Here is a 204,449-nt window from a genome sequence, read left to right on the forward strand (position 1 = left end):
TCCCCGAAGGAAGAAAAGCACGATGATGCATTTCACATGCTGCTTTTGTGAAAAGCTTCTATTACCTTTTTAGCTAGCTTGCCCCAATTTCATTCAGCTATCACAACACTGAATTTAGATGATGAGACTGAATTACTCTACTTGATGTGTTTAACACATAATAGAAACCTGTTTTAAGAAAATGCGGTGTTGGGATTTGAAGAGCTGAAATGTTAGGTGTTTCAGATAAAAGAGGCCTTTATTATCGATGATTTCCCCCTCAAAGGCTTCCTCCCACGCAGACGAGTCAGAGTATTCCTTTCTCCTTGCAGCGCAGCACAGTAATGCACAGTAGTTCTGGCACGCTTGTCTGCTGTGAAGTTGAGCAACTTAAGTCCTATTTTTAGACATGCTGCTGGATATTCTTTTTAGGATATACAGAGAAAGTGAAGATAGAAAGATGGTGGTCACAGGACAAATCCTCACCATTTTCTCGAGTTTAAATGTCTCCACTGCCTGCAACTGAGCCAAACCAGTTCATACCAGCTTAAGATCTGGCCCGCACCTTTAAGAAAATTTTTAGCATAGGTCCACTTCTTCAACCATCTTTTTCCTGCTCAGCTGCCCTTTTGGTGAGCCTCATGCACAAAGTACAGTAGAGGCCACTTTGGCCAGGCGAAACACCCACTTCTCTCTGTCTGCTTGTTTTTTTGCGTCTTTGGTACCACCCGTGATCAGAGAACCCAGGAGTTTAACAGGAGTCTTCTGACGGTTCCAATGGCAGAGTCAAAAGCCAGGGATGGAACACCAAATCCACAGGTTTGACAGTGGCATATTCCAGTGAGACATGGGTAGATACAGGAAACTGAACAGTGTGCTGAGAATAAAGGAGGAAGAGATGTGAAAATTAAACATTACCGTTGTTCTTAAAAATCATTTTCTCTTGCTCCAGAAATGGAGGACACAAGAAACTAGCTGTGTAGCTACACTCAAAGTTTTCTGTGGACAGGTCAACGGAAAGAACTTTGAACTGGGACCGAAAGGAGGATCACTGGAGTGACGTGTTCGTCTTACAAGTCCTCACCTCCTGGAGTCATGTGAGTAAGCAAGAATTGCAGCTGTTACAGCAACCAAAAACTTTCTACTGTTAAGAAATCTTGAATATACAAATTTTAATAGTCTATAAACCAAACAAAACTCTTAACATTTCTTTTTAGAAATATCTCATGGGTTTTGCAGGCTTGCTTTAACATTAACTGTGTCGCAATAATGCTGCCTTTTCTCTGCTATTTATCACCTGTCTCTTCTGTTGAGACTGTAAACTGTTTGGGGCAGGAGGTGTCGTTACTCTCTGCTTGCATGGCCACATCTGAATCTCAGCGAGAAGCCTCCAAGCTCTGCTGTGATGTAAGTGCTAAATAACGATAGATAGTCGCAGAGGAGTTAGCCCCCACCCCCCTGGAGGCCTGCCAGTCTGCGGGGTTTGCTCTAGCAGCAGACATGCCAACAGTGAAAAGTGACAAATTTTGTTGGCGAGAGATATTCATGGGTCTAACGAGGATAAGAAACACCCGCCTCTAGAAACAGAGGCTTCTGTCTCTCCGAGGATAAACACACCCAAGATTGATTCATGCTGGCATAATCCCCTTGTGCAATTTGTGTATTGGCGCTGATGTGTGTGAGGGAAAAAGGCAAATATTTGGTTAACAAAACAACACAGGGGTAATAAGAAATAATTAGGCAGCTTTACCTCTCAAAACACTGCAGCAGGTGAGCTGCTGCTCTCCCCCTCAGACAGGCGCAGCCATCCCTGCGAGCAGGGCTTCCTCCTGTTTGTTTCACCTGCAGCGCAATAACCAGTGTGTTTGGTTAAATGTTACAAGAGTAAAAATAACAAATAAATAAATAAAGTCCCATGACCCACAGTCTGGCTTGGGAGGGGGTGTATGCTGTGATGGAAAAAGCAGGCTCATATTCCACAAGAGAGCTTTGTCAAGTGTGTTGCGTAAGGAGATTACAGCCCTGAGTCTGAAACGGGGCTGAGGGTTTTAGCTGCTTTTGCTGCTACCTCTGTCATTAGCGTGCTGCTGAACTGCATCCCAGCAGCCTCTCTTTCATCTTTGGGGAAAAAGGCTCAAGGTCCATCATTACATTTTTCAGAGCTGTTACCGACATGGCTGTTAGCTTCGTTCCCCCAAGCTCTTTCTTGTTATTGTTTTAAATAAAGGGAAAGGAGCTGGATGGGTTAATCATCTGTTGACGTTATCCCCTGTGCTCCTGGGCTCGTTTGATGTGACAGGCCTGGAGGAAGGACACGGGTGCAGGTTCTGCTGTGCACGCCCTGTGCTCAGGGTTTTGGCAATGTGGTTGTGTCGATTAGCAAAATGAGAAAATCTCCTCACACCCCTGTGTGCTGTATTCCTGTCAGCAAAACTCTGACTCAGTGCCAGTTTTTCTGGAAAAAGGAAAAAAAATCCCAAATTTTTCCTGATACAGCCTCTTCTGTGTGGAGAGAGATTTTACTGCCAGTTCTCCTGCTGTTCTGTGGGAGGCCTCACTTGCCGTCCTGCAACCCTTCTTCCACATCTGCATGTGCAGTGCCGCAGAAGTGAGGTGGCCACATACATTCCTCGGGCAATTCATGACGTCTCTCATCACATACCTGGCAGGAAGGCTGCCCCGGGTTCAGCAGGGCCTGCTGGATGATCCACATGCCTTTCCGTGGGAGGAGCAGGACCACAGAGACCACTAGATCCAACATCCACGTTCTGCCCAAGATTCACCTGCACATCTGATGAAGCTGTGTCCCTCCATTCCGTGTGGTGGGACCTGGAAGGAGCTATTGCCATCTTCCACTTGTGAAACACCTGTGAAGTTTCTTTCCCTTGAGCATTCTTGCACATGTCTTGTAGCTCTCAGTGATGCAGTCATCTCTGGAGAGAGCCTGGATGGACTCACATCTCTCCTAGAAGAGCTGCAAGAAGCCCACGGTAGATAAAAATGGAAGGAGCTGGCTCTCACAGCTTTCTAAAGGTTGAGACACTGTAAAACAGCCTGGGCCAAATTATATTCGAGGAGGATCAGCCCAAATGCATCTGATTGGCATTGCCTGTTGAGTTCCCTCGTAGGAGATGGAATTCTGCAAGCAACTGTGCATTGGGAGCTTCCTCCTGGCCTCACACCTTGCTCCTGTTGTACTGAGTCAGGCTCTCGGAGACCAGGTCTGTGAAAAACCTGCAAATAGTCTAGAGGAAACTTGCAATGTTATTATGAATATTTAAAAATTCAGACCTGTCCCCTGCAAAAAGCTGGCTCAGCTGTAGGCTGTTACAGTGATGATAATAGAAAGGACATTTTATTCATCTCTCAGTCGTTCTAGCTCTTGATGAGTTGAGAATTAATCTGTAGAAGGAAAAGCAAACACAGATCTTTTGTTCCTTCCGATTCAAAGTCCTTTGAAATCAGTGTCTTCCCAGTCAGTGAGTTTTGGATGAGGTCCTCATTCCACCTTCCTTTCCCCTGTCCCTGCAGTACCATGAACATTCAGGCTGTTCCTCTTCACTTCCTTCCTCTTCGTAAAATGCCTCCTGATCAGCCATCTGGTGTGCGAGATGCCGCGAGTGCTGGGCATTTCCTGTGGCCAGGGGAGGCTCGGGAGAAGCAAGATAAACGTGTCCATGACCCGTCCCTGCTGCGTGCCGAGTAGGGCTGGCATTTGTTCTTTGTTCACCACGACTGCTGTAGCGCTAAGTCGTTTGGGAGAGAAACGTATTTCAAGGAAGAAGCTTAGGTTCTGGTCTAGCAGATTTCGTGACATCACTTAACTATTCTTAATTAAAATTATATTAACAGTATTGTACCTGTAATATGTGTTAAAGACAGAGTGGGATTTTGAAGGGAAGAGGCAAAGGGAGGTCTATACTGTATGTCCTGAAGAACTGCACTCTGGATTCATTCTGATTTTAATTCTGGCTCTCAGTGGCACTCTATTTTTCAGAACTAGCTAAAAAACTTAACCCCTTCCTTTCATTCTGTAGGGCAGACTAGTAGCCAGAGACCCAAAGTCGCAGCATAGGCTGTGTGCAGGGCTCCGTGACGTTCCCTGGGGAACACGGGTTCTGCATACCACGCTGTGTAAAACTGGGTCAGGTGCCAAGGCAGCCAGTGCACTGAGGTTCAAGGTTAGGAGGTAAATATTGAAGGGCATGGAGAAACTGTGACAGAGCGTCCACTGGACCACTGCATGTTTTAAAAACAAAGCCAGGACGGAGAAGGCAAGTCAGACTAAAACGAGAGCAAAAGCAGCAGGAAGAATCTGCTGTCTTAGCTGTTAACTCGAAGGCAAAGAAAAGAACTACCCCTTTTATACTGTGATGACTTGTAGGCCAAATTCTTGATGTAAAGGAGGTTTGAGTCGTGATTTGTGAGCCCTTGGGAGTTGCAAATTTTTTGTTGCCCTGACTGTGATAGTGTGAAGAGATACCAATGAGGTACCGTTCACATTCACAGAATGATATTCCCCACAATGTGATGTGCACAGTCACTACACATTCGTGCCAGGAGTCTTCACTTGATGGTGTGTTTCTAAATAGTGAACAACTTTGGTCGAACAGGAGCTTGTCAGGTGAAAGAGAAGTAAGAAGAGACATCCTTAAAATACCTTTAGGCTGTTTCTCTACACCTTAGTTCTCAGCAAACAAATATTTATTACTTTTTTCTTTTTTTTCTTCTGAAAGTCACCTTTAAGGGCATGCACTGTCCAAATCCCTGCTTGAGCTCTGCATACGGTTCAGACTGTGGATTATGGTAGTCATACCATATTTAAGCTATTTAGTGCATCCACAAATTAACTAGCTAATAGCATAGCTATTAGCAATAGCTTCTTGCAAGAGTGCAAGAAGTAATCAAATAGCCCAAACTTTCGGTGCCAGGCTGTGCAAAACTTGCTCTAAATGGGAGCATTTGTTTCAGTCGGTGTAAAAAGCGCGGGCTCCATGCATATACGTAACTTCTCACACAGCAGATAGTCGCTGCCCAAACTACTCTCCAAGCACAAATGTACATACACATAAATCTTTGTCTGCTGATGCTGCAGAAACTAGTGGACCACGTATTCTACTCAAACACAGTAAAAGTCTTTATAAAATCCAATGGGCATAATTTTTACATTAACATTTGACTTGAGTTTCTAATTTTGAAACCATACCGTGGTAGGAATGCTCTCCATTTTGCTTCTACGGTTATAATGTATGATATTCCTAAACATGTAATCATGATAGTTGGAATAAAGTCTCGTAGAATAGACCATTTCAGACAAACAGAGGCAATTTAAAACCGTACACCAAGAAGGCTGATTTTTTTTATCCCTTTCATGTCAAAAAGCCTTTGAGCTGTTTGTGCTGACACTTTCACTAACCTTTTCCTGCAACGGGCACTAGCAGACACTGTTAGTCAGTTATATTTATGGTTAATCATTTTCAGCGCTTCATGATCTTGCTTCAAGTGCTATGGAACATGCTGGGGAGGCAGGATGGATAAGGTCTAGACAATCTGAAATCCTGGGCTGTAAAACTGAAATGCACAGTGTTACGTTATAGCTCCTGGTACAGGCCTTGACTCAACACAAGTTATTGGCTTGGAGATACACTTCTGTGTCTTGCTGAGTCAGGGCACATACGTTACAAGGTGATTTAGAAATCCAGGTCTGAACGGATTCTCATTCTACAGTGGTCAAGCTTTTATTCCTGAGCTGCATCCTACAGCTTTGGTCTGGTGTGGACACGCTGCAGTCCCACTGCGATCTCACCACTGCAGTCCTGCTCTTCTGCCTAGCAGAGGAGCACAGCCTGCTGCTGAGGCTTATACAGATACTTGGGGTAGGTGGCATTGCTCTGATTTTAGAAAAATCTCCTTAGACAGAAAGCACTAGAAAGCATAGCCTGTCTCACTACCCTCTTTCTGTCAGTAGCTGCTGGTGTGGCAGGGCTCAGCTGCCCCAGTTCTGCACAAATACACATTCTAATCTTGCTGATTGTCATCGACTTCCTCAATAACACCATCTCTGGAAATGGTTTACACCGGAAGCAAAATAAGCAGAACATGAATGGTAGCAGGAGCTGAGCCAAAGTTTTGAAAATTCTGGCTCCCACCCCACAGCACCACGTAGGAAGCTCTTTGCATTCATGGCAGACGAATGTACAGGAAAGGACAATGTAAACCCTTACCACTTTCCCTCATATTTGAGCTTAGTCTTTCCTGATCTAGCAGCTAAAATGTTTCTTTAGCTCTGCTCTCACTGCAAAATGGAAAAATTCAGCCAGCTGAGAAATAATCAGCCTGCTTCTGCAGTTCACAAGGTAGAAGTTCCCCTTGTTTTTTGCTGGGGAATATTGTCTGACAAGACCTGAGCACTTGATCACAGTGAGGACAGAGATCTCAGAGCCAGAAAGTGTTTTTATTCAGGACTTTGCATAAGCATAGAGTTAATTTTAAGTCCATACTTGAGTGCTACAGCAGTCAATATGACTGAAACATTTGCCTTGAAGTAAAGTTAGTATCTGATTTTGATTGCTACTGCACCCCAAACTGTAAGTTATTTTCATGAGAAGAAAGGAGTGAGCTGAAAAAGCTGACACAGAGGGCTTCATATTTCTACAGGGCACCGATCTTTTCAGCGTGTCTGTAAGTGGCCGTGTAGGTGCAGTTCAAACCAGGGCAGAGACTCCCCGTGGCTTCAGTTAATGGTCAGGTTCTGCGCAGAAGCTGCAGGGCTGAGGGATCTTTGTCGCCAAATAGCAGATGATTCACAGCTTCTGACTGGGAAGTCAGGAATTCTGACTGTGGCTCCTGATATTGGTGCCACTCTATTTTCTGAGCATAGGGAGAGGCAGATCTCTCTGAAGGCAAAAACTTGTAAAAAAACGTAAAAAATAATTATCTTAAGAAAATAAAGCTTTTGCATGTCTCCTATGCGGTATGTCCTGCGGGAGCTTGGACACTCATCTGAAGGAAGAGAGAGAACTTTTAGTCTTAGCTTGATTGCCGTGAAGAGGCAGTTGGAAAGCTGGATCTGTCTGTACTTGGGGATGACAAGAAGTTTACACAGACCTTTTCCTCTCTGGAATGCTCTCTCTCATCATATGCACCAATAACAAACCCCCAGTGTCAGGAAGCAATGCTAGCACATCCTCTTTGCAAAGCTATCTAAAAAAACAGGGAGGAATTTGGTTCTGACTGGAGTAGAGTGACACTGGTCCTACAACAGCCATCTGCATGCCTCTCCTGCTTCCTTCCTTGTTTTTCTTCTCAAGTCTTCTTGTAGCCAATATATTTATAAACACTTCATATGAGGTTCTGAGTTGCAGCTTTTGCAGTTTCTGGTCACCAGCATTAAACGATGCAGCATTTTTGCAGCAGCCCTCCTGACATGTAATTCACCAGTACAACTGGAGTAACCCAAGGCGTAATACTGAGCCGTTAGAGGAAAGTGGCAGAGTCCAAGGAATCAAATACCTGGAGTAAAGAACCAGTGGATTGGCATGGTGTCTCTCACATCTCATTTGATGCAGTTTTCTGTTTGTTTGTTGTTCAGATCAACCCCCCTCTTCTCTACGAATGAAATCGTAATTATAGGGAAAGGAGATGTTGGCACAAAGCAGCATGTTGTGTTTCTTTCCCATGGGAAAGTCCTGTTCAATAAACATTGAAAATGTCTTTCAAAACCAACAGATTCATCCTGGTAAATCTGTCTCCCCTTCAAGCCAGAATACATTTTTATGGCCTGAAGAACGAAGGGAAATACTCTGAAACTTTATTTAGGCGGTGCAAGGACAGAGCCCATAACTTGCTTGCAGTGTGTTGGAAGTACGTGTTTCCACTGCTTTGGCTTCCAGTCAGTATAATCACGATTTCGGAAACCATTTCAAGGAAGGGAATGATGACCCTGTGGTTGAGACATTGAGACAGGACCAGTCTGGTTCAGTTCCTGGCTCTTTCAGAAAGGATAGCCATGGGCAAATCATCTAATCCGTCTGCCTCCCCATGAAGTGGGGATGATAATGTTTCCTCTGTCTGATGTGTCTGTTTAAACCATATAGGGCACTTAGGATTTAAAATTACAAGGATGAAAAGAGTAGATGTGATCTATATCTGTGCTTCCCAGAATCCTTTTCAAAAGGTCAGATTTTCCCATTACAATGGGCATAATAAAAAATAATTCCATTGGTTTAGTGGAGTTACTCCACATACTCATTGGGCTAAATGAAGTCAGAACTTAAAATACTACATCTAAGTGCTTCATGTTGTTCTTTTTTTTTTGGTAGGATTGTGGTCATAGCTGTTTGAAACCGTGTCTCCAGCTCCCGTCCATCCATGAACCCCTCTCCAGTTTCAGCTGGTTAGCTGTGTAGTTCTGCGCTGTCGCTGAAATGTGCAAACTCTGAATTCAAGTTCATGGTTCAGTAGGATTGCCTGTCTTTTACCAAAACATGAAACAAAGCTCCCCTCAAACCATAACGCTGTCATTTACTCTAAACGATTCACGTTTAAAATAGGAAATCTGAAATAAAAAACCACAAGCATTCAAGTGTTTCCTTGAAGGATAATCAGGATGTTGGACTTGCTGATAATTTCATGTAGGTGTTCAAGCTATGAAAGAACCCATATGGTCCTTTTCAGTTCTGTATTTCTGTTAAAAAGTGGTATGTTGGTAGAATTTCAGGAGCTGTTGGATGTCCTAGATGTCTTCACAATAGCATGTGCTGTTCACCTGCTCTGTGAGGCCAGGAGTTTCAGCCCAGCCCATGCTCCCTGTGCTTTTTCTACATCCTGACCCCTCCGTACCCTTCCAACTGGGAAAGTTTCACAGTCAGAAAGGTTGTTACAGAAACTTGCCCAGCTCTGCTTATCAGCCTTGACCCATCTGGAAAACAGCAGGACTGGAGCTGCAGATGTCTTTCTGCTCACATCTTTGTCTCTCTCACGTGCCCCAGAGCTACACAATGGGAGAGCTGTTCAGAGTATCACAGTGGAGTTTTGCCTGCAGCTCTGTGCTGAGCAGATACAGCCGTCTGCAGAGAATTCACATTTCAAGATGTGCTGGTTCCAGTGTATCTGAAAATCACGACTGGTCAGCAGGAATGGACGCAGTCTGCATTGCTAAACGCTTGAGTGCGCTCATATAATTGCATAATTCAGTGTTGGGAACTCTCTTCTCAGACAATGTGTTTTAGATATTGACTGCACGGAAGGTCAGCTTGTGCTAGAAAAGCAAACTGGCTGCTTGGCTGGGAGCAGCCGTGTCGGGAAGGCTGGGAGCAGCCTACGACAGGAGACATTTAGCCTTGTTAATTATCGTTACTGTGATGCGGTCAGAGCATTTCAGCGTAGCTTTTAGCAGTCCAGACTTAATGCACTTTTTTTTCATGCAGCGGTGTGTAGTGGGACTAATCCAGATTTGATTACATTAGTCATTACGTAGGCAGTTCTCCGTCCAAACCACCGGCCAAGTGCAGAGACGTACGGTAGGAGGTGGACTGTGCACCAGAACATGGTGCAGAGGGACTTAACTTCTGTTCCACGCGGTGTGCTGCTTGTCCTTAGGAAACATGGGGTAGAACAGGGCAGCTTGTGTGACTCCCTAATAATGTATTTATTGATTTCAAGCAAATTTCATAGAAGGGTGGAGATACTGGAGATAATGAAATCCCTACCTGCTTGGGGAACATAATCGTATGGTGAAAGTGCCAGGCTGGAGCATGAACTCATTACTGATTAGACACCAAGGGAAATTTCTCATCAATGTCCAACCCGTAAGGAATGCTTTGTTTGGAGCATGCAGTTAACCACAAAATCCCAATTGCTTTTTGCTGGCAGAATTACTGGACACATGTGAAAGGTTGTGCCCAGGCAGCCCAGCTAATGGTATTAGGCCATGTGATCATAGAGGTAAACTGGAAATGAGTGGCTGCCCCTCTTCTGCTTGTCCTTTTCATCACGTTATCCAGGCCCTTGCAGCCGGCTCGAGCTGCCATCCCCAGACAGAGCAGCTTTGCTCCCAGAGAAGCAGTTGGGAATTACAGAGGGAAAGAAAAGTAAAAAGTTATGCATTGGCAGCTGAGCTAAGAAAAGAACGCAGGGTTTTGTCTGCACCTTGAGCAAGTGAAAAATAGCCATGTGCATGCAACGTATCGGGTGGCTGCCCAGATTTAGGGACTTGCCTGCCTTACAGAATATTTCCTTACAGAATATTTCTGAGGTTCTAAGTTGGCATCGTTTTTTCTAAATGGATGCAGTTAGAATGACACAGCCTTTCCTCATTAGGGACATAAGAAAAGCAGAAAAAAAGTGCTTAATTAAGGCATAATTTATTTTTCTCTTCTGCAGGGCCTGTCGCTAGCCTGTGAGGCAGGTAAAGCAGCGTATTAGAAAGGTGCATGAACGGTGCTGCCAGGGACACCTGACTTTTGTTCTTGTTTTGGTGCTGCCTCTAATCCCACATATGGCATTCCTGCTGAGTGCAGACTGGTAGAAGCTTGTGAATAATGGAGAGGCATAACACTTAGCACAGTCATGGCAATGAACATCTGCTGCACAGTCAGAGTATTTTTATTTAACCCTTTCTTTTTAATAGGTGCTTCAAAGATATATACATTGAGGCGATTACATGCAGAGAAATCAAAAAGATACCACAACAGCAAGTAATAAGAATACCAAGAGATGCAGAAATAGTAAATACCTGCTAGGTTGTTTTTTTTTTTCCCTAGGGTATCTTATTTTCCAGGATGCAGCCACAGTTATAAACATGCTAAAGCAGCTTTTTTTTCTTCGGAGAGATGAGAAATGCTGTTTAAGTGGTGTGATAGAGGGAGAAGCTGCCTGAGCAGTCCATCGCCTCAGCCTCCTGTAACACCTCCCTTCTAGGAGAATGTTTTCTTTACACGCTGAAGAATTAAGTTAAAATATTGCAGGCAACAGAAGGTACACAAATATATACGGTCTCTCCTTGCTGGCAGGTGTGGTGGTGGGATGAAGAGTGGAAAGCAGTATGGAAAAACAGACTGAAAAATAACAGAGCATGGAGCCCAGTGCACATGCATCCATGGGGGAAAGAAAAAATGCTCGGCAAATTATGAGAATGATCAATTCAGATGCTTACAAACCAGCTGTAACTGGTTATCTTCAATGTTCAGTTAAAGTGCCTGAGTCAGGGGGGCTGCTGGAAGAGTCTGCAGTTGGAGGTCGGTCTGGTTTATCACGGTGCTCACTGTGAGCCCTGCCAAGGAGCACGGCAGGGTTAGTGTGGCAGTTACCTGGGGACAAGCATGGACCCCTCATGGTCAAGTGCAGTTCAACTACTAGGGCTGCCTCTTCCAGCATGTTTTAAAGAAACAAAATCTATGATATATAGAAAGGTGGAGAAAAGAGAGAACTCTCTCGAGAGAATGAGGCCCTGATGACAAAGGCTGGTTTTGGAGGCGGTGCACTCTCTGGAGATCACGGCATGGCCTTCGGAGAGGAATGCAGTCCTGGCTTGCCTTCTGGTGGCATGTGATATGTAGCTTTGGGCACATCTCACAAGTAATCTTGTGATCTCCTTGTAAACCGGGGCTGATAAAACTTACCTAACTATCTCTTTCATGAGGTTTTTGAAAAGGTTGATTGTTTAATTAGGAGTAATTTATCATTATGGCTCCTATTTATAGGAGCTTTTCAGAGGTCCTAATAAGCTAGGCTCTAAAATGACTGTAGAGACAAGTGCTGTTCAAAGCCTTGCAGGACCCAGGGAAGAGAGGAAGGAAAGTTGTCTGTCTCAAGCTTCGGGTTACTGGCAGAGCTGAAAGTGGACTGTAGGTGTTTCGTCTCATAGCCGGGAAATGCTCGTGTGAAGTGTGAAATGATGGAAGGAATTGCTGACCCTGAAAATCAGGAAATAGACTGGCCAGGCTCATCCCCCACGTGACCGTGGGCACTCCCTCCTGATTATTACCTGGGACCATGATAGCAAAGAACAGGAATGTAGTCAGGGTATCGTGGGAGAAGTCTCTGACCTGGGCTGTCCAGGAGATGTGTGCTGGATGGTCAGAACAGCTCCCTTCGGTTCCTAAGGGCTGCAGAAGCCAAGGTGAAAAGCAGTGTAGTGTGCTGCAACGCTGACACAAGCTTTGTATGCACATAGAAACAATTGCTTGTAGGTCAGCTCTTCATACCAGTTTTGTGATTTAAAATTATTTGGCAAAGGAGGGAAAAACAAGTGATGGGACACACCTCAAATCCACCTGACCTGGGCTGTGGGATATGTGATTGAAAAGTTGAAAAGTTCTAAGCCCTAGAAAGAATAGAAATAATGGCCATTGCCACTCGGCTGCTGTTCACCGAGTCAGCTGATCCCGTTTCAGGGCAGGTAAATAAATACCAGCCCGCGTTGCAGAGAGCAGGGAGGTGAGGAGGTGCAGTGACTGCTGCACAGCTGCCCACAGGAATCAGAACCTGCTGGGTGAATCCCGTGTTTCTGGCTAAAATGTGCTCTCCAGCTTGCAGCACTGTTCCATTCTTGTAACTGAAATGGAATCTCTTTTATCTTTGCCAAGTCCTAGGCTCCCTTTTTATTTACTTCAGCACATAGAAGGTGAAGGACTCTCTTCCCTTGTACCTTGCTGTAAGCTCACAGAATTAGTGTTTTTCAGGGATGATACAGAGTTGGATCCATTTTCATCATGGAAGGATCCTGGTTCCCAGATTCCGTGTCGCAGGCGTCTTTAACGGAGAAGCATTAGCCATCTGAGACCCTGCCGAGCCTTCAGCTCGCCCTGCGAGAGTGCTGGGCAAGGCCGGAGCTGCTGCCGCAGGGGGCTGTGCCAGCTCTCTGTGGAAATGAGGCTGGCACATTCCCGCTGGGAGTCCCAAGGGCAGTACAGATTCCACAACCGCTTGTGGAGGCAGTTGTGATCACTGTACTTTCCCACAGACACAGAGCAACCTCAGCGAACTTTCATATAAAGAGGGGGAGAAACAAAATGCCACTACCAAAAAGAGACAACAAAAGCCTCCAGGAGACAGTCATCTTATCCGCAGTTTGCACTCAACCCAAAATGGCTGCTTATCTGTAGATAACAATGAAGCTCTTACTGATTTAAAAGGGAAAAAAAACCCCAAACAATCCTCAAGAGCTTATCAAGTTACTTAGATAGAATCATAGAATCATAGAATGGTTAGGGCTGGAAGGGACCTTCAAAGGTCATCTAGTCCAACCCCCCTGCAAGGAACAGGGATATCTCCAACTAGATCAGGTTGCTCAGGGCCTTGTCCAACCTGGCCTTGAACGTCTCCAGGGATGGAGCATCCACCACCTCTCTGGGCAACCTGTTCCAGTGTTCTACCACTCTCATGGTAAAAAATTTTTTCCTAATATCCAACCTGAACCTACCTCCCTCTATTTTAAAACCGTTACCCCTTGTCCTATCATAACTGGCCCTCCTGAACAGCCTCTCCCCATCTTTCCTGTAGGCCCCCTTGAGGTACTGGAAGACCGCTATAAGGTCACCCCGGAGCCTCCTCTTCTCCAGGCTGAACAGCCCCAACTCTTTCAGCCTGTCCTCATAGGAAAGGTGCTCCAGCCCTCTTATCATCTTCGTGGCCCTCCTCTGGACCCTCTCCAACTGGTCCATGTCCTTCTTATGTTGGGGACTCCAGAACTGGACGCAGTACTCCAAGTGAGGTCTCACGAGGGCAGAGTAGAGGGGGAGAATCACCTCCCTCGACCTGCTGGCCACGCTCCTCTTGATGCAGCCCAGGACGCGGTTGGCCTTCTGGGCCGCAAGAGCACATTGCCGGCTCATATTGAGCTTCACATCCACCAGTACTCCCAAGTCCTTCTCCTCAGGGCTGCTGTCGATCCATTCACCACCCAGTCTGTATTTATGCCTGGGATTGCCACGACCCAGATGTAGGACCTTGCATTTGGCCTGGTTAAACTTCATGAGGTTGGTACGGGCCCACCTCTCCAGCCTGTCGAGGTCCCTCTGGATGGCATCCCTCCCTTCCAGCGTGTCGACGGCACCACACAGCTTGGTGTCATCGGCGAACTTGCTGAGGGTGCACTCCATGCCACTGTCCACGTCACCGACAAAGATGTTGAAGAGGGCCGGGCCCAACACGGACCCCTGAGGGACGCCACTCGTGACCGGTCTCCACTTGGACATTGAGCCGTTGACCACTACTCTCTGAGTGCGGCCATTGAGCCAATTCCTTATCCACCGAGTGGTCCATCCATCAAACCCATGACTCTCTAGTTTAGAGAGAAGAATGTCGTGCGGGACAGTGTCAAAAGCTTTGCACAAGTCCAAGTAGATGACATCCGTTGGTCGACCCTTGTCCACCGATGTTGTCACCCCATCATAAAAGGCCACCAAGTTGGTCAGGCACGATCTGCCTTTGGTGAAGCCATGTTGGCTGTCACCCACCACCTCCTTGCTCTCCATGTGCCTTAGCATGGTTCCCAGGAGAATCTGCTCCATGACCTTGCCAGGCACAGAGGTGAGGCTGACCGGTCTGTAGTTGCCCGGGTCCTCCTTGTTCCCCTTTTTAAAAATGGGGGTTATGTTCCCTCTCTTCCAGTCATCGGGGACCTCGCCAGACCGCCACGACTTCTCGAATACAATAGCCAGTGGCTTGGCAACTTCATCCGCCAGTTCCTTCAGGACCCGCGGATGGATCTCATCAGGTCCCATGGACTTGTGCACCTTCAAGTTCCTCAGATGTTCTCGAACCTGGTCTTCAAGTACAGTGGGCAGTGGTTCATCCTCACAGTCCCTGCTAGTTCTTTCCACAGCTTGGGTGGTAAGACAAGAGGCTTTACCAGTGAAGACTGAGGCAAAAAATTCATTGAGTACCTCAGCCTTCTCTATGTCCCGGGTAACCAGAGCACCAGTATCCTTCCGGAGGGGGCCTATGTTCTCCTTGGACTTCCTTTTGTCCCCTACATACCTATAGAAGCATTTCTTGTTGCTTTTTACATCCCTTGCCAAATTCAATTCCTTTAGGGCTTTAGCCTTCCTCACTTGATCCCTGGTCACTCTTACAGCTTCTCTGTATTCCTCCCAGGCTATCTGTCTCCGCTTCCACCCTCTGTAGGCTAACCTCTTCATTTTCAGTTGGTCCAGGAGCTCCTTGCTCATCCACGCCGGCCTCCTGGTCTTTTTGCCCGACTTGTTCTTCGTCGGGATGCACCTCTGCTGAGCTTGGAGAAGGTGCTCCTTGAATGTGGACCAACTTTCCTGGGCCCCTTGTCCCTCCAGGGCCGCCTCCCACGGCACTTTGCCCATCAGGTGCTTCAAGAGGCCGAAGTCCGCCTTCTTGAAGTCTAGAGTACAGAGCTTGCTGAATGGTTTCCTTGCTGCCCCATGGATCTTGAACTCCACTGTGTCGTGGTCACTGCAGCCAAGGCTATCCATAAGTTTCACATCGCCCACCAGTCCCTCCCTGTTGGTGAGCACAAGGTCAAGCATGGCACCCCTCCTTGTCGGCTCCTCTATCACCTGCAGGAGGAAGTTGTCATCCACGCATTCCAGGAACCTCCTGGACTGCCTGTGCCCTGCCGTATTGTCTCTCCAACAGATGTCAGGGTGGTTGAAGTCCCCCATGAGGACCAGGGCTTGTGACCGCGAGGCTGCTCCTATCTGGCTATAAAGCGCCTCATCTGCTCTGTCCTCCTGGCCAGGTGGCCTGTAACAGACTCCTACCGTAACATCCCCTATCCGTCCCCGTCCTCTAATCTTGACCCATAAGCTCTCTGTCAGCTCGTCCTCCGACCCCAGGCGAAGCTCCACGCACTCCAGCCGGTTGCTGACGTAGAGAGCGACACCCCCTCCTCGTCTCCCCTTCCTGTCCTTTCTAAAAAGCTTATACCCCTCCATGTTGACACTCCAGTCATAGGAGTCGTCCCACCACGTCTCCGTGATGCCAATAAGGTCGTAGCCCTGCTCATGTACACGCATCTCTAGCTCATCCTGTTTATTTCCCATGCTGCGTGCGTTGGTGTACATACACTTGAGATGGGCCTCCGACAAAGCCGACTCGCTGGCTGGAGAAAATATTATATAATATAGATAAATATTCTGCAGTGATGTCACAAAGGGAATAAGTGATGAGGTCATAGAGAAAATGCAATCCTTTTCTGTCACTTGGAATGAAGGATCTTGTCTGCTAACTCAGATGAAAATGTGAAATAGCGACATGTTTGGGATGTTCAGGGCTGGCAACTTAACTGTCTCCCACTTGGAGTTTGCAGTGAAAGGTTCAATTATTTTCACACAAAATAGGGCTATTTAAAGAAGCTGGGAGGAAAATGCATGAACACTTCTGTTCTGAAAGAAGCGTTGCAGAACAGATGCTGCTATCCATGGAGGCTGCTAAACCTGAAGCATCGATGTTGCAGATAAGAGTAGTGCTGATTTCCTGTTCCCTATGCACTGGATCCAGTGTCTCTTGACGTTGAAAAGGCTCCTCATTGACTTGTCTCTAAACTGTTGCTCCTTCTGCCAAAACCAAACGTGGTTCTTTAACCTGTTCCCCCTGTATTGCATGAAGAACATCCTCCAGGAAGCCAGGGAGAGAAACACACACTGAATTTATTAGAAGCTAAAGAACATGATCACACTTCAAACTCCCAGCTGTTTTACAGGGCTGGTTTCCCTCACACCAACCACTTAGTTCCCTGCTGGAGTGAGCACTTGTCAGCCAGGATGGAAACAAGCTGGCTGTGTGATCAACAGTCAGAAAAGTGCCTGTGATGTGTCCTGACAAATTCTTGCGTGGGTTATTTCGCTTCCTAATGCGTTCAGATGCACGGGTAAGGACAGTGGTCAGGGTAATGTCCTGCTTTGAGTGGAGCTATGGAATGTGTTTTGGGAAGCAGTGAGTGTGAGCCCCTAACCCCCTTTTGAGCCTCTGCAGATTTTATGGGAGCTTTTGTTCATTGCTGGGCAACCCCAGGGGCAGAAGCTGGGTGGGTTGTGTGTGCGTGGTGTTGGCGTCACTGCCCACTCACCTTGGCACCCCGGCATCCTGCCTTCCTGGGCACGGGGGCCAGAGCTCGCCCACAGCTGCTGGGGCTTCATCAGCTCCCTCGAGGTAAGCAGCACGCGTGGCTTTTGGTGACATCCCCTGTGCCTCGCGGGGACACGGCAGCGAGAAAGCAGCTACCCAGTAACATTGCGCAGTTGTGCGTTTTCTCCCAGTCCGGGAAATGACTTCAGTCAGAAGTGGAGCTGGTTGGACCAGTGTGTTCCTTGCTGCTGGTTTTGGCGTGCAGCCGCTACCCAGATGAGCCGAGTCCCTCGGGGCTGTAAATCCCCTTCTCCTTCTCCCTGCCCGGTGCCACAGCAGCAGCGCCAGATGGTCGCTGCCGCAGAGGCGTTTCGTAACGGGATTCGGGTGTCCCCGCGGCGCGGCGCGGATGCAGCTCCAGCGGTGGAGCAGGGGCCATGCTGGGGCCGCGGGGAGCCGTGCAGCCACGGCGAGCTGCAGTGCGGGGGTGTGTGCACAGGCTGGAGGGTGAGGGTGGAGGTGCTGCTTTCCCCGCCTTATATGCCGTGTTTTCCCTTCCCCCGTCTGGGAATTGTGTAAAACACAACCTAGAGACCCCCCCTCTGCTGTAGCGGAGCCATGTGCGGGACAGAGAAAGGACCCGCTTTCTTTAAACGCACGTGAATCAAGAGCAGCCCTCTTGCAGCCTCCAGAATGACAGCAGCATACATAAGCTGAGAGTCAGACCTCTTCTGCTCCCTGCCCTCCTGCTCCGTGTGTCCAAGTGCTGTTTCATGCACAAGGAATACTTACAGCGTGGGTAAATGCAAGCTGCTATCCCCCATCCATCCCTCCACTTACAGAAGCCTCTTGCATCTCCTGTGGACCTATTATTTATGAACCTAAATATTCTTTTCTTCATCGTGCCATGCATTTATTTATATTTTTCCCTAGGAGCCTTGGTCAGGGACTGCCTCCCCACTGTTTGAGTCACTAGGGAATATAGTTAGGGATGGATCTAGAAGAAGAAAATGATTCCTGCCCCAAAACATTTACACTCTGTGTGTGTATACGTGTTTGTTTATAAAATAGCAGATATATGTATAGTTTTGTATATATATATAAAACAACCTCAGGAGCAAGAGACTGTGTAGTGCTTAAGAAGATGGGGTGAATCAGCAATGGTCTTAACAGACTCGCTGCATAAATCATTGTCAAATCTTTCTTCTCAGCACTGCTTGTGAGAGCATACAGTTGCTCTTGTGTGGGCATGATGAACTAAGACACATTCCAGGTGATTTGCATCAGTTGGGCTGAAGGGAATAGTACCTGCCCCTCCACCTACCCATTCCACCCCTACCAACAGCTGAAATGAGGAGGTAAATGTGAGGGGTGACCTCAAACCATCTCACTTACGCAGTAACGATCTCGCTTTTGTGCCTTGATGAAATACTTGTTCAGGTGGCCGTTCTAGTGGTTTGAGTCTTATCACTGAGTCCCATGCTGTAACGTATTCTCTGGTGGAGAACTTGGGTTTCAGATCTTTCCCTTCTTTGTTTCCTGTTGTTGAAGTTGTTATTTTTTTTAAATGCAGCTATTCTAAAATCATTGCTAATGTCCTGCATAAGTAATATCCCTCTTTCCTCTAAGGTACAGTTGCCAATAGAAGTTGACTTTGATGTTCTTGGCACAGCTTTGCCTTCAGCCCCTGATGTGTAGGTCTTAGCATCTCTGGTCAGGAAAAGGAGCTCCTGGCGGTGGCTGTTGCTTAGCACAGGTGTGCGAGCTCAGAGGAAGAGGATGTTGGACCCCTTGGGCCCAGCTCGGAGCTTTGAAGTCATTTCAGGCTGGTGGCCAGCTGTAAGCTCGCTCGCGACTCAGTGGCTTCATGAGAAGTGTATTTTTAGCGGCAGACGTGTCATTCAGCAGCCACAATGGACACTTGTCTCGCGGATAGAGCCCCCAGTCACTTTTGACACCCCTTCCTTCTTGGGGGCTAAGGGATCTGTGGCACCCCATGGGATCCTGCCGTGTAACACCCGCTGTGTCCATGGGGGGAATCCTGATGTAAAGACTCTTCCCAAAGTGAGCTCTGAACACTTTCCTTGACTTGGTGCCTCTGCTGAGCCTCAGTCTTAGCAAAACATTCCTGCTTCTGTCAGAACGGAGACAAAATAGCTCCTGCTGCTAGTGGTGATTTCATAGGAGGTAAAAATAAATAGGGAAAAACAAGCGACACAGGAAAGGCACTTTATGGTGACAGAATGTCCTAACACGGAGACCCTAAAATCAGGGGTGGTTCTGTGTTGTTGAGGCAATTTCAGAAAGAGATTTGACTCCCCGTGGAAGTCACTGGCTCAGCATAACTCAGGATTTGGCCTTGTGTACACATTGAGAATTCCCTCACAATTTCTTTGAACACAGATAAGATCTAATCTTTTGCCACAACACCAAAAGTTGGCCACTGTGACCAGAAACACTGCTGAATCCAAACAGCAGTGAGAAAAGCAATGATGCCAGCTTTATAGGGCTGGATTTTCCTGCGTGCTCAGCTGATCTGTTGGCACCGGAGCGAAAGACAGATTTTCTGTTGGGCTCAGCACCTGGGGGTGCATCTGTACTCCTGAGCTCAGTGGCTAAGCAGGCACTGACCTGTGGCTGCTGCAATCCTGGGGGCACGTGGAGCACATCTTTGCAGCGGGACCAAGGTCACTAGTCAGCTAAGAGCAGCACACCGGTGTGGCAGGCTCATTGCTGGGAGGGGAACCCAGCACCATCAAGGGGCCAGGTATTCCATTGCAAACTACAACTTCAGGGCAGTTCTGCCATTCAAGAACACTGACCCTGCTTATCCGTGAGGAGATTTTATGCTCTGTAATCCCACATTGATCTGGATTACTTTTTTATATAAAGAAACTGACCTCCAGCAGCCAGAGAGCAGTCTCTCTGGCCCAGCGAGTCCTGAGCATAAGTAAAGAAGCAAGAAGTTCTGACTCAAAATGTGGCGGTGACCAATATTGGGCCTCAACTAAAAGGCCAAAGAAAACAAGAGAGCACTATCTTACATAGATCTTAACATTTTACTAGTAGATTATCTAGTTTAACAAGTATCATCAATTCTGTTTCTCAATTAACACATTAAGGGTTACCAAATAATCAGCACATTTGCTAAGAAATAAGGCATTGTTAAAATTCTGGGTTCTCATTGCTAGCAGCCAGCCCCGCTTCTTTTGTTTTTAAAGGAAGAATACACACCTGTGTAATGCAAGTATTAACCAAAGACACCCATGTTTCCATCTCTGCTGTGGCACAGACTTCGTGTGTATCTTTGGGTAAGTTCCCCAGCTTCTCTGTGTCTCAAACATGCTCCAGAACTTCTCTGTCTCCCAAAGGTACCCTGATGTAGAAGCAGATTCAGGCTTCTTCCCTAAAAATAGTCCTTGGATTGCATGTGAGCTAGAGACATGATTTCATACCTGCTATTCCTGGAGCTTCTTTCCTGACCATGAGCGCTGCCTGGTTCTAACCCCTCCCTAAATGCACTTCCTTAAGGAGACTTCTGAAAGATAAATGATGGGTGTGATGCTGCGAGCCTGAGGTTGCTTTGTCAACAAGGAAGGGGCTCTTTGTCCCTGTGCGTGAGTGTTGTAACCATTGAGCAAAACGCAGCATTATTGATACAGGTATTCCAAGAAAGCCTGCGTTCCTACCACGCCTGTTTCACGTTTGTCTCCTCACACCGCCAGTGTTTCCTATTGCTCCTTTCGTACCAGAGCTGGAACGTGGCAGCCCCATGCCTGTAAGTTTGGGAAACAGCTGTTTACATCCATGCTGCCATATTAGAGAAAAATATATTTGAAAACATAGTCCTCGTGATGAGTGAGAACAATTCTTCCATTTTGTGCCTCTGGGAGTTACAAGCCCACTGAAGCAGAGGTAGCTAGGCTGCTTGGGCTGTGCTGGAGGGCAGTACCTCTGCGGAGCACAAGGGCTGTGGGGATGTGATAGTTCTCAACAAAAAGATGGTACTCTGCTCTCTTCCTTGGCCTTCTGCCAGACCTGCTGGGGGATGTGTGCCCAATCTTGATCTCCTCTATGTTTGGCATAGACACTTCAGCATTGGATCCGGTCAGAATAGTGCCACAGTGCCTGGTTTACTGGTAAGGTGTGAAAGAAGTGGCGACATTGCTGTTTGATACCAAAATCTAAGTGATGGTAGCCCTTAAAGAGCAGCAAACCCAGTATTCCTGTAGCAGCTGCTGGAAAGTTACCCTGATGGTGCAGGGAGGGATGGTGTGTGAATATGAGATACAGTCCTGACCTACAGACCTTGTCTTTGTCACCCGAGTAACTCATCTGCCTGGTCTCCTGATCTTACAGTTAGTGTGACAGTAGTTTCACTTAAAAGCCCCGTTTCCTGGAGCCACGGGGTTTCATGTGAACCTGAGCTTTCACTTTAGTAACAAAAAATAAGCAAATTCTTCATGACTTCAGAAAAAAAGAATAAAAGAAGCTTGTGGGTATGACTGCATGGGTCCCAGAAGGCCATAAAGCACATTGTTTTATTTAGTTATTTTTAAGCTAGCGTCCTGTCACTTTTCAGATATTTGAATGCATATATTTAACTGGTCACATATGAGGTAACGAGACAGTACTGGGAACTGAAGCACCAGGATGTTAAGGCTACATAAAGCAGGAAGATGGTTGCAGAGATGGAAGTTGAATTCAGTTACCTGCATCTTAAATTCAGCTTTCCCACAGCTGCCTTTCTGGAAAAGGAACTGTTAGCTTTGTAGCAGTGAAAGACATTATTTGCAAAAGTCGGGTTGGGGATGGTGAGCAAACCAGAATATTGTGATGTTAAAGTTGCAACAAAACCTCAATTCTTTAACAAAATGTCATCTATGTATGACAGAGGAACAAAGTCGTTAGGAAGCTGGAAGCCTATGAAGTGATGACTGATGGCTTCATTGTGCTGGGGACAGTTTCAGAAAGCAATTCCTCAATACTTGCTGGAAGAACAGTTTCTCCACTCTTCCTTAGGCCTGGAGCCAGACTGGTCTTTCCCAGAAGTGATGAAAATAAGCAGCTTTAGCTGGAACTCTGCTGACACTTTCCAGCAAGAGGACTCTTCCAATGCAGCCCCGCCAAACAAAAGCTTGATTGTTCTCAGGCCCATAAAAACCACTGCTTGCAGATGTCAAGTGAGCAGCTTCAAAAGAGGAAACCAAGTTTTGATAGATGCCAGTCTCTCGTCGCCATCGGGCTGCCATCACGCTCTGATGATTCATGTAGTAAGTGTATCAAGAAAGGCCTGGAAAGCCCTGCCTAATGTGTGATTTCCTTCCTCTTCCTCTCTGAGGGCAGCAGTTCACATGTGGCCCAGCTGACCTTTGGTCTCAGAAGGGCCGAGAGGCTAAAGAGCTGGCAGAGGTGTGTGTTCAGGAAAAGAAAGCACTGAAGTCTTACATTTATTTGGTTTTCTGGGGCTGCTTGTGTTTCACACATTGGTTCTTTCCAAATTAAAGCAGAGGAAACAGCAGAAGTCAGAGGTTTGTCTCCCGGCCTTGGCAGAGCTCTTTCATACTCGATGCTGTTGCTTGAAATGTACACCAGCTGCTCGCAACTTAAACGAGGCCAGGACAGTAATGGGACAGAAAGTCCCAAACAGCTCCTTTTCTCTCTCTGAAGCTGGCAGATCCTGTCTGCAGCTGGTGCAAGTGCCTGTTCGGTGCTGGTCCCTCCAAAGCCAAACTGCAAATCCCCGTGCAAACACTCCCTTCTGGTTTTATTACCTGCTGAAGAGCTACTTTCTCCACTGCAAAGCGTCATGCCTTTGTGCATAAACGTGGCGAGATCACCAGAGAGCATCAGGGCCTTCTCCCAGGAGCCCGCGGGGATGCGCAAGCACAGTTGCTCGGGGAACCAGTTCCGTAGCTGACTTCCCAGTCCTCACCCAGAGCTGCGCTGCCTCAAATCACAGTCAAAGGCAGCACCAGTACGAAGGAGCCACAGGGTCCTGCCACAGCGTTAATGTTAACAGCTCTGGAGTTACTGAAAAGCCACTGGGACAGGAGTTGGTGGCACCCTCTGATGCTGCCCCATCAGCCTCCCTTCCCCACATGTCCTCAAACTGCCCGAGAACTGGAGTTTTGCCCCTTCAGCTGGGCTGTACGAGAATCCCTTTGCTGTCAGTACAACTTGACAAGACCTTTTGAGGAAAGCCAGTATTATAAGCATTGCAACTACTGAAAAATTAAGTTTTACTCCAGTGAGTAAAGCCAGTAGGAGTGAGGAACACACACCAGGCTCTGTTGCCCTGGCAGCTGACAGCAGACACACCAGATGGCAAATCAGGTTTTTGCTAACACCAGGGTGCCGTGGTTTTGGCCACATTTCTCTTGCTTGCAAGCGATTTCTGCAGTTACAGAGCAGGTGGCACCTCGACGCTTGACACCACAGAGCTCACCATTTTTTCGGAACTATAAGCCAGGGGAACGAGTCTGGAAGGCAGCAGCTCCCTCCGTTTCCGTGGAAGAGGCTCTCTGCGTTTCACACCAGGTGAGCAGTAGCGTGTGTCACCAGCAGAGCGCACTGCACACCCAGAAAGGGCTCAGCTCTGGGGAGAGGGCGAATTCTCACAAATCCATGGCAACTATTTTTAACTGGATTTTTTTTTTCTTTTTTAAGAGAATTTCTTCTCCTGACTTCCTCGTGCCTTTTTTTTTTTCCTGGAAAATGAACACAGCAACAAGTCAAACCAATCCCAGCTTTTCAGGAGAAGTTGAACAGACCACAGGTCACATGTGAAAGTAAAAACTCATCAGGAAACACGGAGGGTCAGAGCTGGGGGTAGGGCTGCCAGCCCCACTCGTCTGAATGTGAGAGTCAATAGAAAATGCTGAACCTGTCTTTGAAGAGCATGTGGCCTTAAAACTGACATCATCTGGGTACCTTGGTACTTCTTGATTTTGGTACAGAAATAGTTAAGAGATCATGTTCTCAAACAATTCTCTAGAAGTTGAACAAAATTTTGCTCCTTTTGCTTTGAGATGAGATTAGCTCGGATCATTTTGCTCTGGAAATTGAGCTTTTAAGAGCATCGATACTTGGTGTGAAATCTCAAGACTAGTGTTCTGAAAGAGCAGAGACAGTCAAGCCAGGAGCAAAGCTATGTCTGTGATGAATGAAGTAAAATCTCTGGGGTGGCCCCAGTAGACTGACGTTAAAGAGCTGTATTTACATTTGATATTTGTTCTGAGGTGCAAGATAGGCATGTGCCAAAGATACTGTCTTACCACATCAGGGAGGAAAATCAAATTCGGAGGTTGGCCACGGTTTTCCTTGGACTCCCTTCCTATGCATCAATTATTTATCTGTCAGTGAGGGATCACGTTTTCTGTTCACACCTTTGTCTCTTGTCTGCTGAATTTAGGAGTTCTTTGGACTTGAGAGACTTGTTTATTAAAGGCTTGGATGCTACTGTATTGCACAAATGAAGATAATTCAAATATTTACAGATTTCCATAAACATTCTGAACGCTAATATCCTTACATTTCTCCATATATGCTACTGACTTACATTTTGATTAAAGTATGATTTGAGATAATTGGTTACTCAAAATACTGGCTTATTTCTGAATAATAAGCAGTTAATAGCACACTGTTGAAGCCAAGAACTATTTTAGATTCAAGAAAAAAACTAGACTAAAAAACTTCTCCCTCAACACCTCATTTCTTATGAATTACTAGGCAGAACTGATACTAAAAAGAGGAAACGTTCTCTCCACATCACATTGCACAGAACATCGTCCCAGCTGAATATCAGGATCTCTGTTGAGGGGAATCTGGGGTCTGGTGCTGGCTTAGCTTCCTTGGGCAAAGAACTCCGTAGGAAAAGGGTAATTTAAGAAGTTCTGTGACCACGCAGATGGACATCTTGAATTCATTACTTTTGGAGTCTGTTGCCAAAGGAGCTCATGATCTGGCCTGCATACCATTCTGTGGACAGTAGCAGCTTTGTTTAAACCAAGCCCTCCAGGTCACAGCGTGCAGATCAGCTGCCAAGGGGCCCTTCCTGCCGAGGCAGGACTGTCCGCGGTGCGCGTTCCACTGCCACAGCGAGGGTAGCCAGGGCAGGTCGTCTCAGATGTGCAGTGCCTCGAGCCTTTATCACAAGAGGGTCACACTTGTCTTGGCTGAATGCCGTCCTGGCAGCTCCTCACAAACACAAACCTGAAAGCAGGTCAGCCGCTTCCAGCTTCTCTGGTGTCCCATGAGCCAGTGGGCACAGTAAACAAAGCGTGTGAAGCCAAGTGGTCTTTGTCCCTTCCCCGGGGACACCGCGGGAAACGCCCACGCAGTTCAGCCTCTGTGGCACAGCAGAAGTGCTGAGCTTGTCCCAGGCTCAGGAAGTAAACCTAGGTGGTCAGCTGGGCACCACCGTGGCTGAGGTTCACACAGACAGCGTGGGTGGCGGCACTCCTCCCCACGTCAGGCCCTGTTAGAGCACGAACAATAGCGCGAACTTCCCTTTGTTGCAGGTCTGGCTTCACTGTGGATATGACTCGTTAGGATCTGGTCCTTCGTTGGTCGGACTAGTGTTGTGATGTGCTCTGTTCCGGTCGATTTTCATTCCTGAAGTTGTGTTGGATTGTAGTCGGGAGAGGGTTCTCTAGGCAGTAGATCAAACCCATCTCTGACAGCACGGAAATCGGAGAAACGGCGTTAGCAAATTGCAGGCCAGGTTTGGTGCTGATTTATAGCAACAACAGAAATGTGCCACCCGCCTCACTCTTGTTTGTTCTCCTGAGTGTGCCAATTGTAGCTGCTTCACTTGATTAACGGGACTGAAGGAACAGTGCCTTTGAAACTGGTGTCAAGAAAATAACTTAGCACATTAGAAACCTGCCTTTGATGCCCCGTGGCCTGTGGCCCTCCTGGGATGTCTTGTTGTTCTGCCCAGTGTTGCTGAGGCCTGTAGCCACGGGTTAGTTTCTCTGCTGCCCTCGTTCCTGGAGAGATCCTTGTTTTAGAAATGCCAATGACTAACAAAAACCAGAACAGCTCTCTGGGCTGGGACAGCAGCGAACAGATATCTCAGTCTTGTGACATGCCACATCAGGATCAAAGTTCTTCCCAAACTAAGTCTTCTCACTACTGTTATCTGCAGTGGACCTTGGAGTTTTTTCTTCTTTCCCCGATGCAATTAAGGTGAAGCAATATTTCTTTCTTCAGTCTTTCCTCTGGACGTGTTTCTTCTGCTGTGACCACAAGGAGCTAGTCAATAATTAATGGTACCATCAAAACATACCCTAATGGCTCCAGTGCAGGTGCACAGGAAGACATAAATTTATGCTGACAACAGTGTACACCGATATATTTTTTCATATAATTTCAGTTTCATTTTTCCAGCCTGTTATTTATTCTGGTACAAGATGCTTTTTTGCAACTGATGTTACATCATTTGAAAGCAAATTAAGATAGTCTTTCCAACGAGGTGCTTGTCTTTTGGAGCAGGAGGTAACAGAGAAGCAAGTAGCATCAGTAAAATCGTAGTGGTTTAGTTATTCTGGTATAATTGAAAAGGAAACATGTTTCCACAGGTCATCGACCTGGTGAGCTTTTTGTTTGCCAGGTGTACATAGCACAATGGGGTATCTGTGACCTAATGTAATTGAAGTAATAACAAAAAAAAACATAAAAAGAAGCAGAAAAACATCACTTATTCTAATAGAGCAGTAAATGACACCATATGCATACAATTTTCTTTTATAATTCACTCTTAAAGGATATGTTTCTAGTCTATTTGCTGAATTAGTATTTACCCATCTGCCTCTTAAACTCTGACATTTATTGACAAAATAAAAAGGAACTCCACGCTGCTGTTGGATTGCATGGCTGTTTCTCCAATTAACCTTATCTATAGTGAATATCTGATCTAAGTAATAAAAATGCAGGCTTGGGGAGTGATACTTTTAAATTGAGTCATATCCATCAGAGCAGCTATTTCTGCCCTCGTGCCTTCAGGAGATTAAGGGTGAATTCAAGGTAGAGACCAGTTGACATGCCAAAAGCACTATGCTCTTCTGCAGAGTGTACAAGATTTGGGAAGATTATAGATGGAAGAAAGCACAGATAAATGGCAATTCAGATTTTAAAGGGGTGGAAAGTGAGGAAACCTGTCTTTGGTTATCATTTCTCACGTCTCCTGGAAGATGCTGGTTTGTACCTTTCTGTGGGAGCACAGTTCTGCACAGCGTAGCATGGTTTATCGCAGTGTAACACACGCTTCTTCGTGGTGGTGAGCGGGATCCGCGGGGCACGCTTGCCTGGCTAATTCTGTTCGTTTCGCTGGGACTCGGGCCAGTGCAGCCCTCAGTCAGAGTCTGTTTCCAGAGGAACCGTCAGTCACTCTCCCCCTCTGCTTTGCAATTTCAGAGATTTCGGAGCACCCGCAATGCACCACTGCTTTTTGCCTCAGCTTTCCTGCACTCCAACTTCTTCATCATTGTACAGCTCCTCTGTAGCACCTAAACTGGTAGCATCGGTGCCTAAGTGTCATCCAAGCCTTCATGACCCTTCTGTTTCTTTTAAAAAAAAAATATTTATGCATTTTACCAAGTCCCTGCAACTTTTGCCAGAATGAAAATCATGCTTACAGCTTTGCCAGTTCAGAGGACAGACTGAAAAATGCATTTATTTTATGTGCTTTCTTAGAAAGTGGATTTGAAACCAAACAGCCCTCTAGTCATTCATTTTGAGTAGTCCCAGCCTTGAATGTAAATGGACCCGTTCTTTCCTAATTCATTTAGATTTTGAAACCGCCACAGCTTTGAAATATTACTTACTGCAGGTTTCAAATAATCCGTAATGCAAAAAAATGCATTCCTTTACTGGAATCTCACTTCATGTGTTATGGCAACAAATTTTGTTTTGTTTTTTAAGAGTTCAGTTTCCATAACTTCTTGACAGTAGGAATGTTACTCAGTTAGCCAGAGAGCAGTTCTCTTTTTCTCTCCTAGAGATCAAATGTGAAACAGGTGTCTCAGTGTTGCAACCTGTTCTGTATCTGCATTTACAGGTGGACAAAGCATCTCTTGAGATGTTCCTCACTATTCACTTATGCCTTTGGTGGGCTGACTCTGGCAGCTCTTGCTGGAATACGCTGACTTCAGGGGCAGCTTGGAAAAGATGTTAGTCCAACTCCTAAACTACTTCTGGACTTGTGCTTAGTGCAGTTTTACACTCGGAATGAGTTTTACCCCTAGATCCGTGCCTGCTCGGTGTCTTCCAGATATGATTCGCCTTCCCCTCCAAGACACTCAGCAGCAGCTTGGGGAGACTTCACAGGCATTTCAGGAGATTTCAGACTTCACTGAATTAAATACTCCGTATCTATCTCATGAAACCCTATGTTGCTGGGTGGCAGAGGAAAGAGGAAGTGTGCTTAGAAATAATTGTTGCCTTCAATTCTGTGCGTTAGACAGCAAAAATATCCCAACAGTCTCATCACTACACACCTGTGCTTCTGTCTTCCTTGGCTATCGTTGGAAAGTGGCCGCCCTTCTGTGTTGAGTTCAGAGACAGCGGGGAGAGCAGGTGTGCACACACAAAGGGCTGCAACGAGATGCCTTCACCTGCAAGTTTTTCTACTGTTACCTTCTTTCCACGTGCACAGAGAGCCGTGCAGGCAGGAGCTGGAGTTGGTTTTCATGCATCCTTAACTGCACAGACACAAGCTAAAGTTGTGTTGTCACTTAGACATCCGCAGAAGTGTGAAGTGCTCTCCAATGAAATGAGAAAAAGTTCCTCCTCTAGCGTGCAAGGGGCAAGTTGAGCTATCAGTTATGTTTGTGTAGGCGAAGAAGTGAGGTCAGAGTGAGATGAGATCGTGATTCCTGTCATGGAACCCTGATCTCACAACGCCAAGATAAAAGCTCATAAATAAATATTTTTCTCCTTGGCGCGACAAAGAACTCGGCCATCTGAAATAAAAGTGAGCATTCATGATCTTCTAATCTCATGTTAAAAATAAATAATATCTGCCCCAGAACTTCTGTCTGGAATTCAACTAGTTACACAAGGCGTAACCTTGCTGATAACTAATATTGTTATAATGAGATAAACAGAGTTACTGATTACTTATCTGAAGTTTACACTGGCTTTCTTTTCATTCCAGTACATCAATAATTAAAGCTGTTCTGAAATAGCTCTTTGCAGCTGGATTTGTTTGCTCTGTGTTTATAAAACAAAATTATCCTTCTGCAGAAGCCAGCATCACACATAAAACCCCTTTGCCTTACTCAGGTGGTTCTAATCGGAAATAATTACTTGGATAAACAGTTTCTGCCTGACAGCTTTTCCAGATTTCCCTTGGGATCTGGCATAACCTCTATCCTTTATGAAAATATGGTAATATGTAAGGAAAAGAAGTCATGGGATTCATCCACCCTATTTCTAAACTGTTCCAATGGAAGACTTTGTTCAGTATTAAAAAAAAAATCACACGAAATCTTAGCAGTGCTATTCAGTCTGTCCCTAAGTGAGTCAACTAAAATGCCGTGTGTGAATGTGGGAAGTAGATGTTGTTTTCAGAGCACTTCCAGAAGAAAAACTTCCTCCTGACTGAAGCTACAGTTTTCTCCAGGACTTGCTTCTCTCTGGTGCAGTTCCAGGCAGCCACTGCGGGCCAGCGTTTTTGGCCCCTGGGCTCCCGAGGCAGGCGGTCACTGGGGACCAGTTTGCAAACTGTCTCTGCATCTTTAGGCGTTCCTTCTCCCTGCCCCCTGTCCGAAGGCCAGACAGGATGGCCTCGTGGGGATGGAGCTGGCAGGAAGCTGTGCAGAGCTGGATTTTCGGATGAAAATCTGCGTAGCTCCATGGTATTCACACCATGAGAATTCAGCCTCATAGTTTTAGCACCCGTGTGCAAGAGACTTCGGCAGTTCAAGCACAGACTTTTCGAGGGCAGCAGAATACGGGATTTACTTTGGAATCGAGAGGAGCACGTTGCCTGAAATGCTCCTTCCTGCCTGCCCTCTGTGGTTGCCCTCGGTCGGGCTCGTTAAGAGCTGGGCTGTGATGGCATCAGGCTGCCGCAGCCCTCGCTGCGCCGCCCAGTCTCACCTCCAAAGCAGAGAGCACCCAGCCTTTGCCTTTCTTTCCCCCTTCTTCTCCTTGTAATGGGTTGACAGCTGTTAAGAACAGCTGGGAGGGAATTGGGATCAGCCTGGGATAGGTTTAGTTGCAGTCCAGCCCGTGACCTGGTGAGTCATTAAAGCAGCATGGTGACACATTCTATTTCCTTGCAAGCTGGGTTTTAATTCCTGAGGAAGTTCCCTCCTGTTGGCTTTGTTCTGTAGGTCTCCTTGGAAAATGGAAAGTTGATTTATGGTGTTTGGAAACAGTGTTTGGGGGAATCTTCCTGGAAAGTAGGCTTGGGTGTCTGGGCTGAGCTTTCGAGAAGGGCAGGTGGCTGGCTTGCTGTTGGCAGTCATCTCCTCTTTTGTATATGTGCAACTGAAGTAAGTGACTTTGAAAACACTGAAATACCACATTACTTTTCTTTCTTTGAATCCTACACGCAAGTGTTGCCGCTTGGCAGCGGTGCAGCGATACAGACACAGAGCCCAGGGCTATTCCTAGGCTTTTCAGGCTGAGGCTCGCTGGGCTGTGCTCAGTAGGAGTTCTCTTTGCCTTGTCATAGGCTTTTTGTCCTTCACCCCAGAAGACAAGGACATGGCCAGAAAATAATCTGCCAGTGGGACCAGATTGTTGAAGTAAAAAAGTGCCTTTGCAGTTTCAAGGCATTCTAGGCTCTTAAAATACTAATGGCGTGCCTGAGAACGAAATAATTGATTTAATTATATTCATTTTGTATAGTAGTCAAGTTGGTGGAAGCCAGGAAGGGGTTTAGCACTGTCCACACAAAAAGTAAAAAGGTGCATTAGTTGATGGAACGGGGTTGGGTGGAATCTCCCTGCCATTTTTCACGCTCAGCAGGAGTTGCACATCTTCCTTCCCTAACTTCAGGCTGTGGTTTGCCATGTGGCAAGGTCGTGTAAATAAAAGGGCCATGAGTCACCCAAGGTTGCAAAGCCCCACGTCATGATCACTGGACAATTTTAACTGCACTGGATATTTATGGATCAGGCTGTGATGATTCAGCATCTGGCCGTGTCCAGATCAGCCGTGTGCTGGCTGCTGGCCTGGGGCCTGGCACAGTTACAGGGATACGGTATCTTCCCATCCCTTGGCAACAGCCTCTGTGGTCTGAGAGGCTCTGCAGCCCTTCTCCTGCCTGTCCCCCACCCAGGAACCCGGGTAGCTGGCTGTTCTGTAGCTCAGTGAATTTGGAACAAGCCACTGGCTCTGTGAGAAGAATTTGGGGCTCCTGCTGGCAAGTTGTGAAATCCCTGCCTGCTACATCCTACGAATTATGTAATCCTTGGCATGACAAAGGAGGTGCACACCAAAACAGTGCTCTGCGGGAGCAAGGGAGTGAAGAGCAGCGTTCCACGTGTGCCAGTTCGCAGCCTGTGGCCACCATGGGTGGGTGTTGCGGTCAGAACACGGTGCAGGACCCGGGGAACACTTACATCATGTATGCTTTTGGCCCTGGCCCCTGTAAAAGGCTTCACGAAGTTGCTGTAGCTCTGCACAGCAAGTTTCACCGAGATGAGTGTACTGTGGTCCTGAAAAGGCAAACTGCACGCAGTCCTGCAGCAGCAGTGTCCCACTGGGACTGCTGCATGCAGATGGTGTTGATGAATCAGTCACCAGATGCGGGATCAGGAAACTTTTATACAAGATTTTAATAAAAAAGTTCAACAAAAAAATATATATCATCAGGCATTTTATGCAATGCATACATTCTTTATATCTGCAGGTACAGATAAATAACAGAAGGCAAAACCAAGTATTTTGCTTATCTTTGGCCAGTAACCAATAATCAGCCCTGGAGAGACACTGTAGGGTTAAAGAGGAATAAACCGAGTCTGTAAATTTCTCTCATTACAAAGTATCAGGCAATAATACAGTAGTTGGATTTTTCAAAGCACGGAAATGTTTCTTTAGCACTGCCCAATACTGGAATTTATCCTGGTTTGCTGCTATGGAACTTACGGCCTTCGTTAGCTGCACACGGGCAAGTCCTGGGTGCACGTTTGCCCTACGCCGGCCCGTAGCCCCCCTCCCTTCACCATGCATTGCTCTCAAAAGCCAAGCTGCCCCTCTCCGTCACAAACCTGGCACGAATCCCATCGATTTCCCAAACCCCAACCACCGTACGTGCACGCAGAGCAGTTACACCTCCTTAAGTCAGTATTTTTTCTAACCCCGTGTCCCAGAGTAACAGCCCTCCTTCCCCTTGACAGCACAGGTGCAGCCAACGGCTCGACCCCAGCAATATGTACATGACACACGTTAAAAACCAGAAAAGCAGTTTTTAAAGGTACACTGATAACATGTAGCAGCTTATGTCTACATATGTACATGTTTTCACAGTTACATTTTAAAAAACTGAGAACACCAGGAATACTTCTACCATGTTTTCTATAAATATCAAAAAATACCTGTCAGGCATTTTGACAAAATAGTATTTAGGTTATCACTTTAAATAGCTCTTGAAAACCTGTACAGTTTTAAGCTTAAAGGCTGTGAAGTTTGAGGATTCTTTAAAGTTTTTCACCAGTTTCAGCAGCTGGGCCATCTGCCAGTTTGATTTTTGGGGTTTTTTTGTATTCAAATCTGGTAACAAAGGAACTCCACCACTTTTGATGGGATAGGCAAGTTCTTGACTTGGTTGGTGGGCATCACTCTTCGAATTGCCATGCGACATAGATGCTGGAGACTGGACACTTGTCTTGGCGTTGCCCAGAAGTACACGCTGCCGTCCTGCGTCCTACAAAAACAAACCCCACACGAATGATTCCAGCTCAGTACACGTTCCCACATACGTTGCTAGTTAGGGAGAACGTGCTCTGGAGTGCCTGTTGCTCAGCTGTAGCTGCTCCAGGCTCATTCATGCTAGATGCCAGTTCTTCTCTTAAGCTATAGCAGCACAGTAAGCAACTTGCTGATTATTTGTGCAACAGGCCCGTGCAGATCTTCCAACAGCTGTGGAGCATACCGCCTGAAACACAACAACTGCCCTCAGCTAGCTAATGGCTTTTTCCAATCTGTCTTTTATTTATTCTCAAAGATAAGAAATGAGTTTATCAGCTTCTTGATTTTACTGCTATTGTGTAACATGTTTAAACAAAGAGTACCAAAATCAAGTCAGAATCAAGTTGCAAGTCATCGTTTGAAGATTTTTAGAATGCTTGGCCAGTTTTCAACCTTTTGTGTTACATTAATATTTTCGGGAGAGGGGAAGAAAAGCAGTATACTTGCCCTGCAGCTAGAACACTGCCATCAGTAGAAAAAGTACAGCAGAGCCCGTTGTTCAGAGGTGCAACTTGTACAGGGTATTCTTCATCAATTCTCCAGAATCTCACCATTCTGAAAAGGGAAGAACAAAGTAGGAGGTTATCAGGGTAGACATCTAGTTCTGCCTATTTCCTCTGACACTGCACAAAAACACTAATCTGAAGCAGAGCTCAGGGAATTTTAATAATCCTTTTATATGCATACAATGTGTTTTAATGCATTATTAACTCCATTTATGTTTTTCACTGTTTACAACCCCTCTTCTTCTGTTTTCAGCTGTTACACACTTAAGTTATTCAGATCATCTACTCTGTACACAACAAGTCGTTTCTCAGTTTAAAAAAAAAGCTGACCTAGTATTTAGAAGTTTCTGTCATATGGAAAGAATTAGAGGAGTGTAACAAATCTTTCCTCATACTTACTTATCGTCAGCAAGGCTTGCAACGTGTAGTCCATCGTGACTAAAAGATACCGATCTGACCCATCGGTCGTTTGCACCTCCAGCAAATATTGGAGTAGGAGGGGGAAACAGATGCCTGGAGATAGAGAGACACGTAGGGAACAGCATCCCGTTTAAGAACTATGGAAGTGTTTCCTTCAGCCTTGACTAGCAAAGCTGAGGTAAAAAAAAATGGATTGAACATTTAACTGTGAAATCAGGAGTGGCCATTGAACTGCTGTGTCTTTTGTAGTGCCGAACACTTCAGCTTTTTTTAAATTAAAATTTGAAGCACTGGTATTTTAATGGGTACTTTCTCAGCTAGAAGAATAATCTCCACTGCTCTGCCACTTCGGGATTACCATCAGCCACTGCTAAGATTTTCCCCAAGTCTAATTATCAATTAAATACATAAACCCATTAATTTTCAGTACTCATCTTCGCCCTAGGAGAAAGTTTCCAGATTTGACTACTTTACTTACCCAAATTCCATAAGAATAACTCCAATATGTGGATCCCAGACATAGACTCGAGTATCATAAGATGCAGTAGCCAGTAAGGCTCCATCAGGAGAAAACTCACAAGCTACAACATCATTGTGATGTCCTTCAAGTTTCCGTATCATGGAGTATTTATCCATATCCCAGAGAAAAACCTGCAATTAAATAAGCTAATGTTATAGCTCTGCTCAGAGGTGCAATGAAGCATTCACTTATTTTATTTTTTTTAAGTATAGCTGCTAGTCTTATTTAGGATTATATTAAAATCAGGCATTATGAATTACTACAATTAAGAAATATGCTCAGTGTCATACTCAGATTAAAATCAAGTTTTTAAAAAAATAATTAAAGCAGACATGCAAGTTCTAACTCAAGTTTGTTAAATGTTATTAACAAAATAAGCCAAAATATAAGATAAAGGCAACGCAGTTTAACCATGTAGCTTACTGAAATTCATGTATTACAAAGCTATTTTATTAAAATATGCAGAAATAAATAGGGTTAAACTCTACAGTCCCCTCTTTTCAGTAACTACCAAAATTTTAAGAAATATACAGACAGAAAATGTAAGGTTAACATATTGTTACTCCAGTGGCATCCCTTTGAGTTTAAGATCACTTGTTTACAATTGGCTTGGATCACCAACGTCAGCCTAGGAAGAGAAACAGATACTGCAAGCAAAAAGAATTTTCACAGCCAAAAGTTAAGTCTTTGGCAAAACAACAGGGAAGTCTAACCACATTATTAGAAAGGATTTATGCATTTTAAATCAAGTCAACAGTAAAAAAGACATTAACATTACAATTTATCCAGCTAATTGCATATTATATTATAAAAATTGATAAAAGGTGATAGTATTCTGGGATTTTACATGCAGTTGTACTTTATATAATCAAAACAAAGACTGTGCAGAATTACTTAATAGGAACGATCTATGTACTACAGCATCATTTTATAGCAAATGGAAGTCTTTAGCATAAGATGTTATGTGCCTCAAAGAGCTCCTTAGAGCCCCTGATTTTTCCCGACTCGGTTTTACTGCACAGATTAAATACTGACAGTGGATAAATTTACATGTTTGACCAAAGCAAACATAGCCTTAGTGTCTCACATACTTCCTAAAACTGAACCAGTTTACAATCAGTTATAAACGTGTTGACCAATTTCTCTAAAGAGACCCCAACATTCCATAAAACTGGAAACTAAGTTTCAGGTATCAGTGTGTTTCACTGCGGTGAAAATTATTAAAAAAATAAAGAAAAAAAAAAAGAAAGAAAGAAAGCAGAAAGTGGACATCAACCAGCACCTGCGTACGTACAGTACACCCTGCAGTCGAATGCAAGGTTACTTCGTCCTATGGAAAAGTTCGCCCCCAGCCTGGTAGCCAGAGATGCCACTCTTTCTGCCCAGCTAACACCATTGTGCTCCTGTGTGAGTGGTGCCAGCTTAACCTCAATCACACCAATATTGCTGCCACCACCTGTGACAGGGAAAGCAAGAAGCTTATGGAAAACACACAGCCTAAAGATATCAATGTACACATCCACATCTGCTCTATTTAAAGAAAAAACAAAGCCCAGACCTCAACGCTTCTCTATCAAATCTGCACGGATAATTTAAAGTATAAAAGCATTTGAACAGTCATCCATATAACGGGGTATCCAAGGATTGAACTGTGCTTTTTACTCAGCATCGCAAGGCTTCGTTAAACTCCCCACAAAGCCCCTCCAGCTACACTGAATTCCCCGCTCTGTTTTATCCTAGTTACTCAGTGCCAAGAAAAGCAGCTTATGGCATATGTGCTTTACCTGCACTGCTTTCAGTTCTCTAGCAGCACTAGAATACAGATGAAAACAAAACCAGTATGCTGTTCTTCGTTCTAGACCTTTTAGACACGAGTGCCATTTGTATTGGAAAACGGGTAGAAACATTTTTGTTCAGCGGGAGATGCCATGACTGGCTCAGACTTTGAAAAGTCCTTTTCATTGAGCAGGAAATAGAAAAGATAACATCAATCACAAAATAGTTTTATGCATTAATCTCAGTAACTTTTAACTGTAACTGGAAGCTTGGGTCTTCTTTGGTTTTACACTATGAACATGTGCATATGTGTAGAACTACTTCTCAAAGAATGCTCACAGTTTCTTCTACTAAAAGCAGTGCAAGTTCAGTTCATAAATCAGAGTCTCAAGGCACCATTTGCTACTTGAATTTCATGCACTTTTACATCATCATAAAACATTAGAAGTACGTGACACCGAGCACAAGCTTAATGTTACTTAGATTTAAAGTGATTATGCACAAATTCAGTAGATTCAGTGAACAAGAAACTCTGACACATACTGCTTTACTAGCTCCAACAGAACAGAGAACAGAGGAGTCTGGAGAGAATGCACAACCATATACCCAGTTCTGATGTCCTCTCAACACTTTCATCATATTCCCTAAAAAGAAAGACATTCTTGTAAGAATTGGTTAACTATTACAAATTCAAATTGAAAAGCTTTTCCAAAACAGTTCTTCCTTTATAAGATTTTTATACAATTTTTCCAAACAATATCTTGCAGAGTCATTCTACACAGAAATGAAAATTCTGTCAGGCAGCACTCCTAACTTAACCTAATACCAGCTTACACTTTTAGGGTACACAAAGAATTTCACGCGAGCGTACAGAGCGAGGGACTAATGGAACAAAATGATCTTTAAATGCTGACACAACTGAGCCTATAGCAGCCAAAGAGGAGAGCACGTGAATATTTCTCCTATGTATTACAGCAGATAAGCTTCAAACGCATACCGTCATCTTTCAGGTCCCACACTCGCAGTGTTTTGTCTCTGGACGCAGACACTAAAATCAGGCTGCCATCTGGGGCAAAGGTTAAGTCTCGGACAACTTCGGTATGGTCCATCAGGTTAAGGAGGAGTTTTCCTGTTACGTGAAAACAACACAATTTCAAAATGAAGGACAATTTTGTAGAAATGCTCCCTACAGTAGAAGCATGTGTATCCTTTCAGTCTCTTCTGCATTAAGAGGCAATTTCCTGAATCTATACACTGGAACTATATGGCTCATAAATATGGCAAGTGTTGTCTTTCAGTAGACATCTCTGTTCTAAGCTTAAGCTTTCAAGATAGTCACAGTTACTTAATAGTCATTAGTTTGATTTTTTTTAAAGCAGAGTTCTCTCTCAACCTAGCAGCTATGCTACCAGCTAAACTGAGATTCCCTAATTTCAGAGTCAGTTTCTTATCATTTGAACAATTGTTCACTTTAAAAAAATAAAAGGTGTTCATCAACATAATCCTTCCCCATACTCAAGAAGAGAGAGCAACTTTATGTTTGGAAAGTTTCCTTTGTTTTAAAGCATATCAGAACTACAATCCAGCAGAAGGTTTTGGAGTAAACAACCAATATACACAAAGTCAATCACATACGTAACCATTTTGCAGCAACAAGGCTTCATCTTCCACCACGTAAATCTCAAAGCATGACCTGAGTCTGTCTGTTCCTCTAGCAGTACTTGAACACTGCTAGTTTCAGGAGTTGCTGCGTTTTTTTAAGATTACCTAATTTGTATTCGAGGCTCAGTTCTCAGTTACAGTTCCATAAGCAGTTCACTCTGTCTATTAATGATGTTATTGCTACAAAAAGTGACCGTGGAGTGCCACCTTCCCCTCACACACGCTACCTGTGTACACATCCCATATCTTGATGCGCCCGTTGTTCAGGCCTGTTGCCAGCAGAAGCTGGTCTTGCCCAAATTTGAAACGGTGCCATTCGATGTTGACGCAGCGGCTCTGCTTCTCGGGCACCGAGGACCCAAACGCCAGGCTCCAGACGATATCGCCACAGTCTATGATATGTTCACAAGGCTTGTTCTTCTGACCACTGTCACTGCTCTGCCTCGGGAGTCTGGTACTGGCAGAGTTTGCAACATTCTTTGTGCCACGCAACAAGCTGCAAAACAAGCAAAAAATTATAAAAAAAAAAAATAGCATAAAGTATCTTGATAAATAAATAGAACAAAAAAAGTCTTTAAGATATAATGAAATCTATGAGTCGCCATAACGTACGTTTTGGAGGCCTATACTGATGCATTTTTACATTCAAATTATAAAATCAGCTTTTTCTTGTAATCATGAAAAATCATTAACACCTGGAAACCTTCTTACACAATGCAACACTAATACTTTTGCACACATTTCTACCTCTGTGGAGAGCCATATATTAATTTAACCCACTGTGAAAAACATTTTTAAAGCCTTTACAGAAAAATTAGTTACAAAAATGTTTAAGACTTTCTGCTAAACAAGCAAAAAGTACCCTGCAATTCACTTGCAGGTGTTACATACTGGGAAAAGATGCCCAGGCCAGCATCTGAAAGCCAATTAACCACCACCAGAAAGAGGAAAAAAAAAAAAGTAAGGTGGAATTTGCTGGGAGGGGAAGTGTAACCAGCTACACAAATGCAACTGCTGGTTACTGGTGCAACCTGCAAGTGAAAATAAAATGTATCTTTTGGATCTCAACTTGTATCCTAGTAAGAATAAGGGAAGACGTTCGCCTTTAAGTGAACTCCTAAAAGGTAAAACTAAATAGCTTTCTAGTAGGAAATCTGTAAGTCTACATCTGCCCAAGTCTTTGAATTTTCCTTTCATTCTAACCTTCTCTTATTTCAGAGCACCTGAATCAATTAGTAAATCCCTCTTCCTTAACCTTTGTGAGGTTGCAGTGCAGTTGTTTCTCTTGCTGGCCACAGAAGAAGAGAGAAAACAACAGCTGTTACTATAAAGAATTAGTTTTTCCCAAAGATGTCAAAGCCTAAAAAACCAATACATGCGTTTTAATCTATGAAAAGTCATCTCCTACTTGAAATACTTAAAGTTTTCAGGTGAATTAAAAGCCATACAGTTTTGTCTTACAAGTTATTAAGGCACTGAGCCCAGGGAACCAGCTTCACTATGCGATGCCCTTGTGACCAAGCAAAGTAAGATCCATCGGGAGCAAACGCAACAGTCCAGTTTTCACGTCCACACTTCTTGTCAAAAGGAGAAGTTGGGGCTAAGAGTTCTCCTACAGTGCGTGATCGTGCTGAAAAGAAAACAAAGAGGAAATTCCATTAAAAAAAAAAAAGGCAGCATATTTTACAATGTTACAAGCAAACCAGGCGATATGTTAATTATTTTGCTGTTCTTTCGTGACATTTAGATGGACTGGGGAAAGGGTTTTATTGTCACTGTGTAACCTATTAGAGGACTAAGCCTCAACGGCAAAAGAGAAAAGCTTAGAGTTAAAATGTCCCAGCTCTCACGTAACTAATAGCACACCTTGGTATCAGAAACAGAACTCAAATGAACTAAAAATTTACTGAAACCAGCTATTACTTCAATTATTCTAACTGTACCTGTAGAGACAGCAGTAGAACCATGCTCCAACTTGACCTAATACTTCAGATTAGCAAAGAAGATGCTCAGTAATTATTTTTTTTTTTTTACCTTTAGACAAAACCGTGAGTAGCCGTGCGGTCGGATTAGCCGATTTTCCCCCGTTTTACAGTGTAACTGGACGTACCGCACTTTCCGCACCCCCGGGTGCGGGCCCCGCGCGTCGGACACCCCCCACCGGTGCCGACCACCGCGCCCGGCGGCGGAGGCGGATCCAAGCGGCTGCCGCGGGCGGCCCCTCCCTGCGGGCCGGGGCCGGAGCCGCGGGGCCCCGCAGCGGGCCCTGCCGCCGCCCCGGCGCCCTCGGCCGGGCAGCGCCCACCTTCTGCCCCCGGGAAGAAGCCGCCCGTGGCTGTGGAAGGAACGAGTCAGTCCGGAACCGAGAGCCGTCCCGCCCGGCCCGTGCTGCTGCGCGGTGCAGCCGTGCGCCCGCGCCGCGGCCCGGCCCGCACAGCCGGGGGCTCCCGCACCGGGGCCCGGCGGCACCTCCGCCGCCCCGAACGGGCGAGTGCGGAGCCAGCCCCGGCCACGGAGCCGCTGAGCCCGGTCACGGGCGGCGCTAACCCCACCCGCGCCCTGCCGGCCCGAGCCCCGAGCCGAGCCAGCCGCGCTGCCCCGGGCGCGCCCGCCCCTCACCGATGAGCTTCTCGTTGACGCTCAGGGGAAAGCTGGCCATCGACGGGGCCGCCCTTCGCACCGGCTCGGCACCTGCAACGCAGCGGGAGCGACCGCGGTTCGCCGGGGACGCGGGGACTGGCACAAAATGGCGGCCGCGGCGCGGGGTGTAGCGCGGGGCGGGGAGGCGGCGGCCCGGCCCCGCCGCGCTGCCGGAGGACGCGCCCCCCTCGCTCCGCCCGCGGGGAGCCGGGGGGCTCAGCCTGCCGTTGCTCCGCGCCTGCCCCCTCGCCGTTAACGTGACCTTCGTTCCGCCCGCGGCGCTGGTCTCATCCCGCCCCTGCACCGAACGGCGGCCGGGCGGCTCTCGGCACCGGGCAGCGCGGCCCCGGTGCCCCGTCGTGCCCGCCCGCGCTGGCCGAGCACCCGCTGGCTTCCCGCATGGCTTCGGCTCTCCCTGCCCGTCGGAGCGTGGCTCCATCCGCTGCCGTATCCCGCCCTGGTTCCCAGAGACGGTCCAAACCTGCGGGCTGGTAGAACCCCCCGCCCCGTTCCTGCTGTGTCTGCGGGAAAACGGGACACGGCAACGCCGGAGGAAGAGTTGGGCAGCAAGGGCTGCAGGTACAGCCCGGTTTAGCAACGTCTTTCAATGCCATTGATGCCAAAAGATGAGTCGCGTTTTAATTACACTGGGGGGTTAAATCTGTAGTGACCTGGCTCCCTCAAAACATGGGGGTTTGCAGAGAAGAACTGTAGAGACTCCCCCGACATGACAATTAAAAGCTTTTTATAGCCGCTGTTGTGGGGATGTACTAATGAGGTTGTGTTGATAAACTGCGGAGTCCTCTAAAGGGATAAGAAATGTTCTTACGTTGCTGAAGGGCCCGACCAGCAGCAGCTGACGTTGCTGCCGCAGTGAGGGAGATAGAGACCGTCTCCATTATCTTCTAAGCCGGGTTGTGACATCCTTGATGTCTGTTTGACCGTGGAACTGCAAGGCAGCACGTAAACCAAAAAATATGCGAAAGCTTATGACTGCGTTGTGGAATGTGGGTAGGACAGCGATGTGTGCGCTTGATTTCATCTTCCCTAGTAAGGGGCTGGAAAATTCTTGGGTTTTTCCTACTCTCTGATGTTTCTGTCTAAACGTGTATAGCTCGGCATCTAAATCCAGCACAAGATCTGGTTTATGATAAAAGTTTTGAATTTACTGTTAAAGTTAACGGAGTTATCCATAAACAACTTGGAGAAAGAGACCCTGAGGCCACCTCATGCTCTGCATGATTTTTTATGAATATCTGTGTATTCCCCTGTGTCCTTCACTTCCTTTTCCTATTTCTCCTTTCGTGTATTCTTCCCCTCTTCTATACTAGGTGACTCATCTTTGCTCTCTCTTTGGACTTCAGAAAAGCACACAGCAGGATAATTAAATGCAGATAATAACTATTATTTCATTCCAAAGTAGTGGCCTCGCTGAAATATGCTGAAATAGCTGTATGGATTAGCGATTCTGCTGTAGCAACATCCAGAAATTACCCTCGTGTAAGCAAGGCCAGCGAAGTGTTTTTTGAAATCACGTAGTGAGACAACATCAAAGAAAGGAGCAGAAGGACGTTTTGAATGTTTGGTGGTTCAAACATTAGCATGGATTGGTGCTGGTTTGTAGAAACTCTCTTAGCACATCATAGCAATAATTTGACACAGTGCTTTTTAGCAGCATAATCCTCTTCCTGCTCTATCAATCCTCTGCTGCCCGCAGATGGAAAAGCCCTAAGCAGCTATCTTCACTTAATCCCTCAACAACGTCTTATAACACGTCAGATTTGTAGCCAGGGAGTATTGTGAAATGCTGCTTTGGGTTTACTCATAAGTTGCGAGTGTTTGACCAGCCTCTCCCAGCTGAGAGGACTCACTTTGTGGGATTTCTCCTGAGGGTCTGAGCTCCCACGCAGCCAGAACAAGGCTGGGTTCTGTTTGCTTACCTTGGGGGGCCGTTACAGCCAGGGAAGGAGAGCAGCTGAGTTAGGCAGCCTGTAGAAGTGTTACCACATTGCTGGCTTTCTTGATAGTTTTCTTTTTTTAAAGCAGCAAAGTGTTTGGCAATTTTTTAATTCTTGAAGTCTCTGTATTTCTGTAAGTACTGCTCTAGTAGTGGGTGTTTCTTTCTCAGTGTGCTTTCTGTTCATTAATGTAATAGATTGGAGGGCCAGGAGAGATGATTAGCTCATTTAGTCTGGGTTTTGTGTAACAGAGGAATATAATTTAGTCTGATTTAACACACCTTCAAACAGGGAAGATTTCCAGCAGTTACACTGTTGTTCAGCCTTTACAATAATGGAGTCCAAATGCCAATCTTTGAACTTTCCAGTCTGTGTTTTGTGTGTTATGGACACTAAAGCAAATTGTTAGATATAAATTCCCACGTTTTTGCAAGTTTATAATAAATTGTTTGGTGTCACAGGCTGTCCTGGAGACATTACTAGCACTTTCACTTTTCATGCCTGGCTGGAAGGGCTGTTGCCTCATGTCTGAAGCCAGAGGAGAAGAGGTGGAAAGCTGGTTTCTGTCTGCAAGTTACCAACTCGACCGTTCTGGTCGGTAAAACGCATGTTTCTGAAAATCAGTCAAAACTTGAGAAGAAAAGGAATGCACATTTCCTTTCTCAGCGCCCTTGTCGTGGTTATTTGCGTTGTACAGGAAGCACACTGGATGATTTTTCGGATCGTTTTTGCTGTGCTTTGCTGGTGAGGCATAGCTGTGGAATCAAGGGTGGCACCAGGCTGCATACCCCACACCGTCACGTGCTGCGAGGGCCCGCGAGGCTGCACGAGTGACTCAAGGCTGATTTATGTGTTTTCCATTATTTTCCTTTATGGATGCAGCTGCCAAGCCTGCACAGTGCTGTTCAGCTGGGAAGCTCATAAACTCAATGCCATCTTTCTCCATCAAGACTTTACGCACTGCAATAAGCTTTCACAAATGAAAGGGCTCTTGTCTGCCTGTCTTGGAAATACGTTCCGAGATGCAGGTTATGGAGCTTTTCCCCAGGCTGCGGAAGCGACAGGATCTGCTTATTTCACATTCTTGTGTTCTCATGTGGTGAATCTAGTTATACTCATTTCATCTGGTTTTTGTCTTCTGATTTTTAAACTGATTTGTGATTGTATGTTTCTCAATCAGCTTTGTTGAAGTCTTTTTGACTCAGTCAGTCATTAGACTGGGCTAGGAAGGCCATCTGGAATCAGTGTGTATCCCAAATAAGGGACTGTGCAGCTTTTACAGAAATTGGTTTTGGAGCTGTTTTCTCTTTGTATCCCTTTGTAACATGATCTGGGGTTTGGAAAATGAGCCTAGGTGTTTGCCTCATGCATTTCCTGTCTCCCGGCTACTTGCAAGACTCTCAGCAGTGTGCTGGCTGTGCCGCATTCCCATTGCTTGTGGCCTCATGCTGGGAGGCTCCCACCACTGAAAGGCTGTTCGTTCTGGTTTATGAATTCTAGTGCAGATCAGCAGTGAACTTGGATCATGGTTCCTGTCCAAGTTCTGCTGATTGCACAAGCCATCCTGACAAGGTGGTTCTGTTCAGGGACCACTGAGGCTGTCGGTTTCTGTTAGTTGTGGGTGGTTGTGTTGCACAGACGGACTTCTGGAAGTTAGGTCAGCACAGTGAGCATAAAATACATAGCAAAGCACCAGAAAAGCCCATGGTGCTTTTTGGGCCCACAAGTTATGTCCTCCCTCCTCATAGCTGTCGTTCCATAAAGCATTCCTGACAGATGATAGGTAAGGGAACAACTAGGGCCAGTCACACCAAGACCAAAGTAGCAATAAATAGCGCACACATCTTGGTGGTTTGGCTGTCATTAACAATTACGCTATTTATAGTCTACGCTGTTAATAATTCACAAGGTGCCGTTTGTTTTGAGTCGACTCCTTGGGATGGAGAAAGTTCAGCATGAGTTTGTGGAGACACAAGAGAAGATAAAAGGAAAAACTGAATGAAGAAGATCTAACTCAAACAAAAAGATATTTTTAAATGCACTGAGAGTCGTGTGCTAAGTGCTTATTGAGTTACTGTGGGAATTGAGTGAAAAAATTCCTTTTCTCTTTGAAAAGCTTTAGGCCAAAATACTTGGACTTGCCAAGCAATGATCAAATAGTGTGGAAGTTCAGTAGAAAGTGAAGGTGGTCCAAGTGACAGCTCCACCAGTTGAAGGATTAAAAAAACTTGACATACAAATAAAGCAACACCCCAGTCCTGCAAGAAGCTGTTTAGACTGTGTGAGACCTTGTGTACTAGGCTTTGCAATTTCGTATACTGGGAACATTTTTTTAAAACTCTAAGCAGTCTTTGCCCCTCTCAGTCTCTCCCCGCCACCCGTGCCGGTGTATTCCGTGCTGTGAAATGCTGCTGTGACGGGTACGGTTTCAGCTGGTACTTCATTTCATGGACATGTTGTTATTTGCCTGGTGACTACAGGTAACATTGGCACAGTTTAGCTGCTTAGTTTGGGGCTTCTGGCCCCGATAAGGTCGCAGTCTAAATAGACAAGACAAACAGTGGCTGGGAGGGGAAGCGGGGAGATGAGGCCACTTTCTCAGGGTCATTGTGACGCTGCCGGGAGCATCATCGTATGATTTTCCCACAGGCACTTCACGCACTAGATGAGACCAGCTCCCCTGTCGTAATTCTGAGCTGTCGTTTCTCTGTCCCCTTCTCCCTCATTGCTCTGGAGCTTATTCGTCACTGCTTATCCTGAGAATTAGAATTAGTGTTCTGTAGGTGGTCATAAATTGATGAACATCTGGTACCTAAGGGGTTAATCTGTAGAGGTGTCCTGGAAGAGCATGCTGTGGAGATGTTGCACAGATGGAATATCAGAGAGAGACTACATGATTTTTCTCTGCATTCTTTTGGTCTCTTTGGGATTTTATAACTTCTGGACCACATCTTTGGGTGTAAGAAATGGGGCCGATGGCTCAGTGTGGGTGGTGAATTCAGCGCTGGTGTGACGAGCAGCTGCACTGGAATAAGGGAGAGAGTTTCGAGTTGATTCCCTGTAGGTTCAAACCCGTTGCTTCTTTGCAAGCTGGCCGTGGTATTGCAGCTTGTAAGGGAGCTGCTTTCAGAAACACCCGTGCTAAATTTACCCTCTGAAGTTACGGCGCTGTTATCTCAGATGGCTGAAGGTCACGCTGAGTTTTGAACTTGAACTGTCCTAAACAAGGAGAGTAGAAAGGGGTCCCTGTATGACAGCGAAAGCCCGTCAGCCTCGCTCGAGTTCACCGGATCCACCCCTAAATATAAGTCAGCGTAATCTCAAATATCCCTGCCCTCACCACGCAGCTATTTCACTTCTTTCAGAGATCCTTACTAAACCAAACTGGTTTTATGTGTTCCTCTTCGGCCCGTGTTGCCTCTGAACCCAGCTGCCCATAACTTCAACGTGTTCGAAGGCGTCGCGGCTCCGCGCGGGAGCAGCGTGGTGCCTGGCAGGCGCGGGCACTCGGGCTGCGGTGTTTCCCTCTGATTTGAAATGACATTCTTTCCCACTGCGCCGGAAAAATGTTACTGAGCTGTTTTGTGTTCCTTTGGCTTCAGTTCCCTCACTCTCCTCTGCCATTATGTCTGATCATTTACAGTGGTGCGAAACACCACGTCTCTCATTATAACCAGGGTTAAAAACAGTGTTCTAACTGGTTTGTTAAAGTCAGAGAGGATGCAGGGCCTCGTGGCCAAAGCACGGGGTGTGGGATCAGAAGAGCTAGCTGCTTTTCCTAACTTTGCTACCTACTTCCCAGAGAATTTGGGCAAGTCATTAAGCCCAGACTTATACCAAACTTAATTATAACCAGCTCGGTTCAGGAAGGGTAACGCGGTGCTCTGAGACAGAGATGCTAAGTCTTATGAGAACTGCAAAATACGGTAACTGAATACTAATTGTTTTGTGGAGCAGTTTCTCTTCTACCCTGTAGATTTAGAAGCCTCCTACATCCAAGCAAAATGTACCGTGAGGCAATGATATAAACTAAGGCAGAGGTGTTAAACAATAGAAAGTCAGGCCTGGTGGCATACTGGAGTTCGTGCAGGGTGAGTGGTACAGGGGCAGTGCCCTTCGGCAATCCCTGTGTGCCATTTGCCTGAACACGGAGACGCTCCTCGACAGATTCCTGCTAATGCTTGATGGGGTTTGAGCAAAGGTCTAGTCCGGGCCAGCTTCCTGTCGAACGCACGGAAAAGAAATTCGAAGCTTCAGCACAGGCCTCTTCTCTCCTGCCCTCTCTTCCCGCCACAAGCAGCATGGGCAGGCAGCCCGGGAGCTGCTGGAGAGACGGTGCCCCTCTTGGCCCCCTTGGCTTTGCCAGCGCAGCTGCAGGCTCCAGGCAGATGTGGCTTAGCTCTTGTTCGGCTGCTGAGCTGTACTTCAGTCCCCTCTGGTTTTTTTTTCACTTTGCAAACTTGCTTCCCTTCCTTCCCCAAGGTGCCAGATTCCTAATTTGACTTCCGTTTTCAGGGCACCCAGGACTGGCGGGCAGCGCCGATCAGCACGGAGGGAGCTCTCAGCACAGCAGTGCTGTCCGATGGGACAGACTCATCTCACTTCCATACGGAGGCGAAGGATCTGTCCGGCTGATGTCCTGGTCTGCCACAAGCCCTGTCTGCCAGATTTAAAATAGCCTTTCTTGGACTGCTTATTCTTCTGTCCTGCTTTTCATTCCCTGCTCCCGGTAAGTACGGCACGGTTGAGTATTCCGGGCAGAGCAGGGCAGAGGCCCTGGGCGGGCAGGCGAGCGGAGCGGTGAGGAAGCAGAGTGTCCCTGCAGCCCTTGGGGTGGGCTCTGAGGAGGAGATGTGTGCTCTCTTCTGCCTGGTGGGATCGTGCAGGAGCTGGAAGGGGCTGGGACTGGGAAGAAGACGTGAGGCCAGAGGAGTGTCAAAGCAGTCACATAACGAGTCAGAGTACGGGCCATGTCCCGGCCAACTCTAACAGGTAACAAGATAGCAGAGAATATTCTGAATCCTTCCAGTCCCGTACACTTTTGTGTAAATATGAAATAGCCTCTTCTTCTTTTCTTTTTAGATATCTGAGCCAAGGCAGAAACGTACAGAGATCTATGCCAACCTCAGATGCAGTCAGTAATAAACTGCTGAACAAGTTTACAATAGGAAGAACATTTTTTGCTTTTTATGAAATCAGAGTTTTGACTTTGGACTGGCAGGATTATGCGAACAGAGGGAAAATCAGTTGCATGAAGGGTGTCATTGTAAATTTCAATAAATTTTCTATAAATTCAATTTATAGAAAAGCAAGTTGGGTAGGAAAAATTAAAGAGGTAGACTACCAACATTCTGTAAAGCAGATGAATAAAATAATAAGAATAGAAAAAGTCAGCATGTTGGGGAATTACAGGATTGTGTCTGACAGCTTCTGCCTGGAGACAGACGAGGCTGCATTCCTGCTGCAGCTGACTTGGGAAAGAGCAGGTTCCTTACAGATAATGAGTGTTTGCTTACAGATCAGAGATGGGCCTGAGCTGATGTGGAACTGAACTTGAAAATATTTGGGAGGTTTGTATTCAGGCCTGTTGCTACAGGGAACATATGCAGAGGGCTGCCAAAAAGGTGAAGAATTTGAAAGAATTGGAGGTTCTTTGAAGCTGGAGGTTGGGCAAGATAATTTCTTAAGATCTTTTCGAGCCCCCATTTTGATGAGTTGTAAAAATGTTGGAAATAGGTGTAAGAGTGGGGGGAGAAAATGGGAACTTGCTTATTTGCAGTGCAGCTTTTTATGTTACACCGTGAATGGGTCCCTGTTTGCCCAGTGTGTACAGAGTAAGAGTGGTGTAAAGGAGTCTTAAAGTAAATATTAGAATATGAACTTGAATAAATAGTAGTGTAAAGACAGGTATTAAGGCAAACAAAAGTCATGGCCTGAGACCAAAAGTTTCTTTATTAGGAAACATGTAAATTTCCCATTGCTTTTAGGAAAATTCCCACAAACACATCTGAAGCTCAGAGGGCAGAACTTCTCCAGGTAGACATGTTCAGAATAAAATACAGGTGGAGTTAGTAAAGGTACTAGTGACATTTGTGTAAAAGTGAGTATTCTCAGTTATATCACAGTCTCAGCACTCACATTACTGATAGACATTTCTAATCTTGAATCAAAGCATGACAGGAGGAGGAGAAGGAAAAACAGGTGAGGGGAAGAGGAATTGGGCAAGATTTTGTATAAAATCTGGCAACGATTTGGGAGAGTTTATTACCAAACATGACCCTGGTATCTCATTGTAACTTTTTGCAAGAGATGGCTGCTCATTTTTACAGCAGCGGGAATGTCCAGCAGTGCAGTCTCTCGGTGTCTTTGCAGTCGGAAGAGAAAGCTATGGCTTTCTTCTTTAGAGCTCTCTTCTTTATCTATGGACTCTCTTTATCCCTCCCGAGGCTGATGGTGGGAGCTTGGCACACAGAGCGCTGAATTACGGGGGCTCTGGGTGCTCTCAGTAGATGTCCTCATCTGCTGCTTCAGGTCAGGCCAGGATCCGCGTGCGGGGCACGCTGCTGTAGGAGAACACACTGCAGAAGAGCATCCCGTGGAAGAGGAGGGGACTGTCACACGCTGCTGCTTCACTGCAAACAGACAGCAGGGCTCGGGGCGAGCCGTCGGTCCCGCGGCTGGAGCGGTCCGACCGATGCCGGATGTAATGCCGTGGCATCATGTGGCGGTGCCTCGTCGGGCACCGATGCAACGTCACGCAATACGAACATCCGGTGCCACCAAACACGGTTTACGGTGCAATTAGAAGGCTGATAGCAGTGTTTGTAGCAATACACGAGGCAATGTAGATCTTAGTGATGTAATACCTACCGTTGCTATAGTAGTAAATAAAAAATGGGTAAACTCACTTTTTATTGCTACAGTGTCCGAATTAGAAGCTACGAATTAGTGTTCATCCTCACTTATGCCGCTAAGCTCCAAGCCTATATTCTTCTGGACATAATTCAACTGTTCTCTGAAGATCTGGTGAAGAGACAGTTTTCTAGCAGGAAAGGCAGGAGCCAGGAGCCTGACGTTGTGCTCATGGCTGCGTTACCAACCGGCTGCGTGACCACTGAGTCAGCCGTACCAGCTTGCCGAGCTTCTGTTTGCCCTCTTGGCTTTGCCTCGATCATCTTTTAGGGTTACAAGGAAGGATTTCTTTTTAATCTGTGTTTGTACAGCACCTGATACACAGGGCTCTAGGAGTCAGCGTGAGTCCTTACACGCTGCTGGAATGCAAGCAGCACGTTGTGTGGTGAAGAGCTGTGTTACACAACTGCGCTGTAAGGGCCAGAAAGCCGCCGCGCGGAGGCTGGGCACACTTACTCACGCTCGATTTATGTCTGTGCAGCTTCTAATCTTTAACCTGCAATTAGAGTCTTCCCTGGTAGTGTGACAAAGCCTTCCGTCTCAAGACAGCTCAATCAATGCCTTTCGGACTATATTTGAAGGTTGTACTACCATTACTATGTCAAGATAGAGTGTAATTTTTTTTTAAAAAACTTAGATCAATGTGCCAGTGAAAGCTCTGATAAAGATATAGCTACACAGCTGTAAAAGTGCACAGGACTGCGCAATATTTTTGCTTTTCAGACTAGAAATAGCCTTTTATAGCAGTGTGGCTGTTTCTGTATGGAAGGAAAAGACGAATTGACCACTTCAATCCTGCCGGTCTAATACAGCAACGTATTTTATGTGCAATTCCATGACAGGATTAAGCTGGGGGAAGCTCGTGTGCTTCACAGGTGTAATCTTGTCTTTTCCTTTTCCTTACTGAGCTAGGAAGTATTTTTCCCTCTTGCCTTCTCTCCTTTCTTTTGGAGCCGCCTTTTCCTGTCATACTACATACTCTCCAAAGAGCTTGGCATTTTTCCCTGCCCTTTGCAGCTTTGGAACACTTTCTTCCTGTTTCTCAATCCCTGCCATGACTGCAAGTAAGGCAGAGGTGGTGCCTTAGTTTTGCTGCTGCTTCTAAGATACTTAGGAAATCTGTGGACCTGTAGTACTGCAAGATTACACCCGTAATGAAAAAAAGATTACAAAAATGCAACGTGGGTTAATGAGTGCCCTGCAAAATGACTTAATGAGTGCCCAGATCCTTAAAGGGTCAGGTTCAAGTTTAGGGCAACAATAGCCACTGGTGGCCAGCAGTTTGATTCTCCAACATTTTCATTGCCCATGTGGCCAGATAATTAAAAAAAAGATACAAAAAGAAAGACTGGACCTAGGTTTGGCCACCAACCAAGAGCTTACCAGGAAAGTGCAAATGAAAACATGTGTTCCCAAGCGGGCCATGGTTCTGGGGTCCTTCGCAGTGCCAGGGATGCTGTTGCTTTAAGGATTAAAAATAATTAGATGCCCACTGTTCTCAGAAACAAGAAACACCCCTCAACATGTCCAGCAGATCCTTCCTACTATCCTTTTTCTTTGTGGCTTTATCTGTACGAAAGAAAAGATGGTGGGAAGTGATACCATAGACCTCTGCATTGCTTCCCAGAGTTCACATAAGACTTTACTATGAGGTAGCAGGCCGGCAGTTAATTATTATTTCAGACTGAGGTCTTGACATTAGTGCCAGTCAGCTCACGATTTGCCATTGATAAAAGCACTGCGCAGTGCCAAGTGCAGCAGTGCTTCAGAGACAGCAGCAAAAATAGAAGCCCTGGTTGCTTAGCAAGTGACTGTAAATTTAGCAAATGCCCATTTATCTCTCTCTTTCTCCCATCACCAGGTAAAGGATGACCCTCAAGTCTAATTAATTTCGATGGGATTAAAATTTACCTTCTTATGTTTCTCCTCAGAGATTTTCCAGTAGTGGTAGTGTTGCTTTCTGTCCTAGGTGAGCTTCCTTCTCAGTTGTTAGCTCCGTTTTACAGCAGCTCTAAACCACTGCAGCTGGGGACTCGGCGCTGTTGAGGATTATTTGGAAGCTCAGCAAACCAGCATGTACTGGATCCACAGGGCAGTGGATCCGTTCAAACTCTTTGATATCTATTTCAAATAAGCTTTTTAAAAATGTTATTTTAGAAAAGCTCGTGAGGGCTTAAGCAGCGGTTGAAATTAAATCGGGCAGCGTAAGCTAATGGCATGACTCATGGGAAGGAAATAGAGCAGCATTTGGTAAAAACTGTGCAGTAACAAAGAGTCTTTATATTCATAAATTCATACAAGCTAACCTGAGTTACAAAAAGGTTGTTAAAGAGGCAGAAAACTAAATTCTGGTCTTGAGATTCTCTCAGTTCTTAAAGACTTATCTTTCCATCAGACACTTTCCTTTCCCTCCTCAGTCTCTCTCCTACACCTGGTTACTTGAGAGGAGAGAGGAGGATAAAAAGGTGATCTTTGGTGAACGGCCTGTGGCATTTCTGCACGCTGCACCAGTACCTGTGTTTAGAGTGAGTTAAAATAACAATACAGATCCACCAGCTGTGATTTTATGCAGATCTTTGCTAAACCATTGGCTCATAACTGTGGAAGTAAATCACATGTTTTTGACAGCAGCCATTTGGTCATTGCTGGATTGAGCAGGAGTGTGGTACGAACACTGTTGTGTCAGCAGAGCTTAGAGCTTGGACACGCCAACGAAAGACACGCTTCCGAGGGCTGGAGCACCTCTGCTATGGAGACAGGCTGGGAGAGTTGGGGCTGTTCAGCCTGGAGAAGAGAAGGCTCCGGAGAGACCTTCCAGCAGCCTTCCAGTGCCTAAAGGGGCTACAGGAAAGCTGGAGAGGGGCTTTGGACAAGGGTGTGTAGTGACAGGACACGGGGCAATGGCTTTAAACTGAAAGAGGGGAGATTTAGATTAGATATAAGGAAAAAATTTTTTACAATGAAGGTGGTGAGGCACTGGCACAGGTTGCCCTGAGAAGCTGTGGCTGCCCCATCCCTGGAAGTGTTCCAGGCCAGGTTGGATGAGGCTTTGGGCAACCTGGTGTAGTGGAGGGTGTCCCTGCCCATGGCAGGGGGGTTGGAACTGGATGATCTTTGAGGTCCCTTCCAACCCAAACCATTCTAGGATTCTATGATGTGCTGATGTTACTGAATCGAAATCCTGGCTCTGAGACTGTGTGATGATAATCTAAAATCAGCTGATCGAATTAAGAAATAATGGAAGTTATACAGGGCTTTATATAGTGTCAAGGGAAAATAAAGTATCAGGCCCAGTCTTTTATTGTGTCCCTGAGCAAGTTGAAACTGGTTTAATTTCACAGTTCATGTGAGTGATGAGCATTCATCTGTGACTTGTTGGGTAGGTTTGTTTGGGTGTGAGCAGCCTTTGACACAGCTGATCACGAGGCACTAGAAAGCTTTAGGAAGACAAGCGCTCCAGCAAATATAGGATGATTTTACCGAGAATCCTGCCCAGTGAAGTAAGGATGTCGTGGCTTAGCCCGGCCGGCAACTAAAGGCCACACAGCTGCCTGCTCACCCTCACCAGCCCCAGGGGATGGGGAAGAGAATTAAAGGGGAAAAGGGAAAGAGACCCGTGGGCTGAGATAAGAACAATTTACTACTACTAATAATATATGAATATATATATATGTATAATGATAATAATATATACAAACTAGTGATGCACAGTGTAATTGCTCAGCACTTGGTGACCCACCCTGTCTCGGACTAACGATCCTGAAACGGCTATCTCCTGACATCACAATCCTGCAAGAGTGAGAGGCCCAAAAAGAGAGAGAGAGAGAAAGAGTACTCCAAGAGTCCCAGAGTGGGAGCCCTGGAAGAGCAAAAGCCCTTTTTCTCCAGTCAACCCTCATTTTTATACTGGGCATGACACTGCATGATATCTAAATTCAAATCATACAAGGAGTTGTGGACCCTCTGTCCCGGCCATGCCCCCCAGCCTGTTGTGCTCCTGCACATGGGCAAAACCAGGGGAAGCTGCGAAGTCCCTGAGGCCTCAATGCCAACTGTAAACGTCAGTGCGTTATCAACGTCCTTCTCACAACGAGCCCCAGACTAAAACCAAACCACGGGGCTCTTCTGGCTGCTAAAAAGAAGAGCTGACTCTGTCCCAGCTGAAAGCAGGACAAAGGATAAGGCCTTACTCAGAAGGAGTGTTGCTGAGAGTGGAAACACTGTGCAGGTTACGCACTGCAGAATGCAGAGTAGGTGGATGCTGAAAACAAGCTGAGAGGAGAGTGAATGTGTATGGTCCAGCAAAAACCAGACACGAAGAGCGTACGTGTTCCCAGGTGGGCCGTGCTCCAGGGGGATGTACCCGGAGCAGGTTCGCTGGCTTTGCTGCCAGGTGAGAGAAGAGGTGTGCAAATGTTAATGGGTTTTGCTTAAAAGGCATCAGACAATAGTGCTGACAGGTTTAAGAGGGATGTTTTTAGATGGATACACATGTAAGATTGAGAGTAGGAACATGCCTTGGATGAGTCAGTGGGCGAATTTACTAAACATGTAGGAATATCCAGTTTCTGGGAAGGGTTGGAATGATGCTGGATGCTCTGGCAAAGGCAGTGATTAGCAAAATCCTTTATGTGAGGTCTGCCATATCTTACAATCTGCGTTCAGGTAATGAGACCTAGTGCATTAGTGCATTGCTGCAGAATTCAGAGAATTCAGCGCTGAGTGGGAACGGAGCGTAGGATGTCCTTAGGAATACTCCCAAACAACAAGAGAGCCGTGAACAGCAAAGACAAAAGATTGCTGGAAAAGAACAAAACAGGTATGAAGGAACAGGTACCATTTAGTGTTTCCTAATGAAACAGTCAGGGCCCCAAATAGAAATTCAGAGGCTGGAAAACCAAGACTGCTTTCCCTGGGGAGCAGTTTGTGGAAGCAGTTAGAAGGTCCCAAGCCTTTTACAGACACGGTTACAACAAAGCTAATGAGTGTCGTTGGTCCTTAGCAGAAGATGGCTTATGGCTGTAGCCACCCAGAGCTCTGGCCGGAGGCAGCTGTCCCACACCGCAGCAGCACACAGCCATCTGAGGCACAAAGATTAAAAACATAAAAAACAATCACAGCACAGCCAAGAGAAGGAGGTAAAAGTTTGTGTTGTTTGTAGTAGAATCCGCTGTAGGGAGTTAATGGGGAGTTAATCTGCACTTCCCAGTAACAGAGCTGCGATCCCTGCAATATTCGGGAATTGTTACGAAGGAGAAGAACGATGCTGAAGTGTTTCAGTGCCATTAGAAAGTAAAGCACAATCGTTTCACCTGGAATACCAAATCCAGTGAAAACACCTTACAGTGAAGGAGCACAGGAAGTTCATGACTGGTCTGCAGCTGTTAGGACATTTTGGTCTCTCCTGATCTCTCCCAGGGAGAGCCCAGACCCCCACCTCGCTTTCCGGGACTAAAGCTCCTGCCCTTTCTGTGAGATCACACAGAAAAGAAGCCAGAAAATCTCAGTCAGTACTGGAATCACCAGGTCTGCCTGGTCTGCCTCTCCTGTGAAATCTCTTTTTGACTTCTGCTGTATGATAAATGAGTAAGGAAACAGAATTTCAGGGAGAGGAAGTGATAACTTCTAATTATCCTTCGGGGCAGCACGATAATCTAGGCTGAGCTGATTAGTCATCCAGAACAATTAAAATATTGCTTTATAATATTTGAGTAACTTGACCTCTGCCAATGACTGCAATATCTGGGAAAGGCATTGCTTGCTAGGGGAAGAAAAAAGTAGATGCACTAAATGATCTCACTCCTCTGAGGTTTTTAGGAGAGACTGTGATCAAACAAACTTCAGCTGGGATTTGACAAAGAACTTTGTTATACCCCTACGGCGAAGTGGCAGACACTGACCTAGTGTGTCTTGATCCATGTCCGGCGCGTCGCATGAGCCTTGGTTTCAGAAAATATTCTGTGCCATAAGTTCCTTTAGAATATCTGAGCTGTTGTGACGTCTTGATAAGGGGCTGTTTCCGTGTATGAGATCAAGTATCAGGGATTAAACTCCTGGCGTTTTGCATCCAAATGAGATTTCTACTGGAACAGAAATATTTGCATTTAGAAATCGATTGTGTGAAACAATGTGCTACAATTTTAATTATCCTTTGCTAATTAGACTTTCTAGGATTAAAGTTCCAATGTGAATTTCGTATAGAATCTCTCACTTCTCTAAAGTATAATCCATTGTCCTGTGATTACTATTAATCTAGTCAGATCATTTGCTTGCTTTGCTCGTATTTAACAGATCTTACCGCAGTCAGGGAGGAATTGGGAAGCAAAGAACACACACAAAAAAAAAAACGTGGCTTAATCTTTCAGAAGAAGTTTCTTCACATTTTGAAATTTAGCCAGCACATGTCAGATAAGTCAATTAAGTACCCGCCGTGGAAAGAATACAAACCCACCACTCATTTATCAAACGAAAAGAAATACGGATGATCTTCCTCTCGTCCAGGTCAAACTTCAGGGATTGTGGTGGCCTCTAATGCCCTCTAATGGACGGATCTGTTGGAGCGATGTCCTCTTGGAGTGCAAATAGCGGGGAAAGAATCCCGTATCTCAAAGGAGAAAGGGCTCTGGCACTGCCAGTGAGGCTGCCCAGCTTTCACTGGGAGGCGGCCAGCTCTTAGATTAAACCCCTTGTTTAAGGGGTGTGTAGCTTAGGGAGATTAAGTCACCTCTCACCAAAAACTTGGCAAATCTCTTCCTTCCTCCCTTCCTTCCTCATTTGCTTAAGTTTGTTTGTTTAGCTTCACTCCAGAACAGTAGGAAAATATTTTTGATGCTGCTTTTTGAGACATGTTCTTCATGAGCGTATCCGTAAGCTGGAGCCCTTTCCTACCCCATCCATGAATTATTATTGGTTAGATTTTGGCAGAATGCAGAGATCTCTCTGAATATTGTGGCTGTATTGCCTTAAGTGGGTATTATTCCTGCCTGATTGCTATGGGATACTTAGAGAGCAAATATATAAACAGTTGAAAAGGAGATTTGACAAATTCGTGGAGGAAGGGCCCAGAGGAGCGGTTCTGCCTCCAGGAATCCCAGAACTGCTGTCTGCTGGGAATTTGAAGGGTATGTCAGCCCAGGGAGTGCTCTGCCTGCGCGGCTGTGCTGCCCGGGCACGGTCTGTAAGCGGAGCAATGGACTTGCTGGGAAAAATAACAGACAGCAGTTCTGGGAGTGGTGGTGCGATCCCTCCCGGAGGCAGGTGCCAGCCAGGGACGAGCGATCCCATCTCCCGCCAGGACAGCGCTGGCAGAGCGCGGATGTCCGCAGCCCGAGTGAGGCCTCACTCCACACAGTTTCAGACTGGTTTTAAGGCTGGTGTTTCCAACAGGGGGACCCTTCCCAGATGGAGCTGAGCTGGTTGCAGGTGCTACAATTTTCAGCTGTTTGTTCCTGCCTGTCTGCCAAACGCTGCTGCTCCTGCTTCTCTGCCAGCCCAAGGGACCGCTGGAGGAGTTCCTGGGTGTGAGGAGGATAAGCCCTGGCCCTCAGAGGTCTTTTTAATCATAAGTTAATAACCAATTCTAGGTAAGATCTTTGCTCCTCTGAATGCATTGGATGTTTTGTGTTCGTTTCTGCTTTTATGATTTTTTGTGACAAAGCTTTTTCTGTCGGTCCAAACAGCTTCTGGGTGAGCAGTGGAGTGAACCAGACTCTGTGATCTCGGGGAGCTCGGTGCTGGCCCTGCTCCCGGGTACCCTGTGCACCTGCATGGGGAAGAAAGCCTGTGGGAGCTGGAAGTCTTGGAGAACAGACCCCTAGCCTCATCCTATGTTCCAGAGTCTGAAATAACCATTTACCTCTTCAAGGGGAATGTTGGGGAGAGGAACAAGTGCTCATAAAATGGTGCGGGGATGCAAAGTGCTCTTTTGCTGATGTGGTTATCGACTGAGCCTTTCTTTGTGCTCAGATGCACAAATACAGTTGGGGACCAGCTTCATTCCACTCTGTTAAGGTTTTGATAATTAAGCAAATACAGACACATATCATGAAGGTTTGGTTTGGTTATGGAAATATATAACCAATATATTAGAAGACTTTTCTAGAACATAAGACAACATTTGGTTCTTAAAATCTTCTTGAAACACATCAATGCTGCCCGTTCTAATGCACTCTAATGCAGAGGAATCGATGGCCTTTACACCACAGCTAGTTTATGGTACACAGCAGATGAATAATACAAAATTCAGTGCACTTAACAGCCCAATATTAGACTCTGCAGTTTGTATAAATCAGAATGATTTTGCATTTCCTGAAAGATGGTACCACACGTTGTACAGACAGAAAACTGCTATTTATTCTTCAACCGATTGCTTTTTTCTTTAATAAAATATTTGCAACTGATTTTCATGTTTTTATAAAACATCTGCTTCTTCAAATATTTGCTGTGAACCAAGTTCCTGAGTTTGTTGCTAGAACGCAATGGAATTGTTCACACTGTAAATCCGAATTACAGGGATTTCATTGTTCGTTAATTACAGGGAAAGAACATACATGTCAGAATATATTTCGTATTGCTATTTCTAGTAATAATTAATATGTACTATGATAATAGCAAGAGTCTCTGAGTCAAATCAAGGCCCCTGCTGGGTGGAGTAACAAATAAAGTCCATTTAATTCTCCAGTTTTTCAGTACCCATTTGTTAATTTTCAATCCTGTGTTCAAGAGGTCTTACCTCAAGTTGCATCTTTGTTTATATTGTCAGAATTTTAACTTGTCTTGTGCTTCTGTCTGCCCAGAGCGAGAACAAATTAACATTCCCAAGAAGGAAACTGGAAGTGGCTGTTTATTTTTGTTATCCGTGTATCCTACTTTTCTGAGTCACGAAGAGTAAACAATTGGCTGGGTGCTCTATAACCAGGCTGGGGAGGAATTTTTTGTGTGCTACATTCCATGTTTTTAGTTATTGCTGGAGTTCTGCAGGGAAGCCTGGAGATGTGACAGAAGCCGTTACATGGAAATAAACTAAGTTATTAAAGAATAAGCATTTTTATTTAAAAGGTAAAATACAGATATACATTCCAGTCTGTGTATAACATCAAAACTGTGGATAAATCTCTGTCCGTGGCTTTGAAATGGCCATAGCAATTTGAATAAAGTCCGCACCTGCCAGCTGTCTTGTCTCTGCCCAGAGGCGGCGTGAAGCATCCTGTAAAATCCCTCCGGAACCTCCGAGCCGTGCCCGCCCGGAGCCTGGGGGGGGGAGCGCTCCCGAGCACCCGCGGCCGAAGCGTGGGGACGGGGTTTACAGCAGCTGATGGAACAAATCGTCCCGAGGGACTAAACCCTCCTGTTTCCAAGAGTAGTTCGTACCATTTCGGTAGTTTTTAACGGGTTAAACCGCGGCACTCGGGGGGGTTTCGCCTCTCTCGCTCCCCGCTCAGCGGCGGTGGGTGCTTCCGCCTCCGGTGGCGCCGGGGGCAGCTGCCCGGTGCCAGCGCTCCTGGGCGCGATTCCGCGGGGGCAGCCGAATCCCCCGCGCGGCCCTTCCACGCCCCGCCGGGGCACAACGAACCGCCCGTCGGGCAGCGCCCGCGGGGAAACCGGAGGATCAGCCGTAGAGTACGGCCCGCAGCCCGTTCTGGGCACCGACAGCACGAGCGGCGCTCGGCCTCGCCGCTGCCGGGGAGCGGGGCTGCTCGGGGAGAACCGCGGGGCCCGGCCGCGCTCCCGCCGCCCTGCCCGGTACCCGCCGCGCCCCGTGCCCGCCGGGGCAGCCCCGGGCCCGGCGGCACCGGCTACCGGTCGCGCCCGGGGCGGCGGATCCGCCGGCGCTGGCAAAGCCCCGCCCCGGCGCACGGCGCATGCGCACAGCCCCTCCCGCGCCCCGCCCGGCCCCTCTGCGGCGCAGGCGCGGGGGCGGGGCGGGGCGGGGGGAGCGCAGGCGCGGCGCGGCCCCGCCCCACCGGCGCGCATGCGCAGCGCGTCCCCGCGACCGCGCAGGCGCCGCGCGCCGCCGCCCGCGTCTCGGCGCTCCCCCTGGCGCGGCGGCCGCGGCGCTGCTGCTCGGGCGGGCGGGGGCGGCTCGCGCGCCCGCTTCCGGTGTGGTGTCATGGCGGGCCCGGGGCGCTGAGGGCCGCGGAGCGCGCCTGGGACACGGAGAGACCCCCCCCGCCCCCTCGCCGGCGCCTCTCCTGCCGCCCTCCGCGGGGATCCTCCCCGGCCCTGGCCGGGCAGGCGGGGGGACATGGCGGCCCACAAGCCGGTGGAGTGGGTGCAGGCCGTGGTGACCCGCTTCGATGAGCAGGTAGCGGGGGCGGCCGGGAGGAGGGGCGGCGGCGCGGCCGGGCCCGCCGCGCTGGGCCGGGGCCGGCGGTGAGGGGCCTCTGCGGGCCGGGGCTGGCGGGGGCCGGGGTCGCGGGCCGCTGCGGGCGGGGAGGGGGCGAACGGCGGGGGGGGCTGTCCCCCTCCCCGGGGCGGGGGTGGCGGGCGGGAGCGCTGCCTCCTGCCGTCTCTCCCGCCGCCGGTTTGCAGCCCGTGTGGGGAGCCGGGCCCCGCTCAGCCCCGGCCGGGGGCGGCGGCGCCCATTGTGCCGGGCAGGGCGCTGGGTGGGGCCGGTGCCGCCCGCCCGCCCTCCCGTTATCCTTCCTGGCCAACCTGGTGCTTCCCACCTCTGTCGGGAGGGGAGATCCCGCTCCGGCGGCCGAGCGGCCGCCCCTGTGCCCGTCTGCTCGAGGTGCGGCGGCGTTTGAGGCGGTTCTGGGCGGGGGGGGTGGCGGGGTGCCCGGTTCCTCTTAACTTCTGCACCCCCACCCCTACCGCAGGTGTGTTTGCTTCTCATGGACGTTCCTGAGAAATTCACTTCTTCGCTTTGCACCGTCTTCTTCCTCAGGAGGAAGGCGAAGCCCCAGCAGCGAGTTCAGGGGGACTGCGGGAACGCGCTCCGGCGTTTGTGCCTGCTCCCCGCAGCGCAGCGGTGGATGTCAGTGGGAAATTCCATCCGCATCACTGGGAGCACAGTGGTGTGGGGTGGAGAGGGTTCTCTGTCCAATGTTGTTGTAGCGATAGGTATTTATTTCTCTTTACAAAAATCGGTGCCAGTGGCTTGGCGAAGGATTTTCTGAATGGAAGGGAGAGAGATGTGTTGGCCTTAGACTTGGCATTTCTTTGGTCCACATGCAGAAACTGCTCACTGGGATTAGGTGGCGTGACTTTCTCGGTGGGGCTAAGCTCGGTGTTTAGACTCTGCGTTTTTACTCCTGAGATACGTGCCCGACATGCAAGCGTGCGAGCTCGGTTCAGGCTGAGGGATCAGTTTGTGCACAGTGAGTACAGCCCCTGTGTCGAACGGGGCGGCTCTGCCGGACCCGGTTCCGTGTAACGTCCGTCGAAACACTGAGCTGTCCCTACAGACGGAGTTTTGTTCACCTGCTTTGTAATCACACGTCCCTCTCAGCGATGCCGGGCTCTCAACAACCCGCAGGAAGATCGTGGCCCGATTGAATAAAAATAAACTGCTCCTTTTTGCATTTGGAGTTAAGCTGCTGTGAGTGAAGTTTAATTTAAAAAGGAAAATATCAAACTTTGTCTTTTGACATTAAAATAATGCAGATTTTTCCAATATATTTCAGGCATATTTGCATAGTTAACTTACCCGCTCCCCTCCCCCGTTATCTTGAGTCACAGATCGTTTTTCCGTGAGCTGAAAAAGCATGGTACTGATTATGCTGCAAAGAGTGCAAGAAAATGTTTCTTTGTGTCCTGGTGTTAAAAGGCCGTAGGCTTTGTCGCTTGCTTTGTTATGTATGTTGTGGAACTGGGCTCGCCAACATCTGTTAGAAGTTAAGAACTTCAGCTTTTTAAACAGAATTTTTTTCTATGTATTTTATGGGATAGTTGCAGATAGGCCTATGAGAGGAATCCTCTCCTGGCGGGGAAAAAAGCTGTCCTGATTTTTGAGGTGCTGAGATATTGGAGTTGCAGGGATAACGTACCTCCAACACGTTATGGACTGTTGCAGTGTGATAGGTGCTATCTACAAAATTTGATTAGTTTATTGCATTCTTTTGTTTAACCAGTGCAATTATTTTTTAAAAAATATTGTGTCATCAAGTGAATGAAGCAAGGATGAGACCTTAATCTCCACTTTTTTTGTGAGAAATCTTCTCTCATTTATTCATTTCAACTCAGGGTTCTCAGTTTTGTTCGTTTGCCTTTACTGCCTCGTTTCCTCGACGTTGCTTAGGCTGACATCAGGGTGGAAAGGTGACTTCTTGACTGAGTACCAGGTTATCGCGACACCATCACCACTGCGAAATGCGTTGTTGATCGGTGGTGATATTTGTGTGCTTCTTGTGACTCCTCACTTTTGTGTCATCGTTGAGGAGTTACGTGGTTATTAAATTACCTACTTGTTACGTTTTAAACTGCTCACTTGAGCAGCAAGTTCATACTCCATAAGAATATACGGAATATATGCGTGTTATTTTGGTGCTGATAATGCATTTTTGAGTTTTTGCATGCTCTGCCTGCCCTTCCAAATTCAGGACCTCTTGATTCAGCGCTGAAGGAGCCGCTGCTTACTATGTCATCGGTGAGCCTGAGTAAGGAAGGGCAGTTGGTGTTTGTTGTGAGTTGTGTACTTTTGTTGTTGTTTTTTTCTGTGGGTGAGAAGACAACATTTTTCAAGGTTTCTTCCTTCCTTTACAAAGGAGGAAAATGTAACCATCTTCCACCAAAACTTATAGATCTAGACAGGCTTTTCATTCATTTGCTGACTGCTCGAATCCACTTTAAGACAGATGAAACAACAAACTGGGAGAATGTTAATCTGTACTGAAAACAGGAAAAATCAGCGCAGACCAGTCTGTTCTTGTCTGCTCTTGTTTATTGTTACAAACGCTGCTTTAACCAAAATCTGCTTTTGTGAGTACAGTCCTGTGGGCCCAAGTGACTGGCAGGCAGTTTTATGAATTAACCAACGCTGGGCTGGCTGAGGAAATTTTTGGAGTGTAGTGCCAGTCTGGCCCAGCTGCGCTGGCCTCCGAGGCTGCCGCTGCTGCCATGCACCCTTCTTCCAGCCACCCTCGAGGGATGCCTGAAGGTCCAGCTGGTGCACGAGGGAGCTGCTGATGGTGTGTGTGAGGCCAGGTCACGCCTCTTGTGCAGCACGTATGAAGTCTTTCGATTGATTTTGTACGTAGGACTGTTTGTTGTATTTTTCAAAACTTAAAAAGATCAGGAGAGAATTAGGCTGCAGTAGCACAAAGAGGCTAAGCTGTGTTTTAGTGAAATTCTCTGTGGTTTTGGACATAATCAGGTCTTTGTAAAATAAAATTATCTATGGAAATGTTCACTCACAGTTTTAGGTACTTTAGTAATGTGCTACAAGCTGAATTCATGGGAAGTGATACAGTAGTGAAATAGTGTAGTCAGAGAAGCCTTACTGCCTAAACCATTTAAATCTAGACTGTTTCAAAACTATCAGATATAATAAGAGGTATTAATCCTATATAAACTTGTGGCAACTTAAGTGATTATGATATGCTTCAAAGAAAGAAGCCCTTTATTATGTGGATTATGGTTCAGGCTCCTTATTTGTGGTTTGAGACACTGCTTTCAGTTAAGAACATTTTCCTAAAAACTGAAAGCCAGTAGGAATGTTCCCTTCTTACTTTCATTAAAGGCATTGAATTAAAGCAAATATTCCCTCCTCCTGTTGATTCCCTCTGCAGCATTTGAGATCTGTGCAGAACTGGAGACCTGAAAGCACTGGCTGCAAGTCCCAGCTCTGTGCTCCCCATTGCTGTTGCTCATCTCGACTGGTTAAAAGTCCCTACAAGACATGTTTTCAAGTGTCTCACGTGAGTTCTGCTGACGGAGCTCCTGAGCGAGCGGTACCTTTGGCTGAAACGTCAGGCTGCTCTGTGCAGATGGAACTTTTCATGGATTTCCACAGGAGCTAAGAACCAAGGCAGACTGTAACACTGCTCTTAAGCACAAAGGGTGCTGTTTCATCTTTCTGTAACATAGACCTGAAGCAGCTTTGATCCCGTTTTTCTAACGCAGCGTGTGTAAGGTATTTCAAAATGAAGTGCTCTACTGCGTGCAGGTGATACCCTAAAGAATAGATGAAGGAGTGGCCCACGTGCCACAGATGTTACCTGAGTCCATTAATGAGCTGCCAAAAAGCATCAAGATGACTTGGTGATCCTTCCTTACATAACACAGCAGTTTGTGTTAACAGTTCGGGTAAATACACGTCTGTTCACAGTATCAAGTCTTAGTTAAACTTTCGAAAATATTATTTTTTCTTTTAGAGCAACCTACATAAAATATTTTCAGAGTTCTGCCTTCTTCTGAAGACTTAGTTGTGAACTTCTTTTGCTAAATGCTGCCTTTTTAGAAGGTGCTGCAGTGCATGTTTGTAGTTGGGAGGAAGATGCCTGTTGACTTTTGAAGATCTGTGTCTGGTTCTGGCAGTACTGATGCTGAGGAAGGAGTGGTGCTGTGTATACTTTGTCTCTCACCACTACCTCTGTGCTTTGCAGCCTGCTGAAGAAGTTTCAATAAATTATTTGAAAGGGGAAAGCTAGGTAGATTTCTCTGCTGCTAAGGATGGCACTGGGGATTTTTTTTTTTTGAGGTGTTATGTTTTTTACTTTCTCCAGAATCTGAATCAGAAGCCTCAGATGCATTCATACATCTCAAGCTGCGTACTGAAAATGATAAGCCCATTCTAGACAAGTGGAGAATTTCCTAATTTTCTTCCCAGGGATGGTCTCCCACCTTCCCCTCTCCAAAGGTGCTTTACACCTCGGTGCTTTTCAGGAGGTGGAGGTGGTGGAGGCAGCGAGAGGCTCAGCAGCTGCCACCGCTGGGATGTTGGACCTCGGAGGTGCAGAGTTGCAGAGTGCCTGTGTTTGCTTGGTGGCTGCTGCCTGTGTTGAGGGGTTTGTCAGGATGATGATTTCAGCAGCTGCCGTTCCAAATCCTGTGGCAGACTCGGTCTGTCTGTCATTTTGAATTCCTCATGTTCTGCAAAGTTGAATCTTGCACAGAAAAAGTTGAAATAGTGACTTTGTTTGAAGCGATAAAGCGCTTACACTTGCTCCATAACCTCTGGAAACAGAGCATTAAATACAATTTTTTATTAAATAGAGATGATTAAACTTTGTGTTCATTAATTACAGATGATAAAGAAAGGATCCATGGCTTAATGTTAGCCTTTCTCAACAGAGCAAGTAGAGGATCTTGCAAATGTTCAAGCCTGTTAAGTGTCGTTTGAGATCAACATCCACGTCTGTTCAGCAAAAGATTGTTCCTGATTGTATCAGACTAGAGGATACCTGAAAGAGGTGCTAATCTCTTCTGCAGACATAGAAAACAACGTTTTTCTTAATAATTAACATCTATGATCAAAGAAAGGGTCCTTAACTGAACGCTTTTTGGTAAAAGTCCATCAGTCTCTCGACTGAGGCCACTTCCAAAGATATGACAGCCTTGCATGCTGTCAGATACCACAACTTTTTAAACAGCTTTGCACTGTCTTTAAAGTTGCAAAGCCAGTTTTTATAATTTCACCATAAAGATCTTAAGAACGCATGTTAAATCTTTTTTTTTTCCTCTGGAATAGCCAAGTACTTTTTTTTTTAAATTGGCACAGTTATTGTCTCACAAGTCTGACGAGACTGAAACACCTTTATCTCCAGAAGGAGCTAGGTAAGAGTGATTAGGCATAGGGAAACCTTGGGTTTTCTCTTTCCAGCAGTACTGGAGACCTGCTGGGTATCGCTGTAGACAGAAAATTGGCTGGACAGTCTGTGGCTGCTGCCACCACTGTGGGACGGTTGGCAGCGTGTGCTGTATGGATGCATGGGGGCAGTACGTTTTCAGGTGCCACAGTTCTTGTGTGTTGAAAAAGCTTCTGCAGCGGTGTTGTAGGATTGTTTTCCAAGGGCCATGTGCTGATTCTCTGCAAGTTGGTCTAGTCGCACATTTTTCTGTTATTTTCGAATAATATTATTTGTGATTAGTGATTTAAGTTACATTTTTCATGAAGATGGAAGAATTTCATTTTACTTTGGCAAGTTGAGAGGGGAATTTGGATCTTTTGGGAGATAAATATTGATTAAAAAAAAAAATCTTTTAATAGCCGCTAATTCAGCTGGATTAGTTTTAACTATCATAGAATCATAGAATCACAGAATGGTTTGGGTTGGAAGGGACCTCAAAGATCATCTAGTTCCAAGCCCCCTGCCGTGGGCAGGGACACCCTCCACTACACCAGGTTGCTCAAAGCCTCATCCAGCCTGGCCTGGAACACTTCCAGGGAGTGAATCTGGTGAGGGTGTGTGGTTCAGATCTCTGTTTCCAAGGTTTATCTGTTATTGTGTGCCTTTGGAAAGGTAAATAAAATAATAATGTTGTATTACTTTCTCTCCTACTAGTAGTGCTTTGTTATTTCTTTGCATTTAGTAGAACGTGTGAGAGTGGTTCCGCTTTGGTGCCGTGTCAGAGGCAGATCTGGAGAAGCCGTGGTAGGACAGCAGGATTGCTTACACTGAGGTGGGAGACGCGTTCCTGGGAACTCAGCTGGGCTTCCACTGCCTGTGGCCACAGCGTGTGTTTGAACAGCTCAGGAGCTTGCGTGGCTGGTGGGAGCTGGGGGATCCTTTGATGCTTCATCGACAGATTTGCTTTTCCTACCTGATATCCGAGATGAATTGTATCCTGAGTTCAGGACACCGTGGGTCTTATGCTGTGTTATTGCAGCTGTCAGGCTCAGCTCCTTACTGGCTTTTCCTTGACTTTTGCAGCAATGTTCTTCTTTTTAATTGCTCTTAAAAGATTTAAAATTTGCTAGTCGAAATGATTCCGGATTTCATCTACCTGTTTTGTCTTTGTCCACTGCACAAAGTAAGGCAAGTTCTGGACCAAAATGCCGTTGTTCCCAGTGCTGTGTGGGTGATCCGACAGCTCAGCGGGACGTGGTCAGCCTGGGTTAGGGGAGGGGGGTGACCGTGCCCGCTGTGCGTGGTACCTGCACCGGTGCCGCTCCAAGGCTGCCACCTATTGCCTCCTATTTCACTGGTGAAAACAGCTGAATTGCAGGAGTGGATTATCTCTTTGTGGAACTGGGATGAGTTCAAAATGGTGCATGTGTTCAGAGTTTGAATCTCCAGTTATAGTTAAGCTTTGCGCTTCGATTTCTGTTTCTAATTCAAATAAGAGCGATACAGGAAGCCATTTGTGTCAGTCTTTCTTTTTTCTCAAATAAAACTAAAGACAATGAAAGTAACACTTCAACTTTTTTTCTTTTATTTTCTTTCTTTTCTTGTAATGTTTAGATTGATGGGTATTTGCGTAGAAGTTCAGTAGTTTCTTTTCGGCCACCCCACGCTGGCACTGCGTTCCGTTAGGGGGCACATATTGCTCCAGCATGTCAGAGTGCACAAAGGAAACAGCTGAGAAATAATAATAAAAAAAACCCCAAATATTTCCTTTTTATGTCGTTTCCTATTTTAAATGGTAGTATAAAAAGCCGTTTTACTTGTAGGTGACCTTGTTCCGTGCCTGTTGTGGCAGGAGGCTCCAGAAGTGTGTAATTCCATGTTTCTATGGCGTGGAGGCATCCAGAACTAGCTCCATGACACAATTGCTTTGGGAGGCACCTCGGAAGGGTCGTGTCACTCAGTGGCATTGAGCTTTTCTGCTGTTGTCAGCGTGGGGACTTGAAAGTTCAAATAAAAAGTACTAGTAATGGTGTCATTTTTAATTAAATGTATCTCTCTGCCACTAATGACTTCCGAAAATGTAAAAATAACCTCTGACAGTGAAAACAAACCTTGAGTCCCGAATGCTGTTTGTTCTGCTTTTTCCGGTTTTGAGACGAGCACATGGAAATGCATCACCCCGTTTTAGAGCGTTATGATCCGCACACTGGCGAGGGAGTCCCCCGACGCCGTGGGAATTGCCTTGGCTGCCCTGTGGAACGTGGTGCTGTAGCAGGAAAACGTTGGAGCCTCTCGGGAGGGGCGATCCCGTGGCGCGTTCCCGGGATGCACGGCCCGGTGCCGGAGGTGCCATCTGAGCCGAGGGCAGGAGTTCCTCGGAGACCGCTGCGGAGCCGCTGGGTCTCTGGTGTGACCGAGCGTGGCAGTTCCATCAGGTCTTTGAGTCGACCATTCTTTTAGGGAAAACCAGCCAGTTTCCACTGTGATCCCAGTCTGTGGAACCAAAAGAACTTCCGGAGAGGAAGTTACACTTGGGCATAAATCTGGGTCGTGTATTAAAGAGGATCATTTCCCTGCAACTGGAAGATGTCAGTGTTGAGGAGACTGCATTTAATGATGCAGTGAAAACATTCCAAGTTTGGGGTTCTGTAGTACAATTCATCTGAGCCTTTAAACTTTTTTCAACCAAGATGGTGCTGCTAAGGGGATGGCAGGGATGTTCCCGACTGCTGCCGGCAGTTTCACTGGGTGACTGTGGAAAGTGCCCTCACCAGGTCTGCAGCAACCTGGAAGGTCGCTCTTTAAGCATTTTGCAGCTGTAAAACTGATTTTAATTCCTTGGAATTTGTCTTTTAACCTCTCTTAAATTCTCTCTCTCCTTTTTTTTAAAGATATGTTTTAAAGATACCCTTTCTAATGCAAAAATATTACATCATGGCATTTACTTTGAGCTATCGGTGTCTTTCAGAATACATATTTATTGCAAATTTGAGTAAAAATTGGTTGAATCTTGTAATTAAAGTTTCTATAGACAGTGAATTCCTAGGTCATGCTTTAAAATCCCAATGGCAGACATGGATTATAAAAGAGGTGATAATACTGGTTTCTTTTTTGTCCTCACAAAAAATCCTCGGCAAAATGAATTTTTCCAGAGAATTGCTTCTCATGTTTTGGCGTGGTGGTTGGTAACGGGCTGCAGTGAGCAGCGTGGAGGGGACGTGACTCGTTCGTGACCCTCGAAGAATTTGGGTACAGCGTGAAACAAAGTGCCCAGTGTTCCCACAGTGGGAGCAGCATCCCGGCGCGGTGCACTCGCGCTGAATCTTGCATTTTCTGGAAAAACTGCGTTTCAAGCCTAGCTGTTCCTGCTGATGTTGGGCAAGGGTGGGGAACGTGGGGCTCACAAGCTGTGTTTGGCTCACAAGTGCTCGAAGCGTGTTTGGGGCTGAGCGTTCCTGGCCCGGGCAGCGGTGGGCTGTGCCTGCGTGGGCACCTCGGAGTAACCCCGGTCCCGGGCACCTGCGGAGGCTGTCGGGGTGGCTCCACCTGGCACTCAGTTGTACCTCGTGGAAGGAGTAGAGGACACGGGTGGAACCACTGTCACCACCTTCCAACTCACCTGCCTTGTGAGCTACTGTGGTTTTACCTCTCAGGTTTCGAGATACTAGCCTTCTGAAGTTTTTTGGTATTTAACAAGCCAATTTTTGAAATAAACTTTTCTTCTCAGAATTCTACTTTACATTTTTCTGCTCCTTTTGACTGCTTTGATGTTCAATTTGTAGAAAACTTATCACAAAATAGAGGTTTAGTTCCAATTCAGAAAAAGGAATTGATGAGCTTCAGTGTTTTGTTTTATAGATAACTAACAGAAAGATGGATGTAGAGAAAATGAAATGATCTATGTGTTTGTAGTTCTCTCTTGTAGAATGTTTTTCAAGGTTGTTTCCGGTGTCTCAAATTTTTAACCCATCTTTAAAGATATACATTTCAATGTAAAAAAGCTGATAATACTTATCTCTCTTTGTAGCTTCCAATAAAGGCTGGCCAGCAGAATACCCACACCAAAGTCAGCACGGAGCACAACAAGGAGTGTCTCATAAACATCTCCAAGTACAAGTTTTCCCTGGTCATCAGTGGTCTCACTAATATCTTAAAAAATGTTAATAACATGGTAAGTTTTCTTATTTTGGCTTGCTGGGTGATCTTTCAAAATGTTTGTTATTTATTCATATTGCACAGTCTGCAGAGAGTCACTTGAAATTTAGTCGAATTGTTGCTTGCCCTTTAGACTTTATTTTTTTTATTTTCATCCTCACGTGCTGAAGTTCACCAGCAGTACTCAGCTGGGTGGCAGAGAAATCCGAAGGAAGGTGGTGATTAAGGGGAATCTCCTGTTAGTGGTGGGAACGGTCTGCGGCTGGGACGGTGTGTGCCTAGCGAGGGAGCGGGTACCACATCGGTCTCAGCCACGTTTGGTACCAGCTGGGCAGTCTGTAGGACACGCTGCTTGTTGGGAGGTGAGGGAGGATGTTTTCCATCACGTGGAAAGGTGCTTCAGCTGGCGCGGGCAGCAGCGCTGGCGAAGGCTCGGGGGACCAGTGCAGCAGGGCAGAGGGGCTGCTGAGGTTGGGTTTTTTCCCCTTATCTGGCCTGCCGGAGTATGACCTGCTAGGAATCATTTTGGGAAAGGAAGAAAGAAAAAAGAAGGGAAAAGGATTTAAAACTTAGGCTATCTGAATTTTCCGGACTGTTTGGATGTTTTAGCATTTGTGTGTGTAGATAAAATATATCTATATTTTAACAAACAGATGAATTTCAGTCAGAACCTTATAAGAAAAATCTTAGAAAACGATCTCTTGTCTAGTACTGCTGCTGTAGACTCGTACCTCCAAAGGGGAACCTTGCTGGTCGGAATGAAAAATGGATGAAAGGTGTGTGTGTGTGTGTGATACACATCTCTTCCATTTACTGATGGATACGGATCGCAGCCTCTCATGAAACCACCTGGTGTTGATGCTGGAGGGCGATGCGCTGGTGGGAAAGGATGAAGTTCAAGATGATTTTTCTATGAGTTCCCAAAGAGGACTCCTCAGAGCTGGGTGTCTTAGTAGATGATTTACTTCTGCATACTGTTTTTTTCTTCTGCCTCCAAGGGAACCATAAAATGATTCCTGAAATCCATCAAAATATTTGACTCATCAGCATCACTAAAACTGTCGTTTAAAATAGATCTCAGTGGAACCAAAGAGAAGAAAAACCTAGAAAAGAAAAACAGTGAATGTGGATGTCCAGAGTGTCAACTAGAGAAATAGCTATTGACATCAAGTTGGGTAAATGGAAAGTTTAGAAATCCTTTGTGAGGAGAAAGAGACAATTTTTTTTCATGGAAGGTCCAGTTTTGGATTTGTCATGAGAAGAGTTGAGTTGGTTGAGTTTTGAAGCCGAGTGATTAGTGATCATGCGGAATCTTCATGAACAGGTGACAGAACTGGCCAAACTCTAACAGTACTTTTTATAATTGTTTTTGGGAAGATAGCTTGCGCTGAGCTCTTTTGGATGGCAGTTGTGTAGAGGTGTGCATCTGCTGAGGCACTATGGAGGAGTGACAAAATCAGAAAATAGGTTGCCTACTGCAAGGGACTTGAGGCTGCTTAAAGCTACCTGCAGTCCCTTTGGAGAAATAATTTCTCTTAATTAAACCCCGTAGGCATGAAGGAATGTGTTGATGTGTAAAATGATTGTCTGATAAATCAGAAAACTATACAGTTAAAACAAGTTTCTGTATGTTATATGTAGATTTTGAGAGGAAAGACCTAGCTAAAAATACCTGTTAAAAAAGTCAATATTTGCTTTGCACTGAGGAGCAACACTTGACGTTTTTTGTTTGATGAACTGAGCTCCTGTATGAGTCAGCAGTATTTTTTAATGATTTCTATAGCTGAAACAAAACAGACCAGTAAACTGACATAATGGTCTTACGTTTAGAAAAAAGTCCTGAGGGTTTGCACTCTGCTGAAGCTCAGCCTTAGCTGAGCCAGCCTCTCGTGGTTTAAAACAGCTTCCTTTGGGTGACTTCTGCACGTGTGCCACCTGAAGGCATAGCACCCGTACGTTTTTGGCTAAATCTTTGCCACTTTATTTTACTGTCTTAATATTGCTGCAGCTAGACACTCCTGTTGGAGTAAAATTGGGTGCTGACCTCAGCACCTGATGGAATTCTGCCTTCGTCCTGTATCTGAAGGGCATCTTCTTGGAGGGTCTCGTGTGTTTCTTCCTGTGGTCTGGGCTAAATTCTGCAACAGTCTGATAAGCTCGTTGGTATGGGTTTGTTGTGACATCGGTTCTGTTAGGATGTTGGCAATGAAATACGTAATTGGAAAAGAGTCAGCAGTAACTGATACCAAAATAGTTCCCAAATAGGTATAACCTTTGTTTCTGAACAAATTACAGGCCTGATGAAGGTAAGGGGCTGCAGTGTACCTCCAGTCTTCCTTTGTGGTATCTGCTTGTTCCTTGTTAGATTCGGCCTTGCAGACTGGACAAAGATATTTCTTCAGCGATAAGATGTTAATTCCTATTTTAATCTAATTTTTGCTGGCTTTATTTCTAGGCTCAAAAGAGCGCTAAAGGAGCCGTAACTTATTGTGCCACTTCGCTGCATTACTTTCATGTGTTGCAAGTAAAATTTCTGTCTCTCAGATGAATCCGTATCCTTTCTACTTCTAGAGAATATTTGGAGAAACTGCTGAAAAGAATTTGTATCTATCTCAGCTGATTATCTTGGATACACTGGAAAAATGTCTGGCAGGGGTGAGTAGGCTTGCGTAAGCACTTGCGGAGTTGGAACCAGATGAGTTAGAGAGCACAAGTCAAATGCTCGTGTATCTGTTATTACTAGTACTAAAGTTAAAACTTGTCTGGTTTGGAGCAAAGTAGGATTAATGCTGTTTAAAAAATACTAAACTTCCTATAAATGCAGGTATTTGATATGGTTGATAAATTAAGGATTTGTGGGGTGCATTTTTCTTGCCTAAAATTACTGATTTTTTTCAGCTAAATAGATTCAAGTAAACTTCTGCATTTACCCTTCCCACTACTCAACTAATTCGTGGGGTGATAATGATTTTCTTTTAATAATTTGAGAAAAAGAGTTGCAGACAACTGTGCTCAGAGACGTGTGAACTGGAGCAAGGGAAGACACAAACTCAAATGAAGATGAGATGGTTGTGAAGCTTCGCTAGATTATTATCAGCTTTGAATGTTTGTGGCATATTCTGCTCAGTATTTTTTGAATAGATGCATCAACACATTTTCATTCCACAATTTAAACAGAAAAAGTAATGGGATAGTAAATAGTGTTAAAAGTAGCAGATAATTCAGTACAAGTATTTCAGTTTTCTGCGTACAGTGTTGATTTTGCTTTAAATTTCTTAACTTCCATTTGTTCATGTAATTTTTTATGTACTTGTATGTGCAGCAGAAACTTTGCTATCGCTGTTCGAAAGATTACTTTCGCAGGTGTTTCCTAGATTACATTAGTTAACCATGTCCAGACTTCCACTGGGAGTCCAGTCCTGAGGTTTCCAGTCCGAGCTGTGCTGCGAGGCAGTTTGCTGTTACCTTTGGGATGCAGAAAGTCGTACAACTTACTGTGTAATTGCAAAGCCAAACCTCACTGTGAGCAGAGCTTGCAGTGGTTTATTCCTTTAACAAGAAAGGAATTTTTTTTTTTAAAGCTGTATTAGCCGTATTCCTGGATGAATGTCATGCCATCACCTAAGCTCTTTGCTGTTTCCCTGCAACAGTTTTTGAAGGTTCTTTCTTTAGAAGGTAATGACCTTATTATGGTTAGATTTGTCAAGCAGCATATCTTATATTGCAGTACTAAAACAGTCTGAATAATTGTGGATCCTTCTAAATTCACAAAAGATCCAGGTAAATACATTTTGCAGCTTTTACAGCTGAAGTAAACATGTCTTTTTGGTGCTTTTTGTGCCTGCGATGCAGTGAGTCAAAAAAAAAATGCTTTAACTTGAGAAATTAATGTCTTCAAAATATTTCTTGCACGCGTATTGTTTGAAACGTTCGTGTTTTTTTCCTGATGCGTGATGATATTTGAACAGCCTAAAATTGCACTGAATACTTCTTGCTTTGTCAATTGAAAGGAAGGCAAGTCGAGCCAGTGTATGTTTGATGAGACCGAGCCAAAGTTCTATACAAAGAGCGTTGTGTTCCGTGGTATCTTCAGACATATTTCTTGCTCGCTGTTCTTGCTCAATGTTTCATCAAGTTCTCATGGCAACAGGACTCAGGTCAACGAAGTGGGAGTCTCTGAAACTTCCCAATTCCCTACGGTAAATTCATTGGTAGAATTTTAGAAAGCTTTAATGCTGACCCTTCTGTTAAAACTTGCTCTTAGTAGAGCAAAGTTTCGCTTTGAATTCTTTTGTAAATAGTTTCCTTATGTCTCATACTGTGCAAACTGGTAAAAATTAGATTTTTCTTTTGCAGGAAAGTTGAGCCATTTTTGACTTGTATAGAGCAAGAACAACGGAGAAGCACCTCTTTTTCAGTTCACTTTTAAAAATAACTTATTTGATGTCAAAATACAGTGGCTAGAATACTACCCAAAGAGAAGTGAGGATGTGTCTTTGCCCTTTGAGCTGCCATTCAAAGCCGACGTAGTTAATGCTCTGCTGCTAATGCTTTACACAGATCAACAGGGTGCATTCATCAAAACAGAAACATGTTTTACTTCAAAAACTAGTTTGGTATTTTGCTTGGTACTTGATGGAGTTGATCAACTTGGTGTCCTACATACTTTGGAGACTTAACTGGAAACGGAAGATGGTTTGAATGGTGCAGGTTATTGCCCAAATGGAAAGAAGCAGTTTCTGTGTAGTCTGCTTACGCTGTGGCCAGTGGTAGCCTGCAGGCAGAACTAGAAGTTTCGATTAATGTCTTGTGCCTGCTAGTGGGAGATGCTCCATTTTTTTGCCTCCAAACCTACAAAATGGAATTTTGTGAAATACTGAATGTTTATTTTTAGCAACCAAAGGACACCATGCGACTAGATGAGACTATGCTGGTGAAACAGTTGCTGCCAGAAATCTGCCACTTCATCCACACGTACCGCGAAGGGAACCAGCACGCAGCCGAGCTACGCAATTCTGCCTCTGGGGTTCTTTTTTCTCTCAGCTGCAATAACTTTAATGCTGTCTTCAGCCGCATTTCCACCAGGTGGGTGTTTTTCAGAAGCCTGACTCAGTGTACTGGAAGATCTACTAAAAACTGGTGTCTAGAACATGCCGTGAATTGTAGTCTTTCTAATTTCAGAGAAGTTAACTTGAGTGAAGCTCCCTCTACCTTTTAAAATTTTACTTGAATTTCAGATTCCCAAATGAACGTGTTTCATATCCATTCTAGGTTACTGCCAGCATATTTTCTGTGAGCTACGTTTTTTCTTTCTTTTAATCTGCTGTCATAAGTACAAGTTAAATGCTGTTGTAGAGTGAAAATAATGGTAAGTCAGCTCAAAAAGTTGAATAAGTTCTTGTGGGCACAAGATGTTTTGGAAACAAAAGGATGCTGGACATAATGGGTTGTATCCATTTACTTATGAATTTAGAATGCAAACTTTCTGATTATCTACAGCCCTGTTGGAGCCTCAAGGCTGTTTTCCTTCCTAATTTTCCCTGCTTGAAGGCTTTTGTGTTAAATCTATCTTATGCCTGAAGGGGACAAAACAGCTGGACTGTTTGTTTGTTGTTGGAAAAGACCCATTTGTCTTCTGACTGGCTGGAGTTTCACAGCACGTTTTCTTTAAAAATAACTGTTTTCTGCGAATCTAAGTGAGAAGAGAGACAGCCCCAAAGTTTCCATATATTCTTTGCTCTTCTTACCCTGTTCCAGGCCTTTCTGATGCTTCAGCACTTGTCCATCCACTAGAGTTGTGTATTAAGTTTTTTATCACCGAAATACTTTGAAGTTTTTTGGAAGTTGCTTGAAGTAGCTTTGGTCTTACCACGCATTGTTCCAGCTACCATCATCCGTTGTTTGTCAGAGGTGGAGCTTGGGCAACTTTATAAGGTCATGTAGCAATGAGTGTGCCAATTTAATTGAAGCAAAGATTTATATATTCCTTATAATGTAAAAAATGTTCAATTCCAACATTTGGGAAAATATTTGCATTTTAGAAATCACTCTAAAAATATCTAATGATTTGAAATTTTAAGTCTTTTAAAAACTTTTACAGACCCTTCAGTAACTTCTGTTTCAAGAACACAGACTTGGCAGCTACCATGGAGGATGTGGTTTTACTCAATAGGTTGATTATGTTTTGTTGCTTATGGAAATGGAAACAATTTCTTTTGCTCCTTTTATAGGAAGTATTTTTCAGTTGAAATTTTTTGACAGTCTTTGAATCTAGTCCATGGATCTATATTTATTCATGTGTCTGTAGCATGGTTTAATTCTCAAGCTCCAAAGCCTTTTACCATCTATTTGAGCTGGAACGCCGCACTTTTTCCCTAACCTGTTTTTCACTTCAAGATGGCCCGTCCGTAAATAGTTAAATATTTGCCCAATTGTTGCTGATCTCCACAGGGGTCAGCTTGCCGACAGTCAGCACTGCTGATCTTTTGACCTGTGCTTCCTGTTTAGGCATATTTGTAGGCCTTGTGCAGCAGCTGGGGGATTTTTGGCACGGAAAGCACAGCAGTGGGGACCTTCCCATTCCCAGCGAGGGCTGTTAAGTTTCCCTGGCGTTGTAGAAATGAAGAACTGCTTTTGTGTGTAGTACTAGAAATCACATTCCACGTCTAAAACACATCTGTAGCTTTGGAACAAGACATGGCAAACTTCAGTTTGTGAGAACATATGATTTAGTTATTAGTGGCTTAGTATCTGATGAAATGTTTAGTAAATCATCTAATGAAAAAGTGTGAAAAGTTGTCCTTGTGTTTAAACTGGTGTGATTAAACTTCATCCTGTTTCTTTAGGCCAGAAAAACATGGACTGTCTTTAGCTCACAGAGTGGTTGTAGCTCGTTTTGGGGTACTGAGCAACATCAGTCGGGGCTTTACTCTTGAGAAAGTAGCTGGGGCAAGACTTGCTGTCGAGGAGCAGTAGTCCAAAGGTGTCATGATTCCACGAATTCAGTATTTAGTTGAAAAGATGACAAGATTACTGCTACAGTGAGGTAGATAGTGGAAGGATTCAGGCAAATCTGGGGCATAAACAGACCATCACCAGATGGTTTTGGTATCTTTTAAGACTCATCACTGGTATTTCTCGATCCATTTTCAGTATGAGGATGGAGTAAGACTATAATTGTAGGTGTGTGTTCATACCTGACATAATCTGGTTGAGAAGTTGGCTTACTTTGCATATTTTTAGATTACAGGAACTGACTGTTTGTTCGGAAGATAATGCTGATGTTCATGATATTGAACTTTTACAGTACATCAGTGTGGATTGCTCAAAACTAAAACGACTCTTGCAAGGTATGATTTGAGCTTGGGGTTTGAAATATTTTTATCTGAGTATGGCTAGTTAGAGGTGACACAATGGTATTGATATGTGTATCTTTATTGCTGTGTTTTACTCCAAATAGTCATATATTTACCAAAATGTTATAAAATATTTAAGTAGGGTAAAGACATTGGTTTAAAACTTACTTTGCACTTTAAATATCTTTTATAATCTTTGTTGCTTTTTAGAACCAAGTTTCTTTTCTAAAGGCAGAAATGTTTTACCTTTACAGAGACTGTATTCAAGTTTAAAGCCCTTAAGAAAGTAGCTCAGTTAGCTGTTATCAACAGTCTTGAAAAGGTAATTTTAATGTTTATCTTCTGTTTTGTTGCTTATTTGCAGACTTTCTCTAATTTAGGAATAGTTGCCATTCAGTAATTTGCTATAAACTGTAAGTCAGTGCATCCCTTCGATGCGTATGTGTTTTGCCAGAAATGTCAAGGATTAGAAGTAAGAGTAAAATCTCTCTTCATTTAAATACGTAATTCAGAAAAAAATATTTTTAAGCTCTGGAATGTAAAGCTGTTTTGTGTTATCTGCAGGCGTTTTGGAACTGGGTGGAGAACTATCCTGACGAGTTCACAAAGCTGTACCAAACGCCGCAGACTGATATGGCTGGTAAGGCGTAACAAATGGCACAGTGTTCAGAAGGTGGTTTCTCAGACATACCCACGTTCACGTTCATTTTGTGCCCGCTTTGCTTCTCGTGCAGCCTGCAAATAAGAAACAAATCTCTGCCAGCCTTTGTCGGGGCAGGCAGGGATGTGTTGCTGTTTCTTTTCTCTCCTGACTCACCTTTTAGAGACATTCATTTTGTGGTTCGCAGCACAAAGAAATAAAACCCAAAAGATGAAAACTCTTTAAATATTTTTTTTTTTAATCTTGACACAGAAAAAAACCTTAGAGAACATCACCTGTATTTGTCTTTAGTCAAAAAGAGAGGAAAAGTTATATTTTCAGGTAAACCATCTGTTTAACTGGATTGAGACCATTTTATCCCCAGTAGCATGCCAGTAATGTGCAAAACAGAACTTTTTTTCTGTGTACATAGAACTATCCCTCTGCTCTTATACCTGTTCTTTACCTTTTGATAGTTAAAATTGCTGTTGAACTTGGGGTTATATTTTATGCAGATTGTGCAGAGAAGTTGTTTGACTTAGTGGATGGCTTTGCTGAAAGCACAAAACGTAAAGCAGCAGTTTGGCCCCTGCAAATCATACTCCTGGTCCTGTGTCCAGAGATAATCCAAGATATAGCAAAGGATGTGGTAGAGGAAACTAAAATGAACAAGGTAAGCGAAGGAAAGTGTCTGAGTTCTGGTTCTGATTTCTAGAAGATGCTTGGTTTTGCTTATTCTGTATTTCAGGTATATTTTATTTTGTCTTTGCTGCCTAAAAAGCACATTACAATTCCATTTGTAAATTTATGCACCCTTTCTTGGTTTTCACCTAACACATGTTCTTCCACTGTCGTTAATTTGTACAGGTACTATGTCTCAGGCACTGTGATTTCAGAGCCCCAGTGTTGTGGTTTCCCCCTGCCTCCACCAGTAGTAAACTTCCCATTGCTTCTCCCTGGCCTGCGCCGTACTGCTCTCGGTTCCTGCCGTGTGCGTTCTGTCTGTTCCATAATTGCAGTACCTGTAACAGACCTTGAATTTGTTGTGGCTGCAAACATTATGGTTAAGAGTAAACAACCATCTGTGCCACTCTGATTGCCCTAGATCGTTCGAAACGACTGTGTCTAATAAACACAACGTTCCTCCAGAATTCTGCATCAGGTTGTCTTTTGCAGTCCCAATATCCTTGATTTCTGATCAGAAAATGATGTTCTTTGTTACTAATGTTTAAGGATCTAAAAACTCTGACCACAGATTACCAGAGCTCTGCTTATAAGTATTCCTCGTTTGAATCCTGCAGAAACTGTTCCTGGACAATCTCAGGAAGGCTCTTGCAGGCCACAGTGGGAGCAGACAGCTGACTGAGAGTGCTGCTATTGCTTGTGTTAAACTGTGCAAAGCATCTACCTACATCAACTGGGAAGATAATTCCGTCATTTTCCTACTAGTGCAGTCCATGGTAGTAGATCTTAAGGTAAAAATGTCTTTTTCCTAATTGTAATGAAGAAATTTGAATTCTAAAATGCTGAAATAAACTTTGAATTTCTCCTTAATTGAATACCGTAGTATCTTCTCAATGGAAAGTTTTGTCTTGAAAGTAGACAAGAATAATCTTGGTGTCTGATTTATATATTCATATTTTTTTGAAATATATAGAATTTGCTGTTTAATCCAAGCAAACCCTTTTCAAGAGGCAATCAAAACGCAGATGTAGACCTTATGATTGACTGCTTAGTTTCCTGCTTCCGCATAAACCCTCACAATAACCAACACTTTAAGGTGAGAACGCTGGTTACGGGTAAGTCATTTTCCACACGCTGTTGATGACTGTCAGATATAAAAGATACGCTAACAGCAGCTGGAAGCTCATAAATAAGCTCAACTGTATAAATATCCCTTAGTAATAAATGCCTGTGTGTTTTTTATAATCTTTTCTTGGCTGAATAGACTTTCTCGTGTTTAGATTTGACAGCTTTGTTGATTTAATAAAAATACTTCACTATGTTGTTCATTGTGATAAGAAAGATGGCAAAGAAAAAGATGTTCCTAAGTGACTTTTATGTATTTTTGTTGTAGATCTGCTTGGCACAGAATTCCCCATCAACATTTCATTATGTTCTGGTAAATTCGCTCCACCGAATAATCACAAATGTAAGTTCTGGAATTATTTAATCAGCCCAGGAATCTGTGACTTCTATTCAGATCAAGATCTGCTTATTAAATACAGTTTGAATAGTCCACCCCATCTTGTTGCTCGTATCCATGCAGCAAGAGTTGCTTGCTAATAAAGACAGATGTACAAATCTTTGGTCACGCTGTCCACCAGTTGGATTCCCAGTTGGAAAGCTTGTATTCCAGTATAAAATTTCAAGACAAATATGTTTTAATATCCTCTAGTGTAGGATGACAAATGAATCTTATGTCCTCTGGTTTTGTAGTAGCTCCTGCTTTATTGATAGGTGGAAAAACGCTGTCAGGACATGCATAGTTACACCACCTTCTGCTGCGTCTGCTCGTGTGTTGACACGGGAGCTTAGGGGAAGAGCTGGCCTCAGGGCTTTGCTCAGAGATCCCACTGGTATGAATTTAAGTAGTGTAAAATTGTACTAAAGTGCCAAGTGCCAAAAATGTTTTGAAAGTTTGTGTAGTTGTTCATCTTCCATGCGTTATTGTACTTTAAGTGACTAAAATACAACTTTAATTTTTGTACTGCTCAGAAATACTTTCCTGATCAGTGTGAAAATAAAATCAGTCAGTGTAGAGCAACCAGCCTTACATAGTTTACATAACATTTTCTATTTCGTTTATCCCAACATCATAACGAAAACACTATGTTTAAAAAAAAAAGTATTAGGCACTTTGACAAACAAGAGAAAAGGCAACTGTAGATGTGGTGTATCTATGGTGGAGTAATACAGCCTGTCAGATGTTATTGAGTACTTAAAACACCAATTTTCCATTTTTTTAGTGTATCACAATGAATTGAGTGCACATTGTTTGTTCTGAAGTATTGCTTACTAACATTCAGTATCCTGAAATCTACCATGTTTTCCTGCATTCATGGTGTCAGAGTTTGTGCTTGTTCAGAAAGAAGAGTCATAGTAAGCACTTAGGTTGGAAGCACTGCTTCTGTAACAGCTCATGTAAATATTGTGAGTTTTATGGTGAGAATGCAAAATTAACACGTGGGTAATACTGTGTAAAACACTCATGTGGAAAGGTTAGTTACGCTACGGCGTTTTTAACTTTTGGAGGTATAAAATGAATTATAATCTAACTGATATACTACCAGTGGAGTGTTGGAGCATGGCTGTGTTTTCGTTCCAGTCTGCCTTGGACTGGTGGCCCAGGATCGACGCCGTGTACTGCCATTCCGCGGAGCTTCGCAGCATGTTCAGCGAGACGCTGCACAAAGCTGTGCAGGGCTGCGGGGCGCACCCAGCCATTCGCATGACTCCGGTGAGACTTGTAGGGAGGCTCTTAAAGCACAACCTCTTGTTTCTCCTGTCTCTCCACTCCATCCCAGCTTTTTTATTCATTAACTTTAGACTGGAAACTAGAGGGGTGAAGAACATGGCAATCCAAAAAAGCAACAGAGAGCCGTACATGCTCTGTAAACCTTGCAGGTTTTGGTGTGTTGACTGTTTCTAGCCAGTTAGAGATGTATGTTTCTCACTTTTCATGCTGCTTCTAAACTGACAGCATAAAAGTATTTCTTCTGTAACTGTCCTCTGTGGCTAATGTTCATTTTAAGCTTTCTTGCTGTGTGAATAGCTAGTAGTATGTCCATTGTTGTTTAACCTGAAAAACAAAAGCATTCTCTACATGAAGATGGTTTCTGAACACTGCAATGCTTTTACCATGATTGGCATGAGTGTCTCTCCTCCTCATCTGGCTTGCTTGCTTTCTGTCGAGCAAGTTGACTGTTTGGTCTTGGTGACAGCAACAAAGTAAAAGATCTTTGAAGCATTGTGAAATAAAGTCAGTATTCTTGGTTGTCTTGGAAAAAATCTCGAGGAAATTCAAATTTGTAGTTCATCCAAATTTTTTTAATAAGTTCACTCACTTTCCTCTGAAATTTCCATTTAGGACTTTTGATGTGTCAGGTGAACTTGGTTTGTTGTTTTAGAAGGCCTAAAATGATACAAGAAAATATTCCTATTGGGCTTCTCAAATGAAAGCGAATGATCGAAATACCTTTAGTTGAACGCTACAACATGTTTGACTTGCTTTTATACGTGTTTATATTCATCTGTTGAAAAAATAGCAAGGGTATTGTAATGGCAACTCTGACATTGATTGGTGGTGCTTTGTCTTCTGCTTCTTATTTTCCGTTCTTATTGCTGCTGTCGCTCACATGGTCAGATGCCAACCAGTCACTGTTTTGCATGGCAGTGGGCCTCTGTTGCTGTAAGTATGACCCATCGTAACTACCGCAGAAAAGCCCTTCCTTGCTCTGACTTTTCTGTGCATAGTTACCGCTGCAGTCCCCCCGCCTCGGCTGGGGCGCAGGAGGGAGCGTGTTCGACGTGAGAACGTGGGGCTGGAGACCTCTGCCAAGAGCAGCCCTTGCGAGGCCATCCCTTCCACAACCAGTCGGGCTCCTTCCTAGAAGGAAAGGCTTTTTGTTGGTTCTGTTCTTTTCTTTCTGCCCCCACTTTTCCATCACGATGCTCTTCCAGAATCTCCCCACGCTGGTGGCCAGAACTGTTTTCTGATTTCCAGCCTAAACTTACTTATCCCCGTTTGTTCTTGTTCCAGTGTTGTCTGTCAGCTTCAAACTGGTGTTTATCCCCTCGATGTGCTCGCAGAGCAGTCGTGTCCCCGTCTTTGCTTATTGATAGTCTTTAGTTTTGATTGTGTGAAGTAAATTAATCGCTTCACCGAAACGAATCGGCTTCTTTTGCCACGTGCCTCTTCTCAGAATTCCCTTAACTGCAGCAAACTGAGGTTTTCCACAGAATTAGTCGCCTCTGCCAGTGAGGTATCGATTTCTTGATCAGATGCTTTTTACGTGGCAGATTTTATTCGGTGTATTTTCACGCTAACTAACAAAATAGCATGAGGTTCTAATTTCTTGTAGAATTTAATTACACAATGTCCTAGCTTTTCTTCAGTTACCTTGAGGATGAGTTCACGCTAGGTTTTTTTCCTTTTTGTTCAAAACTTGTGCCTTTAGTGAAAATGAAAAACAAGTACATGTAATCGAGATCTTTGCAAATAATCAACTAGACAAAATAGTTTAAAAAGCTGAGTTTCTAAAGAGTGTTGTATTCTGCCTTGTGTTGAATATCCACAACAGCATTTTTTTTGTCCAAGTTACTGTGTCATAACTATTTTGATAGCACTAAGCAAAAATACTAATTTAAGCCCTGCTGATATAAGATTAAAGTTAGTGAAAATATAAATTCTGTAAACTTATTGGGAAGAGATGAAAATCTTTTGTCTTTCAACATACTGGGGGCCAGTCGCTTTTGTATAGTATTTTTCACAGGCTTTAGTGTACATCCCATTTATTTTTGTAGAAATGAAGAAACTGCAGTTGATTCTGTACAACGGGCTGGTTCACTTTGGAGGGTTGTGCACACTGTAGGATTGAAGCATGAACTCAGTTTTTGAAATCCTTGCAGCCAGTACATCCATATACACTTATTTCACAGCTGAGGCTCTGTATGACTTTTTGATAAACGTGCTGGTCATATTGCTAACTGGATTGGTTGTGTGAACAGCAATGGTAGAATGATACAGCTCCCACTGGAGTCAAACCAGAATACCCTGTGCGAGCTCTCAATACATATCTTAAAATGTTCTCTGTTTCACACGAGGAAGTTGAATGCTACAGAAGTAGTTTACTGATTTTTCAGATGAAGCTAGATTTTTTTTTTTTTTTTTTTTATTTAAGCAATGCACTGATACCTTGTGAAAACTGAAAGGTGCATTTTTTGGAGGCTGTACAGATGAAAATGCTGACATCCAGACTGTGATTGTGGCAGAAAATAAAGAGAATGTTTTGCCTTTGGAAAAAAGTTCCCTACCCTCTCATGTATTCAAGTTTACTTGGAAACATTTACTTTTCTTTCTCAGACCAGAGAAAATCCCTCTGAACTCTTATTCGTTCTTTTATCCATTTTGCTTTTGCCACGGTTTGTCTTATGCAAAAACTTTTATGTCCACATGCAGCTCACTAAAACAATTCTGAAATAAACTTTAAAGGTCCGATGAAGTGATGGCATTTGCGTGTGTCAAAGGGGGTTTTTAAGTAGAGGGTTATGCCACTATACTTGAATGAATTTGATGTACTTTTAAACTTTTTCATGAAATATAGATTATAAAAGCAATACACATCATAAGATGCTTGTAACTGCTATGTAGACTACCTTACTGACAATGACTGTAATTTTTTTCCTTCCACCAGAGTCTTACATTTAAGGAGAAAATGACAAGTCTTAAATTTAAAGAAAAACCTACTGATTTGGAAACCAGAAGCTACAAGTTCTTGCTGTTGTCTTTGGTAAAACTGATTCATGCTGACCCAAAGCTTTTGCTGTGTGTAAGTATATCGTACTGTTCATTTGTAGTGAAGTTCACTTTTGGAGCTGCTAAATGAATAAAATTAAAAGCATAAACCTGGTATCTAGGATACTTCTCTACTCATTCTTTTCTCTGGTTATGATGCTTCTGTGCTCTTTTTGTTTTTGTCTTTTTCCTTTGAAGTTAAGAAATCTTACAGAACTGGGGCAACACAATGAAAGGGATCATAAAGCTCTAACTCCGAAGGCAGTTGGGGTGGGGAAAAGGTGGGGAACAGAACAAGAAGAAAATTAAAATAAGGGAGGGGAAATTAGTCATTTCAAGGCATCTCATGTCTCAAGTCTAGAGACAGATGCGCTCTTAGATCTTCCATTTTTTCAGGTCTGTTTATTGTTTAATTTAAAAAATATTTCAGTTCTGTCAAAGAGATGGTGTGCAAAGGGTGTTGTAGCTTAGAAGTAAGTGAGATATTGTCTTAAAGATTCAGAAGTCCACCTAGTTTAATTACAGGAATGCCGCTGTAGCGGTCAGTAACATGGTCAGTTGTTAAAAAGTTTTACAACTTCAACTTGTTTTCCTTTTTGCTGTTTAGAATCCAAGGAAGCAAGGGCCCGAGACGCAGGGTAGCACGGCTGAATTAATTACGGGCCTCGTCCAGCTTGTTCCGCAGTCCAGCATGCCAGACATCGCGCAGGAGGCCATGGAGGTGAGCTGCAAACGAGCCTGTGCCAAAGGGTTAGCACACATGCTGCTCACCTCGGGTGTTGCCAGGGATGGGGCATCTACCACCTCTCTGGGCAACCTGTTCCGTGTCTCTCCGCCCTCATCATAGAAAATTTCTCCCTTATATCTAGTCTAAATCTACCCTTTTTCAGTTTAAAGTTTAGATATGTCATAAAGACTAAAATGAAATACTTTCGACACGGACTAACAATGAACTCTCGTTCTTCTGTATAAAATACTTTTACATCTTTTATTGTTTTTAAAACAATGTAATTAATATGTGATTGCACCTATTTCTCTGCCTATGCTGATGTACTTTGCAAATTTCTGCCTTTAAGTGAAGCTCTACTTTGTTTGGAATTAGGCCTTGCTAGTTCTTCACCAGTTAGACAGCATTGACCTGTGGAATCCTGATGCACCTATAGAAACATTCTGGGAAATTAGGTATGTAAGTTAACTTTTGTGCATTAGAGAAATAGCTGTTGTGATTTGCCTTCTCTTTTGAAATAGCTGTGAATGTTTTGGGAAAGCTGTGCAACTTTGGCATCAATCTGCAGTCAAAATTACTCTGCGTGTTCATGAAAAGTTCTGTCTTCCTTATGCTACGAATTTAGCAAAAGCATCGTTAAGCGTTTGCTGGAAAAGTTAGAGACTTTCATCCTCATCCCAATGTTTACTACTTGTTTAAATTCTGTTTTCTCCTTTTGGGGCTGAGGGGAGGTAATTCCAAGCAATTCTAGAAGCGTGGATTTGCTAATCTTGCCTCTGAGGCCCTCACCTAAAGGAGGCAGCAGTTTGCCCTGACCTGTGATCTCCATTTGTCTTTCCTGTGTATTTAAAAAAAATTAATAAAGTCATCCTGCTTTTTATAACTTCACAGCAGCTGTTGCAGTTGATTTCTTGGAGAATATTAAGGGAAGTGAAGTTCCAAAAAAAATAGAATTACACAAAATGCTAAACCAGAAAATAGGAATCGTTAAACTCAGAATTCTAAGAATTGCATGAACTAAATAATAAAATTTGATGATAGAATCAGAATTGGCACAGATGTTTTTAGAAGAAAGGGAACAACAGTCTACAAGCAACACTCTTACCAGCGTCAGCAGATCGGCCTGCACGACTGCTCGATGTGGCTCGAGGGGCTTGTGATGGGATAGGCTTGGGGCTGAGCCCTGCCAGGTGGGCAGTAGCTGAAACTCATTGCTGTAATTTCTATTAGTGGAAATGAGGTTGTGGTCTGTTCGGGCTGGGGGAAAAACCCATTAAAATTGACACTAATTTGGACCCTTTGGCAGTTTTAACAGAGAGTGTGAGGCCTGAATGGATATGAAGAAGGAACATCCCTAGATGTGTTCCTTCCAGAACAGAGTTGAGACACGTTATCAGAGCAGTGTAGGTAAACTTGTACTGCCACTGTCTGTGCTGTATCTGTTCTGTGGATAAATGGAGGACTTCTGAAGCGACAGCCCTGGAGTCTGGACCTCTAACAAGTACCCAAATTGCTTGACTTCCTCTAGGGAGCTCAAAAGGCCAGCTGGGCGGTGGGAAGGGCCAGGGGGTTGCTTCTCACTTAAAGTTCACACCTATATTGTGTCTGTTATACATTTTAAAAGATGATGGTAGTATATCTATAGGATGGATATTCATGCTAATTTGCTATTTCTATGTGAAATGTAGTAATATCTTCCAAAAAATTCTTACTAGATTATAAAGCTAATGCTGAATTCAATTTTGCTGCAGTTCGCAAATGCTTTTTTATATCTGCAAGAAACTGACGAGTCATCAGATGCTCAGCAGTACAGAAATCCTCAAGTGGCTGCGAGAGATTCTCATCTGTAGGAATAAATTTCTTCTGAAAAACAAAGTAAGTAAACGTTAACATCTATCTGTTAGGATCATTAAAATGAATGTCTCTCTGTTTTGTCACTCTATTTACCAGGTTATTTTTATGACTGGAAGTCATTTAATAGCTACACCTAGACTTTTTTTTTCTGATTTCCTCTTTGCTGAGAGACAGCGCTTTGTGAGGTGCCCTTGATCAGAATTGTTAATTGAAGTTAGGTTTAGCTTTTTTTTTTTTTACTTTAACTACATAAGTTGTTCTGCTTGCCTGGAAAACATGTTTTGCAGAAACCTGGTGCCTGATACCTGTTTGCCTAGTACAAAGGGAAATAGTCCACAAGGTGAGAAAAAGGGAAAGATAGTTACAATAAAATATACTTCATGGATGGAATAAAAATTTCCTTTTGGATCTCAGGTTCGTGGGAGTCCTAGAATTCTGACTTGCTTTTTTCCGGTAGTCTCAAGAGACTTTTTCCAAGCCAAACACACATTGTAATGCTATACCTGTTAGAATTAAAACCAGACTCGCTGTATTACTTTTTTTATTTTTTGAAAAAAAAAAAAAGAATTTCTGTTTTTTTTCTCTCTTACCTAAAAGTCGCTGTGTTAATAGGAGAAGGATACTGTCTGACGTATAGTATGTAGCACGCTTAAAAAGTCCTCTCTCAGCAAGAGAGTGACTTTTTTCTTTCCTTCGCTTTTCACCTTCGCTTGCTCTGTTACTAATGAACACTACTTTTTGTCTGTGCTGATGCTGAGCAGTAGGCTTTTTCCTTCAGTGTATCCAGTGTAATGTATATTTGTTAAATACAGTCTCACGTATCGCAGCTGAAAAATTTAGGCGTTCTGGCTTTCTATGAATTCAGGAAGACTTTCACATTTGGCTTCTAAGTGGAGATAACTGTCCTTCAAATAGAGATTATGCTTAATAATAATCAGTCTCCTTCCAGTTAAGAAGTAACAAGTTTGTTTTAAAAATATCTTTCCTCTTAATGCTTAAAAGATGGTCATTAATATCAGGATCAGAAAGAGATAATAGTTGTTATCAGAGCTCTGCTTCACAATCTCAGTTCCTGCTTTTCTGATCAAATGTAGAATGTATAGAATAAAATGTACAGTACTCCTGAGCTTCGCTTCTTTAAACTTAATTACATCTAAACTATAATTGTATTTATGTTAGTATATATTCTGTGGAGTAAAACCAAGAAGCGTATAGGACTTCTAGAGGGCTCCAAGGAAGGGAGGAAAAGGCATCATTTTTGTGCTTGCCTCAGAGTGATGTTTTTTGAAGATGACTCTCCAGATAATTTGTAAGAGGAAACAGCAGTCTAAGATACCCATATGAATGGTAACTTTATAAAGCCCTGAAAACACCGGTGTGGAAAGTACTGTGTAAATGCTGAAGAGCTTTCTGCCTTCTTGAAATCTATCTTTTTACCCTTTTTAAAAAATAAGTTGATTTATTGTTTTTCTTCCCTCTCTCTATAGCAATCAGACAGGAGTTCCTGTCACTTTCTCTTCCTTTATGATGTCTCTGGAGGTGGGACTAGTCAAATTTCTCTTGACCATGAAGAGATGATACGCTGTACTCCAGGAGCTACCCTCAGGAAAGGGAAAGGGAATTCTTCCATGGTAAGAAATACATGATAATAATTCTTTTTAACACTTAGGGAGACAAATCTGTGTGCAAGTAGAAATTAAGTTACTTTGAGAGTAATTTTAAAAAATAAAATTAATTGTTTCTGAGAAGGAAATACGTTTGTATCTTACATAATGTATGTATCTCATATGCTGGTTAATTATCATGTTTCAGACTTCAAAAGGTCACACCTTTTTCAAGTTAAAATGTTAGTGAATATTTTTTTTCCTTAGGATTGCACATAGCATTCCTACACATTAGTCCATTGTTAGTAAATCTTAAATCCCACTTTAAAGTAGTGCATGCATTTTGAATGTTCCGTGAAGGATCATAAAACCAGGCATTTTAGTTAGGTATGCCCTTTGACAGCCATGTTTCTCAAGCCCAGTTTTACTGCTAGTTCCAGCTGTAGAAAAAAAATACCAGAGGGAGAATATTTAGAGTGTTTTTTGTGAGCCAAAACTTTCATTTTGTTTTTTATTGTACACTTTTCCAATATCAAGATTTTCGTAAGCAGACCATTATCTTTATGAAAGGAGCAGATTTGCAGAGCTCTGATCTTGTTCAGGATTGCTTATTCTTGCTGCAGTAAAAGCAGTTTTAAAGAGCGTTTTGGATAAGGCTGAGTTTTAATAAAATTGCCATACTCATAAGCAATATTACCAAATTCGGAATTCTCTGTTTCCCAAGGAAAGTTCAGCAGGATGCAGCGGAACGCCGATTTGTCGCCAAGCCCAAACAAAATTGGAAGTTGCCTTATACATGTTCTTGTGGAGCCCCGATATTGAGGCAGTCCTCGTTGCCATGTCCTGCTTCCGCCACCTCTGTGAGGAAGCGGATATCAGGTGTGGAGTAGATGAAGTCTCGGTGCATAATTTTTTGCCAAATTACAATACTTTCATGGAGTTTGCCTCTGTTAGCAATATGATGTCAACAGGTAAGAATCATGAATCTGTAAAATACTTTTCTACCTGTGTAATCAGGCTATTATTTGTGTTTGAGTTCTTTAAACAGGTTGAGATTCTTGATTTGATTGCTACTCCTGCTTTCACTGAAATATCTCAATCATCGGAATTGCTAGAAGGAGTAGGGAATTTGAGTGGCTGAGTTCATGAGGGTTTTAAAGTGTAGCAAGAAGAATCCTTTTCTTAACATTTAAAGGGGTTATGTTCCTCTGTTAATGTAATAATTTCTTTCAAAGATCTCATATTGATGTAGGTGGGTTTTCAAAAAACTTGGTGAAATGTTCTGTGCTCCTTTGTAGGGAGAGCAGCTCTTCAGAAAAGAGTGATGGCGTTATTAAGACGCATTGAACATCCAACTGCAGGCAACACAGAGGTAAGTTTTCTTCTGAATTTATATACTCTTTGCATGCTTATTTTTTTGCAAACAGAGAATACTGTTGCTACAAGTAGTTTTGAAATTAAATCTTGGTATATCTTGTTTTAGGCATGGGAGGATACACATGCAAAGTGGGAACAAGCTACAAAACTAATCCTTAACTATCCAAAGAACAAAATGGAAGATGGACAGGTGACTGAATTTTTTCCATAGGTTCAACTCTTAGAAATTCAAAATAACTATTTAGGCTTATTTGCTTTAAGGAATTGAATTTTAATCTAGAAAATGAGTGTTGTAGACAGACTTAAGCTCCATGAAAGTATTCGAGAAAAATAGTAGCAATCAGTTGTCCACTGTGCTTACAAAGAGACCAAGAAGTAATTTGACTTAAATTGCTGTGAGGGAGATGGAGACTGAGCTTAAAATGAAATTGAAAAAAAGAACAGTGAAAACTCTGGAATACTACTAGAGAAATTATTAAATCCCTTTCACTGGAAGTCTTTAAACAAGCCTCTGGCTGTCATGATTTGAATATGCATCATCCTGGTGTGGAGCATGGAGGTAACCAGGCACCCCCCTTCTGTCCTGTCTAGCCTTGCTTTTGCAGCTTCTCCAAAACCAGTGCCTCTGTGTAGATTTCTGCTCGTGCCATCACAATGAACGGTGAAACGTGAATCTTAGAAAGTTCTTGAGACTGGAATTGTAAATGGCAGGATGTGTTACAGAATACTTTAAAGTTCTGATCTCCGTTAGTTATGTTTAATTGAAGAGATTTCATCTTCAGCCCTTCCTTTTCAGGTTACTGAAAGTCTTCATAAGACAATTGTCAAGAGACGAATGTCACATGTTAGTGGGGGAGGCTCCATAGACTTGTCTGACACGGATTCTCTCCAGGAGTGGATCAACATGACGGGGTTCCTGTGTGCCCTTGGAGGAGTGTGCCTACAGCATCGTAGCAACGCAGGGTTAGCGACCTACAGCCCCCCCATGGGCCCTGTCAACGAGCGGAAGGGCTCCATGATATCCATGGTGTCCACTGAGGGGAACGCGGAGACTCCCGTGAGCAAGTTCATCGATCGCTTACTGACTCTGATGGTCTGTAACCACGAGAAGGTGGGACTTCAGATACGGACCAATATTAAAGATCTGGTGGGTTTGGAGTTGAGTCCAGCACTTTATCCAATGCTGTTTAACAAATTGAAGAATACCATCAGCAAGTTTTTTGATTCTCAAGGACAGGTAAAGTGTTGATATTGTCCTTCACTTTTGTGTCTTCATAAAATGTGTCAGTCTTGTCTTTCACATGGGTAATTGAAAATGGTATCTGATCATGTTTTGTACAAAAAGCCCTGCAAGCATTGTAATTATATTTGACAGCATGCATGAGTAATTATTGGTTTTGTGATTCCAGGCTATATCAAGTAATTTAAAAGATTCTTGAATTCTTAGTGAACTCTGTTACAGAATCTGTGAGAATGTTCTTAGAATTGTGGCTGGCAGTATTGACATATTTAATCTTGACATGGAAATTATTTTGGCTAGGTGATAACTAGAAAAATACGTGTCTGATTTTTGAAATGCTGCATTATATTTGCTAAATACTGGTTTTTGGTTTTATGTGTAAAGAATTAAGACCAGCAATTTTCTTCTTGTAGGTTTTGTTAACTGAGACCAACACACAATTTGTAGAGCAAACCATTGCTATAATGAAGAATTTACTTGACAATCATACAGAAGGGAGCTCAGAACATCTGGGACAAGCTAGTATTGAGACAATGATGCTAAATCTGGTGAGGTAAGAAATCCTGTTCAAAGTAATGTGTTTAAGAAGTGAGTTAGACTCTTCAAGTTTATACTTTTTCTGCTTGCATCCATTGAGAAGCAGCAGCAGGTTTTCAACTTCGGTAATCGTGGAGATCGTTTACGCTGTAGCATAAAGTGTGCCGGTGGAGGGTGACTTCCTTTCTAAAAGCCTAACCATTCCATAGCTTGGCCCTACTCTTGTAAGCATTCCTGTTTTCTTTTTTTGCTTTTTTCTTCAGGTATGTGCGTGTGCTTGGAAATTTGGTACATGCAATTCAAATAAAAACTAAACTTTGTCAGTTAGTAGAAGTAATGATGGAGAGAAGAGACGACCTTTCATTTTGCCAAGAGATGAAATTTAGGTAAATATTGCATTATATAACTTCTAAGGCAGTGTAGTGTGGACAAATGTAATGTTGTTTGGTTGCATTTTGAAAAAATAAACCACAAACTGTCTCACCCCAGCATTCCTGGTACAGGGATTGCACTCCTGTCTTTGTCTCGAGAATAATTGAGAGCCTGGTGCTGCATTAGAATTTTGTTTTGAGTGTGGGGATACTAAACATGTTAAAATTTTGTGTGTGATACAGATGGGGATATTAGTTGGTATAATAAAATCAGTTCATCTTCAGTGTGTGGTGATTCAAACAGTTCTTACACCAAATTTGTAATAAAGAATGATGCCAACAATATTCATTGTGTTTGGGGAAGGGTTGTTTAAAAAAAACGACCACAAAATCAAAGCTAAAGCAATATATCTGTAACAGGAACAAAATGGTGGAATATTTGACAGACTGGGTTATGGGAACATCTAATCAAGCAACAGATGAAGATGTGAAATGCTTGACAAGGTAAGAGGGAAAACTATCAAACTATTTCTGAAGTTGCTAACGGTGTTCCAGGTGGCATTTGGTATCCACACTTATGTGGACTCCCTTTAGCATTAGCTATTTTAAGGAAAAGACAAAAATCAAAACTTAAGTTTTGGCGAAGAGCAACAGAATTGTATTTAGTGTATAGTGTTAACTAACATGGCTTAGAGGTGGTGGGTTTGGTTTTTTTAAACCTACTGTGTTTGCTTAATTTTTTTTAATATCTTTTCTGATTTAGCATCAGGATTGAACATTGTATTTGCCAGAGTTATATCTTCACATGGTGCGTTCTGAAGAATAAAATCATCAGACATTATAGTGTTGAATTTATACTTACCTATTTTTTTTAGGGACAAATTTGATGTGCAGTTCTTGTCCTTAATAGATATATCACTTGAACCTGTACCACAGAATAGCTTTTTTCCTGATGGATATAACTTAACTAGAATAACTTCTTTTTTTTCACCTGCATTTAGATGCATAAGGAAAAGGGACTTGATACTGGATGGGAAAATTATCAAGGGGAAGGAGAGACTAATTCTATTGAACTAATTCACAGCTTCTTAAAACTTTATTTTTCAGGGATTTGGACCAAGCTAGTATGGAAGCAGTGGTGTCTCTTCTTGCTGGGCTTCCACTACAGCCTGAAGAAGGAGATGGTGTTGAGCTGATGGAAGCGAAATCTCAGTTATTTCTTAAGTAAATAGTGACTTCACTATTTTTCTATGCAATGACTCCAAGTAGATGCACATATGACTTTTATAATAAACTATGGTTTTTTTTTTTTTTAGCAGAAATAATTTTATTATCCAAACAGGAATTACCTCTTATCCCATTTCACAAATCTTCTGCCTCCTAGGTTTATGGAAACATTTTCGTTTAGAAAATAATGATAAAATTTGGTTCTGTTTCTGCTTAATGCAGATATATGCTTAATTCATGGGAGTAATAAGCTTGCTTTGATGCTCCGTTTTTATCCATGTAAAAATGTCTTTCAAGACCTCTGTTTGTAAAGGCACACCTGTGAAATTCACTTGCTTGGTTTGAGAAAATTTGCATACAAATTTTAGGACGGTGCCTTCTGGTTGTTACAAGATGTTTGAAAGTTTGGACTATGCTACAAGAAAGATTTCTTGGGGCAGTTAGGAGTTTTTTTGGAAGGCTTATTGTCTGTTTGCTACTGTATGCAGATCTTTTCAGATGGTTGCCTTCGCAGACTGTGTTTTACTTACCAAGTCTTTTTCTTTTTCTTTAGGTATTTCACCCTGTTTATGAACCTGCTAAACGACTGTAGCGAAGTGGAAGATGAAAGTGCCCAAACGGGTGGCAGGAAACGTGGAATGTCTCGGAGATTGGCCTCGCTACGGCACTGCACCGTCCTCGCTATGTCAAATTTACTCAATGCAAATGTGGACAGTGGTCTTATGCACTCAATAGGTAAAGTAGTTAGAGATAACTGAGCTTAAATGAGTACATAATGAAGACATTGGTGTTTAATTTATTTTGACATCTTCCTTAGTAGTTCTGGGTTTTTTTAATCAGGCTTGGGCTATCATAAAGACCTCCAAACAAGAGCTACGTTTATGGAAGTCCTCACCAAAATTCTGCAACAGGGGACAGAATTTGATACCTTAGCAGAAACAGTGCTAGCAGATCGGTTTGAGAGGCTGGTGGAGTTGGTTACGATGATGGGTGATCAGGGGGAGCTCCCGATTGCTATGGCTTTAGCCAATGTCGTGCCTTGTTCTCAGTGGGTAAGTTGATTCATGCATTTTATTTCCTACATTTTTGAAAATACTAAGACTTGAAATAAAGATTAGTACAAACATTAAGGATGTAACAGCAGCCTGCGAAAGAGAAATTAGACCTACTGTCCATGATAGGTAGCCTTTCAAAGTATATTCTTGAAAAGTATACTGAATCTAATTGTCAGAGATACTGATGATAAACTGCATCCTTGTAGTAAATTTTTAGTTAATGTTTAGGAATAATTTCATATATAGTTGTAATAAATGCACCTCTTTGGGCTGGTTATTTATTACGGATTGTGTGTGCTGTAATGCAGACGAACAGAACTATTTGCTCCTCTAGCAAGATGAATTGAGCTTTGTTAGCAGAATAACTGCTTATCTATCTGGGCTAACCATTATGGATTTGTGTGACTGGATATCATGAGGCAGACTTTTAGACAAGCAATAGTGTAGGAAAGATTTAGAGAGATTGTGTATGCCTAATTTGTAATTTACGTGCGAGACTCCATAGCAAATTTAAAACATGAGTGCAAACTGCTTGGTGGTTTTTTTCATAATTCTTTTTTTATACTTATTTTGGCTCACTGCTAATCAGATTAATGTTTCATTGCTTCTTTTAAGGATGAGCTAGCTCGTGTCCTGGTCACACTCTTTGATTCCCGACACTTGCTCTACCAACTACTCTGGAATATGTTTTCGAAGGAAGTTGAACTAGCGGATTCCATGCAGACGCTCTTCCGAGGGAACAGCTTAGCCAGTAAAATAATGACTTTCTGTTTTAAGGTATTTTATCTAATCTTTTTCTGCTACAGATCACTTCAATAACAGGAAAAGTTTAGTTTAGTAATATAAAAATACAAAACTGCGTTAAGTGCTAAGCACTTGAGCAACGGGATTAGGTGAAAATAGTAGAGTTTCCTTTGGGTCTCAGTTTAAGTTAGTCTCAGCTTGCACATCTGTTAAGCTTAGGGGAGGTTTTGCTTTTAATGTTTTAACATTGGATGAACTATATCTTGTAGATCTCTTATGCTCAGGCCTGACAGAAAAATACAAATCCTCCTGGAACTAACTTTTTGCCAAGACTTGATGATTCAACCCAGTTAGGCTTAAGTTTGCAGTTAGTCCTCTTCAAAATTTCCAAGGCAAAAAAATGTTTCATCTTGCCTAGTCTGTATGTTCTGCCTTGTAAGGACGACAACCGGTCACCGTAACAAAAATGTTTGCAAGATTTGTAGATTTCATAAAGATTTCTAGTTGTTTAGAAAACATAACTGATTTGATACAAACAGCTAAATATTTGTAAAAGTTTTAGATACCTTAAGGTCCTTTCCTAAATAATCTTCAGTCGTAGTAGGGCTCCTTCAACTTCTGACTACTTTAGTTGTAGGAGGGATTCTGGGGCTAGTACCAGCTTGAAGACTGTTCCTGGTGATGTTTTTGTAATGGACAATTTAAGGATGGGGGAGACAAACTCTGAGGTCTTGTTTATGCTTCTGTTTCGGATTAAAAAGTTGTGTAGTACTATATGAACAGAGATGGGATGTTGAGTCACTGTGCTCTAAGAAAGAATTCCATCTGGTTATTCTGGTTATTTAAGTGACTTTTAATTTTGAAATCAATTAAAATTCTTGTAGAAGTTGATCACAGATATGCTTCAGAGGTGAGACTATATTATAGAAACACCAATTTTACAGAGATCTGGCTTAGGCCAAAACAAGCCAAATGTTTTCAGGCTCTTTTAACACTTAGAGAATTGTGAAGTGTTCCTGTGACTTGCCACGTTAATCTGGCCACCTATCCTGATTTTCTTTCTACACAGGTATATGGTGCTACGTATTTGCAGAAGCTTTTGGAACCTTTATTGAGGACTGTGATCACATCCTCTGAATGGCAGCATGTTAGCTTTGAGGTGGATCCAACCAGGTTTGAGATTCAAGGGGGGGAGAAAACATACTTATTTGTAAACACGATCCCCGGTCGTTGTAAATATAATAGGATTCCTTTCTCCTTGTTGCAAATATTTTTCTCATACTTTCGTACTTTTCCACTCCTCACCTTACCAGACACATTAATTGTATCTGCAATCCTTATACGCAGGGAGAATTGTACAGAGCTGTCCAACACAGCGAGATGAGTTTTGCTGCATGTCCTCTAAGCCCTGAGAGAGTGAGGAAGGTAGAGAGCTCTTGCAGGACCTCTTCTACTCGCTGCTTCATGCTGTTATGTAGGCCACTAATGTGGGGATTTCCAGTAGTACCAGAAAGCGTCTGCTTTAGGTCATTGAATTAATTACAGAAGTGAGATGGAATGTGTGCATGTCGTGTGGAATTTTTGTACTTTAGTTTCTCTTACATCACTCCGAGACTTGGGTTTAGTAGCTGTTGTTCTATGGCTTTGAATTATCGCTAACTCTTAGAAAAATTTAAGTGTTCTTCTTTCAAGTAGCTTACCAAAAGATATATTAATAGTTTAACTCTCAAATATCTGTGTCTGCCTCAAAAATCCGCTTCAGAGAAACCATCATCAAACTGATAATGCAGTTATCAGTTGAGTTATGTATGCATGTCTTTGTATGGAATGGTGTGAGAGGATCCCACTTATAGCTGTCTGTATATTACTGAGCTTTAAATGACCTTATATTTGTGATTTACGTGGTTTAAAATATTGATGGAAACTTTTGTGTGAAAGATGATAAATACTTCTGTAAGATTTCTATTTACCCTGGGAAATAAGGTTACTGCCAGACATGTAAGTAGAGCTGGTATCATTTGTTTGATTGCTGGTCATACGTTTATGGGTCTGTTTCAGGCTGGAGCCTACAGAAAGCCTTGAAGAGAACCAGCGGAGTCTCTTGCAAATGACAGAAAAATTTTTTCATGCAATCATTAATTCTTCTTCGGAGTTCCCACCACAGCTTCGCAGTGTGTGCCATTGTTTATACCAGGTATGCCTGCAGTGGTTGCCTGCCCTAGGCTTTGGGGTTTGTTTTTATAATTCGAGCAGTTTGGAGCTTGGTCCAGTAGTGGGTGCACAGCAGGCATTTTTTAAAGACTGTTTTCAGATGTTGGTTAAATAAGAGGAGTCTAAACTGAAGGGATTGAATGGTGGTTTAAGACTTGGATTCGCAATCAGGAGGTGGCCATGTATTTTTTTTTAGGGAGTTGAATCACAGTTAGGAACTCAGATCTGATAAGGCAGCAGTAATCTCTGCTTTAGCATGTCTATGGGAGACTAAAGATTAACGGGGGAGGTAATGGTCATACTTGCTTTTATCAGTTTATCATATGGGCCCTCTATAGAGAAGGCAGCACAAGTGGCAGGTTTTGAATGTAGGAACAGTGTACTTGTTTGCTTTTCGTACAGGATCAATTAAATCAGAAGTAAAGTTTGTTAATTCTCTAAAAGTCTTATGGATCACACCATTGATAAACATTAACTTTGGGGATAAAATAGCTTCTTGTGCAGTTACTGACTCTAGGCGGTTATTCTCTGCATAAAAATAGAGGCAATTTCTTCAAGAGCATATCTCTCTGAAGTAAATTTTTCCAAAAATTGTCTGTGAAATTTATTATTCGGGTCAGTGCTCCAGGAATATTATTTAGCTGTGCAGTACAGGTGGGCACAATCTTAGACTTTCTCTGTCTTTGATAGAAAAGCAGGTTAAAGAGTGTAAGATGCTCGTAAGAACAAACCTGTGTGCTGCTGAGTGGGACTGCAGTAGTTAGAAGTCTCAAATTTTAGGAAGTGTGGATTGAAGCTGAGTGTAAGGAAGGACATCCTAAAGACATAGAAAATGCTGTTGGCTGTATTTGGTAGAGGATTGTTTGTGGTTGTGTGTGCTTCCCTGAAGAAGGTCGTTTGTGGGTGAGATAAGACTGTATCATTCAGGCTTTATTCTGATCACGCTCCGTGTCGTGTCTCGTAACCACGTTCTGGCAGCAGGAGTCTCTGGGCTGCTGTGGACAGCTGTAAGGAAAGCCATTGGCTTGTACTGGGAAGGAGGTCCACTGGCAGACAGTTTCCTAAGCAGCATTAGCCTTGTGACTAGGATGCTGCAGGTGCTCTGTGCTTCTGAGGCAGGTGGGTTCTTCTATCGAGTGGTAGAATGACAACAGGAATGGGTGTTCGTCTACGGAGTAAAGCGTCGCGCAGCGGCTGTGAGCAGCGCGTGCTGATGAAGATGCCGTTGCCTGTCAGAGGCTCGGAGTGTGTTCCCATAAGGAAGGGGCTGCTGTGTTGGATTAGGCAGCTGACCACTTTGCAAACAGTATTGAGAAATTCAGCAGGTAAATGGGAGGAAGAGAACCTGGAAGAGACAGGTGAAAGTATTTATAGAATTCCTTTCATGAGACAAATTACAAAGACTATCTTCTGTTTGTGGCTAGAACTTTAGTGCTTGGGAAGTTACCAAGCTGGGACCACCCTCCTCTTGCATGTTCCTGGTACCATTTGTAAATGATACTTAAAGAGAAGCAGCCTTCCGAAATGGTGCACTGCCCTCTGTAGGGTAAGTTCTACTCTAGTGGTACTCTCCTGGCCACCTCTCCTTCAAGCACCTGCATTCCCAGTCTCCATCCCTGACTCCTCTGCCCTGTCCTCATTCTGCTGCTCTCTGCAGCAGCTCAGCAGCAGGTTGCTGAGCCCCAATATGCTTCTAGGTCTCTCTTGCTCTTTGTGTGTTTCTGATGGATTTAGCTGCGGCTAAAAATTCCAGTGGGGGATACTCCTTCTGCCCTCAGGGCTCATACACTTTCCAGTCCTGTTGGAGGATGTCACAGAGGAGCTGTGCATGGCAGAATGTTTGGGCTGTGGTCCGAACGAGCTATTTTTGGCCTTCCAACCATGGATCCCATATCCCTGAAAAGCAAGGACAGTAGATTTGCTGAGCTGCGCGAACTAATGATGAGTAACACAAAATTCTACGCGGAGTAGTCTAGTTGTGTTTTGACAGTGAATGCTGAATTAATAAATGCAGCTGCAAATTCCCCGAACTTGGAAGTGAGAAGCAGTGAATTGTGTGTCCTGTTGGTGGTGGATGGTGGGTTGTTATTGTGAGCTGTTGGAATGAATGAGGCGTGCAAATTAGGTGCCTTTGTTTCTGCTATGGCTTCTGAAGTCGTGGGTTTCTCCTTCCTTCAGCGGTTGTATTCAGGTTGGCGGGGGTGGTTTTGAAGGTTTTTGGGGTTTGGTTTTTTTCAGTTGAGAAATGAGGGAAACAAGTTGGTTTCCTTCAAGTCCCAACAACTGGTCTTACAGACTTGGACTGGGAGTATATTTGAGTGTTGCTGAAAATGTTGCGCGGAACCCGGATTGTTGCTTCCCTTATTTGATGTCACGTTGTCCCACACCTTTTCCTAGAATTGCTTTTGTGCGCTGTCACTGGGATGTATCAGAGTTATTTCCATTTCAGTGATAGGTTGCTAAAAATTATTTCTATGCAAACTGTTTTTAATTTCTACATGAAATTAATTACTAAAACACACTCACCAGAGGGCATTCCCAGATATTCTTCTATGGAACCATATCAAATCTATTGCCTTTATTCTTGCTTTTAATTTTTTTTCTGGTAACAAGGGTAATTTGTTTCCTGAAAGAGACGATTTACTGGCAAAAACACGAGTGGTATTAACTGGTACTCGGCTTCAACGTTTACTACTTCAACTGTTGCTGGTAACAAACGTTTGTTTACACAAATAGTGTAATATTTCATTCTGTACTTTCAAATTCCAGAGAGTTTTGAAGAGTCTGGCCTTTATCTGAAAGAAAGTACAAGTAAAATAGGAATTTTGGGGCGTATTAATCCATTTTTATCATAAGAACCAAATAGATTACTTTTATAGGGTAACTTCATTTTTTATATTATGAGTGTGTTCAATCCCAACAACAGTATACGAGTAAACGAGACCGAATTTTGCAGTGTCTTTTTATGCTTAAAGTTTTAAAGCGTAGAAAAAACACTCAGCAGGTATGTTCTGTAAATCATTTGGAGCGAATTTCCATCGATGTAGCAACATTTTGGAAACAGAGCATTTAGTTGAATATGGGGGTCTCTGCTGGCTGGTTTCTGTTACCAGAACAGAGCCCTGGTGAGTGTTTTCGACTGGAAACATGGTATAACCAGTACTGTGACAGGCTCACCCTTCCTCCTGTTCAGGTAATGTATGTTCAGAAGTGTTACGTGGTCATTCACAGGAAGAATTTGTGCTGGCTGTTTCATAAAAACCACACAAACATACAGGATTTTTCTTATAAAGAGAGATGGAAAGTTTATTTACTTTAAATGCAATAGCCTGATAAGTAGAATATGTATATGACTGCTTCAGAAACTGACTGCAGGAATTGCACGAGTCAGAAATTTGGTAGAGGCACCACTGGCTAAATATTAACAGGTCCTGCACAAATCTGAGCTATTTAAATTTAGCTTAGTTAGCAGAACGACTTTTACTGACTGTTTTGGGGTTGTTTTGGTTGGTTTTTTTTTACTTTTTTACTCTCTCACATTCTCAAGTTGTAGAATTTCTCTTCCAGTTCCAGTTTGTGTGATACTCTAAAGATTATTTGAACTGCTGGTGCATGCTTGCTCTCCAACTCCAGGTATTGGCAGCTTTCTGTTGCTGCAGCTCCAGGTGTTGCGTGCTGGGGGACGTCTCAGTGATGCTCATGTACTGTCACATCCTACAAGGATGTAGGATTGAGCTCCAGGAGGGAAAAGCAGGAGCCCTGTGCGCGAGGGAGCGGGGCTGCTGTACCATAGCTTGGCTCACATCCTGATGGGAAATGTGAGAGAACGTGGTGCTTCTTGGTGGGTCTCTTTGCATTTGAATGAAATGCAGAAAGAAGCACAGTCAAGTCAGATGTCTTGATTTGGAAATTTATAATAAATTAATGTAGACCTGCTGGCTTTTTTTCTTCCCTTTTCCACAGAGTGTTTTATGGCAGTGTTTAGCTGTCACAGTAGTAAGAATCGTGATGATTCACAGATCTCACCAAATTGAAGGACACACAGAGAAACATTGGGAAGATTTAAAACTCTAAATTTATTTTAAAAGTAATATGTATTTCAAAGGTATAAGACTTTACTATTTCTACTATTAAAATTATTTGGGATGGTGAAATACATCTGAAAGCTGAAGATACCTTTTAATGCCCAATATTGCGTATCACGAGCACATGACCGTGGTTTGACTGTCGATCTAGCCAGAAATAGTAGAAATGATTGAAACGCAACATTTGCTTGTTTTGTATTTAGTGCTTTGTAAATAAGATGTAATAAAACTGTGGAATAAAATCTCCATCATCAGTCTTTAGTTTATATATTTCATTTTCTGTTGGTTATGTTTGTTACATTTTACTGTGTAATTTATGTACAAGTCAACATTGGTTTTTTGTTGCTGTATGTAGTTGGTGCTGTGACTTGTTTGTGCTCATCTCTGTTCTGTAGGCAACTTGCCACTCTCTACTGAATAAAGCTACCGTAAAAGAAAAAAAGGAAAACAAAAAATCAGTAAGTTTGGAGACCTTTTTATTAGCCATTTCTTTCAAAGCACAACAGAAATCTTTTGCTGTTTATTCAAAACATCTTCACTTCAGTCTATTTGACCTCACTGTAAAATCATTCTACTAATTCTGGCACAAAATAGCTTTCATTTCAATTAACACTGGAATTAAGTTATATTTAAAATATTCTCTGTGTGCCTACTTGAGTAAACAAAAGACATTTTTAACATTACTGCTTAGTATTTAATATTCTGATTCTTCTGCCCTTGCCACCATCTTCAAATTAAAATAAATGTGGAAGAAAAATGTTTTCTTTGGTTTTGGGGAAAATCTGAGTCTGTTTAGTTGTTTTAACACTCTGGTAGATAACTGGACTTGAGCTTGCATCCTGGGAGAAGATCAATTAATATATCTGGGTTACTGAAAAGAGGCTTATATGACGTGTTGCTGGTATATTTTGTTTTGTTTGCCTTGTGACTAAGCAATAAAATTTAGCACTTGTGTTGATTTACTGGGAAAAGCAGATTTCCCATTTTAAGTAACTGCTGTGTTAAACAGTTTGGATGTGTAGATTAGGATAGAGCGGTGTCATTAAAAGTTAAGATTTATCTTTTTCTTTGACAGTGATCTCAAAATGAAAAGTATGAATAAATCAAAGGCAGAATAAATTATTTTATTTAGCTCCCTTATTTTTTGCTGTAACTGAACAGAATAGTAATCACTTTTAAATGCAAAATCTGTGTGCAAACTAGTATTGTACAAGAAAATATTATGTGTGATTGCATCACAAGGTAAACTGAATGAAGTTTCTACTGAACCCAAGTGATTCTTGATATATTGTGTATGTACTAATGGCTTTATCCATTTTAAGAAGCATGATTAGTTATGTTTTGAAGTATTTTAGTAAATTGAAGTGCTTTTTTTTTTATTTCAAGCAGTGTAACTTAAAATATGAAGCTTGCTAGGTTTATTCTGTCAAAAGGTAGAATCTGATGTTTCGATTTACCGTTGTTACTCATAAGAAAATAATACATATAGATTCTGAGTCTTTATAGAAACACGTGGCGTATTTAAGAACTTTATTTTTGTCAGGGAGCTTTATCTTTAACTTTTCAAAGTCAAAGATGCCTAGAGAATAGACTGTCCTCTTAGTAATGTGTAGTTGATTTCCTAAAATGGAAGAAGATTTCTTTTTTCTTACAAGTTTTCAGAAAAATCTTTGTTCTAGATAGCGAAGAACAGTATTTAAAATCTGTAGTTCTTCTAGCAAATTCCTTCTAAGTGGTTTTGGACAGTGTATGTATAGACAGAAAAGTACACTGACCACTCAGCTCTGGCTCATTGTGCCCTTCCTCCTTTGGCAAATCTGTTGAGATGTGATGGTTCTCAAGAGTATTTCTACAAAGATCTCCCTCCCACAAATTTAAAATTACTCCTGAGACTTTACAGCATAATTCTTACTGCTGGAGAGGCTCTTGTGATCAGTAGTGAAATTATAAATACACAAGTAAGACCCACTAATTTCAAAAGAATGGTCTGTGTTTGACGGGAAGACTGTGCCCGCCTGAGTACGACCGTACGGCACTTGTCGGCATTGCTGCGGGTGGCAGGTCCGAAGTGGTCAGTGACTCTGAAATATGCCTTCTGATCTTTGTCCAGTAGTTTTTGGAGCAATTTCACCCTGGTGAGAAGGTTTGTACAAAAGCTCAAGGAAAGCTTGCTCGTGTCTGATCGTCCACTCGCCCCTGATTGTCCTATGATGCAAGGCTTGTCCAAGCAAGACAATCCCCAAACGTATTGAGCTCGATTGGTATGGAAAGAATGCTTGAAGTTGCATTACCACACAGGGCTTTTCTCAGCTTGCTTTCCCTTTTCTTCAGTGCAAAAATATTCTTCGTAATTCTCCACTTCGTAGGTGGTTAGCCAGCGGTTTCCTCAGAACAGCATTGGAGCAGTGGGAAGCGCCATGTTCCTGCGGTTCATCAATCCTGCCATCGTCTCCCCGTACGAGGCGGGGATTTTGGATAAAAAGCCTCCGCCAAGAATTGAAAGGGGATTGAAACTGATGTCAAAGGTGAATCAGTAAATGTTTCTATTTGGCCATATTGTACGTTCTACCTGATTTAGTTCTGTTCTTTGACCAGAGGGAGAAGATTTACTTGAACTCGTATTTTTTTGTCGCAACCATATTTAAAGTGCCGTTCACGTACTATGTTTAAATAAATCAGTTTGTAAGTAAGGGAAGTTGTTTTCTAGTATTTACAAGCATGTGAAGAAAAATATTTTGAAAGCAAACATGTTTGGCATTAGTTGGCTCGTTGGCCTTTTTTTGTCTTGAGGTTTCACCAGTTAAAATGAGTGTTTCTGAGAGTGAAGTTACAACTGCCTGCCAGAACAGTTACTACATCAAACCTTTATGTGTCTCTACCATCTCTTTGTTGTTTAGATACTTCAGAGTATTGCTAATCATGTCCTGTTTACAAAAGAAGAGCATATGCGGCCTTTTAATGATTTTGTAAAAAGCAATTTTGACGCAGCACGAAGGTAGGCACAGTCTGTGTCGTGTAAAGAGTAAGCGGAGAGCGTTCCTGCAGCCTTTTCCTTTACACTGAGTCCACTGGGCAGATTTCCTTTACCTGCTTATGGTTATTACTGGTTTTGAACTCCAGGTTTTTCCTTGATATCGCGTCCGATTGCCCAGCCAGCGACACCGTCAACCACAGCCTGTCCTTCATCAGCGACGGCAACGTGCTGGCTTTGCACCGCTTGCTGTGGAACAACCAGGAGAAAATCGGCCAGTACCTTTCCAGCAACAGGTAGGACTTCAGAGCTATTACGAAGAAGGGACTGGGGATGGGAAGTGACTTTTTGGAAGTGCTTTCAGATGCTTTTGTTATAATTGCTGAGAACATCGTGGCTGAAAATTCTTACGTTTGGAAACTTTTGTCTTATTGGGAACGTGCCTAACTCCTTTGCTGCCGGCTTCACTGCCAGCCTTTTGTGCAAGTGTGTAGTTGTCTTATCTGTTGTAAAAACTGTTCTACGTGTAACAAAACATTTTTTTTTATTTCTCCATTGAACGCTTTTCTTTTAACTTTAAAAAAGAAAATCCAGCCCATTCAAGGTAAGGAAGGGTAGTGGGCAAAAACTAAGAATTGCTGAGTAGAAGAGGACTTTTCCTTGAACCAGTATGCTGTTTGTAGGGACCACAAGGCTGTTGGAAGACGACCTTTTGACAAGATGGCCACTCTTCTTGCCTACCTGGGTCCTCCTGAGCACAAGCCCGTGGCGGATACCCATTGGTCCAGTTTAAATCTCACTAGTTCCAAATTTGAAGAATTTATGACAAGGTAATGAGATAATCGGGGAGGGTTGTAGGTTTCTAGACTTTAGTCCATAAGGCAAGATAAGTAGTTATTGAAACTCCAGCTTTCGTTTTGAAGGAGAGTTCAAAAAGCTGGGTCTACATAGACCTTTTAGATTTCTGAATAGATTTCAATCTCCAAAATTAAATTGAGAACTGGAAACAGCAGTAATTTTTGTATTTTGACAAAGGTTCAAGATTGTATGAACTTAATGCTTTTGTTTAAAGAGATAAATAAAGAGGGTTTGGGGTATTTTTTTGTTTGTGTGGGATTTTTTTGTTTGTTTGTTTAAATGCAGTTGTGGAAAGTTGATGTCAATGTACTGCTTTTTAGGCATCAAGTACATGAAAAAGAGGAGTTCAAAGCACTGAAAACATTAAATATTTTCTACCAAGCTGGGACATCAAAAGCTGGCAATCCTGTTTTCTACTACATTGCTCGGCGGTAAGAAATCTTTCACCTTCACTGTCTGAAATAAACACATAAAATAAAAAATATTGGGTGTATATTAAAAAGGGACACAGGGACAATGACTTTATAGCACACAAGAATCTGAAAATAGTTTGTCAAATTTTGGTGACAGTATTTTTTGAGTCGTTGCCTAAATCAGAACTGTCATAGATTTGCCATGTGAGTATCTGTGGAAAATACTTAAAATGTTAAATGTTTAATTAATTTTTCATTGTCTCAAGTAAACTACATCTACACTACGTTACTGTTAACCCTTTATCAGTGATTTTAGCATCTTCGTTTTCTGAAGTGTGAGATGCGTAACAGGCTAAAACAAGGGATAAAACTTCTCAAAATGGTCTCTGTATCTTGTTTTAAAGAGTAAGACAAGAATTTACAAATTTCACACATAGTCAAGACCATGATGTTGCTTCAATTCCACCATCATGTTCTAAGTGACAATAATACCATGTTTTTGGAAATGATTGAGGTCTCTGGAAGTATCACTAAAGTAGTAAGAAAAGCTGGTGTTGACCTGTGAACTTTGCAAAAGACTCTGTTTTTTCCAGTGGGCAAAACTTTGGAAGTTTTAAGTCTTCCCTTCTCTGGAAGATAGTGATTCATAACAATGAGTTACATGTGTGGCAGTATTGAAGAATTTAGGAAGAATATCCTGAGATCAGTATTAGTCAGTGTATGGTCAAATAATACTCTCTCTCTTTTTAAAAAAAATAAAATACATGAGTAGTTTTATTTAAATTAATGTTTGTAGTCTTAAAGCTGCAGCTAGAGTAAGAATAGAAGGGAAACGTGGTATTTCAGTCTGGTTATTAAGTAACTGCACTATAAAATCCATGGAGGACAGCATATTCCAAACAGTTTCCATAGCGATTGCACTCCGTACTGAGAGTCATTCTTAGGCTTTTTAAGAAAAGGAAAGTCGTTGCTCACAGCCAGGTGCAACCCAAGACAGAACTGTAAAAATAAGATGAGAGCTGTTGTACCTGTTCTCGGTGCTGTGTTGGTGGTGCCTTTGCTTTTGGAAGTGGTGTTGCTGGTGAGGTTTGGCGTGGCAGCACTGGGACCACTGGTTTTGGCACCGGCGGGGCACGTGGTGGTGCTGCCAAGGTCTGGGATGTTCCCACCAGCACTGATGGTGGTAGTGAGTCCTGATGCCAGTGTGGCTCAGTGGGTGACTGTTTGTACACAGATGTTGTGGACAAGCCAGTAATGGGCCCTAATAAAGCTGGAATATAAATAATAAAGCAGGATGTCACTCGTTTACAGTGTTAGTAAGTACTGAGTGTAACGATAGTAACCACAGTGTTGTTCTGTTATGGATATATATTGAAATTGGACTGTGAAACATGTCTGCAAGAGAATTTGCCTGTTGAAACAACAGATGTAAAAACTGAAAAGGGAGAACATTAAATCGAAAGCACTGCAAAGTAACTTTTTAATTGTCAGCCTACTAGTGGCTGATCACATGCTGAGAATAACACAACTTTATGAAAAAGTGATAACACATATTTAATCTTCTGATTTTGCCCGAAAACGAGTTATGTCATCTTCACCTTTCTGGATATTCTTGTGTTAACTAGTAGCTGTTCAGACAGTATGAAATTCCTAGAATGGGAACTCTGTAGTTGGGTGTATCTTACTGCTACGTGTGTAATTCCGTTTGCATCACTATGAAACCTTAAAATACCTATTCTGTGCGAAAGTCTGCATTTTAAGTTGTTTTACTTGGCTAAGTAGTGTGGAAAGCTGTGACCTTTTGTTTAGTAACTCATGCTTAAGGATTGTTGCATTCAGCAGAAAGGAGTGGATGACTAAAAATAAGCCTTGAACATCAGACACAATAGTGGAAGTGAATCCTCTTTCATAACCGGCCATCTGAAAGGCGTTTGGAGGCAAGTGTTTGTGCAAGTTTGCTCTGGTGTTTTACTGGTGCTGCTTTATGGTCTGTGTGTCCCACCCAGCTGCGGGTTCACCCGTCAGCAGACTGTCCACTGTCGAATCGTGCTTTTGGGGCGAAGAGAGACTAAATGCTACTGAGCTCCAGAACGGGCTCTGGCCTCTTGCACATCTACTCTTCTTCAGTTGTGCAAGAATGGAGCTGATTCCTCTAGTTTGTGATACTGAACTCTAATGAAGTTTTAATCATTGACCAAGTTACCTGGCAGTTTAGCAATCTGAAAAATTGTCTTAAATAAAATAGCTTCATAAACGGTGTCCCAGGGATTTTTTGAATGAACACAAACCTCATTTCCTTCAAGGAAGATGAAAAATCACTGCTAAACCATAGTGACGATGGTCCATGTCAGACACGTGTTCCTGCGTTGCATAAAGGGGTGGTGTGGGGCAGATTCCTGCACATTTCATCCAGGTACCGGATACTTAATGAAAATATTGTTATGCTTTGACATAAGCTGGGCTAGTAGGCGGAATGTTGCTTGCTTTTACCTCCCTTTTTATTGCTTGCTTCCTCCTCAGCTGCTGGGTAATTCCCCAGTTTTTCTCCATGAGGTCACCTTTCCAACCTCCCAGGTGGGGCTTTGCTCTGGGATGGTGCTCTGACATCTGTTCTTCTGATAGGGATGTGGCTCATGGTGCTTATTTGGGGTGTTTGTCTTGCGGTTCCGAGCCAAGTGTTGGGTTTTAAGGTGTGAAATGTGAAAATTAAGGTGTGAAATGTGAAAAGGCTGTTTAGATTGGAGCTGCCCATATGTTTGAGGGCTTGCAGCAGGCAGGGTTTGGGGTTTTTTTGGGGTTGTTTTTTTTTGGTAGTTGGAGATCTTGTTGCTAGGGCATTGTTGAGTCATTTCACTGATATAGCTGGATCAGTTTAGAAGAAACAGTTTAGTTTGTGCTGTGAAATTTAATCCTATCTGTCATTTTTCTTCACATTTTGTTTCCTGGGTGGCAACCTGACTTCTGAAGCCACTGCTCTTCTGTTTTTAATCTCTATGCTGTTACTAAAATGATCAATAAATCAGCAAATATTGATCGTGAAGTACTGCCATTAAGTTCTAAAGTTGATATCCCAAATTAATTAATAGGAGTACGAACTGCTGAGTTATTGCTTCAGACCACAGCTATGCCTACAGCAATTTTAATCGTTCAAAAGCAAGCGTATTTCTACTATAAGGTGTGCTGTGAATATTGTCCTGAAATGCTAAATAGTTATTTGGGAAGAAGTCATTTCTCTGAGGATAGATTATATGACATTTCTCATGGGCTGAACGACCAGCATGCGGAAAACAAGACAAGCGGATGCTGCCGTGTTCCCATCCGTGCCTGTCGGATTTAGTTCAATTTGACTGTGGTGTTGCCAAGCAACAAGTGCACGACTCCCACATTTCCCTGCCTACTCGCTGCTCTGTTATCGACTCATTTGTATTCCAGAAAAATACAAGGAAACCTAAATTTTAGTCTGCTTTATTGAAAGCAGTCTGACTAAGAAGCCCTCTTGCTTGCACCTACCACGGCAAGGCTTGGGCAGGGAGCACAGCTCGAGAATTTGGGAGTGCCATCTCACTTTCATACCCATCTGCAGGTTTTTTTGTTTCCTAGCTTCCCAATCCTGTACATGGATTTGGAAAACCTCGCAACCCCATTTCCGCTTCCAGGCTTTTATCAGCCTGCTTAATGAAGACTTTGGAGTCTAGGTGGCAAGTCATCCAGTATGGGGACTTGCAATTTGCCCCAGACAACTTCTGGAAAAGGATCACTGTCCACTGAATAGTCTCATTATGGGTGAAGCATTCTCAGGGTGTTTAAAGTTTGTCCCGTGTAGGTTTTTTGCGTCCAGTAGAACTTGCCATCCTGTATTGAATTGTTCAGCAAAGACATAAAATGTTTAATGTAATTTTGTCAACTCAAGGAGTTTAGTCATAGCACCTCGTTTTGTGGTTTCTGTCCTACCTTGCAAGCTGAGCTGCCTCGCGCTGCGTGGGATGAAACCGTACGAGTGAGACAGTTCTGGGAAATACCTGCTTCTGAACATGAGTAGGTTGGTACTGGCTTAGAGTCAGTCAGGACTTAGCAAATGCATCGACTGTCCAAAGAGTGGCACGCAGTGACGGTTTTATAACGCTGATCTTGGTGGAATTTATCCATTCATGTGGGGTTGTTTAGCCTGGGGAAAACGCACAGAAGTTGTGCAGGTGGGCTCCTCTTTCCGACCGCTGGTAGCCACTTCATAAATGAGCCACTTGTGCTGCCCGTTGCAGGCACTGCTTGTGCTCTACAGTGTCGACACTGTGACTTGGATGACTACTTCTTGTATACCTGAAATGTATATGAGATGTCAGTCTTTGCTTTGGTGGGGTTTTTTTTAAGTTTTGTGTTCTGTTAGACATGCAGAGTCTGTCTGTTTTGAGAGGGAGAAAGAGCAACCTTTTCTAGTGGTTAGAGATGTGCCTTAGGTATTTGCAAGTTCTAAAGGGTAGGAAGGGGAAGGATAGACCTTATGTTACTATTATCAGCTTATAAATAAACAATACTAGGGATATTTTAGTATGAAAACAATGTAATTTTGTTTAACAGTAATTTTCCCCTGAAAGACGTGAAGATTGAGCCACATACCTGCTTGAAATAGGTGTGTATAACAAAATATCATCTGCTTAGTGATAGTACTGCGCCGATTGGAAAAGAAGCACTGTCACTAATTCGGTTCAATACAAACGTAACTTTATTTTGACTTAAATGCCAATGAAATAACTGTACAAATTCGTTGTGTAACATTTACTGTTAGAAATTAAAACACATTTCTGGTTATAGAAATACTGTTCACCATTGGAAAGTTGTGATTTCTCTGATACCAGTGGTTGTAGATGGTCTACAGCCCTCATGGACACCTAGGAGAAATAGGTAGAGGACTCCAGTCTCAGTAGTGAGGTTTTCTGGGTTTTGCAGCACCTTCATGCTACAATAACTGGAAATTAAATGGCCTGAAATGAATGGAAAACATTGTATAAAGATTTGTTATATTAAGTGAATAATACTTTTTCAGTGAACTTGTTCTTCATTTTTCATTTCATGCTGTTTGCAAAACTTCATCTGTATATCAAGTACCTTTGCCACATAATTTAGATTATTTTCCTAGAGTGGACAGAACCATGCGTGCAATTATTTCTACTCACTGATGGCGCAGATGTCAAGGAGAATAGCATTCATGCTCGTCCTTATAAAGCCAGGATATGGGCATGTTCAATGCCATGGGCTACTTTTTTTTTTTTTTTTTTCCAAGTCACAAGATTCAAGGATTGTTTCAATGACAGCTTGACAACTAATTGCTTAATTGATTTGTTACATAACTTGCATTAGAAATTGGCTGAAACTTCATTTTACTGATCAAAAAGTAGTAGTTTGATACATTCTGGCTGATTTGTGATGTTCTTTTCAGAAAAATATATTAACATTTCAGGTTTTTTGGATGTCACTTGAAATAAAGTTAAGGAGTTCCATTTCATTAATTTGTATAGATGACTCCTTGTTGTTGGAGTGTCATGGCATTGAACATCTTGTGTTTTCCTCTACTTTTATCTTTTTTTTAAAAAACATGGAGAGTGAGAAATAACTTGCCTGCAGTCTAAGTCAAGACAGAGCAAAAAGAGATATCAGCCCCTACCACTCTTCCCATGCTGAAGTTGGACCATGTTGCCTTCTCAGTTTACACCCCCTTAGTAGACATCATGGCATTGTCATATGTAATTCCTAAATTCAAAACTGTTGTTCTTCATATTTAAAATATCCTAATACATATGAAGCAAACATAGATATACATGCTAGCGATTTTTCTCAGGAATAACTTCTGATTAGTGAAACAGCTAGGTTTAGTTCCTTTATTTTTTCCCCTTCCTTTTGCGTGTCATCATAACTTACGAAGAATCTGTGCTGCTATATTACAAGAATTGCTCACTGGCAAGTCAAGCAAGACAATGCAGATATGATACAGGCCTTCTATTTTTTTTTTTCCAGTTGTTTAATGACAAAATCATACATAAAATTAGTACTTAAAATTCTGATGTTTTATTCTGTGCAAGTAAAATTAAAAATTTAAATACAAAATAATCACATTTTTAAAAACAAAATCATAGGTTAGTTTTACTCAATTAAGACATATTAAAATAAGTAGCAGCTTAGTATCAAGACATTAGTGTGCACTTCATCAATAAAGAACTGTTATCTTCTTTAGATCAGAGTCAGAAGTTCGAATTTCTTGTATTTTGATTCATTATTTGACCTGGATGTCTTAACTCGAGCTATGTATCACAGGAACAAACTCAACAATTTTCACAAGATACAAGCCCTTAGCCAAAAACCATTGCCACTGCATTAAGCATTGCGACATAAACCAAATACATCTCACAGGTGCTTGCTTTGGAGGGCACACGAGTATTCAGAATACTTGTGGTGGATTCCTCTTTCCTTAAGGTAGCAGTTGTGCTTTGAGGCGTTTTGGAGTAGTTTGTTGGCATTCCACTGGTGATACTCAAAGTCATGGGAGTGGTGGATGGTCCTGTTGAACGAGCCAGGCTTGAGTTCACATCGGTTGAATCTTTGATGTAGATTGTGTGCGTGGCTGCTGCTTCTTGAGAACTGACCTTCCTGGTCGTCAGCTCTTCCGGATAGAGGAGCAGCGGTCGGTCCGTGCTCGTGAACAGTATGGTTTGGCTTAAGGTGGCCAAGGTAGAAACTTCCTTGGCTTTAAATTGTTTATGTGTTTTTGTCGTTTTGGTTGGTTCACTTGCCACTGGAGAAGCAGCTTTGTCTGCTGCCTTCATCCCTTTGATCATGAGGCTGGGGTCTATAGCCGTGGGAGCCGCTGAGGTTGGTGTGGCATTCAGCCAAAGCCCGGATTGATTGGCGCAGGGAGCCCCTATAACACTGGCAGCTGTTCCCTGCACCCATTTCAGCAAATACGGGATGTTTTGTTTGTCACTGCAGGACCATGGGTTGTTGTATAGAGTTACTACTTGCAGCCGAAAGAGGTGGTCAAAAGCTTTGTCAGGAATGTGCGTGAACTTGTTGTTGTGCAGGTAGAGGCTCGTGAGGTGTTGTAGTCTCAGCAGTGTTCCTGGAAGTATCCGGGACAAGAAGTTGTTGGATAGATCCACCGTCTCTATGTTGTAGGGCATATTGGTTGGAACTGTCCAAAGTTTGTTGCTGCTGAGATTGAGAAACTTGAGACTGCTCAGTGTGTTGTTGATCAGAACAGCTCTTTCCACCATGTTCCTGGAAACATCGAGCACTTTAAGATTCCACTGGTAAGCTGTGTCAAGTTTCTGGAGAACTTTAATGTTGTTGTTTATGGCATATAATTCCCATAAGGACTTGGGCAGATGAGCAGGAACATTCTTGAGCCAATTATTTGAAATATCAAGGGTCCTCAAATTGGTGAATCTCGTTAGCTGATGATCGAGATCTACGAACTGGTTAAAGGACAGATTTAAATATGTAATGTTGTCTTGAAGTCCATGTGGCAGTATAGTTAAGTTTCTGCCTGAACAGTCCACATTCCTGTCGTTTCCTGAGCATGTACAGTTAGAAGGACAAATACCCAAAACAGTGGGTGTGAAAAACAGAAGGACCAGCAGACAGGTAGATGAATTCAATATCTGGTATTCCATTGTTGCCTGGAAATAAATATACCAAAGTGACACCCTTTAAATCCATGTAATATATTTTATTCCTTTATAAGGGTTGTCTTTGCAATGACCACTTGCAGGAGAAATTAAGTAAAAATATCAATAAACCCCTTTGTGGCACGATCCTTTTTAGAATTGTTCAAGAGAGACTTTACAAAGCATCCCTTCATAGACTGTCATGTTGTCTGGCAGAATGAGACTTGTTTTTTCATCTCCCTTTCCCCCTCAAGCTCAAATGAGGGCTTTCTTCCGAAAATGCAAGTCTCTTCCAAATGTTATACAATGTCTGCTTCTTGTTTTTAGTGATTTCAAGCCTATATTATGTTTGGAATAATGTGTTCTTTTATACAGGATGAAAAAATGGCTGTCAACTGGATCTGCTTTACAAATCTCTGCAGCAATGTAGCAGTCCCCCCCACACATACATGCTATTTGCTTAAGTAGAATTGGTTAAAATACATCGTAAATTGTTAGGAATTTAGTTTGAAACCCAGATTCCACGTTCATGCTGACATGCAGATTATTATTTTTCCTTATTGTAGTGTTAATTACATTCTCAAAGCTGGTAACACACGCTCGGAAGCTGAATTAGTGTTAGTAAGAAATCTCTAACACTGCAGCAAATTTCTGGTGCAAGCATCTGTCATCAACTCATAATTTCGTCCTTTATTTCTGCCTCTAATTTCGTAGCAGGCTGTTGTGATTAAAACCAAAAAAAACCCGCAAACTTACCGGGGTCCCTCCTGCGGGATCAGCACATCGTTTCTGGGGAAGATTTGAGCTTAGAGGTCGCCTTGTTCTGGAGAGCAGCTCCAGTGGGTGCCTGTGGGCTGTGCGTGCCTCCTCAGCTGCATCGTACTGCTGCGAGCGGGGCTCTGCAGCCACCTGATCCGCTCCCCGGCAGGACTGCAGAGCTGTCGTCCGTGCTGACTCAAATTTATTGCAAAGCGCCTCGTCGGTAAATGAGCTGGGTTCAGAATTCGAATCCGTCAACTTCTCCCTGTCTGTGCTTTGTGCTGTGTTAGTGCATCGAAACACGGCACGGAGCGCTGCCGGCAGAAACGGCACCGAATGGAATCTCTGGAGGCTGTTTTAGCTTCAGCTGTGATTCCATTTAAATGTTCCTGTTTAAAAAAGTCACGTTAAGTTGTGTTCTTTTTAATCGAAATTAACCTCCCCTCCTGGATAAAGGTTAATGGTAATTTAGGCTTAAGCTACGCTGCCAGAATATCTTTTCATGATTCTGAAATACTCAGTTTTCTGCTCCTCAGACCAGGCTATTGCTGTATTGTCAGGTATGATATAGCTCAGCATGTAAGATTTTACAGATTTCTATAGGAAATCTGTGTCTGAATTTCTCCAGGCAATATGGTAGGGTGGATATAGTTCATTAATGCTGTCAATTTTAACATGGAGTAATGCAACAAGCCTTAAAAAAAGTCGTGCATAATTGGAATGCTGTTCTTTAGGCATATACAATCGTACAGCTTATATAAATGGTAAGAAAAAATGTAAATATCTTTTCCTATGTCCATTGTGTGCACAGCAGCCTAAAATTGCATTTGCATAATTCATGGCTTTAATTTTTATTAGTAATTTTAAGATTTTTGAAGTTTATTGTTGTCATATATGCAAGCATGTGCTCTGTGCAACATCCACAAATATATTTCCTCCTCAAATAAATTCTTTGCTGTTTGGCAGAGATGTCATGGAAGGCCAGCTTCAGTGTACAGCAACTTCTTTCTATAGATGTAAGTATTCAATACTGGTAAAAAACCCTCAGTTTACCTCTGAGACCACCCTCCTACTTCCCACCAAACAGTTGGCTTATCAAAATGCATGGTCGTGGACAGGATGGTGAGCTTCGCTTTTACTCAGGGCCCAGAAGGGAACATGTAAAACACTTAAACACCTTGAATTAAAAGGAATCTAGCATCCACGCAGCATTAAATTAATTTTTAAAGTTTATATTAGTAATATTGAGTGCATTCTGAAAATACTGCCTCACACAGACATTAGTGAATGCACACGACTAATTGTGTTAATCATTTGCCTGGGCGTTCTGCAAACTGTTTCTATTTTATCCATAAAAATCATAAGTATTTAGGTAAAAGGCTTTTTGTGCTTGTTCTCCAAGTGTTTGGAGACATGTCAGCTTTTTAGTGACCACTGTATTAACTGTTTACTTGCACCATTCTCTGCTTTACCAAACAATAGTGTGAAGTGACTGGAGGGTTTAGACTGGTAAATTTTTTGGCAATATTTGATCTGAAGGAAACCTCGTTACTATTAATAATGAACAAGTGGTGGCTGCGAGGAGGATTTGTGTCCCATACCTGTAATCCATTTGTTACCAGGTTGGTACCAGTCATGTGCAGCAAATGGACCTTTGTGTGAAAGAGGGGGGTGTGTGCACGTCGAGGCGGTTAGACTTGGGTTTGACTTGGAAGCTTTGTGTCTCAGCAAATGCTTTAAGTGACCAAACCATCTTTGAATGAGAAAGCTTTATTAAAATCAACTTGACTTCATTGCATTTGCTTATACAGCCTAATAGAACAAACGATTTTTAGAAGCTCTGGTTACCTCTAAAGCGGTGCTGTTTCTTGAAAGCTCCATGTCTATGCGTAGGTTACACACACATATGCATATGCTGTTTTCTGTAGTCTCCAAAATCTGGCATCACTAATTTCAGATAACTAGTGGGCACAATCCATATTGTATTTTGAAATGATTTGCTTCAGGCAGAAGCAGGTTGTTCCCTTCTGTGAAAGCTGAAGTTGAGACACACTGGGGAAGTGCCTGCGCTGCGGTCTCGCTGCTCTTGCCCGCGTCAACTTCTCCTTTTTTCAGTTGTTTGAAGAATACTTCATTTCAGAAAAATGTGAAGTGTGCTGGAAATCAATTTTGGCAGCCTACAAAGGGTATTCTGGCGCTGGCAGCTGGGGCAGTGGTTCATCAGTCTCTCGAATAAGGAAGTCGGGTGGTGGGGGCAATTGTTCCTCTGTTTCTGAGTGACATTCCGGGTACTTGCCGAGATCTGAGCTCTGATCTTCAGTTGGTTCCCTGAGCCAGTCGGGTGGAGGTGGCAGATGTGGGGATTCAGGGAGAGGACAGGGGTGGTGCGCACAGCTCGCCGCTTCGGAGACGGGAGCTGGAGAGGTGTCCGTGTCGGGGACTGGAACACCGGCCGCGGAGCCGTCCTCTGCTGGTGGAGGCAACTGGCTGTTCTCATTGCTGGTCGTGCAGTGGGGCGGCTTCTCTGATGCAGTGGGGTCGTGCTGTAGGTTGGTGTCCAGTTTTAATTTCCAAGGCAACATAAATAAAACCGATGAACGTTTGGTAACCTGGTCAGAATCCATAAAGCCATCCGGTGTGTCTCCATCTGCAAAGGGAGAACGACCTGCCCAGTTTGCATCAACTAGAGCCGGCCTCCTGCAGCACTTCCACAGAAGAATTATCACAATAGCCATTATCATACTAATCAAAATGATGCCAATTATCAGTGCTGCTATCCAGCTTCCTTCGCTGGGTTCTGCGTGTGCTTCGGGGAGCTGAGATGGTGTCGTAACAGTCAGTGCTCTTCTAGATTTGTGTAAAATGGGTCCGTTTGCTTCCAGCTGATATAGAGGAGCTTTGTCTTCTGTTGGACTCCCGATGCTGGTGTATGTGTTTCTTTTATGCATGGAAATGTTTTGAGGTATTGCTGTAGAAAGGGATTTCCAGATTCCTCCGTAGAAGAGAACCAGTATTACTTGGCTGCTGGCCATTTTCCTGCAGCCTCTTTAAATGTCTCCTCTCCTAGAGCAGGGATGAAATATATTAACTTGAAAACTGCATTTGTTTTATAGTTACACCTTACTGACACCAGACAATTTCGTGTTAATACTATAGTATTGAAAATAATGTTAGATTTAATGTTTAAAATTTCAAGTCTGTTCCCGTTTGCATAATAGCAGGTTTGTCACTCACTTCCCAAACAGCAGGCAGATTTCCAACACTATTGATCGTTCTAATTAAGTGACTTTGTTGAAGAGAATGTCTTGGTTATTATTACTTTTTTTCACCTGATCAGAAAAAGGCATCAGCAGAGAAGTCCTGAGGGTGTTTCAAAATAACAACATTTATCAATCATGTAAATGGTGGTGGAGCTGGAACAGAATGAGAAACACTCACAGCAGCATCGACAAACAGGATTGTCACGAGTAAAGAAAATTGTCTTGTTTTGATGGAAATAGGCCGAGATCTAAGTAAAAGGCTCTTTAATTCTCTTAAACGTTGATTTCCTGTTCTTGCCTCTCTTTAGCAGTTAAGGGTAGAGCACAATAGTTTTTAAAAAGTTGCTAAATACTGATGGTGTAATGGAACGGCGTTCTAATGTTGAACTGTCTTCATGGATAAATTTCTGCACGTGGAACACTTTTTGTAATGAAGGAGAGTTAATGTTAAACTGTTGGCCTGAAACAGATTTTTGTTTTTCCCCCTGTACTGTTCAGGTCTCTGAATGTCTCTGTATGAGAGAAATCGTAAAATACATCTACGTAATGATTTTTTTATCTGAAGCTACTTTCATGCAATTGGAGCCAATTTATTAGTTACTCTAATGCTAGTCATGTGATGCTGTTCCTGGGAAATTTATATGCATAAACCTTTGTGGGTTTCCAAACAAGCACAGTTAAATTTGAGATGCAACAGTGTAAACGCCTATGAGTAGTAAATTAATGCTTCTCGAGAACATTATGATCTAAACTCTGTAAGGTTTGTAACCGGTTAAAAGGATTCAATTTAATTTTCTCTGCTCCCCTCTTTTCAAAACACAGTCAAACAATACTTACATGTAAAGTTCATAAAAGTTCCTAGTAGCAACATCAAACAACGTGTATTTGAAACCCTGATGCTTTCAAGATACAGACACTCAACAGGAGCTTGGAGTACCCCCTGAGGTCAGGACAGTGCAGTTCCATTTCACACCAGACAGAACAAATACTAAGCCTTTCCATCATGAAGCTGATGCTTACCTGCACATTTCTCTTCCATTAAGCAAGCACTGCCCTAGTGCTGGCTGGAAGCTGAGGCAGACAGGCTGTGCTGGAAGTCAAGCAGCTCAAAATGGCTCGTTTCATGGTGAAGCAGGTTTCTGCAGCCAAAGAGGAAGTTTACTGACAGTAGCTGCAGGAAGTGACAAGAGTGGGGAGGTTGCTAAGAGCCTTATCTCAGAGTTTGCATGCTTTACGAGAAAACTTTTCAGCTCTGTGCTTTTATAAAACTGAAATATTTAAATGTTTGTGGCTCTTGTCTGGTATATGTAGGTATGTAGGAATTCATAAATACTTATTTGCCTGTCTTTGTTGAAAGTAGTTACAGTTACTTCTGTGAGAGTCAAAAATTATGCAAGTTTAGATTGTATTTGATCTTCCTGATTTAATTTCAGTGGTGGGTTTGGTGCGCTGTCATGATTATTAGTGGAAAAGCAGCCCGAGGTTCGTTGCAGTGAGTCATAGAAGGCTATCTGCTCGCAGCATGCTGGCTTGCTTACACATCCTGCTTTGTGTAGTTGCATTAAAAGGCAGGTAACTACAGATTTCACCCTTCTCCTGCCTCCTACTCTCCATGTTATCTTTCTGTCTGCATGACTTTGGTACCTGCTGCCATCATTAATGGGGGGCTGTGCTCTCTGAGCAGCTGTTTTCCTACTGTCTTTGTCCATATCATTTAGTGTAACCCAAACTACTTTTCTTTTGTCTCCTTGAGCATTTTTGCCTAGAAAGGCTGCCTGTCAGAAAGAAACCCGCACAAATATGTCCTCGTGGCATTTTGCAAGTGTGTTGTGCCAGTGCCAAGTAGCTACTGCCAGATCCTTCTGCAGCTTCTTCATCTCTTCCTGCTTTTCTTGTTGTGACTCTCTTCTGGTTGCACTAGTTCTCTTTTTCAGGCTCTCCCTGCTCCTGCAGCACACACAAATCCTGATCCCATACTCACATTAGAACTCAGTTTCTTCTCCAATTCCTCCATCTCATCCCCATTCTTTTCAATCCTCATAGTCTCCACCTGTCTTTTGCCACAGTTCCCACCTCATTGACAGTTCTCTTCTCCTTTCTGTTTTTCCATCCTTCCACTGATAAGATCATGATTCTTTCCTTTTTTGCCCACTTTTTCATGACACTGCTGATTTATCCCTTTAATCTGCTGCCTACTAACAACTTACTGTGTTCCCGTGTCCAGGCTGGTTCTTACAGATTCATTCTCCTGTCTTAGTTCTGTTATCTTCCTAGCTGTGAGCAGTTTTACACCAGGTTAAATTCCCACGTTTGCTACCTTAGATTCTTTTTTTTAGTACTTGCACAGCCTCTGCTGTTGCCTCATGTGCTCATGATCATTTTAGGGAAGGAGAAGGCAGCTGCAATGCAGCATCCCCCAACCCTGCCCTTCAGCTCTCTTTCTCTCACCAATGTGAGATGTTCTCAGTTCATCTCCCCTAAGCACCAGGTTGTCATCACCGATCCATCACAGTTTGCCCTTTTTCTTCTCCTGGCCTTTCTCCTCACTTTTTAGGAATGCTTGACATAATCCCCTGTCCTCTCATTCTGCTTGTGTGTTGTGTTGCACCTCCTCCCTTTGAGCTCTAAGATCTGAATATGTGGTTTATGGCAGATTCATTGGAATTTGCTCTCTAGTTGGATTTTTTCCTTTCTTCAATGAACTTACTTTCTAATGACTCCCAGTTCTGGGCTAAGCTTGCAAACTCCTTCCAACTTTATCCTCCTTACTACACAAACCACCTTTGACACGGGCAGTTGCATTTTTTTTGAGATCTTGTGCTCTCTTGGCTTCCTCGCATACTGTCTTTTTGTTGCTTTTCTGTTGCTTCTTTACCTGCCCTTTCAGATAAGTTTGTGGGTGATGTAATGGGGATTCAGTCTTATGTCCTGATTCTTTCCAACTCTTACAAACCATCTCTTGTGTCAAAAATGTTTGTTACAGATGCACTCGATGTTTAGAGCTTTGTCACTACGCAGTTTTAACCCTTGCAACAGTGGTGCAACAGATCCTCTTTAACCCCGAGTAGCTTGTGAAAAACTTCTCCTGTTTCCTTAAAATGACAAACCTCTGTGGTAGTGACACGGGATGCAGACATCCCCCAGAAATAAGGGAAAAGACAGGTCTCTCTGAGAATAGAGAAACTAAAAGTTGTGGTGCTTCTTGAAGAATTTTTTTGGCATGTTCTAGTTGGTTGTGTTAGGGCAAAGTGGAGTATGTTTCTATATGGATGTTTCCGTGATGCAAGAAATCACTGCTAGTCATCAGAGAAGACTTTTACTGACCTTTAGCAAATGTTATAGGAATATATAACATTCAAAAATGCCCTGTGTAATTTTTTAAATAATATTTTGACTTACATAGTATCACATAAGCTATTTAAAAACTGATATTGCTAGTTTATTGGAGATAATGAATTGAAGCAGTTCTCATATGCTAACATAGAATACAAACTTCATATATTCGTACGCAAGGTCGGAACGCAATAAAAATGATTCGAATCTTAATCTGGTTCAAAAGCAATTAAGCTTGTTTAAGAAAGTTCTCGATGGAAAAACCTGAAAGGGCATTTTGGGAGAGACCAGATCCTGGTTCAGGAATTGCGTCGAAGTCGCGACTGAGCTGTGGTTTTCTCAGGACTGGAAGCTGGCCCTGCCTGCGAAGCGCCCTGTGGCACCGTGTAGCTGCTACACCAACAGGCCTTTCCTTTTCTCCCTGCTGGTGGTCTCGGAGAATGGGCAAACTTCTGTCCTTTTGTTTTATCCCCTTCAGCTCCTGTCGCCGATTTCTGGTCAAAGGCGTGAAACTGGTCTTGAGGCTATTTCTAAGAAGCTATTTAACAGTCTTATTCCCTCCTACATCTACACGTTGCTGCAGCGTTCCCGCTGTCATAAGAAGCAAAACCCTAAGATCTGAATTTAGCTTTCCAGTGTTAAAATTCGTGTTGTTTCTTGAAAGCTGGGGGTTTGCCTCATATCAATGATGTATAAAATGCAAAAGATGAGTTTTTACCTGAGTAGGGATTAAATCTCAACTACAAAATTGGTTAAAATGGGTTTGTGTGACTTTGGTTCTTTGTTTTCCTGTTCATTTTGTATTTCTTTAGTGAGTTTCTCAGTAGTTTCGTCTTCAGTCTTCCTTTGGATCGCAGCATTTCTGCCTGATACCAAGTCTTGCATTATCACATCTGTACCAGTTGTCTCCGTAGGCATCCTCTGCCATGTTCCTGCTGCACTTGGCCATAAACTGTTCGTAGCCAGAAGATCGCCGTTGCTCCTCGGCCTACGTTTTCCTCGCTTAGTTTTTTTGAGATATGACATTTTGTTTGCTATTATGACTGTCGACAGAAATAAGAAGGTGCAGATAAGCACAAGTACTGCTATTATAATGAAACAAATCAGTATGAGAGACTTATTGTCTTCACATGTTTCTTTTGTCGTTGTACTCTTGGGTTTGCTGGTATTCCTGGGTCCTCCAGCAGCAGAAACCGCACTTCTGGCAGGGGAAGATGTTGAATTTGGGGCCATTGTCGAGGATAAGGACTGCAGGGTACTTCTCTGCATTTCAAAAGTAGTTGTTTCACTGTTGAAATTGATGCTTAGAGGAGAATTTGTACTGTCTTCTGTTATGTTCTGGCTTCCACTTAGGTTTTGGCTGATAGGATTCCAGGTTCCATTTATAATCCTAGGATAATCAGTATGGTTGGCACTTGTTTGCAAACACAGAGAAAATATTATCATGATAGGGAAGGAGAAGTGTGGTTTACTGTGTCTCTTCATCTTCATTTTCCTATTTAGTCACCTGCAAAAGTACAAATCGTGGTATTAGTTTAGCAAGTGGTAGTGCTTGAGGTTTGAATGGGACTTCTCGGGGAATAGCAGGCGGCAGCCTTCCTGATGAACAATATGGAACTTGACCTCAATTTTAGTAGGTGTAGGAGGAAGAGTTCAAGTACTTGGAATTCTGAAAGGATGAGTTGTCTCAAACTTCTGACAGTTTGAGGTTTGTTTCTATAAATAGATCAAAAAAGAACATGGAGCAAAGAGAAAGGAAAGTGTTCCCTACTAACTACTCAGTGATGTAGAGGCAGACTCGGTGGTAGTTCCTCCTCTTCAAAGCTAATCATATTACAACTTCAAGTTCATCACTTCTGCTTTTACACAGGGAAAGGAGAAACTCATGTAAATTTACAGATTACTGCTTCCTACTTTCCTGTATTCCCCTGAATGTGGGGAATGTAACTATGCTTGTAGAGATGGCCAAGGGAAAAGCGTTTATCTAAAATGTTCCTCTAAGTGGCAGCAGTAAATTATTTCAGTTGTTTATATTTCTTAGCACAGCTGTCTGGAGTTATTGCATAAATGCCTAGCAAAATCTTTGTTCTCTAATTTTGCTGCTTTATTGTACAAAAGGCTGTTTATCACAAATGAACTTCTCAAATTTTTCTCACAAACATGCTACAGATTGTGACATTTTCTTTGAAACGCCCGAGATAATTATGCAAATGATATTAGCATTAATGTGTTCTGTTTCACATTTGTGTAGTTTTTCAAATCTGTACCTGTTGACTTTGTCTGGAGGGCAGGAAACTGATCTTTACGTCAGTCTCATACCATGATAATAACCTCAAAATAATAGTGACAAATCAGACAAGCAGTGACCCACTCCCCTGCTGCAGCTCCGTCCAGTTTGCATGAGACACGTTCAGACCTAAAGGCTTATCATCCCATGCAGTGCCTCTCTTTCCCCTATTAACAGAACAAAATGTTTCCTTTTATGTTACAGACTGTTTGTTTCAAATGTAAACAATATGGAGAATGACGGAAAGAAACAGGACAATTTTTGTAAATACATTTGTTCTTGAAGATATTACTTAAAAGGCAATGAAGCCTATCTGTGTGTGTGTAAGATTAGGTAATTTTGAAATATTTGGGTGATGTTTGCTTTTATCGTGGTCAAAAGTTACCATGCCTCCCAAAGAACTTCCTGTGTTCACTCCCAAAAATCAGAGGGGTGACCTTGCCTGTCTCGCCAAACCCAAATGGCAGTCCTCCGTGTTCCTGAAATCCCCAGGAAAGCGGAAGAAGTGATCTGCCTGGTACGCAGCCAGGGGACAAACTGGGTGTCCCTCCTTGCATGGCGAAGGGGCAGCAAAAGATCACATATCTTTTTACTTTGCAGCTCACCCCAACATAAATCTAGGCTCCCTTCGGAGATGAATACTTGTTGTTAACAGTAATAATTGTTGTTAACAGAAATACTTGTTGTTAAGTTTGAACTATAAACCATCTCAGTAATCAACTGCAGCTCAGGTAGAATGTTTATTTTCATATGGTGAAGGTTGCCTGGAGGCTGCCTTGTAGCAGACTTTAAATAGGAAATAGGCAAAACCCAGCAAAGCCTTTTTTTGGAAACAAAACAACGTTTCACATAAAGTTTCTGCACAACATGCAGAACTGAGATGCGTTTGCCGGTACAGATACCCTCCAACATTTAATGTTGCTGTCTGAGAGTTGCCCATCTGTCTACTCCCTCCAAGAATACAGCCAGTCCGATGTTAATTGTAGCATTCTAGACCAGATGTGCTTTTCATAAAAATAAACAAACTGATGTTGTTAAGGGCTTCACTTAAAGTCACGAGAGCAAAGGAACTGATCATTAAAGAACTGTTTTTTCTTTTAGTTGAACCCTTTGTGTGTAGGTATTGATAGAATCTTCTGTCAGTGCACTGCAAGATCTGCACCGCGTGGGAACAACCGAGCTGAGTAGAGACTGTCACTGTTCAGAATTCGGAGTCTGATTATGAATAACCTTTAACATGACTAAAGATTCAGTTCTATCAGCTTCCTTAATTCAATCGAGATAATATTTTTATGCATCGTTACGATATTGGAGTTACTCAAACTACTTTAAAAATATTTTTGCGTATAATTTTCCATAAAAAGTTCGAGGTGGAAGTTAAAATAGGAGAAGGAAAAAGTGTACTTACCGTGCCAAGAGGTAGTCAAAAGAAAATTGGTGTTTCAGGTGTTTAGTTCTTTAAAAGTAAAATTTCTTTGTGCATATATTTGCTCTTAGGAGGTGAACGACCCTGAACATGAAGCAAGTAGATTTAGACAATACTGGTATTTTTTAAGCAAATCTGTAACTGAAATTATATGTCGTTTACTCTAAGTGGAGAACTGAAACCACAGAGATGACACACTTCCTTTTTGTAACAACTATACCATGACACGTTAGGGGGGGAAAAACACCAACTTGCCCAAATTAGCTCTCAGAACAACAGGAAGTAACACAGGGAAGAAAAAAGTATCTCTGGCAAACAAATATTCTACGTTCATGAAATTTATCTCCTGAGTTATCCTGGACTCAGGTGGTTTACCTCCAGTGCCATCAGGAGCAGTGTCCCAGTACAATCAAAGCTACCTACGTGCTTACGGAATTTATTAGCTCTTTCTGTGGCCTGTTGGTTTACTTTGGGAGAGTTGAGTTACTGCTAGCCTGAAACAGTGATAGGGGTTTAAAAGTGCCTGAGATGTTCACGAGCTGCTGTTGAATTTGATTTTTAATTAGTTGTTCCTAGTAGAACTGCCTGCTGTGCTAACTCTGGAGACTTGGTTTCGGCAGATACGCCCTCAAGTCTTACAGAATTCAGAGAACAGTTAAATGAGTGCAAAAGATTATTAATATTTTATATTATCTGAATGTTTTTCTGGGTATAGGTATTTTGTAGACGAATCCTCTGTACTGTTCAGAGGACTGGCCATTCTTAGAAGCACTTCACCGGGTGTTAGAATATGCTGCAGTATATAGCAAAAAACGAGTTCGAGACCCTTTGAAAAAGTTGGTATGTGGATGCTTAATTAGTCTTAATTAAGAATTCTGAAATAAATATGTATTCCCACATATAAAAATAGATATAATTTGAATCTAAGGAGGTTTAAAAGTTAGTTTGAGGGACTTATATTTCACTTTTGTTTTGGTCAAAACTCAGAGCTCTTTTCATACAGTCCAGTTTTGATCCAATTGATGCACTGTTGCTCTCCAGCATGGGTTTTATTTTGCCTTGTAGTCAAATAAACCTCCTGTGTGGAGGCTGCTCGGCTGTGATAGGTTGCGTGGCACTCCAAAACGAAGTTGAGTTAAATCCCAAGTCAAGCTTTGTCATACTGGGCACTAAACTTGGCTGGAGCATGAGCCATGACACAACAGTAACAGATGCCTTTAGGCTGTAGCCGCCAGTCCAGGGTCGTTGCTTTGGATCGATGGCGTGTTCGGAACTATCTGAAGGGTCAGTCTGGTCTGATGTCCTAGTAGTACGTGTAATGCACCACTCAGACCTTTGTCATGTGGGTCTAAAACACAAACCCAACGATGTCTGTCTTGTTTTCTTACAGATTCAAGACTGGTCAGATCAACGGAGATTTGTTGATATACCATGTACTGCTAACTCTGAAGCCATACTATGCAAAGCCATACGAAATTGTAGTGGACCTCACACACGCTGGCCCCAGTAACCGCTTTAAAACAGACTTTCTTTCTAAATGGTTTGTAGTTTTTCCAGGCTTTGCTTATGAAAATGTCTCAGCCGTTTTTATTTATAACTGTAACTCTTGGGTCAGAGAATACACCAAATACCATGAAAGGCTCTTGACAGGTTTGAAAGGAAGCAAAAGGCTTATTTTCATAGACTCTCCAGGGAAACTGGCAGAGCACATCGAACACGATCAGCAGAAACTCCCAGCAGCTACCTTGGCTTTGGAGGAGGACTTGAAAGTATTTCACAACGCTCTCAAACTGGCTCATAAAGACACCAAAGTTTCTATTAAAGTAAGTCCTTTTAACACTGTTCCTAGTGAATGGTTATATTTTCATAAGGATTTGAATATGATTTTACTGTCTCTTATTTCTCCTTCTGTCTTGAGGAGAAATCACAACTTACTAGTATGCCTCTTTAGGAAGTATAAATTTTCATGTATTTGTCTTTGTAAAATTAGAACTGTCGGACGTTTCTCTCGTTGTGTTGTTAACAACAGGTGCTGAACCGTTTTTCTATTCTCTTTCCAAGGTCGGGTCAACAGCTGTGCAGGTGACATCAGCAGAACGAACAAGAGTCCTGGGACAAACGGTGTTTTTGAATGATATATACTATGCCTCTGAAATTGAGGAAATATGTCTTGTTGATGAGAACCAGTTTACCTTAACCATTGCCAACCAAGGCACGCCACTCACCTTCATGCATCAGGAGTGTGAAGCCATCGTTAGGTCCATCATTCACATACGGACACGGTGGGAGCTGTCACAACCAGACTCCATCCCACAGCACACTAAAATTCGTCCCAAGGATGTCCCTGGAACACTACTGAACATAGCGCTGCTCAACCTGGGAAGCTCAGACCCCAGTTTGCGGTACAGATCTTTTAAATTAGCATCAACTTCCGTCAAAAATGTGAATCTTTTCCTAGGTTTCCTTAGCGTTAGCAAATCTCTCATGAACAAAACCATTTTTCTTTCACCACAACTCAGTAAAATGTACTTTTTAATATAAAGAAAGATTGGGTTTCCTATAGGTGAAGAAAGGCATGCATGCTGTCAGGGTAACTGAAGGCACGTAGGAAGCTTTATTTAACTTCATAGGGAGACCTACTTCTGCTTTGCAATATATATTTATTAGGTACATTTGATTTCCTTGGTGTCGAACTTCTGTACCTCGTGGGCTCCTGGGTCATGTCAGAAGGGTGCTGGCTCGGGGGCGGCCTCGGGGGCCCTCGGCAGTCCCTCTCCCTGCAGTGCAGGTGCACCTGGAAATATTTAGAATTTCCTGGAAGTGAAAGCCTTTCTGAGAAGTGCAGTACCAGGTCCTTCAAGCATAGTCCTTAACCTCATCAGAAATTGTTCAAAGTGAGTGGAGGAGTAATTTCTTTAATTTCTCCAAGGCAAATCTGAATCTTAACCGGTGCAGGGAAAAAGTTGAGGATTTAAATGTAATCTCTTATATAGCAGCGTTGATTCGATTTTTAAAATGTCTAATTGCTACTACTGGGATGCCTTGATGTAGTGTGTATGTTTTAAAACGTACAAGAAAACGATTCCAAGTGCCATTGCTTGCTTTGTTACAGGTCTGCTGCCTACAACCTCCTGTGTGCCTTAACCTGTACCTTCAATTTAAAGATCGAGGGCCAGTTACTGGAAACGTCAGGGCTGTGTATTCCTGCCAACAACACGCTGTTTATTGTATCTATTAGTAAGACTCTTGCAGCTAACGAACCACACCTTACCTTAGAGTTCTTGGAAGAGTGTATTTCTGGATTTAGCAAATCTAGTAAGTGACACGAGTATTCTTTAATGCTGTGAATTCGAAAAGATTTAAGTTGGTAGCTGTCAGGCTTAGTCAGTTAAGCTTCCTCATGTTGCTAAGTCACAATGAGTTTAAATTGCAAATGCTTCTTAGAGCTGTGTTCAAGTTTATCCATTTATGTGTTTCTTAATAATCAAGTTGGGTGATAGTCTGAAGCGTGGCAGTTTCACAAACTGGAACGGCATCTGTTGGAGCAAAACCATTACTTCTCGCATTTGAATGTGCCCTTTCCTTTCTCATGAAATGATTTAAAAAAAAAAAAAAGCCACTGCCTTTTAAACTTTGAAATTAATGTTAAAACAAGTTTTGCCAGACCTCTCATTCATGTGGAAGATCAAGGTCATTCAGAGACGTCACAATACAAATTATTTGTTTCGTGTCGCTGTTGATAGGTTTGTGCAGTGAGTACTTTGGATAAATCTCTATCAGGCTGTTACTGATGCACCAGAAATAGAGAATATTGAAGAACAAAAGTCAGAATTTGAGGTCCATGAAAGCGAAGGTTTGAACTCTAGAATAGACATACACAGAAGAGTTACAGAGTTGTTTAGTCATATCAAAATTAATCTTTCCCAGTTGATTATCTCTCTCAGTTGTAAATCTGGTTCTGTTGCACTACGTTTGCCATCCTTTTTTTCCAGGCATAATGCAGCTCTGACTTGACTGTTGGAAGCTGTTTAGAATACATTCTCAAGATTAAAAAGACATTATCTTGAGTACTCCTGTCTAATACTAAACGTACACATCTTTGTCATCACCTCCTTGCCAGATTCCTGCAGATGTTTCTTGGATGTCAGTGTTAGTGTGTTTCTCTTTGAAGCTTGTCTGTTTGCCCAGTGTTATTTGCTCAGCTCTGATAGTAATTATTGTAGACAATAAAACTGACAGGAAAAGTGCTCACTATTTACTTATAAATAGAGTCCAGTGCTGACTGTGTGTTACAAAGTGAATTTTTATTTCAGGTATTGAACTGAAACATCTTTGTCTGGAGTATATGACTCCCTGGCTGTCCAATCTGGTCCGATTCTGTAAACACAATGACGATGCCAAGCGCCAGCGAGTCACCGCGATTCTCGATAAGCTTATAACGATGACGATAAATGAGAAACAGATGTATCCTTCCATTCAAGCCAAGATATGGGGAAGCCTCGGACAGGTACAAGTTCTGCGTAATTTAGTGCAATACGTTTATAAGCAAATTGTAGAGTTTTTAACCACTGAAATGTTAATGCAGAAAAATAAAATCGGTCTTCACATGACCCAAGTGTATTTGCTGTATGGAGAGTAGTGGGCAAGTTCTTCTGAAGTTTCTGTTCTATAAAATATTTCATAAAATCATTAATGGACGCTGGCTTCTAGGAATGTTTTCCTGTCCCCTACTGAGAATTGAAAATTAAAAATCTTGGGGTTTAGTAGTAATTATTTCATGAAAACCCCTGCGTGTAGGGGTACTGAATGGAAAGAACAAAGTACTGGCGTTCAGAGTTGTGTTAGGGATGTGCCATTGAAAGAACTCCTCTTTTTCTTTCTGTTTTAAAAGTGCAAACAGAAGCGTTGTGATTATAATTAATAGAATATCAGTCCTCCTGTTGATCATTAGCTTAACACTTAGCCAGATTCTGTCCTCATCCTCCCTCCAAAGTAAAGAAAATGAAAAAAATAAAGCTGACATCATATAATCTTATATGCAATTCATGAAGGAGGTGTCCAGACAAACCGGACCAGCTTTACTTGCTCACAAGCTTTGTATCAACTTCCTTTTTTTAAAATAATTTCTTTTTTTTTAAACTGCCATCCAAACTGATGCAGCCCAGCGTCACAGAGATACTCTTGGACAATGTGGGAGAACTGGCAAATGAGTGCATTTTCTTGCTTGGTCCAATTGGCAGAAAAACCCAAACAAAACACACAAACCCCAATGTTATTTTGAAAGCTTAAATCACCTTGAGAGCAATCTGACTGTTATGTCCAGTATGAAAGTCTGTTAACAGGTAAATATGAAGAACACAAAATTAAAAGATTAAATACTCCACAGCAGTCGGTGGAAATTTTATCACTGACTTAATTGACCTAAAATTGCAAACGATTTTCATAATATAATGAGAACTGAATTTGAACCATTACTGAAATAGCATTAATCTTAGCCTGCATGTTACATTCAGAGTTCTTTGTGCACTTGGACAAATTTGATTCTTACCTGCATAAATTAAATGTCTTCTTTTTTTTTTTAACATGGGAAAAAGCTTCTTTTACTGGTAGTTGTATTCACGCGTGACTAGTGCCCTACTTCTAAATGGAAAACAAAATAAAAATAATACAAACTAAGTTATAGTTTCTCCACAATTCTGAACCACTTTGATCTGGAGTAAAACCTGATGGAATTCAGCTTTCGGCTTCAAAAATTTACATTAGGCTTTTTTCCAAAAGGATAACAAATCACTAAAACTAATGCTTCAATTTATGGTAGTTATGCATCTTCAGCTAAAAAAATGACTGATTGTTTATTTAAAAGGTGGTTTACTGTGAAAAAATAAAGTTAATCTGACTGATAAAAAAAGATTTTTTTTCTCTGACAGATAACAGATCTCCTTGATGTAGTGCTGGACAGTTTCATCAAAACTAGTGCCACAGGGGGCTTAGGATCCATAAAAGCCGAGGTTATGGCAGACACAGCTGTAGCACTTGCTTCTGGAAACGTAAAATTGGTTTCAAGCAAAGTGAGTTCCCTCTTGCTGTAATTTCCTTTTATATAATAATTTCAATTTATATAATAATGTGACACTGAGATGCTTTCTCATAATTCAGTAAAGGCAATAATGGAAAAAATATGATAAAGTACATTCAAAGCAATAGAAATACTCCATGTTAAATTTTAATGTTTTTTACTGAATTTTTGAGCTCTGCTCTTCACTTGAATAAAACAAATCGGTTGCTCTGTTCTCAGGTGATCGGAAGGATGTGTAAAATAATCGACAAGACTTGTCTGTCTCCAACCCCCACATTGGAACAGCACCTGATGTGGGATGACATCGCTATCCTCGCACGTTACATGCTGATGCTCTCCTTTAACAACTCTCTGGATGTGGCAGCACACCTCCCCTACCTCTTCCATGTAGTTACTTTACTGGTGGCCACTGGTCCCCTTTCTCTTAGAGCTTCCACTCATGGTCTCGTCATCAACATCATTCATTCTCTTTGCACTTGTTCACAGCTTCACTTTAGTGGTAAGTTTGGGATTTTTTTTCAGATTTTCGTTTGAGCTGATTGCGCCTTAGTTTGTTTACAAAATATTTGAGTTGTCTTTCTCTCTTTAAACTATTCTGAGAGTTTGAAAATACCGTGTTGTAATTCAGCTTACACACAAATCAGATTGGGGACATGATCTACAACAAATGAGTATGGAATTAAAAAATGGCTATCTGGTTTACAGCAGGTGCATAATGTAAATTGCTTGTATACTGGGTTTTAGAAAAAGAGAAGAAGGTACCAGTAAGTTCCTGTAATGCAGAGAAAGGAGAAAATACGTCTGTGCTAAAACTGGCTGATGTGCATCTTGAGTGGTTGCATAATGTGGTAACAAAAATATCAATTACATAAGGGAATTGTGAAACTCTACTGTTAAAGCAGGTATTTTGCATACTGCTGTATTTTAGCAGTCCTAAAATTAACGGTATTAGCAAACATAGAGCTGTCGACTTCTTACCACGGAAGTCCATTACAAAACTGGGCTAGGTTTTGTGCAGAAAAACATTAAAAGTTTATGTAATCTTGTCTTTTTAAGTATTTGAAAGCTCATTCTTTATCTATATATATCAGCAGAGTGAGCGTGCGAACACACACGCAGGCACGTACGTGTAGATGTACAAAGAAAAGCTTTGCTGTGATGCACAGAGGATGGCAAGCCTTCCTCTTCAGACAGTTCACGTGAAGTGCACTGAAATGAAATGAAAGTTCAGAATTGGAAAAATATTCAGTGCTGGTAGCAGGGGCGTCATTTTCTTCTGATTTAAGTGGGTTGCTTCATTTTAGTGCCAGGGCCAAGACCAGAATTCGATTGCAGTTTGAACTTACGATGCTGTTGGTACTTCAAAGCAGGAACTTTCCATTTTCTGAAGCAATGTGAGAAGTACCACATCTTTGAACACGTTTCTTTCTACCTGTTTTTAGAATACATCTTCCTGGTGACTGCTTTCAACAGTCTATGCAACAGAGCACAGTTCCTGTGGCATACTCTGGGAAAAGTAGGAAAGAAAATAGTGTTGGAATGTGCGAAGTGACATGCAGGATGATTATCTACTTTTGTATTCATGGGAGGGTGAGCCTAAGAGTGTTGAAAATATGGATTGGATTTCAGTGGTTTAAATTTAATGTGTAAAAAATTTTTCAACAGAGGAGACCAAGCAAGTTTTAAGGCTGAGCTTGACTGAGTTCTCTCTGCCCAAATTTTATTTGCTGTTTGGGATCAGCAAAGTGAAATCAGCTGCAGTCATAGCGTTCCGATCCAGCTATCGAGACAGGTCATTTTCACCTGGTTCCTATGAAAGGGAGACTTTTGCACTGACTTCGTTGGAAACTGTTACTGAAGCTTTGTTGGAGATCATGGAGGTATGTGGTTCAAAACAAAAGAAATTATCTGTAAGGGAAAACGATGCTGCTTACGCTTTCTCCAGGCAAGCAGTGTAGAGAGGTGTACCTCCCATGATGTGGTAACAAATAGTTAAATAGCTGACTTCTGAGAACTAAAATAACTGCACATTCTGAATTTTAAAAAGACTTTTTCTTAGTGTGACATGTATTCAAACACTATAATTCTTTTTAGGCTTGTATGAGGGATATTCCAACATGCAAGTGGCTGGACCAGTGGACTGAACTAGCTCAAAAGTATGTTGTAGATCTCAAAATACAACCCCTGCCTGCCTGTGTCCTACACGTAGAGTTCTTAACTTTCTGTTATACAGCCTGTTTGTTGTGTATTGGTTTCATACAGTGTACTCTGTTTCCTCACAGGTTTGCATTCCAGTATAACCCATCCCTGCAGCCAAGAGCACTTGTTGTCTTTGGTTGTATAAGTAAACGTGTGTCTCATGGACAAATAAAGCAAATAATCCGAATTCTTAGCAAGGTAATAGACCCATATACTTTAAATCGATTCGGTGGTAACAAATTTCATCAGTGCTGCAACTTCTAGAGTAACAATAGTTTTCAATATTGAGTTTAAAATTTGAGACACTGAGATTGATCCAGAAGTCAGTATTTAAATAAATGAGAAATTTTCTATTGAGACATTTATGCATGCAAATGATTCACAACTGCTTTTTTTTAAAGGAAGTTAATAATCTAATGTGTGTTCTAATCAAATACAGTAAAGAGCAGGACATCCATATATGAGAACTTTGGAACAGGCTGCCTAGCTTGGTAACAACGTTCCATGTTTTCTGAAGCAGGTGGCATTGCAAGTGAACCGTGTGCTGAATATGTCTCCTTTAAGCATTTCATTAGAGTTTTATGGACATAAACTTTAATTGAAGAGCATCTGAATTGTAGAAGAGCTATTCTCTAATTCTTGCACCCTGTCCTGCACCCTTACTTTTTAAATACACGTTCTGCAGTTGCTTTCAGCAATACGTGTATCACTTCTGTTAGATCTCCGTTTGGAAAAGTCCTTGCGAATTGATTTAAAATAAGCTCGAGCTTTATAAACTGAGAGCAACAATTATTGTTTAGAGCTTTGATCTTCTTTTTACGAAGCAAAATCTAATTATGGTTGTATTTTTAATTACTCTTTTTTTCCCTGCCAAAAGGGACTTGAGAGCTGTTTGAAAGGCCCTGATAATTACAACAGCCAAGTTCTAATAGAAGCTACAGTTATAGCACTCACCAAGCTGCAGCCTCTTCTTAATAAGGTAAACAACTGGCCTTTTAGAGTAAACAGAGAACATATTTTGTAAATGAGAGTTATAATTATGGGTATAATCTCAACTATAAGTGAGCGTTGTGCTATCTGAGGTTCACACTTCAGTGCTATGACTCGTGCTGGGAAGTGCTACGCATGGGACACACGTCAGGTGTGTGTGAGCCGTGCAAAGGTCTCACCACCGCTGCTGAACGTACGGTTCTGCGTCATCCAACCGGCCCGTAGCCAGGGAGGCAAATGCCACACCACAGCCTGTCTTAATTCTTTCCAAAAGATTTCCAGTCCTGGCTTTCAGGTGTTCGATTGCTAACACAGCTTTTCAGATCACGGCTTGCAAAAAACGTTAGTCTGACCTTACCCTCCGTGCGTTACGTTGCGGTTCGATATTTGGTCAGCATACCGATGGATGTGCCATTGATGAAGAGCCTCTTGTATTTACTGTTATTCCTAGAAAAATCGGCTACTTAAGAGACTCAGGGTTAGTCAGTGCCATTTCTTTCCTGCACGCTTTTTGGATTCGGAGGAGAAATGGCCTGGCCAGCTCCATGTGCAGGACTGCAATCCGTTCCAACGCGCGCTCTCACGTTGGTAATGAAGGACGCGTTTCTGTCCGGTCTGGTTTGGGCGATACGCATCTGACGTTCCTGTGAGCAAGGGAAGGAGTGTGGGAGAAGGAATGGCTTGGGGCAGCGGGGGAAGGCTGGAAATTCATGTACTTCCTACTGCTCACCTCCAAGTGCATTCAGGCTGCGGGGCTGTATGAACATGTTCTGCTGGAATGGATGTGGTTGAGGACAGAACCTGCCACAAGACAGACAGTAATGCCTGTACAGACCACGTGGCAGTCCTGTTTGTCTTTCATTGCAGGAACTGACATGCAAGGGAAATCATACATCTTTCTTTTTCCTCCTAGGACTCTCCTATGCACAAGGCCCTCTTTTGGGTGGCTATGGCCGTCCTGCAGTTGGATGAAGTGAACTTGTACTCAGCAGGTACAGCGCTGCTTGAACAGAATCTGCATACTTTGGATAGCCTTCGAGTATTCAATGATAAGGTAAGCAGGCCCTCTTAAAATTGCTGGTTTGTCATTTAAAAAAAACCAAAACCAAACTTGAGATCTGATGAGTCACTTTCAATGAGGTGCTCCTGTGTTTTATTTTGTTGGGGTCAGAGCCCAGAGGAGGTGTTTATGGAGATCAGGAGACCACTCGAATGGCACTGCAAGCAGATGGATCATTTTGTTGGGCTAAATTTCAACTCCAACTTTAACTTTGCACTAGTGGGACACCTCTTGAAAGGTAAGAAGAATACATACCGCGGTTCGGTTTGGATGAACTTTCTTAATTCAGAAATAAAAACAAGTCTGAGGATAAAGAGTGATGGATTTTAAGTAACTTGGGTTGCAGAATAGGTGCAGAATTAAATGTCCTTTGACTAAAGAGCTTTGCCGGGTTTCCCATGTGCACGTCCTGTGAAGGTGTTTAGTGCTAATGGTACAAATTCTCAACTATCATGGGATGTGTGGCTTCACCTGCTGCAGTTCTTTACTGCTTCCTCCGAGAATGCTGTCTTTCTCGGTGTGTTTTTCTGTGTTCAGGCTTACTATTTCTTTTAGAAGATTGATTTGTGAGATAATAGATCTATGTACAGACATTTGAAATGATGTGATTTTGGGGGGACAGAAAAAATTAATCTTGAAGGTGGAGTTTCTGTTAGCACTATGTCTCGTTACCATTTGCATGAAGTTTCCTGAGAACGTGCTGAGAATATTTATAAATATTTTCAAAATATTAATGCTACATAAACACACATTAAAAATTAAATACAATGTTTGGCTTCTTAACCTCATTTCTTAGGGTACAGGCATCCTTCTCCTACCACTGTAGCAAGAACAGTAAGGATTTTGCACACACTACTAGCTCTGGTTAACAAACACAGGAACTGTGACAAGTTTGAGGTGAACACCCAGAGCGTGGCTTACCTAGCAGGTAAAATTAAACAAACAAACATTCTTTGAAATCCGTGCTAACTGAAAAGGAATGGGTTCGTATAGTTTTAAGTTGATAGAATTGTACCAACATACAGGAGGCTTGCAGCTGGAGATGGACAGAGCCTGGGCTAGGCTGGGTACATCAGTTAAAGCTTTTTGTGGACTGGAGGTCTGGCAGCATAGCAGCTGCTGTGCAGCGCTGAAAATACGTCAGGGAGGCTGAAGGCTTCTTGCTTTAAGTGCCTGCCTTGGAACAGTCACAGTTCTGGTGCTCTAGAAGTAGAAACTGTGACCATGTGAGGGCGAATGTTTAAAGCATGTAATTGTAACTGGATGGGGAATGGCATTCTTTTTAAATGACCTACTTTGAATCTGAACATTTCAGTAAGGTGTAATTACATCTTAATCATCATTATACTAAGTAAAAATTAAATTGATGGAATATTGCTTACATTCTTCAATGTATCCCTGCTGTGGAAAACTTACATTGGCTTTCTTTGGATTTTTAGCTTTGCTGACAGTATCTGAGGAAGTTCGAAGTCGCTGCAGCCTAAAACATAGGAAGTCTCTCTTGTTGACAGACGTTTCAATGGAAAATGTTCCTATGGATACGTATCCCATACATCACAGTGACACTAGCTATAGGTTGGTTGTCTAACTTTTGGATAAGTTATCCAAATGTCAATGTCTGTTTACTTTAAGATATCCAAGGGTAACCTGTGGTATACTGAAAACTGAAACCCACATTCCCAAGGCTAAGGCAATGTTCTGCTGTTAGTTCCAGACCAAGGTGCTACTTATACCGTGATACTGTGATCAAGAGTAACAGAAATTTGGGTATTGAATTCCTATAGATTTAATTTTTTGATCCGTAACGCTATTTCAGAGTTTAACTGCTTTGGAGGTTTTCAAACTCTTTGCTAACCTCTGTCTGCAAGACTAATTTCACCTCATTTTTCATTCATATTTTAGAAGAAAGTTTTGTGTGTCCTTTTAAGAGCCCCAAGGTGTGTACTGAGTAATCACTTGGATCTGTCATTGGAAAACCTTGGCACCTTATAGCCTGTCTATAAGCAGCCACAGAGATAACCTAAGAAACCAACCTGGAAGTGACATGGAGAGCCACTTTCCCTCAACAGGGAACGCTTTACTCAGTATCTCTTTAGCATCCCATATGGAGTAACTGATTAGTAAATATCTTTCATCTTGCCTCATAGCCTGATTTGCTTCTTTGCTTTATTTTTTTTCTCCCTTGATCATTACATTCATATCAGATTGTTAGTTATCACTAGCTCAGACATTTTTGCAAGCAAAGTGCTTACTGTTTCTTAAGATGTATTTTTGGGAGATTAACCTGTTAGGAAAGATGGGTTTAATAAAGGATAGTTTGGCTAGTTGAAAAATTTATGCCTAAATGTGCAAAGTTTTAAAGATTTTTTTTTTTCTTGATTTCTCTGCACTTTCAGGACACTAAAGGAAAATCAACCATGGTCATCACCAAAGGGGTCGGACAGACATCTGGCTGCCAGTTACCCGACAGTGGGACAGATAAGCCCTCGAACACGGAAATCCATGAGTTTGGATATGGGGCAGCCTTCACAAGCGAACACTAAAAAGCTTCTAGGTTATTAAGATAACTAGTTCTCTGCTTTGTCTACAGAATACCTCAGTGTTACGGGAGAAAAATTACGTGTATATTTATTCTGACTTTAGGTGCCTATTCCTGATGCAGGTCCTACAAAATACAAATTAGAGAACACTGTCCAGTTAAAGAGGACTAACTTAGTCCTTTTGATCACAAAAGGGGGAAGCAAGAGTGACACTCAAAATGTGCATGTTGAAGTGGAGAAATAAAAAAGAGAGGGAGAGAAAGAAAGGTATTGCAGATCCTAAAGAGTCATAGTACCAGTTTTCTGCCACCAGCCAGCCCTCTTTCAACAAAACCAAGAAGCTGAATACCTTAAACAAGCCACTATATAGAATGCTCCATGTTATTCTAGAAGAGATGGTCTCGAAACATTTTAGATGTTTTGGAAGCAATCTGATTTTTATTCATGGCTTCCCAGTGCTTCATGTTTACAGGGGAAGTCTGAATATGAGAGAAACAAGATGAGTTGCTTTGCATAACTCGTGGTTACCCTTTTACATTACATGGTGTATGTGGAAGAAGAGGGTGTTCCTTTCATGACAATCCTATTCCTGCTTCCTTTTCCGTAATCACATTTTGGCATGTTTATTCAATGTGATGTGTTGACCAGGAAACCATAGCATGCCCACAGCTTACATACTTGAGTAAATTGCATGCTTTCCTCATATGTATCGTGAAGCATTTTGGAAACTGTGATGGAGAGTGGCATGGTGTGATTGTATTTTCTCTACCATCCCTGAAAATGGTGAAAAGGTCCCCAGATTCCTATCGATACGTTGTAGATAGGAGAGTAGCTTGGCCAGAAGATGAGAAATAGTTAGAATATGGATTTAGGTGTAATGTTTTTAATTGCCTGATAAATTGTTTTTAGGTACAAGGAAAAGTTTTGACCATTTGATATCGGACACAAAGGCTCCTAAAAGGCAAGACATGGAATCTGGAATCACAACGCCTCCCAAAATGAGGAGAGTAGCTGAAAATGATTATGAAATGGGTGAGAAACAGGACTAACGTTTTAAGAATAATAGTAATTATAAATGCTTTGTATATAAATACAAAGGATTATTTCTAAATTCAATGTTTATTCGCCTAGGTCACTACAAGGTAAGGGAGGAATATCTGTCTTAACAGTGACTTCTGGAGAGTGCAGTCTGCCTTATCCTTGGCAACTGAGGTTTGAATTGGAGTTGCTCAGTTTGCAGATGCAGGATAAAGGCAGCTATAAAGCACCGCGTACAGGAGTGAAATTAAATGAAATTTGGCTTTTTATAAGATAATAAGCCAAATCTGCAAATTTCTACAGGAGATGGAACATGACCTAATGCCTAGAATGCCTCTCTTCATCTTCTCCCACATCTGCTTCCTGTGCCCCCATCCCCAATTGCAATGCAAGACCAGGGTTCTGTTGCATCTGATGTCGGTCATGACCCTGAATTCGGCACTTACCACCCCTGGGCCTGTATTTCACCGAGCAGGAAATTGGGGCTGTTGTTTGCCATTTGGTAGTACATCCCATGTAGTGGGCTGGCGCTGCCAGTGTGACAGCAGAGCTGTTGCTTTTGTTCTTTACGAAAAGGCTGGTGAGCTCTGAAGTTTGCACATGACTGAATTTGTTGTGCAAGAGCTAGTTCTATTTCGGTTTGGGTTTGTTTTCCTTTGGATAAGTTGCTCTTTTTTATCTGGCAGAGACCCAGAGAATATCACCGCAGCAACACCCACATCTTCGAAAAGTTTCTGTTTCCGAGTCAAATGTCCTCCTGGATGAAGAAGTTCTGACTGACCCGAAAATTCAAGCCCTGCTGCTTACGGTTCTTGTAAGCCTTTTTTCTGTGTATTGTCTGTTATTTTCTGATATTCTTTTATCTTCCAAAGAAGCATGCGTGTTCCTTGCAGTGTTTCTAAGTTCATATGGATCAGAATCACTGTGATGTGCGAGTTTATTCTTTTGTTACCATTCTTCAAACGTTCTAGGAATCGCTTTTCTAAATATATTTAAATTCTCTTTGACATCAAATACTGAATTCTCATTATTCTGTATTGTTTTGCAATTTTCCTGGCAGGTTTTTATCACAAACTAATTTTATATCATCAAATGATATTATATATTATACTAAAGAAGTTAAGTAGTGAAAATTGTTGGAATCACAGCATAATTCAGTTTAAGTTGACTCAGTAGCAATATAGGTGCAGTAAGGTAGTGCTTTCTTCAGATGTGCCAATACAGTTACCATTCCTGATGTAACTCAGAAAGACTCCGTTACCTGTTTTTGTCAAAAATAGAAGCTCTTTGCCAAAATAGAAACTATTACCAACTGTTATGTTTCCCCACATACTAACGTAAAATAATTTGATTCTGTGTCCAGAGAGGACATAAATTAATCTTTTGTAATGCTGCTTTTTGCTGTTCAGAACTCTTACAACCTTAAACTACACCACCAACAAAAGCCTATGGCTCCTGGATTTAAGCTGGGAGCGTGCTAATGTAACCCTTTACGTTACGACAGGCAACGTTAGTGAAGTACACTACGGATGAGTTTGACCAGCGGATTCTGTACGAGTATTTAGCAGAAGCCAGCGTTGTCTTCCCAAAGGTCTTTCCTGTTGTGTGAGTATCTAAAACTCCGTCGCTGAGGGCTCTGTACTTGCCCCCGCCGTTAGGAGGTCTCTGGAGCAGGACAAGCACGTGTGAGATACGTTAAAAGGTAGCATTCGTGGGGTCAGTGGATGTAAGGGAAACCCAGCTACCAGGAATTAAAATGAGGAGGCTTTTAAAACCGACCTGAGCATGATTTAAAAATAACGCCACCTTTTTCTGGCTTTATGAAGTAACGGTCACATCACGTACAAGTTCTGTGAGTTATCGAAGCCACAATTGTAAGTAACTGGCATTTGTTTTAAAAACAAAATGAAACGAAAAAACAAACCCAACAAACCGAACAACCAAACATCCATGAGATCTGCAAGGGAGCTGAACAGAGGCAGTACTCCCCCGAGTTTAAAAAGCTGCTTTGAAATTCCAGCTCTGACAATGTACACAAATCCAGTGAACAAGCTTTTGGTGGAAAAGAATTAAAATATTTGCGATTTAAAGTGGTAGGTAAATGCTTTAGTGGGTTGTATTGTTAGTCCAGTTTCCTGAAAGCGTTACACATCGTGAGAATCCTCACTGATCGTGTGTAGGAATTGTGTTCTACTTCTAAAATCACTGAGGTTTTGAAAATCTCACCTTAACTGCTGTTTGCTAAAGTCAGTTAGGAACTGCAGATTTATTTTATTTTGTGAACAAAAAATAAGCCACTTCTCTTTTCCTCAGGCATAATTTATTGGATTCCAAGATCAATACCCTTTTATCGCTGTGCCAGGATCCAAATTTGCTGAATCCAATTCATGGGATTGTTCAGAGTGTTGTCTACCATGAAGAGTCTCCACCCCAATACCAAACTTCTTATCTACAGAGTAAATATTTTTCCACTTTTTAAAAAATCTGCTGTACTTTGAGATAGGTTTACTATTGAAAATGTTTCTGAATTGCAGCCGTAACAGAATAGTCAAGTCAGTCTTGTGTGGCATCTCTCCAACTTTATATAGCCTGATAAAAATAAGAGTTTTTGTATTAAAAAACCCTCACTGACCTGTATTAAAAGTGCCTGCTGCAGCTGTGCACCGAATACGAAAAATATTACGCTGTCTATGTGAGTAAAAAGAAATTGAAACTCAGTATTCTGTTTCCACTTACTGATTTAAAGAAATACAAAACATGAATGGTGGTGGTAAATGATGAGCTTTAAGTTCACCTTGTAAGTTATGAATTGATTTAATTATTGGTAAATTCCATAGAGTAACATTTGTTTTTCAGTGCCCAAGCTCACTTTCATGTGACAGTTGAATGCTTAAAACTAAACATTTTTTAATGATCCTTGATCAAAAACTTCCAAGGAAGATCCATAAGAACCAGATGACAGTTGAGAAAAAACTTAAATATTGACATAATTTTTAAAACAAGATGTGTGTTCACATGCTAAATTTATCTTTAAAGTATCATCAAGAATTTCTTGTGCGATGGTTCTGAGATTTCGAAGTTTTTACAGCTTAGGTATTTCATATACAAATTAAAATGCCTTAATTTTGTTATAAATGGTTTGGACAAAATTTAGGGTTGCATCTCCAAATCAAAAGATTTCCCTGCCTAATAAATCCAACTCTGTGAACTTTCCAGTTGTTTTCTGCCAGTTGAGAACTGGGTTTTTGTGGTAACGTTGAATTTGTCGTTGTAGGTTTTGGATTCAATGGGTTGTGGAGGTTTGCTGGCCCGTTTTCCAAGGTAAGGCAGGACACGAGGTGTAAGTTCATGAACTTCAGCCTTTGTTTTCTGTGAAAAGCACATTGGTGCTCCAGGAACGATGCCGATAAATGACAGGTCCTGGAATTCGTATGAGCAAGCTGGTGATGTAAGGCTCACTTCTAGAGCTGGACCAGTTGGCGAGCCTGCGTCAGAGACTTTGACAGAATCAGTAAGGTCAATTACCAAAGTTGGGTAAAAGCAGTCAAGGGTGGAAATGCGCCTTGTTACTGCTCCCAGGTGCACCAAGGGCCCTGGGATGTGCAGTACCGCTCAGAAAGTCTTTAGTTCATTAGGTGTCTCTTACAGTGTAAGGGATGAATTTGGTAAGAATGGCAATTCCATCAGGTTAGATTCCATGCTACAACAGAACAAATGGATGGAGCTCTGGCCGTCTGTGCCGCCGTTTGTTCCCTCTGGCCATGGTACCAAGAACTAGACGAGCGGAGCAGGCGGCGTGCTGGGTGCCCGGCGCTGGGGGCACGGGCAGAGCTTTTACCAACGTGTCAGTGCAGGTCGCTGTGGCAGCTCAGCCCTGAACTGGCAGTGAAACAGCCCCTCTGTTGTGATCTCGTGCTCCCACGTGCTCCTGACATTACACCTACAAATGGTCTTTAATGTGTACGTTTGGATTAATCTGGAAAAGAACACAAACCAGTTTTTACAAGTACTCACATCAAATGCTTTTTAAAATTTTCAGGCAAAACGAGTGTGATTAATTAGTGAGTTCTGGGGCAAAGCTTATATGGACAGAAAAGTAGAAAGAAAAGAACCAACCTTTTTTCTCTCCCCACCCCATCACCCACAGCAAACACAAATCCCAGACTACGCTGAGCTCATAGTGAAGTTTCTTGATGCCTTGATTGACACGTATTTGCCTGGAATTGATGAGGAAACCAGTGAAGAATCTCTCCTGACACCCACATCTCCGTATCCTCCTGCAGTGCAGAGCCAACTCAGCATTACTGCCAACCTCAACCTTTCCAATTCCATGACCTCGCTTGCAACTTCCCAGCACTCCCCAGGTCAGTAACTGTTTTGGTACTACCTAGGTGAGGGAAATGGGTTGAATTTACTGGTTTTGTAGCCAAACACTCAGCCTCGTTGTCTTTTCAGTGTGTTTATGCATCAAACATCGTTACATTCTTGAGTCAAATGAATATTAAACTGTTTACTAAGCTATTACACTGGTATTTCAGATGTTGGACTTTGTCCAGCACAAAAGCTGTCTTCCAAGTTGTTCTACATGAGGGAAATAGCATTAAGTGCATCAGAACTAATAACAGCTGCATCTTCATATGGAACATATGCAGCAGTGGAGTCTGGAAAATTGATAAATAGGAATATGTAATCGTTATCCTTTTGCAAGGAGAATAATACCTGTCTGGGCTAATGCCCAAGATAGCACCTATTAGGAGAAATAACCCAGAGCTGTGCTGTGGGAGCGTGTCTGGGCTGACTCCGTTTCAGTTGACTGTATGGTTTCAGGCCAATGCTCCTATAGGCAGCATCTGACGGAGGTCACACTCTCCCTTGGAGGAAAAAAAGAGTATTTACGTAGATACCTATGGAATACTGGGTCAGTTCAGATGATTGTATTGCCAGAAATATGCTGATGATAAAATGAAGGTGTTCAAGAAAAGAACAGTCATCAAAGGCAGTAAATGGATAAAACCAGTAAATTCCTTCTGGCTTAGGGAGAAGGGAATTACAGGGAAATGCAGAGGTTAAATTTAACAGCATAGATTTTCAGGGTGAAAAATGAAAAAAAGAGAGTGAAAATTATCCAGTGTAGCAGATGAAGCATAAGCTAGAGGAAATTAAATATAGGAAGAAGATGGAATTTATGTCAAAGAAATCTGCATGAAGACTCCTCCTGAAGTGCTTTTGGATTAGCATTTTGTGTGCTGAGGAAATTCTTTTCTTTGTCGTAAAAATGATACTCTGTGATATTTCTTAAATGATGGTTTAACTGTTGCAGTTCTGAACACTGCAGTCAGTCAGCCTTTTGTTTCTGCTTTGTTTCTAACCTCGATGGAAGGTGAGAACCACTTGTATTGAGGTGTAATCTTTACAGAGGGGTTCTGGTTTTTTTTGCTCTCTCGTTCCCTAGTGTCTGCTGGCCTTGACATAAGCCCTACTTAGCTGTACTTAGCTCTGTTCAAGAAACCTGGTCTTCCCAATTATCAGTTTGCTCATGGATGCTTTGCGTGGGTTTTGTTTAATATGATGAGTATTGCTGGGGTGAGGCACGTGCAGAGGTGCAGCAGAGGTTAGACAGTGCTCTGTGTGTGAGTAATTTGGGAATAGTGATTTCTTTTCTTTTTTTCATACAGTGAAAAGTGATTACAGTTCACTTTTTCCCAGTATGAGAAGCCAACTTAAACAAATTTGGCGAGATCACCTTCTTGATACACTGATGCTGTGTTCTAGAATTCTATTTTAAGATGCCTGTCAGTCTAGATTCAAACCAAGATTGCTTTCCAGTTTCCTGCCAGTTCAAGATGATGTATTACATTAAATAATGTTGTCCTAAGTGAGGAGAGACAGTGTGAAGTGTTATTTTCCACAGTTGTTACCTCTCTCTCTGCTGCTTTATGGGGACTTACTGGTGCTGGCCTGGAATCCCTGTGATTTGTGTCATAAGAACAGGTAAAAGCTGGGTTTGAAGGTGCAGAGGCTGCTGTTTCACAAACATTTTGCAGTTACATGTTGTGAATATGTAATGCAGCCACTGTATTACATGCAGTTCATCCTGTATATAGGGACATCTCAGTGTAAAAACTCCTAATGGTCCACAGGTAGAGAGAGCGACCAAGATTATGGAAAAGGAAAGCGATTCGATAGAAACTTTCTTATTTAATATACAGCTAAGAATTGTCTGTGATATTGGAACAGGGAGAAGGGTAAAATTAAAGAGAAAAAAAATAGACCTTGCTGTCAGTGTCAGGGCAGCATCTTTCCATTTAGCTTGTAGCATCGGTGTTTCCAGCCAGTGTGAACCAGCCTGAAGTGGTTCCTGCTTTATGAAAGCCTCGTGCTTGACGTTTAATCTAAGTGGTGTTTTCCCATCACCTCTTACTGTTTGTTACTGTCTTGTCTGTTTCCTTGAACGTTCTTACTTCCTTCTAGCAATTTGCATGCAAAGACCTGGGGTTTGATCAGGGGATCTCCACCTTTCTCAGACTGTGGACCAGGTCACAACCTGCAGCTTTTCATTTCGCTCCTTCATCCCACATTTATTGCATTGCTCCACTTTAATCAACGGGCCATTTCACCAGTTTGAACTCGTACGTTAACCAGTGCAGCTTTGCATAAATACATGATTTGCTTTTTCAGATGTTTAATTGTATTAAAAATTTAATTGGTCTTCTGGCTCTTTATACAGCTCCATAGCTGCATACATGAATTTTGTGTTCTCGTTAGCTGTGCCGAGGGGTGCGTGACGGCGTCGTTGCTGGACATTTACACTGTAGAGACAGGAGTGAGGGAGTAAGCAGTGAAGGACCTGATGTCTGCCAAGATAAAAATCACTGGTGAAATAATTAGAGGCTATGAAGGTGGGCCACAGGATTTATTGAAACAGCGAGGCAACTATGGGGCTAACAAGGGATGCAGATCTATCATCCACTTACTGGGATGTGAGAACTACTGAACAAGAAAATCAAGTATTTAGCGGTGCTGAGTTACTTCATCACGCTGAGTTCAGGAGCCAAGTGAGTTTTGTATTATGGTCACAAATATATTAGGTTGCAGATAGGTGAAAAATTCTTTTCTTGCATCTTGAAACAACTAGGCAAGATCATTGTTTATAAATGTTTTGTCTGTCATCGTATCTTCTCCTTTCCCTTCTCTTCCCTTTCCCTTGTCATGGACATTATTCACTTACATTTTTTCTTTCATTCTGTGTCTGTGAAGCTTCTCTGCCTTGCTCTAAATCTGCAGTTTTCGTGCAGCTTCCTCATCCAGGTACACTCTACTTTCATCATATTTGCACGAAGTGCTGCTTGATCTGCTTTAGGGTTGGGCCGTGGCATGAGAAGTGGTTTACTGATCCTTTTGAGACGGGAATGGCTTCAGTGTCAGTGCCAAGCTGTTGCTTTTCTTGTGTGATGCTAATAATACCTGATGGTAGAGGAGGCAAAGAAAGTCAATCGCATCCTTAAGGATAAGATAAATTTGGTAGCAGAGCAGTGGATGCTTGGTAGGTGAAATCACTCTGCTGCAGGTATTCAGCTAAAATGAAGAGCTCTTTCATGTGAGCTCTTTGGATGCACAGTGAGTCAGCTGTAGCTTCAGTTACACACCACTGGAAGACAGGCGTGAGTTCTTTGGACTAAATTGCAGCAGAGAGCAGCTCAATAAAATGGGTACTCAACACAGTTCTTTCTCCATATAGAATGAGAAATCAAAAAGCTGCAGAAGAGGTTTTTTGCTCACACCTGTGGGTTGCTTCCTATTCTCATGGTAGTTTGTGGTTTTTGTAAGCTCACACCCACACGAGGAGAGGAAGGACGGTGCAGCCTGCAGCCAGCTTCTGGCTGCAGTTTTGAAATGGTCCCTGTGTGTGTGTGAACCGTGGAGCATGTGCTTTGTTCGTGCTGATGCCAATGAGAATAAGTTTCTTACAGGAATGAGAGATATCTGGGAGATGTAATTTATAGTAATAGGATTTTGTTGTAACCTTTTTACTGACTGTCAGACATCCTGATTTTTGCTGCTGATTGTGCTTTTAGCCTCTTGCATAAAAACACTCTTCCTGCTATTCATTCCAATGCAGCAAATGTACCGTAAGTGGTGAGTGTTGCTAAACACATCAAAAATACTCATTTTGTTGCAGAAATAATGTGACAGCTACACTAAGACATTACTACAGGAATGATTAACTCATGGTAGCATCAGCATAAAAGTAATAATTGATTGGAAACATGTCTGCATTAAACAGAAGTCTCAGCTTTTATTGTCTTCAAGTTCCTGAGTGTGTCCAAAGCTGTCAGATAACGGCTCACAACCTGAGACTCATGTGCTGCCACCATGTCAGCATGAAGCTTACACTGAAGCAGTTCATTTTGGAGGTTTGTTTGGTGTTAGTATTTTAGCAAAACATGATAGAGTTACCTTGTCCTGCGGGCAAGATGCGAAGCTTCTCAGGAAGGTGCATGCACGTGGGCACAAAGCCTGTCTGGGTTCACGCTCGCCCTGCGCTGTCGGCCGCCTCCTGCCCTCGGTGGAGCCGGACTGACGCCGGAGCAGTTCTCGTGAAGATTTCCAGACTCACCTGCTCTGTCTGTGCTTCCTGTTAATACCCTGCTTGGAAAACTTTCTTTGGTTGTCCTTGCTAAAAGTTAATTGTTGGTTATTTTTTTTTTTCTCTCTCGATTTGCCAGGGTTTGCATAATTGTAATTGCTGTCTGCACTTTGACACTAAACTGTTGAAGCGAATACCTGCGCCAGTTCTATTTCTGCTGTATGCAAAATAACCCCGCTAAGCCTGGCGTTCCTCCTGGCAGTGAGGCAGAGTCCTCCAAACATTGATTTGTACCTCACATGTTTTTCCTCATCTTTATTTGTGAGCCAAGATTCAGCGTTGAGGGGAATTTTAGGTACTTGAATACACACGAACGTTCTCTGGTGGCAAGAACAAACCTCTGCCGTTGCAGCAGAATCCTGCAGGTTCAGAAATGGACCTTCCTCACTCGGCCGTTCCCCTGTTTAATAACAGTCATTGATTTTTTGGCTGGCAGAAGCCGCAGATCTGACAGTCTGTCAGTTCCTCCTCCTAGAGAGTGCGAAAGCCAGAAGAGACTTGAGTCAGACTCTTTGCTCAGTTTACTCAATGCTAGAGGCAGAAGGGGCTTTGTGGCCTGGAAGACTTTCGTTTTGTGTTTTCAGTGGGTGTGGATACTGGTAGGAATGCTTTGTGGATGGAGGGGAAGCCTTCATCTGCCATGTGAACGTTTGTGTGCCATTTCCCATACTGAATAAAATCCCTGTTTCTGTTGAAGAGCTGACCAGGTGGACGCAGACCCCTGTCTGTTGTCATCCAGTTGTAGGAAAGTAGCACAGATTGAAACACTCAGCCGGTGCCCACAGGCCAAAGTGTTTTGTCTTGTTGTTGGAGACAGATTAGACCAAGCTCAAATTCAATCTGCAACTTTAGGGAAGAGAAAAAAGATCATTTGAACGAGCCCTGCTGAAACGTGATAAGGTGCGCGCAGGGGAACACGTAGCTCCGTGTGAGCAGCATCGCACTCCAGCGTGCGCAGGGGTTTCATCTGGTCAGTCTGGGCTCTCACTGGACACGGGGTCGTACATCTGATCCTGAAAAAGGTACTTTCCATGCTACGGGACCGCAGTAAAATAGCTGTCCCAGATTTGTCGTTTGTGAGACGCCATGGACAGTAGTGTTGTGTTACGTTGGGCTGGAATGGCGCACTGGGCTGGCTGGGGTAGAGTTCTTTGTGGTGGCCGCCGTGGGCCGTGTGTAGATCTGTGGCCAAAACGGTGCTGAGCAGCGTTAGTGCGGGGCAGGGCCGGCTCCGCTCCCTGCTCCGCGCCCCCGGTGGGTACCGGGGCGGGCAGTCAAATGGAGGGGACCCCGCCGGGCGGGCGGCCCCAGCTCGCCAAAGGCTTGTTCTGTTCCAGACAGCGCGATCGTGGTGCTCAGCGATGAAAGGGGCAGAGGGGCGCCGGGGGGGTCGGTTGTCGTCCGCTGGGGCCCTGGCTGGGCACGGGTCTGCCCGTCGGGGATGGCGAGCGATTCCCTTTGCATCACTTGGTTTGTTTTGCTTTTTTTTTCTTCTTCCACCGATCCCTCGCTACCAGACAATTTTTTTAATCTCTACCCCCAAGTTTTCTTGCTCTTTACTCTTCCTCTCCTGCTGCCCCACTGAGGGTGGAAGGGAATGAGCGAGCAGCTGCGTGGTGCCCACCCACCCACTGTCGCCCAGCGACTGCAGACGACAGGGCGGGATTTTCCAGTACCCCGCGGCGGCGTCCGCCGGTCGGAAGAGCCAAGGAGCCGCCACGGCCCTCCGCGTCCACAGGGGCGGGGGCGGAGCCTCTGCGGCTCGCCCCGCCCCCAGGAGGCCCCGCCCCCCATGAGGCCCCGCCCCCGGGAGGCCCCGCCCCGCGCTCGGGCCCGGCGCTGCCGCAGGGCGCCCCCTGGCGGGCGCGGCCGGGGGGTTTTCCTGCCGTTGCTCCCTCGGGCGCGAAGGGGCGGCCGGGCGGCGCGGGTAACCCCGGTCCTGTGTCTCCCCAGGGATCGACAAGGAGAACGTGGAGCTCTCGCCCAGCGCCGGACACGCCAACAGCGGCAGGATGCGCCACGGCTCCGCCAGCCAAGTGCAGAAGCAGCGAAGCGCTGGCAGTTTCAAACGTCACAGCATCAAAAAGATTGTGTGACTATTGCTTTTTAATTTTTTTAATTTTGGTTTGTGGTTTTTGGTTTTTTTTTTTTGGAAACTGACTGATGTACGTCGGCCTCTCGCACAGGGCCCCCGCCGGTTGTGATGCTGCACTTAATTTTTACAGTTCCCATCCCGTCAGCCATGTTGCCAGATGATCAACTCTTGGAACGTTGCCTGAACTTTAACACCGTCGTTTCTTTCCTTGGTTTTGGTTTAAGCCAGTGTTTCCAAACCGCCCGCAGAGATCCTGCCGGGCTCTGTAGCCGAAGCTGTGGAGTTCCTTAGCGCTGCAGAACCGGATCTTGTCCGGATCCGAAAGCCATTTCCCACAGACGGTTCCACATCGCTCGTTACCCGCCACGTCTGGGTCTTCTCTGAAGGAAAGTGTTAATCCTTAATCCCGTTTGCACACTTCAAGGTAGAGGCTTGTGAGCCGGGGGAAGTTCCTGTTATCCTGGGTTTAATTCAAAGCTGTCAGATTTTAGCTGTGGACTTTTTTTTACCGTGCTTAACAGAAACCTATGGTAGCGCAGTACAGTGAGCTTAACCAGAAGTGGTGGATTAGATTAAATTTCTAGTAATTAGCAATAAGTTGGAGAGGACAAGGAGGCTGCATGAGTCTCTCTCATTCCCCAGATCATAGCTTCACTGACTTGGACTGTATATGGACCAGACTGGACAAACTGGCTTTTTTCCAAAGCATTTTTTTCGCTTTGCTGTACTTTAACTGCACTAAAAAAGGTTGTATAGTGGAAAGAAAATCATGGAGAACTGACTATTATGCTGTCGTTGTAGCAGTGTTGAAAATTAATGCTTCTTTCTTCCCTTTAGCATATACTTTAGTTTTGCCCTTCCCAACGACATGCACCTTCGAGAAATTCCTGGCAGAATAACCACTGGGGAATGGAGGGGAACACTTAATGAATCACCTTCCAGCACTGGGAGGTGGCGTTTAGCAAAGCTGCTTTTGTGCTGCCCAGGCAGCGATACGAAAACAGTAACGTTTGCTCAAGGTACATGAATTTGAACATAACTGACAGTGTGTCAAATCCAGGTTACGCCCGAACGTTGGCAGCGCAGTCCTGGTACCCGCACAGGCAGCCAGACCCGCCCTGCCCAGCTGCCAAGGGGTTCAGTTTGTGAGGGTTCCGACCTGGGGGTGCCACAAAACTGAATCGCTGCCAAAGGCTTGTCGGCTGCAGTCGCGTGTCGGCGAGGGACGACGCGAGAACGCGCCGCTGCGGCGGCGGCGTGGCGAGGTGCGGCGCGGGGCGCTGCGCACGCCGCCGGCACCGACTGAGGACGTGCAGAGCAGCGGGCTCGGAGGCGAGCGGGCGTTCCAAGGAAGGGGTCTGTCATCCGGGCGCTCGCAGGGCTGAGGGTGTTAAACTTCCCCTTTTCAGATCCCTGTTGTCTGTTAATTAACAATCTGCAAGTGGCTTTAAAGGACAACAAGAATATCCACTATATAAGAGAAAATCCTCTAGTGCAATTCCGTAGCGGCTTTCCGTAAATCAAACTCCACAGCTAAATTATTAGAGAATGGTACAATTAAGTGCTCCGATGTTGTTGATATAGCACATAACTCACATGTATCCATACAGTAACAGTGTAACATTTATGTAAATAAAAATACCTTTATTGTATCGGTTCTTAAAATAACAACTTAATTTCTTTAATTTGTTTACAGTCCTGGAAAAACTATGAACACAAACTTAATATGCAAATAGTTTGCCAAAACAAGAGGAAAACTTAGAATTAGCAGTCTTGAACTAGATCCGTTGGAAAAACACGAAGACTTGTGCAATTAACCAAATTTTTCATTCTTGGTTGCGTAGGAGTTGCAGTAGAAATGCAGTTACTGACCTGGCAGAGAACCACGAGAGGGCTGTGAGGGTAGAACTGACCGTAGGGCTGGAGCAGCCGCTCGTGCCCGGTGCGGAACGCCGCGAGTCGCTGATCCGATCCGTTCTTATCTCGACATCACGTGGCTCAGAGCCGCCTTCCGCGCCTGCACTCGGTTGTACCGACGGAGCTGATTCCAGCCTCTCCGCTTTGCTCAGATAAGGAGTTGTGGAAGCCTGGAGATTTGTAGGTAGGAGGAAAAAAGAATCTCTTGTCATTTGCTGTTAGAAACATGCAGCTTTCTGTTGTTTCTCCTGCAAGCAGATTTTCTTTGAACAGAAATAGTAATTCCAGATGAACTACCAGCTCAGCTTTGTTTGGACTGGGTGCATTGGAGAGCAACTCTCAATTTTTTTGCATTGCCTAAACAACAAAAAAATGTCCCTAAATTAGAATTGATGCGTTCTGTGAAATACGTACAATGGGAAATGGAAATTGCCTTTCATGTGAGAACTAGAACTACTCCAGGCTCTCAGTCCCAGCTGAAAAAAACTGGTATCTTCATAAAGTCAGTTGACAAAATTTAATTTATTCTATTTCCTGAAAGGAAGGGGAGTCATTGAATGTTTTCCCTGCATGGTTCAGTGAGAGGCGCTGAACTTTCTTAGAGCAGGGGTGTCAGACACACTGTCAGACACGCCAGGTGAGGGGGGCTGAACTGGGGTGCAATTACAGTCGACAGCCAAGGCTTAATTGAGGGTGGCGTGTGCCCCGATGCGCAGGAAAGCTCTCTCCAGTACCAGGAGCTGGGAAAGGAAAGCACGGCCTTTCTTTAATGGTTGATCTTCTCTCAGTCATTAGTCGTTCAGTGCCTTACTGCCACATCCATCACAGCCTGCTCCCTCCGGCAGCCGCTGCTCTTGGTTTGCTTCTTTGCTTTCTTACATCCTCCTGTATTTGTTCTCTTCTCCCACACTCTCTGTCCCACTCCGCTCCTTTCCTCTGAGCAGTGCTCCCAGCCCAGCCCGCTTCCGTTCTCTCCTCATCCCATACTCCGTGTGTGCTCGTAGTGACCAGCAGGCAGTTGCTGGTGACCATGTGGACATGAGACCTGACCTGGCGAGCGGGAGACAGATCTAAGGGTTCCGAGCTTGGCACCACTGTTCCAGGCAGCCTGCAGCCCCCAGCCAGCCCCTGCTGCACGTGCTGCTGCAGCCGGCGAGTCTGTGTGCCCTGAAATGAAAACTTAGAGTCAGAAAAACCGGCTTGAACTTGTGGACCATGTGACTCCATCATGGGGACTGTATGTTTGACACCCCTGGTTCAGAACACCTTACCCCTTACGCACTAACTACAGTTCCGTACTGTAACGATGGACGTTTTGTTTGTGTTTGTATTTTCCCTGACTTCAAGGTAATTCCGTAGTATTTGAATAGTGCATAACCTACCTGTTAATAATGCCAATGTTTCTGCTTTAACCTGCATGAGGTTTCCACGAACCGGAAACATTTCAAGTAAGTATTGTGGACTGAGCACCTGGGAGCGTTCCAGTGCTCTCTTCCTAACTGGGTTGTAGGTTTTAGGGCTTTTTCTGTTTCATTCTAAGGTTATTTTTTATCCAATGTAATGAAGCACGTCTTATTGTTATGCAACAAACTTACCACAGAAAGTCACTTTTAGTGTTGGTCCCACAATTTTTTTTTAATGCAGTATATTCACCTGTAAATAGTTTTTGTGTAAAATTTGACAGAAAAGTATATTTACTACACTGTAAATACATGTGACAATATATTGTATTATTTTGCTTTTTTGTAAAGCAGTTAGTTGCTGTATATGTATAACATACAAATTTGATTATTCTAGTGTTAGTAACTGTTAACTACTACTACTCTTTCCTGCTGTTGCGTTACGTCATTTAAAAAAAAAAACAAACGCTGTGTACTATAAACTTACACTGTGTATGATATCTTACTATTTCCATTTGGGCCTCAACTTTGGAAATGTTTCCTTGATCCACAATCCTGTTCATATTGTAAGCAAGTGTGTGACAGCTGGCAAGGGCCCTGCGGATCCAAACGCAGCTGGTAACTGTAGGTAAAAAGGGTAGAAACCTGGTTTCAGACAATTGTTGTTCACCCCATTTTGCCCTCATGTATGTACTTCCCCTTTTTTTTGAAGTAAAATGTAAATTCAACCTGCTTCAAGTTGTTTGAAGGTCATTCACTTACGCTGCGGCACGAAGTTGGTGTCCTCGGAAATCCTTTTTCCGTTTCTGGTGGCGGTGAGATCTGGATGGGTCCTTTGGGTCTGAACGAAGGGGCCACCACAGCAGGTGCTGGATTCAGCCCTCGTCCCACACCTGAAAACACACTTTCTCTGGGGAAAACTAGAATCAAGTTGAAATCCAGTGTCTTGGATTTGTCTTTCCAGAATGGTGCTTCTCTGTGTGTGATCGTGCACGGTTCTAAATAATGGCAAAACTGATTGCCTGTGGATAACCGAGGACAGAATTTGGACAGAATAAAGCCCATTGTCATGAATTTCATGTCACTTCAATAAGATTATCATAACTGAATAATAAATCAGAATATTACTTTTTAAAATGTAAATTTAATATTTTAATAAAACGGCTGCTTGGTCTTTAAAGAACATTTCAGTATAATTTGTCTATTTCAGCTTTTCTAGCTTAGAAGCTTCAAGTTTCAACTGCCAGGCAACTTTTATGGCAAATGATTAATCAAATCTATTTTTCTTTTAAGGGAATATATGACTTTCCTATTAAAAATGTGTAAGTACTTATATTCTGGCTTTGTGAATCGTAAAAGGATGTAAAAACACATTAAAGTGTGACTGCATTGACTTCTTCTGAGACATCTGCTTGTTCCTGCACACTGAACGTAGGCTGCTCAGGGGGACACAGGGGCCAGAGCTCCCGTTGCCGGTAGAGGCTGCACGAACAGAAGAGCAGCAGCTTCTGAACGGTGAAATCTCAGGAACACATTTTCTTTACCTTAGAGGAAACATTCCTGAATCCTAAATTGGAAATAGCAGCACTGACTAGAGCGGGGAGCTGTACAGGAGATGTTTCCTGAACACCACGTACTAAATCGCTGCTGCTAAAAACATGTTTGAAGTTCCTCTTTTGGACAGTTGAGCTTCCCAGCGAGGAGATCTCAAAACACACTGTAGCCACAGGGAGGGAATGAAAGGAGAAAGAGTTTTATTTTAGTTATGCCTTTATACAGTTGGAAGAACTGTATTTAGGGAAGAAATTGGACCCCTGGAGCAAGCAGTTCTGCCTTAGGAAACAACTTCAACGTCCCTGCCCAGCGGATGCTGGTGCTGCTAAAATGTTTTAGAAAGGAAAAAAAATAAGCCACGTAAAAACTCAGAACTTTCTTGATGCAGGGGTATGAATTCTGTTGCAGAGTTAAGTAGGGCAAAACCGTACAAGGGAGAAGAGAAAGGAAGCTGGTCCTGAGCAGTAAGACTGAACCATAATGCGAGTAATAATTCCTAAATAATAGGAGTAATAACTCCTAACTACTAAGCTGTCTCTTATGTCTGGCATAAATATTTCCAAATACCCCTGACTTGGGATAACAAGTCTTCACAATATTCATACTTGAGATGTCCCAGAAGTTTCACCCTAAACTTGCAATTCCCTTAACAGGAAGCTTTTTAAGCACACTGAACAGCTGCAAGGAAACGTGCACAAACATTAAAATCAAAGCCCTTCCCCAAGTCTGGCGGGATGCTCCCAGCAGGGAGAACCACGGCACGAACCTGGGATGAGTCTGACACCTCTGAAGGTCAGCGCTGCTGCTGGGATTCGCTTCGTCTGGGGCTGCTGCACAGCTGGCAGCAGCTGCCTGAAGAAAATGCATCCGCTGCTCGGGGCACGAGCTGTCCTGTCGCAGCGAGCTGCTGCGAGGCGGGGAGAGGGGAGCGTGTCCTGTTCCCTGCTGCAGCGGGCTGGCCCCGGAACGCTCGGAGCCAGCTGTGGAGCTGGCATGGGTTAAAACCGCTGCTACACGGGCGCCCGGTGCATGAGATGGGATGCAATCTGGTCCCTTACCTCCTACCACAGGGCTGAAGCCGACTGCCAGTTGGTCACTTCGGCAATTGTCAGACACCTTTCGTTCTTCTGCCCGCCCTGAGGCCCATCTGTACGGGAAAGGTGGGCAGAGGACACATGAACCTAAATAGGTACAACGTGCCACAGAACTAAAAACTAACACCGACCTCCTGTAGCTGTGGAGAGTGCTACAGACTGTGCCATTTCCAAGCAACAATGGGCCTTTCTCACCACTGGAGTTCACAATTTCTAGGCATGAATCCTTTGTGTCTTGGAACACTGGTTTCTTCAGTTGGCTGCTGCTCTGTTTAACAAGCTCTCAAATGAAACTAAATCCCAGGGTTGTGTGGGTGGGGAGTGTTGTGACTTGTTAAAACAAGTACGGTTTTGTTCTTCAAAGCAAAATGAAAAAAAAGCCTGATGACTGCATCTTTAGGGATATTAAAATGATAGTGCTATAAATAACGATGAGTAACTAACTATACGTTCAAGAAACACCCACTGAACTATTCAATTGCGTTTTCATTTTTTTTCTCATAGTATTTTGTCCTTCAGAAAAACTAGAAATACCTGTTCCACTGCCACTACCCCCAGTTAATGTACTTGGAGAACGAGGTCTGCCCAGGAGATCCGGGTGCTCCGTAAAACACACAGCACAAACCCATGAAGCACTGGTCAGCCAGACCTCCACGGCCTGTGGAGACACGGGTAAATGAAACGGCCCAGTCCAGAAGGGGTGGATCAAGGACAGGCCTGACTGGGAGTGAGTTTTCCAAGCTCCAGCTTATCAACTCTGCTTCCTGAGGCTATTTAAGATCTAAGATGCCAGGCAAGGGCATGGCGGGCAAGTAGCCGCAGTGTTCAGCACAGCTCGCGGTGGCAGCACACGCGAAGAGGGTGCAGTGAACGGTGCTGTGCAGTGTGAGCGAGACCCACCAACTGTCTACAAAGAGGCACAGCTGAACATGGGCCAGAGGCAGCACAGAGACAGCGGCCCCGAGCCAACAGAGAGGCTGGTTCAGAGCAATGCAAAACATGCCAAGGCCCCACAACACAAACACGAGCGGGGCTATCGTGCCGAGGGAGGACAACAAAACCCAGGAAGGAATTTCTGCATTTGCCCAAAACACTCAGCAGCTCCGTGCAGTAGGGAGCAAACAGCAAAGCCTGCCTGTGTGCTGCTGAATTCTGCTCTACGTCGAACTACTCACGTGAAAAGCTGCTCACAGGAAGGGAGAAGAGGCCGCCGCCAGCGCTGCGTACTCCGTCCTTCCGAGGGCTGTGCTGGAGCGCGTTCTCCAGGGCTGAGTCTCCTCTGCTGTCTCTCCAGTCAGGCTCAGCCTTGTTTTAACTCCCGGTCTCAGTTCCTGAAAGAGGGAGAAACCAGCTGCGGTGCAAACACAGCCGCGCTGCTGAGGCAGTCCCACACGGGCCATTTTTTCTTTCCAGGAATGTTTGTTTGCTTTTTAAATCATGAAAATTGAACTAGCAGGATAGAAAATGGTTTCCCACCCATGAAAAATTCAGAGACATGAACCGTTTCTGTAAGAATGTGACTCGTCAGACATGGAAGCCGTAAATCGTTCCGTTAGCAGTGTTTGTTTTCTTTGACATCACTAATTTTGTTATTACTGAACAGAATATATTTTTCTTCTCACTACAGTGAAGCTTCTAGACTTTGCTGTAAGTGCTCAGCCACGCACTGCACACAGAGCAAGATACTGGTTCTGTCCCAAGAGCTTAAAACGTTTATGGTCACCACGTGTGTCTGAGACAGGCTGCCTCTGTGACCTGGGACAAATCTCTCAACATCTCACGCCCGATAAATCCAGGCCTCACAAACGCCTGAACTGCCCAGCTGTAACAGCCGAAGATGGCTGCCGGTGGAATTCTTAACAAACTTCCCAGATGTTTGGGTGAAAGACATTACAAGGGCAAGTCTGAGCATTGTATTTTTTCTGCTTCATGTGTGGTGCAATTTGTAGTCTTTAAGCAGATATTTATTATTAATTTCTGCCTGCTCTAAATCAAAAGATTGAGGCAAATTAGGAACTTTTCACAGAAAAATACACAAATTAGTAATTTAGGAAGGACAATCACACTCAAACACGACTCTGTGATTTTTCCAAGCTACTCGTTTACAATCTCTAAGGTACTAAGTGCTTGCTGCACATATGTGTAAATAAACAACTGAGCAGGTCTAACTCCAGCCAGCCCAGTTAGTCAGGCCAATAAACCCACCCTGGTGTGCCGCTGTCACGGTGTTTACAGCCAGGCAAGCTCACAGGAACGGAAAAGGCTCTGCAGAACGAGAGACTTGGTCACTGGAAAAAGGCAGGCAGCTAATTCTGGAGTAATCTAGTACTTCCAGAGGAAAAGGAAGATCAAGCTTTCACAGCTGTAAGGAAACTGATGCTTTCCTACCCTGCTGCAGCTCCCACTGGTGACCATCAGGAATTACTCCGGTTTACAGTCTCACTTCTTGCTCTGCTGTTCCCTGCTGCCTTTTCTTGCCCCAAAGCACGCCTGCATGAGCCATCTCTCCCTGGCTTAGTTCTTTCCTCTGACTTTGCCTCCGAGTTTCCAAAAGATGAAAAAGCAGTTTAAGTTGTTCTGTTGGGAAATCTCTGTCACCACAAAGACAGGTCCACTGACAAACCAAGAACAGTTTCCTCTCCATTGTGCACAATGCAGAACCAAATCCTGAAACTGTGCAGGGACAGCAGCAGCCCGGGGGCCACCCCCAGTGCCCAGATGCAGCAGGTGCCCTCTGATCTGCAGCAAAGGCAAATACAGTGCCAGGCTGCACAGGAAGAAGTACCCACAAAAAGCTAACTCCTGTGACTCCGTGACTTTCCATGCAACTGCGCTAGATTACTTGCAGAGAGCATACACCATCCCAAACTGCTCTTCCCACACAGGCCCAGCGTAGAGGCCAAACTCCTCCCCTCCCGGGTGCTCTGAGGTTATTAACACACAAATTAACAACGAACCCCCAGGAAAGTCAGCGCGGAACTTTTCCCAAGGCATGGCTGCTTCTCAGACGGCTCCAGCCACACCTCATATCCTTTTCCTCTTTCATTCCAGTCGGCTCTGCAAACTCCCAAGCTCCTTAGAATAACTACAGCTATTTTCCAGAGCCTCCTCCCAGCGACTTGCCTAGAGCTGTCCTGAAAGCTACTGTCAAACGAGCCCCTGTGCCCCAAAGAGCGCTCCAGCGCCAGCAACAACCAGCCACACTTTTCTACTGTGTATCTCCCCACCTCCAAAGCCTCCGAGATTCCTAGGGACACAGAAAGCATTTACACACCATATTTTCTTTAAGAATGCAAAAAGCTTTGGGGGGAAACATCGCAAGTATTTAACAATAAAATGAAAACAAAAGTCTCCATTAATTCCAACTTCGGGCCACTGCAGCTAAGCAGTAACCTTGCCCAAACACCGATTTTCATTTCTCGTTGTGGTTCAGCCTTGGCTGAGAGCAGCTCCAGCTGCTAGTCAATACATTTGCCTACTGTCTAACATTTTGTCATTTGCTGAGCATTCACAGCATTTGTCTACAGCTCTGTACAAAGCACAGATTCACTTCTGTTTACTTGTCTGAACAGCATGGTGGAAGCCAGCAGCGTCTGGCTGTGTCAGGAGACAACCAAGTGCTTTGGCTCCCGGGCTGAGATGGACCCGATGGTCCCCGCAGAGAATAGGGCTGAGCAGCTGGCGTGAATGGGGGTGCTCAGGCGCAGCCTCGAAAGAACCCTAAGAAAGAGGGGCGAAAGGAGCCACTGCTAGAGCTCTTTGGAGAGGTGAATCAGCCACTCAAAGACGGGCCAAAGCAGAAGGCACGGCGGGTCCTGCCAGGAGAAAGGCGGCAGCTCGGCACCTCGCAGGAGCCTCGGGGCGCAGCGCCCCGACCAGCCGGGCCGGGCGGCGGTGAAGGCCGGGAGCGCTCGCGGGGCTGGAGGGGGCCCCGCGGGCCGCGCCACGCCAGCGAGTGGGAAACCTTCCACCGTAGCAGCTCCCGGGCTGCCGCGGCGCCGGCCGCTCCCCGCCGCGCGATGAGGGGCACCGCAGGAGGCGGCCCGGCCGCCGCCCCGAACAGGGCCGGCCGGGCCTCGGCGGCACCTCCGCCCTCCGCTCGCCTCCCGCAGAGCGGGGCCCCACCCCCGCGAGTGCCGAGCGCGGGAGGAGCGAGGCGGCGCGGCGGCGGACCGAGCTCCGGCCCCGAGCCGCGCCAGGAGCGGACACCAGCCCCTCCGGCGGCCGGGCCGCTCCCCTCAGGTAATGGCGGCGGGAGGAGCGGCGCGGTGCGCAGGCGCAGCGCCCGTGGCGGGCGGGTCTCGCGGGGCGCGGCGCTCTCGCGAGAGGGGCGTGGCGGGCGGGCGGGGCGGCGGCGGCGCTGCATGTCCCGGCCCGGCGGCCCGGCCGGGCGGCACGTGGGCTCGGCGCGGGCGGGGGGCGGCGGGCGGGACCGGGAGCTGCTCCGGGCACCGGCGCGGGGAGGGCGGTGCCGCGCTGGACCATCCGTAAGTACCGCCGCGGGCTGTCGGCCGGCCGCTGGCACAGCGGTGGGGCCCGCTGCCCCGGGCTGTCAGCCGGCCGGTTCCCCGCAGCGCACCGCCGGCGGGGCCGCTGCCCCGGGGTGCTGCGGGGCGGAGAGGGAGGTGCCGCCCGCCCCGCGCTCTGCCGCTCGTCAGGCCATGGCCGCGGCGGGAGCGCTCCCGCACAGCCCGGCCGCGGCCAAGGTCAGCGCCGCCGCGCTCGGCCCCCGGCTCGGCGGGTCATTCTCGGGCCGCCCGCGGGCGCGGTGGGGGCTCCGCCGACATCGCCGCTCGGCGCCCGGGTGCAGCGCGCCGGGCCGTGCCGGTACCCGCCGGGGAGCGGAGCGCGCCGCGGCGGCCGAGCGGCCCCGGGAGCCGGTGAGCCTCTGCGGGTCCGGGGGGCAGCGGCCGCCGTCGCCCGGCAGCGGGGCGCGAAGGCTCTCCGAGGGCTCGGCGAAGTAAGTGGCGGTTGTGAGTCTTTCGGTGTTTTTGTGTGTTTTACTACTCCTTTCCCACCCGACAGTACACAGTCAGTGTGTTCCTTGGAGAAACCGCTGTGCGGCCGAAGGAATTGTGCGGGTTGGCGTTAAACGTGGTTCATTCCCGCTGCGAACTGCTGTAGCTGCTTAGGAGTGAAAGCGAGAGGTGGCACAGGTGCTGCAGGCTTGGTAGCAAAGATGAAGGATGCCTCGTGTTGTCTCCTGCATGGCTGGTAGGGCAAGGCTCGCTTGTGTTATGATAATAGCCAGTAAAAACTGTTATTAGCAAACTTTTCGTATGTTGCAGTGACTTCTGTTTGTTTGTAAGTCAGCAAGAAGCACAGAAGCAAAGGAATTAAATTATATTGTTATTATGGAAGTAATGTTTCAGTAGCCTTGCTTTCCTGGAAGAATCCTTGTTGTTTGACTTTTCTCTCTTTTCTTTTTCTTTCTCCTTCTTGAAGCAAAAAAGATCTAAGTTACTCGCATTCTAGAATTGGGCAACTTGATCTGTCTGGCTAAGTTCTTTATCACAGTCTAGTGAGGTATACCGTGAATCAGGGAGCACAAAATGAATGGGCATCTCAGCAAGGGCATCTTTTTATGCAAGTTGTCCGTAATCGTAGGAAGCAACAACAAGAGCTGTGTTTGACCACAGTCGGCCACTTCCAGAAAAGTAAGGGGCTGGAGAATGGACATAATTCTGACTTTCTGTGTTTCCAGGGTCGTGTGCTGCCTCGGTCAGGTTGGTGGCAGTGCTAGCACCTGCTGAGCGTTATCAGAGCCTTTGTGGACTTTGTCTCAGGTGAAAGGAAACGACTTGTTGCTGGGGAAAGTAGTAGCAGGAGACAGTAACTTGACTTTTCTCCTGTTTGCTTTGTGCCTGTGAATGATCTACTGAGTTACAGCCCGACGTGTGTGCGCGGCACAGCCGAGGAAGAGCACGTGGCAGCTGGAGTGCAGCACGGCTCGTGAGGGACGTACAGCTTTTTCTCGGTAGCACATGGACCAGAGCTGTCAGAGCAACTGAGCTGAGCGTGCTCCTCTGCCGGCGGGTCACTGTGTGACCCAGTTCAAGTCACTTAACCTCTTCATTCTTTAATGAGCTTCCTGCGTAAAGGGTGAAATGCTGAGCTACTGTACCTGCCACCTAGTAATCTCAAGGTACCTGTGGTTCTGGAAGAGGATAGTGGAGCTTTGCCACATGTATCTTGATGGCACAGTCTAGTTCTGGATTAGTTGGTTTGCTTGCAGGTGCTGCCTAATGCACTGAAGGAAATTACAACCTTTCAGAAAGTTAAAAGGAGCAAGAAGCCTGTAGAACTTGAGCTGTGTTTGAAGCTTGCTGGAATCCACCTTCTTACTGCATCGCTTGCTGTCCTGGCACTGCTCATCTGACAGTCCAGCAGCTTCTGTGTCAGTGTTTCACTGAGTTCTTGAAGGACTTTTAAAAGTACTCGTGGGACACCAGTGCTGGGGGATTCAGGCAGGTGACTCTCACCAGGATGGTAGCAGTAGCTTGTACAACAGAGCTACAGGCTGCTTGCTCTCAGCGTGAAGTGAATTCTGTCGTTAGATTTGGAGGGTCTGCGTGGGTGGTGCTGCAGGAACCCAGTTGTTGTGTGTTCTGGTACCTGCTGCTCACTTAGGTGTGCTCTCCTGAGTCGCACTGAGTTTGGATAGCTGTCCTGGGAACCAGGTTCCTTCTTAAAGGTCTCTGGAGGTGCTTTGAGATACTAATACTGAAAATCATCAGCTGCCTAGAAAGCCTTGCCTTTAACCCAGACATTCCACAAGGCCTGAAATTAGATGACAGGAATTCCCCACACCACCCAGGCTGTGAGATGGAGGTACCTGCAGTTCAGATCCACGGCGGTACGTAGGTTCCCAGTTCCTGCAGGTTCTCTTGGGAGTGAACTGTGACAGGAGTGAGTTTGCGGATCGCAGCCAAAGCTGTTCAGAGGCAGGCACAGTTCCCTCGCTGTGTTGAGGCTCTTGTGTTAATTTTGAAAACATTGCAGACTGACTTTGGGCATATTTGAGAGCAAGTACACTTCTGCAGCAGCAGAGTTATCTGAAGAGTGTGATGCTTTAGAAGCAGCATACCCCACTTATTTGTGGCTCTCATCTTGCATCTGCACTTCACTGATGTGAAAAAATTATTTAAGGTATTTCTAGTGGCCAGAGAGACTGTAACAAGTTCAGGGCTGGTATCCCAGGTGCCCTTAGCAACATGTAGAAGTAATAAAACCCATCAATTAAAAGATTAATTATTTTTAATTGTTTAGTGTTTCACATGTAATGACTAGCCCTTTTTAAATTTTGATTTTCAACTACAGTGCTTCTGTGGAACCCCTAATGCAGACAGCTGGTTGAACTTCATGAAGTGATGATTAACTTCGGGCACCTGCATTCACATACTTGGAAGAAGCTGTTTTATTCAGTAAGTGCTTAATATTTCCTGGAAACTAAAGCTGTCGAGTTTGCTCCTCATGGGGATTGCTGAAAGTGATATGTTTGCATATCACTCACTGCTTTTGCAAATTATCTGTTTTCAGCTATTTTACTGTGTCTGTTTTCTTGTCCACTACATGGGTTCTGTTGAACTTTGCTGCTCCTGCATTTTGTACCCTGGCTGGAAGCTGACTGAATTTATGGGCCCTGTACATTACTCTTAGGAGAGCTGAATATTTCATAAAGAATCATTGAAAATCATTCTTGAGCAAACAAATCACAGCTCACAGACCTGAAGAGGTCCTGGTTGCCTTTGACCTCTGCTGCCACCTGGCAATGAGGATGAGAAACTTGCCATGTGCTGTAGCTGATTTTGCCTCCCCGTGTATAAATAGCAGCAGTTCCTGGCAAAAGCTCATGATCTGCATGTGCCTCTTGTAGTGGGGCATTGACTTTGCATAGGGAGAAATCTCTGAGCTGGAAACTTGAAGTCTCTGGAACAAGGATTGGAATGTCTATCCCCATAAGGCTTAGGGCTGTGACCCTGTAGTTTCCCCTTCCTTACAGAGGAGCCTCTTTTTGTGATGAGCTTGGACTTATATTCCATTTTTTGCTGAAATGCAGGGTTAGGAGGAATTTTTTTGGTTTTCAGGAGTGCAGGAAAGAAATTTGCACATCACTTTCCTAAAATATTTCAAGTTGAATGGGGTGTAGTGTTCTGTTTGCTGCCTGGCAGAGAGGATGGGCTCCCGTCTCTCGAGTTGGAGTACTTACTTTCAATTCCCTGAGTTTCCTCCAACTCGGTGTGACTGTAGGAAGGTCATGACTGTGTCTTGGCTTTGTTTTTTAAAGATTGCAGGCTGCTGAAGCGGAGGGAAGGAGGCAGCCTGCGATCTTCAGGGGAAGCCTTTCTGTGTCCGAGAACAGCCCCTGGCGTGATCTGGGCGCGGGCTGTAGGTGCTGCTGTAACGTGGGTCAAAGCGAAGCGTGTGGCCCTGATGAGGTCTCAAGTATGTTGTGTAACTTCTTGTAGCAAGCTTGTTAATGCAGACAAGTTGTCTTCCTGCTCGCTCAGTCCAAATGGCCTTTGGTGAAACATTTGCTGTTCCTTCCCAGTGCAAATGAACATAGAGTGCCTTCTTCGCAAATGTTTGATGTTCTTCCTCTTTGTCTGCTTCTGTGGCTTACCCTCAGCAAGCCAAGCTCTGGGCACAGGGCTTCCAACTGAACACCACAGCTTTTTGCTTTTCTGTTTAAGCTTAGTCCAGCTTTTGTTTTGGGAAGCAGTTTATCAAGGTCTCTGGCTGTGCACAGTAAACCTCCTTGTGAGCAGGTCTTGATGCTGCTCTCCAGGCACCTGTTTGGTCTCAGCGCTGTCTCTCGCAGTGGTATCGCTGTGTTGTGATAAACCTGAGTGCTCTGTCTCCTTGAAAATATAAGTCTGGTTTTTCTTCTGTGCAGAGTCTATTGGAAGCCTTTGGTTAGTTTTGTCTCTGCTCCTGGGTGTTGTGCATGCCTGTGTTGTGGAAATTGATACCGCTGCCAGGCATTTGACTTAGCTGGTTGCTTTTAAATTTTAATTTATAAGCTGCACCTGTAGTGGATGCTGCACTGTGTTGCCCATAGCAAGGGCTGCATTGGCTTTATTGGTGTAGAAGCAAACACAAAATGCTAAGTATTGGTTAAATTTTTTCTGAAATTCTGGAAAATAATTTGTTCTATTCACCAACTGGGGCGAAAATCCAGAAAGAGTGAAAGATGGTAAAATCTGGATTTGGGAAAAATTTTTGTAATGTGTTGGTAGGCTATAAAAGTAATAGAAGCTACTCTGCCTGCACCAAGAGGGACTGATTCTCTTCAGTCCTCTATGAAAAATGCTTTTGAAAGAGTTGAATTTGGACTGACAGGCGTGTCAGAGGTAGCTGTTCAGAAAGCATCCCAACAACTGACATCTTACCCTCCTGACTGTAAGAAGGGGTGTTCCTTCCCTGGTCAGGGGTCCCTGCAGACAGAGTGGGTGAGCCTGCATCAGGACTTTCTCTGCAGTTTAAAGCCAGATGCTAATAGAAAGGTCGTGTGGCCTCTGGCTCATGTGCTAAATTCTTTTGGCCAGCTTGAAGCAGAACATTTGGTCTGGCTCCTTTTCTGCACTCCAAAACTGTCCAGTTTTGACTCCAAAACTGTCCAAAAAAACTCACCAACTCCACCTGATTTTGAGGAATAGCCAAGAACAATAAAGGTGGTGTTGGTAAAGTGGTGCAGAAGTGGTTTCTGAAGTTTGCTTCTGTATCCAAGATGCCTTTCTGGTGAAGTGGTGAAAAATGGATCTTGCCTTCCTCTGTAATAGAGAATTCACAGGGAGACACTGGCTTGGTTGAGGAAACTATAAATAATGAAACGATTGGGCAGGTAGGTAATAAGAGATAAAGTGTGGTAAGGAGCTTGATAATCTGATAGGGTTAATGTTAATGTTATGACACTGTACAGCAGGAGTGATCAGCTCAGGGCCTTGCATTAATCCATGAGGCAGTGCAGGTGGTGAGGATTGCTGGTGCTTAGTGTTTGCATATGTTTATATTTATCTTTTTATATATATATATGAGCTTCTCATGAGTTCCAAACATTTGTTAAAAAACCAAAACCCAACAAAAACAAACAAAAGGAAAATAAGAAACCCCACAAACCCTACAGTTTGGCTAGACTGGTGCTTTCATTGTAAACCTCTGCTTTCGAGTGTGTAAATAGAAACTTCTGAGTCCTCCTTTGGCCAAGAAGTGACGCTGCTGGAGCTGTGGAGCTGTCCTGGGCCAGTGTGTGGCTCCTGAGTGGAAGAAAATACACAGAAGCAGCGACTGTAAAATGAAACATGAATAAAGCCTGTGCCATCAGTAGCAACTTCAGCTGCGAAGAAGGGGAGTGAGCTCTTGTCGGAACATCAGGGAAGCTGATTGCACTGGCAGCGGTTTTTATCTTGGTGATAAAAGAGAGCCCGGTGGTGGTGGTGGTTCTTGTTCCAGAGCTCTAGTTTAGCTCTGCAACAACCAGCTTTTTCAGCTTTTTACTTATGTGGTAGTTTATCCCCCTGTAAAGAGGACTCTTGGTTCTTAAATATTTTAAGGTTGTGGAGTGGCTTCATTAGTGCTTTTCATTGATGGAGGAGCCTGTTCCTTGAGCTCTGTAGCCCGTGTCAACTGGGCTGTGAAAAGGTGGTGTTGCCTAAGGATATCTCTTGCTGTTCTTGTCTTTCAGGACTGATGTTTGAAGCTGAAAACACTGCAGAACACTTACCTTTAATTATTTAAGAATAGAGAAACTTACCGTTTGCTTCTTTTTAAAATAAATGCCGTCCAGTTTGAGATCTTGCTTGCCTGGCTCCTTTGGATGCGTGTAGCTACTGAGTCCTGTTTTCTGAGCTCTCGCCTCTGGATGAGGTTTGTTTTGGTGGTGTTACACCAGGCTGGCCTGGGAGCAGAGCGTGAGAGCGGCTGCAGAATCTCTGGTGTTCGGGATTGGGATGCAACAGCTTGCAGGCCATTGACCCGAGTCCAGAGGAGGCCACGGAGATGATCCAAGGCTGGAGCATCTCTGCTATGGAGACAGGCTGAGAGAGTTGGGGCTGTTCAGCCTGGAGAAGAGAAGGCTCCGGGGTGATCTTATTGCAGCCTTCCAGTACTTAAAGGGGGCCTACAGGAAAGCTGGAGAGGGACTTTTTACAAGGGTGTGTAGTGATAGGACATGGGGCAATGGATTTAAACTGAAAGGGGGGAGATTCAGATTGGATATAAGAAATAAATTTTTCACTCTGAGGATGGTGAGGCACTGGCACAGGTTGCCCAGAGAAGCTGTGGCTGCCCCATCCCTGGAAGTGTTCAAGGCCAGGCTGGATGAGGCTTTGGACACCCTGGTGTAGTGGAGGGTGTCCCTGCCCATGGCAGGGGGGTTGGAACTGGATGATCTTTGAGGTCCCTTCCAACCCAAACCATTGTATGACCTCCCAGATTGGGCAGGACCTACAAAAACGTGGTCTGTGCTGCGGGACCCCAGATGGTCTGTCTGCACCCTTTATCTCTGTATGAGAAGCAAAGAAGCTGCAGTTCAGATCTGGCAGTGCCATGTGCCCATTCAGCTTTCAGTGTAAAAATAACTCATGCCAAGGACAGGTCAGCTAAGTCTTTCTATGTCTGTTTCTGTGCAGTAATTTCTCTTATTTTAATCTTAATGATAGGGCCTCCAGTTCTCTAGGTTTTTGTCCCCTCCTGTTCTTATGCCTTCTATAAGGCAAAGCATGTGCTACGGGTTATTTTTAGCACGGAAAATTTTAAGAGCTCACGTGGTCCCATTTAGTTTTAACTCTGCCAGCCTCATCCAGTTCTCTTTCACCCAGATAGTATTTATTTCCCAAGTGCTGTATCACTAACTATAAGGTTTGCAGGGAGGCATCCTGGCCTTGCTGTCGAAGCTGCATTTCCAATTTAGCTGCCTGCTTGCTTGCTCTGTGATCCTTCAGGATGGTCTTTAATTCCAGCCCTGATTTCTACTGCTTTTGGGGTCTGGGAGTGTAACCTCTCAAGTGCTGGAGCAGGAGGGAGGTGGAGGAGGCAGGGACCAGCAGCACTCTGGGGCACGGGGGCTCAGTCACTTGGCAGTTGTCCTCATCTCTCTTCTTGTAGAGGCTTGAAGCAGCTTGCCCCCAGAACGGACCTTGTGCATAGAAAGCCCTGGCAATCTGGAGCGAGTGCTTGCGGAGCTCTGCTCTCGGACCTTGAGAATGAATTATCTGGCATCTCTGTGCACCTCGTGCTGCAAATGTTTCTGACCTTATAAGGGTGCGTGTGCTGAAGGGTTGTTTGTCCTGGCTGGAAGAACAAGGTGGCTCAGAACTGCTCTGGGACCCTAATGTGAATAAGTCGAGTAAGTTGACTGTCCTTGACTTTTTTCTTTTTTTTTTTTTTTAAGGTATGAGAGTCTGTGTGTTCATCCTTGTCCTCATCTCCCTGATCTTTACCAGGAGTTTTCCATAAATCAAGTCAGGATACACATTTGGAGATCTCGCTGACCCCTACTCTCCCCTTGGTGTCTTAATCCCATCCTGACCTACTGTGGGGATTATTTCACAAGTTGGAAAAGTCTCATGTCCTAGCTGCAGCTCTCCGGCCGTGCCTTGGCATAAGGTGTGACATTTAGAGCGGATTCCTGACGTGCCAGAAGGAAGTGGAAGTGGCCGGTGGCGCGGGGCGAGCTCGTACAGCGCAAGCTCTGCACCAGCTCAGCTCTATTTTTGGTGCGGGGCTGCGTGCTGGGAAACAGCACTGGGGCGTCCGGCGATTCATGCTGGTTCTGGCTTTTGTGAGCTGATCGTCTCCAGCCCGAAGCCTCTGGAGCTGTTGTGTCCCCAACTGGCTCCTCCTGCCCGGAGAGTGCCAGGGCTGCCGGGGTGGGCTCCCTCCGGCTTGGCCATGTTCCTGGCCTTGTGATGTGACAAGTTGCCCTTTTACTGTTCTGCTGGCAGGAGAATCCCAGGCTTTCTTCCCTCCGTGTGTTTAAATGATCCCCTTGCCCCTGCAGTCCTGACCTGGCTGTCAGATTGGCAATGGAGGGAGGGTTTTGTCGCACTTAAATGTGTTGGAACGTGGATGTGGGCTTTAGGGGCTCTCCTGTGGAGGAAATGGAAAAGAATTATGTGCTACGTCTTACAGCCCTTCGGTTGAGCGGGTTGAAAATCATCCGGCTTCCAGGCGTCACATCCAACGTGATGTTGTGACCAGCATACCAAAACGGGCCACCGAAGTCTTCCTATCATGTTTGTGTAAGGAAATGTCCGTTGGTGTGGGTGTCCCCTAGCCCACCCAGGGCTTTAGCGTGTCGTCTGGCATCTCGTGCAGAGCCACTGCCTTTTACACCTTTTCGTTGGTGGAAGGATGTGGGATTCCCGTTTATCACAACCACTGGCAGAGTAATGCAGATTCTGATAAAAGCAGTCGAATTAGAAACATGGAGTTAAACGAGCTTCGTGGGGAGCAGTCAGCCAGCCCACCAGTCTCCACTGATCTAAACATCACAGAGGAGTGAAGGTCTTTATCTTCAATGGCATTAAAGTTTAAAAGGACTCTCGGAGCTGTTTGGTCTGCCGGGCTTTGGGACAGGCCCGTCCCTCTGTGCTGCCTCTTCCCGCGCTGCAGAGCTGCGTGGGGCTGTTTGTGCAGTTGGTGCCACTTAATAGGGAATGGGGTGATAATGGGGCTGTCTGTTTAATCAGGAGGGCTTGCTGGGAATGGGCTTATGTGAGCTACTTTAATTTGAGTTTGTGGCACGCCTGCGAGACAGCTTGTAGGGTGGTTCTGCATTAATTATAACAACTTCGGCGGGCAGCAGATGAGCACTCGCAGTGGCTCACAATGAGCCATTGAGATGTAGAGCACAAATGTGAACCTTTTGTCTTCGGAACACACAGACTTCACCCTTTCTGTTTACCGAGTTCCAAACATCCAAATTATTGCAGAGGTTTGTTGTTTTTCTAATTCCAAATCTCGGATGTTGCTGGGAACCAAAAGCTCATCCTCACCTGACTGTATAAAGCCCGGCCGGAGCCCGAGCCGGCTTGGATCGAGTCGTGTGTTTGCTCCTCTGGGATGGGCGGGTGCGACTGGAGGAGGTGAGAAATTTGGAGTGAATATTAAATTATCTGAGGCTTGGATGCCCAGTTTGAGCCTGAGGGATGTGTGGTTTTGTCCTCCAGCTAGAACGTAACCAGCTCCTGGTGAAAATCGAGGCCCCGAAGGAGAGCTGTATTTGGAAGCGGTGGTCAAACACTTGCTCTCTCTTGTTTTTCCTCGAGACAGACTAAGCATAGTCGACAGACTGACTTGATTGTCTTCTCCTGCCCAAGAAATATTATGCTTCTAAAGAGGAACTAGATAATACTCTGTCAGTTGGTGATTCTCATTTCTAGGACTTTGCTATCTCCTGAAAACAATCTCTATTTTTGTTGCTCGTTGGGAAGAGTCTTGAGGCCTGTTTGAAGAGGAGTCTGCTGTGTGTAAGCATCGTCAGACACGTGGTGTTTTGCTTTAGTTCCTGCTCAGAGAAAATATAAACTGTACGTGCTTTGCAGCGAGGCAGTTTTGGGGATGCGGGTAACTGTTCAGCTCCGTGTTCCAGCTGTAGGCTTTCCTTGAGGGAAGGGAAAGGCTCATCAGCCCTGCCTTGTGCAGCCCAGGCGAGGCTTGTGAACGGCGCAGCGTGCCTGGGACGGGAGTCTCGGTGGTTTTTGGAGGGGAAGGGTTCACACTCTGTCTGGAGTAAAAGAGACAGTGTTCAGCTCTGGAAAGCCAGAGCGGTAGCGGCTGTCAGTGTCGGCCATTTAGATGTAGAGCGAGCTCTGGAGCTGGGTTCCTAAGTCTCTATCCAGGCTGCTTTTGCTGGACACATACTGCCATTATAAGGCTGTTATAGCGTATTTCCCATCTTCACTGCTGTGAAATCTTTTAGAGAGACTTCTGAGTATTGGGAGCCACTTGCTTCATCATGCTGTGGTTGCAGTTTGTTTCGGAGCTCCTGCACTGGGCACATAAAGTCCGTGGAGTAGCTGCTCTGCCGCGTGCCCGCACACCAGCCGCTTGCAACGCTCCGATGGGAACGTTTGCAAAGCACTTCACCTTCTGGCAGTTGTCCTGGTTGAGAGAAGTGTGTGTTGTCAACCTGTGAGACTCTGGGCAGTGTGACGCTGCCTTTCAGGAGGAGAACTGGGGAGACCTGCAGCGTATGGAGTCTGTGTCTTGGAATGCTGGTGGTACAGCGGTGCTGTGACCCCAGCCCAAGGCTGGAGACACGTGCAGTGCTGGATGCTGTCCCTGTGTGTAGTTCTGACCTGCAAAGGTGAGGCAGGAGAAGGAAGATGAAATTGTTTAAGTGTCAAGGTGAAATTGATGACTAAACGGTGAGAAATGCCCAGGTATCCCTCATCTTAGGTAAGATCTCATTCTGTGGTCTGCAGGTAGAGCGGAGATGTGAATCTAAAGAGTGGCTGGAAAAAAAGCCTGTTCATGCTAATAGAAATACCTCAAGGCATTTATGAAACTTTAACCTTCCTCTTATCTTCCCTGTGACCATTTTAATGTGGTTTCTGTTTCTCCTTCTAGATCTAGTTGCTGAGGCTCTGCAAAATGTCTTTGCGCTTCCGTAATATCATCCTATATGCCATCCCTGGAGCGCTGGCACTCCTTGGCTGCTGGTGGATGTATTCCCGTAGAAAAAAGCCTACAAGCTCTCCTGACGAGCAAGCAGTAGGCATTGAAGAGCAGCAACAGGAAAAAGTCCCAGAGAATGATTCGGCACCCGAAACAGAAGCATGTGTTGCTCAGACACTCCCATCGGCATCGAGGACACTGACACAGGAGTCTTTGGGAATCACAGAGGAGATCAGCAATGCAGAGCAGTCAGATGATTCTTCGTTTAAGCCCCCTAAGGAAAGCCAGATGCCAGAAATTGTGCTATCGGATACTGACTCTGTGACAGCCCTTTGTTTGGGATTGGAGAAGGAAGCCAATACCCCACAAGCCTTTCTCAATGATGAAGCTGAAGGTGTATCAAGTCACAAGAATTCTGCAGTGAGCGTGCTACCAGATAGTTTGGAGTCTGCCTGTTTGGAGCAGTCCAGGGAAGAAGAGATGTCCGAGTCCATTGCTAGCACTGTACCTTTGTGTCAGGAGGAGGACACACAGCCAAAAGGAGGTGAACTGGAAAGAGAGAAGATTGGAGGAGTGAGTTTGGACAAGGAAGACGCTGAGGCAATAGAGCAAGTAGCAATACAGATAATTTCCAAGGTCATTTTGGCGGCAACTGAGGAAGCACTGTCTGGTGCTTCAAGTGATGTCTCCACTTGGATCTGCCAGGCCGCTGCCGGCCGAGTCGAGACACCTCTGGAGATGGTCAGCACTGTTTCCTCGGATCAGATGCTCACGGAGGAAGCTACGGGAGCGGATGAGAACGCTGCCGCGACGAGCGATGCTGCGGTACCGACATCGCTGGGGACTGAGGAAGGGGATCAGAGTGTGGCAGATCCCAGCTGCTTAACACACAGCCCCTTATCCGGCCCTGTTCAGGGAGACACAAAAGACTGTCGGATGAAGAGCCGTGTGTGCAGGGAGTCCCAAGTAGTTGATCAGACTCCTGTGGAAAACCATGGAGGGTCACTGCAAAAATTGCCTTTGGTTACGGAGGACTCTGAGTACAGCACATATGCGTCGGAAGGTGGGGAAAATGTGGAGGACCTATTGCAAAACACAATGCTGTCCCTTGCATCAGGCCAGCATTCGGACTCACTGAGCACATCTGCAGCTCAAGGCATGTCTGCTGAGCAGAGCTCAGCACCAAGTGCAAAACCTCCTACTCTGAAGCTGTCTGGAGGCAGCGAAGTGCCATACAGTAATGGGATACTGAAAGAGGATGGTCCAGACTTGCACCATGAGTGTAGCAGGGCAGCAGGGATGGGTGAAGATCACTCGGATGGTAAGGGATTTGAAAATCCTCCTCCAAAACCATGATGAACAAGCATTTTGTGTTGTATCCCATGCTGGATTGTGCATGTCTTGTAGGTTCGGATGTAAATTGCATGGAGTTCGTGGACAGTGGCTGTGCCATGAGGAAGACAGTGACTCGTCAGAACTCTAAGCTGGGAGGAGAATCCAACAAGTCTGACGTCGTTATCTGGGAAATCGAGGTCCCAAAGGTAACCAGCCACTGGCCTGCTTGCACATCCTGCCCTGCCCTACCTAGCCATCTTCTGGCTCTTCCAGTGTGCTTCTGGCTCAATGCCATCTCAGGGAGATCAACGGCAAATCAACAAGGATTTGAGCATTTAGCTCCTATTAGGACTCAACAAGAATGAAGAGCTGGTACACAACTGTAAACAAGAGGCATGTCAGGGCTATGCCCAGGGTAATGTTGGTTGTTGGACTCGTTATTCCCCCTTCTCTTCCACTCCAATCTGTTAGTCTGATGCTTTGAAAGCATTCAGAAGGCTTTGAGGGTACACAACTATTAAGAGCAGGTGATGAATGTTTTTTTTTCTTTCTGCTGTGTAGAAGGGTTATGCTTCAACTGCCTGTCCAAACCCTTCCTCGCAAGCTGAATGCTCATCTGAGCTGTTCTGTGGAGCTGCTGTGTCTGTCTCTATAGCGAGCTTTCTTTTGGGTTGAGAGAGAGAGATTGTGGGTTTTTAAGACAATGTTCATACCTTCTTCCCCACTTTGTATGTACCAAATCACCTGTGGCTGTCCTGCACAGCATCGCTCTTGCAGTTCTGCTTCTCAGCAGACCCGAATGCTGCCAGCCAGGAAGGTGAGCCAGCAGCTCCCGGCAGGGTAAGCGTGGTGCCTCCAGAGCCTGGCTGCTGCCAGCCCAGTGAGACACATGAACATGCATTTTGGTGGATCAGTAAAACACAGGCTAAGGAAGCAGTTCTGCAGCAGAAAAATAGGTTTCAGTGGTTAGTGAAGACAGGCTGTCACTTTTCTTAAAGTAGTTAACTTGGCATTGTACAGGATTATCCACACTGACCGTGGCCCAACACTGCTGCCCTGGTGTCTGGTCTCCGACAGTAAGTGGCGGCAGGTGCCGATGGAAGAGTAGAAGAGACAGGGCTTGCACAGATGTCTCTTCCTCACCCTGCACAGCTGCCCAGGGCCTCTGTAGTCTAATGGGCATGATGGCCTGGTTTACTCTTGTGAATTTGTCTGCTCCCTTTCTGACCTAATTAGCTTCTTTAAAAATTGCGAAAACTTTGTATTTTGTATTTGAATTAAAAATGCATCTAGCATGCTTTTTTTTTTAAAAAAAAAAAGTGATGCAAGGCTGGGAGAGGATGTGACTTTGCTTGGCTGTAGGAAGACAGTAGCCTTTACCAGGCCCAGTTTTCTCCCATCGTGTCTTTGTGTTGTTCTACAAGACACGAAGCGGGATCTGTCGAAGTGAGCTGTGTGTGCCTCGACATACCACGGAGCAACTGGGCTCTGCACTGCTCCAGCATTGCCTTACATTTATCCTGCCTGGCCCTGTGCTAGGGGAGCTGGGAACGTGGGTGAGATAAGCCACAGGGAACAGCGGTGGTTGGTCCATGTTTCTCTTCCTGACTGTTGCTTTCCTGTCCCTTTCGCAAAGGAATTAGTTGGCCGCTTGATCGGCAAACAAGGAAGATTTATGAGCGTCTTGAGGCAAGCGTCTGGTGCCAAAATTTATGTCTCAACACTACCTTATTTCCGTGACTCCCAAGTCTGTCACATCGAAGGTAAGTGGAATGTCTCTTTGTTGATGGTCTAATATGTAGCTTGGGGGCCTTAATTGGATGGGCAAGGAATTTAAACAGATGTGGTGTTTTCGAGAGTCCAGTGCTTTACAAAACTTTTCTGCTCAGTGCTGTCACAGTAGAGGTAGATGCCAAGTTGCCTGTGCCTTGGCGTGGGAACCCTCTATTCTAGAGGCGAGAATGCATTTTCATGTCTTTGGCTGCTGTACTTGAACCAGCACCTTTTGCAGGGTCACTTCAGGCTCGAAGGAGGAGCTCTGGGATGTCTGTCAGCAAACGTGGCCTTCACTGTGAAGGATGTTAGATTAATTGTGGCTGAAAAATACCTGCCAGTGAATTGGCTTCATACTGGAGGCTAAAGCTGTTGAAACTGAGGCCTCACAGTCAGAGCTGCTCATGTCGGTCTGATACCAGGTTACACGGCCGATCTGTTAAAACGGGAATTGTTGATGTAGTGCAGAAGGCTTCTGGTAGCTCTATTGCTTCACAAGCTGAGGGTGTCCTCAGCATATCTGTGCTACAGACTTTTTGGGGGATTTTTGTCTTCCAGGCTCCCCACAGCAAGTAGAAAAGGTACTGAGCCTGATCGGCAAGAAGTTCAAAGAGCTGTGTCTCACCAACATCTACGCTCTACCTCCACCATCACCACTGACGCTTCATTCCCTTCTTATGACTGCCTGGGTAAGTCCCAGCTTGCTGCTCCGCTGATGTTGGGGCACAAGGCTGTTGAGGGTCACTGCTGTCATAGTATGCTCTATCCCTGTGGCTGGTTCACCGATACCTTCAAAACCAGTTTGATTTGGTGTCGCTGTCTGTTGTCCAGCTTATGTAACTGTTATGGATCAGATTTATCTACCTGTTCTTCCACGACTTTTTCGATTCTGCCTGAGCTGAGAAATGTAGAATCGTGGAAACATTTAGGCTGGAAAAGACCTGTAAGATCGAGTCCAGCCATTAACCTAACACTGCCAAGTCTGCCACTAAACCATGTCCCCAAGTGCCACATCTACATGTCTCTTAAATACCTTCAGGATAGTGACTGAACCACTTCTCTGGGCTGCCTGTTCCAATGCTTGACAACCCTCTTGGGGAAGAAATTTTTCCTAATATCCAAAGTAAATCTCCCCTGGTGCAGCTTGAGACCATTTCCTCTTGTCCTATCGCTTCTTACTCAGGAGAAGAGGCTGAGACCCACCTCGGTACAACCTCCTTTCAGGTAGTTTTAGAGAGTGATAAGGTCTCCCCTCAGCCTCCTTTTCTTCAAGCTGAACAACCCCAGTTCCCTCAGCCACTCCCCATAACACTTGTGCTCCAGACCCTTCACCAGCTCTGTAGCCCTTCTCTGGACATGCTCCAGCACCTCAATGTCCTCCTTGTAGTGAGTGGTCCAAAACTGAACACAGCATTCGAGGTGCAGCCTCACCAGTGCCAAGTACAGGAGGATGATCACGTCTCTGGTCCTGCTGGCCACACTATTGCTGATACAAGCCAGGATGCTGTTGGCCTTCTTGGGCACATTGCTGGCTCATATTCTGCCAGCTGTTGACCAACAACACCCCAGGTGCTGCTCTTCCCCAAGCCTGTAGCGTTGCATGGGGTGGTTGTGACCCAAGTGCAGAAGCTGTCACTTGTCTTCATTGAATCCCATACAATTGGCCTCAGCCCATCAATCCAGCCTGTCCAGATCCCTCTGTAGAGCCTTCCTTCCCTCCAGCAGATCAGAACAATGTGTTTGATCACAGATCAAAACAGGCTCTTCCTGTTTCTTTCCTCATTGTTCCCTGCAACTGGAAGGATAGAGGAGAACACAACTGGTGCTCCTGATCCCTTAACCAGTTGTCCCAAAGCTCTGAAACCTCTCTTGATTGCCCTTGGACTGTAGCAGAACGTTTCACCAGACTCCATTAATCTCATGGAGCTGCATGTCTGGCCTGGTAGGCTTTTACCTACAGACTAGAGGTTTGCCTACGCAAGTCACACTTGTCTGGAGCTGAGCTGATTGTCTGCCCCCTCTGCTTGAGGGCCACTTGCTGTGAGGTGGAAATGCCCCACTAATCTGTTGCCATTACTGATATTGCCCTTAAATCCTGAAGCTGGTCATCTCAATGTTTTTCTTCATTATGGTGTTTAATTACACTTAAAGGAGGCTTTTATGTCAGTGTTTCCCAGAAGAGTTTTTATGCTTCTTTTGCTTTATGGATACCTAAAAACATTTCTTTGCTTACACTTGGCCTCAAGAATTTCTAAAGTAACTGTGCACATAGCTGTCTCCATGGATGTGAAGCCAGGCTTTGTTCTGGAGAAGTGAATTTATGCTGGGAAATTAAAGGTGTTTGAGATGTATTCCGAGCACAGTTGTGCTCCCAAGCTGCCCACACATGGCTGTCTAGCAGCCAGGGCAAATGCCTTTGAAAATGAGACCTCTGTGATGAATCTTGGCCAATCCCCATGAAGATTACCTTGGTGTCTGAAACCCCTGTGGGGTCCTTGCACGTTGCACTGTGTTGATCGCACAGCACGACTTGACTCTGCTCACTGATCTCTTGGGTGAATAAGTCTTACAGTTGCTCAGTGCCAGTAGGCTTTTTGTGGACAAGATGAGCCCTAGCCCAAGTCTGGTTTCCTTTGGAACAGGACGGAGTAACAGGGAGTAGCTTTCAGCTCCTGATCCGGAGCAGCCTTTGGAAGTGAAATACCAGATTGCCAGGGCTTTTCCACCCGTGGTTGTAAGCCTCAGGAGCTGGGGGTGGAACACGGAGTTGCTGTGAACGAAGCTTGTGTTGCAGTGAACACTACTGAGAGTTTCTTTCCTCCACATGGCAGCTGTTCCTCCCGGATGGAGTCACTGTAGAGGTGGTCGTGGCAAACCAAGTTGATGCAGGGCACATGTTTCTGCAGCAGCATACGCACCCCACTTTCCATGTCCTGCGTAGCCTGGACCAGCAGATGTACGCCTGCTACTCTCAACCTGGAATTCCAACCCTGCCAACTCCAGTGCAAGGCAAGTAACTTGTTTCTCAACTGAACAATTTGTGAGCAATCAACTTACAGGATCTAGGCTTGGCAGGTTTCCCAGTGGATAAGAACGTGACAGCTCACTTGTCATTTCATCTTTTCTTAAGCTGCTGCCATAGTACAGGTGTCGCTCTGCTCTTCCTTAGACCACTTATCCCTGGAGCACCTCCCCAGCCACTTGGTTGCATGCTGAAATTCCAAAGAAGTCCACCTCGGGTTATTTCTAATCAACTTGGCATCTGGTGTATTTTTACTGGCAAAATGTGGAACTACTCCCAGATGTCCACAGTGTCTCCATCTGCACGTGGTGTGAAGTGGAGGGTGCATCACGTGGAAGGGTTATTGGCGCGTACTTTCCTTTTTGGAAACAGACCTCGCTATTGGCAACCAAAGGCTGGAGGGAGCTGGATACCTGGGCAGAACAGCACAGTGGTGGCAGACAGACTGGAGAGTAAACGCTCTTCTGTGTCCCACTGCAGGACTGGTCTGACAGGGGTGTGGGTGGTGGTGGGAGAAGATGGAAGCACCAGAAGAAATGCTGTTGATTCTCAGTAGGTCACTGTGCAGCACTACTGATGCCTCAAGTGCTGATTTCTGGATATCCACTTACACTGAGCCTTTCTTCTCCTGGTTTGCAGTTGGCATTATCTGCGCGGCTCCAGGCCTGGATGGGGCATGGTTACGGGCTCAAATTATCAGCTACTTCGAAGAGACCAGTGAGGTGGAGGTCAGATACGTGGACTATGGAGGATATGAGAAAGTGAAGGTGGACATGCTCAGACAAATCAGGTCTGTAGCTCTTCTTCGATGGCCTGAGGCCATATCTGGCCTGAATCTTCATCAGAGGCATCCTTATCGTTTGGATTGCTTATAGGATTTTTTTTTTTCCTCAGCTGAAGCGGGAGATGGTAGAAAGGTTTGCCTGTGCAGGGGCTGTGGATTCCTTGGGAGCACAGCAAGCTCCTGCGAGGCTTTCTTTCAAGGGGAGGGGAGAGGAAATGGCAGCTTCTGCCACTTCAGTGTGGCAGAACTCAAAGCAGAGTGAATTGATTAGCCAGGAATAAGATTCAGCTTCTCTGCCCCAGCCCCACTGGCTGGGAGAACCGTCTTGGATGAGGGTTTTCTTACAGGAGCCCATTAAATACTCAGTTGGGCCCCAGAGGTGGCAGAAAAGCAGTCCAGCCTCCGTCATGGAGGTGGCTTTTGCTTGGAGCCCAATGCAACTTGGCACACTAATGAGACAATTTATTGTTGCTGCTCAGATTGCTGGGAGAATAGTCTGGTTTCTTTTTTTGACTGTCATCAATTTTAAACTGAATTCCTGTTAGAACAATTGATTAATCAATGTCGCCTTAAAGGATAGGGGAGTAACTTAAAGCCATGTTTTTATTCTGATTGGTTCTCTTCTCTTTAAGGTCTGACTTTTTATCACTGCCTTTCCAAGGAGCAGAAGTTTTACTAGACAACGTGGTGCCACTTCCAGGTAACGGGCTCTCGACGTGCCGTTGGCACTCCTCCGGCAGCTTTCGGTGGATGCCAGCTGTGTGCAAGCAGTGATTCTGTCTAAGCCTTCTCCCTCCTGCTGCAAGCGCAGCCTCTGATGTGACTAGAGCAAGGATTGGAAAAATAGTTTTTTATTCTTCTAAATGTGCTGGCATGGCAGAACCTGTCCGACTGCAGGCGAAAGATGATAAATGTCCAGGCTTTTCCCTGCGTGGAGAAGAGAATGAATTACTCTCCTAAACAGCAAGTTGGCAGGACTGGCAGGGTGTAGGTGAAGTAGCTGCAACTACTCTGCCTTCTGTCCTGGAGTAGCTGTAAATGCAAACTTAGATACTTGTCTAGCAGAATAAAAACTGATGTTTTCCTACTAAAATGACTGACGTGTGTAGTTCTGTATTCAAAGACTTCCCTCCCGTCACTGGGAGAATGTCAGTCACTGCCTAGAAATGCTTTCTGATTTGCTTTTTTTTTTTTTCCTTCTTTTTCAGCAGTGCTAGAGATGCACGCTGTATTGGGGTCTGAAACGCCGCCCTTCTGGGTGTGGAAGGGGTGGCTGCAGGAGCAAGGGGTCAGGCCAGGGTTTTGCAGTGGGGTTTGTGGCTGGCAGGACTGCAGGAGGTGGATGGGGAGGTTTAAGCTGCTTCTAGCAGAAGTGAGTGTTTGGCTTTTCCCTGAGGGAATCGACCCCCTTGAGTAGCTGTGGCGTTGTAAGGAGTTCCCTTGCTGCTGGAGATGGTCTCAGGGTGGGGAGCACCAAGGAGAAACTTTGTTTTGCAGCAATTTGATAGGAAATAAGCAGCTTTCCTCCAAAACAAAATCACTTCTGTCTGGTCTCCAGTGTAGATTGTAACTGCATTGCCAAGGCCACGAGGGTTTCCTGCTGCATCTCAGGTGTGGGGTTGGCAGCGGTACCCCCGTAAGCTCTGCGGGCCGAGAGGTTTGAGCTGCCAGTGCTCGCAGAGTGCCTTTGGCACTGCTCAGGTGCCAGCCAGCCTGCGGAGCAAAGGCTTTTGAGTTCCTGTTCAGGGTATTGCACTCTGTGCAGGGTCAGTAAAGACCTGAAGCCCCTGAACTCAGTTTATTAAGGATCAAAACAACTAAGGGCAGGTCAGATGTGCTGCAGAAGTGTACTTCTCTGTCTTTAAAGCTTCCTAATTCATCAGCCACTTGTGTTCACATTAGCTGAGCTCGTGGCTTTAGAAGGCACTTCATCCTTCCCTTCAGCAGCCCAGCAGGCAGAATACTTGTCTGATCTCCAGCTTAATAGACTGGTTTCAGCAAATGCCTGCAGCAACAGTAGGTGAGGATTCTCTGGCCTAACTTCTGTAGGAAGTCAGACAAGATTAGCTGAATAGTCCCTTCTGGCTTTTAAAGCTTGTAAATCTCTCATTTGTTTTCTCCTTTTCTTGCCAAAGATGAGGATTGCTTTTCCTCCGAAGCCGACGCCGCTGTCAGCGAGATGACCAGAGGTGCTGTCCTGGTGGCACAGGTACCTGAGAGCTGTCTGGGTAAAGCCTTGCTGCTGATTTGGCCGCTGCCGTTCTCCTCTCTGCCCTTAGCGTGTTGTGTGTGTTAAAGCCAAAGCCAGCGCCTGTAAGCCCGGCTGCTGGGCGGGGTTCTTGTTGAGAAATCTTGGTGCTGAGAAACTTCCTCGTGTAGCATCAGCACTGCTCAGCCCTGCATGGCTGGGAAGGGATGAGTGTTCCCTCCCGTTACTGATGCAGGCAGGGAGGAAGGTCACCTGAGTGGGTTTGCAGAGCACAAAGTGGCCTCTTGTCCAGCGCATCGAGCGTTCGCCTGGGTCTGCGCTGCTTTGCCGGTCTCAGCTGTGTTTGCAACACTGACATGCAGGATCTGCCCTCTGGCTGGCCAGAGGGAGAAGTGAGGCTTCTGGCAGTGTCCCAAAGGCTTCTGCGTGCAGTGCCTGGTCTCAAGGAAGAGGCGCTTACCTCCTTTTGAAGTGCTTCTCATAGTGGCTGTAGCTATCCACGTAAATTAATTGGGACAAGTGGGAAGCTGATGCTTTTGCGACGCTCAATCTCGTAACTTCCTGTGCTTGAATGCAGCACTCGGGCACATCACTGACTCTAGCAAGGGCATGGGCTTGAGGGACTAGAGCAAACTTGCCAGCGAGGTGTCCCAGCTGCCTGGTGGCAGTAGCTGGTTTCCCTCTAGCCTACACACGAGTTTAAGTATTGAGTACCTGATCTGCGGTGAATGATGCTGGGGCCTTGCATGCTCCGTGGTCCAGACCAGAACTGCTGCACGCTGATGGTCTTCTGTGTTTCCAGGTCACAAATTATGACAGTGCAACAGGTCTGCCACTGATACAGCTGTGGAACTTGATGGGAGATGAGGTATGTATGTTGACGTCCCTGTTTTTTCAACACTCTTAGAGTTTATGATCATGCAGACATTTTATTGTTTATTTTATTGATGCTTCTTGCTACTGGTTTGTTCACCTTTTCTACTTTTTTGTTTTTCACCTGCCCTTAGGTGGTGTCAGTAAACAGAACTCTGGTGGAAAGAGGATTTGCTCAGTGGCTCAGCTACTAGCGACGTCCGAGATGCCTTGACAACTCTCTCTGCAGAGAGAAACAAAAGAAGAAATCCTGGTTCGCACTGTTACAATTTGGTTTGGCAACCTCGAACGCGACCTCTTTACACCCGACTGCGGAGTCTTGTGGTCCATCGAAACTCGTTTGCTCAACTGTTCCTATTTCACTAGATGCACATACCTCACCTCAGTGACAGGCGGGATGCTAAAAGCCATAATGACAGATACTGTAGCTTTAAAGCAAAAAATCCTCCCTGGCCTCTACTCAAAGTAGAATGGAGAAAAAAAAAACAAACCTTAAAACCTTGGGGCTTGCTCGAAGCTGGCAAATGCCCCTGAAACACTAACTGTGGTTGTGTTTTTGTTCAAGATGTAAATGCCCCATGAACTTAGTGTCTGCTTTTCCTAAAAGTTATGTTAGTTGTCCTTTTTTAACAGGCTCTGCCTATGAAATCAATGAATGTTAAGGAATTTAATGTTCAGTTATGGATTTTTCTGTATTGTGCCACTAACCTGCACAAACAACATTCATCTTGTGACTTCCTTATGCCAGGAGGGAGATGAATCGTGTTTGCTGCACTTACTGTGGCACATGTCTCACTGCAGTCGTGGTTTTTAGGCTTGATATGCTTCAGGAAGAAAGCTTCTCTGCAGATGCTTGAAGTGCAGGATATGTTACCACTACAGTTTTTGCTCTGAAATATCATGTATTTAAAGAAAAGAACTGATTGCCAAGCCCAATTGTAGTTTATATTTTTCTAGCTGTGCAAGTCTGTAAATATATATGAAGAAAACATTGTAATATTTTGTACAAGAAAAACACTGGAAACAAAGGGAACTTTACAGAAAATTTTTCACACCAAAACGTCCTATGTAGGTAGAACTGGTTTGGAGTGCATTAGGGTAGCCAACATATTTGGAGCATCCGAGTGTTGGGAGTGTTTCAGCTCTGCTGTATAGAGGATTAGCATTCCCTTAGGCTGCTGTCTGGTTTGAATTGTGATCACTGCGTTCTTTGCTATGTTGCTGTACAGATCTGTTTAAAAAAAAAAAAAAAGTAACAACTTGGCATTAATATTGCAGTGGTGTTCTCTCTCAATTTTTTTTTTGCTCCTTTTTAGATTTCTATCGTATTTAAAAAATTTTCTCAAGTAATTTAAGCTGGCTTAATACTCTTAAACACATACCCTCTAATGTATATCATTTTAGATATGTATTGAGCTGGGATTTATTGCTGACAGAGAAGATACTTGCCAGGAAAATGTCGATGTAGTCAGTCGTCAGAAGTCTTTTCAGGTGGATTCAAGGATGTCCTTACATCCTATGAGCTAACATGTCAGTGCATCACACATTTGGACAGTTGCCTACAAAAGGATTTGGTCCAATCCCTTCAGATATGGTATGGATATATCCTCTTTTGAGTTCTCTCCTATTTGGCGCTTTTGATTTAATGTTCATGTTTGCAGTAACATCCAATGAAAACTAAATCTGGTAACTCAGTTAAATCTATAAAACATATATCCTTTTGGAATGTTTCTTTCCATTTCTATTAAAGCTCGAATTTTAAGCCGTCTTAATCAAACTGATGACTAAGAGCCTTCATTTCCTGACCTCTTATGAATGTAGGGTTGGGAAGGGAGCTCGATGGAATAAGCAGGTGAGAGAAGATCCTGATGGCTTTTCGACAGATGCAGAAAGGTCAAGCTTCAAACCTCCTGGGGTTCCTTTTACTTCCAGATGAAAGCTGGGTTTGTTTTTGTGGTTAAGTACTTATTAGAAAGCCTTAGTCTGAGCACTGGTACTCAAGGCTGTTGAAACTGTTATATATTTGTGGAATTAACTTACTCTGGACCCGAGATGTCCCATTTGTGTTTTGAAAAGTAAAACTTAGGAGTGTGTTTCTATTGTGCAGGCTATAAAATCCCCTTTTTAAAGTGTTGACAGGTTTCTTGCTGAAGCCAAGGAGGAGTGCGATGATGTGAACCGGTGTCCCCAGGAACGGTTTGTCCTTACCCTCTGCTATTGGAGCACTTTGCAACTGGGAAAGTCTGTTCATGCAGTAGGATCACACTCTCTGCATGGATAAGAAGCGAAGGCATGGCCTGGACTGACTAAGGTGGAGCTGCACAGAACCAAGGGTGTTAAACTCAGTGCTGCCTTTGGGCTGTTGATGTGTATACAGGCACACGCAGTTGTTCAGGGTTCCAGATGTCAGTCTTCCCTATCTCAAGAATTGAAACCAACCCATTGGGTTTGTTCCAGAAGATGCACCCAACCTGCAGATGCTCTGGACTACCACTCAGTGCTGCTCAGGCAAGTGAGAGGTGAAGAGTAAACATCGGGATTTTTAGTGGGGGAGTAGCGGGCTTGGAAGTTAGCAAAGTTCTTTCTTCTTGCTTCTCACGCCAGGGGGAGAGTTTCACTTCACAGTGTTTCTCAATGCTTTGAAAAGTGGTAATTTTATTACGGTAAAATGAATGAGGTCTCTGGAGATGCCTCATTTCTAACTTCCACCTGGAGAGCTTCCCACCAGCCACAAGGCACGCTCGGGCATTCCCACGCAACTTCCTGCCAGACCCCTCGAGCACCAGGGCCAGTCCTTAAGCAGAGCCCTAAGATGCTTTTCCTTTGGCACATCAGCTCTAAGGCCCCTTGGGGAGGGAGGAGCGAAGAGAGGGGTTTTGGAGCAGGTGGAGAATAACTGTGCCCGTGGCTGGCACTGGCACTTGGAGCACTGACACCAGGAGCCGTTCAGCTCCTTTCCTCTCGCAGCCACATCCGCAGCCCGCTCGCGGCACGGCGGGGAACCTGGCTCTGTGGTTCTGTGGTGGAAACTTCATTGGCAGTGGGTTTTTCCTGAAAAGAAAAAAAAAAAGTAAACTTTATTCATACTTTTGCTCTACTGCGTCACGCAGATGTCGGGTCCCATCTTGGTACCATCCCCAGGAAGCCTGTGTGTCCGACGCTGCTGAGCTAGAATTAAAGGACGTGTGTCTTGCATTTATGTTCTTGCCTCAGGGCAGGGGTTTGGCCTCAGCCGCCTCTGCTTCCTCTCCCTTCCTTCCCCACCCCTTCAAAACAAAAACCAGCAACACTGCAAAGCAAGAGGAGACAATTCTGGCTGCGTTGGGCAACAGGGGGCATGCTGGCACTTGGCAATGGGCTCGGGCTTTTGACCAGGGAAATTGGGGAATGGTTCTTGTAAGACAGAAGTGCCGTGCGGTGGGGCTCTGCCGTGGGAGACCGCTCATCACAGCCAAAGGTCCTCCTGGCCCCTGCCCCTCTGGCAGTCCAGGTAATTTGGGCTGAAGGCAGGAAAGGTGGATCCCATACGGAGCCAGTTTGCCCCAGCATACTCCCAGTTTCCAGCCAGGAGCGATGCAGGGACTTCTGCGCTGGCCACTGCACGCGTGCAGTCTGGCACTCAACAGACACGGATAAACCACCGCCGGTGACTTCGTGGCATGGCGTTGGGAGTCTGTTTGTCCTTCTGACCTTCACGACATCCTGTGGCAACATGTCCTACAACTTCGTTTTGTGTGAGTGGAAAAAAAGGGCTTCCTGTTTGTTTTCTAAATTGCCTGAGAGCATCCCTGCCCAATCCATCTTCCTGCCACCGCGGAAAGGTGAGTCATGGCCCTGCTTTGGCTCATCACTGCTGCCTGCGAGTTTATAGACTTCTCTTCTGTCGCCCGTCTCTGTTCCAGGCTGAGGCATCTCAGGTCTATTGAGCTCCTTTGGTGGGAGCTGGTGGGTACCATGCACCTCCCTGACACCCAGCCTGCCCCTTCTCCAGCCCTGGAGTGCCTTTTCGGAGGTGGCTGCATGCCAGGGGCTTTCCTCCTGTCACTGAATTAAGAACACAGCAGAGCTGCGGCACGTGCCCAGGTGTGTGGTTTGGTGCCTAAAAATGGGGTCGGAGGATGAGGATGGTATTCTCCATCCTCGGGGAGAGCAGGAGGAGGTGACAGTTGTGCTGTAGCCATCACCGCACCGAGGTTTCAGCCTTCCGCTGCAAGAGGAGAAGAGGGGCTGGCTGGAAGGGACTCGCTGGTTTGGGCAGTTGGTGCCCTCGTTTCAAAACTGTGTTTTGTGCGTGATGTTCTTTTTTTTTTGTACCTGATCTCTGCAGTTTGGTTTCAAGAACGCTGAAGAGATGCTTCACGCTGTTTCACTGGAGGTGCTCTCATTTCTGAAAAACAGCACCTTCCAAGGAATTTGTGGATCTGGCTTTCTCTCCTGTGTGTTGTCTGGGTTGAGAGTGGCTCTGTGTCTCTGAGTGCTCCTGAACCACTTTTCTGCCCCTCTCAAGAACCGCTCTTGGCTTGCAGCAGCAAAGAGCAACGGGAACATCTCTTGGTTATCGCACGATCCCCTCCTACGCTCCATTCCTAAGGCAGCACGTGGAGCCGAACGATGGGTGGATAACGGGGGGACGTTATGGCTCACAGGGGCACGGGCACAGGTCCCGCGGCTGCCCTGCGACCACCCGACGTGTTTGCTGGTGCTTCCTGCTGCCTCCAGCCCATGTCTCAGCCTCCCGGTGCTCCTCAGCTTCCCTGTCCCCGGTGCGGAGGGGATGCTCGGGAGGGACCCAGCCCTTCCACGAGAGACACCCATTCTCCACGGAGAAGGATCATTTTGTTGGAGCAGGAAAGACATCTTTGGCTGCCGTGGCAAGTCTGCATCTCTAATTCTTCTACTACGTTTCTGGATGTTAACGTAGGACCTCCCTCCTGCCAGGACAGACGAGGTGGCTGAGCTCGGTGTCGTATGCAGGTACGTGGGTGAGGAACTGCAGCATGAAGCACTGCGGGTGTCCAGTCCTGCCCCAGACACTTGCTGAGGCCGGAGAAACAACCACAAACGAGCGAGGAAAGAGTCATAGTGGAGAAAAGTTGGTCTGGGTTTTTTTTTTTTTTTGTACCTGCCCTGTTCCCTTCACGCGTTCCTTCACATCCCCAGGTCCCAGTCCTTCCCCAGGAGACCACCAGCGTTCGGTGCCGACGCCGAGCACGAACATGGGGCTGCTCAGCTCCCCCGAAAAGCTGGGGCGAGCGGAGCCGGTGTGGCTCGGTGCCGTCCGGTCCCCGCTCCTGGCAGGGAGGGCAGCAGCAGATGGCACTGCAGCCCCGCGCCGCCAGCCCCGCAGCCGCTCGCAATTATTTCTCGCCTGAGCAGCGCAAGAGCAGCGCAGCTACTCGGGCTCGCAGTCCTTGAAGGGAGACGTAGAATCTTCGGCCATAAGATGCGTCTATAGGACCTTGATTTACATGCTTGGGATGTTCCTCTCCGCTCGCAGGTCCAGATCGTATCTCTGCTTGTGCAGATTTGTCCTTACACAGTGTCTGGGCTTGAGATGATGAAGAAAAAGTGTTACTTTTCACTTGCAGAGACTGACCTCTAATTTGCTTGGATTTTTCCCCGTGATTGTGGCATGCCTTTCTGCACAGAGCTACCCCTGTGCACAGAAGAAAGATTTTATTTTTTTTTTTTTCCCCCCTAGCCAAAATGAAGTGAGCTCGTTTTGCTCGCACTGGAAAAGGGACTTGTAGATGTGGAGAGTGCAAAACACAGCTCAGTGTGCCTTTTTAAAAAGAGGCAGCAGCCTGACAAGTACTAATGAGTCAGGAAAAAACATTCCCGTTGAGACGCTGCAAATATAGTGCATGAAGGTGTTTCTATTTTGTTTAATTAGCAATAAATTCAAACCTTATTTTCATATTTCCAAGCCCATTCGTGTTTTAGAGACAGATCACAAACTGAGCATGTACCATTACTCTGATACAGACAAAACCTGCGCTTTGAGGAGCCTTTTGGTAGGCGAAGGATGCCATACATCACAGCTGTAATCTGACTTTGTTTTTTTAAGACTCGACACAAATAATTCCAACCTGTTCTCACCACTGAGGGAGAAGGAAGTAAAGGACTCACAGGGGCCAGGTTCTGCCTCTCCCGGTTTTCCTAAGGAGCCCGGTGAGCCAGGCAGGACTACTGCCTGCCACAGGAGACGCTGCCTGCGAGCCGAGCAGCACGGCGCTGCCCCAGGTAAGCAAAGTCATCCTCACACTCGTCACGCAAACGAAGGCTCGGACAATGCTGCTGTAAAGTCACGTGGAGCAAATGAAGTCAGCGGAGCTGTGCCGGCTTGTCCCAGCGTTTTAAATGCGTGTTGCATCTTTACTGTAACAGTGGTTGCTTTTGTATTTGGCGGTGTGTCTTGGCACCTGCTAAAGATGGGGCCGTCCCAGGGCCCTCTCCTCTTCCTCTTCTTCCTCCTCTCGAAGGCAGCGGGCGCCTGGTACTCTGCTCGGACAGACCTTGTGAGCTTCGTGGGAGCAGGTGCAGAGTGTGGCAAACTGAAGGATAAACTGTCTTGCAAAATCAGAAGTTTGGCCCTTGCACGACTCTGAGCCAGAATTTGGGAACCTGCGGTGATGCTCGTGCAGCCCCACACACCCGTATTTGAGGGCTCTTTACTTCCTGTAGCGCCCTGTGCTGCTCCGCTCCCCAGGAGGGTCTAATTTTCCTCCCTCAGTTGCCTTCACTTAACACAAACTCCATACCCAGGCTGTTGTGCTCCCGGTGATGCTTTTGAAGCCTCCAGGATGGGGGGTCATGGTCAGTGCTGGGCATTCCTAGAGGTGCTCCTACCTGAAGAGCTTTGGCTCCTCTCTGTCTGGCAGGGGATGGTCCCCTGGTCCTCTCAGTGTCCCAGCGCTGTCGCTTGCAGGGCTGTCACGACACCGCAGGGCTGGTAGTGTGCAAGGGCAGCCCAGCACTCAGCCACACGAGCCCCGAAACCAGGTTCAGACCACGCTCGTCCTCCTCCAGCCCTGGGGAGACCAGCCGGCGGCGGCTGCGTCTCACCGAGACCTGCCGAGGGGACGGGGCTCCGGCAGCCCCGTCTGTGCCCGGCTCTGCCACTCGCTCGGGTTGTGCCCTTGAGCGAGACACCTGGGACGGGTTTGCCCAGGAACGGCGAGGAAGCACGTGCCCTGTTGTCCACTGAACGTCCCGGTGTCGGGTCTTATGTGCCTGGACCCCTCCCCTTATTGAAAATGGGGTGAAAATCCTCCTGCTGAGCCCCCAGCTCTGTCATGCGTGAGACCCACAGAACTGCACGGGTTGCTGACAGCAGCCTGACCCCTCGGGCAGCGTTCCTGCCCTGCGGTGAAGAGGTGCCCTCTTTCTTCCACTTGCCTGACTCCTGTGTAATAGAAGGGCTAAATGCTTATTACTTTTTTGTAGCCTTTTCCAGCTGCCAATCAAAGATGTCTGGTTTGGGGTTTTGTTTTGTTTCTTTGTTGCTGTGACTATGCAGGATGCTCCATCTCGCTGCAATTACGGTTCCATCATTGTCTTGGCAGGAAAACATCTGCTGTCTCTCTGCGATCTCCACTTCTCCCATTTCTTTTGAGAATTTCATGGATCGTGGTGACCTTCTGTTTTCCGTAACATCTCATGCATCTCAGTGTACACAGCTGTTTCTCTTGCGTTCCCTTGTCTCTCCATCTACCTCTTTCTTTCCTATCAGCATCTCCAGCACATGCAGAATTTCAGCTCATCTACTTATCGGATCAATATCTCACTTGCCATCTCCTCTGCATCGCAACCGCTGTAAACGTGGCACCTTTGCACCTCTGTTTTCTCCTCTGAGTGCAATTCGTCTTCCAGCTCATGTCTGAAGTCTTTTTTCTTCTCCTTTAACATTTTAAAGTTAATTTTCTCCGGCTTTTTATTTTGATTACGTTGTGTTCTCTGGCTGTCTGGGTTTGAGGTCCATCCGTGCCGCCGCTCCCCTGGAGCGGGCGGGCAGCGATGTGCCGCAGGATGGATGGAGGATGGTGCCATTCAAGGTGAAGTCGCTGCTGGCTGCGAGTGACAAACGGCAGCAAAGTTGGAGCGTGGGGAGGAGAGGAGCTGCGCCGCGTGCCGAGGAGCTGTGCCGCGTGCCGTGCACGGGGCCGGAGCGAGGGGACAGAGAAGGGGTGGAGAAATACGGGTTCAAATGCTGGTTTTGTGTGACCTTGTTTAAAGAGCACAAGGTCTGTGAGTATGATGAACAGAGATACTTCAGTTTTTATTCCATTCTGGCACCTTTTATTACTAGGACTTTACAGATATGTCTCTTCTCTTAAAAAATATTCATAAAAAAATCAGTCCTATATCTGGATGGACTAATAAAACTCTAGAGCGTGACAGGACCTTAAATCTTTTTGCTTGGCTCCCCACCTGTAAGACGTGCATCCCAGTTCTCTGCCTCCCGCTCCCGTGTCTCGCCTGCCTGCCGTGCTCCCAACAGCAGCACCCGGACCCCTCGCCCCTCTGCACAGCACCCACCCAGCCTGGCCCAGGGTGCAAGGTGATGCTGTAGCAAAACTAATCTAAGAATATTAAAGACACATGCTTTTTTTTTTTTTTATTTTATTCACTTTCAACCCATGCTCTTCATACAGCTGAGCCAGGAATGTCCTATTCTTGAAAGGCTTTGCAGAAGTTTGGCACCTGGAAGGTGTGACTGAGAAACGGGTCTTTATATATTGATGGAGAAGAGGGATGTTGGCAGAGAGCAGAAAGCAGGGTGGAGATTAATGAATCATGGAGTAACTTCTTAGATGGACAGAAATAACACTGTGCACACATCATAGTTTTTTCCCCTTTCAGGAGTACAGTTGTTTATGCCGAGATGGCTTGCGTACTTTTTTGTACAGATATGCATTATGCGTGGATGCTCGTATATAAGTAAGGCTGTAAAGTCATAGACTAAGGGACCTGTTCATCCAAGAGAGTTACGTGGCTGTTAGAGTGTGTAATGACTACCTGATCTGGGAGGAAAAACGGTGTGAAGCTGCGTGTTTGGTAAGGATTCAGCACGCGGTGTCCCTGCCCAGGCAAAGCTGCCAGCGTTTGCCAATGGTTTTGGGAAGCCCTGGCAAAGCTGGTTTTGCTCTTGAACCAGTAAAGGGCTCCTGTGGAAGCGGAGACCTGCCGGGCAGGATGGCTGCATTCCCAAGGATCCAGCTGGAATCACCCATAAGCAGACAGAGCTGCAACAGCCTTCGCACGGACGGATGCTGCGGTGCGGGCGGCACCTCCGGCCCTTCGGAGCCCCCTCGGAAGCGATAACGCGGGCGCTGGTCGGCTCGCTGGAGAAACCAGGTATCTCCCACAAAGGAAGAGCTGGGGCTGGCGTCTGCCCTCTCCTCCTGCACGGCCGCGCTACCTCTTGCGTAGGCAAATCGCTCGGCTGCTCTGCGCCTCTGCTAAAGGGGCGTGATGGGAGCAGGCGCCTTTTCCTGGTGCTTTTGTCTCCCTAAAGGGAAAACTGAAGGAAGGCACAGCAGCAGCCCAGCTCTGAACAGGGGCTCAGGTGTGGGGCCAAGCGTTGATCTGGTGCGGGCCAAACCGAAGCAAAACAAACGGAAATCGAACAGGGAATAAGCGTTATAGGAAATAATCTCCATCACTTAATGCGCTCCGATGACATTGAAATAATTGGCCATTTCCTGGGCGTATCCAGATGAGCTACACAGTGTTCTCCCTGTTTCCTTTCACATACTTGTGATCTTCCAGAGACCTGATCGTCCCCTTCTCCCTCCCCCTTTACCTCTGGGCTCTCCCCTCCCCCAAATTTCTACTGGAGTTTGTATTTTTCCCGCAACGTCGTCTCTGAAGAATCACGAATGTGTGATGTGTGTCCCAACGCTTGTATTTTAATCGCGTGAGGCAAACCACCTCAGCACAGGCAATTTCCCATTCAGCACGTTATTGCTATTTAAAGCACAGAGGTATAAAGATGATTGGCAATCCCGCTCTCCCAGCAATCGCAGGCTGCTGCCGGCTGCCAGATTGTGATTTTTTTAATGTTGGCTGCTCTGTGCAGTCGTTCCCTCACCTTTGACTTGCAGATTTCCCGACGTTGAAAATAGCAAAATCGTTTTTGGTTCCAACAGGCACGTCGCTTGCTGCTGAAAAGAAGTAATTATCATTAAATACGTACATGTGTATCGACACGGACACGGCCCTGCGTACGGCGCTGCGTGGCTGGTCAGGTTTTCCAGCTGAGCAGCCTTTTGCATTTCCCCAGCTTTGCAAACACATTTCACCTGAGCTTCTGGGTTTCGGAGGGGTATGAGGGGGTGGACGGGCAGGTGAGATGTTGTTTTGTCTCTCTGTTATCCTTACGGAAGAGGGAGAGCAAGCGGGCTTCGTCCTGGAGCTGGTGATACATTGAGGGCTCGTGATTTTCTTTTTCTCAGGGCTGCAACCGAGATCTCTCGCTGAGCCCCAACGTGGTAGTTGTGTCAGTGCTGTTTACAAAAATAAGTTGCTCTGAGTTAATGGACGGTGTGATTAAAGCTTAGACCTTTGTGAATTTCTGTTTAAAACAACCTTTCTCTGGTTACGTTAAGGATGAAGTGACAAAAACCAGCCGTTCTTACGTGAAAACGAGACTTTGCCTTTACTGGAAATAGTGGCCCTGGAGTTTTTTATGTATGCCTTATAAAATCGAGTGAACACAGCATTTTTTTGCTGATGTTGTTCTCTGAGGTCATTACTCCATGCCCTGCCACAGGGTGTCCTGTAGCTGGTTGGATGGAGGAAGGCAGGAACATCCTCATCCTCCCCTCTGCTCACGTTGCTCTGCGGGGCCGACGGCGGCGCTTTCGGCACACACTGTCTCCTTCCACCTTACCGCCTGCCCAGTGCAGAGCCACGGCCACGCTGGGGAAGCGCCGGTGGCGGTGGCACGGTCCAGGCTGGGATGAGCGTGATGCCATGGGAAGGCGGCAGCGTGCCTTTGGCAGAGATGGGTCTGCCAGGTGGGCTTTGCTGGGGGTTGGCAGCACGGTGCCGGAATGGCAGAGCTGCTTCCCACGCTGTCACAGCAGGATCAAACCCTCTGCTCTTCACCAGGATGGTTTGCCCGAAGAGCAGTGTTGCTCCAGTCCTGGTGACTTTCCCAGGTGCCCGTGGAGGGGAGTCCCTGCCTTCCAGGACCATTTTCCTCGCAGCAGCAGCTCTCGCTGCCCGGCAGGGACGTCTGCCGCCGGCAGAGCTGGAACAGAGCTCACTCACCCCGCGCGGTGACATTAAACAGCCGCCTGGCTCTTTTCTAAAAATACCTTTTCCCTCTTGCTCCCCACAAGCAGCGGAGGAGACATCGTGCCGAATCTGCTGGCTCCGGGGGGATTTACTCCCTCGCTGCCGAAGCCCCGTCCCTGCCCGCAGCTCGTGGTTCCCAAAACCTCGCCGTCCCTCTGCGCCGGGCCGCACTTGCCGGAGCCGTTCGCGCTGTGGTTATTGGCGCAGGGACCAGCGAGTGGCTCCCACCCCGCACCGCGGGTTGCCTTTTCGGGGCTAGGCAAGCACTTCCTCGCTTGCTGCTGGCCCTGGCACATCTCCATGTTGCGGTGCCAGCTGCCGTCTTGGTGCTGGATGTGTCGGTCTTGTTGCACCAGCGCCTGGTTGGTGTGACCAGGGCTGGGCGCTCTGCCAGTGGCAGTGAAGCAGGCGGGTGCGTGGCCGGGGCTCGCGGCCAAGGGCTGCACAGGGCCACGGGGAGGGCTGCGAGCTCCCGTCGGCTTCTGGGCTGGGAAAGGGGAGATTTTTTGGGTGAGCTCGGAGAAATGTCGGGATCTCGCAACCTGGCCGCAGGCTGCCGTTGGAGGCGCGGGCAGCGTCAGCCCGGGAGCAGCTTTGTCACCGTATTTACGGTTCTACTGGCCCAACGTGAAGCGTTTGGCTCTCCTCCACTTGCGGAAGGCATTAGCTACTTCATAACATCCAGACAAGATAATCTCTCCAATTTTGCCTGGAAGAAGCCCCTGACAAAGAGCAGCAAAGCTACAATAATGCCAGATGAAACAGTAATTGAGTTTGTCTTCTTATTACTTTCTCGGCTAAGTTTGTGCTGGTTTTAATTTTATTTTTGGTGGTTGTTGATAGGGACCAGCCAAACACTGTCCCTGCATTGAGTCAACCCGGCAGTGTTGTATCTACGGTAAACCGCAGCGATACAGGGAGGTGAGGAAAAAGGGGAGGGAGGAGTAACTGTAAAAAGTTTAAAAAAACCCTCTCATGCATTTTAATCAAAGACTTAAACCAGACAAAGCTTTGATGATTGTTACAGCCCATCACCTGCCCCTTCGAGTGACTCGTATCAGCGGTGGGGTTGCGATCGTACTTGTGTCAAACGGGTGCACAGGGATGTCCCTCGGGGATGCCGGACGGGGAACGGAAACGCCGTGGTCCTCGTGCCGGTGCCCAGAGCCACTCGGCTGCGTGGTGTGGGGCAGCCCTGGGGCAGGAAACTGGAGGAATAACCCTCGAGAGAGGAAGGAAGGGAGTCAGCAAGGGAAAATGCAGCTTCCCTGATGTCTCTCAATGCATAAAAGGCAGCACCTGAAACAGAATTGAGGACTTCAGCCTCTAGGCTGCAGGTCCTCTCCTTCACATGGTATTTTTAGGATTTTTTTCTCCAGCCCTGATGTGACAATACAGTAAATCTGGATAAAAAGCGCTCAGGTTTAAACTCATCATCCTGATCCACCACATATTCAAAATATTTTGAAGGGTCCATTACATATCAGATGGCTTTGTGGTTTATGTCAGGCTGGTTACCATCCATCCCAGTGTCACTAAAACTGTCCGTCGGCTCAGGCACCGCCGGTGCCGCTGCAGCCACCGTGTGCTGTGTGCTCTGACCACGGGAAAATCAATGCCAAGAGAAATGGATTGGCACGCACATGCCAAAATCGCTCTTTGGTTTTTTTTTTTCTATCTCTAGTAACTCCCTGTTCTGGGCTGGAATTTCAGAGGAGGATGAGAAACCCTCAGGGCAAAGGGGGTATTTGGACAGTTGCAAGCAGGGTTAAAAAACAAAGGTAGAGACCTGAAAGGGACATGAGCACCAAGGCTTCAGGGCTTTCTCCCCTAAGGTGTGGAATTTCGTGCCTCCATGGACAGTGTTACTCCACTGTGCCCGCTGAAGCTACGGGTGCTGCCACAGTCCCCAGGCAGGACAGCGATCCGTGGAGATTTGCATCCTTATTCACAGTGGCAGTTTCTGCATTTCTCATTCCACTCTGGTCCATCCAGCCATGTGATGGGGCACCACCTGCAATGGGGCTTCAAGAACTTGGGAAAAAAAAAAAATCTCACTCTTGAGCTTTTGGAGACATTTAGTCTTGCTGTATTTATCCCTCTGGCCACAAAGGAGGTGACTCCAATCCAGTAAGCCACCCGTCACTTTTTTTCTGGCAAAAGACTTTGTGCACTTTGCCGAAGCGATAGCTCCGCTGGCGAGCGCTACACACCGCAGGACGAGCGCCTTTGAAGGGAAAGGTTCAGGAATTCACCTCCAAAACAGCGTGACGGGCTGCTGTGACTAATCTTTCAAGTCGGATTTCTTCATCAGATTATATTTATAGTAGTTTGCTGAGTAGCTTTGTTGTTGCCAGTTTACCCGGGTGATGGTTTTATGAGAAATCCCACGGACACCTGGGAGCGTCCAGAGAGCCCTCGGTGTGTGCAGTGCTTCCTCCACGCAGATGAGGAAGATCTTTCCAGCAAGACGACGTCCCGCCGGGGTTTGCTCCCAACGAGGGACCAGCGGCAGGAAGGGGGTCAGTTCCGTGCAGTTCGTGTTTATTCGGTGTCTTTCAAAGCAGGTGCACAACTGTCCTGGTTCCGCTGGGGTGGAATCATGGAATCAGTTTTCTGTTCGGAGAAGCTGCGTTCCTAAAGGAAGCTGCGTTTTTAAAAAGGCTGCGGCACCCGACGCGGTGGGAACCAAGTTCCATACCATGGAACGTCATGCTCACTAGACATTGGAAAGTTTATTGCAGACAAGTTCTCTCTCTTCCTCAACAGCCACCGTCCCTGGAGGGTCTTGCCTGTCGTTCTGCTCCTGAGGCCTGCTCTCTCGCTTCTGGGATTGTGGTTTTGGGATTTTCCTGCCCTGGGATCCCTGGCCAGGAACAGGCTGGACGTTGCTGAAAGGGTGGTGAGCAATTGCACCGTACGTCGCTTGTCTGTATGTATTATCATTGTTATCAGTATTGTTTTTCATTTTATTTCAGTTATTAAATAGTTCTTATCTCAACCCCTGGGTCTTCCTTCCTTATCCCGATTCCCCTCCTTGAGTGGAGGTCATTGGGTAACGGAACAGCTGGATATGGTTTAGCTCCGGATGCGGCTGAATGTAGACAACAACAGAGAGTGAAGTACTACTGAAGGTGTTTGAGATGGTATGTGGAAAACACAGCACGAGGAGTTTGGTGTCTAGGTGGGGAATCTGGGTATAAATTCACCCTAGGCTTGTAAGTTTTTCTAAATCTTGGCTTCGACCTACTTTTGGCAGCTGGTGGGGGTCCAAGGATGTTCATGGGGCTGCAATCCCTGTAGTACTTGTGCTTTGGATAAACTGCAGATGTAACTCATCTGGGCTGCCAGCACACACAATGTAAAATGTGAGGAAACCCCAGAGGGTTTCCAGTGGCTTCAGCTTGTTCCTGAAATCGTTTTCACCTTTTCAGCAGCACGGCATGGTAACGACTGTGCAGCATTCTCCAGGAATGGCAGGTGTTCTCCAGAGACCTGAAAATGGTACCTCTGGTCCCAGCTGGGTACCCAAAAGGAGATAAAACAGAGTTTCAAAACAAACAGTGCAAGTTTCCAAAAGTTTTCGAAAATAATAAATTAAAATGTACTGGCTGTCCTGAACTTGTTCTTGCTGGTGGGCGTTGGGGTGGTGAGAGGCTAACGTTACGTGACGAGTGATGCATCACTGGAGCAATGCTGCTCTGATGATGCATTACACTAATACATCATGAGAGCGACAGAGCTTTAATGATGTATTGCTGCAAAACAGCCTCAGTCAGGAAGAACAAGTCCAGGAGACTCTGTCCACCCCAGCGAAGTATTGCCCGAATTTTCCAAGTTTTTTTCTTTTCCTTGAAAGAGCGTCCTGATAAGAAATAGCACAAAGAGTCGCCGCTGAGGATCCTGTTGGGCCTTCAGGCGCGGTTCCCAAACGATGCGGAGATTTTGAAAGGTGAAGCTGAACTGCTCTCAAGCGCCAGCTGAGCAAATGTCACCTTCTGGAGCGGTGCTGCGCGGTTCACCTCCGCCTCCTCCAGCCACCTTGCACCAGCTCTGCGGGAAACGCCGGCGCCTCCAGTCTGCGCGCGGCCGGTGCTCAGCCCAGCGAGCCCGAACCCAGACAGCACCCGGTCCTGCAAAGTCAGGCAGGCAGTGCCGTGTACGGCAGATGTTTGCCGGTACCGTGTTACCCCACCCGTGTTTTAAGGATAATATAAGGGGCTGCCGTCAATCTCGGCCTCCAAGCAAAACCTGTCATCCTTCTTTCCTCTCTCTGCTCGCTAAGTAATAGCCACGTACATTTTGAAAGGGATTGTCCTTTGGAGGCTTTTTATTTGTCATCTAGTATCAAAGCTCTAAAGGTCACGTTTTTCAAGTTCTTCCCTTGGAGCTTCAAAGACTATACATTTACTTCAAACAAAAAGAAAGGAAAAAACCCAGCAATTTTAGAAAACCGCTCCGCACCCAGGGACTCGGGGAAGCACTAAATATCACCGCCAAAGCTCGATGCTCCCAGCTCAGCTTAAGAGCAGCTCGACTTTGCTTAGCTATAACCTGTTCATAAGTGCGTTCAGACATAAATTGCACATTTGTAGTCGTGCCTGTTCGAAAACAAGTTATAAAACCAAGCGTTAAAGCCCCAGCTCTTATTTCAGTTAGTTAAACGCGCAACTAACCCTGTGCCAGCCAGGTTTAAACTCACCCAGAAAAGCTTGCCCCGAAAATCCCACGGCTGACCTGGGTTTGAATCACTTTTGCTTCACTAAGGGCGGGGGGTGACTCCGCAGCCCTGGCCTGAGGCTGGTTCTCCTGCTCCTCGCCACGGGTGGGACGGAGGGACGTCATCTCAGGGCTGCCACGTTCAGCCAGAACACATGGCCGGGCATCCATGGCAGTTTCACCTGGCTGTGTGCCACCTCCAGAAGGACACATGATACCTAATCTGGCATTAAGTTAGAGGGGAGAGAGCTGGTGCCCGATCCAGCTGAGAGCCTTCAGTACGAAATTAACCCATCAAAGTAATCTGAATAAGTAGGAAGTGGCAGAGTGCCTTTATTACAGGGTAGTGCTCCACGTGTGAGCGCAGTGTTTCTTGATTTGGTCTGAAAACCAGGTTTGCTGTGTTGGCAGCTGTGGCTTGCACAGGCTTTTACACATGTCTAAGTGTGAATATTAAGCCTCCCTGTGGCAGGTGGATGATGCAGGAAGAGAAATGAAGGACCCAAAGATCTGGATCCAGCTCAGAAGGACCGAGGGGAGCATTATGATAGATCTCATCACCCAAAGTCTCTTTTGGATCTTACTTTCCTGACAAAGCCTGTTCAAATTATTTGCATAGCTTGATCTTAATATCAATGAAAACTCTAGCTGAACTTTGGCCAAGAAGGGACAGGTACATCAGGACCAGTTGCTTAATTATGTTTACATCCAAATTGCTGCCGTAGATCGTCACTTCCTTGAAAGTGATCTTCCTCTGCTCTTTAATTTCATAGAACAATATGAAAGACATGAGTCTTCATGAAACTACTCTCCTAACGCAGCAGAGACTCCGCAGTGTTTGCAGCCTTTGCTTTATATCACAAGAAGTCCCGGGGGAGGTTCAAGGTAGGATCCTTGCCATCTCGGCTCAGCAATCACAGAAAGCCAAATAAATAAAGCAGGGAGTCGGCAAAGCCCTGATTCAGCAAAGGCACAAGTGCAAGTTCAGCATTAACCTCTGCTTAAGATGGTTTGGAAAAAAAGAGTTAATCTCGTGGCTGCCCAAAAGTCACACCAGGAATCCAGGACCTTGACAGTCGGAGTGTCGATGTTTTAAATCTAAGGGGAGAGGATGCTTAAAGATGAGGAGTTCTTTAAATATGGGAAAAGAATGCTCCCTGCTACGAGGGAATTTCTCGGTAATAACTCAAAGATTTTCTTTTGGTCCATGGCTGGATGTGGGGGTCTGGCGTGATTTTGGCCAAGGCACTGGTGCCCCAAGGGAGGATGACATTCGTGTGGCAGTGTGTGCGGATGGACGAGTCCAGAGGAGGCTGCCGAGGGGGCCCAGTGACTCCTTCTCACTCGCAGCCCCTCGCCGGGCTCCGGACTGGGACGCTGGAGATCCCCGGGCAGCGTGGTGAAGGCTGGAGAGCGCGGGGGGTACCGGGGCAGCAGCTCCGCAGTGGGCTGCCAGTGCCCCCCCTGCTCTGCAACCACTCCCACCAGCACCAGTGCACTGACAAAGCCTCTGGGATGTGAGAAGGACTGTGTGGGATTGGGAAAGGTCAATGTGGATCAAAATTCCCTCCAGGCGAGGGGTGCAGAGATCGGCCCGTCTCGGTGCAGCGGTTTCAGCGGGTGCAGGTCGGAGCAGAGGGCGGGAGCGGAGGACGCCGTCTGCAGAGGTGGGTCCGCAGGTAACTGCCGGTGACGTCCCACGAGGAGGATGCGCGATGCTCTCCGGGGCCGAAATCCGCTGGATCCGGCGGGCACGGCGGTGCGCAGGGGTGGGCCGGGTGTTGGCGGGCGAACTCCGCTTCGTCTCTCCTGAGCTCTTCGTGCTTATCTGATCTGCACCTCCGTAATGATGTGGTTGCAATTAAATTATGGTGTTTTAATGCAGTTACAGCTACATTTACCAGGCACATTTCTTCCTGACGTACAATGCTGGAATTTAAGATATGGCCGGAGGCTGCATATGACTTCTTTTCTCCCAGGCTTGTTGCAGCCTTCCCACGGGCTACGCCAGACCCTGGCCAGAAAGGCAAACTTAGGAGCCCAATTCACACCTGCTGCTGGAAAGCTGGTGAGTTACATTAGAGGTAAATCTGGGATGGGGGGGACCCCGGAGCCCTGGCAACAGCCACCGCGTCCAACGAGCGAGGCTCCTGCCTGCACGCCGCTGCAACGGGACGCTGTCACAGCACACACGTAGCTGAGAACACAGCCCCTGGCACGGAGACGTTCGCACAGTTGGGTCTGGGCCTTTTTATCCTTGTTTTTCAGCTGCAGGAGAATCCCTTCGACGGCGCACGCATGAGCGGCTGATCCTTGGCCAACACGCATTGCCACTGCAGCTATGGCAATGTTACACCTGTTGAAGATCCGTGCTGAGATAGTCTAAAGCTTCATGGAAACCTTCTCGCTCTTGTCTCCTTTGATGTGAACTTAATGGTCGTAGGTTTTGCTGCATCAGCAATAATAATTATTGGATTAACCGGAGAGAAGTAAATAAAGTAGTTAACTCTCTAAAGTCAGACAGGAAACACCAGAAAGCGGTGGGTTTGCTGTTTCCAGCGTGCTGGAGGTGCAGGAATGCCCAAACCATGGAGCGTATGGCTCAGACAGCTAAAGGGACAAAATACTCCAGGTGGAGGGCAGCGGCCGCCGCGGCACCTCTCCTCTGGGCAAGGGGACGTGGTGGGACGTGGTCTCCCTGCGCTCCCAACAGCCAGGCGAATCCGAAGAATTCTTTATTCTCTCCACCAGATCAGCCACTGAACGCAGACACTTTGGGACATAACTGCAACAGAGACAATCTGCAGAGCAATTAACCCTGCAGAATGGATGGTTCCCTTCGCCTCCTCCTTGGTGGTCCCCAACAGTCACACATGGGTCTCCCATCCTTGAGCCCCGCCAGGTCGCACGGCGTGTCCAGATCTCGTAACGGGGTCCCCCAGACTGGCCCTGTTAGTGGGGGTGAACCCATGTAACAGCGAGGATCCCCATCATCCACAGAGAGCTGCTTTGCTTATCAACCAATCAGGTTGTTTTCATCAATTTTGATCTGCCTGTTGGAAATTTATAGCGATGATGCCCCCCAGGGAGTGACTTGTTTTTCCTACCCCCGATTCAGCTTCAGACTTGTGAATTTTAAGTGCATATGCATATATAACTGTGTGTCTGTATTTACCCGGATACCGCCAGTGCGCGTTTTGCAGTAATTCTCCTTGGATGCTCTTGCTTTCTCCTGCAGTCAATTTTTTTGAATGACATGGAACTGATAATGAATGTGGTTTCAGCACCGAATGATCGGGCTGGCTCGTCTCATTCCACCTCTCCTGGTTTTGAGCAAGAATGTGAGGACTTGTTGTGTCTATTTTAGATTCCATCATGAAAGGAATAATTGAGATTGAGATTCTTAGTCACTCAATGCAGAAGGTCAGGGAATTAATGCTGTGTTACATCCAGACCATTCATTTACTGTGCTTCCTTTTTTTTTTTTCCCTTAACTGTCTGTAGAGGAAAACAAATGTGCCACAGAGAAGGTAACGCATCTCCAATGCCGCGCGCATCCCCAGCCTCTGATAATACACACTGTTTATCTTTATTTTGGGGGTGTTCCAGGGTAGTTTTATCATCATAATTGATTAGTGGAGACAGAGAAAAAAAAATCCAGGAGTAACAGGAAGAAATGTTTCCAGTGAATCCATTGACTCAGTTGTAGCCTCGATCTACTTCTGGGAATTATTTATAGGAGAAGATTCATAGTTAATAATATTAGTTTGGACTTCTGGAACAGTTTATCAGAGGATCTTAAAGGCCTTTGGTAACTATTAATCAGGTAGAAAAATAAGGTAGACAGCCTCGTTTTGGGAGAAGGGAGGAAATGGGATTCCTGGCATAACTCGATCCACAAGCATTGGTGGCCCAAAAAGTGCGTCTCCCCACGGTGCGACGAGGCAAGAGGCGGCGGCGCTGCCCGGGCTCAAAGGTGCTTTTCGGAGCGGGGCCGCAGAGGCGGCACGAGGCCGTCGTGCCACTGCCGGGGCACGGTGCGGGCGAGAGGCAGAGCGAGGGGTAACTCAGCTGCTCGGGTATTGCTAAGCAGAGAAACGGGTGGCTGCATTTCCAGCTGCCATCAGCCGGCACGGTTAAGGGAAAGTCCTTGAAAAAACCTGCACTAAAGCCCTCCTTAAGGTGTTTGTCGGATGGTCACCTGAGCCAGATCAAGCAGGGAGAGCGGCACAGGGGCAAAACAAAACCTCTTCTTGCCCTGCCTCCCCTCCCCGCTTTGTTTTTGGTTTTAACTTAATTGATCTGTATCCTGCCATCCTACCCGCAGGAGAAATGACACATCTGAAAAAAGCAAGAGGATTCGTTTAAAGTGGTCTGGTTGGGTTTTTTGGTGTGTATATATATAGAATTGCCTGGAAGTAGTAAATAGAATTAAACACGGTGGTTCTGAAAAACAAAATTCTCAGGGCTGTCTGTTGATTTCAAAGCTGATGAAAACAAAGCAGGCTTTGAAATCTTCCCTCACAGAGCTTCCCCCCCCCTCCCTTATCTTCTAAAAGATGGGCCTGATAATATTTGGGTTTTATTCTTCTTTTGAAACAGTTGAAAAATGCTGTTTTCTCAATTAAGATGAAAATCCCCGTGTTTTTAATAAGGTCAGTGTAATGTCTTTATTAGCAAGACGCTGGAATAACTCGATGCAGATCTGGAACTTCCACCAGAAAAAACTTCGGTGCCTGTTTGAGAAGTCCAGAGCCACCTTGGCACTAGGAAGGAACTCGTATCGCTTCCCTACAATTACTGGTTCTGGGATAACCTATTCCAGTTCAGGGACTGGCCGCTGTGTTTTTCAATAACTCCCGTATGCGCAGCCAAACTCAAGCGGCTTTTGTTCGTTTTTCCCCGGCAAGCTGCGGGAGAAGGGGCAGCGCCCGGTCTCGGGTACCTGCAAATCCCGCGGACGGGCAGCGTTTGGGCGTTGTGGTTTGGGTTGTCGTTTCGCCTGATTCAGCGGCTGGTAACAGAAAGAGGACTGGGGGCCTGGGAAGATGCGTAGAGCTCACTGCTAGGAAACACAGGTGGATATTAAAGGATGGATAGCCTTAAAAAAAGCCCGATAAACCACATCTAATCCACTAAGTCTGCACTCTGTTGAAATTTTGCCTACGAGTACCACAACAAAGCTGCTGGGCGATGTGCAGCTGAAAGCCTGTCCACCATTACAAACACCAAGGACAGTAGAAAGCCTTCTCCCAGCTCTCCAGAGATGTGGCCTGTCCCTGGTCAACCCTCCCTGACTCCCACAACCGGACTGAAACCACGGCCCCCGAAGACGTCGCTTCCTTCCTCCATGCCGTATCTTCCGCAAGACAGGGTCGGCAAAGCTCCTCTCCCAGTGTGTTGCCGCAGCTCGCCGAGGACACTGGGGCAACACCAAAGGCAGAGATGTATCAACAAGACCAATTGTTTGCAATGACGTATTCTGCATTTTAAACGAGCTCTGATTTCCTGGCAGCTCCCCAGGGTATCGCCCCTCCGTAACGCTGGCTAAATTATGTTTGTCAGGTGAAGCCACGTCTGGGTAACGGGCAGGTCAGCCCGCAGTGCGCTGTTAGTCATCGGTGATTTCCGAAACCCACCGGCCGATCAATCTCAAGAACTTACTAAATGATAGATGGGATGTAATATAGGTCATTATTTCTTCCCTATGCATGAAAATGAATTATTCAGTAAAGATTTAGACCTTTTTTATTATGACACTGAATTTATAGAGCATACAAAACATAAATGCAGATTTCTCCTGCACCAGATAGATGAACTCATTCCCCAGGCAGCGTGAGTTGGATGCAGCCACTCAGCATCACGGCATGGCACAGGCAAGATGTCCAAACGACCAGGGCACACAACTGCGACGTGGATGATCCGCACCTACACCTGGCACAGCTGCCAACTTCCTTCCTTGGTATGGTATTTCCAAAAGCTCCTGGCTGGTTTAGGAGCCCAAGATCTGTTTATTCCAGAAGTCAGGCTCTTAGGACCCGTGCATCTTCAACGAGATTTGGAGTCACATGTTACTTAGGCCTTAGAAATGTTTATCTCGAAAAACTCAGCATCTCCATCTCTGATCTGTGAAGTGGTGTTGCCACGTATGGGAAGGAAACCAGCAAAGTTCAACCTGTTAATGAGAAGTAGGTGCTAAACGAGTATACGGACAGATGTGGTCTTCCCAAATTCTGTCTACAAAGCCACCGTCTAGAATTTGGGCTGGTTTGTATCAATAGCAGTAACTTTCCTTGTTCTTGGAATAAATGCTCCAATTTTTAATTGTGCAGCTAGGGAGAACGTTACCACTGACCAGCAGTTACAGATGTCAGCTTCGCAGTTCATTAGCTACTTCCGAAAGTCTGCTGGGAGTTCAGATTTTTAGCATGAACATTAGAGCTCAGAGAGGAGGAGAGCAAAGGGCAAGCCTGCAAATTCTGCCTGGTCCAGAGAAAAGGCTGGGGATTGGGGCTGGAACAGCACCTTTGGAGATGGGTGTTGTCTGCTGCCTGCTACAAGGAGCAGTATGGCAGGTCCTGGTTTGTCACCCGTGGGCTGCAGGCACTGAGTGAACCCCCAGAGCATCCCTGGGGAAGTGGTTACGGCTTTCGTCCACTGGGATGCGGGGCGGTGAAGTGGTCGGTCCCTTTTTTAGGGCTGTGCTGACCGCGGAGGGTTTGGGGACAGAAACACGGCAGTGCTGACCCCTCTTCTGAGCCTCTCCCCTCTCTACGGCTGCCGCCAGGGCAGCAAAGTGGGGTGCCTGGTCCCCTGCACTTGGAGCGGACAGCAGGGAAACTTGTTTCCTCTGGACATAGCCTAAACTCTTCAGTAATTTTACTAATTCCCTGGGTCAAATTCTGCCCCAGGTAATTAATGTAGGAATAATTTGCTTCTCAGCAAGCTGGGGTGTAATCACCTGTCATGGGTGCGTGCCGACCGGGATGGGAGTGGATGTGGCGGGGAGGGTAATCGGGCTCAGGGGATGGCAGGCGGCTGGACAGGCATGTTCTGCGGACGCAATCGGGCAGCGGTTGGCATCGGGCTGTTTTCTAATGTTGCAGTGCCTACGGCTTCCCATGGGCACACGGTGTCCTCGGGGAGCAGGGTCTGCTCTGGGGGCGGCAGAACTGCTTTTGGGGCACGTGGAGAGGTGCGAGGGGAGGCTCAAAAAGAGGGGAAAGCCCTGCTCCTGCTTTCCTGGCTGCACTGTCCTGGGCTTTCTCAAAACCAGTCCTTAGTGGGATTTTCCTCCTGCAAGCGCCATCAAATGGCCATTGCCAAAGTGCCCGGAGTAAGGACCCTGGGGGGTTCCCAGCTTAATGTACATACATGAACTGCTCGGGTTTGTAAACCTCACCGAGGGAAAAACAAACACAGTAATGGAAGGCTGCCTGCAAATGAGCCGAATTTGTAAATCTCAGCAAAACAGCAAAAACGACTGAATAGATTGGAAGCGGTCACCTGCCTGAACCCGGCCACGGCTCCGGGAAAGGCGGAAAAGAGAAAGTACTGATAAAGTCTTTCAAAAGGCATTCGACCTGTAATTTTCACTGATGTAAGGGATAACAGTGGAGATTTCGTTTTAATATATAGAAATCCAAATTTTTTTCCCCTGAGCTGTAATCAGCTCCACTGAAACTCCTTCTGTCCATCAGCAAAATCTGTCTCGTGCTTGTTCTCTCTGGAACCCCTTTAAAATTCTGCATCGCGGTCAGCGAGATTAAAGGGGTAATATAACCCCAGGAACCACACGCCTGATGAGCAATTTCCTGGCGATTATTACGAGAAATAGCTAAGATCTGAAGGAGGCTCAGAGGGGGGAGAAAAGGACTGTTCTTTATCCCCCCCATCCATTTACCTTGCACGCTGGTGCTGCTTGCCCCGCTGGGGCTGGGCCAGGGCAGCTCCTGTCCCGGCCGGAGCAGCCAGGGTCTTCCCTGCCCACCCGGCCGTGCCCGCGGGCAAAGCCCCTCTGATGACGCGACCATGGCTCCTGCCATGCTGCTGAACCAGAATTCATCCCTTTATGGCTAAACAAACCCAGTAAAGGGAATTTTATCACATCTTTTTACAGCGCTCTGCATCAAAACGTGAAGATGACCATTTCTCTAGCAGGCCTGACCTACCAGACCTGTGCACGCCCTCCGATTTACGCCTTGCTCGTTAGCCACTGCTGGAAAGTACGTTTACGAGCTGCCCCCACCCCTCCCATAAAAAAAATTATAATCCCTGAGTTTGAAATAACTCGTGACCCCAAAATAGCTCCTGCAGGCACGACTGCTGAGCCAGGAGGCTTCGCTTAGGAGGCCCTCGGTCTCGGGCGAGCTGAGGCACTCAAAATCAATGGATGTGTCTGAAAATGTAGGGCAACGTGGCTCAGTTGGGCAGGTGGCCCACGCTCCCGCTCAGCGCTTCTTAA

At 44.9% G+C, this 204,449-nt stretch overlaps 6 protein-coding genes across 11 annotated transcripts; 2 read left to right on the forward strand and 4 right to left on the reverse strand.

Annotated features, from left to right (window-relative positions):
- Window positions 1–31,799: 31,799 nt before the first annotated feature.
- Window positions 31,800–40,580, reverse strand: WSB1 (WD repeat and SOCS box containing 1). Of its 3 annotated transcripts, XM_086624678.1 has the most exons (9): window positions 40,453–40,580; window positions 39,295–39,463; window positions 38,061–38,329; window positions 37,169–37,300; window positions 36,715–36,815; window positions 34,354–34,526; window positions 33,855–33,968; window positions 33,397–33,504; window positions 31,800–32,905 (listed from the first exon to the last, which is right to left on the reverse strand). In XM_086624678.1, the coding sequence occupies exons 1-9, from the start codon at window positions 40,490–40,492 to the stop codon at window positions 32,746–32,748; spliced, it is 1,266 nt and encodes a 421-aa protein (XP_086480804.1). In that variant the 5' UTR covers window positions 40,493–40,580; the 3' UTR covers window positions 31,800–32,745. The 3 variants fall into 3 exon arrangements, with proteins under 3 accessions (XP_086480804.1, XP_086480805.1, XP_086480806.1); XM_086624679.1 differs by lacking the exon at window positions 33,855–33,968; XM_086624680.1 differs by lacking the exons at window positions 38,061–38,329; window positions 39,295–39,463.
- Window positions 40,581–59,586: 19,006 nt separating this feature from the next.
- NF1 (neurofibromin 1) lies at window positions 59,587–149,623 on the forward strand. 4 transcript variants are annotated; one of them, XM_086624768.1, is made up of 59 exons: window positions 59,587–59,646; window positions 69,102–69,245; window positions 71,801–71,884; window positions 74,124–74,314; window positions 76,472–76,578; window positions 76,839–76,906; window positions 77,149–77,224; window positions 77,740–77,897; window positions 78,526–78,699; window positions 78,882–79,004; window positions 79,302–79,376; window positions 80,553–80,684; window positions 81,591–81,635; window positions 83,641–83,775; window positions 84,349–84,462; window positions 84,844–84,923; window positions 86,220–86,343; window positions 87,810–87,953; window positions 88,651–88,897; window positions 89,225–89,298; window positions 89,410–89,493; window positions 90,100–90,540; window positions 90,957–91,096; window positions 91,344–91,466; window positions 91,872–91,955; window positions 92,559–92,675; window positions 93,232–93,413; window positions 93,519–93,730; window positions 94,349–94,510; window positions 95,547–95,650; window positions 96,536–96,671; window positions 101,169–101,231; window positions 103,140–103,298; window positions 103,671–103,768; window positions 103,894–104,040; window positions 104,428–104,574; window positions 104,923–105,033; window positions 125,126–125,558; window positions 125,797–126,137; window positions 126,848–127,050; window positions 128,049–128,242; window positions 129,663–129,803; window positions 130,031–130,310; window positions 131,477–131,691; window positions 131,906–131,967; window positions 132,094–132,208; window positions 132,888–132,989; window positions 133,914–134,054; window positions 134,172–134,298; window positions 134,857–134,988; window positions 135,500–135,635; window positions 136,457–136,614; window positions 137,510–137,632; window positions 138,325–138,452; window positions 139,143–139,243; window positions 139,952–140,094; window positions 140,913–140,959; window positions 141,786–142,002; window positions 148,239–149,623. In XM_086624768.1, exons 1-59 carry the CDS (start codon window positions 59,587–59,589, stop codon window positions 148,379–148,381), a joined length of 8,547 nt encoding a protein of 2,848 aa, XP_086480894.1. In that variant the 3' UTR covers window positions 148,382–149,623. The 4 variants fall into 4 exon arrangements, with proteins under 4 accessions (XP_086480894.1, XP_086480893.1, XP_086480895.1 ...); XM_086624767.1 differs by lacking the exon at window positions 81,591–81,635 and adding an exon at window positions 144,896–144,946; XM_086624769.1 differs by lacking the exon at window positions 81,591–81,635.
- OMG (oligodendrocyte myelin glycoprotein) lies at window positions 111,357–112,679 on the reverse strand. Its single transcript, XM_009977596.2, has one exon. The coding sequence runs from the start codon at window positions 112,674–112,676 to the stop codon at window positions 111,357–111,359; it is 1,320 nt and encodes a 439-aa protein (XP_009975898.2). The 5' UTR covers window positions 112,677–112,679.
- EVI2B (ecotropic viral integration site 2B) lies at window positions 115,439–117,801 on the reverse strand. The gene is made up of 2 exons (XM_009977595.2): window positions 117,710–117,801; window positions 115,439–116,492 (listed from the first exon to the last, which is right to left on the reverse strand). Exon 2 carries the CDS (start codon window positions 116,459–116,461, stop codon window positions 115,607–115,609), a length of 855 nt encoding a protein of 284 aa, XP_009975897.2. The 5' UTR covers window positions 116,462–116,492; window positions 117,710–117,801; the 3' UTR covers window positions 115,439–115,606.
- EVI2A (ecotropic viral integration site 2A) lies at window positions 120,369–123,880 on the reverse strand. Its single transcript, XM_009977594.2, has 2 exons — window positions 123,718–123,880; window positions 120,369–121,529 (listed from the first exon to the last, which is right to left on the reverse strand). The coding sequence occupies exon 2, from the start codon at window positions 121,511–121,513 to the stop codon at window positions 120,752–120,754; it is 762 nt and encodes a 253-aa protein (XP_009975896.2). The 5' UTR covers window positions 121,514–121,529; window positions 123,718–123,880; the 3' UTR covers window positions 120,369–120,751.
- A 12,059-nt stretch (window positions 149,624–161,682) lies between the features above and the next one.
- On the forward strand, window positions 161,683–180,473 carry AKAP1 (A-kinase anchoring protein 1). Its single transcript, XM_086624479.1, has 11 exons — window positions 161,683–161,769; window positions 169,919–171,287; window positions 171,374–171,507; window positions 172,938–173,064; window positions 173,633–173,763; window positions 175,906–176,083; window positions 176,736–176,886; window positions 177,513–177,580; window positions 179,016–179,089; window positions 179,892–179,957; window positions 180,097–180,473. The coding sequence occupies exons 2-11, from the start codon at window positions 169,943–169,945 to the stop codon at window positions 180,154–180,156; spliced, it is 2,334 nt and encodes a 777-aa protein (XP_086480605.1). The 5' UTR covers window positions 161,683–161,769; window positions 169,919–169,942; the 3' UTR covers window positions 180,157–180,473.
- The last annotated feature ends 23,976 nt before the right edge of the window (window positions 180,474–204,449 follow it).

Source organism: Tauraco erythrolophus, chromosome 21, assembly GCF_009769465.1.
Source record: "Tauraco erythrolophus isolate bTauEry1 chromosome 21, bTauEry1.pri, whole genome shotgun sequence".
Lineage (NCBI taxonomy): Eukaryota > Metazoa > Chordata > Aves > Musophagiformes > Musophagidae > Tauraco > Tauraco erythrolophus.

Excerpts from the sequence above, each read along its gene's own strand:
- NF1 (XM_086624767.1), top strand. The coding sequence starts at position 59,587 with ATGGCGGCCCACAAGCCGGTGGAGTGGGTGCAGGCCGTGGTGACCCGC. Across the intron at positions 91,467-91,871 it reads TGCCAAGAGATGAAATTTAG|GAACAAAATGGTGGAATATT; the intron begins GTAAATATTGCA and ends TATCTGTAACAG. Across the intron at positions 92,676-93,231 it reads AAATCTCAGTTATTTCTTAA|GTATTTCACCCTGTTTATGA; the intron begins GTAAATAGTGAC and ends CTTTTTCTTTAG.
- OMG (XM_009977596.2), bottom strand. The coding sequence starts at position 112,676 with ATGGAATACCAGATATTGAATTCATCTACCTGTCTGCTGGTCCTTCTG.
- AKAP1 (XM_086624479.1), top strand. The coding sequence starts at position 169,943 with ATGTCTTTGCGCTTCCGTAATATCATCCTATATGCCATCCCTGGAGCG. Across the intron at positions 173,065-173,632 it reads CCAAGTCTGTCACATCGAAG|GCTCCCCACAGCAAGTAGAA; the intron begins GTAAGTGGAATG and ends TTTGTCTTCCAG. Across the intron at positions 177,581-179,015 it reads CAACGTGGTGCCACTTCCAG|ATGAGGATTGCTTTTCCTCC; the intron begins GTAACGGGCTCT and ends TTCTTGCCAAAG.
- EVI2A (XM_009977594.2), bottom strand. The coding sequence starts at position 121,513 with ATGAAGATGAAGAGACACAGTAAACCACACTTCTCCTTCCCTATCATG.
- EVI2B (XM_009977595.2), bottom strand. The coding sequence starts at position 116,461 with ATGGCCAGCAGCCAAGTAATACTGGTTCTCTTCTACGGAGGAATCTGG.
- WSB1 (XM_086624678.1), bottom strand. The coding sequence starts at position 40,492 with ATGGCCAGCTTTCCCCTGAGCGTCAACGAGAAGCTCATCG. Across the intron at positions 37,301-38,060 it reads GATATGGGATGTGTACACAG|GAAAACTCCTCCTTAACCTG; the intron begins GTAGCGTGTGTG and ends TTCACGTAACAG. Across the intron at positions 34,527-36,714 it reads CTGTTGGAGCTAGTAAAGCA|GTTTTTCTCTGGGATATGGA; the intron begins GTATGTGTCAGA and ends ATTTAATTGCAG.